The sequence below is a fragment of the Gobius niger genome (assembly GCF_951799975.1).
Source record: "Gobius niger genome assembly, chromosome: 5".
Classification (NCBI taxonomy): domain Eukaryota; kingdom Metazoa; phylum Chordata; class Actinopteri; order Gobiiformes; family Gobiidae; genus Gobius; species Gobius niger.
This window is the reverse complement of record NC_136856.1, coordinates 6,749,190-7,003,731: the sequence shown is the minus strand read 5'-3', so window position 1 is coordinate 7,003,731 and position 254,542 is coordinate 6,749,190. Positions and strand designations below refer to the sequence as shown.

Sequence of the window (254,542 nt, the reverse complement as noted above, 5' to 3'; positions counted from 1 at the left end):
GCCTCATCCGGAAGAACATTTTTACAGACAAAGAACTTTTTTTTTTTTTAATCAAAACCACAAAATAGTCTTTTTGTGCGTCTTGACTTAATCACTGCTTTGTTTCGGTAATAAAAAACACTTCTTTCAGCACATGTTATGATTTAGACTCATCTGCGTAGACTCCAAATCAGTCACACGGGCCGAAGGCATAAACAGTGTTGGCTAAACAAAGTTACAAACGGTGGACCACATTTATGTTTGCACACACATTCAAATGTGTAAGTAAAGCGTTTTTTTATCGGCACACTCTCTGAAGTTGTGAACAAATCCACTTTTGTAACACTCCTGCCGCAGTTTGTCAGAGAAGTCCATGGTTTAAAGCTGGATTCTGAGCTGTGCTGAGGGATCCTGTGAACGTTCTGCAGTAGCATCTGTGCAAATACCGCAAAGCACAGTGGCCTGCCCTCAGCTTCTACACAAGGGGTGCCCAAAGTGTCCTCCGAGGGGTTCACTCGCGAGATGGTGCTTCGATTTGTAAGAGCTTGGAGTGTCTACGTTCACTCATTTGTGACTGAATCGACTGTTAATAGCAGGGACACCAAAACAGCATGAACAACACAATTATCAAACGATAATCCATCATATATCTGCTTACATCTGATTTTCAAACATCCAAAAAAACTTTGCCTTCGTTCGGCCCTTCTTCAACTAATATATTTTACATGTTGGTCCTCCAAAGAAAAAAGTTTGGACGCCCACAGTTTGATCAAAAACAGTGCGAGGATCTTAAATGTGCATCTACTGGTGCAATAAATCGGTTATTATGGATTTCTATTGTTCAATTTAAAGTGAAATATAGATTGAGACGTAGAGTGTTGATGTTTAAATTAAACTTTCATGATTTTAGACCTGCTGTACTGAAGGCAAACCCTGACTGACAGCAACAAATCACTCCTAATTTATTATCTACTCTGACATGTTGGGTCCCATGTTGATTTTTGGCCGTGATCTTTCAGAACGATTCTTGCACTGATTTCCTACACTAATTGATCCATTAATTTCCACAATATTCAACCCTATTTCACTGCCTCTGTGTCAATCCCTTCCGAAGCCCCTTGAACGTGGCTGTGTATCTCGGCTGGACCCTGATCGTGCAACTTTGGCCCCGGTTAAATGTGTATCCAAACATGGTCCACGTGCACCGGGGGGGCGGCGGGAGGAGCCCGGTTTCCCGGAACGGACGGAGGAGCTGGTTCTCGGTACAGAAAATGACTAAACGAGGGGGACGCAGCACTGCTTTCCACTGAAGAAGCGTTAGACGGGACAGCGAGGGAAGGGGGGGGGCAGGCGCTGACCGCTGTGAGCACCTTAATCAAAGTAGTTAGAGCAAAGACACAGATTTTTGAAAAGCTCTGGAGGCGACACGTGCGGACTCTCACCTCTGCAACTCGCGCGGCTTCGTCAGCAACTTATGAGCTTTAATATCGAGGCTGTTGAACCAGTCGAGAGTGGCTTTGAAGAACACCCATCCCGCTGGATTGTTGCATAATCAGAAAGCTGCTAAAAGATCATTAGTTGCTGATGAAACGAGAGTCAAACCATCAAGGCCGTGGGAACCCAGGGTGCTGAGGGCGCTGCAGCACCCCCTGGTGGATAGTTTGTGAACTGCAGGCAATATTAACCCCTTAGCTCCCACCTGAACCGAGCACATTTTCTCCAGCTTTACCCCAGTCCAAAAGCTTCTGGATTTTTTTTTTTTTACAAAAATTGACGAAAAAGTGAGAAAAATTTACAAAAAATGGACGAAAAAGTGATAAGAATTTGACAAAAAAAAATGCGAATAATTTGACAAAAAAGTGACAAAAAATTTACAAAAAATGACAAAAATTGACAAAAAAATTGACAAAAAAGTGAGAAAAATTTGACGAAAAATTGAGAAAAAAATGACGAAAAAGTGACAAAAATTGACAAGAAATTGACAAAAAAGTGAGAAAAATTTGACGAAAAATGGAGGAAAAAATGGACGAAAAAGTGATAAGAATTTGACAAAAAAATGCGAATAATTTGACGAAAAAGTGACAAAAAAGTCACGAAAATTTGACAAAAATGAGACAACTGCCCAACAAAAAAAGTGATGAAAAAAAATCTGACGTGAGGAAAAAGATCCATTTAGTTTTGTAGGTCTTTCAAATGAGGCGTTACACTGGCCTACAGGATTTGGGTAAAGCTGAACTGGAGAAAATGCTCTCGGTTCAGGCGGGAGTTAAGAGGTTAATAAATAGGATTTATGCACAGAAAAAGTATTTTGGGGGTAAATGTTGTCCTTCAGCGCCCCCTAACTAAAACATCTTCCCACGGCTCTGCAAACCATCTTTAACAAGCCAGTACAGATGACTTAAGAACTTTAGCCGTGAACAAACGTTTTTTTTTCTGCCGCTGAATGACTCGTCCTTGCTTTTTCACGCACAGCCTGTTCATCTCCACGGCTCGTCCTCTCCCTGATGTGTTCAAGTGGGTCTATAGGGTAATGATATAATATATTTGTCAATGTTTAATTTAAATGGACCCAGGCACTTTGATGTCAATCCTGTCTTTGTTTGTAAAGCTAAAATGTTTTTGGGGGCAGGACTCACACGTAGAACACATATTTACTGAGTATTTAGTCTGTGCTTCATAAAGTGAGCTTTTATACAGACCCAAATGGCTACTTTCTTCATTTTTCTCTCCTAAAATAAAGGGAAAGAAGAAATCCATTGGTGGAAAAACTGGTTATTCAGGATGATCAGGTCGTCATCTGATCTCATTCTTTGGGCACATGGTGTTGCTGAACTAGACCTGACCAACTGACCCAGATCATAACATATAATCCAGGTTGTTCTTTTTATTGGTCAGGCAGTGTTGAAAACCTATTACCTATACCTAGAGTGCACATTTCACATTGTGCCAAACCCATTCCTAACTTCCCTGATCAATTAAAAATGCATTTCACACAACTTTCAGGGAAAATAGTGTCACAGAAATGTAAATAACAACTTGTAACAATTTGTCTGATTTCAAAGTGGGTTTTATGCTTGTTCCACTGGCATCAGCATTTGTATCTTTATCTTAGATTAGTCCAAACAGACTCAAATTCAACATTAGGGCTGCAACTAACGATTATTTTGGTAATCGATTAATCTACCGATTATTTTTTACGATTAATCGATTAATCGCTTGGCTGTGAAAGGTGCATGGAAAGGTATTTTTTCCATTTTTTTATCACATAAAGCTAAAGTGGCGCCGCTTGACGACATGTGGATGGAGTAAACTTAAAGTAAACGTTTGTACAAGGCTATTTGTGCTAGTTCTGCTTTCTGATTGGACGAGACAAAGACAGATATTTATGAAATTTACAATGTACAAAACACTGCAGACCCTCACTTTAAAAACAAAGTAGGTTTTCATTCATAATTGTCATGTCTTTTTTGCTCTACTTTAGTCTGTGTTCACTAGAAAACGATTAATCGATTACTGAAATAGTTGACAACTATTTTAGTAATCGATTAGTTGTCGATTAATCGATTAGTTGTTTAAGCCCTATTCAACATAAAGAACCTTTATTCAAGCAATTTTAAGTCATTTGTCTCATTCAAGATGGCCATTTTTCCAGTGTAGTGCTTTACTTTGGCCTAAAATTGGCGGCTTCCGATATTTTGTCCCAGCCCTAGTAATCACAAGCTTGTATTTGACCGATATCAGTGGAGAACTACCAGGCTATGTGTGGACACCTCCAAGTCATAACGCTTTAATATTCAACAGGCAATATATTCAATAGGCAAGTTTTCTTAACTGAGGGCCCGTTTTTTTCATTGTAAAAAGACAGAGGGCCGAAGGGATTTGGATGGCAATACTTTTTGCTGCAATACCGAGAATCACTATACTTTCAAGGAGGCATTTTATCCTGCACTCCTTTGTTTTTCAGTAGCAGCACTTTGTTACATTTTGTGAACTTTACAATCTCAACACTTCAATAAACACTTCAACACTTCAACATACGGATTATCATAATTACTCACTGTATCGCAATAAGTACCGATCAGGTCCTGAGTATCGTGATACGTTACGGATCATGGCAAAAGTGGACCGTCCCAGCCCTAGTGGTTACTGTAAGTCACCATTGCGGATGCTAGTCATGTGACGCCGATCTTAGCCTATCAATATACACGCGACTGAGCCAGCGTGGTTGTGTCTGCTGCGTCCCATACGTCCCATTACGAGCATCCAAAATGGCGGCCTCCAGTCCCCAATGACGGCTCAATTTTTTAACCAATAGGTGACGTTCACGATTTCGAATGTGATGATGTCATACTAGGTGTGTTTGAGATGCCGTTGCGGCTCGCCTGGATGATCGGTGAGAGTAGCCGGCGCAACGGGGGCGGAGAAAAAAAGTCTGAAGCCAATCCGACCCTCCACATGCAGAGAACAACGAGAGTGGCCTCAGATCACGCAGCGTCTCGTTCAGATATCGCGTTCATTTAAAGTTTATCCTAAATAAAAGTCATTCACCTCCTGCTCTGTTTCCTTTACTCCAGAGACATCATTCTTCATCAGAGGAAACTTTCCCATTCGTTTGTTTGTTCAAGTTTGTGACATAAAATACGTCCTTTTAAATCATTAGTTGTTCTGAAAATAATCAAACATGAGCTCTATTTTAGGGGCGATGCATAACTTTAATAGTTTCAGTCATAGTTTATTTGTTTAGATCTAAAGAGGAGAGAGGGGAGGGGGCGAGGAGCATGTTTCTGATCACAGCAGACTCGTATCCAATCACCTGCGCGTGAGCCGCGGACAGGTGGGCGTTTTCCCGTCATGCACGGGGCCGTGGAGCTGCTGCAGTTGCCTCTGGAGAGATGCAGCGGCTGATCAAGTCGGCTGCTCTCGTTGGGGTCTCACGATCTTTCCGTGCCCCACGTGCCCGTGACATCAGAGCCCGTCTGGAGCAAGTCGGACAGAAATCTAACCGGCATGCACCGTGCGTCTGCAGTCGGCTGTCAAAACTGCGTCCGTCTGGCTCATCTCAAACACACCTAATGTCAGATGGAGGGCGGGGCCTATACAACTCTATGGGAGAAATGCAGTTTTTGTAAGAAATCTCCAAAACGAAAATTGACCAATGTTTTTCCTCATCAGTGTTTGATCGTGATTGGATTCACAAACCTGTGAGATTATCTTTATGTCTGAAAGTCCTTTCTATTGGACAACATCACACTCATGTTTTCGCATATTGTCACCACTTTTTGATGTTTTTCAGAGAAAATAATTGGACATTAGTTCATATGAGTCGACAGAGGAGATCATGAACTTTGTGACAGTTTGAGTTTCATGTGGATTCCACCAGTAATGACTGAGATATGAGCCAAAAAACAAAGACATAAAAATCTGCATTTTGTCAGTTACCGCAGTTACCATAGTTACCGTCAGTTGACCTCCACCTCCATGTTAAACTGTGGGCTCTTTAGAATGTTGTGATGTCGCGTGAACGGCACCTATTGCTCAAATGAAGACTCGTGACAAACCAGTCCGCTGGAGGTCGCCATTTCGGCTGCGTGTCACATGACACCTGTCGATCGTGTTGATTGGTTTGCAGCGCGGGAAGAAGGAAATCATTTCGCCGCTGAGATCCAGGCTCTGCTCATTTGCTCAGCCTGTCCTCCAGCGCATCTTTTCCATCTAGAAAGAAATTATAGAAAAGTAGGTTTCACTGTATTTTTTGGTCTGAATTACTGCAGCAACCTTTCACTCAACAAATGTCACCATTTTCTTACTACAAACTCTTCTGTTTAGCGGTGACTGACATAAATAATCACTCAGCGTCCCACCAAGAAGAACACGGGCAGTGACGGTCGTCCACCCTCCACAATGATGCGCTCCTGGGCCAAAGCAACGACACAAGATAAAAATTTAAATAATAAAATATTGGCTTATATATTATACTGTAACCTACGGAACGTTTTATTTGAAAAAAAAAAATTGTGACCCAATGGCTACATACCAATGGCTAATTACCAATGGCTAATTACGATCACCTCCACAGCTTACCTGGTTACCTGGTGAGAGGTTCAGAGAGCAGTGAAGACCTACCAGAAACTCTAAAAACAATGGATCCTGGAGCCACCGTAATGGAAAGTAAAGGTGCTATGCTAACTACTCTTACAGACGTTTTTTTTTTTTTTTATCATGTAAAAACTTCCATGATGCACCTTTAATAACAAAACTCATTTTATATCACTTATTCTACAAAATACGTCATTACATAAAATGAAATAATCCATATAGGCATCATTGTCCTAAACAAAAACAGTAATATTAATAACTACAATTCACAACATTACCTTTATCAACCAACAGCCAAAAAACTTCACCTTTCCAACTTTGGGGTCATGAGCTGTTGTTGTGCTACCTTTAGCTTTAGGCTAGCTGCCTTTAGCTTTAGGCTAGCTGCCTTTAGCTTTAGGCTAGCTGCCTTTAGCTTTAGGCTAGCTGCCTTTAGCTTTAGGCTAGCTGTAGAGTCACAAACTAGGGATGGGCGATACCACATTTTTTGGAATCGATACGATACCGATACCTTTGGGGTCTTTTTTGTCGATACCGATGCCGATACTGGTCATTTCATATGGGTGAATGTATTTCAATCAATATACATTTTTAAAACTGGTTGTTTTATATAGTTAACTGGTCAATTAAAATGATATTACTTTAACTGGTTAATTAAACAATGTTAATGTGAAATTAAATACATAAACAACATTTTAAATTAATACTTAAATCACAAACAGAACCTAACAGAATGATATGCCTGGCTCAGTTCAATCCTTTGCTGTTGTGACTGTTTTGGCTCAGAACAAAGAAATAAATCGTCCTTTTGTGTTGATAATTGCTGCCCCGCCTTCTTTTTACATATGCAAATTAGTATCGATACTTTTTGCCCAATATCGATACTTAAAAAGTAGCCGTTTGGTATCGATATATCGATACTTTGGTATCGATCCGCCCATCTTTATCGCAAACGTTATGCTAACTCTGGAAGACAGTGAACACCAAGGTATAAACTAAAGTAAAGTAAAGTGGCATTTTCCTTCCGATTTTAGCAAGTGACTATTTGGGGAAGTTGAGACTTGAAATGAGAATAACGTGTGAAGAAAGCTGCTTCGCCAAGAGGGAAATGATTAAAACAAAGGCCGAGCGCGTTACTATTAACGACTCATCTCGTGCTCTCCGCGGTGTCTGGTTGTTTGCCTTGATGCAACACATCATTTTAGTTTTACAAATGTATCACTTACACCTGTGTTTTCACAATGCAAGACGCCAACCGCCACAACCCCTCCTACTCAACCAAAGGAGAAGATTTTCAGCCAAGTGATGCCCATTTGACTGACAAGGTAAGGAGGGTTCCAGGGCTGTTCAGAGCCCGAGATCAGATTATGCAGCTCTAATGATAAGGCAGATACAAATATGATGCACTTTTGTTCTTTGTCAGCAATGAAAGGGCTGTAGGGGAGAGCGGGTGTGATGCCTCTCACTGTTTATTAAGGAAGAAATGACAGAAATCTACTTGAATTAAGAGATTCAATCTAAAGTTTGAGTAGATTTGGTCTGGTCTTAGGTCAGATAAAACATCTTATCGCCAATGGAATAAGTCATTATTCTCTTAATTCAGATTGTATTGTATAATTTCAAGTGAAAAAACAAATGTTTTTAAAAGTAAAAGTTAATTTGTCTGATTTCAAAGTGGGTTTTATTAGTCTTAATTTTAGTCAAAGTGATATTTTTGACGACTAAAATTGGACTAAAACTAAATTAAAAGTTTCTCATGAGACTAAAACTGTCACTAAAATGTCCAGATATTTGAGTCGACTAAAATAAGACTAAATAAAAATGAAAAGGAGAGACTAAAATCATTCAAACTTCTATGGAGCGTCTGAAAGAGCCTCAGATCATGTAAATTCTCTGCCAAAGGATCAGCTCTGAGCTTTGTTCATGAGGAGCAGCTCCATGAAGCAGAGGAACAAGATTAAATATGATTAGAATTAATATTATAAATGCAAAGTCCACTCGTCTTAATTTTAGTCGACTAAAACTAGACTAAAATCGAAGTACATTTTCGTCAAAAGACTAAGACTAAAACCAAATTAAAATATCTTGTCAAAATTAACACTGTGCTCGTTCCATTGGCATCAGCATTTGTATCTTTATCTTAGATTAGTCCAAACAGACTCAAATTCAACATAAAAAAGAACCTTTATTCAAGCAATTTTAAGTCATTTATCTCAGTCAAGATGGCCATTTTTCCAGTGTAGTGCTTTACTTTGGCCTGATATTGGCGGCTTCGGCCCTCGGTCTTTTTACAATGAAAAAAAACGGGCCCTCCATTAAGAAAACTTGCCTATCCCTGCTGTAGATGTTAGTGGTTGTCAAGTTCAGTCTTTCAAAAACATTAATGACGACAAATTCTATAAAATATCTTCCTGTCATAGATAAATGTTTGCGTTTCAACCCATCTGAGTAGTAGTGACCCTATGCTCCCCTTGAACTGTTCCAACCCCCTGGTCATGGGGAGGGTTGGAACAAATAGCTCATAATTTATTCAGTTTCTGTTGAATATTAAAGCGTTATGATTTAGAGGTGTCCACACATAGTTCTAGAGAGCGTGCAGACTGAGTGTCGTGCCAAAATGTTGAAAGCCTTGGCAGTAAAGCTAAGAAATGTCTTACGTGACCCAACCCTCTCCGCCCTCCCCTACAGCAACGTAAATTAAGGATATTGTCCGAAATACCTATAGTTTAAAATAATAGTCGTTTTATTCTCTTCTCCTTGTGCAAAGTTCGTTTAAAATCTGCAACACTCGCCTAAAATCACCGCCGGTTTCTCGTGAGATCATTGCACTCGGCGAATGTTCTGCTCCCTTTTAATATCTTTGTGTAAACACTTCGTCTCAGTTCTTTTCTCTTCAAAACGACAACGAAGATTAAAAATGTATTTAATAATACAAGTTCTACTTTTTGATATCGATAAATACTGCAAGTGCATTTCTCTTTAACGTCTGCTGAAGCGTCCTGTAAGAATAAAGCCCACTCTCAAACTTTGTATTTCTTTAAGATCGTTTGGCCTGTAGGCTTTACTCGACAGGACAGCTCGAGTAGACCAGGGAGAGACGTCCAGCAAACCGTCCGAGCCAGGATCTGAACCCATGGTATCAAGGACAGAGAAGTACTTACTGCTCCACAATGAATAGTGGTGATTACATTGCAATGATTGGAGAATATGTTCTCCCCTAAAGTTACAAGTCAACCCAGAACATGCACAATAGGAGGGTTGGGCCATATCGTTATCGCAATGTCATTTTTTGACATTGCTGTAATTTTTTATCGCTGTGGACACAATATCATTTCTCCATCAGATCAGCACAAACACTGTCTGTGTAGGAGAGGTGCTTAAAAAGTAAAATGAAATGAAGGAAACTGCTTGAGTAAATCATATTTGTGAGAAAATTAGTATGGTGCTAAAAAAAGAATTAAATATCTTTGCATTAATCTGTAAGGCTGGAGTTTTTAAGTAGTTTGTCCGTTGTCAATGGTAACGTCAAATTTATCAATATCGTGAAGAGATTTTAGACCATCATCGCCCTGTCCTACACGAAAGGCTCCACCGGTTTTGTACTTTTACCCCAATAAATATATATTGTGTTAGGATGTGTGTCGATGCCGTATACAGTGAGTGGGATGAGTCAAAGGAGGAGGACGAATCTTTCTAAAATAACCTGTAAATGGACCTACATGTATTTTTAAACGTCTTGGTTTTGGTTACTGACCAATGTCCACTGCTCTTATTGACCAAAAGGAGCAAATGTGGCATTATTAGGTGACGCAATGTCTCTGTATCACAATAATTAGCAGTTTTTGCTTTCATACTAGAGCCTGAAACAAAATAACACTTTAACTTTTTTATTTCTTTTACAAAAGTTCACTTCATTACATTTTTTATCATTTCATTACATTTTTGCCTTGATTTAGTTTATTTTTACGTCTTGTTTGTGGTGGAAAATGGCATAATGGTTATTGAGTCAAATCAATAATGTGTTTTAGGTCAACGTTAAAGGAATAGGGCACCGTTTTTACATACTGAGATATGTTCTTACCTTAGCTTTGACGAAATTATTTCCACCACATTTAAATGATCCTCTACCAGCTAAAGACTTGAAAATTATGCTGACTCTCGTTTGAGTTCACAATTTAGAAAATCTTAGAAAAATGTCATTTGCATAATAATTTGGAACACAGTGTATAGCTCCAAAACAGGTCAAGATAGAAGCCACCAAGCTCTTCCACGTTTTCCCTATTTAAATATGGTTACGAAGTAACCATATTAATTACACAAAGTATAATTACACAAAATTAAACAACTACTCCTGGTAATAATACCAGGAGTAGTTCGAAATCCGCGCAGTAATCTTCACTTTACTGTGCGGATGCCAAATTACTCCTGGTATTATTACGCCTTACAATATAGTTCCCCCTTTTATCCGCTTAGAAAATCCACATAATTTTGTGTAATTATACTTTGTAGTGGAACACTTCACGTAACCATATTTAAATAGGGAAAACGTGGAAGAGCTTGGTAGCTTCTATCTTGACCTGTTTTGGAGCTATAGAGGAGAGAGGGAGAGGCTAAATGCTAACGCCGTCTGCGCTGTGTTTACGTGACTGAAGGCACGGGGGAAGATCAGACAGGTCCTAAAGAACTCGTCAAAGCTCAGGTAAGAACATATCTCAGTATGGAATAACGGTGGCCTATTCCTTTAAGGTGCCTTAACCTCTTAACCTCCACCTGAACTGAGCATATTTCGTCTTTTTTGGCGTGACCCAAATCTAAAAGCTTTGTGAAAAAAGCGCAAGAAATAGCAATGGAAAAAACAGTGACGGAGACCTGACAAAAAAGCATAAAAAGAGCAAAAAACGATGGAAAAAAAACGACAAAAAAATCCTACGAAAACACGATAAAAAGAGACAAAAACGCTTAATAATGTGACATCAATGCTACAAAAAAAAGTTGCAATCAGTTTTGTAGGTCTTAGCTTTCAAATGAGGCGTTACTCTGGCCTAGAGGCTGTAAATGTTTAAGTTTTCAGATTTATGCTGAAGCTGAACTGGAGAGAATGGTTAACATGTGGAGGTCAAGAGGTCAACTGTCATTTTATAACTACAGCAAAATGTGTCCATCCAGCAGGGGGCAGCAACACGCAGCACCTGATGTGGAGCCAGGCCAATAGTCAGAATCACCTGGCTGAAGGATTCACCTATTGTGCATGTTTTTGGTTGATGGGGAAACTGAAGGAAACCCATCCCGACTCATTACATCAAAACATTAAAACTCTGTTAACACTCTGATGTGCTGCCAGTTTTAATTGTAATATAGCGTATAATAGGACTGGGCGATACATCGATATTTAAGATTTATCGATATATCTTTAAAGGAGATATGGAATTAGATCATATTGCGTATATCAGGATAATTCAAATTCAGAAAAGCTCTTAAGTTAACATAAAGAAACAGGTCATCTCTGAGCTGATTTATTTTTTTAAAGTTTATCTTAAACTGAGCACTTTATTTTGTTTTCTCTTTATATATAAATGCTGCCCTCAGAAAAAGATTGACCTATTTTATTTTTATCTAAATGTGTAAATTCGAATTTGGCTTTATCTTTGACTTAACGTTTCATTTCACAGCTCTCACTTTGTGGAAAAAATATCGGGATATATATATTGTATATCGACATTCAACCAAAATAGTCCATATCGCCCGGCCCTAACGTACAAGCGCAATATTCAAGACCAGGGTTAGTTTTGTTGATTAAAATATTTTCTCATAGTCAAAGTAAAATGCTTGCTGATTAAATTTAGGCAAGAAACTAAATTAAAAGGTGTTCATGAGACTCAAACCTTGACTAAAATCTCCAGATAATTTTTTCAACTAATAAAATCTTAATAAAATGAAGACAAAGGACTGAAAACATCTCAAACTCTTTTGATATTGTTTTTAAAGAAACTCGTTTAAATTGCAGCCTTGTGCATTTAATCTTGTTCCTGCACTATGAAGCAGGAACAAGATTAAATGTTGTATATTAAAGGAATAGGCCACCGTTTTCCATACTGAGATATGTTCTTACCTGAGCTTTGACGAGTTCTTTAGGACCTGTCTGATCTTCACCCGTGCCTTCAGTCACGTAAACACAGCGCAGACGGCGTTAGCATTTAGCCTCTCCCTCTCTCCTCTATAGCTCCAAAACAGGTCAAGATAGAAGCTACCAAGCTCTTCCACGTTTTCCCTATTTAAATATGGTTACGTGAAGTGTTCCACTACAAAGTATAATTACACAAAATTAAACAATGTGGATTTTGTAAGCGGATAAAAGGGGGGACTATATTGTAAGTTGTAATAATACCAGGAGTAGTTCGAAGTCCACAGTAATCTTCACTTTTCTGCCCAGTAATCTTCACTTTACTGTGCGGATGCGAAACTACTCCTGGTATTATTACGCCGTACAATACTTGCGTGAAGACCAAATAGATACTAATGAACTCGTCAAAGCTAAGGTAAGAACATATCTCAGTGTGTAAAAACGGTGGCCTGTTTTAAAGCAGTACTAAGTAACTCGTGCCCCTAGAGGCCGTAAGCGCCACTGCAGGTGTCATAGCAAGTTAAGTTTTATTACTCATTAATTGTCCGTGAGAGTAAATAATACGCTGACAGAAAAGACAAAGGGACAGAGGGATACTGCACATCCAACTACACAATGGAGATTTTTTTTTTTCCCTCAAACTCGGCTGTAAATACTGTTTAAGTGGTGCTAGCCCGCAGTTAGCTTTGCCCGTTAGCTTCTTCTTCGGAGCAGGGCCAGATAGGGGAGATGAGAGACCCCCCCCCCAATCATCCCATTAACCGAGAGCATTTTCTCCAGTTCAGCTTTACCCAAATCCTGTAGGCCAGTGTAACGCCTCATTTGAACGCTAAGACCTACAAAACTAAATTGATCTTTTTCCTCACATCAGATTTTTTTTCATCACTTTTTGTTGTTGGGCAGTCGTCTCATTTTTGTCAAATTTTCGTGACTTTTTTGTCACTTTTTCGTCAAATTAGTCACATTTTTTTTGGTCAAATTCTTATCACTTTTTCATCAATTTTTTTCTAATTTTTTCGTTGAATTTTTCACACTTTTTTGTCAATTTTTTGTCAATTTTTGTCATTTTTTTGTACATTTTTGTCACTTTTTCGTCCATTTTTTTCTCACTTTTTTCACATTTTCATCCTCGTTTTCGTCTCAGTTTTGTTGCTATTTTCACACCTTTTTTCCAGAAGCTTTTGGATTGGGGTAAAGCTGGAGAAAATGTGCTCGGTTCAGGTGGGAGTTAGGGGGTTAACACTTGTATTTATTCAGGTAAACAAGTTACTTAGTACTAGGACTGAACGATATGGACAAAATTTCATATCTCGATATTCATGCCAGATATCTCGATATCGATACGATACAATATATCTAAGGGTTTGATGAAAACTAAGCATTTTTCAGGAAAAATAAAAACATCAGAATACAAAAGAGTGCAGTTTTATTGACGATAATCTATATTGTATATATATATGAAGAGTTCATTTGCAAAAGCAGATATCTCCGTTTTGAATTTTTTTTCAAAATCGTTTTGGATATTTGTTATTGCATGCAACAGATTCCACTTATGAAGCTAACGTTGTGTGAATTTAGTTAAGAACAAGTGACTTCATATTTTTATGGCACTGAAACAAATCTGGTAATGAAAAACACTGCTATGTAAAGAGAAATGTTGAAGCATACGTTGAGTTTTTTCAATGGCACTTATCTGTTTTTGCAAATGAAATATTATGGCTTTTCCGATATTAGGATCTTGAATGTTCATATCTTGATATCGATACAGTAACGATATATCTTTCAGCCCTACTTAGTGCTGCTTTAAATTGAATAATATAAATGTAAAGTTGACTAAATTAGGATTATTATCAACTGACACAGAATGTTAGAACTGAAACTGCAGAGTTATTTGACTAAACAGAAATAAAAACTAAGGATAAATCAAATCATACTCTTTTTTTTTTCCTCCGTGCAGCCACTAATACTTCCCAAAACATGGCCTCCATCTGAAACCCTAGTTAGTGATTGATGTAGAGCACAAAGCCCGGGCTCTGCGTTTGGCCACAGGAGCTTTGTCGTGATCGTGAGCAGTCGTGCACATAGACATCCACATGTAGAGTGACTTTTTTTTGTTTTGTTTTTCCTTTTTATTGCGCGATTAGTTTTTTTCAGACAAGACTTCTCCCCGCAAAACATCGAAACAAAACAAACAGCAATGTACAAAACAGCAACACATCTGTAGTTTTTTGCCATAAACATAAATTTAATAAGGAAGTGAGAGAAAGAAAGAAAGAGAGAGAAAGATAAAGAGAGAGAGAGACAGAGAGAGCCTTTACAGAACAAACTCTAAAAAATAAAAGAAAAACCTTTAGGACGTGGTGTGGAGATCTTTGAGATGAATCGTATTTCCGGGTAGAGGGGAGGGGGGGTAGTGGGTTTCGAAGCCAAAATAGAAAGCACCATTGTCATATTTAAGTCGAGGAAAAAGGCCTTATTTTCGTACAAAGAAAATAAACGGGGTAAGGGGATTCCAACATGATACAATAGGGTCGTTATCACAGTATTCAGACATTGTTACCAACTAAAAAACATCGGTGTAAGCACTATTTTTTTTTTTACTCATGCAAGTACTTGGTAAACCCTCCGGTACACAGACAAACTATACTCCAAGAAGTAACTCAAAAACAAAAAAAGAGAGAGAACTGTCCAGCAATAGACACAAAGCTCGGTTTATAATGTGAGATCCCTATCAAAAATAATATGCAGATTTTTACTTTCCTTATATATCTAAAGTGCAAGTTTTTATTCAATGCTTTTTGTTAAGTAGAAAAAGAAAGGAAACAGCAATATGTCGTCATCTTGTTTTTGTTTTTTTTGTACACGTTATATCTTCTGAAATAAACATTAGCGTCCAATATAACAAACCATATATTTATATCATATTTACTTGTATATACACGCACACACACGCACACAGTTTTTTTTAAAATATTTTCAAATTACAACATAGTATCTCTAATGGGGGGAAAGGTGACATGATGGGGGGGGGGGATATGTTCTTTGTGCATTGACCCCGCTCTCAAAGGGACAGCGACGGAGGGTTTTTTTTTTTGTATTTTTTTTTGTTAATCAAAGTGGGTCGAAGAAACGTTAAAGGAAAAAAAGTTAATCCGGCGTATGGCGGAGAATCGGGGTGGGGGGGGTCGAGTTTGCGAGCGGCCCGACAGGAGCAGACACGAAAGCTAAAGCCTGTGCAGGTAATGACTGAATAATTACTTTGGGCTCAACTTTTAGTGCAGTTTCGGTTACAATTTCCAATCAGATTTGATACAAACTTTGGTACTTGTAACAATGGTAGTTTTTGGGCTTTCTCAGGTAGTATTCATGTCATCTGCAATTTTTAATCAAGAGATCGTGTAATGCGTGCCTTAGTAACGCATTGAAGTTTGGTGTTTTTGCTTGTTTGGGCGTGTTTTACACCCAATAGTCAAATTTAGATCCTGGTTTAGTCCACATTTGATCTCGTGAAGTCAAATATTGTGTGGGGCGGTGTGAAAAGTTTTGAGAACCACTGAGAATCTTATTAGCCACATGTTTGCGAAGCTTTTTCAGGCCAAGTGACGAACTGGCATATGCAGGGAATGATTTGTAAAGCATGTTTTCATGAATCTGAAAGTTCCTATAGAGGAGATTATGATTTACATGCAGGCAGGACTTGACATTAACACAAGCCAAACTTCAGTTAAGCAGTATTTCAAGGCAACATTGCACACAGTATGAAATGAAACTACAGCTTTTATAGGCCTGGGTATAACATATTGCTTCTGTTGTATGTTGTAGATAAATGCAACCATCCATAGGCTTGTAATTTACAGGAAAAAATAATTAAACTGTGGCTCGTGGAAACACTTAGTGGCTGGTAGCGTTTGAAAAAGACGAGCCACACGAGTGATTGAACAATGTCAAGTCCAGTATGTGATAGGCCCGGATCTACAGCGCTGCAAAAGGATGAAATGAAATGTTCTCAGTTTTAGTGGCGTTGCGATATCCTTTAATGGCGAGAATCTTTAGTCACGTCCGTTTGAAACCCTAATGCACCCTCAGTCAGTTTGTTCTGGCGCTGGTACGTGGGTACAACAAGGTTCCAAACTTAGACAGAAAAAAGATGTTTGGGGAAAAGCCAAAAGGTTTAATTGATTTTCCTGCAAGTCCAGTTCAAGTTTGTGTGAATATTGGCTTAGTTTTGAAAATTCCTGCATGTCTCATTGTTTTCATTTGATTCATTTAGACCATCAATGTAAAGGCACACTGCGTAACATTTTGGAGATCGAAATATATAACATGCACTATTTTTTTTTGCAGTGAATCAAAGAATGGATTTGTAGGAGGACCTACTATATTTAACTCTCACGTTTGGCTCGACATCTCCATGGAGACGAGCCGGTGACGTCGGGTCTTAGGAGAGGTGAGAAGTCATGTTTGCAATTTAAATGAGAAAATAAATGGTTGTCTTGCATCCCGTTTCACTGGATGAAATGTTGCGCGGTGTGGCTTTAACTCAGCAGTTCAATTTGATCCGTTTTTTTCACAAGCAAAGCATGATTTAGCCGTCGTCCCTGCTCCTGCGCGTTTCCCCCAAACTGCGTTACTGTTTGTTATGCTATTACTAATATTGAAACGCTGTAAATTGGCTACATCTCCTAGACCCACAATTGCGAAGCGCGTCTCTGTCCCTTTAAAAGATCCAGAATCCATCATTAAAAACATCATAGAACTTTTCTACCTTTTTATATATATATCTATACACAAGAGTAGCCTGTACAGTCTGCGTCATGAGCTCCCAGTCGGCGAGTCAAAAAATGAGCGCTCGGCCGCGCTTGGCTCCGCGAAATGGGCCAATGGGGGAGCGAGAGGCTTTACGAACAAAAGTTGAAACCACAAACTGCAGAGGATTTGGTTCGCTGTGTCCCACGATCGGAGGCGATACAAGACGCTGGAGAAAAGACCGGCGTGTTGAGGCGACCGCAAGGAGGGTCAAGTCCGTGTTCGCGACTGTGGATCATAAATGTGCACGGGTAGAAGTGCAGCTAGAACGTGGAGCTGTGCCTATGAGGCGGCCATGTTTGTAAAGGCGGTCATTTTAAACGCTGTATTTTAGATTGGGAGTGTAGTAAATGTGGGTGCTACGCAAAGAACAGATCACTGAAAAAAAGACGGTATAATGATTAGATGTGTAGTTGCTTTCTGACTATAGGGTTGGCAGATAAATTCCCCTTTGAATACTGTTATGTCCTTGGGCAGTACATTTTTACCATCGCTGCCTTGTCTAAACATAGCACATAGCAGGCGGCAAACCAAAAAGATAATTAAATAAACTAACATACATGAAATCTCCATCGTCGACCTCTCCAATATGGCCGCTATGTCGACAATCGTTATCATAAATGTCTTAATTTTTAATGAATTGCACGAGGGGAGATCATAATAAGCAGCCATCTTGGATCCAGTTCTTGTATCGCGTCCATAGGAACACATTATGGAAGTTCATTGTTTGTTTTTTTCATTCTGTTTCACGAGAAGAGGTTTGTCGTTGATACTGTCGTCGTTTGCATGTGACGGACAAAAACGCATGGCAAGCAGACGACAAGCAGCTGTAGCCATTAGCCGCGGGGAGCTAGCGACAATTTGGGACCTACGGTGTTGTAAAACGCAGCGCTAAACGCGTTTGGAGGAATGATTACTGCTTTACTGGATGCTGAAAGTATTTTAACAAACAGACCCTTTTTACATGTTAACGACGGAGCTGCTTTAGCGCTGTTAGCTTTAGCCAGCGCATTTTGAAAGATGATTTAAGCATTTTATAACCAGTTTCTATACATTCACCACCGGACCATCTCACAAACCACAGCGGCACTGTTTATGATAGTCCCAAGCCTGGATAAAAGGAGGAAAGTTGTACCAAGACGTGCCATTTGGGCGATACTTAAACAGTATAGCGCTAGTTCCATTGTAGCAGCTATCGGAATTGAAAGTTGCGTTGATATCGACAAGCCAGAAACCACGTCGTACGCCCAAGTTGATTTAAGGAAAAGGAAAAACAGATCAATGTTTTGCAATTTCAAAACATTACCAACAAAAAAACTTCTCCTCTTTAAAGACTGATGAAGAAATCCATACCGAAACGCACGTGCGGCTCGTCATGTCGCTCGCGAAAAGGGGTCGAGGAAAGATTGCGGTAATGGCTACAGCCGCGTGAACAAGCTACTGACAAAAGAACTCACTGATTTAGTTCACAATAGACACTTTTCCAGAGCCACCGAGGACGTCACACAGCTCAAACCACGCCACGACAAGACAAAAACATGTTCCCGGCGCATCTGCATTATTGTCCCCTTAAGAGAAGCCGATGCAAGTTTCGAAATTGAGTCTGATTTTTTTGTTTTCTTCTTCGCCTCTCTTGACATTTGTGCGCCGTTTGAGGAATGAACTAGAATCTCGCTAGCGTCGCTAAATGACTCGAATCCGTGCGGACCCCTATAGCAGCTTGTGAAATAAAACAAAGTGCGTCGTGTCAATAATAAGATAAACAATCTCTATATATATATATCTTATGCGATTAAGGGGGTAAAAAGGAAAGTATTGTAGAGTAATGTATTATAATTAAGTGCTGCATTTCCAGTTACGCTTGCACGCCTGCAGGAGGCGCTGTTCGATTGGTCTAAAGCTAAAAAGAGCTAAAAACTTTGGGGCATAAGTGCTTTTCGTATAAGCTGAACTAGGCTAAAGTCAGATGTGCTTTGAAGGGACAAAGTCAAAGCCCGTTTAGAGGTCACCAATTATGATTTTAATCATATTTTAGGGGATTCAAGCTTTGAGGCTCGTGAGGAAATGAAAAATATCGGGGAGATTTTAAGTTGTTCTTTTGTATTTTTAAGTACCATTTAAACAAAGCTTTTATCCGTAATTTACTGAAGTTGATTATATTTTTTTGTACTTTAATGAACTGCACTGCCTGACCAAAAAAATGTCACCGCAAAAAAGTTGTTATTAAGTTTGTGGCGTTAGTTTTTCACCGAGATCTTGTTGTTTGATTTGATCTTGTGTTGATGATGGGAGAGTCTGACCACTGCGCCAAGCCTTCTCCAGCACATCCCAAAGATCCTCAGTGGGGTTAAGGTCTGGACTCTGTGGAGGCCATGCCATCTCATGCTCCTGAAGCTGCTCTATCGCAACGTGAGCCCGATGAATCCTGGCTTTGTCATCTTGGAATACGCCCGTGCCATCAAGGATGAAGTAATCCACTGATGGAATAACCAGGATGTTCAGCTGATCTCGTTCTTTAGGCTCACAGTGTTGAGCCCCAGAGCAGAACCTTTAGTTAAATCCGACTTTTTGTTTTTGTAGGTTGGCAGTTTATTGGTGAAAACATATTTGGTCCAATTTGAATCTAATTATAAAGCCTTTTTTAATCAATTGTAAACTAGCAGTTGTTAGCACTAGTGGTTGTTTACATGACCGTGATGACATTGCTCTCTGAAAGTTCTGAGCTCATAAAGTCATCCCAGCAAAGAATTTGGGTGAATCAGCGTTGATAAATGGTGACCTCTAAACCGCTTTTATTTTATTTTTTTATTTTGGGGGGGAATAAGCGTAGAATTTCTAACATCACATAGAAAAAGTGTCCCGCTACAAACTCCCCGTCACCACATGGGAACCGCGACAGTCCATAATGAGCCTAGAGGGACTGCACAATGAATCGCACATTGTAGATAGTTACTGACACGATATCTAAATCGCAAAGTCTGCAATTACAAGGGCAGCAAGTTTTATACATGTTAAGATCACCAGGAGTCACAAAAATCCTGCTTGAGTAAAGAGTGAGGTACTTTTCAATCCAAAAAGTCTGTTTGATGTTTCAGCATTGATGGGATAAATGTGAAAATTCAGATAGTTCCAAAAAATACATCATAAATTGGATTCATATTTTCTGTAAGATACAAGAATATTCATTAAACTTTTTCACTTCCATGTAGCGTGAAGCTTTTGTCATTTATATATTTACTATAGATAAACAATTTGTATTTTTCAAAGGAAATTATGTGTATTATCGAAATAATTGCAGCCTTTGCGATTTTCCGATTCTGGTGCAATTCATCTTGCGGCCATGTCATGTTTCCTCGTATTGTGCAGCCCTGGGCCACAGCCCGGCTCCTGCGCCACGCGGGGGCCGGGAGCCTCAGATCAAACAGATGGAGCTCGGATCAGACTTGGCTCGGACTCCGTGACCGACCGGAGACAGACGAGGTTTTTAACTCGGTCTCGGCATCAACACCGGGGCGGTTTTATAAAAGGGGCGATTCGAAGGATTTAGGACACCTGTACGTGCTTCTTAAGACTGAATATTTGTTTATGTAAATACAAGAATGGGTCAGAGAAGTCCTCAGACCCCGGGAGAGCCGCTTGGCAAAGGTATAGCTTTCCACTTGAATAGAAACTCCCGTAGTTTTGTTTTTTGCTGCTTGATAATATTTGAATTTATGTTGTTAAAGTCTCTGTAGCTGAATTTTTGTGCGTCTGATTAAAAATACTTGAACTATCAGGCTATTTCTCCTTGACAGTCATGGTTATAAATTCATCCTTGTGAAAAAAAAAAAAAAAAATCATACTATTTGTTATTTACACGCTATCTCTTTTATTGGGTGTAAATACAAAATCAGGGATTGTGCCTTTAACATAAATGTCTGTTCAAATCCTTTCATTTGAAACCGCGCCGTGCATTCCTAATTTTGATAAGCTACAGGGTTTTAGTTACTATGGCAATCCTTTTACCTCTAAATAAAGCTGTTTTATTCTTTATGACAGATCATAATAAAACGCTCCTTCTATAGAACCGTCCCAGATAAAGATTTGGCCCCAGTTAAAATCCTCGACTGTAACCACATTAGCAGCTTTCATGTAGCTGAGGTCGGATCATTCTGCAGCTCCACTGGTGGCCGCTAGGGGGCGCAGCGCTGCTCTGCCCTCCTGCTGGGACATAAGCTCAGAGAGGTCAGATAAGGTCAGTCGTCACTTTGGACTGTGGTGACAGGTTTAAAAAGGCTAAGTCTAAAGGTTGGTCGTGTTTAATGGGCCAGATGTGAGTGAGGAATGATTTCAGGATTCAGCCTCGTCACCGGTTATTTCCCAAAGTGACAAAGGTAGTTATTATTTTAACAACACGCTCCTCTGTCGTTTAGGTTAAACCTCAAACGTCCTTCGCCCGCCCGTCTCCGCTGTGCTGGACTCTGACAGTGCCCGATGCAAATGTAGACACTGTTTAAATCGCAGGCCTAAAAAGTATCTCCCAAATGCTCAGAGAGAGACCAAAGCAGGACTGAAGTTTAGGCCTCTGCAGCCACCGTACAGAGTTTTTTTTTTGCTGATCCAGAACCAGTCCGTTCCCAGGATCCTGTCTGACTACAGTTCACATTGATGCGCCTCATGCTCCCAGACATCTACGATCACGAAGCCTGTACATGTCTGACACAGATGGAGTGCCGAGGCACGCACAATATTGCACACTAAATGAATGTCCTCCTCTCAGGAGTTGAGCCACATGTTTTGGACTAAAGAAAGCAGAGAAAAGCTCGGATTCAAACAAATGGAACGCGGCGAAGCCCCGTAGTTCGCTCTTGGGGCAATAGCACCATAAAGAGCCTGCTCCACTGCACCCTCCGTTTGGGACGGCCCTCTGCCCGACATTTTACACCTCACAATATCTCCTTTTCTTCTCGTTGCTTTGTGTCACATCATGGTGCATATGTGCAAAGCCACCCGTATCCTGTCCGTGTTAATCTCCGCGCGGGACCCTCCAGGCGTCCCGTGCCGTCTGCCCCCTGTGATGGGCAGCTGTGGGGCAGCGTGGTGTTTTCGCCCCCTGCCGTGGCCCTACAGTACTGATCCAGAGGACCTCGTGAGCCGTAAACGAGTGAGAATAAGGCACAGTCGTAATGACAGAGGATGCCGCTGCGCCGCTCTCACCTCAGTTTAGAACCCCCCCCTCCCCGGGACCCTTCCCTCAGGACCCCTCCCTCCCCAGGAACAAACAAAACAGAAAAACCCACAGAAAACGTGGGCGTCTTAATAAGGATCTTTTTTTTTACAGCTGATTCACAAAATCATAATTAGTACATCTAAGTTAGCACTTTTTTCATTAGGTTTTATGGACATGGCGCAAAGGGCTGATATTTAGTCGTTTCAAATCTCAGGGTCTGGTTAGTTTGAGGCAGAGGCTCCGAAGCTCTTAAGGTCAAATTAAAGTAGTAGATGAGCCCACAGCGTGCTACAGGCTGCAGCTGCACTGCCTCCTCTACAAACTCTGTCAGATTTGGTTTAGTCCATAATATACTTTCTCTTTGTGCTGATGTCAAATATCTGCTCTCTAGATTTATATAATAGACTCTGTTTTTGTTTTTTTCAGATTAGAACTTCGTTTCTACCCCTTTAAAACATTGAACTTGTTTTCCAAATAGCTTTGATGTGTGCAAAATCTGTCTGGTAGAGATAGAAACACTCTGGTCATTGTCAGTAAATCAAGTAGAAACGGTTCGTATATCTTACAGTTCCTTATAGCAGCGGCTGACTGTGAGTGGTGGGTTGTGGGAGACATCCGGTCATGACGAGGAAACAACGGGCAGTCCGTGGAGGTTGTGTGGGTGATTCCCTTCGATCTGTATATTACAAGTCAAACTTGAGTCTCTCTGTAGCTTGGTGTTTGCTCTTCGCTGGCGGTCAGTCGTCCTCGCCCTCCTCGCCCCCGTGGCCCTCGGGCAGCAGTTCTGAGGCCCGCTTCTCTCGACTACGCTCCTGGATCTTCCTCATCTCCTCCGCGTACTTACTGAACGTGTTGCCGAATTTGGACCACACTTTGCAGGGCACCGTGATGGAGTTCCGGTACGTAGGCTTCACCTCGCTGACCCGCATGAACACGCCGTACTTGTTGGAGCCCACGTCGAAGAAGAAGCGCTTGTTGTCTACGGTCAGAGAGGTGCCCTCGGGCAGCTCTGCGGGCTCCTCGTCCACGCCGTAATCGTCGATGAGTTTGGCCAACGCGTCACGGAACTCGATGAGCCCCTGCGCCGGCAGAGCGATGGTCTGGCCCTGCGCGCTGCCGAGCCCCGGCCCCCGGTTAACGGTCTGCCGGATCCTGAGGAACCGCCCCCTCTGGTTCTCCTTCAGATCCATGTAGTATTTACGGTTCTCCCGCACCAGGAACTCGCTCTTCAGCGCCCGCCGCGGCTCGTCCTGCACCAGGTCCGGGTTGCTGGGGCCCAGCTGGGCGTAGTGCTCGATAAAGTCCCCGAGGTAGTCTCGGAACTCAACGGCCACGGACATTGACAGAGTCAGGCGGCTCTTGTTTCCCCCAGCGCCGACCTCGGCTATCTTTAGGAAGCGGCCTTTCACGTTCTGCTTCACGTCGAGGTAGAAGCGCTTGTTCTGGATGTCGACCCGCTTCGAGGCGAGCTCCTCGGTGTCGTGCTGCAGGCGGGACATGCCGCCCATTGCCCCTGGAGGCAGCGGGCCTGCAGCGGGCCCTCCGTGGTCACTGCCACTGTCTCTGTCCGCCATGATGCTGCCTCCCTGCTTTACCTTCCTGTCTCCCAGCCTCTGCAACCTCGACTGCTCGTCAAGCACACCGCTGTCTCGCGAGAACACGCGAGAGTAGGTGAAAAAAATGAAAGTAATGCTACTGTAGTCCTGCTCTGAGCTGCGTTCAGGAGCACAGTGTGCGCGCACCGCCACCGTGCGTGCGCAACACCGCGTTCAGTCCTGCTTTTAGAGAAATGAAACTTAGACCGGACTGAGCTCAGAGTCACAGATACTGAGAAGGAAAAACGAGTCATAACATCTCCAGAGTCTGCAGTCATGTAGAACACAGAGGTTTGATGGACGTCGCCCTCGTTGCTCATTTTGAGACACCAATTGCGTCATTCGTGACACGAGATCAGGACCGCTGTGCTTTTTCTAAATGACTCAACAGTTCAACAGAAAACATGGCTAATATTGCGCAGTTTCCTTTTTGATTTCACTTGTAAAGTTATTTCCCAATAAATGTAGCAAACAGCCTATAAGCTGCTAATTGTTTATTCCCTCTTGGCCTGTTATTTCACATTAAAGTGATGGGATGAAGCGGAATAAGAGAAGATGATACTTTATTGATCTCACAGATGGAGAAATTGCATAAAATAAAAGAATGTTTTAATTAATATCATTATTTTGTGTGTGTTGTTACGAAAACTTTGATTGAAGTGATTGAAGTGTTTTACTCCATCTTTACTTCAGCTTTAGTTTTAAATCCCACTCATCCATTTGTCAGGTTGCATAAGTTCTTTGCCATTTGAGGCCGTGCTTATTTAACAATGGGTGAACAATGCGTAATAAACGGGGGCTGTTTGGGTTCAGCACCACGGACAGCTCCCGTGACCGGACTCAAAAGACTCAAAAAGCCCTTATTTACAAACAACTGTGTTCAGTGTCACGAATATCCACACAAAGCCCTGGAGCAGATGAACAAACACAAAGTAAGAACATCTACGCAGTAAAGTAGTGATAAATGATGAAAAACAGACTAATAAGAAGGACGGGGAGTCAACGAGACCATTTGAACAACAATGTCTTGAAGTTTCTCGGAGCTGAGCATTTTAAGTAAAACTGAGACTGAGTTAAACTTGCATCATCTCACGGAATCTTACAGAACGCACAGCTGTAAACGACATGTGCAGAACTCTGGAGGGTTAATGAGCTCTCTGGGGCCCTCAAGTGGTGAGAGTTGGCAAGTGCATAGAGACTGTTGAAACTGTCACCCATGTTAACGCAGTGTTGGCGACTGTGTGCGAGCTGGTTAACAAATAGTTTCTTAGTTCACAGAAAAAGATACGTTTTCCTACAAAACCACAGCACACTTGGCAGGTGTCAGTGATTTACGACAGCAAATAAGAAGAGGAACATTTGAGACCCCCTGAGTTGTATGTTCTGTGATCATTATGAGGCTGCGGCAACAGTAGATTTCATTGACAACTTTTGCTTAGATGACAAATTAAAGTGGGATAAAAATACAGATCACATCACAAAAAAGGCTCAACAGAGACTACATTTTATGAAGAAACTGGTGTCCTTTCAGGTGGATAGAAACATGTTGAAAATGTTTTACAGTTGCTTTTGTGGAGAGTGTTCTGACTTTCTGTATCATCTGCTGGTTTCAGGGCCATGACTGAGGCACAAAAGAACTGCCTTAGGAGAATATGTACAGTCGCAGCAAAATCCTCGGTGTTCCTCTGAAGGGTCTGCAGGACATTTATTTTGCTCGAGCTCTGAATAAAGCAGACATAATATTATCAAAACATCCTCTGTTTAGAGAGTTGGAGCTGCTCCCCTCAGGTCGAAGGTACAGGAGCCCCTGCCCTGACTAAACACAGGACCAGGCAGTCATCTGTGCCACAAGCCATTTTACAATTAAACAAACCAACAATACGAAGTAAACAACAGTGATTTTTTTATTTTTTATTATTCTGCACAGCTGGTCTGTCAGAGAAGGTTTTTAAGGAATGTAGATTTTAACGATTTTAACATAATTTAAACTGAGCTTGACGAGCCGTGGTTTGTTCTTTGTATGTTGTCAATGTTTGGATCTGTCTGCTGGGGTCACTGTTGTATTTGTGTATTTCCACTCACTGCAAATGAATTTCCCCACGGGGACAATACATTTCTACTACTACTACAAGGGGAATGTATGGCGGTTGAGAGGTTCAGCACCATGGACAGCGACCCCGCCCCTTTGGCCGTGACAAGGCTCTAGGGGGCCCCAGAAAGTAAAAAGGGGCTCAATTAAAATGATGAGCAGTGTTGGGGGTAACATACTACAAAAGCAACGAGTTACTCAAATATAGTACTTTTTTTCAGTAACTAAGGAATATAGCATGTTACACAAAATAGAGGAGTATACTAGATTCAGATTCATTTATTGGCCATTTGCAGTTTGAAAAACCACATTGGGAAAAATAATGTGCAAAGAGCTCAAAGTGCGATATGTAAAACACGTAAAAAGACACAAAATAAAAAACAGAACACACAAACAGTGCCACATTAAAAGCCTAAGGACAACATATTGTACAATAAAAGTCCACACAGATAAATGTAATAGAAGTGCTTGTTTAAAGTGCCTTGTTTAAAGGAATAGGCCACCGTTTTTACACACTGAGATATGTTCTTACCTTAGCTTTGACGAGTTCTTTAGGACCTGTCTGATCTTCCCCCGTGCCTTCAGTCACGTAAACACAGCACAGACGGACGTAATAATACCAGAGTAGTTCAAAATCCGCGCAGTAATCTTCACTTTACTGTGCGGATGCCAAATTACTCCTGGTATTATTACGCCTTACAATATAGTTCCCCCTTTTATCCGCTTAGAAAATCCACATTGTTTAATTTTGTGTAATTATACTTTGTAGTGGAACACTTCACGTAACCATATTTAAATAGGGAAAACGTGGAAGAGCTTGGTAGCTTCTATCTTGACCTGTTTTGGAGCTATAGAGGAGAGAGGGAGAGGCTAAATGCTAACGCCGTCTGCGCTGTGTTTACGTGACTGAAGATCAGACAGGTCCTAAAGAACTCGTCAAAGCTAAGGTAAGAACATTTCTCAGTATGTAAAAATGGTGGCCTATTCCTTTAAAGCTCGATTCAGTAGTCGAGCTTTACATGTGGCCATGTACACTACATGGCCACATGTAAAGCTCGACTACTGAATAGTCATTACATTTCAAGTAACCCGAGTTACAAGAACATTTAAATTTATGAACAAAAAAATGGCAAACTTCCCCGAAAATAAAATGCAGTATCAAATCATGTTGGACACTGTTGCATAAGATCTGTAGTTAATGTCGTCAAGACAAACCAGAGAGAATGGGGGAAAGTGAAGGAGAAGGAAATCTCTGACTGTTACTATTTTCAGTTTATGTTTTGCCAAAAGTAACTCAAAGTAGTGTAACTCAGCTACACTTTTGAAACAGTAATATGTAATACAAACATATTACATTTGTTAGCTGTAAGTACTAATACAGAATATATTACAGTTTTAAAGTATCTTGCCCAACACTGATGCAGAGGAAGCTGGTCTAAATCACACTGTTGCCCATGAAGCCGTGATCGCTGCTTCACTGAGAATATTCATCTGTTTCCATCAAAAAATAACATTCTTAAAGCTGTGGTCAATTTTTTTTTTTTTAAAGTGGGAGTTTCTAGTTCTGGAAGTAGCAAAGAGTGGAAGTGGGAGTAAACAGTGTGAGTAGTAGTTAGTATCTCACTCCCACGACCAGCTGCTTCCATTTAGGGCTATTTTCATTTTGGTTTTGTCCAAAATTAGTCCTGGCTCACATAGTCTTTGCTTTGGGCCAAGTAGAGAATACATAGTTATTACCAGAGGAGTAATGTTTATGTTCACAACTTTTACTCCACTACATTTGTGCATATGTACTGAGTTTGTCTCCGTCATGTTGCTGCACAAAGTTATTATCAATAACACTTATTTCTCAGATGGATTTAATTTGAGCAGCTTTTACTTGTATTGTATTGTATAATATTTAATCATCATAGTTTGTACTTTTACTCAAGTACTTTGACCACTGGTTTTACTTTGCCTGGCTGTTTCCTGCATTGTAAAGAATGTTCACTTTTCCTTTACAGATACGTCCATAGTTGCTCTGCTGCTCTACAATGTACAATGTAAGTTCATTCTACCTATATGTTCTTCAATAACAGCTACAGATGCCTGTGCACTATAATATTTCAGTAAATTGACCTTACACTTAAAAATCAAGTACATTTTTCTTTTTTTCTTCTTTTTTTCCACCATGTTACAATGTTGTTCTCTCGTTAACAAACATACCTGGAGTTGTGTTTCGACCCTCTAGCGCATCTTTGAGTAAGTGTTGGATCTTCTTAGCACCTCCTCCTTTTCCCAAGCAGCTCCTCCTCTCCTCTTCATGTCTTGCTAATCTTAATCCTTTCATTGTAAATTAAAAACACTTGCCACAGTTCACTTCAGCCACATGGGTCACATTAACTGTTGATGTTTTCTCTCTTTACTGGAGGAAAGGGCTCAGAGGGACTATACGGAGTTTAGTGTAGAATGAGCCCAGACCTGTTCACCACAACTGCCTCTAAAATCCTGTCACTCAAAATGTTGTTCATTCGGGTCTGAAGCGCCGTCATGCACGAGCTTAAAGGGGGGGTATTATGCAAAATGGACTTTTTCAAGCTTTACATCATGTTATTCTGTCATTCCCTCATTAAAAACATGGCTGAAGTGTTGCCTTGGCACATTCACGTGTTTTTGAGTCATCTGTACAAACTCTGATGGCGGCCATTTTAGGGATAGGTTTGCCTGAGTCCTCCTAGGAACGCCCCCACCTCCTGGAGACGCCTCCGAGCTTTTGTCACCAGCCGAGTAACCAACCACTGCTCCTCAGCAGAACCCCCTCCCCACTGATGCCACAGACAGCGTGTGGAGGGGGCGTGTCTAAAGGCTCAGAGGTTCTTAAAGAGACAGAGGCCTATTTCAAGACATTCACTACAGCCATTTTGAGAGAGACATTTTATACAAGGCAGTTATTCTAATTTACTGCATTTACAGACCAACAGAAGGTTTGTCATCATTGTAGTGTGATATAGACTGGTGCTATGGGACCAGTGTTGGGTGTAACGCGTTACTAAGTAACGTGTTACTGTAACGAAATTACAATTTGAGTAACGTAGTAGTGTAACGCGTTATTATGAAAATACGTTTAATTATATTACAGTTACTACCTAAATACTTCGTTACCGGCGACACCGGGCCTCGGGAAAGCGAGAGAACTGCACTACCGCTGCCTGCGTGCCCGCGTGCTTACGTTACGCTGAGCACATGAGCGAGATTGTTTGTAAAGCAACATGGAAGAGCCAGAGCAGAGGAATTCGTTTTACCGGTGGAGATATGCACACTATTTTAACTATATCAGTCAAAAAGATAAAAACGTTGTCGTGGAGTGCAAGCTTTGCGCGGGCAGCAAGCGATTGTCCACCGCAGCCAACTCATCCTCCAACCTTTTAAAACACTTGCAGCGTCAACACTCAACTATTAAGCTAGTCGCTAAAGAGCGTCTCAGTGAAGCCTCCGACAGCACAACACCAACACGATATAAGCAGCCTCGACTTGAATTACGCTGTCAGGTAACCTCAAAGACTGAAATAAATAGACTTGTAGCGGCATATGTTGTTGAAGAGATGCTGCCCATTTCTACTGTAGAGTCGCCGTCTTTCAGAAACATTTTACGCAAAATACAAACTGCGGATGGATTGGACAGTACAAGCGACAGAAAAACATTTGTAAACTATCTGGAGAAGTGCTACAGCAAGATGGAAAGTGAGTTAAAGTCAACCTTCGAGAGCCTGGAGTATGTTTCGACCACTGCTGATATTTGGACCTGTCATAATAAAAGTTTCATGGGCATGACAGCACATTGGATTAACCCAAACAACCTCAAACGTGAAAAAGCAGCTATTGCCTGCCGAGGAATAAAAGGACGTCATACATACGATGTCGTGGCAAGTGAAATAGAACGTATACATTCAGCGTTTGGACTCACTCACAAGGTTACTGCCACTGTGACAGATAATGGGTCAAACTTCGTAAAAGCCTTTCGGATCTACGAGGCAGCAACAGCATCTTCTGAGTCGGAGGAGGACGGGGGTGAAGAGGAGGAGGACAATGTTGTTTTTGCTGATGTAAATGACATACTATCTAATGGCACTGCAGAAGGAGATTATATTCTGCCCCCTCACTTACGGTGTGCTTCACACATGCTGAACTTGATTTCTAATAATGATGTGAACAAATGGCTGTCTGCAAATGCTGAGTCCAAATTTGTGTACAGAAGTGCTACAGCTAAGTGCTCTGCTCTCTGGACCAAGTGTAGCCGTTCAACTGTAGCCTCAGAGCTTGTTGAGGATATATGCGAAAAAAAAGCTCATTGTCCCTGTAACAACAAGATGGAACTCATTCCATGATTCCTTGACATGCATCCTCACTATTCCAATCCCACAGTTAAACCACTTGTGTGCTCAGTTAGACATAAGAGTCCTCTCTGAACGTGAACATAAATTTCTTACTGAATACTGTTCAGTAATGAAACCCCTCACCGTTGCCTTGGATATTTTGCAAGGTGAAGATAACTGCTACTATGGATGTCTTCTGCCAACACTAGAAGTTTTAATGTCCAAGATGTTGGCACTGCAACCTGGGCTCTCAAGAATGACTGCTGGTCTGCCAGATGTCATTGTACAGGTATGTATACTTACTTTCGTTTAAACTATAAAAGAAATAATGCACTTTTTTATGATGTTGTACTTTTTTTTACATGCAGGCCATCAAGACCAGATTTGGGTCTGTGCCGGAAAACGAGGATGCTCAACTTGCTGCTGTCACACTGCCAAAGTTTAAACTGAGGTGGCTGAAAGAAGAGCAGAGGAAAGACTTTTTAAAGACACTGCTGGTAACACAATGCCGATCTTCAATGGACACACAAGAGGTGAACCCATCTGAATCTGAACCACAGGCTTGTTCTTCCTCCAAGAAAGGTGAAATTGACTTTTTTGCTTTCGAAGATGACCTTCCAGCTTCACGCAATTGTGAAAGTGAAGTCTTTAGTTATTTCCAGTCAGGTTGCGAAATAGACATTCTCCATCAGTTTCCAAACATTAAGGCCTTATTTCTAAAACTGAACACAGCAACACCTTCAAGCGCACCAGTAGAGAGGCTGTTCAGCTTGGGCAGCCTGGTGCTAACTCCAAGAAGGAATAGGTTGTCAGCCAAACGATTTGAGAAACTATTGCTGTCATGATTTGTCTTTTGTTCCTCTGTTTTTGGTATGTTTTGTCTTTGGTCTTGTCCTGTGTTTTATTTTGACATGTGTTCTGTCCTTGTGATTTTGCTTTACTTCCCTCGTTACCTGCCTGTCCCGCCCTGATGTGTTTCACCTGTGCCCCATTTCCTCTTGTATTTATACCCCTGTGTTTCCCTTGTCCTTTGTCGCGTCATTGTCTATGTCAGCCCTGGTCTGTTTTAGTTTTGTCTCTGGATTTTGTTATTTTGGTTTCCGTCATTAAACATCACCAGTTTTGTTGCAGTCCTGCATTTTGGGTTTTTACTTTCTTCGTTCCACCACACCATGACAATTGCTACTCAGGTACAACTATTACTTTGAAAAACAACAACATTAAATGAGGAGTTGGTTGCTACAACAGTTAAACTGTTACTTTTTGCACTTTTGATATGTTAAAATGAAACTCGGGTTGTTTTTGTTTACATAGAGTTTTATTTTATTGTTTAAAAAAAAAAATGCACTACCAGCCTTAATTTTATTTTCCTGGCTGCTAAGTAATTTACTTTCATGCTAATGTTCTGCCATTTGAGCCAGTTTTGAACAACATAAGTTTACCTTTATTTAAATGGCTTTAATAAAGCAAACATACAAACTTGATTCTGTTCTCTTTTTTGTGACACAAAGTAATCCAAAAGTATTGTAACTTAGTTACTTTCTTGGGGCAGTAACTAGGTAATGTACCCAATTACTTGTTTTAGAAGTAACTAGTAATTTGTAACTAATTACATTTTCAAAGTAACTTACCCAACACTGTATGTGACTGAAAAAAGCAGAATACCCCCTCTTTAACAAAAGTAGGTTAAGTAGTTTAACTTGGCTTTCGCATAATTTTTCACTTAATAAATCTCCTCACCTTCGCCCAAAGCTGAACACCCTCAACGCTCCACTGCCTCAATCTGCCCCCACGCATACATCTACAGGCCTATACCTTCTTTATCTATATCCATCAATCAGCATTCACCTTGTCTTCGGCTGCGCACCCTTCGCTGGAGGTCCGACCGGGGGATGTGAGCGCAGGGTCAGCGAAGGGACACTTTGGACAGAGCAATTTGAACAAGACAAATGGGCCGAAAGACGCACCACAAACCAATTCAGTGGTGCACCATCTAAAGGGGTCTCCATCGAGAACAAGGTCAGCACTGAGGGGGTTCCTGGAAGATATTACATGATAAAATCCAGAAACTATTACACGGCGCTGAAAGGGAAATACACAGGACAAATGAAATGATTGAAATGAATGAAAAGTTATTCATGCTTTGTGAAGTGCAAAGTTAAAGAATGGAAATATATATAACACTTTTGTTGTAAATAACGTCCGATTCCTGATTGTGAAGCGGCATGATCAGAGTTACGTTCGGGACGTCTGTGGAGTTTGCACAGTGGCTATTAGAGAGCGGGTAATATGCTTTTTGAAGGTGTTTGGGAACACTCTTGAACATCGAGCAGAACACCAAGGTAGAAAATGAAATATTGATCTTAAGCAGCTGAAAAACAAAATATCCAGTAGTGTCACTTCCTGGTTTTCATGCGATCTCTCCTTTAAAGAGACTAGATGCAAGTTGGCCATTTTATACTCACTACTGCCACCTCTGGTCGTACGCATAACTGCAGTCTCTATATTAAAGAGGGGGTGTTCTGCTTTTTTCAGTCACATAGCACCAGTCTATATCACACTACAATGATGACCAAACCTTCTGTTGGTCTGTAAATGCAGTAAATTAGAATAACTGCCTTGTATAAAATGTCTCTCTCAAAATGACTGTAGTGAATGTCTTGAAATAGGCCTCTGTCTCTTTAGGAACCTCTGAGCCTTTCAGACACGCCCCCTCCACACGCTGTCTGTGGCATCAGTGGGGAGGGGGTTCTGCTGAGGAGCAGTGGTTGGTTACTCGGCTGGTGACGAAAGCTCGGAGGCGTCTCCAGGAGGTGGGGGCGTTCCTAGGAGGACTCAGGCAAACCTATCCCTAAAATGGCCGCCATCAGAGTTTTTACAGATTACTCAAAAATACGTGAATGTGCCAAGGCAACACTTAAGGCATGTTTTTAACCCCTTAACTCCCACCTGAACCGAGCACATTTTCTCCAGCTTTACCCCAGTCCAAAAGCTTCTGGAAAAAAGGTGTGAAAATAGCGACAAAACTGAGACGAAAACAAGGATGAAAATGTGAAAAAAGTGAGAAAAAATTGACGAAAAAGTGACAAAACATTTACAAAAAATGTACAAAAAAATGACAAAAAATTGACAAAAAAGTGACCAAAAAATGGACAAAAAAATCGAAAAAGTGCTGAAAAAAAATCTGATGTGAGGAAAAAGATCAATTTAGTTTTGTAGGTCTTAGCTTTCAAATGAGGTGTTGCACAGGCCTACAGGATTTGGGTATAGCAGAACTGGAGAAAATGCTCTCGGTTCAGGCGGGAGTTAAGAGGTTAATGAGGGAGTATCATAATAACATGATGTGAAGCTTGAAAAAGTCGATTTTGCATAATACCCCCCCTTTAAAGCATTTCCTCTTTGTGTAAGCACTTCCCGTGAGCTGGGAATGGAAGCAAAACGGGAATAAACAAAAAAAACTCGCCATGAAAGCTCAAAGTTGCATCACCTCCAACTGGTAACAGAGCGAGAAGATTAAATACAAAACAGACGTCTGATTATTCTTAGATTTTGTTGACTTTCTGTTGACTTTCTGCATTGATAGTTGGCTGTAAAGGACTGGTCAACATGTGCACACAGCGGTTTGCCATGAATGTTAATTGTCAGTTGAAAAGCTCAGGTCAGAACTGCAGTTTGGCCATGAACACGAGATGGCGAAATGGTGCCCATGAGTTCCTGAATAAGGAGAAGAGAGAGAATCTTCATTTCCAAACTATGATTTTGGCCACCGTGTATGGAGTGAATGTAAAACTGTCATGGGGCTCAGTACGATTGAGCAATTGTCTCGACAACCAAAACGATCCGTGTAATAAATTGTGGAACATATGTAGTAAGATTAATGTTTGATATGCTTTCCTCCTATTTAGAGACTTATGTTGTGAGAAAAGAATGTGCACAGTATATAAGATGCTAGCAACCAATAAAAGTGAAATGAACAAGGAAGAAGATCTTTATTTATACAGCGCCTTTCACAGACATGGTCACAATTTTACATTCAATCCATACACGGTGGTGGTAAGATACATTTCGCTCACAAGGACCACAACCTCAGGTATGATGTATTTTAGAACATTGCGTTGGCGTTTTGGGGCTTCAGATGGGGAAGCTCACGGGCTCTCGTCCCCTACCTGTAGGAAAAGCAGAAAAATATTAGTAAAAGGGAGGGAGGGTGGGGCCGGAAACTCCGAACGAGAGGACGAGGTTAGTAGACGGGGGGCTTAAATAGGCCGGCGGCCGGAAGAGGCGTATAGGAGGTGTGGTCCGGCTCTCGAACCTCAGATAAATATAAATACTTATCTCCATTTGTAGCTTCACTTTCCCCTGGGGGAGACTGACAGAAGCGCTGTTGCGACTGCACACATCTGCATACATCATTCATCCTGGCCTATTGTACATGTTTTTAGTGGTAGGGGAAACTGGAGTATCTGGAGGAAACCTACCCAGACACGGGGAGAACGTGCAAACTCCACATTGTCCAGGTGGGAATCAAACCCAGGGCCTTCTAACTGTGAAGCGAGAGCGCTAACCGCAGCGCTACCATACCGCTTAAGTAGCCTGTGAGTACAAAGTAGCCTGAGTACAAAGTAGCCTGTGAGTACAAAGTAGCCTGTGAGTACAAAGTAGCCTGAGTACAAAGTAGCCTGTGAGTACAAAGTAGCCTGTGAGTACAAAGTAGCCTGAGTACAAAGTAGCCTGAGTACAAAGTAGCCTGAGTACAAAGTAGCCTGTGAGTACAAAGTAGCCTGTGAGTACAAAGTAGCCTGAGTACAAAGTAGCCTGTGAGTACAAAGTAGCCTGTGAGTACAAAGTAGCCTGTAAGTACAAAATAGCCTGTGAGTACAAAGTAGCCTGTGAGTACAAAGTAGCCTGTGAGTACAAAGTAGCCTGTAAGTACAAAGTAGCCTGTGAGTACAAAGTAGCCTGTGAGTACAAAGTAGCCTGAGTACAACTTAGCCTGTAAGTACAAAGTAGCCTGAGTACAACTTAGCCTGTAAGTACAAAGTAGCCTGTGAGTACAAAGTAGCCTGTGAGTACAAAGTAGCCTGAGTACAAAGTAGCCTGTGAGTACAAAGTAGCCTGTGAGTACAAAGTAGCCTGAGTACAAAGTAGCCTGAGTACAAAGTAGCCTGAGTACAAAGTAGCCTGAGTACAAATTAGCCTGTAAGTACAAAGTAGCCTGTGAGTACAAAGTAGCCTGTGAGTACAAAGTAGCCTGAGTACAAAGTAGCCTGTAAGTACAAAGTAGCCTGAGTACAAAGTAGCCTGAGTACAAAGTAGCCTGTAAGTACAAAGTAGCCTGTAAGTACAAAGTAGCCTGGAAGTACAAGGTAGCCTGTAAGTACAAAGTAGCCTGAGTACAAAGTAGCCTGTAAGTACAAAGTAGCCTGTAAGTACAAAGTAGCATGTAAGTACAAAGTAGCCTGAGTACAAAGTAGCCTGTAAGTACAAAGTAGCCTGAGTACAAAGTAGCCTGTGAGTACAAAGTAGCCTGAGTACAAAGTAGCCTGTGAGTACAAAGTAGCCTGAGTACAAAGTAGCCTGTAAGTACAAAGTAGCCTGTAAGTACAAAGTAGCCTGAATACAAAGTAGCCTGAGTACAAAAGTAGCATGTGAGTACAAAGTAGCCTGAGTACAAAGTAGCCTGTAAGTACAAAGTAGCCTGTGAGTACAAAGTAGCCTGAGTACAAAGTAGCCTGTGAGTACAAAGTAGCCTGTGAGTACAAAGTAGCCTGTGAGTACAAAGTAGCCTGAGTACAAAGTAGCCTGAGTACAAAGTAGCCTGAGTACAAATTAGCCTGTAAGTACAAAGTAGCCTGTAAGTACAAAGTAGCCTGAGTACAAAGTAGCCTGTAAGTACAAAGTAGCCTGTAAGTACAAAGTAGCCTGTAAGTACAAAGTAGCCTGTAAGTACAAGGTAGCCTGTAAGTACAAAGTAGCCTGAGTACAAAGTAGCCTGTAAGTACAAAGTAGCCTGTAAGTACAAAGTAGCATGTAAGTACAAAGTAGCCTGAGTACAAAGTAGCCTGAGTACAAAGTAGCCTGTGAGTACAAAGTAGCCTGTGAGTACAAAGTAGCCTGAGTACAAAGTAGCCTGTAAGTACAAAGTAGCCTGTGAGTACAAAGTAGCCTGTAAGTACAAAGTAGCCTGAGTACAAAGTAGCCTGTAAGTACAAAGTAGCCTGTAAGTACAAAGTAGCCTGAGTACAAAGTAGCCTGTGAGTACAAAGTAGCCTGTAAGTACAAAGTAGCCTGTAAGTACAAAGTAGCCTGTGAATACAAAGTAGCCTGTAAGTACAAAGTAGCCTGTAAGTACAAAGTAGCCTGTAAGTACAAAGTAGCCTGTAAGTACAAAGTAGCCTGTAAGTACAAAGTAGCCTGTGAGTACAAAGTAGCCTGTAAGTACAAAGTAGCCTGTAAGTACAAAGTAGCCTGTAAGTACAAAGTAGCCTGTGAGTACAAAGTAGCCTGAGTACAAAGTAGCCTGTAAGTACAAAGTAGCCTGTAAGTACAAAGTAGCCTGTAAGTACAAAGTAGCCTGTGAGTACAAAGTAGCCTGTAAGTACAAAGTAGCCTGTAAGTACAAAGTAGCCTGTAAGTACAAAGTAGCCTGTAAGTACAAAGTAGCCTGTAAGTACAAAGTAGCCTGTAAGTACAAAGTAGCCTGTGAGTACAAAGTAGCCTGTAAGTACAAAGTAGCCTGTAAGTACAAAGTAGCCTCTGAGTACAAAGTAGCCTGTAAGTACAAAGTAGCCTGTAAGTACAAAGTAGCCTGTGAGTACAAAGTAGCCTGTGAGTACAAAGTAGCCTGTAAGTACAAAGTAGCCTGAGTACAAAGTAGCATGTGAGTACAAAGTAGCCTGTAAGTACAAAGTAGCCTGTAAGTACAAAGTAGCCTGTAAGTACAAAGTAGCCTGTAAGTACAAAGTAGGCTGTGAGTACAAAGTAGCCTGTAAGTACAAAGTAGCCTGTAAGTACAAAGTAGCCTGTAAGTACAAAGTAGCCTGTAAGTACAAAGTAGCCTGTAAGTACAAAGTAGCCTGTGAGTACAAAGTAGCCTGTAAGTACAAAGTAGCCTGTAAGTACAAAGTAGCCTCTGAGTACAAAGTAGCCTGTAAGTACAAAGTAGCCTGTAAGTACAAAGTAGCCTGTGAGTACAAAGTAGCCTGTGAGTACAAAGTAGCCTGTAAGTACAAAGTAGCCTGAGTACAAAGTAGCATGTGAGTACAAAGTAGCCTGTAAGTACAAAGTAGCCTGTAAGTACAAAGTAGCCTGTAAGTACAAAGTAGCCTGTAAGTACAAAGTAGGCTGTGAGTACAAAGTAGCCTGTAAGTACAAAGTAGCCTGTAAGTACAAAGTAGCCTGTGAGTACAAAGTAGCCTGTAAGTACAAAGTAGCCTGTAAGTACAAGGTAGCCTGTAAGTACAAAGTAGCCTGAGTACAAAGTAGCCTGTAAGTACAAAGTAGCCTGTAAGTACAAAGTAGCATGTAAGTACAAAGTAGCCTGAGTACAAAGTAGCCTGAGTACAAAGTAGCCTGTGAGTACAAAGTAGCCTGTGAGTACAAAGTAGCCTGAGTACAAAGTAGCCTGTAAGTACAAAGTAGCCTGTGAGTACAAAGTAGCCTGTAAGTACAAAGTAGCCTGAGTACAAAGTAGCCTGTAAGTACAAAGTAGCCTGTAAGTACAAAGTAGCCTGTGAGTACAAAGTAGCCTGTAAGTACAAAGTAGCCTGTAAGTACAAAGTAGCCTGTGAGTACAAAGTAGCCTGAGTACAAAGTAGCCTGTAAGTACAAAGTAGCCTGTAAGTACAAAGTAGCATGTAAGTACAAAGTAGCCTGAGTACAAAGTAGCCTGAGTACAAAGTAGCCTGTGAGTACAAAGTAGCCTGTGAGTACAAAGTAGCCTGAGTACAAAGTAGCCTGAGTACAAAGTAGCCTGTAAGTACAAAGTAGCCTATGAGTACAAAGTAGCCTGTAAGTACAACGTAGCCTGAGTACAAAGTAGCCTGTGAGTACAAAGTAGCCTGTAAGTACAAAGTAGCCTGTAAGTACAAAGTAGCCTGTGAGTACAAAGTAGCCTGTAAGTACAAAGTAGCCTGTAAGTACAAAGTAGCCTGTAAGTACAAAGTAGCCTGTGAGTACAAAGTAGCCTGTAAGTACAAAGTAGCCTGTAAGTACAAAGTAGCCTGTAAGTACAAAGTAGCCTGTGAGTACAAAGTAGCCTGTGAGTACAAAGTAGCCTGTAAGTACAAAGTAGCCTGAGTACAAAGTAGCATGTGAGTACAAAGTAGCCTGTAAGTACAAAGTAGCCTGTGAGTACAAAGTAGCCTGTGAGTGCAAAGTAACCTGTGAGTACAAAGTAGCCTGAGTACAAAGTAGCCTGTGAGTACAAAGTAGCCTGTGAGTACAAAGTAGCCTGTAAGTACAAAGTAGCCTGTGAGTACAAAGTAGCCTGTGAGTACAAAGTAGCCTGAGTACAAAGTAGCCTGTGAGTACAAAGTAGCCTGTGAGTACAAAGTAGCCTGTGAGTACAAAGTAGCCTGAGTACAAAGTAGCCTGAGTACAAAGTAGCCTGAGTACCCTCTAACCCCCCGCCTTAACATTAACGAGTGCATTTTCCCCAGTTCGGCTTTTTATTATTATTTCTTTGATCGGCATCATCAGCAAAAAGAACGGGAAAGGTGGTCGTAGAAACAGAAGCAAAATCATTCATATAAATAATAAATAATAATGGTTCCAAAATTGAACCTTGTGGTGAACCATACTCCACGGAATTCCTTTTAGATTCACGTTTTTTTATACTGGGCTTTACCCAAATCTAAAAGCTTCTCGACTGGAGAGCAACAATGTAACGCCTCATTTGAAAGCTAAGACCTACAAAAGTGACGGAAACTTTTCGTCACGTCGCCACATTTTTGTCATATTTTTGTTGTTTTTTCAACTATTTTTTCTTTCATTTTTTGTTGTGTTTTTCTCACGTTTTTGTTGACTTTTCATCCCTATTTTGATGCTTTTCTTTTTAGCTTTTAGATTTGGGTAAAGCTCGGTTGAGGCGGGACTTGGTGGCCCTTCTGTGCTCTTCCAGAATGGACATATGGCCAGTCCGCCCCTGATACCTTCATATCTAAATGTTTTTCTCAGTATCTATTTTCTCCCCTATAATATTTGCAATTTGAACATGAAAAGTCCCCCCCCCCAAAAAAATAAAAATAAATAAAAAATAAATCGTTCTAGTCCCTTTAAAATGTTGCCTATCCCGAGGCAGAGCAGTGCTGCAATGGCTCGCATAACAAAGTGGGGCTGTCAGGCGGTGGGTGTGCGCTGCTCGAGGTGAACATGAGGACTGGGGGGCATCTGAAGCGCCACACTCGCCATGTTTAGGGGGGCCCATTGAGAGAATTTCGCAGCGTTAGTCATCGCAACCGCTCTCCGCAGTGTGTGTGTGCGCGCGTGCGGCGCCTATAGCCCCTGCCTCGCACCGTCACTCGGTCCTGGCTGGGCTTGGCTTCAGTGGAGTCCGCGTATCGGTGCACTGCGGCCGCGAATTCAGGGGCTTTAGCGCGCGCGCGAGCGAGCCGGTGGCGTTTGTCAAGGCGCTCGTGCCGCCACCTCTGCCGCTTGTCCGTCGACCCCTCCTCCTCGGTGGGTCATTAGGGGTGTTAGCGCAGGAGGTGGCACTGACCGGGGCCGGGGATGTTCGCTCACGTAAGCCGTTTGCCGGGATGAGGGGCGCAGGGGACGCGGCTGTACTGTTGCATCGCCTCGCCGGATACTGCTGCTATCTCAACCCCCATCGCCGCCGCCTCTCCTCGGCTCCAGCTCCACAGGACAGCGCTCCGACATCGACATAAGTGGATAAACGAGCCGACCTTGCGTTTTTTTTTCTTTTTTTTTTTTTTATACTTGTGCTTTTACCCCTTTTTTTCCACCAAGCGCCCACCCATGCGATGCTAGCCTATTAGCTCAGAGGGGGGAGAGAGAGCGCGCGCTGTGGACATAGAGGAGGCTAATTTACGAGTTTCAGGAAACGGGAGACACCAACGGGGATCTACGGAGAATGCAGCGTTTTTTGAGCATGGACACGCGGGCTGTCGGCGGTGCATAGGCGTGCTGTGTGTCGTCCCCCCCCCCCCCCCCCCCCCTACACCCCACCACCCCCCCACACCCCATCCCCCCCCCCCTCTGCGAAGGCCGGTCGCCGTGCATGGGGATGGCATGGACACTGTCACTCGGTCTGCATCTCCGTCCCAGCTCCAGCCCCGCAGCAGCAGCAGCACCACAGCGGCAGCGCAGCACCGGCTAACGGCATGAGGCTCGACCCACTGCACTTCTCCATGCTGGTCATCGGGGTCTCGTTCGCCTGCTACGCCCCGAGCCTCAACTCCCTCCAGGACCAGGCGTACCGCTCGGCCGTGGTGATCGAGGGCGAGGTGCGCTCCTTCCCCGACAAAAACGCCACGTCCCGGGAGCCCTACAGTGTGAATGTCAGAGTGCTGGACGTGTGGCCCGTCAACAGCGGGGGCCTAGAGCGGGAGCAGCTCGTCACAGTGGGGGACTTCGGCTCCGAGGCCCCGTGCACCCCCGTGGAGAAGGACCACCGCTATATCTTTTTCATGGACCCCACGGGCGAGCCGCTGGTGTTCAAGGCTTCCTACGCCCCCGTGGACGCCAGCGAGCCCGAGCTGAAGAAGGACGTGGAGAGGGTTTTGTGCGAGGACTGCGGTAAGTTTCCGGATTTTTTACACACTGACAGCCCACGAGCGTCTCGGCCAAGGCTCTGTGAGAGCGCACGGACAGTAAAGCGTGTGGTCTCTCATGCAGGCAGCCATTGACATTTACCCACAGATCATTCTAATGCAATTGTCTCTCGTGATTCCAGTGTGGCCAGTATGTAACGAGACACACAAGACAGATCCACTGCAGCTTCTTAGCACCCAACACTAAACTACTCATTATTAACACTGTGAGCTGCGTGGTGGCTAAAGGCAGCGCATATATCCAACATTTACGCAAGCACATTGGTGTAACGAACTTGTTTATGTGTGCGATTTGTCAGAGAGAGAGAGAGAGAAAGCATTAATAAGGAAGATCACAATGCAGCGTTTATGGCAACCAATGCTACTACTGTGCTGTTACCGTGTGTGAACTGTACGGCGCGAGGCAAAGCAGCCGTCGCCAGTATCTTCAGTATTTACGCGCATGCGATTCTAACGCATTGATTTGAGTCCATCCGAACTTCAACACGGATGGCACTCTATGTAATAAGATGGCTAAGAAGCGTTGCGAGTGCAGTCTTCGTGGCAACCGAATCTTTTCTTAACACGCTGTGGCACAGTGAGTGAATTGCGTGGCGGAAATGTGAAATATTTAAGCACAAATGGTTGAATACTGGCAATGTATGTCGGTGTTTTTGTGACAGGGAGACAATTTGCAGTCTCACCGGCCACAGGTGCCTTAACTATTGCTTAGCACAGCAGTAGCACGGTGTCCAGTGAGTCCATATTACAATTTTACGCACAATTACGCACAGCGACGAACCCGAGCGTGATGCCGTTTCATGTGTAAGTGACAAGCCAGATTTCAACGCACTTGTTTTGTTTACTTTTTGTTTATTTTTTTTTGGCTGAGCGTCGTTGATCACCAAATAGAAAAGTGCTACACTCACTGTGACAAAGAGTAGAATATGGATGGCAGCGTGATGTTCGAATCATTCACACCATCGGCTTTTACGCACAATTACGCGCAGCCACACCTCCAACGTCTGGTCATGTGATTGCCAATCCAAGCCTTAGCTGTGTTCTGAAATATTGATTTTGATGCATTTTATTCTCCGCTTTGCACATTTAGCCTCAGATTTATGCTGTGAACCCCGGGAGCTCCCTCATAGTGCAAAAAAAAAGAAAGAAAGAAAGACGAAGGCGCAATGACTTACTCCTTGTGGTCAGAGGTTTGCTGTTACATTTACTCATGTATCTGTGTGACTTTATGAAGAAGTTGTTCATCTAAGAGTGTTTTTTCTCATGCAGTAAATTCTTTTGTGCATGAGTATACTGAAATGACAGTACTTTTGAGTAATGGCTTTGATTACTTTCCCCCTTCCCCCCAAACTTTATACAGTTTGTGCACAGAAGCAACGTTTTTATTATAACTATTAGAAAAAGTTAATTTCTTACACCGTGCTTATTGTTTAATCTTTTTCATTTCAACCAGTAACTAAATGAATACTCCTGCTGATATAATACAAGTACGACTCCTACTAATGCAACTGACTATCTCAAATACAAGATAGTCAATTGTATTTTAGCATGCACTGCTACTTAAAGGGACTATACCTATTTTTAAATGGGTATTTTTACCGTGACGGCCGTCCTTCACATACTGACTATTTGTGTTGACAATACACAACATCAACAAATCATAATATTCACGCACTAGGCTGATTTTTTCACAAATGGCTTTTACAACATACTTTTACGGGACAAATATTTTTACACTACAAAAAGGAAAGAAATGTCAGCTCCTTTACACTGTTGTTGCCACCAAAACTGCTACTACAACACTACTTCAACGACTGCTGAAGTAACGTTCAAAGGCCAGACCAGAATCCTTCCCCCCATTTGTGGCGAGGTGGCTAAGAGGTTAGCACTCGGGCGCCCACATTCCTGGAGATATGCGAGCCATTATGTTCTCCCAGAAACAAGAAACAAGAAGTAATATTAGAATATTCATGGCATTTTGTCTGTCAGATTATGTCACTAATAAAACATAAACCCAACATTTGGCTCAGTGGGCGAATCTGGCAGGAGGATTAAACCTCTTAACCCCCACCTTATCCAAGTGCATTTTCTCCAGGTTGGTTTTACCCAAATCTAAAAGCTTCTTGACTGGAGAGTTTACAGCCTATAGAACAGAGTAACGCCTCATTTGAAAGCTAAGACCGATACACTACTTATTCATCGTTGATTTTTTGCCAAAACCTGACTAAAACGCCACAAAAAAGCTACGGAAATGTGATAAAAAATGTGATAAAAAAAAAAATCACTAAAAAAGCCATGAAGATGTGACCAAAATGTGGCAAAAATGCAACAAAAAAGCAAGAAAAACACAACAAAAACACAACAAAAACTACTATAATGTGATAACAAATAGAAGGGAGACGGTTAGAAGAGTGTTGTAGGTCTTAGCTTTCAAACAGCAAGCTCCAGTCGAGAAGTTTTTGGATTTGGCTCAAGCTGAATAGGAGAAAATGTGCGGGTTAACCTTACGCATGTTTTGGGTCCATGGTGACAACTGGAGGAAACCTATCCCATTCCTATAGTTTGTGAATATACCTTTCACTGACAATAGCGGTGAAACCTATTCTGATTCGGATCCAGACACAGGGAGAACATGCAAACCCCAAACATGATGGCCCACATATCTCCAGGAATTGAACCCCGCGAACGTCTCGCTGTGGGCGCCCGAGTGCTAACCTCTCAGCCACCTCGCCACAAATGGGGGGGAAGGAATCTGTCTGGCCTTTGAATGTTACTTCAGCAGTCGTTGAAGTAGTGTTGGAGTAGCAGTTTCAGGAATAGGCCACCGTTTTTACATACTGAGATATGTTCTTACCTGAGCTTTGACGAGTTCTTTAGGACCTGTCTGATCTTCCCCCGTGCCTTCAGTCACGTAAACACAGCGCAGACGGCGTTAGCATTTAGCCTCTCCCTCTCTCCTCTATAGCTCCAAAACTGGTCAAGATAGAAGCTACCAAGCTCTTCCACGTTTTCCCTATTTAAATATGGCTACGTGAAGTGTTCCACTACAAAGTATAATACACAAAATTAAACAATGTGGATTTTCTAAGCGGATAAAAGGTGGAACTATATTGTAAGGTGTAATAATACCAGGAGTAGTTTGGCATCCGCGCAGAAAAGTGAAGATTACTGCACGGATTTCGAACTACTCCTGGTATTATTCCTTTAAAGGAGCTGACATTTCTTTTTGTAGGCTAGAAATATTTGTCCTCTAAAAGTATGTTGTAAAAGTCATTTGTGAAAAAATCAGCCTAGTGCGTGAATATTATGATTTGTTGATGTTGTGTTTGGTATGTGAATATGTGAAGCACGGCCGTGACGGTAAAAATACCCATTTAAAAATTAGGTATAGTCTCTTTAAGAAACAGTACATGCTAAAATACAATTGACTATCTTGTATTTGAGATAGTCAGTTGCATTAGTAGGAGTCGCACTAGTATTATATCAGCAGGAGTATTCATTTAGTGACTGGTTTCTGTTTTATTGATATTTTTAGGTTGCGATTACTACTTCTATTCCCATTATCGCCACTACTAATACAACCAGTGCTTCTATTACTACGACTTCTACTTCATTTGTCATTTTAAGTCTCGTCTTTGCTGCGGCAGATTCCTCCCCATATAATGTTTCTCATATAGTGAACACAGGAGGACTTATTATTTGCAATTTCAGCCACAACTAAATTAGTGCAAGACTAGCAGCTCGCGGCGGCTTTATTACAGGCCACGTTTTTGCATATGGACTGTAAGATTGCTCCTATATTGAATCCGTTGCATTTGATTCTTTTGTGTTTTTGTTTCTGAGCTACAGGGAAAGCGGTGTGTTATGTACAGTGGTGAAGCTAATCGGCCTAAAGATGTATGTAGTGCACAAACGCCATCGAAAACGGCTGCTGATTGTAATGGAAAGTAGAAAAGAAAGGCTTAAACGTTGAAGGAGCTGATGGAGAAACATGAAACAGTCAAAGGAAACAAACTTCTTCACCACAGGTTTATATTACTTACACTCAAATGACAGTTTTGTTGACTTGTCCTGCACTGATGTTCTTTATTTGTACCTGCTTTGAAGTATGAGCAGCACTTGTTCTAAACTTTTTCCGCTACATAAGATGTGCCAGATTTCAGTGCATTTCGATTTTCGAGGATGTGTTTTCTCCGTGATTGTTTGGTGACACGTTGAAAGTTTCTGAGCTTCTTGAAACATGAGGATTGAGAGCTGCGTGAGAGGCTTTTAATCACGCTTCTGTCAGTCTCATGTTGATGTATGAAGTGATCGTTGCAGTGAACTTGGAATGCTTAACCTCTTAACTCCCGCCTAAACCGAGAGCATTTTCTCCAGTTCAGCTTTACCCAAATCACCTCATTTGAAAGCTAAGATCTACAAAAGTCATCTAAATGGAACTTTTTCCTCACATCATCACATTTTGGGGGGGTATTCAACAAATTTCTGTAACTTTTTTTGGTCATTTTTTTTTCACATTTTTTGTAATTTTTTGTAATTTTTTTGTCACATTTTTTTGTCACATTTGTTTGTTATTTGTTTGTCATTTTTTTGTCGTTTTTGTCACATTTTTGTCACATTTTTGTCACATTTTTTTGTCATTTTTTTGTCATTTTTTTGTCACATTTTTTAAATCGTTTTTGTCACATTTTTCGTCATTTTTTTGTCCTTTTTTTCGTCACTTTTTTGTCACATCTTCATCATTGTTTTTGTCTCAGTTCTGTTGCTATTTTCACAACTTTTTTCCAGAAGCTTTTGGATTGGGGTAAAGCCAAACTGGAGAAAATGTGCTCAGTTCAGGCGGGAGTTAACGGGTTAATCCAGGCCAAGATTGTTTATAAACTACTAGCTGAGACCCGGCCTTCGGTGCAGGTCAGTCCCACGCCTCAAAATAACTCCTCCCATCAGCGCGAGCGTCTCGTCTTCTCTCGAGTCAGTCTCATGATCGATCACAAACACAAACAGAAACAGAAACCTGCAGTGACACAAGCTCCGCTAACAGCAACGAAACACTTCCTGTTGTCCTGACAAAATAAAAGGCGTCAATGTTCCAGCCGCTGGGAGAGGGTTTGAAATGTTCATTAATAAATGAACCTAATATTTTAGGTGCAAATGGACACAAATCTCTTTTTTCTTCTTTGCCTGGTCGTCCGTTTTGCTCAAATAGAAATAAAGGCCTGTCTCTAACTGTGGCCTGGATCCAATAAGGGCCTGGTCCCAGATGCCCTTGAGTAAATAAAGGCCCCGGCCTATATTAGAGCATTTACGGTATCTAGAGTCATCTTTTTGACACACTCTTTCGTTATTATTGTACTTTGCTGTATAAATGCTCGTCACAATCTTCCATTTTACACAGAATAGCATCAGCCCCCCCGATTGCATATCAGCCCTTTTAAAGAGAAAACACGTTAAAACCATCTCAACTCAATGCAGCTCCAGTGGGAGGTGTTAATTATAGTGTAGAGCCCACCAGTAAGTCACTCGCTTCAGAGGAGTCCGACATGGCGACGTCAGCAGCCTATTTCTGACTCCAGCACAATCAGGCGATCGACTAAAAACATATTCTGTGAAGAGCGGTGGTGGTGGTGTTAGTTGTGGGAGTACTATCGTTGTGTTCTTTGCAAGACACTTCAAAATGATGAAAGCTGGCATCTGATCCATGAGATGATCTATCTTCATAACCGACTACCGTAAATGCTCTAATACAGGCCGGGGCCTTTATTTACTCAAGGGCATCTAGGACCAGGCCTTTATTGGAACCAGGCCACAATTAGAGACAGGCCTTTATTTCTATTTGAGCAAAACGGACGACCAGGAAAATGAAAAAAAACGAGATTTGTGTCCATTTGCACCTAAAATATTAGGTTCATTTATTAATGAACATTTCAAACCCTCTCCCAGCGGCTGGAACATTGACGCCTTTTATTTTGTCGGGACAACAGGAAGTGTTACGTTGCTGTTAGCGGAGCTTTGACATCAATGTCACTGCAGGTTTCTGTTTCGTTTTTACCGCGGACCGGATTATTTGTTGTTATCTTGTGTAAAAGGCGAGTTTAGACGGAGCGTTTGTGTTTGTGATCGATCATGAGACTGACCCGAGAGAAGACGAGACGCTCGCGCTGATGGGAGGAGTTATTTTGAGGCGTGGGACTGACCTGCACACGGAGCAGCTGGACGTGCTTTGAAGACGCGATGGTGACTTTATTAAAACCCTGGAGGGTCACACAACATTTGCCCTGTTTCCAAATATCGTCACTGGAGGTTTGAAAAGTGGCTAAATCTGTGTCAAAGTTACGCTCGGATCAGCTCCTCCGCAGCGTCCCCCTCAGCCCGGGTTCCCGTTTGTTACTTCCTGCACGTGAGTTTTAATTTACACCAGTATGAGACAAATTCCTAACATGGGGAATATTTCTACCACTATAGTTTCTAATAAAAGCCCCGGCCTGTTTTAGAGACCGGCTTTAATTTGCATCTGCCAGCCTCGAACCCGGCCTCTGTCAGAGACCCGGCCACTAATGGAATACAGGCCAGTATTAGAGAATTTACGGTATATACCCCTCACTTCTCTGTGTGGTTGAGTTAGTGAAAGTTTTCATTCACAGATCCAAAGGTCAGTGGTTTGAATCCCGGCTCAAACTCGTTCAAACCCATGGCCAGATTTGGCTACATGATTGAACAATGACTGCAGTGCCTTTGCTCTGCCTGATCCCGTCAGATCTCTGAAGCTAAGCAGGGAAGGACCCAGTTTGACTGTAGTGTGAGAGCGAGTGGTTGGTGATGGAGGAGGGATCAATGGCGCATCAGTCTACCCCAGGGCAGCTGTGGCTAAATACGTAGCTTACTATCACCGAGTATGGTGTGAATGAATTAGGCACGAAATTGTAAAGCTTTGAGCGTCTGGAAAAGTGCTATAAGACTAATGCATAATGATTGTTATTATTACAGTCAAGTGGGAACTTTCAGAACCTTTATAGGGCTTTTCCACCAAGGTGCTGGTTCTGGGCTGGTTCTGGTGCCGGGTTGGTTCCATACTGACTTGGTTTCCCACCAAAATGAGAGCTGTGCCTATTGTCATAGCAACGTTTTGGGAAGTCAACATAAAACATGGATAGTAACATCTTACTACAGCCACTTCTGGTTATAAAATACAGAAAAATAAGTTTATGTTCCAGTCACAGCAGCCGTTAACATTTTGATTTCTTCTTTCTAACTCTTGTTTTAGCTGAAGAGCATAAAGCAAAACAACAGTTTCCTCCACAGAGACTGTTTTGGCTTCTCCAGGAAGTTCTAAGCACAAACTAACTAATATTGATTGTTTGTTGGAGGAGAGAGCCACGCCCCCAGCTGCTGACATCACTGGTGCTCGTTTATTGGTCCAGCTTTTAACTGGTTCCCAACCGGCACCAGATTTTGGAACCAAGAGCCAGCGTTTTTTCAATGGAAAACGAAAGAACCGGTTCTGAAACTGGAACTGGCCCAGAACCAGCACCGGCACCAGCTTGGTGGAAAAGGGCTTCCAAGCATTAGACAGTGTTAGTTGCCTCTTTCCTTTATGCATATTGCTGCCCACCCCTAAGAGAAGCTTTATAGTTTATAGTTACAGTTGTGCCAATAAGTTTACACACCCTGGTGGATTTTTTGATTGTTTTGGCCATTTCTCAAAAAAAATATGAATGATCATGGTCAGTGATGCTGTGAAGCCATTTATGGTGGTAATTACCGCAACAAAATAAAAATCACCATGACAAAATTAAATACCAAAGTGACCCTGTTGAAAAGTTTGCACACCCCAGTTCCTGATACAATCCTAATATATTGTCCCCTTTAGCATTAATGACAGCTTGGATTCTTTTGTGGTTGTTGTGGAGAAGGTTCTGTTCTTCTTGCCATTCTTCTTGGCAAAAAGCCTCCAGTTCTTGTAAGTTCCTGGGCTGTCTCCAGTCCAGAACCTTCACTTTATTCTGCTGGAGACAGTGGCATCAGCGAACACCTCCATATTTCACAGCAAGCATGGTGCACTTTTCATCACAGGCCATCCACCCTTTTCGACAACAAGGCCTAAGAATGGGCCGCTTTAGCATTAGATTATACACAGAACCTTCTCACAACTACCACAAATGACTTAGTAGAAGGTTCATACTGTCTTCTTAGGTTAAGATTATTATTGTTTTGTTCTTTTAGTTTACCTGCTTTACTTTACTGCTGCGTCACATGGTGGTGGAGGTGACGGGTCGTAGGCAGCTTACATGGATTTTCCAGTCAGTAGGGAGCTCTTACGCCCCCTACTGGCCAATAGACAATCGATAGTAGGGCTGCAACTAACGATTATTTTGGTAATCGATTAATCTACCGATCATTTTTGCGATTAATCGATACTGAAATAGTTGACAACTATTTCAGTAATCGATTAGTTGTCGATTAATCGATTAGTTGTTTCAGCCCTAATCGAGAGCAATAAAAGAACAAGCTCTGCAAGAAAATCTCAAATCAGCCTTAGCAGACCACTGTAAGGGAGAACCACATCATGATTTGAGACAACGCCAGGGTCATCCGTGCCGAAAGTAACAAGAACCACCGCTGGATCAGGGAGCCATCGACATCAGGAAACAACATCTATGAACCAAAACTAGTAAAGCAGGTTAACTAAGCCGTCTGCCTTACTAAAAGAACAAAACAATAATAACACCACAAAAGACTCCAAGCCGCCATTGATGCTAAAAGGGGAAATACACGGTTTTAGGAACTGGGGTGTAAACTTTTCAACAGGGTCATTTTGGTGTTTTATTTTATTTTGGTGATTTGAAATAAGTTCACACATATTTTTTAGAAATGGCTTCACGACATCACTGACCATGAGTGAAAAAAAAATGTTTTCATTTTCTTTAAAGGGATATTTCAGGATTTTTGACATAGGGCCTCATTTCCTCGTTATCCAGAGTGTTGCTGATTTCTGGAGATATATTTTTTTTGTAATTCATGCAGTTCTTTTATATGAAGAGTTTCGTGGCGCTTGGCTAGTGCAAGGCTAGTGCATGTCTATGGTATCAGCTAGCCTGCATTAAAAACAGTGTGACCCGCTCCACAGAGCACCTGAGGCAAATCACTGATAACACCAGACTAACCATATAAATGTCTGTGTCCATAGAATCATGTTTGGAATATAACTGACCTTGCATCACATGAATGGGACTATTTTTTAGCAGATCACTCCGCCGCTGCATAGCAGTGGTTCTCAACCTGGGGGTCGGGACAAGACAAATTTGGGGGGTCGCCAGATCATGTAGATAAAATATACATATTTTTATAATATAATATTTTAATGCAGCAGTGCCATTATTTGTTTGGAATTTGAATTTTATTTTATCCATTGTTTTTTTAAAGGGGCTAGAGGCAAGTTAGTCATTTTATACTCACTACTGCCACCTCAGGTCCTACGTGTAACTGCACTTTCTATATTAAGCTTGTGCATGACGGCACTTCTGACCCGAAGTATCATCTTTCTACACATTAGGACATTGTTGGAACATGTATGGGGAGGAAAATACTTAATTGTAACATTTTTAAACTCTGTATAGTCCCTTTAAGAATTATTATTATTATTTACTTTATTTATGAATTTTACATTTTACAATTATGCAAAACCATAAACAGACAAAGTATAACTTTAATCAAAACACACTCTACCCCTTAGCTAAACCCACTGTACCTGCCCAATTAGTCAAAGAGGAAAATTTATAAATCAATCAATCAATAAAGGGAGGGAGAACATTGAATAAGAGTGGTAGTTGCAAAGAGACAAGTAGCACAGTAAGAAAGAATACAAATCTTAGCCCGAAACATTCTGAACAGGAATATTCTCAACACAATGTAGAAAGGGGTTCCGAATTCTTGAGAATTTGAGAACCACCTGCACTGAGTCTGATTTTTTCACATTTAAGAAAGTACATCACATCTTTAAGAATTATGTCGGCTAATGTTCAAATTTCTCATGGTGTGACTCGGACGGGGGTCACGAACCCCTTTAACTGTTATAATCGGGGTCGCGGCTCCAAAAGGTTGAGAACCACTGGCTTATACAACCACGAAGCTGATGCTGCTCAAATATAAGTTCTTTTAAATGCAAAATGGTTGAAATGACTCTATGGACACAGACATTTATATGGTTAGTCTGGTGTTATAAGTGATTTGCCTCAGGTGCTCTTTGGAGCGGGTCACACTGTTTTTAATGCAGGCTAGCTGATACCGTAGGAATGCGCTAGCCTTGCTTTAGCCTAGCGCCACGAAACTCTTCAAATATAAGAACTGCTTGAATTACCAAAAAAATATCTCCAGAAATCAGCAACACTCTGGATAACTAGGAAATTAAGCCCTATGTCAAAAAATCCTGAAATATCCCTTTAAGAAATGGTCAAAAAATCCACCAGGGTGAGTAAACTTTTTGGCACAACTGTGTGTAGCAGCAGCAGCGTTTTACTCGTGGCGTTAGCGGTAGCATCAAACCTAGCACGGCGCAAACACTCACTTACTTCTATAGACAGGGTTCTAGCACCGCTAATAAAACCACATCTTTGTTGCTGTATAAATAAACAAGCTCAATGTTTATGTGGTGATTTTTAACAGAAGTGAATGAGCTGAACTCGCGGAGCTGCGGGCGGGCGCCATCTTCTCTGTTTTGGTTAAACAGTCTCAACAAACTCCGCCCCAAGTGTGTGTCAAAGCAGATAAACAAACACGATATTGCGGTGGATGCGGTCTGATCCATTATTCATACAGATTGTCGGGATACATTTCCACTGGATTCTGCTTTTTTTGTCTTTTTGACCTCGTACTCACTGAAAAGGCACGTAAAAAGGCTTCGCTGTTTGACAACCCTACAACGTAAGATTGTGTGTATTGCTGCAGTTCCCACTCGGCGCTTGTGCAAATGAACTGGAGCCAAATGAACAACTTAAAAACATAGACTCTCGGTGGAGACAAACCCGGCTGGATCACATCACAGGGCTTTCTGATGTAAAAATTATGAATGGAGCAAAGGGAGGGAAAAACTACTATTAAAGCTGTTTGATTTTGGAATTTGAAGTATCTGGGGCAAAACGAGAATGAAAAACCAGATTGAAATAGAGCTGAGACGAGACTGAACTTGGATCAAATCAGGAATGAAACCAGCGCTAATCTTAGGCTCAACGAGGACTGAACCACGGACCTGAGTGTGAAGTTATTACAAAGACCTAAGATGGAGGAAACCAGTACTTGACACAATCTCGGTTTGGGCTCAAACATTGGGACTAAACCAGGCTCAGCCCAGGTTATGATCTGGACTAAACCAGGACAAAGTCATGATTTAAAGTAGCTGTAATCAATGTGTTTTCTTATTGTAGAGTAAGATTCTTTTGCCAGCATGTGATCTGGGAAAGAACAACAACAGCCTGTGTGCAATGTTGTGTCTAAACATAGAGCATTTTTAAGGTTAAAGGAATAGGCCACCGTTTTTACATACTGAGATATGTTCTTACCTTAGCTTTGACGAGTTCTTTAGGACCTGTCTGATCTTCAAGTGCCTTCAGTCACGTAAACACAGTGCAGACGGCGTTAGCATTTAGCCTCTCCCTCTCTCCTCTATAGCTCCAAAACAGGTCAAGATAGAAGCTACCAAGCTCTTCCACGTTTTCCCTATTTAAATATGGTTACGTGAAGTGTTCCACTACAAAGTATAATTACACAAAATTAAACAATGTGGATTTTCTAAGCGGATAAAAGGGGGAACTATATTGTAAGGCGTAATAATACCAGGAGTAATTTGGCATCCGCACAGAAAAGTGAAGATTACTGCGCGGATTTCGAACCACTCCTGGTATTAGTTACTAGTTGATAAAACATGACAAAATTAGGGCGAGGAAGACAAATTTAGTGAGTTTAATAGCTCACACTGTAGAAAAGCACTCCTTTCACAATCTAGCTGTTTGGCTGGTCATCCCAGAGAGACGCTGATTTGACAAATGTGATCGCCCAAAACTGGCTTTACCGACCTCCACAGACCGGCAACACACGTGTCCCGACGTCGGCCAAAACCTACTCGACCACTGCGACTGGCGATTCTCAGGCTGGGGTGAAAGGGCTTTTAACTTTTAACAAAAACAGGCACTGAAAACAATACATAATATTAGATACAGAGATCCATTGAATCCACTGTTTATTCAATGTAAGTTACTAAAATTTGAGGATATAGTAGACTATTATATCCTTCAGGTTTGGTATAAAGCAAATAGAAATATATTGCCAGTGAACATCCAAGAACGGTTTGAGAAAAGAGAAAGTCACTATAATCTGAAAGGAACCGACATCTTTAATAAACCCAGGTTCAATTCCAAAGCAATGGAACGGACTGTTACAGTGACAGGAATCAGGGAAAACGTGGAAGAGCTTGGTAGCTTCTATCTTGACCTGGTTTGGAGCTATAGAGGAGAGAGGGAGAGGCTAAATGCTAACGCCGTCTGCACTGTGTTTACGTGATTGAAGGCACGGGTGAAGATCAGACAGGTACAAAAGAACTTGTCTAAACTCAGGCAGGGGCGGACTGGGACTGAAAAACGGCCCTGGACTCTGGACCAGCCTGGCCCATACTAGCATAAATGCAACACTTCCACAAATACATATTTACTTCACTTTCGTATTGTTTTTTTGTGGCTTTTTTGTTGCTTTTTTTCCATTGCTTTGTTGTGTTTTCGTTTCTTTTTTGTCATGTTTTTGTCATGTTTTTGTTGCTTTCCCGGCACATTTTTGTTCCGTTTTCATCCGCATTTTCGTCGCTATTTTGATTCTTTTCTTTTAAGCTTTTAGATTTAGGTAAAGCTTGGTTAACCTCTTAACTCCCACCTGAACCGATCACATTTTCTCCAGTTTGGCTTTACCCAAATCTAAAAGCTTCTTGGGGAAAAAAAACGTCAAAATGGAGACGAAAAATGACAAGAAAATGAGGATGTAAACGCAAAATGGCGCAAAATAGCAAGAAAAAAGCGCCCAAAAAAGCGATAAAAACTCAACAAAAATTGGACAAAAGAGCAGCAAAAAAGAGACAAAATGTGACAATAAATTGAAACAAAAAAGCGATAAAAGGAGACAAAAAACTCAACAAAAGAGCAGCAAAAAAGTGACAAAAATGGAACAAAAAAAGTTTGCAAAAATGAGAGGAAAAACAACATATTGACAACAACACGGCAACAACTCGAGGAAAAACATCAGTTTTGTGGGTCTTAGCTTTCAAGTGAGGCGTTACTCTGGCCTTTAGTCAAAGAGGAGAGAATGCATTGGGTTTAGGCGGGTGGTAAGAGGTTAAGACGGGGGATGAGAGGAGAAAATGGAAAGGCCAAACCGGTGGCCAAAGAGCCAGTGGCCCCTCTGTGCTCTTCCAGAATGGACATGAGGCCAGTCCGAGCTCAGGTAAGAACATATCTCAGTATGTAAAAACAGTGGCCTATTCCTTTAAACCAGCGCTGAGTTGGAGCCAGTAACGAATGAGTCTTCAAGCGTTCATTCGTGGATCCAATGTTGGTAGTTAGAATCTAGTAATGCTGTGGAGTTATTGGCCAGGACAGTGTACTCACTGTCAGGCAATGAAAAATAGGCAGGAGTCTTGATGCATAATGCAAGAGAAGCTGATCAACCATCAGTGCGGGACCTGGAGACATGAACTCGAGTCATTGCGCGAGTCTGAAGAGGGATAAACGACCTGTTGTGCGTCACACTGATATGCAAGCCAAAACACACCCCACATTCGAGCCAAAGCTACCGTTATACGACTACACAGAATGACCCAATATGGTAACCAGTGATTTAAATGTATTCTCCAACACCCACCCTGCCGAGGTGAAGGCAGCGTGTGAGTGTCTACTGGTGGTCAGAGGAGTCGAAGGAGCAAAGTGCCCTGTCTCTGATTATTTCTTACTAGCGGTGAAATTAAATGTTTTGCAGTGGTTTGTGAAATAACCGTTGTTGTTTTTTTAAATAGATTTTGAGCTTGCAGGCTAGTTTTTGTCAGTGTTCCTGTGACCCTGAAAGCTTGGAAAGGATGTGTGAGAAAAGAAATGAATTTGGAAAACAGGGGCGTTATGTACCCGCAGATTTCTTTTGTAGGTAAGTGCACATATGAATGGGTGACTGGTTCCTCGCTGTAAAGTGCTTTAGGCCTAATGAAGGTAGAAAAGCACTAAGTTGAGAACATTTACAGCCTTTAAATAACAGTTTAAACTTTTGCTCCCTCTTTCATTGTTGTAGGTTGAGTCGACCAAACTCAGGAGACTAAATCAGAAGTTAAACTTGACCGAACCACCTGTATAATCCTATTTGTGTCCTGCATTGTGATTTGTAGTTTGGGAATGTGTTTACTAAAGGGGTAAACACACCTTAAAGGGATAATTCAGATTTTTTGACATAGGGCCCCATTTCCTATAGTTATCCAGAGTGTTGCTGATTTCTGGAGATATGTTTTTGTGTAATTCATGCAGTTATTTGAAGAGTTTTGTGGCGCTAGGCTAGTGCATTTCTATGGTATCAGCTAGCCTGCATTAAAAACAGTCTGACCCACAGTGCACCTGAGGCAAATCACTTATAACACCAGACTAACCGTAGAAATGTCTTGACGCAGCTGATCAAAAACATATTTTTTTCTACTGTCCAAATCAAACTTCCAAATTTAACAAATCTCTAAATAAAGCTTTCAAAGAACAGATCTATCATGATTATTATGGAAGATCAATCCAACAATTTCAGAAAAACATTGGACATTTATAAAATGTCACACCCAAAGTAAAAGAAATGCAATTTAAAACTCTTAATAATTACTGTCCATCTGCGGAGACATGAAGGGGTAGATTTGGTTTTGAAGTCGACCCTTGTGATTTTTGTCATGAAAATCCAGAACAAACATCGATTCTTCTCTTGCCCAGTGAGTGGAAAGTTCCGGCAGGATGTTCATCGCTGGTTAAATACTCAAATTAATGATCTTGAGCAATTTACAATTGAAGATATTCTTATCTATAACTCCAAACTGACAAGGGACATTTCACTTTTAATGAACCTTATCATCATTATGGGTAAATACCACATTCACAAAAATAAATGGAAAAAGCAGCTGCCAAATTGTAGCTGTTTTAAAAATGAATTTTGTATGTTTTTATCCTCCTTGAATTTTGTAAGAAGATCCAACCAAACTGTGGAAGAAATGTGAGATGCTGCTGAATTTTTTTGAACCTGTAACACATTGTCATTTATCTGAGAACAATGCCTTATTTTATTTTACTTTATTTTACTTGCCTTGCCTGTTTGATTTGCTGTCTCCACGAGATTTTGTAATAAACGTTTCTGACGCACTTCCAAAAAACAAAAAAAAACAAAAAAAACATATAAATGTCTGTGTCGATTTTAATTTTAGCCATTTTGCATTTAAAATACCTTATATTTGAGCAGCATCAGCGTCGTGGTTGTATAAGCCACGCAGCGGCGGAGTGATCTGCGAGAAAATAGTCCCTCAAAATGGGATCATTCATGTGATGCAGGTCAGTTATATTCCACAAATTATTCTATCCACACAGACATTTATATAGATACAGACGGCATCTCTGGAATCGCCCATATATGGTAATTTGAAAACAGTAAAGGGGGAAAACAATTTTGAAAAAATGTAAATTTTCTCTAATTATTCAAAAACTACTTTAACAAACGTTGAATTATGAATATAGTTTTCTACTAAATAATGATACAAAGACATGGAGAGGAGCAAAGTGGTTCAACAGCCCATAAATACATAAAAAAAACGGAGAATGCTAACATGATGCTACATGTAAGCATCGGGCTAATGCTAACGGTTAGCCAGTGCTAACTACAACTGCCGTTTTTTCACTTCTACTGAACAATCTGTTGTGAGAAAATATCCATAGGAGCCCGATTTACACTTGACTTATGTGATAAATAAGTTGATATTCCACCAGAAAATGGCTAAAAAGAGTGAAAGATGTTGTTTCTCTAAAGATTCTATTTTCCCCCTTGGCGAGGCCACGCCCCCTTCTATGACGAGATGCCGTCTGTATCTATGGTTAGTCTGGCGTTATAAGTGATTTGCCTCAGGTGCTCTGTGCAGCGGGTCAGACTGTTTTTAATGCAGGCTAGCTGATACCATAGAAATGCACTAGCCTTGCATTAGCCTAGCACCACGAAACTCTTCAATTATAAGGACTGCAGGAACTACAAAAAAATATCTCCAGAAATCAACAACACTCTGGATAACTGTTGAGGCCCTATGTCACAAATACTGAAATATCCCTTTAAGAACAAGTGAATCATTAATACTTAATAGTTAATAAACATAAATATGCAGGTAACCAAAGCTAATTTCCATCCTCAGTCCGACCGCAGCTACAGCCGTGTTTAAACCAGTCCTATTTTCACTGCAGTCGACTCTCCCTAAAGTAGGTCCTCTCTGATCGCTGATGTCTTTGGAAACATTGACAGTTTGTTCCTAAAATAACTCTGATATCTGAAGTCCAAACAGGCTCCAGTGGCTAATGCCGCATATTTATTTTGGGTTTATTTTGCATCTTTCAGTTCTGTCCTGTCACTCGGCTACAAAGACGGGAGGCAGAGTGTCACCGAGCTTCAACTCCCATAAAGGAACCCGGAGTCTGTGATCAAAGTCGCTTTTAAAGTCTTAAATACTCGGTAGAGATGACACTGCAGAGGAATACAGTCCCTAACACATATATGGAAATAAAAGGCTACACCAAGAACTAACAATTAGATGTTATTTTGCCGTGTTAGCTGAATATAGCTTTTACTAATGTGGATCATGAGGTTTACTGCAAAAAGTATTGAACTAGATCAGTATAAACATCTCAATTTGAGCACAATAATCCAAATTTTAGTTGTTTTGACTAGTTAAGAAGTTCTTGGGCATTTGTCCTAGAATATTTCACTTGTTCTGAGATGTTTCTGACTCGTTTCGATACATTTCGTCCTTATTTCAGGTCATTTTCTTTGCCAATGGGGCAAGAAAATTGGTCTTATATCATTGGCAATTTTACTTTCTTATTTCAAGCGAGATTTACCCTAGAACTGGTCGGAAATGTCCTCAAACAAGCAAAGTAAACTGGGTCCGATCCGGAAAAGTGTCTAAATGAGAGAAAACCAACCGCTCAAAACAAGATACATTTCTTCAATTCAAGTCATGGAAATTTGACAAAAAAATGACAAAAATATGACAAAAAATGACAAAAAATTGATTAAAAAATGACGAAAAAATGACAAAAAATTGACCAAAAAAAATACAAAAAAATGACAAAAATGTGATGAAAATTTGACAAAAAAAATGACAAAAAAATGACAAAAATTTGATTTAAAAAAATGACGAAAAAATGACGAAAAAATGGTCTTATCTCATTGGCAATTTTACTTTCTTATTTCAAGCGAGATTTTCCCTAGAACTGGTCTGAAATGTCCTCGAACAAGCAAAGGAAACTTGGTCCGATCAGGAAAAGTGTCTAAATGAGTGAAAACCGCTCAAAACAAGATACATTTCCTCAATTCAAGTCATTGAAATTTGACAAAAAATGACAAAAAATGGATAAAAAATGGACGAAAATGTGATGAAAATTTGACAAAAAAATGACAAAAATATTACAAAAAAATGACAAAAAATGTATTTAAAAAAATGACAAAAAATTGACAAAAAAATACAAAAAAAATACAAAAAAATTACAAAAAGTTAAGGAGTTCTTGGGCGTTTGTCCTTGATTATTTCACTTGTTCTGAGATGTTTCTGACTCGTTTCGATACATTTCGTCCTTTTTTCAGGTCATTTTCTTTGCCAATGGGGTAAGAAAATTGGCAACTTTACTTTCTTATTTCAAGCGAGATTTACCCTAGAACTGGTCTGAAATGTCCTCAAACAAGCAAAGTAAACTTGGTCCGATCAGGAAAAGTGTCTAAATGAGTGAAAACCGCTCAAAACAAGATACATTTCCTCCATTCAAGTCATTTAAGCCAATGCTTGATATTTACTTTTTGTAGTGTACAAATGCTTCCAAATAAACCTCAGCTTTAACAAGACGAGGCTGTAGACCTGCCGATTAAAAAGCACCGTGTCCGTAATCGAGATGTAATCACAATTCACTTGAAGCTTAGTTAATTGCGTAGCCTCTGTGGATTTTTTGTTATTCTGCGTGCATGTATGAAATATTACGATATTTAAAAACAAGTCAAAGATCAGAATATTTAGTGCTTCAGTAAGACAGACGGTTGGGAGATCAGATCTTCGGGATACTACTGCAGGGGTGATGACAAAGGCAGATTGCGGCCCTCCCCGGTGTTGTGGCGCCTCTGTCGTGCCGCTTGTTCACACATGAGCTATATATAAAGACCTGGAGATGTGAATGCGAAGTGTTTCCTCAGAGTGTGAAGGCGGCGCTGACAGCTTTACTAATGCTAACCACATACGAGTGAGGGAAAACGAAAAAGGGAAACACCAACACTCAACTGGTACAATAGGTTTGTCCTTAGCTTTGTGTGGCACTTTGTTAGACCCTCAGATGTGGCTCAGTTTGTAGCATTCTACTAGGGCTGAAACAACTAATCGATTAAGAAAGGAGGAGCCGTGCATTATACAGCAGGGGCGGACTGGGACTGAAAAACAGCCCTGGACTCTGACTAGCCTGGCCCAAATTAGCGTAATTGTGCACTTCCACAAATACATATTTGCCTTAACCGAGTGCATTTTCCCCAGTTCGGCTTTTTATGATTATTTTTTTGATTGGTATCATCAGCAAAAAGAACTGGAAAGGCGGTCATAGAAACAGAAGCAAAATCATTAATATAAATAATAAATAATAACGGTCCCAAAATTGAACCTTGTGGTGCACCATACTCCACGGAATTCCTTTTAGATTCATGTTTTTTTTTATACTGGGCTTTACCCAAATCTAAAAGCAACAGTGTAACGCCTCATTTGAAAGCTAAGACCTACAAAAGTGATGAAAACTTTTCGTCACGTTGCCTTTTTTTTTGTTTTTTTGGAATGATTAGTTTTGTTTTTCTCATGTTTTTGTTGACTTTTCAACCCCTTTTTCTCGCTATTTCGATGCTTTTCTTTTTAGCTTTTAGATTTGGGTAAAGCTCGGTTGAGGCGGGACTGGTGGCCCTTCTGTGCTCTTCCAGAATGGACATATGGCCAGTCCGCCCCTGGTACAGAGTGCAATAAAACAGTTTAATACCCAGCTCGGAATTGTTTAATCTGCTTATACCATGAAACTGTTCATTTGGGCCTGTTTGCTTTTTTCTTTTTTTAAGTTCTGGCCACTTTTTAATCTGTTTTACCTGAAGCTAGAGTTCCACCTCAATTGTTTGTCGTTGCTATGGAAACAGCTGCAGTGGATTGACTTGTTAAGTGATGACATCATCGCTCTACTTCCGGTTCCAACGTTAGCCCTTTTCATTATAATGGGATTTAGCTGATTTTAAGAGCCTGTTGTAGAGCCGACTACGAGGCTCTTTTTAGACATCTGATCACAACGAAATACACGATGAAGGCTCATTTTACACTTTTTTGCTGTGTTTATCAGAGGACCTGTCACCAGTTTGGACCCGGAAGTGTGTGATGTCACAACTAAGAAACGTATAGAACGTGATTTAACTGTTGATGGAATAACTGTGTGGTTATATGAAAATAATGCACGCCAGTTAGCAATAATCGACAACCAATCGATTATTGAAATAGTTGACAACTATTTTAGTAATTGATTGACTTATTTAGAAGGATAACATCAGTTGCTTGATTTTCATTTTATTTCAGTGAAGCAGCAATTTTAATGAAGAAATGTTGGGCAGAAAAGTTATTTTTATTAGAGTTTTTAAGCTGCTGACAAGAAGTGACATAGATAAAGGTAAAGTTTGGAATGGTTCAACTTCTTCTCTGTCAAATGTCAGGGATTCATCGATTCATCATTAAGAAAATGATCAGTAAATGAATCGATTACCAGAATAATCATTAGATCCAACTCCAGAGCGCTTTTTCAAATTTGTCTTATTACTAAACAATAGCAAAACAAGCAGGATAATTCCATCCTCTGAGTTACATTTGACAATGAAATAGTGAAGCTGCTCTTTATCTGCTGGGTCACATCACTGCAGTGTCAGAATACACGGTATTTGTAGCACTGGTGAAGTGAAAAAAAGTAATTTTTACAGTAAAAGCTCATTTGTCTGATTTCCAGTGGGATTTCTATTTGTTCCATTGGCACTAGCGTTTTTTTTGTGATCTTAGATTAGTTCAAACCGGCACAAATATAGCATGAAAAAAACTTTATTCAAGCGATTTTAAGTAATGTATCTAATTCAAGATGGACATTTTTCAATCGGAGGGTCCGGCCCTTGGTCTTTTGACGATGAAGAAAACCGGCAAGCTTGGTTTAAAGGAACAGACAGCCATTTTTCCATACTGAGATATGTTCTTACCTGAGCTTAGATGAGTTTATACGTACCTGTCTGGTATTTGTGCCCGTGGAAGAGCTTGGTTGCTTTTAACGTTACCCCGTTTGGAGCTACATTGGGAGAGGCCAAATGCTAGCAACATCTTTGGTCGTTTTGCGTGACTAAGCACAAAGACCAGACAGGTACGCATCAACTCATCTAAGATAAGGCAAGAATATATAGATACAGACGGCATCTCTGGAATCGCCCATATATGGTCATTTTTGAAAACAGTTAAGGGGGAAAACAATTTTGAAAAAATGAACATTTTCTCTAATTATTCAAAAACTACTTTAACAAATGCTGAATTATGAATATAGTTTCTACTAAATAAAGATACAAAGACATGGGGAGGAGCAAAGTGGTTCAACAGCCCATAAATACATGAATAACGGCGAATGCTAACTTGATGCTACATGTTAGCATCGGGCTAATGCTAACGGTTAGCTAGCGCTTGCTACAACTGTCGTTTTTTCACTTCTACTGAACAATCTGCTGTGAGAAAATATCCATATGGGCCCAATTTACACCTGACTTTATTTAGTGGAAAATTGTGTTTCTCTAAAGATTCTATTTTCCCCCTCGGCGAAGCCACGCCCCCTTCTATGACGAGATGCCGTCTGTATCTATCTCAAAAATGGTGGCCTGTTCCTTTAAACACAATTCTGTCCAATTTAGATCTATTTCTGACCATTTTTCAACCCGGCTTAATCCTTATTTGTTCTCATGGTGCTTGGAAGTGTTTCATGAGGTGCCGTAGCGCATGGGAACACTCACATGTAACTAGTTTACACCTGTAGCTGTCCAACAATGGAGAGCTAAAACATCCAGGCATATGAGTTATAAGTCCAATAAATCAAATTAATAATACAGGACTCAAGTATTCAAGTCGACACAGATCCTTGTTTATTTCTTAATAAACAGTTGGACGCGGGTGTTGTTCGGGCTCACGATAATTACTTTAGGCTCAACGTTTATCGCCGTGTTTATTTCCCCCACTTTTCTCATCCTCTACTTGCGATAAGTTGTGTTTCATTGTATTTCATGTTTATTGTGGGATATTTTAAGGCAAAGTACTTTTTCCAACAAAGCCTTACTGTCCTGTATCCGTTCCTGTGGCATTAAAAGGTCTTCTATCACATCATTTATTGCAGTATTTTCCGTCGAACTTACAATCTTGTTAACTTTAGGGCTGCAACTAACGATTATTTTGTAATTGATTAGTCGATCGATCGTTTTTACGATTAATCGATTAATCGCTTGGCTGTGAATGGTGTAGAAACATTTTTTTTAAATGTATTTTTATCACATTATAGCTTAAGTCGCGCTGTTTAACCTCTTAACTCCCGCCTGAACCGAGAGGATCTTTTCCTCACGTCATCAGATTTATTTCCCATCGTTTTTTTATTGAGTTTTCAACTCATTTTTGTAACTTTTTTGTCATTTTTTTGTCATTTTTTGTCACATATTTGTCATTTTTTCGTAATTTTTTTTAATCATATTTTTGTCATTTTTTTGTCATTTTTTTGTCAATTTTTTATCTCATTTTTGTCAATTTTTTTTGTCATTTTTTGTCACATTTTTGTCATTTTTTTGTCCATTTTTTTTATCATATTTTTGTCACAATTTTGTCATTTTTTGTCATTTTTTTGTCATTTTTTTGTAATTGTCATTTTTTTTGTCATTTTTTAGTAATTGTCAATTTTTTGTCATTTTTTTGTCAAATTTTCATCACATTTTTGTCCATTTTTTTGTCATTTTTTTGTCACGTTTTTTCATTTTTTTGTGTCAATTTTTGGTTAAATTTTGGTCATTTTTTTTTAGAAAATGTGCTTGGTTCAGGCGGGAGGTTAAGGAAGTGCTGATGGCTAAATTAACTAAAAGGAAATGTTTTTTGAAGGCTCTATTCATGAAATTTACATTGTACAAACCACTACAGACCCTAAATATAAAATCAAAGTAGGTCTTCATCAAAAATACTACATTTTTTTGGGACATTTTTGCTCCATTTTAGTCTGTGTGAGCCAGAAAACGATTAATCGATTACTAAAATAGTTGTCGACTCTTTCAATAATCGATTCGTCGTTTCAGCCCTAGTTCACTTGCATCGTATTAAACCTAAATCACTGCGTACGCCCCGTCCCCCAGACCCTGCACATTGCGGTGCATCTGAGGCCTGTGTGCAGCTGTCCCCGGCCTTAACCCCGCGTGTTGTGGATATACATCAGTGTCCGTCTCCTCTTTGTTGCTGCGTTATCTCGGTCTATTCCTGTCCTCTGTCCTCTCTGCTGCTGCTGCTGCTGCTGCTATCTCCCAGTGCGTTACAGGGCCATGACGGTTAGCCGCTTTAGCGTTAGCCCGGCGCTGCAGAGATGCTCCTCCAGTGTGCGTCGTTAGCTGTAGCGGAGATGTGCTATAAATTATGCACACACAATAACACAGGGCTTCTCCTCCTCCTCCTCCTCCTCCTCTTCCTCTTCCTCTGCTGCTGCTGCTGCTGCTGCTGCTGTGCATTTAGGGACTTTGACTTTACAGTGCATGACATGACATGAAATAAAAGTGCAGTCGTTGTTTTAAAGGAAAAATGGGGGGTTTTGGGGGGTTTGTGAGCAAGTAAGCCGAACTAAAAGATTGCAGTTGTTTTGATAGCGCCATATCTTGTCTCCAATAGGGTCATGTATATGCACACAGCTATAGTTAAGCCCTTAACTCCCACCGGAACCGAGCACATTATCTCCAGTTTGGCTTCACCCCAGTCCAAAAGCTCCTGGAGAAAAGCTGTGAAAAAGCAACAAAACTGAGACGAAAACAATGATGGAAATGTGACAAAAAAGTGACGAAAAATGTATGAAAAAGTGGCAAAAATGTCACAAAAATGTCACAAGAAATTGACAAAAAAATGTATGAAAAAGTGACAAAAATGTGACAAAAAATGTGACAAAAAAGTGACGAAAAATGTATGAAAAAGTGGCAAAAATGTCACAAAAATGTCACAAGAAATTGACAAAAAAGATTATGAAAAAATGACAAAAATGTGACAAAAAAATTACAAAATGTGATAAAAATTTGACAAAAAAAAAAAGACTAAAATCATCCAAACTTCTATTGACCGTCTGAAAGAGCCTCAGATCAGTGTTAATTTTGACAATATATTTTAATTTAGTTTTAGTCTTTTGACAAAAATGTAATTCGATTTTAGTCTAGTTTTAGTCAAAAAAATATCTTCAATTTTAGTCTAGTTTTAGTCGACTAAATTTAAGACTAATTTAGTGGACTGCATTGATAATATTCATTATAATCATATTTAATGTTGTTCCTCTGCTTCATGGAGCTGCTCCACATGAACAAAGCTCAGAGCTGATCCTTTAACAGAGGATTTACATGATCTGAGGCTCTTTCAAACGGTCAATAGAAGTTTGGATGATTTTAGTCTCTCCCTTTCATTTTTATTTAGTCTCATTTCAGTCGACTAAAATATCTGGACTTTTCGTACTTTCATAGTTTTAGTCTCATGAGAAACTTTTAATTTAGTTTTAGTCCAATTTTAGTCGTCAAAAATATCACTTTGACTAAAATTAAGACTAAATATTTTAGTCGACGAAATTAACACTGCCTCAGATCATGTAAATTCACTGCCAAATGAACAGGTTTGAGCTTTGTTCATGTGGAAGCAGCTCCATGAAGTCGAGGACCACGATTAAATATGATTATAATGAATATTATTAATATAAGTCGACTAAATTAGTTTGAATTTTAGTCGACTAAATTGACATGCAATTTTAGTCGACTAAAACTAGATTAAAATTGAAATTTTTTTTTTTACTAAATCTTGACTAAAATTAAAGTACATTTTAGTCAAAAGACTAAGACTATGAATATGTCAGACTTGAATGGTAGGACTAGCACAATGTCTCGAGTTCATGTCTCCGGGTCCCGCACCGATGGTAAATAAACTTCTCCTGCATATGACATCCAGACTGCTGCCTATTCTTCATCTACCCTCTCGAACACCATTGTTAATTCTCTAACATATATCTCCAAACTGGGGGGAAGTTAGAAGCTACCAAGTTCTTCTATGTTTACCCCATTTAAATACAGTTACATGAGCCTTTACACGATCCAAGTATAGTTACACAAAAATACCCATGTTGATTTCCTAAGTGGATAAAAAGGGGTACTATATTGTAAGGCGTAATAACACCTTAGGAGCGCTTCGACGTCCACACAGAAAAGTGAGATATTACTGCGCGGACGTCGAAGTGTGAAAGTCGAAAAATTGAAAATAGTAGAAAAGCGACATGTTTAAGGACCACTGTTGTGCATCTAATTATAATGTGTTTTTGACAGTCATGAAACTAGCAGGCTTGTAGTTGTTAGCACGACCATGACAATAAAGCTCATAAACTCATTCCTGTGAAGAAAGGGGCGTTAGAAAAGTGTTCTGGAAGTTAGTTTTCATTTTTACTTAAATGTATTCAGACAAATGCACCTTTGCCTGAGCCATCCGTAAACTCCGGTCAGTTATCATTTCCCTGCATCTACGTCTGGGTCTGATCTCAGTGGTCGCGTTACATCGGTTGAATTTCAACCATTCAGCGAGTGGGGGAGGCGGGGCTTGTAGGTGACGTCGATTTGCTGGTTGTAGTTCGGCAATGGCGACGGTTAGCAAGAAATGGAAGCTCTTCAAACCGTTCTGGCTCGGCTCCAAATATCCAGAAATTAAAATTGAAGCCTTTGAATGTGCAAAGAATGACCCCAAGAGTTATGACAGAGTTATGACAGAGTTATTATAGCTATGACAGAGTTATGATAGAGTTATGATATAGTTATGATAGAGCTATGATAGAGTTATGATAGAGCTATGATAGAGTTATGATATAGCTATGATAGAGTTATGATAGAGTTATCATATAGTTATGATAGAGCTATGATAGAGTTATGATAGAGTTATGATATAGTTATGATAGAGCTATGATAGAGCTATGACAGAGTTATGACAGAGCTATAATAGCTGCTTCACTCACTCAGGTGCATTACATATGTCACGACTAAACGCTAGAGAAAATCAGATCCAATGGTTTCAAAGAGTTCACTCCTCCCGCCTGATAACGGAGCTCAATTGAGAAGTTCCAGACCCTTGTACAAAAGTACGAGCATCTGGAAAAAAACAGGCTAAAATGCACCATGACCTGAATCTTGATTTGAAATCATGAATTTGCCAATTACAACAATAATTGCATACATTTCAGAATTATAAATACATTTTTGATGAACAGTGTGGCTGTCACAAAGGAGGAGTTAACCAACTTGTTTCAGAAAGTCTTTCCTTCTGCATTTACCCATCAGTATAAGCTTCCATCATCATTGACAGTTTATCTGTCCTTTTGAGTGAAGTTATCGCTGGTGTCTTTGCACAGTTGTAGAATCCGGTCCCTTCCTGACCCGCTCTTCTCTTTCGGTCCGGTTTTCTGCATAGTGTTAGCATGTCCTTGTAGCGTTGCGTTGGTGTGTCCGGTGTAAATAATTGATCAGCACTCATCTTTTCTCCAGCATCAGCCCCAGCGCTAAACTCCGACGCACGTGGCTCTTAAAGAGACAGGACGCGCTTTCAACTTTGTCAACATTAAAATGAACTTTGCTTTGTTTCTATATCCTCTTACGCTGGTTGTGAAGCTCTGTGATGCTCTTCTCGTCATATTAGAGTACAACATGTGAGTGATTCATGAGCTCAGAAATGCATTAGTGTTTTGAGCTAAATCTGGATCTTGTTTTCAGCGTTGGAGGAGTTGAACCATCCCTTTAGATCTAATAATATTCTCTGTTAGATCTGTTTTTTCAGTGAGGGTCAGAGGTGGCCTATCTTTATCTCTCTTTGTTGTTTGGTTTTGGATACTTAAAGCTACTTGTCATCAGTGTCACAACAGATACAAACTTCAGCTCTTTACTACACTTTCAATACTATAGCTAATGTTTTAGCCTTTTGTAAACAGCTTCACTCCCTTTAGAGGAGGCTCCAGAAATATTGGACTGATCCTACTCCAATAAATACATCAAATACATACAGCAAAATACTACGGCAAGCAAGAGGTGATTAACAATGCACCAATCAATATTTAAGAATGCACAGTACAATGTAAGACAGTATTCTAAACCTGATTCTATACATCAAAAGACTATGTAAACTTATTTCCTATGTTCGATCATGGTTATGTATCTATATCCTAAACCTGTGTTGATAAGGGTTATGTATGTCTTAATTGTACCATAATGAGCTGGTCTCAGAGAACAAACCGGAATGTAAAAGAACGGCAGTTGTAAAGTTTGTAAATACGTAGGCATATTTAAGCATTGTTTGCTTCAGCCTACTCCCTTTTGGGCATTATTATTTTTATTTTTTTTCGTTCGTAATTTTATTTTGAACATGTGAGCAACACAACACACCTTTACAAAATTTTAAACGTAAAGGCTATTACAAATCAAAAAGACAAAAGCAAACATGTCAGTTCCCTTGAAAAGCCAAGTACAAATGCATACAAATGTGTTTCTTTTCTTTTTTTTCTAACAACTTGGAACTTGGAATTGCTCAAATAAACTAAACTAAACAAAAAGCTAAAGTAAGTTTATTTATTTCTTGGTTTTTCTTGGCAAGTTAATGTACAAGCCACACAGAAAGGCCCTGTCCCTGGTGGGAATCGAACCCGGAGCTTCTAGCTGTGAAGCACGAGCGCTAACCGCTGTGCTACCGTTAGCGGTAACAGTTTAAATTACTGTAAACTGTTGCTTAATGAAAGTGATGAACAGCATAAGTCAAAGAAGACATTGCATTTGCCTCTGACGCTATTAAAAGGGGTATAACGTTTGGACAGATTAAAATACTACGATTATATTTATATGAAACCTACCGTAAATGCTCTAATACTGGCCTGTATTCCATTAGAGGCCGGGTCTCTGACAGAGGCCGGGTCTCTAACAGGGGCCGGGTTCGCGGCTGGCGGAGGAAAATTAAAGCCGGTCTCTAAAACAGGCCGGGGCTTTTATTAGAAACTATAGCGGTAGAAATATTCCCCATGTTAGGAATTTGTCTCATACTGGTGTAAATGAAAACTCACGTGCAGGAAGTAACAAACGGGAACCCGGGCGAGGGGGACACTGCGGAGGAGCTGATCCGAGCGTAACTTTGACACAGATTTAGCCACTTTTCAAACCACCAGTGACTATTTGTAGAAACAGGGAAAGCAACAAATGTTGTGTGACCCTCCAGGGTTTTAATAAAGTCACCATCGCGTCTTCAAAGCACGTCCAGCTGCTCCATGTGCAGGTCAGTCCCACGCCTCAAAATAACTCCTCCCATCAGCGCGAGCGTCTCGTCTTCTCTCGGGTCAGTCTCATGATCGATCACAAACACAAACGCTCCGTCTAAACTCGCCTTTTACACAAGAAAACAACAAATAATCCGGTCCAGTAAAAACGAAACAGAAACCTGCAGTGACATTGATGTCAAAGCTCCGCTAACAGCAACGAAACACTTCCTGTTGTCCCGACAAAATAAAAGGCGTCAATGTTCCAGCCGCTGGGAGAGGGTTTGAAATGTTCATTAATAAATGAACCTAATATTTTAGGTGCAAATGGACACAAATCTCGTTTTTCTTCGTTTTCCTGGTCGTCCGTTTTGCTAAAATAGAAATAAAGGCCTGTCTCTAATTGTGGCCTGGTTCCAGTAAATAAATATTAGAGCATTTACGGTATATACAATTATGCTGATGCTGTACAAGTTTGTAGCAAAGAAGTTGTTCCTGTATATTGTGAACTACTGTAGCTACAGAAGATCCTGACACACATTTGAAGCTTGTATTCACCGGTTCACCCTGAAGTGCCCTCGGCTCACAGCCCGAGGCCCCGGGGTCACATGAGGTCACTGATGTAGGAGGCTTTTACGAAGCTCTATGAACTACAACGATCACAGAGAACACAGGTCAAGGCCAGTCCTGTCTCACTCCATTAGGCTTCAGGGCCGTCAGGGTCATTTTCTGAAAGGAGCAGGGCTGGGTGCTGTTAAACAATACCAGTTTGATATCAGGGGAAAAAGGTTTAGGTACAACTGGTATCGAAATAATAAAAGTATCGATAGCAGATACAGAAAAGAAATGTCAAATATTTATATTCAGTTTTCATGCTGTTGGTCATCAAAGTTTAAAAGAAAAAAAGTGAAGCACAAGTAGAAAAAAAAATTTGGAAAAGTGGAAAAAAATGGGGGGAAATTTTGAGGAAAAAAATGTGAAAATTGTGGGGGGGGGGAGTTTAAATTTTGTGAAAGAAAAATTTAGGAAAAACTATGGAAATGTGTCTGCCCTTTTGTAGTTAAAGGAAGTTTCTTGGTTGTTTCACCTCAAACAAATGATACAAATGCAAAAGAAATTAAATGAGGGAATGACATTATTACTCTGTTTTATGGTTCTGTATGACAAATAGTTTAGCACAGGTATCGAAAAAAGTATCGTTCAGGCATCGGTGTCGGAAAAAATGTAACGGTACCCAGCCCTAGAAAGGTGCGCCCTGGAAATCACCTTTGTTCTGCTTTTAACCACATGTTATCATCATCAAAAACAGACCTGGAGCGGCGTTTTTCCATCGGCGTGTTTCAATCCTCCCTCCTCCGCACTCGAAACGCCAGCCCACACTCCGGAAAATGTCACACGCAGGAGTAATACACAAAGTTGACCTGAAATTGAAAGATTGCGCCCTCTGCTGACATTTTGTACATCTGCATTACGCCAGACCTCACTTACTGTTATACCTATGTGTCTTCTGTATATTTTCTCCCCATGAGTGCCTGTTGTGCCGGTCTTTAGACTTTGGGTGGCAGTAACTCCGTTGGCAGAGTGTTCACCGACTAATCCAAAGGTCAGCGGTTTAGTCTCAGCTCCGGTCAGTGCATATTGTCACTGTGGTGCTTAACACATTGTGGCTTTAGTTTCTGTGTGCGCTCAGGCGAGAGCTTCCTGTTTGCCCAGTGGAGGACGAACATCGCATTGTAAATGTAACACAGCCTGAATATTGTTCCAGATCATCTTTTTCCAGCATTACTAATGCACTGCGACAAAAAAGGTCACACTCTTTTGTTGGACCACTTTTAGCTTCGCTGTCACGTTGTTTCAATAAGACTGTGCAATGTCAAAAGATCTAGAGTTGCAGTGATTTTTCAGAAAGATCTTGTGTTGATGATGGGAGAGTGTGACCACTGTGCAAGGCCTTCTCCAGCACATCCCAAAGATTCTCATTGGAGTTTAGATCTGGACTCTGTGGCCAATCCATGCTGCCTGAATCACTCTTTCACGAGCCCGGAGGAAATCCATTATGGAATAACCTAGTCATTCAGGTTGTCACGGGTTCTCATTCTTATAGACCTGACCCACAGCAGCAACCCCAGACCTGTTAGTTCAAGCGCTGCATATGAGAAATGAAATGTTTGTCATGAATGTTGCGATAACAATTAGGGCAATGAACCTAAGAGGCAAAAGTGGGCGGGGCGGAATGAGGTGAATAGGCCAGATTATATTTTAAAGAGGGGGTAATCTGCTTTTTTCAGTCACATAGCACCAGTATATATCTTCTGTTGGTCTGTAAATGCAGTAAATTAGAATAACTGCCTTGTATAAAATGTCTCTCTCAAAATGGCTGTAGTGAATGTCTGGAAATAGGCCCCTGTCTCTTTAAGAACCTCTGAGCCTTTCCGACACGCCCCCTCCACACGCTGTCTGTGGCATCAGTGGGGAGGGGGTTCTGCTGAGGAGCAGTGGTTGGTTACTCGGCTGGTGACAAAAGCTAGGCGTCTCCAGGAGGTGGGGGCGTTCCTAGGAGGACTCAGGCAAACCTATCCCTAAAATGGCCGCCATCAGAGTTTTTACAGATTACTCACAAATACGTGAATGTGCCAAGGGAACACTTCAGGCATGTTTTTAATGAGGGAATGACAGAATAACATGATGGAAAGCTTGAAAAAGTCCATTTTGCAGAATACCCCCCTTTAATCTGAAAAACCTACAAAACTAATCTAAATGGATCTTTGTCCTCGAGCAGTGGCCACACCGCCTTTGCTCTGCCTGATCCCGTTAGACCTCGGAAGCTAAGCAGGGAAGGGCCTGGTCGGTACTTGGATGGGAGACCGTTTGGGAAACACCAGGAAGCCTATAGCGAATGAGTGAGTGGTGGTCGGAGGGGCCGATGGCGTATACTGGTTGCCTCGCTTCCATCTACCCCAGGGCAGCTGTGGCTACAATAGTAGCTTACCACCACCAAGCATGGAGTGAATGAATAATGCAATGTAAAGTGTCTCTGAGTGTCCAGAAAAGCTCTATGTAAAACTGATACATTATTATTACCTCGTCGTCACTTTGCCATGTTTTTTTTCATCGCTTTTTTGTCATGTTTTTGTTACATTTTTGTCGCTCTTCTGTGACACTTTTGTTTCGTTTTTATCCCCGATTTCGTCCCTATTTTGACACTTTTTTCAAGAAGCTTTTTTGGGGGTAAAGCCAAACTGGAGAAATCGCAATCTCTACTTAGGTCATTGTCATGGGTCTTTTTAATCGTCAGGTTTTGAATTGAATTGAACATTTTATTTCGAGCCATATAAACAAAACTACACAAACAGCGTTCAAGAACAAACACAGAGACAAAGGCCACATCTGTCCAATATCTTTACCTTTACATACAACGTACTCCCTTTGCCCCTATAATGGTAAAGGATCACATTTCTTCTGGCTACAGCTCCTGTGTTTTGAACTTTGGATGAGACAAAGTAAGATTTTTGTGCGTTAAGTGATACCAGAGGAAAGCATTTGTTTTGGTTTGAGCTGAGGTTTGTATAAAAAGTATGCGAAGACTTATTCTGACGGGATTAGTTTTACCGAGGGACCGCATGCAGCTTGTAATAATTGCGGAGAATGTCTGTGATGTTAATCCCGCAAATTGCCTACTATAGTTTGCTGAACTCCACGGTCCTGTGATAATACTAATCCAATACGAAAAGGCATAAAGATCATGAATCAGCTCCATGTATTTATTAAAATCGAATCAAAAATCGAGATTGATCCAAGATTTTGTTACCACATCGTTCAGCTCTTATAACAATACTAATGCAAGTATATTTTTCTAAGCAATCTAGGAAAGCTTAAAGGAATAGGCCACCGTTTTTACATACTGAGATATGTTCTTACCTGAGCTTTGACGAGTTCTTTAGGACCTGTCTGATCTTCCCCCGTGCCTTCAGTCACGTAAACACAGCGCAGACGGCGTTAGCATTTAGCCTCTCCCTCTCTCCACTATAGCTCCAAAACAGGTCAAGATAGAAGCTACCAAGCTCTTCTATGTTTTCCCTATTTAAATATGGTTACGTGAAGTGTTACACTACAAAGTATAATTACACAAAATTAAACAATGTGGATTTTCTAAGCGGATAAAATGCCTTACACTTGTAATGCGCTTTACAAGCCTGTATTAACAAGTTTCTCAAAGCGCTACATTGTCGTCATTATTCATTCACTCCATACTCGGTGGTGATAAGCTACTGTTGTAGCCACAGCTGCCCTGGGGTAAACTGACGGAAGCGAGGCAACCAGTCTGCGCCATCGGCCCCTCCGACCACCACCAACCACTCACTCACACACCACATTCACCCATAAAAGGGGGAACTATATTGTAAGGCGTAATAATACCAGGAGTAATTTGGCATCCGCACAGTAAAGTGAAGATTACTGCGCAGTAAAGTGAAGATTACTATTGTGAAAATAGCAACAAAACTGAGACGAAAACAATGATAGAAATGCGACAAAAAAGTGACGAAAAATTGATGAAAAAGTGGCAAAAATGTCACAAGAAATTGACAAAAATTGACGAAAAAAGGACAAAAAATTAACAAAAAAATGACAAAAATGTGATAAAAATTTGACAAAAAAATGGACAAAAAATGACCAAAAAATGACCAAAAAAAATGACAAAAATGTGATAAAAATTTGACAATAAAATAAAATAAAAAAAAGACAAAATGTGACAAAAAAATGACTAAAAAATGACCAAAAAAAAAGACAAAAATGTGACAAAATCTTCACTTTACTGTGCGGATGCCAAATTACTCCTGGTATTATTACGCCTTACAATATAGTTCCCCCTTTTATCCGCTTAGAAAATCCACATTGTTTCATTTTGTGTAATTATACTTTGTAGTGGAACACTTCACGTAACCATATTTAAATAGGGAAAACGTGGAAGAGCTTGGTAGCTTCTATCTTCTATTCTATCTTATAGTGGAGAGAGGGAGAGGCTAAATGCTAACGCCGTCTCGTCAAAGCTAAGGTAAGAACATATCTCAGTATGTAAAAACGGTGGCCTATTCCTTTAAAATGGATCTAAATGAAGAAAATCCTCACTTAAACTCAACTTTTGCACATTTTTTCCGGTTCTCACGTGGTGTGTGTTCGCAAATTCAGTGTAAAATCTTGTGACGTGGACATTGCATCATCATGTGTCATGATATCGATGATCAGGCGACATATTGTGCAGCCCTTAGTCTTTCTTTCCTCCTACACCTGCGACTGTTCTCTCTCCCTCCCCTTTCATTTCTTCAGCAAACCTTCTCTCAGCTTGCGTTGGCATCTCTGCACTTTAGCCCCACCGCAGCCCATAGCTCTCACAGCCGCTGTAGCAACACGGAAGGTCAAATCCGGTGCGTTTGTTTTCACTGTGGCCGGTCGTCTGCAGCCGCCCGCAGACCCATCCCCGTCCCTACCGTAAAGCGTGCTATCTTTGCTGCAGAGGTTTCGCCAGGCGCTCCGCTGGTCTTTCTCAATCAGATTTTGCTCTCTTTTTTTTCCTCCGCTCCCCGTCTCTCTCTCTCTCTCTCTCTCTCCTTCGCTCCCTCTCTCCTCCCCGTCGCCATGGTGACAGCTGTGCGATGCAGAAATCACAGCGATGGCAGAGAGATACAGAAGGGAAGGAGTGTGTGATGCGCTTTTGGTTTTATACATCCACGTACACACGGAGGACTATTACAGCTGTGGGGACATTTGTGGTTGTCTTTATCATTCTTAATGTTTAGAGTTTGTTTAAATGTGATGTTCTTTGGTTTAGTTTTAGGTTTTATTCCTGGTCCTGGACTGTGGTTTAGCGCTGGCTTAGTCCTTGATGCATTAACGCTCTATATCCTTCATCTATTTCAACCTGGATAGACTCGAACAGAGACAAAAGCAGCATTAGAAAGATTTATTGAGATGAGATCAGCCCCTGGCAGCAGACAGTGATATACTGTAAATGCTCTAATATAGGCCCGGGCCTTTATTTACTCAAGGGCATCTCGGACCAGGCCTTTATTGGAACCGGGCCACAATTAGAGACAGGCCTTTATTTCTATTTGAGCAAAATGGACGACCAGGAAAATGAGCCTGGGCACTGGTGGTGGTATGGGAGACCGGTGAAGGATGCAGCAGGAAGAAGCTGTGGATAGAAGAGGTGGAGATGGGGTGGAGGCGGATAGCAGCACAGCTGGGAAGCAGACAAGCTGGAGGCTTTTGAGCAGAAAGGCTTCATTATAGATCTATGAATGTCAGTGAATGTCTGATTTGTAAATTCAGAGTTTTGTTGCTATATTTTTTTCTGATCTTAGACTATTTTTGTTTGGATGTTTTTGTAATTTAATTTTAACCTTATTGACAATGTTTTGTGTTACACCAGAAAAAGCAGTGTATGAACTAGGCCTGTCCCGATAACAACATTTGAAGTTCAATACATTGAGGCAGGAAGATATTGGGATAAATTATAATGAGGACCTAAAACTAATAACCAACAAATGGACGTCTCTGGACTCCCTTGTTCTAACATATCTTCAATGACAAAGTTGTAATTAACATGGACCTTAATTTGGTAAAATTGTACAACAAAAATATCAAACAAATGAAAACAGATGCACTGACAGTAAATATTGAGCCCAAAATGATTTTGTTCATCTGTCATTTATTGAACGATAAGTCAGAATAGTAAACATGTGTGACTGATTCCTTATATATCACTGTACTGCAGAGGTTCCTAAACCGGGATCAGTCGGATCTCCAAAGGTGGTCCACACTTCATATGCTTTTGTTCTTAAAAACCTTCTCAAATGTCCAAGATGATAAATAGACAGAGTAGCGACAAATCGATCTTTCTAAACTCACCACCGGCCCACGTTTTGAGACCGTCCTGACACATTCCAGTGCCCAGGTGTTGATCTGAACCAGAGCTGGTCATTGTTTGCCTGGTCCTGTCCTGTCCTGTAGGAACAGGTCACTGCCCTGACCGGGTCTGCAGGCTGTGCTGTGTCCTCTGTGACAGCCGTCTATTAAGTCCAACTGTGGAAGATGGAAGACTGTTTCTTATATTACAGAATAATCTTTGTAATAAGAAGCTCTCGGGATCTTTGAATCTTTAAGGGATCACATGAAGCCTAGGCGTTAATTCAACCTGGGAGACTAATTTCAGCATCACCTACCTCTCCCGCCAATGGTCGCTTCTGAGAGGGCCACACCTCCACCTCAGCCATCAGCGTAAGAGCCGCACCTCCGTAACAGCCAATCATCAACCTCGGTCCCGCTTTTAAGCCCCAACTGCTGTGCTGCGACCCGCCTCCGCCCCATCTCTGCCTCTTTCGTCCACGGCTCCTCCCTGCTGCTTCTTCACGGGTCTTCCATACCACCACCAGTGTCCAGGCTCCGGGGAAACATCGCTAACTCCAAGCTGTTCATCCATACTGACTTTCATACATTCATCGATCGCCAAAACTAATATACATGTCAATCTTCACATCTTCCTAATCGCTGCTTTTGCCTGTTTGAGTCTATCCAGGTTGAATTGACTTTTAGCCAGACTGTACTATATATCTAGTTTTATAATTTTCTTCCCCAGCTTCCTTGTTTCATCGTTTTTATTCCTAATTTAGTAAATCTGTTGTTCCTCTGTGGCCTAAACAGCCGCTTGTTCTCTCTCTTTAATGAGCTTAAAGTCACATGATCCAAAAACCGTTAGCTTGATTACGTTAATCACGTTTAGCGGCCAAACGTGATTAACCAAAATGACCAGGGTTATTTACAAAACCATTTCCATTCACAATTACAGTCTGTTCAGTGCGACGCGGGGCAGCTCCGTCACACCACGGTTTGCTCAAGACTCTCTGAGTGTCAGCAGATCTAAACCACTGACGCCGTCTTCAACTTGAAGTTTCTCTGGGTTCCTATTGGGACATTTGATCGATCAAGTTCACACATAACTGCGACATTGTGAGGAAAAACAATAGGGATGCACCGATACCAATACCAGTATCGGGTATCGGGCCGATACCACATGCTTGTACTCATACTCGTACTCATTCGTACTCAGTCCCGATACCAAAAACCGATACCATTTGACGTGTGGCCAGCGCAGCTACGAGGCGCAGCTACGAGGCGCAGCTACGAGGCGCAGCTACGAGGCGCAGCTCTCAGCTGAGGAGAGAAGAAGCAACAAACTGGAGAATAGTTTAGTGTAAACACAATAATCCACATAGAGCTGACTTTATTACAGACTGCGCTCTCTAAACCAGAGCCTGAGCTGGATTTAACCAGAGCTTAATGTTGTTAGCGCTGCAGCGTCTGCAGTGTTTACAACATACAGGCTAATGTTGCTAACTCGCGGCTAGCAGTTTTGGCCATTCTGACTCCGTTTTATGCCCAGGGGTTTATTCATCTGAAAAACTAACCCAGCGACTAAAAAGTCCTCAGAAAATCCAAAATGAAAGACATTCAGCATGTTTATATTGAGCGAAAATGAGCTGCAGCAGAACAATGAAAACGCTGTAGCTACTCGCTAAGTTACTACAAACACACGAGAAAATCTACAGGAGCTGAAGTAAAGACGAAAAGAGACCATTTAAGTCACATCTCAATACTATTGTTAAATAAAAACACATAAATGAATAAAGCACAGGCATTGAGGAGCTTTAGGACATGGGCTTTTCTGTCTATGATGGACAGAGACATAAAAATAAAAAACTATATTGAATGAAAATAAAATAAATAAATAAATGGCATCAGCACAATTCTAATATAACTGCTCTTAAATGTGTCGCCAACTTTACTTAAGGAAATTAGTAAATTTACTAATTACAAACTCGTATCGGTATTCGGTATCGGCGAGTACTTAAAGTGCAACTAAACGGGCGTGGCAGAGCCTTTCCCCACCCACAAACACAAGTCAAAAAGTGCTGATAAAGGGGTGGTCTCGGAGGCTTTGGGGGAGACGAGGGGGGTGAGTGTGTAGGCGGGGTCTGCTCTGTTGACAGTCTCAGACCAAGCCCCTCGATCTGACAGGACTGACAGACTGCTGTTACCGGTGTCACGACTGTGCGCAAGGTTGATTTTTTTGTAGGAGAGTTGGTACATTCTCATGACTTGTGATTGCTTGATGTAGTTCTAGTGATGCGCGGGTCAGGGTTTTTTTCAACCCGCGGGTCCCGCATTTGGAGCAGGTTCTAACCAGACCCGGCCCGCCCCGCAACGTTGTTCTATTTTTACAACCCGCCCCGCCCCGCACCCGCAACCATTAAATATTACGCGTTACAAATATGATCCGTATGAACAGCACCGGCGCGTCATCGCGCGCGCTCTCTCTCTCTCTCCCTCTGAAGAGCGCTGGGCAAGAGGGAGAGAGGAAGAGCAGAGGTAGGCCTAACGCGAAGTCACACACAGTCGCACAAACGGTGGAAAATAGGATTTATGAGCTCCACAAAAGCGTTCTCTGGATCACAAGCTGCAAAACGCTGCTTGTTTTATGAAAATCCGACGTATATTTACGCCAAAAACCTGCTGTAAAGACGACGGTGGAACCAGCAACCCGCGCATCACTAGTAGCAACTAATCTACGAAAAAAAAAAAAAAAAGATCTACTCGCTCGCTGTCAGTGACTGCGAACAGAGAGAGGGCATCGCACAGTAGCTTTTCTAAGGGATTTATTCCTCTACACCACCTCAGCCCAAGTGTGAGCATCGCAGGGGCGCCATCTACTGGTTTGACTGCGCGACGCGTGTCCTGGTTGCTGCGTGACGGAGGCGGCGGCGTATGTGGGCGGGGCCACAGAGGCATAGAGGCAGAACTGATGACGTTTTGTGGACGCCGTGGACACACTCTCCTCCAACCACAAAATATCAAATGTAGTTGCTGCGTGAAACCAGTAGGGGGCGCGAACCATGCGGTTTTAGACACAAAAGTGAGATTTTGAACAAGTTTGCACCAAATGTCAACATATTGACTGGGACATGAAGCAACTTTATTCAACAACCATTTAGACCGTTTATCAGCAAAAAAAAGTGGATTTGGTGTTTAGTTACTCTTTAAATCAAAGTACTCGTATCGGTTTTAGAAAAAGCGGTATCGGTGCATCCCTAAAAAGCAATCTATTGAGAGTTTTGTGTCACCTCAAAAGGAATTGTTGTAACCCCTTTACAAAAGAAGCATGTGTTGCATTTTTAACTATGATTCCAGTGACAATCGCAGTCATTTTGCACTCAAAGTTTCTCAGGAAGGCGGCAGATTGAAAAGGATTTGAGGATTTCAGTTGTAAAATTTGAAACATTATACGTCAATGAAACAAGAAAACACAAACAGGATATAACATTATGGCACAATTAAATCCTCTAAAGTTGATTATTTCCAAACGGAACGAGCAAAACAAGAAGACATTAGCCTTTTCCATTGCATTATCGCAGCCGTCTCATGTTTCAAACTACAAACCAGTGCCCGTGCTGCTCTTTCCCATTCATGAGGCCCATGTGTGTTGGAGGGGACGGTGCTTCCGGCGCCGGGACCCTGTGCTTGCCAACACTCCTAATGGGTTTTCAGTCCATATCTCCCCTCTTATTGGATCACACGTACAGAGAATTAGATCAGCGTTGTGGATGCTGCTTCACAGGACGGAGCTGCGGTGCTGGTGTGGCCTGACCTTGAGAAAGACCCGGTCGTTGCACCGTGATGGGAGCAGTGGTGGGACCTGATTGGTCGGCACAGCGGTCCGGCCGCAGCTGATTGGTGGAGAGCAGGCGTCTGTACAGTCCTGCCTCCGGCCCCGCTCTTGCTTGTCGTACGTTGTCAGTGGTAGAAAAGGCTTGGATCAGCAAGACTCCTCATAATGGACTGTTACAATGCAGCTGGACATTGTGAAAAGGTTAAGAAAATGTTAAGTTGGTGATTTTTATCTGAAATTATATAGTGAGATGTGGAGTTGGAGATAGGTGACTGCGTACTCCATAAATACAACTTCTTTCTCTGTGTGTAGTTTTAGTAAAATAGTGATATTTAAAGGAACAGGCCACCGTTTTTACATACTGAGATATGTTCTTACCTTAGCTTTGACGAGTTCTTTAGGACCTGTCTGATCTTCCCCCGTGCCTTCAGTCACGTAAACACAGCGCAGACGGCGTTAGCATTTAGCCTCTCCCTCTCTCCTCTATAGCTCCAAAACAGGTCAAGATAGAAACTACCAAGCTCTTCCACGTTTCCCCTATTTAAATATGGTTACGTGAAGTGTTACACTACAAAGTATAACTACACAAAATTAAACAATGTGGATTTTCTAAGCGGATAAAAGGGGGAACTATATTGTAAGGCGTAATAATACCAGGAGTAATTTGGCATCCGCACAGTAAAGTGAAGATTACTGCGCGGATTTCGAACTACTCCTGGTATATCCCAGTGTGTAAAAACGGTGGCCTATTCCTTTAATATAGGAGGTGCAGTTACACATATGACCTGAGGTGGCAGTAGTGAGTATAAAATGGCTAACTTGCATGTAGCCCGTTTAATGAACATGAGTCTCATGCATGTAAACAAGCCACACCGGATTGTAGCCTTGGGCGAATTTCCATCCGTCGTCCCCCATGTGCACTCTCAAACACAATCACCCTGGCCTATTGTACGTGTTTTTAGTGGTCGGGGAAACCAGAGTACTCAGAGGAAACCTACGCCGACATGGGGAGAACATGCAAACTCCACACAGAAAGGCCCCGTCCAGTCCAGGACCTTAGCTGTGAAACACGAGCGCTAACCACTGTACTACCGTGCCGACTGTTTCACATCTTGTTTTTGTCATTATTTAGATGTTTTTTTCAAGCTTTTTAGATTCGGGTAAAGTCGAATTGGAGAAAATGTGCTCGGTTCAGGTGGGGTTTGTTTTAGTCTGTGAATCTCAGTGATTTAGCGATACATCGTGGCTTCTCGTGATATGGATATTGCATCAACTAACATTGCAATAATAACAACTTGGCAATATATTCTGCAGCCCTGTAGGTCATTTACATATTTCCAGAAAAAAAATCCATGATGATGTCATTTTGTGCACAGTGGCCTTACTAATGCATAAAGATGTGCGGGAGTATTTAAAGAAAAGCCTGAAAAAGCTTCTATAGGTGTTGGACTTTATTATGGAAACATTGCAAGCTGGTGCGTTTGCAGGTGCAGACTTGTCAGGGCGGGTTCTGCTGAATGTGAAGTGTCTGGTGCAGGCTGCTGCTGCTGTTTCTGCAAATGCTTTTTATAGATATATAAATAAAAAAAGGAAACACACTATTTCAGATCTAAACGTGGCTTGTAGAAAGAGCTGGTGAAAGAGACAGAGTGTGTTTGGATCAGTGGATTTAAACTGATTATAAAGAAATAAAGCCTCTACATTACAATGGAGCCTAGTAACTTCTTCAACAAGTACAGCTCTACTTCTTCTGCTACTACCACCACTACCTCCATTAGGGCTGGGCACCGTTAAATGATACCAGTCTGGTATCGGAAAAGAAAGGGTCAGGTACTAATGGTATTGAAAAAATGAAAGTATGGAAAGCCGGTACCAAAAAGAAATATAAAATCTTTGTATTCAAGTTTTGATCCTGTTGGTCATCAAAATATAAACGCAAGAAAGAAGTGAAACACAAGTGGGGGAAAAAAATGGGGAGATAAAAATGGGAAAATTTGGGCCAAAATTTGGGAGGGAAATGGGGGTGGATTAACCTCTTGACTCTCACTAGAATGGATCCCATTTTCTCCAGTTTGGCTTTACCCTAATCAAAAACATTCTTGGGGAAAAAGAACCAAAACAGCCACAAAAAATGAGAAGAAAACAAGGATGTAAACGCAACAAAAATGTGACAAAAATTCAACAAAAAAGTGACAAAAATTCAACAAAAATTCAACAAAAATTCAACAAAAATGTGGAAAAAATTCAACAAAAATGTGACAAAAACTCAACAAAAAAGTGACAAAAATTAAACAAAAATGTGACGAAAATGGAAAAAAAAGAAAGAAAAAAAAAACATACAAAAGGTGACACAACACAGCAACAACGTGAGGAAAAAGATCAGTTTTGTGGGTCTTAGCTTTCAAATGAGGTGTTACACAGGCCTATATAATAATTATTTTGTATGTTTGTTTTAACGTGCGAAAAAATGTAGAACTTTGGGGAAAATTGTGGGGGAAAAATAAATAAATTGGGGAAAAACTGGGTGAAATTTGGGCCAAAAATGGGGGGAAAGATTGGAAAAACACTGGGGAAATGGGGGGAATTTGGGGTTAATGTAGGGAAAATAATGTGGAGAAAAAAATTGAAAATTTTGGGGGGAAATGAAAAAATTGTTTAAAGGAATAGGCCACCGTTTTTATATACTGAGATATGCTCTTACCTCACTTTAGCCAAGTTAATATATCCCCGTCTGGTCTTTGTCCGTGCGCTCTGCCAGGCAAACGGAGCACATACGCAGCCTCTCCCACATGTCATATAGCTCCAAAAAAGCTCACGATAGAAGCTACCAAGCTCTTCCACGTGTTCCCTATTTAAATAAAGTTACGTGAAGTGTTTTCATGCGAAGTATATTTACACAGAAATGTAGCATGTCGATTTTATAAGCAAATAAAAAGGGGGACTATATTGTGAGGCGTAATGATACGAGGAGTAAAACGTCTGCGCAGTAACTCCTAAAGACTTCCCCCGCTCACTTCCGTCAATAACCTTTAGGAGTTACTGCGCGGACGTTTTACTCCTCGTATCATTACGCCTCACAATATAGTCCCCCTTTTTATTTGCTTATAAAATCGACATGCTACATTTCTGTGTAAATATACTTCGCATGAAAACACTTCACGTAACTTTATTTAAATAGGGAACACGTGGAAGAGCTTGGTAGCTTCTATCGTGAGCTTTTTTGGAGCTATGTGACATGTGGGAGAGGCTGCGTATGTGCTCCGTTTGCGTGACAGAGCGCACGGACAAAGACCAGACGGGGATATATTAACTTGGCTAAAGTGAGGTAAGAGCATATCTCAGTATGTAAAAACGGTGGCCTATTCCTTTAAGAATGGGAGGGATAAAATAAGAAAAAGTATTTTTTTCTGCCCTTATACTTGAAGGAAATGTTTTAGTTGTTTCACCTCAAATAAATGATTAAAATGCAAAAGAAAAGGAATAAATGAACATTATTAATCTGTTTTCCGGTTCTATATGACAAATATTTTCGCATAGGTGTCGTCGTATCCTTCAAGTATCTGTATCGAAAACCAAGTATTGTTAAAGTATCGGTGTAGAAAAAGAAATGTATGGTACCCAGCCCTAGTACTAATACTCTGCCCATAGATCCTTTATTATAAATATGTTTTGTTTTGGACACATCCATGTAATTCCCATGTTCTGTCCATGAAGGAGAATCAGCCGCGTGTCAGATGTTTCCCCCCCCGGGCCGGAGGAGAGTCTCGCTCAGACTGATCAGCCACTTAGTAACAGTTTTCATAATCATCCTGTAGGTCAAGTCTTTGTTTCTGTCGTCTCTCCTCACTTCTTCGTGCGACTCATCTCTCAATCTGTCCTGAAGTCATTTCCTGCGATCCGGTCCTGTCCAACAGAGGCAGCATGCTCTCCCCGTGCCCGCCTGGCTTCACTCCGGCTTCCCCCCCCATCAACCCAAATCATGCCCAATATGTTAATCCTCCAGCAGAGCAGCTCTGACCATTATCGTGGCTTGACATCTGGAAATGGATCACTGCTCTGCGGCCGCCCCAGTGGTGGATCGTCAACCCAACATTTCACTTGTATAATGACACACAAAAAAGGCACCTTACCACCATTAAGTATGGAGTGACAGAATAATGCATGAAACTGCACTTTGGGCATTTGAAGGAGCGTTATATAAGGCTGAATACATTATCATTAACATAAAACACTATGATGTGCATATTTAGCAAATTTGTCATATTAACTAAGGATTAGGAGGAAAGTGATTGCACTATAAGACACTGCCGGGCCGTGTTAGCGTTGCTTTCTTCATTCATTCCCTGGGTTAAGTGGTTAGCAATCCGGTGGTTAGCATTCATTGTATCACTGTCCCATCCATCCATCCATCCGTCCATCCATCCATCCTCTTCCGCTTTATCCGGAAGAAAATAAGGAAATGTTTAACTAAAACTTTAGAGTTTTTATACCTTTTGTATAAATTGCATTTTTTGGTTTCGAAAAAAAAATGTCGGTCTCAGTCAGATGAAGACTTTAGGGATGTTGCGATATATTGTGGCTTCTCGCGATACTGATATTGCATCACCTGATATCGCGATATATTTGCGATATATTGCGCAGCCCTACTTTCCCATCATCAATGTAAGATCTTGGTGAAAGATTAATGCAACAAAGCTAAAGGCAGAGCCGTGGGAAGATATTTTAGTTAGGGGGCGCTGAGGGACAAAATGTACCCCCAAAATCCTTTTTCTGTGCATAAATCCTATTTATTAACCTCTTAACTCCCGCCTGAACCGAGAGCATTTTCTCCAGTTCAGCTTTACCCAAATCCTGTAGGCCAGTGTAACGCCTCATTTGAAAGACCTACAAAACTAAATTGATCTTTCCCCTCACATCAGATTTTTTTTCATCACTTTTTTTGTTGGGCAGTCGTCTCATTTTTGTCAAATTTTCGTGACTTTGTTGTCACTTTTTCGTCAAATTATTCGCATTTTCTTGTCAAATTCTTATCACTTTTTCGTCCATTTTTTCAAAATTTTTCGTCAAATTTTTCTCGTTTTTTTGTCACATTTTTGTCATTTTTTGTCATTTTTTTGTCATTTTTTTGTCACATCTTTGTCATTTTTTGTCACATTTTTGTCATTTTTTTGTCACATTTTTGTCATTTTTTGTCACATTTTTGTCATTTTTTTGTCATTTTTTTCCACATTTTTTGTCATTTTTTCCCCCAATTTTTTGTCATTTTTTTGTCACATTTTTGTCATTTTTTCGTCCATTTTTTATCAAATTTTTGTCATTTTTTGTCACATTTTTGCCATTTTTTTCTCACTTTTTTCACATTTTCATCTTTGTTTTCGTCTCAGTTTTGTTGTTATTTTCACACCTTTTTTCCAGAAGCTTTTGGACTGGGGCAAAGCTGGAGAAAATGTGCTCGGTTCAGGTGCGAGTTAAGGGGTTAATATTGCCTGCAGTTCACAAACTATCCACCAGGGGGTGCTGCAGCGCCCTCAGCACCCTGGGTTCCCACGGCCTCGGCTAAAGGTCCGAGTCCAATGAAATATTCGAGTGTGAGACCTTTGTTTTGTGGCGACTTATTATCTTATTTTATATTTCTGATCTGCTCTCATCCACCCTTACTCCTTCTCAAATTGTATCACTCTATATCACAGAATTTGCTGATTTTGTCCAGAGCAACAGTATCGCAGGATCTTGTTAAGGCCGGTTTAAACGTCCAGTGTAAGGGCACATTCTGTAACCTCCTGTATCCGTCCCGCTGCAGATTTATGCCCCCGTCCCGAGCAAACTGACCAACCACTAAATGTGATTGGATCCAGGGTGAGAGAAAAGGGTTGTGTGTGCGTCTTCTCCGCTGCCTCATGTGTGCAGCAGTAAACTACACTCGCTCTCGGACATTTTTATTCTGTAAAAGTTGCTCACGGGGTAAAAGCGTTGGAGATACTCGCTCCTTACAGTAAAGCTGTTCATTTCTAGACATTTATAGTCAATCCGGCACTTCTACAGTCTTTGTGAAAGTGTTCAATCCAGACAAAGATGAATCTTCTCCGGGGTATTTTGAGTCTAAATGTCAGTCGTGTGTGGTTCCCTCTTTCCCTCTCCACTTCACATGCGCTACATTGTTATTAGATTATCGCTCTCATGATTTCTGCTTTGTCTGCGGCGAAAATAATCCGAAACAAAGCTCCGAACGAGAGGAGCGGCCGGGGCTGCTGGTATCGCTGAAAAAATCACTTTGTCATGTGGAAGGAGAGGGAGACGTGCTGCTTTCAGAGGCAAATGTTTGCCGCGGCCTTTATTGCTTTGTTTGTTTTATATGTGGAGCTCAAGTGTACGTCCTGTTTAAAGTTGCGGAGCTGTTATAGGTGAGAAATGAAGAAACGTGGGTATAGTAGCACTTTACTTTACAGCGCAGTAATGGTATGGAGGATGGAAACAGGGAGGTGCGTAAAAGTGTAGTAACATGGTCGTTTCTGTTATGGAAACATGAGGGACATTTACGAAGCATTTGCTCATGTGCAAAACCAGGAGCACTTATGTGGATCAGCAGCAGAGTCATTCGTGCATTTTTTGCTCATGCAGCATTCTCTCATTTACATGCCGGATTTGGGGAAACCTTAAAGGAACAGGCCACCGTTTTTACATACTGAGATACAGTGGGGGGAAAAAGTATTTGGCCAAAATCCAATAGAATGTCTATGTGAAACTGACCAAATACTTTTTTTCCCCACTGTATGTTCTTACCTTAGCTTTGACGAGTTCTTTAGGACCTGTCTGATCTTCCCCCTTGCCTTCAGTCACGTAAACACAGCGCAGACGGCGTTAGCATTTAGCCTCTCCCTCTCTCCACTATAGCTCCAAAACAGGTCAAGATAGAAGCTACCAAGCTCTTCCACGTTTTCCCTATTTAAATATGGTTACGTGAAGTGTTACACTACAAAGTATAATTACACACAATTAAACAATGTGGATTTTCTAAGCGGATAAAAGGGGGGACTATACAATATAGTTCCCCCTTTTATCCGAAACACAAGTTGAAAAAGAAAAAAAAAAATTGGGGAAAAAACAAGTGGAAAAGTTGGTGAAAATTTGGGGGGAAAAAATAAATATTGGGTGAAAAATGTGGTAAAAAACAGGTAAAACATTTTAGAAAAAATGTAGAAAAAATTGGAACAAGTGAAGAAATTGGGTAATTTTTTTTTGGGGGGGATGAAAAATTTTGGAACAAACTTGGAAAATTTGAGGCAAAAATTTGGGAAACAATTGGTTAAAAATGTGGGGAAAGATTAAAAAAAAATGTGGAAAGTGTTTTTTCTGCTCTTGTGTTTTTTCTGCTCTTTCTGCTCTTAAAGTTTCAAACAAAAAAATCAAATGTAGAAGAAATTAAATGGAAGGAAAAGAAATGAATTAACATGATTACTCTGTTTTATTGTTACTGTATAAAACAAATATTTCAGTATAGCTGCCAATCGAAGTATCGTTGAGGTATCGGTATCAAAAGAAATGTAGAGGGACCCGGCCCTAGTCTCAAGTTTAACGGCAATATGATTAAAACCCTGACCAGTGTAACGGAAACATCACGTTTTCTTGGCAACAATGTGAAAACAGTGCAGCAAAATGAGTGATTAGTAAGATATTCTTCGAATCACTGTGCTGTAAAAGTGTGACCCAGTGGGGGGGAAAAAACAACAACGTTTTATTAATGTGCATTTGACCTTATAGTGACCCAGCGGCTGTGTGAGTGGTCAGCATGGTGCATTTATTTTCCATCACAGTGGCCTCTGTGACGCTCCGGGATCAATTGTTTTCACTGCTGATGAACTCTCTCACCAACCCTGGAGCGTCAGAGAGGCCGCCCTGATTTAAAGCAAACCACACGTACAGCCAATCGGGTCAAGCGTCCATATGCAGAAATATCAAGGCTTATTATTCGGCTCTTCACAACGTAAGTAGAAGCTCCGTTGATTTGAATGGGATTTCCCAACGTTCTACCGGTCATTATTTTCTGATAAAGGATCTGAAAAAAATAATGACCGCTGCCAATGGCAACGGAGTTGGTGCTTTCATATCACTCCGCGCGTACGTAGTAGCGACACTATCTGTCCCGTCACTGAGAGAGAAGTCGGGGAATCGCTCGTGAAGTTAGCGTGAGTCTGACTTTCAACTTACCCAGAAATTCACCACCATTCCTCCAACTGCACCTTCAGCTAAGTAGCTAGGCTAGCTGCTAGCCTTGCTGCTTCTAGCCTAGCCAAACGTTGCCGAGCAACGCGCAAACTTTTGGGAACTATTTGTCGCGGAAGTCATTAAATAAACCTTTCAACCTTCATAAAAGTGTACGAAGTTTATGTTGTGTGTGTTCAGTTGGCAAATGGCCGTATAATAAGCGGATAATGTAGAGAACGCCGGTCATTATCGGGAAAATAAGAACCTTCAGGGCGAAACAAGCCCTGTCGGTGCTTATTTTACCGATAATGACCGGCGTTCATACATTATCCCTTACTTATGGCTGAAAAAGTTCCATAATGCACCTTTAATAATTACAGACCGTTGGCAAGGGTGGACGTCAGGGCAGTGTTGACAAAAATGAATACTTCTTGATAACGATGGCAAACATCAGTGGTTCTCAATCGGTGGGTCGGGACCCAAAAATGGGTCGCGGAACCCGATTCAGTGGGTCCCGGCCTTTCCCAGGAAACATTTCTTTCAATCTATTGAAAAACTACAGACACATTATGAGTCTGTTAGAATCAAGGTTATCATGATTTCAGCGTTTTGGGCTTTTTAAATGCTTAAAGAGATTAGATGCAAGTTGGTCATTTTTATACTCACTACTGCCACCTCAGGTCATATGCGTAACTGCAGTCTCTATATTGAAGCAGCACTAAGTAACTCTTGCCCCTAGAGGCCATAAACACAACTGCAGGTGCCGTAGCAAGTCTTGGAGAGTAAATACTACGCTGACTGAAAAGGCGAAGGGACAGATTGTATAATTGGATGCACAGTAGTGCATCCAATTATACAATGGAAATAATTTTTTCACTCAAACTTGGCTGTAAATACTGTTTAAAGTGACGCTAGCCCGGAGTTAGCTTTGCCCGTTAGCCTGTTAGCTTCTTCCTCGTGATTCCTTTAGTGTGTATTGGTGACTCCGGTCCGGTGGCAGTCAAGTTGCAAACATGGTTTTCTGGCCAGAGACACCAGGGGGAGATGAAAGACCCTCCAATCATCCCATAAACGCTTGTATTACCCCCACAGGGACTGCGAAAAGGATTTATTAAAGGGACACCGCGTAACATTTATATACTGTATATATATACTGTTATATATACTGACTATACTGTTGCCATCAGTAAAAAACATGCTCCTATTGACCAGCTCGAGACATTACTGCCGTGGGGAATCAAAGAATGGATTTGGTTGAGGACCTAACCTATTTAAATCTCAAATTCTGCTGACTTTAGTCACTTCTCCAAGTTGACGAGCTGGAGACGCACCCACTCCCAGTAAAGTTACAGTCATGTCTTAGGAGAGGTGAGACGCTCACAGCAAAAGCACATGTTTATTTCTGCATTCATGAGGTATTTTTCAACGTTGAAAAGATCTATCGTAAAATAAATGCTTGTATTTCTATTTTATTTATTGGGTAAAAAACTACGTGGTGTGGCTTTAAGGTAAACACGTTACTTAGTACAGCTAGACCAGAATCCACACGTATTTGAGTGACAGTGCAGGATTTTAGAGGCAGTTGTGGTGAATATGTCTGGGCTCATTCTACACATTAGGACATGGAGCATGTAGGGGGAGGAAAATAATTAGTTTTAGCCTTTTTAAATTCTGTATAGTCCCTTTAATGAACAATATTCTGTTAGGACAACACAGTATTTTACATTAGGCATAAGAAATTAAATTCTGTTTGGAGTCGTGGCTTGCCATTCTGTGGTGATGGTGGGTCCCGACACCAAAGCAGTCGAGAATCACTGTTTAGATTACTTTGTGGTTCAAAAGGATTATCTTGAATAAACTATGAAATGCATGGGGGGGGGGGAAAACACTTAAAAGGGGGTATTTTGCAAAATTGACTTTTTCAAGCTTTACATCATGTTATTGTGTCACTCCCTCATTAAAAACATGCCTGAAGTGTTGCCTTGGCACATTCACATATTTGTGAGTAATCTGTAAAAACTCTGATGGCGGCCATTTTAGGGATAGGTTTGCCTGAGTCCTCCTAGGAACGCCCCCACCTCCTGGAGACGCCTCCGAGCTTTCGTCACCAGCCGAGTAACCAACCACTGCTCCTCAGCAGAACCCCCTCCCCACTGATGCCACAGACAGCGTGTGGAGGGGGCGTGTCGGAAAGGCTCAGAGGTTCTTAAAGAGACAGAGGCCTATTTCAAGACATTCACTACAGCCATTTTGAGAGAGACATTGTATACAAGGCAGTTATTCTAATTTACTGCATTTACAGACCAACAGAAGGTCATCATTGTAGTGTGATATAGACTGGAGCTATGTGACTGAAAAAAGCATAATTCCCCCTCTTTAATACCTAAGTTTTTACGAGATGCTCGATATTGTAAATTTGTAAATCTTCTAAACAACAATTTCGATATTATCTTAGAGACAATATATTGCCGACCTTTAGTGTTGTGTACAGTTAATTTTGCTTTATTTTCTCATTTTGCTTTATTGTGCCTTAAAATGTGTCTCAATGCTAGAAGTGTCTGAATCCTTTTCTTGTGAATCAGCAGAGTGATGCTGGTGATGCTTTGTATAACGATTGTTGTGCTTTGTTTTGTTTTCCTTATGGTGCATTTTAGTTTATTTCAAAGAACCTAAAGGGCCGTATGAACATGCCGGGCACTTAGACAGTCGCCGGTCCTTTTGAGGTATCGTATAAATGGTAAAACGTGCAGCGCCGTGGTAGATACTCTTATAATTACACCTTACTTTCCCCCCTCCCGTTCCTGCGCCACATTGTTATTCTCAGACCGGCTCTTTCATCTGTCAGTCGTCTCTGTGGAAGTTTAGCTGCTGTTTAAACTGAATGAGGAAACGTCTTGGCTCTGTTACCTGGATCAGCCTGATGTGTTCGGGCTAAAAACGCTCACTTCTTTTATCAGTCCGACCTGTGATCAAAGCCGCCTCGATCCCGCCGCAAAACCCCGACATGAACAACGTGTTTATGACAAGAGACAAAAATCCACCGATTTATTCACAACATCCTCGCTACATACGGCCGGAACGAGCGTGTTCGCTTACAGGAGGCCAGGCTCAAGATGTAAACCGCAGCAAATGCCAGAATCCGCTTGTTTTTGGCGTTGGAGTCAAATGTCTTTTATTGCCTAATCTCAAGCTATCCGAACGCAGGGTTAAAACGCAGTTCATTTCAGAGTATTGTGTAAGATTTTGTGTAAGTTGTCGTCAGTCAGGAAGTTGACATTTAGAGCTTGTCTTTTAAATGCACACATTCAAAAACTTTAAAGGAAAAATCGATTTAGACATTTACTACGACAGGCCTTAACCCCTGAACTCCCACCGGAACCGAGCACATTTTCTCCCGTTTGGCTTTACCCCAGTCCAAAAGCTTCTGGAAAAAAGCTGTGAAAATAGTGACAGAAGTGAGACGAAAACAATGATGGAAATGTGACAAAAAAGTGACGGAAAATTGATGAATAAGTGGCAAAATGTCACAAGAAATTGACAAGAAATTGACGAACAAATGACAAAAATGTGACAAAAAAATGTGACAAAAAATGTGACAAAAATGTGATAAAAATTGGATGAAAAATGACAAAAATGTGACAAAAAAAATGACAAAATGTGACAAAAAATGACAAAAATGTGACAAAAAAATGACAAAAAATGTAAAAAAAAAAATGACAAAAATTTGATAAAAATTTGATGAAAAAATGACCAAAATGTGACAAAAAATGACCAAAATGTGACAAAAAAAATGACACAAAAAAATTGCTAAAAAGTTACAAAAATGAGTTGAATACCCAACAAAAAAATTATGGAAAAAAAATCTGATGACGTGAGGAAAAAGATCTTATCTGTTTAGGCGGGAGTTAAGAGGTTAATGAGAGATGGTGACTTGTGAACACAACCAGTGCCGGATTTAAGTAAAATGGGCCCCTGGGCTAAAGTTTTTTCAGGGCCTCCTATAATCAATCAATATTTATTTATATAGCGCCTTAACAGCACCTGTACATGTACTGTATGTCTGTCTGTCAGATTTCTCTCTCTCTACAATGAAAAGATAAATGAATAAAAAACTGACAAATTTATGGAAAGAAACAGTTAGATATAATGACCCCAATTTGAGCTCCAAGGCCCTCGCGGAAGAAACTTTGCTACTTCCAGACTAGTGGCGGGACACATTTAAAAGAGGGTCTGGAGGTCCTCCCACAGAGATCTTTTTTATTTTGGATTTTGGTGGATTTTCATGCATTTTAACAGACCAATAGGTACATATTTTTTCCAAGTGTGAACTCAATGAAAATGGCTCAGACCTTGTTTAGAACTGGTTTAGACCTGGTGTAGTCCTGGTTTAGACCTGGTTTAGTCCTGGTTTAGTCCTGGCTTAGTCCTGGTTAAGACCTGGTTTATACACCGGTAAAAAAAATCATCTGATAAATGTGAGGGAGTCTGCAAAGAGGGAGGGAACTAGTTTGCAGCCCACTCAGAGCATACATTTTTCTCCTTATGCCCATGGGCCCTTCAACCTGCTGGGCCCCTGGGTTTAGCCCCTGTGAGCCCGTTCATAAATCCAGCCTTGTGGACAACCGTGGAACAAACATTTCAGTAGTTGAACAACTTTTCTTCATCATTATACACATAAAATGGTTGTAACCTGGATTTAACAGGGTTCAGCAACACTATTTACCCAATGAATAACTTCAGCTGACCTGAATGACCAGGTTATTCCATCCATCCATTTTCTTCCGCTTGTCCATCCCATGGTTCTAACCGGGCCTGTTTGTCTCTCAGTGGGGATGAAGGCCCTGCTCCTTCTTGCACTGAGGGTGTCTCAGTCTGCCATTGAAAGAGCTGCTCAGCTCCTCTACGGTCCCGTACAGTGGGTGGGAGGTGTTGTCCATGATGGAGGTGAGCTTGGCTAACACCCTCCTGTCCCTCACCTCCTCCACAGAGTCCAGGGGGCAGCCCAGGACGGAGCTGGCCCTCCTGACCAGCTTGTTCAGTCTGTTCTTGTCCCGCTCTGTGCTGCTCTGTGCGGCCCGGGGCCCAGTGGAGAGCAGAGGCCACCACAAGTCATCCAAGGTCCAGTTTTTTTATTTTTGGTAAAAATCTGGAGCGGTGTCTTGTTTCATTCCTGCATATTTAGTCTGTCTCCCTCACCCAAAGCATCAGCCCACACTCTGGAGGAATCCATGAAGTTCCTCCCTTGACCCCTTCACCAAACCTTCTCTAATTCTGTAAGTCCAGCATTGCTAATAAACTGCCCTCTGCTGGCGCGGTGTATAACTACATTTATAGCATCTTAACTACTGGAGGTTATTTCAATACAGATGCATTTTTTTTAAGTTGTATTACCAATATATTAAGTGATCGGTGCAAGCACATTTTTGGAGATTTGTTTTGAGACAATGTCTGATTGCGCGATCCGTTTTAACAAAGATTTCATACACGTCTTGCCTCTTTGAAAGCCAGACTATATCTGCACGCTCTGTTCTTTGCCATACAGATATCGCAATGGTCCTATTGAATCAACAGTAAATTTGACTTACTGCTAAGCTCGCCTCACAGCGCCCTGCTCTCCCTCTCCTCCTCGCTCTCCTGTACGTGGCTCGTGTGATGTGACTGTAAATCATCTCCAAACCAGATTTACCGGCGCAGAATCTGAAAACAGTTCTATTTTTAGTCCAGGGGTTGGTTCTTGGAGGCTTTTCAGACGAACAGACAGGCAGGTGAGTGAAGGAGGGAGTAAAAATATCAAATGTGACCCAACGGTGACTTCCCCGCTGGGACGGAGGGGAGTGCGCCAGTGTCTAAACAAGGAGTATTTCTGTGTGAGAACGATGTGCTGCAAATGGGGAGTGGCATCATGCGCCTCAGACGTCGTCACAGAGGATTTGGTAGAATTAGGTTGTATAGTAGTAGTAGCAGTATTTAGTAGTATATTTATTGAAAGAGTGGATTTCAGTTGATCATAATATGACCTTTTAGTGTGTTATACCAAGACATTTGTAACGACTTACTGATTTTTTTTTCTACTATACTTAAACAGGTCGAAATATTGGATTTCTCAGAATCATCTTGGGGCCAGAGGTTCTAAACTGGAGGGCCAGATTTGGCTCCCTGGCCTGATTTTGCCCGACGTCACGCTGGCAGAGAATGGTCTTCAATAATATCGCTTGTTGCCTGAATGTACAGGCTTGTGTTATTGTGTGACCTATGAAATAATGTCGTTCCTTCATCAGAAACAGAGAGAGTTGTGTTTTGAGCAATGGGAGAGGAAGGCGGTCTCTTTGGTCCTCATAGCGCAGGGGTGTCCAAACGTTTTTCATGGGGGGCCACATATTGGAGCGTACACGGGGTAAAGGGCCATGGGTCGGTGGTTAGTTCTGCAAAACCTTCGAGTAGCAGAGGTTTAAATTGTTCCTCATGCCTTTATTTATGCTTAAAACCTTAATGCCAGCTCTGTCTCACAATAATGCTAGTTGTTTGGTTAGAATTGCGTAGAATTATTACATTAATTATTATTATTATTATTATTAATTATTATTATTTTTATATATTAAATAAAAAGGACCATCTCTGATTATGTGAACCAATTCAGCAAGCAGCCTGAGGGCCACCAAAAATTGGTCTGAGGGCCGCACTTTGGACACCCCTGTCATAGCGGGAGCTGTCATTGCTGCAATACCACCCCCTGGTGGCCAGGGGCGGCTCCAAAAGTAACTTTTTTAAACTAATTCCAATGGAGACTTTACACCTCCCACGCAGCTTAACAGCATGGCTCCAAAGATTTTTTTCTCCCTGAAAATGACTGTGACCCATCCTTCACGTTTGAGTCATCTCTACCACTCGCCGCAACTATTTGAAGTACTGTTATTACTACACCCAGTTCATGCTTCTCTCATGAATTGCTGTCTGCACTTACCTCCACCCAGGCTCCTGATCTATACAGCTCAAAACTTCCTTTGCAGAGCAGCAAGAGCCAAAAACATCCACCGAACAAAACCACACACTGGACATTACATCTAGGGAGCCAGAGAGGCATCTGTTTGTTTTGATGGAATGAGGCGACGAGCATAGAGTACGTCATGCAGGAGATCTGGAATAGATAAGCCGTTTTAGACCAATATTTCATTTTTTAACTAATAAAATGCAATACAGTGAACAAGATGTGTTTGAAATGATTTCCAAATACCAGTAAAAGCATAATGCCCCTCCGCAAATGTTTGCCTCCTTACTTGAGGCATGAGCTGCAATCTGTGTTATCAGAAAGCTGACATTATCTCGCTTCCCCAAACCTCCGCTGGTTGTTTGCGCGTGAAGCTCCGTGCGCATCTGTGCGGAGCGTGTTGTGTTGAGATTGGACAGAGCTGAACTGAACATGAAATATTCAGATGCATGTGTATAATTTACAGCAGTGACAATACAGACTCCGCACTGCTTTAGATCCACATCCATGTAGTTCATGCCTCTGTGTGCTGTAGTAGTGGAAGTATAGGATTGTGTAGTAGTAGCAGGATGAATGTGAATTTGAAAACTAGATCTCAGACTTGTCAGACGTGGCCAGTTCATCCACAGTGTTGTTGCACTTTTTCATTAGGTTGAAATAGTTTGAAACTTGTTGGACTGTGTTACTATTTTGAGAAACTTGTTTATATTGTCATCATAGAGTGAAAACAAATGTGCATTAAAGTAAACCGTTTTCCTGAATGAGACTTTTGTGTTCACATTAAAGGGATATTTCAGGATTTTTGACATGGGGCCTCATTTCCTAGTTATCCAGAGGGTTGCTGGTACCTGGAGGTATTTTTTTGGTAATTCATGCAGTTCTTATGTTTGGAGAGTTTCGTGGCGCTAGACTAGTGCAAGGCTAGTGCATTTCTATGGTATCAGCTAGCCTGCATTAAAAACAGTGTGACCCGCTCCACAGAGCACCTGAGGCAAATCACTTATAACACCAGACTAACCATATAAATGTCTGTGTCCATAGAATCATTCTAACCATTTTGCATTTAAAGGAATAGGCCACCGTTTTTACATACTGAGATATGTTCTTACCTTAGCTTTGACGAGTTCTTTAGGACCTGTCTGATCTTCCCCCGTGCCTTCAGTCACGTAAACACAGCGCAGACAGCGTTAGCATTTAGCCTCTCCCTCTCTCCTCTATAGCTCCAAAACAGGTCAAGATAGAAGCTACCAAGCTCTTCCACGTTTTCCCTATTTAAATATGGTTACGTGAAGTGTTCCACTACAAAGTATAATTACACAAAATTAAACAATGTGGATTTTCTAAGCGGATAAAAGGGGGGACTATATTGTAAGGCGTAATAACACCAGGAGTAATTTGGCATCCGCACAGTAAAGTGAAGATTACTGCGCGGATTTCGAACTACTCCTGGTATTATTACGCCTTACAATATAGTTCCCCCTTTTATCCGCTTAGAAAATCCACATTGTTTAATTTTGTGTAATTACACATTAACACTTAAATAGGGAAAACGTGGCAGAGCTTGGTAGCTTCTATCTTCACCTGTTTTGGAGCTATAGAAGAGGAGAGGCTAAATGCTAACGCTGTGTTTACGTGACTGAAGGCACGGGCGAAGACCAGACAGGTACAAATGAACTCGTCTAAGCTCAGGTAAAAACACATCTCAGTATGTAAAAATATTGGCCTATTCCTTTTAACAGCAATACACTTTCACAAGTCGAGTCTAAAAAAAAAGAGGACATTTATGAATTACAAAAATGATCCTTGTCACTGGCTCCATGATCTCTCTCTACAAGATCAAAAATTTCCTCAAAAACAAAATAATTTTACCTCTATATAATATTATAGGCCTTTAGAATGCCGGGATATCACCTGCAATGCACCTTTTATTCTATTTATAAGTGGTAGTGGATATTAGACAGTCTGGCTTTATAGGGAGGGGTAAACATCTGTGTGTGAACCACAATTTGAGAAACATCAGACTAATGCATTCATTACATTTACATTAGCCCTGTTGAATATATTTGTTTTAAGGTGTTCCCATTTGAGCATCTACCATTAGCAATCTTCCTTTTATTTAAAGTTACACCGTGTGTCTTCATTGTTCGTCGTGATTACAAATGCTTCTGAATGAAATATTAATGAGCCTGACTCTCACGGTGAGTCTGACTTATGTAACCGTCGGTGAACTGGGTCACTCTCCCGGTCGGCTGTAAAGCAGTGATGGGAAATCCGACTCCAGCGCCATCTCCAGCGTTTAGCTTTCGTCAAAGATCATCGATTTTGCTTCAGGCCTCCACACCCCGCATTAACTCTGACCCGCTCGACCCTGGCCTCGCTCCTCTCGCTCACATACAGTTTGCAGGTTTGATCAGGGAGCTACACAAGGTCTGGGGGTCGATTTGAATAAGGTTTGGATCTACACTGCATTAATGTCTCTCTCTGAAGCCTTGTAAAACATACTGTTCATCACGTCGCAGAAATCATTCAAGCCGCACGTATCCTGTTACACAGTCACATGGCCCGACAAACAGCCTGAGCTCAAATAGTTTTAAAGCTTGGGACAAGACTTAATGTTTGACAAACAAATGCAAAAGTCTATCACTGCAAAAAGTATTTAACTAGATCAGTATAAACATCTCAATTTGAGCATAATAATCCAAATTTTAGTTGTTTTGACGAGTTAAGAAGTTCTTGGGCATTTGTCCTAGATTATTTCACTTGTTCTGAAATGTTTCTGACTCGTTTCGATACATTTCGTCCTTATTTCAGGTCATTTTCTTTGCCAATGGGGAAAGAAAAGTGGTCTTATCTCATTGGCAATTTTACTTTCTTATTTCAAGCGAGATTTACCCTAGAACTGGTCTGAAATGTCCTCAAACTTGGTCCGATCAGGAAAAGTGTCTAAATGAATGAAAACCGCTCAAAACAAGAAACATTTCCTCAATTCAAGTCATTTAAGCCAAAGCTTGATATTTACTTTTTGTAGTGAGTCCAAGGATTAATGAAACAAGCTGTGAGTGCACTTTGAGCAATATTTCATAATATTTAAAGGCCCTATACCTGATTTTTTTTGATTGCAAACAATGAAAGGGGAGCCAAAAAAAATAATTAATTAATTAATTAAATTAAAATGTTAGTTGTGGTCCAAACTCATTCGTAACTTTCCTAATGTATTTGAAGCATCCACATTCTTTTCAGGGACAAGTTTATGGGTAAATTTAAAAACTTGCAGGGTCACTTTTCAGGCTCACGTTCACAAAAATGCTGCAAAAACAGCCTGAAAGTTCATGAAATTGATACAAATGTTTTATAATTTGGTGCTCGCTGTTTTCCCTACAAGCATTTGAGTTTACGATACACTAAAGGAGGATCAAATCATTTTCATTCCATTTCTAGAAGTAAAATCAGGTGTAGCGCCTTTAATGACTGAAAATGTTTTGTGATGTTTATCCCAATTCTGACCATACTGTACCAATGGGCCATGAGCAACTCAGACTTTTTTTTCCTTTTCTTGATAAAATTTCCACTTCACTGGGACTGAACTTTGATCAATAGTGATAATGGTTTACACTTGGATTGTGCTTTACAAGCTTGTAATGACAAGCAAGTAAGTATTTTATTTGTCATTGTGCAACCATACAACAACATTGTGTTCAGGTATTAGTCCTGAGCCACTGCGACTGAGCCGCGCTGCCACTGTGGGTCAACCTGAGCAGCGTGTTTTTGGAGTGCTGTCTACAGTCTCCTCTGATCCTCTGAAACGGTGCCTCCTTTCAGAGCGTGGTGTCCTGCACTGGTCAGCTTCTCTACCTCCTCATTCCTCCCTCTACTACCTCCACTCCACAACATCCTCACTTCGTTTGTCCCTTTTGGTTTCATGTAGCTCCTCTTGTGACGCCTCCACCGTGCTGCAGGTGTGGGGGGCTCTTGGTGCCTCAGTGTTTCAGAAAGTGCTACAATAACAATAAACTTAACCTTTTTGATTCATTTGGAATCTACTAACTACACTGCAAAAAGTGCCCGACTAAAAACAAGGAAAAAAATCTTAAAATAAGAAATGTTGTCTTGTTTTAAGGAAAAAACTGTGCCAATGGGGTCAGCATTTTTTTCTTGCTAAGAATTCTTATTTCTAGAATATTTTTCTCATCATAAAACAAGAAAGAAACACTAAATTTAAATTTAAATAAATCGCTAGAATTAAGCAAAATGTCCTCAGAAAATGGAGTAATTTAAGGAAAACATTCTTATTTAGTGAAAAATTGTGGGTATTTTACTTAAATGTTGTTTGATTTAAGCAAAATGTTCTAAATTAAACACATTTTTGAGCAAAATGTTCTTAATAAATACTAATATTTAAGGAAAATATTGCCCTCGGCCCCGTCTCAATGATGTGAAGCCAGGCTGATGGTTAGAATCACCTATTGTACATGTTTTTAGTGGCAGACACGGGGAGAACATGCTCCACACAGAAAGGCCCCGTCCTGGTGGGAATCGAACCCAGGACCTTTGATCTGTGAAGCTGAGGCTCTAACCGCTGTGCCACCGAGCCGCCCACTTTAAAGAATGGAATGTATTATCTCTCTGTGAGAATCAGTTCTTACATTAAGAGTTGTTGATCTTAGTTTTTCTTGAAATAAGTAAAAATATTCTTTTTCTAAAACTGAAGATTCAAAAAGTTTTTCTTTCTTGTTACAAGAAAAATTAGCATGTTTTTAGCAAATTTATCTGAACAAGAAATGGCTAGATTTTATTTCCTAAAACATTTTTTTTTTCTCAAGAAAACTTTGCTCGGCAAAACATTACTTTTTAGGGAAAAAATAAGAACTTATTTCTTAAAGTAAGACATTTTTTACTTGCTTGGAATCCACTTTTTGCAGTGTACTTTTGTAACCACAGCTGCCCTGGGGTAGAATGATGGAATCAAGGCTGTGATTCTGCGCCGCCACTCACTCACTCAATGCATTCACACATGGACACAACCACAGTCTGAGATTTTGGATTCAAACGGTTAGTCTTGAGACGACCCGCTCTACCACCAGAGCCGCAGGTGTGATCTCATCAAAGCAGTGCTAGATATGTGAAGGAGTCGTAGGAACAGTTTCTTTTTGACTGGGTGCTGGTCTGTAAAAACCTGGTGGCCCATAATGCTGAGAACCTCATGTCAAATAAACTGTGTGAAAGCTGTGATTGAGACTGACCTTTGCCCTCTGCCCCGTGTTCCCGCAGCGACGCCCCCTCGGTTGCGGCCCATGCGCGGACAGTCCTTGGCGGTGGGCGAGCGGCTGTACCTGAAGTGCGAGGCGGACGGCAGCCCCAGCCCGGTCTTCAAATGGTACAAGGACGGGCACGAGCTGCAGAAGGGACGAGACCTCAAGATCAAGACCAACAACAACAAGTGAGTCCGGCGCCACTCCAGACGTGTGTGTGGCCTAAAACTAACTAAACCAAACCTTTTATTGTGCTACATACGAATAACAAACCTCCTGCAGTTTGAAATATTAATGCACGCTAACAGTGTCACCCATAAGCCCCACTGGCTTTAATTGTTCGTGTCCCAGTTCAGCCGCTCCCACAGTGACACAAAGGTCGAATCATCCTCTTGATGCTTTAAATCCATTTAGCACTTTACACACATTAGTCACGCATGAGAAACTTACATGTAACGGCGACATTGACATTTACTGCATGTACTTTGTTCACAAACAAAAGATGCAGCAGTTTCAATAGTCTTTATGATGTTTCACATGTTCTTTTGACCAAGTATTGTATCTTTAAAACCATGTTATGCTGTTTCCTCATCAAAAACCTCGTGTTCAGTAATCCTGCACATTAGAGTGGTCCACTTTGCAGGTAGTGCTTCTCATTCATTCACTTCATTTTGATCATTTCAGCACTCAATTTGGCTGCACTAAGATACATCTAATCGGAAAGCAGCTGCTGTTGTTTTTAAGCCTCATTTGACTCTTCACCTCCTGAAGCAAGTCCTCACTCAGACGTCAATCAGTCAATATTGATATATATATATATATATATATATATATATATATATATATATATATATACTGTATGTATAGCAACACAAGGTTCTGAGCAACATAGAAAGTCGTCAGTGAGAATGTGAAACATAATAGTGCCAATAGTATAACAATCATAAAACATTTATATAAATGATTTTATAATTGTTGTTGTGAAACACTTTGGTCAAATGTAATTGTTTTTAAATGTGCTTTACAAATAAACTTGAATTGAATTTATAAAAGAGGAAATGGAATTTAATTTTAAATAAATGAAACTTATTTAATACACCTTCGGGCCTAAAAAAAAAAGTAGCAACTACAAACGGTGTCAAATAGGAAAGTCTTCCTTCTACATTTAAAGATTTATTTATTTATTTTATTTATTGGTTTATTTTGTCGGGACAGTGCATGTTAATGAACATACGTGCATTACACTTAATGGTGTAAGAAACTATAAAAGCTCTCACTGCTGCAGAGCCTTACTTTAAATCTCATGCATGTAAATACACCACACCGGACTGTAGCCTGAGGCTAGTTTCCCTCCGTCGTACCCCACACGTTCTCTCAAACACATTCTCATTCACCCTGAGCTATTGTACATGTTTTTAGTGGTAGGGGAAACCGGAGTACCCGGAGGAAACCTATGCAGACACGAGGAGAACATGCAAACTCCACACAGAAAGGCCCCGTCCTGGTGGGAATCGAACCTGGACCTTCGAGCTTGGAAGCACGAGCGCTAACCGCTGTGCCACCGACAACAACAGAAGAGCCCTTATAGTTTTTATAGTTGTCCGTATAGTTTAAGTTTCTATTGTTCATTATTTAGTTTTATGTCATATGTTTATGTTGCACGATTGAACCAAAGAAAATTCCTAGTTTGTGAATCACTAACAATGGCAATAAAACCAGTGCTGATTCTGAACAAACTGAAGGAGCGTGACTGGAGAAGCCCTTCCTCCAGTGCTGCTTTTAGCAACTGCATCTTTAGATCGCAGAGTCCGAGTTGGACAGTTTGGTTGGAGTAAATCCTTGATGTTGGAGCGGGCACAGTTTTTTAAGGGTTTGTAGGTACGGACGGAGTTTGAAATTAATCCTTGTTCTAATATGTACATTATTTCAAACAGTTGAACAAGGATAATCCATTGTTTTGTTCTCCACAAGTCTGACTTCAATGATAAAGAACCTGTAATAAGTGTTTGAGCCGCCTGTCCCTGACCCACTGTGTATTTTGTTCTGTGTCTCTACAGAAAAAATTCCAAGCTGCAGATCAGCCAAGTGCGTGTGAACGACTCGGGGAACTACACCTGCATCGCAGAGAACTCCCTGGGACAAGAGAACGCCACCAGCTTCATCAGCGTGCACTTACGTGAGTCCTGAACTCTGCTTTAGAGGAACAGTGCATCACATTACGCTTGCAGCACATCTGAGTTCAGTCGAAGAATATTGACAACAAAGTAACTCTTAGAGGCTTGTTAAGCGTACATTTCTTAACATTATTATTGTCACATTATTCACCTATTTTGTCCTGAGCGGCAAAGTCAGTTGTTTGCTCATCTTGCTGAAAAAAATCCCGGGTTTGCCATTGTATTGTGCCACAACAGCAAGACAACAATTTGGACTCATTTTGTTTTAATCCAGTATTTATTTAGTTGACAGCCTTTACTGTGTGTGGCTTTGTGTGTAAACTAAAAGGACAACAGAGTGATTTTTCCTCTGTTTTCTCTGTTTTCTCTCTCAGTGAGCACCACCAGCCCGCCTCCCGGGGTGAGTTACGCTCGTCCCTGTAACGAGACGGAGAAGGCCTTCTGTGTGAATGGAGGAGACTGTTACATCATCCACGGCATCAACCAGCTCTCCTGCAAGTAAGACAAACCCGGCACGTCTACGATAGTGTCTACGATAGTGTCTACGATAATGTCTACGATAATGTTTCTGATAATGTCTACGATAATGTTTACGATAATGTTTACGCTCTGTTCTCGACCTCTGCTTTGGTTTTGGTTTATTTCAAAAGTAGTATTTGACTCTTCTGATGAAAAAAATGAAGGTTACAAATGTGGTTGGTGGTGGTCGTAGGGGCTGATGGTGCTCATTAGCAGCCACATTTCTGTCCCAGGGCAGCTGTGGATCGTGGCTACACACTTAGGCCCCAACTGAAAAGAGGTCTAACGCCAAACTGGATGTGCGTCAGCGTCCGCCATGATAAGAAGCCTCCGAACTGGGCTGTCAGGGAAGAAGGAGTTAAGAAAGGAGCCTCAATGCAAACTATCATAGCCACTTTAGCATAGGGACCTCTGGTGCTAACTAACCGGCAATTAGGGGCTATGTGCCATCCCATAAGCCACCGCGCCGTCAATCCCCCCAAGCCCCCTCGCCCCCACCCTCGATGTGGGACTCATGTTGTCGTCACCACAGCTCAGTCAGTGTGTTAAAGAGCCGCATCAGTAAACGGCCTAAATGAAGGCAGTTTGTGCTTTTGCTTTCATTTAGAGGAAGCTTAAAGGATCTGTATCTGCTATTTTAACCATTCCAAAGTTAAGTATAGGCATTTATATGATATATTGTACCTCTACCATTATGGAGCACTCATTTTTGTGATAAATATAAGTGTTTTCTGGAGGTATTTTTCAAACCCGGAAGACACAACGCTTCGATTCAGTTAACTCCGCCCCCTCTCTCCGCACATACTTTACCGTAATATAAATAAACAGCAATAAGTGAAGATACTTCACGATGCAGTTATACGGAGTTGACATCTGCAACACAGCTTCATAAATGGCTAACACACATGCTAATATGCTAACACACGAGCTAACCCGCGTTTGGACTGACTCACCGCTCTGGTCCATCGCTTTACATTATGGGACTCGCGTTGGTTATAAAAGTTAATCCACTTTGGTTCAGGCAAAGGTTCACCAAACATCCATCAGAGACAGTCACAGAAAAACAATATTTTGGTGATAGTCGCTGAATCCTGGAGAAAAAAAACAGCTTCTGAGAGAGTGGCCTCTTCTTGAAAAAGGTTGAATAAACTCCTCGTAGCCAAACGCGCTTCTTTTTCTCCGTCCGTGACATTATCGTTAGGTAAGAATAAAGAACAGGTGTGTCCAGAGTAGGTTATAACGAGCTCCATCTTCAGCTGCAGCGCAAACATGACTGATCTGTTCAGACGCAATGTGTTTGTTTTGGCCTCAGCTGACCTGGAAGCACCTCGGGCACATCCTTTTCTATTTATTTATTTTTTCCCTTCACTTTTTTTTTTCTCTTTGTTTCTCTCTTACAACAGAAATAATTAAAAAGCTGTTTTGCAAATTAAAATCCGTCCGTAAGCATAGAATTAAGACATTACATTACAGACGTCGAGCACAGGTCAGTCGTTCACCAGGAGAGGGCGGAGCCTCAGAGAGCAGGATTCAGGAGGATTACTGAGAGCTGCATGAATGAAGCCACAAACCACTGGTGTTTTTGATAAGGAAATAGCATAACAACATGGCTAAAAGCTCCAAAAAGTCGATTTTGCAGGATATAGGACCTTTAAAGCTACATGGCTAATTTGCATACATTGCAAAGGAGCATCTCTTGTGGCATCTTTCTCTGAGGATAAACCAAAGGACAGGATTTTGGTGGAATATTTGATCAGAGTTATTTTTGTATTTCTGTGATGAAGCTGTAGGAGTCGAAGGTAAAACAGCTTTTTATCATTGTCTGTTTTCTGTGTGGCTTCATATCGTTGTTGAGGTTCATGTTTGAGTCACTGAAGTCCTTGGCCAGCTGTAGGAATGTTTGTGTAGTCCAATACTAAATGGGTAATGTAGATTTTTCTGAAACAGCTGTTGGTGATGTCACTTCCCCTGTGTTTCCTGCCCTGGGTGAGGACGGTCGAATTGGGCAAATGCTGCTGAAGCTCTAGTTCACTAACTGCATAGAGTTCTAACAATTGACCCCTTGAAAGGTTCGGGTTCAGGACTTAGAAGCTGCGTATTTGAGGTTTCGGATGGACCCATAGCCGCATTACCTTTTGAGGAGAGTGGCAGTGTCTGGTTCACATCCTGAAGAAGGCAACAGTTCGTGTTTGAGCGTTTCTGGCTCTGAAATTAAGGGTTTTTTCTTTTTGAAACGATGAGTGCCAGGTATGCACTACAAAAACCCTTTTTCCTGATCTAACCAAGATTATTTTGCTAGTTTGATGGCATTTCAGACTGGTTCTATGGTAAATCTCGCTTGAAATAAGAAAGTAAAACTGCCAAAGGGACAAGACCATATTTCTTACCCCATTGGCAAAGAAACTTACTTGAAATAAAGGCGAAATGAATTGAAACGAGTCAGAAACATCTCAGAACAACTGAAATAATCTAGGTCAAATGCCCAACTACATCTTAACTGGTCAAAGCAACAAAACATTTGATTATTATGCTCAAATTGAGACATCTAAACTAATCTAGTGAATTACTTTTTGCAGTGTGTTTATTGAACGGCTTCTTTCCATTTCCTGCTTCCTGGCTACAATTGCTTTTCATTGCAGATTAGATGACTATTTTGTCAAAAACTAAAAAGAATTGTTGAACTAAATCTCGACAAAGACCAAATTACACTTTCAACAAGATTATCATTGAAGACGATACTAGTTTGAAATTGTAAAAGTCATTTGATTTCAGGTTTACTTTACTTTTGGTTTAGTGTTTTGATGAATCTTTAATAATCTGATCCAGGTACGTCCCTCTTTCTGTTCGCTTGAGCTGCTCGTCTCTTTTAAGTGAGCGCAGTAGCTTCCGGTCATTGCTGAAGGATAGATGGGATTTGTTGCGAGTTTGCTGACGAGCAGAAAGTGGATTCCTGGGTGAATATGCACATTACGGCATTAGAGACTTTGTGTTGATGTAAATGCTGCAGATTTCACCTTCTCAAACGCAGCCATAGGACTTTCCGAATCCCTGACGTCATGTTGGTCACAGGAGTCATGTGGCCGTTATGTATTATCAGCTTGAGCGTGATGAATGAGACACCATCCATGTCGTTTTGACTTTGCAAAGTGCCTTGTGTCGGTGCCGTGGGTTTGCATTAACTCTTTCGTCGATATAAATGTTATGTAAAAAATTCACAGAAGAAATGAAGAGAATTGGAAACAGATGCGATACTGTACGTGATAAAGATAAGTTAACAACGCTAATAACGTCATGGGCAGCAGCAGAACAAGCTCTAATCAAAGGCCCATGTTTCTGCTGTCATTGTGCCTTTTTGAAAGACACTTCTGAGCTGCGCAGATAAAATATATATCTTTAGAGACAAAGCTGGAAGCTGCACTGCAAAAAGTATTTAACTAGATCAGTATAAACATCTCAATTTGAGCATAATAATCCACATTTTTGTTGTTTTGACTAGTTAAGAGGTTCTTGGGCGTTTGTCCTAGATTATTTCACTTGTTCTGAGATGTTTCTGACTCGTTTCGATACATTTCGTCCTTATTTCAGGTCATTTTCTTTGCCAATGGGGTAAGAAAATTGGTCTTGTCTCATTGGCAATTTTACTTTCTTATTTCAAGCGAGATTTACCCTAGAACTGGTCTGAAATGTCCTCAAACAAGCAAAGTAAACTTGGTCCGATCAGGAAAAGTGTCTAAATGAGTGAAAACAAGATACATTTCCTCAATTCAAGTCATTTAAGACAATGCTTGATATTTACTTTTTGTAGTGTGGAATCTTGCGTACAAACAGCGGTGTCCTGAGCTGACTACAACATGCTTGCTGCTTTCTTAATAAGCGCTCGCTGGATTAACTACAAACTATTTCTCCCACTGTGAGTTAAACACTGTCCAGCTCCCAAATATATTGATCGACCAGTCAGGCTCGAAGTTTTGATGCCTGTTGGGTCCACACTACAAAAAGTAAATATCAAGCATTGGCTTAAAAGACTTGAATTGAGGAAATATATGTTGTTTTGAGGGGTTTTCACTCATTTAGACACTTTTTCCTGATCTGACCAAGATTATTTTGCTAGTTTGATGGCATTTCAGACTGGTTCTATGGTAAATCTCGCTTGAAAGTAAAACTGCCAATGGGACAAGACCATTTTTCTTACCCCATTGGCAAAGAAACTTACTTGAAATAAAGGCGAAATGAATTGAAATGAGTCAGAAACCTCTCAGAACAAGTGAAATAATCTAGGACAAATGCCCAACTACATCTTAACTGGTCAAAACAACAAAACATTTGATTATTATGCTCAAATTGAGACATCTAAACTAATCTAGTAAATTACTTTTTGCAGTGTATGGACAGCATTAATGGAAGCTACTTGGTTGTTTCAGCTTAAATACATGATACAGATGTGAAACAAATAGGGCCAGATCTTGTGTGTGTGGGGGGGGGCTAAGGCTTCAGGTGAATTTAGATCCGATGTCCAAGTGACGGAGCTGTGTGCTTTGCGCTTTCACCGCTTGTGTGAGGGCGTCACAAGAGGAGGTGACTCTGAGAGGAGCACCTCTGACATTCATTTCCTCGTTTACATCGCGCTGCCTTGTGTTCTGTCTAAAGCCTTAAGATAGAACACAAGGCCTTTAACCTTCTGTGACAGACAGGGAGACCGCCGTGAAGTTAGTTTGGAGGGACGAGAGAAGCCGCGGAGACAAAGAAACCATCGTCAGGGCTCAGGCATCAGGGGAAACATGTTAAAGTCGTGTCTGTCGCCAACTCGCTGTTAACCTGCAAACACAGAAGCCACGTTTGCTCTCTTTCTTACAACACGGCCATACACTACAAAAAGTGAATATCAAGCATTGGCTTAAATGACTTGACTTGAGGAAATGTATCTTGTTTTGAGCGGTTTTCACTCATTTAGACACTTTTCCTGATCGGACCGAGTTTACTTTGCTTGTTTGAGGACATTTCAGACCAGTTCTAGGGTAAATCTCGCTTGAAATAAGAAAGTAAAATTGCCAATGAGATAAGACCAATTTTCTTACCCCATTGGCAAAGAAAATGACCTGAAATAAGGACGAAATGTATCGAAACGAGTCAGAAACATCTCAGAACAAGTGAAATAATCTAGGACAAACGCCCAAGAACTTCTTAACTCGTCAAAACAGCTAAAATGTGGATTATTATGCTCAAATTGAGATGTTTATACTGATCTAGTTAAATACTTTTTGCAGTGTACGTGTCTTCTTTTATTTATGGTTTGAGAAAAGCCTCTGAAGTGGCGTGTTCCGGCGTGTGTTGAAATCCCACATGGACGATTGTCAGAGGATGTGCCGCGGCGAGCTGTGTTCTGCTGTGCATGAGGCTCTCACAGGTCAAACTAAAAACTTTATCAACCCATCGTGAGCTGAACAATGTCCATGTCTCGAGACAGACAGAGCTGCAGCGTCCGCTGTGGCGCCTGTTCGAAAACACGAAACAAAACAGATGCACATGTTCATGCCCCACTCCTCCACAACTTTCTCCAGCTAAATGCAGACAAAACTGAGATCATTGTTTTTGGCCCACAGGCACAAAGACAAAGTGTTCTCAGTCACCTTGAGTCTCTCTCTCTAAAACCAAAAAATCAGGTTAGAAATCTGAACTTAAACAGCCACATCAAAGCAACAACATCAGCAGTTTTTTACCATCTGAAAAACATTGCTAAGATCAGAGGAACAGTGTCAAAACCAGACTTAGAGAGACTGATCCATGTGTTTGTCTCCAGCAGGTTAGATACTGTAACGGCTGCTCACTGGCCTCTCTAAACGAGCTGTCAGAGCTGCAGAACATCCAGAACGCTGCTGCTCGAGTCCTGACAAGAACCAGGAAATACGACCATATTAGTCCAGTGCTCCGGTCTCTGCACTGGCTTCCTGTCACTCAGAGAATAGACTTTAAAACAGCTCTGCTTGTTACAAGTCTTTTCATGGTTTAGCACCAAAGTCCATCTCTGACATGTTAGAGCCGTATGAACCATCTCGGGCCCTGAGAACTTCAGGGAGGGGCCTCCTGGTGGTTCCAGAGTCAGGACTAAACACGGTGAGGCTGCGTTTCAGTTTCATGCAGCTAAAATCTGGAACAGTCTTCACGAGGATGTGAGACAGGCCTCAACTCTGACAATGTTCAAATCCAGGCTGAAAACAGTTCTTTTTCCACATACATATGACTGAAAGTATTTTATCTGCACTCTTGCCTTTTACTGTAATTGATTAATTTTTTTGTTGATGTTTTTATTGATTCTATTTGCTTTCTTGTATTTATGCAACTGTGAAGCACTTTGAATCGCCTTGTGTATGAATTGTGCTCTACAAATAAACTTGCCTTGCCTTGCCTTGCCTTGAGACACAAGGTCAGGCCCATAGTCTTTTATGGAATAAATTAAGATTATTGTTCTTATTGTTTTCTGATTCTAGATGGCAAGTAGAGGTATTAAAAAAAATCATTCAGGTATCGGTGTCGCAAGTATCGTTAAAGCACCGGTGTTTTAATGGTCCCCAGCTGTGGTGGTTGCTGTGTAGTTAGGAACAGCCCAGAAGAGCTTTTATAATTACATACAAACAGATGGCCAAGGGGTTTGGTCGAAGCACACATGCTCGGCCTCAGCCTTGATTCACATTTCAGAGACTAAAGTGTAAAAAGTAAATGTAGAGATTATTATTGCGAGGAGTTTGTGCTCCTATATGCTTATATTTTCAAGCTCATTGTGGAGTTGATGATTATATGTTGAACAAACAGCTTAGAGGGTGGATGTGTCAATGAACCCTGTGTTTTAGATTCTTTTGTCGTGTTTATAAAATGTAACGTCTCAATTATATCCAGTCCATTCAAGTGAGAAAGCCTTGGTGCAAACAATCCAAGATGCTAGTTTGGAGTCCAGTTACTAAACTGACCAAATTAGGCATTAGAGTTAGGCTTTGTTTCATATTTTAAAATGAATTATTTCTTGTAGGTGCTGCAGCCCTAACCTAACTCTTGTTACTAGAGCAAATCCCTGTGATATTTCTTGTTTAAAGCAAAATAGAAACGCTTGACATTTGGTGATTTCTTGGTAAAAACAGGAAATTGCTAAATATGAATAAATTGCGGGTCAAAGCCATTTCACATTGGCTCTGTGTGGGCTGCACATGCTGTAGTAATGAGCGCATTGGTAAACAGGAAACATTACGCTGCTCATTCAGTGCTATAGGCTGCAAATGCCAGAGCCCCCTTTAACGGATCAATAAAGTTCATTAATCTAATTTAATCTGCAAATACCACGAGGCTCTGCTCCTACAAACCTGACCTGCATTTGTTTAATGATACAGCAGCGTCGTCACAATGAGAGGAGGGAACAAAGGGAGGCTTCTGCGCGGAGATGAAAATGTACTCGTTTTAATAGCCTAAAACGTATTTCAGGTTAAAGTAATAGAACTAAGTGGAGTCCATGCAAATCTACTACTACAAAGAGAAAACAAAAGCCTCACTTTCCTGGGCTTCTTAGATGGTAGGCGCAAACTTTCAGGCAGGTCTAGAAGGGCGGGAGCGACTTGATCGAGGTTTAAATTTGCAGACTAAGACCATAAGACGAGTCATTCTAGTAGGGCTGAAACAACTAATCGATTAATCGACAACTAATCAATTACTAAAATAGTTGTCAACTATTTCAGTAATCGATTAATCGTTTTCTAGCAAACACAGACTAAAATAGAGTTAGGGTCTGCAGTGTTTTGTACATTGTAAATTTCATAAATATCTGTCTTTGTGCTAATTCTGCTTTCTGATTGGACGAGACAAAGAGCCCCCTATAAACGTTTGCTTTGTTTACTCCTTCAACATGTCCTCAAGCAGCGCCGCTTTAGTGCTATGTGATAAGAAAATTGAAAAAATACAATTTCCATCACCTTTCACAGCCAAACGATTAATCGATTAATCGTAAAAATATTTGGTAGATTAATTGATTACCAAAATAATCGTTAGTTGCAGCCCTACATTCTAGTGATCTCCGGATTTCAACCTGACAGAGGATGATTCAGTCCGGCTCACAACTTGTAGGGCATAAACTCTTAAGTATGTCAAAAAAAAAGTAAGTCTCTAGCCCAGACCTGGGCAAAGTACGGCCCGCGGGCCACATCCGGCCCGCGAGATGATTCAGTCCGGCCCATAACTTGTAGGGCATAAATTCATAAGCATGTCAAAAAAAAAAGTAAGTCTCTAGCTCATTCCTGTGCGGAGTTGTGATTTTTTATTTTTATTACCAGAGTGCTCACTCCAGCCACTAGGGGGCAGATTAAATAAGAATAAAAGTAAAGAATTCCACAGGTGTCCAGCAAAGGGCACTGGCATAATAAGATATAAAGATATAAACAACACATTGTGTGACTTGCAAGTGGGAAATGGACAGTCTGCCCCTGGGCAGCTGTGGCTACAATAGTAGCTTACTACCACGGAGTGCGGAGTGAATGAATATTGACTACAATGTAGCAGAGACTTGTGACACAGGCTTGTAAAGTGTAAGCCGTTTTTATGAGGCTACAGTCCTGCCAGGCTCATCATTATAGATTATATAGATATAATCTATAGATATTGAAATAATTTATAGATATTGAAAAAAAGTCCTCAATGTATTTTCCCAATCAAAACATTTTTTTTTATTTTGGAGCTTTTGTTCATGGACCCCAGCGATACACTCCCGATATATTATACTTATATCCCGATATAAGTTTGAGTTATTGTTGGTGCGGCCCTCCGACTCAATTCAGGCTCCTCATGTGGCCCCTTATGAAAATGAATTGCCCACCCCTGCTCTAGCCCATTCCTGTGCGGAGTCATGATTTTTTTTTTTTTTAATTACCAGAGTGCTCACTCGTGCCACTAGGGGGCAGATTAAATAAGCATAAAAGGAGAGAATTCCACTGGTGTCCAGCAGAGGGCACTGATATAATAAGAAATAGGGATATAGACAACACATTTTAGTCAAGTGGGAAAGGGACAGTCTGCCCCTGGGCAGCTATGGCTACAAGAAGAGCTTACAACCATGGAGTTTGGAGTGAATCAGTGTTAATTTCGTGGACTAAAATATTTAGTCTTAATTTTAGTCAAAGTGTAAAATTGGACTAAAACTAAATTAAAAGTTTCTCATGAGACTAAAACTATGACTAAAATGTCCAGATATTTTAGTCGACTAAAATAAGACTAAATAAAAATGAAAAGGAGAGACTAAAATCATCCAAACTTCTATTGAGCGTCTGAAAGAGCCTCAGATCATGTAAATCCTCTGTTAAAGGATCAGCTCTGAGCTTTGTTCATGAGGAGCAGCTCCATGAAGCAGAGGAACAAGATTAAACATGATTATAATGAATATTATCAATGCAAAGTCCACTAAATTAGTCTTAAATTTAGTCGACTAAATTTACTTGCAATTTTAGTCGACTAAAACTAGACTAAAACTGAAGATACTGTATTTTTTTTACTAAAACTAGACTAAAATCGAATTACATTTTCGTCAAAAGACTAAGAGTAAATTAAAATATGTTGTCAAAATTAACACTGGAGTGAATGAATATTGACTACAGTGTAGCAGAGACTTGTGACACAGGCTTGTAAGGTGCAATAAAGTGTAAGCCGTTTTTATGAAGTTTACAGTCCTGCCAGGCTCATTATTATTCATTTATTGAAAAAAAATCCTCAATGTATTTTCCCCAATCAAAATTATTTTTTTTATTTTGGAGCTTTTGTTCATGGACCCGGCGATACACTCCCGATATATTATACGTATATCCCGATATAAGTTTGAGTTACTGTTGGTGCGGCCCTCAGACTCAATTCAGGCTTCTCATGTGGGCCCTTATGAAAATGAATTGCCCCCCCCCTGCTTTAGACTGTGCTACTACTACTCCTACCAATGAGAAGAATAGTTCACCTTGTGGTTGACTCTGGCAGGCCGCGGTTCCCAAGCATCTCTAGTCAAATCTTCTGCCTAAAGATCTTACACTGGTTGCACTTGTTAAAAATAAAGCCTACAGATGGTGACTACGATGTTTAGCCACTGGGGTTGGTTGGTCGTTGGTCGCCATCTGCAAACTCAAGCAAGAAGTAACAACATGATTCAGTTTAATCGTGTGCATCACTGTTTCTGCTGCTGGACCTGTGAACCAGTGTTCATTTCGTCATCATTTTAGTCAAAGTAACATTTTTTGCCGACTAAAACTAGCTTTTTATGAAACTAATATGTCCAGATATTTTCGTTGACTAAAATAAGATGAAAAGAAGAGACTAAAATCATCCAAAATTCCACTGACAGTTTGAAAGAGCCTCAGATCATTTCAATTCACTGCCGAAAGAACAGCTCTGTGCTTCGTTGAAGTGGGAGAAGCTCCGTGAAGCCGAGAACCTAGATTCAACATAATTAGAATAAATATTATCAATACAAAGTCGACGAAATTTGTCTTAAAGGGGCTAAATTAAATACAAGTTGTCCATTTTATACTCACTACTGCCACCACAGGCCATAGGTGTAACTGCACCTTCTAGGCGCGTGCATGACGGCAATTTGGACCCTAAGTAACAACTTTTGAGTGACAGTGCAGGATTTTAGAGGCAGTTGTGGTGAACAGGTCTGAGCTCATTCTACACATTACGACATGGCTGGAACTGGAAAATACTGAATTTTAACATTTTCAAACTCCGTATAGTCCCTTGGAAATTAGTCGACTAAATTTACATGTAATTTTAGTCGACTAAAACGAGACTAAAATTGAAGAAAAATATTTGTCCAAATCTTGACTAAAATTAAATTACATTTTTGTCAAAAGACTAAGACTAAAACTAAATAAAAATATGTTAAATAAATTTATCACTGCTATAAACTACTGCTAGTACAACTGCTATAGATTAGAAAACCTTACCTGTTTACGATCACTGAACTCAACTATATTTATAATCCCCTTTTCATACAAAGCATCATAACAGACTAAAATCACTTTCCTTCTCGACCCATCCATCCACCCCTCGACTTATTCATGATCCCCCCACATAAACAATACAGAGACAACAAACACCTGCATAGATACAGACGGCATCTCTGGAATCGCCCATATATGGTCATGTTTGAAAACAGTCAAGGGGAAAACAATTTGGAGAAAAATCTAAACTTTCTCTAATTATTCAAGAACTACTTTAACAAATGCTGAATTATGAATATAGTTTCTACTAAATAAAGATACAAAGACATGGGGAGGAGCAAAGTGGTTCAACAGCCCATAAATACATAAATAACGGAGAATGCTAACATGATGCTGCATGTTAGTATCGGGCTAATGCTAACGTTAGCTAGCCCTTGCTATAACTGCCGTTTTTTCACTTCTACTGAACAATCTGCTGAGAAAATATCCATATGGACCCGATTTACACTTGACTTTGTTTTTGTGATAAATAAGTTCATATTCCACCAGAAAATGGCTAAAAAGAGGGAAAAATTGTGTTTCTCTAAAGATTCTATTTTCCCCCTCGGCGAGGCCACGCCCCCTTCTATGACGAGATGCCGTCTGTATCTATAGAAAATACACCTGCACGCCCTGACACATCCTCATGCACCCACAGGAGAGACATCGTCGAGCTTAAAGGGGCTAGATGCAAGTTAGCCATTTTTTACTCACTACTGCCACCTAAGGTCCTATGTGTAACTGCACCTTCTATATTAAGCACTTCAAACCCAAATTAACACCTTGAGTGACAGTGCAGGATTTTAGAGGCAGTTGTGTTGAATGTCTGGCCTCATACACCTTAGGACATTGATGAAACATGTAGGGGGAGGAAAATGCTTAATTTTAACATTTTTAAACTCTGTATAGTCCCTTTAATGAAGATCAGTTCCTTTAAAAAAACAGGAAATTAAAAACGTCAGAGTAAACAATTCACTGCAAGAGGATTGATCATTTTAAGAGTAATCATAACATTATATCACAGTGTTCATGACTCGGAAGCTGACATTGCAACCTCCCCAGATGCAACACTAAACATTATTTTTCCCAACCTTCGCAGCTCTAATACTGTACCTTACAACGCCGTGTTTCATTCCCACAGCGGAAGAACCGTGGAGTCAGGAGAACGTGCAGCTGGAGCGGCTTATGAAACCGGGAAGCCAAAAGACATGATATACTGTTAAAACTACCGCGCCTCTCTCTCCCTCTCTGAGCTATTTATAACTCTATGGGAAATCGCTGAGCGGGCCCTTCTTTTGCTGTAATTGATTTAAAATGCAAGTTGTCTTTTTGGGGTGAGAAAGCGGAGGCGAGGATACCCTGTCACTTTTATGGACGGCTTAGGCGCGAGGCTGAACGCATGAATTTCAAAGAGGAATCAGCATTGACCGGATTGTAACTCTGGAGGGACAAGGGCGGGTTAAAAATCCATGCAGTGCTTCATTTTATATTATGTACAGTAATAGGCTCGAAGCAGATGATCAAAGCATGTACGGCACTTTTTGAAGGGTTTAATTCATTGCTACATTTACTTAAAGCCACATTGCGCTCATTCCATTATGGGTGTTCTTAAGTACAGATTGTCGTTAAGTTAGTAAGTGCTTTATTATTATTATTACAAAATTGCGTTCGGGTGTTGGGTTAGTCCTGAGCTGCTGGTGTTCGGAGTACCCAGAGGAAACCCGGCCTTCAGTGCTCCTCTGACACAGAGCTGGGTGGGCGTTTTCTTAGCTATAGTGTCTCGTAATCGACCGAAGTATATGCATTTGGTCAGGAGCTGCGTAGACAAAATCCATTTGTACCTCAAAGTATGTGCATGTATCTGTCAGAGGGGGTACTGCACCAACGCAAATGACCAGTAAAAGCCATTTAAAGTGTGGGAGAGCACTTTAAGGGGTGTTTGGGGGTCCTCCCCCAAGAGAATTTGTATAATTCAGATGTGATTTCCTGCATTCTGGGGGATTTTAGATCATGAATAATACTTTTAACTGGTCTATTTACTGGTGTTAAAGGAATAGGCCACCGTTTTTACATACTGAGATATGTTCTTACCTTAGCTTTGACGAGTTCTTTAGGACCTGTCTGATCTTCCCCCGTGCCTTCAGTCACGTAAACACACGTAAACACCCTCTCCCCCTCTCCTCTATAGCTCCAAAACAGGTCAAGATAGAATAATAATAATAAAGCTAATAATACGAGTAGTTCGAAATCCGCGCAGTAATCTTCACTTTACTGTGTGGATGCCAAACTACTCCTGGTATTATTACTCCTTACAATATAGTTCCCCCTTTTATCCGCTTAGAAAATCCACATTGTTTAATTTTGTGTAATTATACTTTGTAGTGGAACACTTCACGTAACCATATTTAAATAGGGAAAACGTGGAAGAGCTTGGTAGCTTCTATCTTGACCTGTTTTGGAGCTATAGAGGAGAGAGGGAGAGGCTAAATGCTAACGCCGTCTGCGCTGTGTTTACGTGACTGAAGGCACGGGGGAAGATCAGACAGGTCCTAAAGAACTCGTCAAAGCTCAGGTAAGAACATATCTCAGTGTGTAAAAACGGTGGCCTATTCCTTTAAACGCTGCAGTGGTACTACTGGCACACATTGTAAATACAGCCTTTTCTGATTTTTGTGCTGTAATAAATGCAGCCTCCATATTGAGCCAAAGGAATTCAGCAAGCGCTCTTTGAAGTCAGCTGCTTGTACACGCCTCCGCCGACCCATATTGTTCCTTAAGCGACGCCCTCAGGCTACCGGCGCAAAGCTGTGTTTGTGCAAGATCGGAGCTGCGCCTCGACCAAGGCTGTCCTTGCGCCAGGCGGAAGATCGGGCCCATGGTGTGAGAAGTTTGACAATTACTGATTAAGTCAAATACATGCTTTTCATGCAGTTAAAAAATAATGTATTTACTGTGCTACCTGGTGTGTCTACAATCCTCTGAGAATCGAATTTTCATGGGAAGATTTGGAAAAGTGGCCAATTGAGCCACTTCTTTTTAAACATGGGAGCGGAAATCCTTTCTACAGTCTGATAATAGGACTGTCCGATCACAGCAGAAGACATTTTCTCTCAGATATTCTTGCATCATTCAGAGCAAACTTTGTAACTTCTCTCACCTCTGATTTCTCAAACTAACCAGTCTATGTCACATGACCTTGCTGACGTCTTCACCCCCTCCTGCTCCTGCTCCTCACCCGTCTCCTAACCCGTGTGTCCTGGCTGTGTCTCCTCAGGTGTCCAAACGACTACACGGGGGATCGCTGTCAGAACTCGGTCATGGCCGGCTTCTACGGTATGTCTCTTTTCCACGTTACTCCTGCCGTGAACGTTTCCCCCGTGTTTTAAAAGATCAGACTCATAACATTTGCGGCAGTGATTATTCTAAATGAGAGTTTGCATGCGAGTCCAACTCCTTTGTGGATCTTTCTGTTTGAGCATTGCTGAAATGTTCTTCCAATTTGAGGGCGTGGATTAAATTTCAACATTTAACATCGTGACTTCATCCCTGTATAGAGTAATTTACAGTTTTTCTTTATTGATAAGACAGATAAGAATTACACTACTGCATCAAGCCACTGACTAATTTCTCTAAAAGCCTTGAACACAATTAGTGGTTTAACACAATTCCCAAATCTCTACCCGTTCTGGTGTTGTCCAGGTATTTATGACGCAGCTCCTTAGTTACGACGTCCGCCATATTAGCGTTAAGGAAGCTGTTTGAGAAACTGTTCTGGATCTCTATCTATGAAGCAAACGTGCCCAAAAAAATCACATTAGTTTCTGAGCTTGTTCCTACAAATAAGCGCTTATGATAAGACACGGATCTTTTCCCCCCACACGGTCTGGAATGGTGAAGCCAGTGCTACTATGGCGAGGTTACATGGCATTTATATAATTTCTGAAGTTTCTCCATAATAAACTAATAATTAGATGATGTTTGGCCATTAGATTTGTACCCGACCCACAATAAGCAGAAAAATTTTTATATGTTTTAACATTGGATCAGAAGCCACTTTTATATGTTAATTTGTGTTATTAACTATTTCAGTAATCTCTCAACCCCCACTGTAACCGAGTGCCTTTTCTCCAGTTCGATCTAAAACTGTCTTACAGCCTATAGGCCAGTGTAACGCCTCATTTGAAAGACATACGAAACAGATTTAAGATTGTTCCTTGTGTTTCCATGCGTCACGTTGTCGTCACTTTTTCATTGCTTTTTATTGCTTTTATCTCACATTTTTGTAGCTTTTTTGTTACGATTGTGTAACTTTATTTTTGCTTTTTTTATGCTTTTATTCCACATTTTTGTTAGCCTGGCTAACACCAGACTAAAATCACAAGTGATATTTAGTCTGGGGACACCAATTCATTTTCTCGTAGGAGAGGTGTGGTTTACGATCGTCCATAGTCGAAAAAAAAAAAAGTCTATCATGCGTCTGCACGTAGCCATGGCCAATCGTATCATTGTATCCGATGACGTATGACGTACCCGCTGCAAACTTTTGAACTAAACTATTTAGAACAAGGTCTAAAGCTTGATCGAAAAATACCATCGTGTCTGCTGCTGTCATGTTGGATCCACAAATGAAAAATAAAAAAATATCCGTAAATAAACTACAAGCTTCCGTATATCGAATAGCTCGTCATCATCTTGCCGTCCCTCCTGGTTCTGTGACTGGTTCCCAAATCCATGCGAAAATTTCGGCCATGGTCCCCAGGCTGCTGTGCAGTTCCAAATGATTTGAGCGCACACAACAGCCTGGAGTTAGTCAGGTTTCATTTTTGTTGCATTTCTGTTACTTTTTTGTTGCGTTTTCATCCACATTTACGTCTCGTTTTCGTCTCTGTGTTGATGCTTTTTTCAGTAAGTGTTTAGATTTGGGTAATGCCAGGGTACCTGGAAAATAAGAAAAGAAAATGTGCTCGTGTAGGTGGGGTTAAGAGGTTAATGACTTCTAAACAGGCTTTGACATCATCTAACTGAGGTTTCCTAGGATAGTTGGTACATTAACCAATCACAAGTAACGAGAGTGAAAAATATCAACCAATCAGCTCAACTCTGCCCTAGCCACTATATAATATATATATATACTGTATATATAGGATAGTGTGGTTGTTGCGGGGAAAAATGGCATCTAGACCGGTTTCTCTTAAAGGGATATTTCCGGATTATTACATAGGGCGTCATTTCCTACTTATCCAGGGTGTTGTTGATTTCTGGAGATTTTTTTTAATTTTTTTTATTCATGCAGACCTTACATTTGAAGAGTTTAGTGGTGCTCGGCTAGTGCTACGCTAGCGCTAGGCTAGTGCATGTCTATGGTAACTAGTAGCCTGCATAAAAAAGCTCTTCAAAATCATGGGGTCGTCCTCCAAACGTTGCCATATCTGGTTTGTAGAAGCTCCTTTGTGAATTCCACGTGTAGTAACGCCGGCCGCAGGTAAACAAACTACTGTAGATCCGCCGCTACGTAGCTACAACCAGGAAGCTGATGATGCTCAAATATAAGTCATTTTAAATGCAAAATGGTTAAATTTAACCCCCTATCTCCCACCTGAACCGAGCACATTTTCTCAAGTTTGGCTTTACCCCAGTCCAAAAGCTTCTGGGAAAAAAAGCTGTGTAAATAGCAACAAAACTGAGACGAAAACAATGATGGAAATGTGACAAAAAAGTGAGAAAAATTGACAAAAAAGTGACGAAAAATTGATGAAAAAGTGGCAAAAATGTCACAAAAATGTCACAAGAAATGGACAAAAATTGTCAAAAAAATGACAAAAAAGTGATAATATAATAATATGACAAATAATGACAAAATATTGATAAAAAAATGATGAAAAAATGACAAAAATATGACAAAAATATGACAAAAAATGACAAAAAAATGACAAAAAAGTTACAAAAATGAGTTGAATACCCAACAAAAAAATGATGGGGAAAAAAAATGATGACGTGAGGAAAAAGATCCTCTCAGTTCAGGCGGGAGTTAAGAGGTAAAAAAATTATTCAGTCAACACAGACATTTATATGGTTAGTCTGGTGTTATAAGTGATTTGCCTCAGGTGCTCTGTGGAGCGGGTCAGACTGTTTTTAATGCAGGCTACTAGTTACCATAGACATGCACTAGCCTAGCAGCACTAAACTCTTCAAATATAAGAACTGCATGAATTAAAAAGAAAAAAATCTCCAGAAATCAACAACACTCTGGATAACTAGGAAACGAGGCCCTATGTCAAAAATCTTGAAATATCCCTTTAAAGGCACTTCAAATGCCTCACCTGTGTCTCAGAAACAGAGTCCTATCAATTAAAAAAAACTGTCAAAGGGATTACTTTTGATTTGGTCGGATATGATTGGCATTAGTATTAGCTGTCCAGCAGTTTCACAACAAAAATGAACCATCTCGTTCCACTTCCTCTGGATGATAAATATGTCATAACATCGTCCCGTCTTTGCCGCTGTGTGTGTTGTTGATCTACATAAAGCTGTGTCTGCTAAGTGTCGCTAACACCAAACTTTCAAATGTTTTTAATGTTGCATTGTTCTAGCATGCTATATATATATACACAATGTTCCTTACGTAGCATTTTTGGACATGTTTAAGATCGATAACAAAGACAGAGGCTCACTTCCCTCACACGCCGGGCGCTACTTTATGGACTAAATGCATGTGGATCTATAGAAACTGCAGATGATTTCGAGATGAGTCATGTCAGGGTTAGAAGCAGCCGAGTGGATGTGCTGAATCAATAGGAGACATACGACAGGCATTAGGACGCCTCATTCTGTGTCTGCCATCCACTGTCGAAACGTTCATGTCGAAACCATAGCTTTAATGTTATTGCTTTGATTTCTTTTCCTTTTTGTGTTTCACATTTGTTCACACAGATGGTAGTTTGTGGTAGATTTAGCTGTACGTGATGCTGCTTCTCGTCTGTCGCTGTCTTTGCATGAACCCCCTCCACCTTTTTTGGTTCGTTATAGGTTTGATTTGTCCGGTTTTAATATCTTTTATGCAATCCCCGTCTCTAGAATAAAATGTAATGTTTCCAAATAACTGAAGAAATGGCATAAAATGTTTACAATGTAGTTTTCAGTCATAAACACATGAGATGTTTGACTATAACAGAACCGTAAGGGGACTTTCATCATAGTAAGAAATGGTCAGAAAGTGTGTCTGCTTTAGGCACCTGTAGCTACATCACAAAGTAAAAATCCCACTTAAACTGGGTCTGACCTTCAGCTCAGAAAACACTTTTGTGCGGTAAGTTTAGATGAGGTGTTTTGCTGATGACACAGAGATGGTTAATGGAGATACAGATACTTCCAACTGTACGCGCTACAGCAGCTACAACATGTCTTTGTGACTATGTCTGTGGAAGGCGCTTCTTCTACAACATAAAAAAATACATACATAGGAAAATAAAACATGAGTAAGATAAATATTAATAATCAATACCAGTATCGGGCATCGGCTTGATACCACATGCTTGTACTCTTACTCATTGATGTGGTCCCGATACCAGAAACAAGAGCAAAGAGCAATAAACTGGAGAATTCTTCATTCAAGGCCGTGGGAACCCAGGGTGCTGAGGGCGCTGCAGCACCCCCTGGTGGATAGTTTGTGAACTGCAGGCAATATTAACCCCTTAACTCCCACCTGAACCGAGCACATTTTCTCCAGCTTTACCCCAGTCCAAAAGCTTCTGAAAAAAAGGTGTGAAAATAGCAACAAAACTGAGATGAAAACAAGGCTAAAAATGTGAAAAAAGTGAGAAAACATTTAGGAAAAGTGATAAAAAATTTACAAAATGTTAGAAAAAAGTGAGAAAAATTTGACAAAAAAGTGAGAAAAATTTGACAAAAAAGTGAGAAAAATTTGACGAAAAAGTGACAAAAATGGACCAAAAAAAATCCAAAAAATTGATGAAAAAGTGACAAAAAAATCAAGTCATCTCAAAAATGAGATGACAACAAAAAAATCTGACGTGAGGAAAAAGATCCATTTAGTTTTGTAGGTCTTTCAAATGAGGCGTTACACTGGCCTACAGGATTTGGGTAAAGCTGAACTGGAGAAAACGCTCTCGGTTCAGGCGGGAGTTAAGAGGTTAATAAATAGGATTTATGCACAGAAAAAGTATTTTGGGGTTAAATTTTGTCCCTCAGCGCCCCCTAACTAAAATATCTTCCCACGGCTCTGTCTTCATTTGAAATACAATATACCACATAGAGCTGACTTTATTACAGACTACACTCCCTAAATCAGAGTCTGTGCTGGATTTAATCAGAGCTAAATGTTGTATCTTTGAACCTCAGTGCTGGATCTGCAGAGTTTACACCAGCCGCTAATGTTGCTAACTAGCTGCTAACTAGCCGCTAACGCTTCTTAAACCGCTTTATGCGTAGGGGCTTAATTCCTCTGTAAAACTAATCCACTGACTAAAAAGTACTCAGAAAATGCTAAATAAATATTTATAGCATGTCTATATTGACCAAAATTTAGCTGCAGCACAATAATCAAAAAGCTGCCGCCTCCTGGTTACAGCCAAATTGGCGGCGAGGCAAGATTGAACTTTTAAAGCGCAGCAGATGCCGGCTTAGACAGCTGCCTGGGTTGCCTATGCCCAGGGCTGGGCCTGACTGGCTAAGTCGCTCTAGTCTACAAAACACACGTACAGGAAAATCAAGTGTTATAGTACAGCAAAAAGAGGCTAATTAGCCATAGTATTAAGTAAAGTAGCCATCTCAGTACTATCAATTAAAGAGGGGGTATTCTGCTTTTTTCAGTCACATAACACCAGTCTATATCACACTACAATGATGACAAACCTTCTGTTGGTCTGTAAATGCAGTAAATTAGAATAACTGCCTTGTATAAAATGTCTCTCTCAAAATGGCTGTAGTGAATGTCTTGAAATAGGCCTCTGTCTCTTTAAGAACCTCTGACCCTTTCCGACACGCCCCCTCCACACGCTGTCTGTGGCATCAGTGGGGAGGGGGTTCTGCTGAGGAGCAGTGGTTGGTTACTCGGCTGGTGACGAAAGCTCGGAGGCGTCTCCAGGAGGTGGGGGCGTTCCTAGGAGGACTCAGGCAAACCTATCCCTAAAATGGCCGCCATCAGAGTTTTTACAGATTACTCAGAAATACGTGAATGTGCCAAGGCAACACTTCAGGCGTGTTTTTAATGAGGGAACGACATAATAACATGATGGAAAGCTTGAAAAAGTCAATTTTGCATAATACCCCCCTTTAAATAAAAATAAATAAATGAATTAATTAATTAATGAATACAGCACAGGCATTGAATGACTTGGCATGGGCTGCAATAAAAATGATATTGAATAAATAAAAAAAAAGGCATATGTTCAATTCCAATATAACTTCTCTTACCATTCTACCAAGCCTATAAACCGTACACTATACACTTAAAAAAGTGTATAGACAGTTTATAGACTTGGAAGAATGTTGAAGAAAATGCATTGTGCTCGTATCGGTGTTCGGTATCGGAAAGTCAAATCAAAGTACTCGTATCGGCTTTAGAAATAGTGATATTGGTGCATCCCTAAATCTAAGCTTTTGCATATAGGCTACTTAAGTAGGTAAGTTGTAATAATATCAAATTATAGCATTTTTGTCAGTATATTTAAAGGGGGGGTATTATGCAAAATCAACTTTTTCAAGCTTTCCATCGTGTTATTATGTCATTCCCTCATTAAAAACATGCCTGAAGTGTTGCCTTGGCACATTCACGTATTTGTGAGTAATCTGTAAAAACTCTGATGGCGGCCATTTTAGGGATAGGTTTGCCTGAGTCCTCCTAGGAACGCCCCCACCTCCTGGAGACGCCTCCGAGCTTTCGTCACCAGCCGAGTAACCAACCACTGCTCCTCAGCAGAACCCCCTCCCCACTGATGCCACAGACAGCGTGTGGAGGGGGCGTGTCGGAAAGGCTCAGAGGTTCTTAAAGAGACAGAGGCCTATTTCAAGACATTCACTACAGCCATTTTGAGAGAGACATTTTATACAAGGCAGTTATTCTAATTTACTGCATTTACAGACCAACAGAAGGTTTGTCATCATTGTAGTGTGATATAGACTGGTGCTATGGGACTGAAAAAAGCAGAATACCCCCTCTTTAAGTATTTTTATTTGAAAGGTGGCTGAAAACCACTCATTTAAGCAGGTCAAAGGTGATTCCCGTTGCCCCCCCCGTCCTTATTGGAGCTGGTGACTTGTTAAATCTCCAGGACAAAGAGTGTCATTAATGTTATGTAAACATTTATGTACATTTCTGGAAACATTACATTCTTACGGTAAAAACACTGAGGGGGTTGCATCTGTGGGGGTCAGAGCTGAGCCTTGTCTGTTAATGGTCCAAATGTGGGGGTTTAGCCGTTTTCAGTGTCGTCCTGGGGCAGCGGTCCGGGACAGGACAGTCTCTAATCTGCTGTGTGTCTCTCTCTCACCTCTGTCGCGCCGCCAGAGCTGCTCAATATTGAATACACGGGTATGGAACATTAAACTATTTATCATGTTTCTCTGTAAAGGTTTTTTTTTTTTTTTTTTTTGAATCTCCTCTCACACTCACGCATTATCGTCCAATCCATTCTCCAAAAACCAGCAACTCCGTCTGTCCCCGCTCTGTCCCGCAACTAACCTCCTGTGGACGTGTCTCTGCATGCACCCTCGAGCGCAGTTTCAGCACCCAGACCTGCTTTAGGGACTGCTTTTGCGCTCTAGTCTTGTAATAACTCGGAGAGAATCCATTTGAGGAAAGGGAGATGCACTCTCGTGTTGTGGAAAGTTTCCTGATGGGAAAAGCAAAGCACGGCGTGGTCGAGCTGTGGTGCATCTGCAGAATGTTTCACTTTCGATACTCGGTAACACTTTCACAGCTGTGCACACTACAAAAAGTAAATATCAAGCATTGACTTAAATGACTTGAATTGAGGAAATGTTTCTTGTTTTGAGCGGTTTTCACTCATTTAGACACTTTTCCTGATCGGACCAAGTTTACTTTGCTTGTTTGAGGACATTTCAGACCAGTTCTAGGGTAAATCTCGCTTGAAGTAAGAAAGTAAAGTTGCCAATGAGATAAGACCAATTGTCTTACCCCATTGGCAAAGAAAATGACCTGAAATAAGGACGAAATGTATCGAAACGAGTCAGAAACATCTCAGAACAAGTGAAATAATCTAGGACAAACGCCCAAGAACCTCTTAACTAGTCAAAACAACAAAAATGTGGATTATTATGCTCAAATTGAGATGTTTATACTGATCTAGTTAAATACTTTTTGCTGTGCAGGTGCAGGTAACAGGATGATTGTTGCACATGTATGTACAGGTCATTACATGTTAAAGTGCAAGGTTGAATAAAGGTGTATAACAGGTGCACGTGTAACAAAGGGGTACGTCTCACTTTAGGTCAGCGGTTCCCAAACATTTTTTGTCTCGCGCACCCCTCGAGTCGTTCTTTTATTCTACGAGTACCCCTACACTGCAAAAAGTGCCCTACTAAAAACAAGGAAAAAAATCTTAAAATAAGACATTTTGTCTTGTTTTAAGGAACAAATTCTGCCAACGGGGTCAGCATTTTTTTCTTGCTAAGAATTCTTTTTTCTAGAATTTTTTCTTATCATAAAACAAGAAAGAAACACAAAATTTAAGCAAATAAATAATAGAATTAAGCAAAATGTCCTCAGAAAATGGAATAATTTAAGGAAAACATTCTTATTTAGTGAAAAATTGTGGGATATTTTACCTAAATGTTTAAGTCAAATGTTCTAAATTACACACATTTTTGAGCAAAATGTTCTTAATAAATACTAATATTTAAGGAAAATATTGCACTCGCCCGTGGACCCGTCTCCATGATGTGGAGCCAGGCTGATGGTCAGAATCACCTGCTGGAGGATTCACCTATTGTACATGTTTTTAGTGGTAGATTCTTAAAATAAGAAAAAACATTCTTTGTCTAAAAGACAAAAAGTTTTTCTTTCTTGTTACAAGAAAAAATAATGTTTTTAGCAAATATATCTGAACAAGAAATGGATAGATTTTATTTCCTAAAACAAGAATAAGAACTTATTTCTTAAAGTAAGACATTTTTCACTTGCTTAGAATCCACTTTTTGCAGTGTACCTCGAGGATCCTCCAATATTATTACAAAGTGACCAATTAAACTAAGAGTATTCAGTGTTTTATTGTGTTCAAATCACTCTCAAAATCAAACCTTTGACTGAAAAACATAAGTAAAACTAATTTTCCTTTTAAATGAATATGTACTCAGTTTCACTTTCTGTTTTTAATTTGATATATTTCCCATTACCTCCAGGGGTCACTGTACCCCTGGTTGGGAAACACTGCTTTAGATTACAGCATGAGCTCATTTGTAGCTACACATTAGCAGTGTTCATTTTGAGCATATTTTAATTTTGTTTTAGTCTTTTGACAAAAATGTAATTCAATTTTAGTAAAAAAAAAAATCTCTTAAATTTTTGTCTAGATTTAGTCGACTAAAATTGCAAGAAAATTTAGTCAACTCAACTTTGCATTGATAATATTAATTCTAATCATATTTAATGTTGTTCCTCTGCTTCATGGAGCTGCTCCACATGATAAAGCTCAGAGCTGATCCTTTTAACAGTGAATTTACATGATCTGAGGCTCTTTCAGACGGACAATAGAAGTTTGGATGATTTTAGTCTCTCCTTTCATTTTTATTTAGTCTTATTTCAGTCGACTAAAATATCTGGACATTTTGGTCATAGTTTTAGTTTCATGAGAAACGTTTAATTCAGTTTTAGTCCAATTTTAGTCACAAAAATATCACTTTGACTAAAATTAAGCCTAAATATTTTAGTCGACGAAATTAACACTAGCACATTAGTTATACGGTATCTTTCCCCAATATGAAACTCGGATGCCCTTCATAAAGCGGGAACAGCTGTACGACGGCCAAACACCTACAACTACACAGTATACACCTTTGTTACACTTTGTACTCCTTTATTAAACTAAACCTTGCACTGTAATGTGTAATTACTTTCTTGTTCCCTGTACTTACACATCGAGGGCTGTAAAGTGCTACCGAATACTCCAGTCACAAAAAAAACATTTCCAACTAAATTTTGATACTTCTAGGGCTGTCACGATAAATACTATATCAACTTGTCGTTCAATAAAAACTCAATTTTTGGGCCCCCATTCTTTCTTTGTAAAACTTAGATTTTTAACTGAAGCAAATTGAGTTTCATAATATTGGTGTTTTAGGATATGATGATGCACTTTTAAGGTTTACTGTCATTTTCATGCCTGAGAGTTGACAGGATCTAGTATCGAGTCAATAATATCGTTTATTGCGATACTTTCCTGCCTCAATATATCAAACTTCAAATTTGTTGTCGTGACAGGCCTAGATACTTCACACTATTTTCAACATCACTGTGAATATAAATCCAGTTTTTAGTGATTTATTTGATATTTTTCAAGTAACAAATAGGCAACGTCAGCCCGCACTGGAAAAATATACTTCTTAAATAAAATAAATGACTAAAAATTGCTTGAATAAAGTTTCTTAATGTTGAATTTGAGTCGGGTTTGAGCTCATCTAAGACAAGACAGAAATGCTAATGTCAATGGAGCAAGCCTAAATCCCACTTGAAATCAGACAAATGAACATTTACTTCCAGCCTCACACTAACACCTAGGGATGCACCGATACCATTATCTGGTATCGGGCCGATACCACATGCTTGTACTCATACTCGTACTCATTAATGAGGTGCCAATACCAGAAACCGATACCACCTGACATGTGGCCGGCGCTCCTCACCCCTCAGCTGAGGAGAGAAAATAGCAACAAACTGGAGAATTCTTTAGTGTAAATACAATATTCCACATAGAGCTGACTTTATTACAGACGACACTCCCTAAACCAGAGTCTGAGCTGGATTTAACCAGAACTAAATGTTGTTAGTGCTGCAGCGTGAAGTCTGCAGAGTTTACAAGACACAGGCTAATGTTGCTAACGTTGCTAAGTAGCCGCTAACCCAGGGCTAACAGTTTTGTCGATTCTTACGCCGTTTTATGCCAAGGGGTTTATTCATCTGAAAAACTAACCCAGCGACTAAAAAGTCCTCAGAAAATCCAACTTAAAGACATACAGCATGTCCATGTTGAGCGAAAATGAGCCGCAGCAGAACAATCAAAATGCTGAAGAACAGATGAAAAGAGACCATTTATCTGCATTAATAAGTAACATCTCAATACTATTGTTAAATAAAAATAGATAAATGAATAAAGCACAGGCATTGAGGAGCTTTTGGACATGGGCTTTTCTGTCTATGATGGACAGTGCAATAAAAATAAAAAAATATATTGAATTTTTGATACAACATCTCTTAAAAGTGTCGCCTACTTTACTTAAGGAAATGTAAATCAGTAAATGAACTCATCACAAACCAATCTGCTGTGAAAAAGTAAGTATGTTGAAGAAAATGCCTTGTACTCGTATGGGTATTCGGTATCGGCAGGTACTTAAATCAAAGTACTCGTGCTCGGTTTTAGAAAAAGTGGTATTGGTGCATCAAGACTAACATCTGCCCACAGTGTTCCCCACGTTAGCTCATTGTCACTTTTAACATAATTGACCTCGGTGTAAATGTCTGTGACCCCCGCGTGAAGGTTGATCCGCTGTGGAAGCTGATAGGATTATTACTTCAGCTCGTGTTTAGGGCCTGGTCTCTTCTCGAGGTCGTTCCCCGGGACTCTCCCCTGACAGAGCCCCTTCCTCCTCTCTGTGCGCTCACCTTTTTTTTTTTCTTTAGTTTTGTCCTGTAAACCCCCCTCATGTCACGCCTGTCCTTTGTCACTGTGTTACGCCACAACAGGCCAGTTAAACAGAGACATTTGTGCCGCTGTAATTGGGCAGAAGTTCCACCATCCTCGCAGTTTATTACAGCTTTATTGTTAATTATTGCCTCCAAACGAATTGCAGCGATTCAGCCGCCCGGTTTTCTCTCCATTCTGCACAGAGTTCTAAAAGTTTGGCATCAGTATTTCAACCTAAAATTAGAGCTTCAAATGCCACATACAGCTCATTGTAGACAGGGCTGCACAATGCAATGCTAAATTACCATTATCGCAATATATATCTCACAGGAAGCCACAATATATCACAAAATCACTGAGTTCTTCCAGCCTCAAATGATTAGTAGCACTAGAAATGTATAAAAGTGCAGTTTTAGTCATAACATTTGTGATTTCGCTCAGTTTCAGGGTTGTTTTTGCCTTGATAGAAGTCAGTGGTAATGAAATCATGATAATGTAAATGCAATATTCAGGACTGATTTGAACATCACACTTTTTTTCTTTTTGTGCAGCCCTGATTGTAGTCTACCAGGGTTAGGGTTAGGGTACCCACAGATACACCCTGGCCACAGATTTCAATCTCTATTCCCCCAAAAGTCAGAAGAATCAGGACACCGTTGATGGTAAAAGTGGAGCATTACTTGACTCCGCTCATCCTTGTTGTGGACCATTGATAAAATTGGTTAATATGCAAAAGTTCTTAAGCCGTCAGCTGCACTGGATGGTTTTAGTGGATATTGTGTCACTCACTTCAGGAGGGATTCGTCAGCAACTAATGATCAGCAGCAAGCTGTACATTCACCGATCTAGCATCCTTTATACTTTCTCATTTCAAGCGAGATTTCCCTTAGAAAATCTTAGAAAATCTCGCTTCTAAGGATTGAAAGGAGAAATGTACTCAAACTAGCAGAGTAAACTTGGTCAGATCAGGAAAAGCAAGATACATTTCCTCAATTCAAGTAATTTAAAGGAACAGGCCACATTTTTTCCACACTGAGATATGTTCTTACCTGAGCTTAGACGAGTTGATGTGTACCTGTCTGATCTTTGTGCGTGCGCTCAGTCACGCAAAAAGACCAAAGATGGTTGTTAGCATTTAGCCTCTCCTCCTCTCCTCTACGGGGCCAAACGGGGGTGAAGTTAGAAGCAAGTTCTTCCACGTTTCCCCTTTAAATACGGTTACGTGAGAAGTTACACGATCCAAGTCTAGTTACACAAAATTAAACATGCCGATTTTCTAAGGGGAACTTTAGTCTTCGTCTTTTGACTAATATTTAATTTAATTTTAGTCTAGTTTTAGTCGACTAAAATTGCAAGTAAATTTAGTCGACTAAATTTAAGACGAATTTAGTCGACTTTACATTTATAATATTCATTATAATCATATTTAATCTTGTTCCTCTGCTTCATGGAGCTGCTCCACATGAACAAAGCTCAGAGCTGATCCTTTGGCAGAGGATTTACATGATCTGAGGCTCTTTCAGACGCTCAATAGAAGTTTGGATGATTTTAGTCTCTCATTTTCATTTTTATTTAGTCTTATTTTAGTCGACTAAAATATCTGGACATTTTAGTCACAGTTTTAGTCTCATGAGAAACGTTTGATTTAGTTTAGTCCAATTTTAGTCGTCAAAAATATCACTTTGACTAAAATTAAGTCTAAATATTTTAGTCGACGACATTAACGCTGATTGTAAGGCGTAATAACACCTGAGGGGCACTTCGACGTCCGCACTTTGACGTCCGCGCAGTAATATCTTCAGAATTCTTTAGGTAACTTTTGTGTAACTAGACTTGGATGGTGTAACTACTCACATAACTGTATTAAATTGGTAAAACGTAACTTCACCCCCATTCGGCCCCGTAGAGGAGAGGCTAAATGCTAACAACATCTTTGGTCTTTTTGCGTGACTGAGGGCACGCACAAAGACCAGACAGGTGCACATCAACTCGTCTAAGCTCAGGTAAGAGCCGGTTCCTTTAAGACCTTAAGCATTCAATTATTTGTTTTTTTGCTGGATTTAAAACTAAATTTCTTAGAAAAATTGACCTTGCTCAACTATTTTACCCCAGAAGTTCATTACAAATACTAACTATGATCCAACGCACATTGTTTTGTTGAAAATTTGTTGGAATGACTTTTGCTCAGAGGTCACACATTGAGTCCAATTAACTTTTATATATCAGATATTCCTTCATCCTTCTGCTGAATGCAAAGTTTACAAATATTGAAGTACTAAATGCCCGGGTTTGTTGCATTTGTGGCATTGAAATAGGCTTGTTGCACAATGTGGCTACGCTAGTTCCTCTGAGCTGAAGTTGTGGGCGCTAGTACTTCCTGTCCGTATTAATTTCCATTAAGATTAGCTTAGACCCGTTTGAATCATCGTATTTCCTACAGATTCTGTGGTAGACAGTGAGTTCCTGGTAGACGATCACTTCCTGCAGGTGAACGAGTTTCTGTACAGTGTAAATATTTCCGTAGAGGAGACGTCTATGTTCATAAGGATCAGTGAGTTTGACTTGAAGCTAAAGGCTAACATTCATTTCATGCATTATACAATTTGAAACAGTGCCTTTTAATCTTTTTTTTTTTTATAGCATGTTAGCCTTTAGCTTCAAGACAAACTATCAATCCTTTATGATCACAGGTGTCTCCTCTGAACTCGTTACATCAAGATTTGAACACACAGTAAATGATCATCTACCAGGACCTCACTGCCCACAACGTAATCTTTAGAAAATATGATAATAATTCCAGGAAAAGAATACAGACAGGAAGTACTGGCGCTCACAACTTCAGGTCAGAGGAACTAGCATAGCCATACCGTGCAACAAGCCAATAGCATTAAAAAAAGATTACGCTAGTTAAAGATCGTTTAGTGAGCGGCGCAGCATCGTCAACATTAAACAACCAAGTACAGATGACGGCTTAAGAACCTTTGTCTACGATGGAAAACTCCTGTATGACTGAAAGCTCACCGTTCTCAAAAATGCTACTTCAGCGTGATCACTGCAGAGTTGTTCTTCCTGTGACTTTTTCCTGTTTTGGTGTAACACTCGCCCGCTCTGTGTTCTCCACTCTGTCCACTGTGTGTCACGGCATGCGCCAGTGTCCTCTTCGCCTCAGCCCATCCTCATCCTCATCCTCATCCTGAACGCACTCGTGTAGGGACAGCCATAGTTACAGTACATTTGTGCAGTAAGATTTCTGATTTAAATGTTATAGAGAATGTGCAGGCAACAAGATGAGACACAGTGGGTTCAACACGTTTTTACACCACTTTGGTTTTACGTTATATGATGCACCCAAATCATCTGCAGTATATACAGTAGTGGTGAAAGAAATTATAAAAAAAAAGACTATAGAGAATAGAAAAACAAAAATTTCATTGCAATTTAAGTGTTTAGACCCCCTTCCATTACAAACTTAAAACGAGTTCAGTCGGTCTGTGGTCAGTTTAATTCATGAGTGTAGATGTGTTTTTAAAGCCACACTGCGGAACATTCTCACTTCGATTGCAGCACACACTCACTGTGGACTTCACTTCCGCCCGGGAATTTAGAGATTTAGACCGGCCCATTTATAATATATATTTGTCCACTCTTTCTACCTTTCACCTGCCTCTTTCCCTCTTTACTTGCACGGATGCCGCTGGATTGGATTGGACCGCGCCAACATCCACTAAAGCGGAGGGGTGTTCCACGTAAACACCTCTGAGTTACTTTAAAGGGATATTTGAGGATTATTGACATAGGTCCTCATTCATCCAGAGTGTTGCTGATTTCTGGAGATATTTTTTTTTTGTAATTCATGCAGTGCTTATATTTGAAGAGTTTCGTGGCGCTAGGCTAGTGCAAGGCTAGTGCATTTCTATGGTATCAGCTAGCCTGAATTAAAAACAGTGTGACCCGCTCCACAGAGCACCTGAGGCAAATCACTTATAACACCAGACAAACCATATAAATATCTGTGTCCATAGAATAATTTTAGCCATTTTGCATTTAAAAGAACTTATATTTGAGCAGCATCAGCTTAGTGGTTGTACAAGCTACGCAGCGGCGGAGTGATCTGCTAGAAAATAGTCCCTCAAAATGGGATCATTCATGTGATGCAGGTCAGTTATATTCCAAACATTATTCTATTGACACAGACATTTATATAGATACAGACGGCATCTCTGGAATCGCCCATATATGGTCATTTTTGAAAACAGTTAAGGGGGAAATTTTCTCTAATTATTCAAAAACTGCTGTAACAAACGTAAATAAAGATACAAAGACATGAAGAGGAGCAAAGTGGCTCAACAGCCCATAAATACATAAAACAAACGGAGAATGCTAACATGATGCTACATGTTAGCATCGGGCTAATGCTAACGGTTAGCTAGTGCTAGCTACAACAGCCGTTTTTTCACTTCTACTGAACAATCTGCTGTGAGAAAATATCCATATGGGCCCGATTTACACTTGACTTTATTTGTATGTGATAAATAAGTTTATATTTCGCCAGAAAATGGCTAAAAAGAGTGAAAGATGTTGTTTCTCTAAAGATTCTATTTTCCCCCTCGGCGAAGCCACGCCCCCTTCTATGACGAGATGCCGTCTGTATCTATGGTTAGTCTGGTGTTATGAGTGATTTGCCTCAGGTGCTCTGTGGAGCGGGTCACACTGTTTTAATGCAGGCTAGCTGATACCATAGAAATGCACTAGCCTTGCACTAGCCTAGACACAAAACTCTTCAAATATAAGAACTGCATGAATTGCAAAAAAAAAAAAAATCTCCAGAAATCAACAACACTCTGGATAACTAGGAAATGAGGGACTATGTAAAAAATCCTGAAATATCCCTTTAACAAATGGTCAAATGGTCTCTCCCTGCCACAAGTTTGATGCGAAAATTATTTCCGATTTTGATACATCCGTCATTTTTGGATAGATTTACAAGACAATTACGTTTGTGTTGCTTCATTTATATCTGGAATAGCAGCTCAGCCCAGTTAAACCCTTTCGACCTGGAGTGGCACAACTGTGAGTCTGTTATTAATTCAACATTTCATATTTGACGTGAACCCGATGAATCCTGGAATATGCCCGTGCCATCAGGGAAGAAGAAATCCACTGGTGGCTCATAGTGTTGCTGAACGGAGACCTGACCAAGGCCGTGGGAACCCAGGGTGCTGAGGGCACTGCAGCACCCCCCCCCCCCCCCCTGGTGGATAGTTTGTGAACTGCAGGCAATATTAACCCCTTAACTCCCACCTGAACCGAGCACATTTTCTCCAGCTTTACCCCAATCCAAAAGTTTCTGGAAAAAAGGTGTGAAAATAGCAACAAAACTGAGACGAAAACAATGATGGAAATGTGACAAAAATGTGACGAAAATATGACCAAAAAATGACCAAAAAAACCAACAAAAAATGACAAAAAAAGAACAAAAAATGTGACAAAAAAATGACAAAAAAAGAACAAAAGATTTCGAAAAATGTGACAAAAAATGTGACAAAAAAGACAAAAAAAGACAAAAAAAGAACAAAAAATGTGACAAAATATGTGACAAAAAATGTGACAAAAAAAGAACAAAAAGTGACAAAAAATGACAAAAAAGACAAAAAAAGAACAAAAAATGACGAAAAATGTGACAAAAATGACAAAAAAATATGACAAAAAAGAACAAAAAATGACGAAAAATGTGACGAAAAAATGTGACAAAAAAATGACAAAAAAATAACAAAAAATTACGAAAAATGTGACAAAAAATGACAAAAATGACAAAAATAAATGACAAAAAAAGAACAAAAAAATGACAAAAAATTAGTTGAACCCCCCCCCCAAAAAAATGGAAAAAAATCTGATGACGTGAGGAAAAAGATCCATTTAGATGAGTTTTGTAGATCTTAGCTTTCAAATGAGGCGTTACACTGGCCCACAGGATTTGGGTAAAGCTGAACTGGAGAAAATGCTCTCGGTTCAGGCGGGAGTTAAGAGGTTAATAAATAGGATTTATGCACAGAAAAAGTATTTTGGGGGTAAATTTTGTCCCTCAGCGCCCCCTAACTAAAATATCTTCCCACGGCTCTGGACCTGACCAACTGCAGCCCCAGATCAGAACAATCAAATCCAGGTCCCTCGGCAAGACATTGACAATGATATTTTTTTGCAATAGGGTTGCGGTAAAAAAAAAACAAAGCAATCAAAACTATAATTTGGAAGAAGCAGCAAAACCCGCTCCCGGCAAAGTCAGTTCTGAGGAGAGGCCACTTACAGTACATATGTTTGTAACTAGTTTCCTCCAGTGAAAGCACCTGTAACTACCGGGGGAAATATTACACAGTGTGGCTTTAAGAATAACAGATAAACAGTTTCCGTATCAGACATCAAACTAGGACTGAAATAGTGTGAAGACTTCCTGAACCCACTGTGCTTCAGAGCTGGTTGCGTTGTGGTGACCGGGGCGGAGCTAACGCTGTGATGCCTGTGTGTTGTTGTTTTTGCGTTACCGTTGCGTGGATGTGAATGCGTGCGTTTGCTCGTCCGTGTGCGTCGTGCCCGCAGAGGTGGAGAAGCTGTACCAGCGGAGGGTCCTGACCATCACGGGGATCTGCGTGGCGCTGCTGGTGGTCGGCATCGTCTGCGTGGTGGCCTACTGCAAAACCAAGTAAGAAACGCCACATCAGCAGCTGTGACATGAGATATCAAGCGCTGGCTTAAAGGAACAGGCCACCGTTTTTCCATACTGAGATATGTTCTTACCTGAGCTTAGACGAGTTGATACATACCTGACTGGTCTTTGCGCGTGCCCTCAGTCACGCAGAAAGACCAAAGATGTTGTTAGCATTTGGCCTTTCCCAATGTATTCCTATGGCTCCAAACGGGGTGAAGTTAGAAGCGACCAAGTTCTTCCACGGGCACAAAGACCAGACAGGTACGTATCAACTCGTCTTAAGTAGGGCTGGGTACCGTTTGTTTTTTTCCGATACCACTACTTTAACGATACCTGCTTTTCGGTACACTGTAAATTCCGATTCAGGTGGTGACATGAAATAAAGTGTTATAATTACTAAGAGACCTGAAATTTTCAGCTTTTACCCTCTATTCCATGTAAGAAGTACATTTTCAAGAGAAATTTGTGATTAATTGCTTTTCCGTTTTACAGCAACCTGTTTCTGCTCCAAAAACAGGGTTTTGCCAGTAATTACTAACTTTACATGATGCCAGTAATGATTATTTGTCGTCCTGTTGTGCTCACGCTCATTCTAAAGTATCCATTATAAGATTCTGTCCCACTTACTAGGATTTGCCAGTTTTGAATAATATCGGCTTAACATTGGCTTTACTTGCTTTTCTCTTTATCCAGTACATGGTTTTAGTAACTCTCACTAACCTCCCCAGTGTCCTCTACTGCCCCCCTGTAACGGGAACTTGACTGTCTAGTAATCGTAATGGGCAAAACTAAGCTGTAACCTATGCTGCCCGTGATTGGCTCAGGTCATATGTCACATGTACAGAATGAGCCAATCAGGTTGCTCTGAACTGTTTTGAATTCAAAAGAGAAGTGTCGAACAGCCTCAGTGTATCATCAGCAGAAACAGCAGAAAACAGGACCTTTCCTGTTTTATTTCTCATTAATCGACATAAGGTGAGTGTGTCTTTGGATATATTTGTGTTTGCTCTGAGAGTTTGATGTATTGTTACTATTTTCAGTATTTTTTATATTTGAAAAATGCAATAACGCTCTTGCTCTACCTTAAAACACATCTGTTATTTAATTTGGTGACTGCACAGTGGCCTGTCTAATATTAGTGATACAAATTTAAGTAGTAAAGCTCCAGACCTGTCATTTAAAGACAGAAAATAGATACTTAAGGGTAATTTACTCTGTGTTCTCGTGCAAAAGTGCAGCAGCAGTACAGTCATGTTTGTATTTTTAACTCATGCAGCGTTTATATTAGCTTTGGCCATATTACTGTAATACTCATTACTTCGAATGTTAAATCAAGTGCAGCCTGTCCACAAAATGGCATATTATATTTTTCAGTTTGCACTCACCATTTAACAACTCACTGCATTAAATTAATGTATATCTAAGACAACTGGTTATGATTATTTTTTCCCCAGACAATGACAAATGTAAAGATTTAGAGACTGACTCTGCATCAAGGCTGAAGGTAAGACTGCACTGATCAGTGTTTTAAACAGCATGTAATTTAGTAAAATAATCTTTTAAATTGTTTGTGTGTCCAGTGTCAGACTGAGGAGTCCAGCTGTGGAAAGACCTGATGAGACGGAGCTGAACACACTGAGGTGAGACGGGACTCAAATGTTTGTGTCAAAAACAAAAAACCCTGTGGTTTGGACTTTCATCAGTCCTAATTTTTTCCTTTTATCCTTGTTTTGATAAAACTCTGAGGGCGTTCATATTCTTTTTTACTGTGATTACTACTGTAATACTTTGTTTTACAGAAATCTGAACTGCTGTAAAAACTTTTAGACCATCTCAGCATCCAGGCAGTTGGTAAGATAGCACTAATCATTATATTTGGACAAATTGGCCTGAAGTTGGATGTGAAATAACATTTATGAATGCTTTGTGTGTGTCCAGTGTCAGACTTAAGAGTACAGCTGAGGATCTGCTGAGGCTGGAGCTGAACACACTGAGGTGAGACGGGACTCAAATGTTTGTGTCAAAAACATTTTACCTGTGGTTTTTTTTATCAATCCTGATTTTTTTATGATATAGTTTATCCTTTTTGTGATAAAATTCTGAGGACGTTCATAGTCTTTTTACTGTGATTACTTACTATAATTCTTTGTTTTACAGAAATCTGAACTGCTGTAAAAACGTTGAGACCATCTCAGCATCCAGACAGTTGGTAAGACAGCACTCATCGTTATATTTGGACAAATTGGCCTGAAGTTGGATGTGAAATAACACTTATGAATGCTTTTGTGTGTGTCCAGTGTCAGACTGAAGAGCATCTGTTGAAGGATCTGCTGAGGCTGGAGCTGAACACACTGAGGTGAGACAGAGTCAGAGCTGAGATGTTTCAATGAGACAAAGCAACATTTTACCTGTAGGTTTTGGTCTTGCCATAGGGACTCACAACTAAAGTATTTTGTTGTTTTTATGTCTTACAGAAATCTGACCAGGCTGATGAAGACTTGACGGTGATTTACAAAGATCCACTTCCTTTTGCTGTGAGTCTGCAGAACCTGCTGCATGTACAGAGTCTGTGGAACCTTCTGAGACACTTCAGCTCCTCGTCTTCATCGGCTCAGTACAGACTAATCCACCTGTCTGGACTGATGTGAACTATAACTGCAGAAATACAGATGTTCTATCATTAACTGCACCTAAAAATTTAAGTGTTTTACACTGTGTTAATGTTAAATAAATTGACTTTATAACTATACTTTGTTTTGCTTTATTACAACATTTATATCTTGTACTAAATTTGTAAAACTTCATTCATGGGATTAACAAATAAACCATAAAGGGAACTGGAATATTCCATTAACCAGTACTAAGCATAATAGTACAGGTTAAGGCCATATTTAAGTAACAAAAGTGATCAGTACTCGGAATTCCCAGTTGCCAGTACTAACATGTCTAGTAATCAGAACTTGTATCATTAGTAATGAACACTGTGAAAGCCGTCTTAATCATACTAGCGTTACTAGTAATCATGGCTTAACATTGGGAGTAATAATTATGCATCGGGTTTACAACTTATCCCAAGTAAGTGCAATGAGTTGGAATTTACAGTGTACCGGTGCCTTAACGGTACTTTTTTCGATACTTATGTTATTTTATTTGAGTTAAAATAATGTGCAGGAAAAGTATGGTTGAGGCGGAAGTCCAAACACGGCACGTCAGAAAACAGGAGCAGCAGCGTCACCTGGAACTTCATGTTTTGAGCAGAATTCCCACTAAAGCCGTGATAAAAAGAGAGAAAGGACATTATTACCTCCCGAGCTGCAGGAACAGACCAGATCCACATCAGGACCGTTTACTGAAGATAAACTTTTCTAAACTCACTGAGCTGTTCCACAGTGAAAGCTCCTCACACGTCACAGATCTGTTACATAGTGAGAGCGCTCACTCTGTCACTGACAATGCACCATAACTGTTCAAACATGGCTAATGCAGAGTGAGCCTCACCTTTTCCACAAACAATCTTTGATCCCAAACGCTCCGGTGCAGCTGGAGTTTAAACAACAGTAACTTCAGGCTCTGCGGCTAAAGGTAAAGGTAAAGGTAAAGGTAAAGGTAAAGCTAAAGGTAAAGCTAAAGCTAAAGGTAAAGCTAAAGGTAAAGCTAAAGGTAAAGCTAAAGGTAAAGCTAAAGGTAAAGCTAAAGCTAAAGGTAAAGCTAAAGGTAAAGCTAAAGGTAAAGCTAAAGGTAAAGCTAAAGGTAAAGCTAAAGGTAAAGCCCATGTGTTTCTTGTTGTCACTATCGTGTTGTCACTGCTTTTCTATTTGTCTAAGAGTCTAGTTTCTTATTCAGTCCTGGTTTAGTCCTGGTTTAGTCCTGGCTCAGACCGCGGCTCTGTGTGAGTAAGTTACTGCTTCGCTTCTGCATTTGCGCTGAAGCTGCTCATGAGTTCAGGCTTTTTTAGACTCACTGTGGATCATTTATTGACGTTTGGAGACAAAAAGTACCGAAAATTAGCACCGAAAACAAAAGTTTTTCGATACCGCCCACTACCGGAGCTTTTCGGTCGGTACCAAGTCTTAAGTTCAGGTAAGAACATATCTCAGTATGGAAAAACGGTGGCCTGTTCCTTTAAATTACTTGAATTGAGGAAATGTATCTTGTTTTTCCTGATCTGACCAAGTTTACTCTGCTAGTTTGAGCACATTTCTTATTTCAAGCGAGATTTTCTAAGGGAAATCTCGCTTGAAACTACATCTTCGTCAAAACAACTCGATTTTTGGATTATTTTGCTCAAATTGAGACATTTATACTAATCTCTTTAATTACTTTTTGCAGTGTACTGTGTGGTTTGGATGTTGGGAACCCCCCTGTAAAAAGTTATTAGCATTTATTTCACACACAAAAAATACTAATTTGTGAACCTGGTCTCAAACAATGGCAATAAATCCAATTCTGATTCTGAAATTCAATGTATGAAATTTGAAAAAAGTTTTGACACAAACCCTTCAGTGTTCCCCCAAATTGGGAACCACTGTTCTAGCTCAAAAGTATAGATCGCAAAATGATCAGTATCTCCTGTGCACTTCAGTGTGTCATTACCCACTCTAAAACATCGTGCTAATGCTAACGGCTAGCTTGCTACGACAGCCGTTTTTTTTCTACTGAACAATCTGCTGTGAGAAAGTATCCATACGGGCCCGATTTACACTTGACTTTGTTTATGTGTGGTAAATAATTTCATATTGTGCCGATAAACCTGTTCCTGTGAAGAATTGGGATTCCAAAAGTTAGGAATGAGTTTGGACACAGTTTGGCTTCCTCAGGTTAAGGGCCTTCAAGTCTTGTTCTGAAATTTGAAAGTAAATTGCTCACTAAGCCGCTATATTTCATGAGAGGGTTGCCATCTAACATTGTGCATAGACTAGCATTAGCTCAAGTATTTTACATATTCAATTGGTGTATTATCGTCGAATGGGTCCAGAATCTTACTCAGCAATCTTTCTTTTGGTCTAGATTATGCTTTTTTTCTAGCTAATCAAATGTTTCATAAGGTGGTTATTGGAAAGTTTGAGTCACTGTGCTGTTCTGTGCAGCAAAAAGCAACCGTCTCTCTTCCTCACTGATTGTTTTGCTGAATGTGAGAAGGTTTCCAAAGATATCAAAGTCTTAGTTATTTCTCTCAGGAAGGATATGTTAATCGAGGGGCTTCCTCCCGGTTGATCTTCCCTCGATGTAAGTGCCAGCTCTTGTCAAACGAACGCGCTCCACTTCTGACAAATGAATTTCTGATCTTCAAAGGTGGGTCAGGAGAGAGTACAGCGCCTCAATTATCCTCCCGTATCTGTAATACAGTGTAAGACGATAGGGACGCCGAGCAGAGGAAGTACAGATGAACTTGAGGATATCGACTGCAGCAAGGTTTCAATCAAAAATAATTTAGCTTCTGACGTTCAGCGGCGCGTGAGTCGCCATAAGCGTATCCAAGCATTTATGTTTTAATAATATATCAAGCTCATCTGTCAGACGTGCAAATCCTAAAAGCAGTGAGTCTTTTCTTGAAACAATAACTACTTACAAAGCAGCAAGAGTAGCGTTTGGAATTCCAGCAAATTTGACTTTAAACTTTCCACAGTGTATTTTCTTCATGTTTTATTGACTACTATGTGTCTTGTGTGGTGTCAGGAAACAAAGAAAGAAGATGCAGAGACACCTCCATCAGAACCAGAACCAGTGGGTGGAGCCGCCCAACCGAATGGTCCCCAACGGCCCCAACCACCCGGGCCCCGGGCCGGAGGAGATCCCCATGGCTGATGTGAGCGCAGACGCCGAAATCATTTACACATGTGTTTGTTTCTATCCATGTTTTTCAGATTCAGAGCACTGCTGCTTGTTCAATGTTTAAAACCACCTCATGACATCAGCAGGTGGGGGCCAGTGTTTTCAGCTTTTAAGGCGAGACACGGCAGGGGAAAATATAGTGGTCTATGTTAAGATTATAGCTATTTTTTTCCCATCTTAGCTGTAATTGACGTTTTGTCGCTAAAGAGCCTTAAAGGAATAGGCCACCGTTTTTACATACAGAGATATGTTCTTACCTTAGCTTTGACGAGTTCTTTAGGACCTGTCTGATCTTCCCCCGTGCCTTCAGTCACGTAAACACAGCGCAGACGGCGTTAGCATTTAGCCTCTCCCTCTCTCCTCTATTGCTCCAAAACAGGTCAAGATAGAAGCTACCAAGCTCTTCCACGTTTTCCCTTTAAACCATTTAAATATGGTTACGTGAAGTGTTCCACTACAAAGTATATTTACACGTAATAATACCAGGAGTAGTTCGAAATCCATGCAGTAATATCTTCACTTTACTGTGCAGATGCCAAACTACTCCTGGTGTTATTACGCCTTACAATATAGTCCCCCCTTTTATCCGCTTAGAAAATCCGTTACGTTACTTAGTGCTGCTTTAACAAAATAAAACAATACAATATACATAAAATATTGTATTTTTATATGAAAACACAAAATGACAGAAAACTTACACTACATTTGTTTATCATGTTTATATCAGTAATGGACTAAGCAAAAGCGTCGTATAAACATTGTACTCAAGTGAAAGTATACCAATTATTTCACGCAGATTTTGAAATTGAAACACAAATCAGGCTTACGATTCCCACAAATTAATACTTTTACAACATACTTCAATGGGGCAAAAAGCAACAAAAGTCACGTATAGACCTTTAAATGTAAGAATTGTGCTGATTTATCAAACCGGGTCAAACATCAGAGACCGAATGAGCCTCTGGTGTTTTCAGGCTTTATTATTCTCATGTTTCTGATCAGAACTACTTTACTGCAGCTTTTTTACATTCAGCTACTGTGCGTCTATTGCTAAAACAAAGATACTTTTACTTTTGATGCCGTTAAAACGAGTAGAAAGTCGTCTCTGCCTCCAGTATCGATAAAGTGTAAATAATCCTCTCACCTGGAATGAACCAACTTCACAAAACACCACAAAACAAAAGAGCCACAGGAAAAGAAGGTTTAGGTACTACCGGTATTGGAAAAACAAAAGTATCAAAAGCAAGAAATATAAAATCTTCATATTCAAGTTTTTTATGCTGTTGGTTGTACAAATTTAAAAAGAAAAAAAACTTTCCGGCAGCTATTCCAATAATCTGTGATTTCCTTCACAACTATTTCTTAACCTCTTAACTCCCACCTGAACGGATTCCATTTCCTCCAGTTTGGCTTTACCCTAATCAAAAAGCTTCTTGGGAAAAAAGCACCAAAACAGCCACAAAAAATCAAGAACAAGGAAAAACAAGAAAACAAGGATGTAAACACAACAAAAAACTGACAAAAACTCAACAAAGATGTGACAAAAATTCAACAAAGATGTGACAAAAATTCAACAAAAAATTACAAAAATTCAACAAAAATGTGACAAAAATTCAACAAAGATGTGATAAGAACTCAACAAAAATGTGACAAAAACTCAACAAAAAATTACAAAAATTCAACAAAAATTCAACAAAAATTCAACAAAAAAAATTACAAAAATTCAACAAAAAATTACAAAAAATCAACAAAAATGTGACAAAAACTCAACAAAAAATTACAAAAATTCAACAAAAATGTGACAAAAACTCAACAAAAAAAATTACAAAAATTCAACAAAAAATTACAAAAACTCAACAAAAATGTGACAAAAATTCAACAAAAAAAATTACAAAAATTCAACAAAAAAAATTACAAAAATTACAAAAAATCAACAAAAATGTGACAAAAACTCAACAAAAATGTGACAAAAATTCAACAAAAAAATTACAAAAATTACCAAAAATCAACAAAAATGTGACAAAACTCAACAAAAATGTGACAAAAATTCAACAAAAAAAATTACAAAAATTCAACAAAAATTCAACAAAAATTCAACAAAAATTCAACAAAAGAATTACAAAAACTCAGCAAAAATGTGACAAAAATTCAACAAAGATATGACAAGAACTCAACAAAAAAAGTGTGTAAATTTTTTTTTTTTAATGCAAATAGTGGGGAAAATGTGGTTAAATTTGGGGGGGGAAAGGGAAATAACGTGGGGAAAAAATGGAAGAAAATAAAAAAAATTGGGGGGTGAATTTGGGGAAAATTACCAAAAAAAAAAAAAAAAAAGGGGAAAATTGGGAGGAAAAAAAACACCCAAAAAAATTGGGGAAAGATTTGAAGAAAAATTCAGGGGGGACATTTTTCTTTTAAATTGTTAAAAATGGGGGGAAAAATAAGAAACGTGGAAAGTTTTTTTCCGCCTGTTGTTAAAGGAAGTTTCATCTCAAACAACTAATACAAATGTAAAAGAAATTAAATGGAAGGAAAAGAATAAATTAACATTATTCATCTTATGGTTCTAAATGAAAAATAATTAAGTATCGGTACCGGAAAAAGTATCTTTCAGGTATCGGTTAAAGTATCATTAAAGTACCGGTATCGAAAAAAAATGAACGGTACCCAGCCCTACCTAAGAGGTGTTTTTACTCCTCTGCCTCTTCCATTTGTAAGTGAGGAGCTTGTGCTAAAACACAGCCGACATGTCAGAGCCTTTAATTAAATATAACTGTGTCTAAAAATAGCCGTGGTCTTCTGAAGCGCCTCCGAGTGTAATGAGCTAGTCAGCAGCAGAGGAGGCGAGAGGCAGGGAACACTGGGCCGGCGGCTAACGCTAAAGCTAATGCACCAGAGGGGGAATCACCGCGCAGGTCATTGTCCGAGTACGAGAGACACGGGAGATTTACGACTCTGGTATGAATAATGAAAGACCGAGGCGGATGAAGGACTCCAGGTCAAGTGAAATTCCTGTTAGATCGTTGAAATCAAACAAGGCCACTCCAGCACAACCGCCTTCTGCTATTCGGCCTCTGCAACTGCCTCCACCACCAGAAATTACTAAAAAAAGAGGGACTTTGCTCAAATCAGCGGTGCCTTAGTGGGATTTACTAACTAATGCAAAATCAAGCAACCTCTGCAAAGTCAGTGGGGGATTGCAACTTTCCCGCAGCTATTCCGATAATCTGTGATTTCCTTCACAACTGTGTCTTAACCTCTTAACTCCCACCTGAACTGATTACATTTTCTCCAGTTTGGCTTTACCCTAATCAAAAAGCTTCTTGGGGAAAAAAGCACCAAAACAGCCACAAAAAATGAGAAGAAAACAAGGATGTAAACACAACAAAAAAGTGACAAAAATTCAACAAAAATGTGACAAAAACTCAGCAAAAATGTGACAAAAATTCAACAAAAATGTGACAAAAATTCAACAAAAAAATTACAAAAATTCAACAAAAATGTGACAAAAATTCAACAAAAATGTGACAATAAAACTCAACAAAAAATTACAAAAATTCAACAAAAATGTGACCAAAATAATAATAAAAAAAAAAACATAAAAAAGGTGACATATCACAGCAACAACGTGATGAAAAAGATCAGTTTTGTGGGTATTAGCTTTCAAATGAGGTGTTACACAGACCGATATAATGGCCAAAGAGGACAGAATGCATTTGGTTCAGGCGGGTGGTAAGAGGTTAAAGGAATAGGCCACCGTTTTTACATACTGAGATATGTTCTTAGCTTAGAGTCTAGACGAGTTCATTTGTACCTGTCTGGTCTTCACGCGTGCCCTCAGTCACGTAAACACAGCGCAGACGGCATTAGCATTTAGCCTAGTAAATATGGTTACGTGAAGTGTTCCACTACAAAGTATAATTACACAAAATTAAACAATGTGGATTTTCTAAGCGGATAAAAGGGGGGACTATATTGTAAGGCGTAATAATACCAGGAGTAGTTCGACATCAGTAATATCTTCACTTTACTGTGCGGATGCTGAAGTACTCCTGGTATTATTAGGCCTTGCAATATAGTTCCCCCTTTTATCCGCTCAGAAAATCCACATTGTTTAATTTTGTGTACTTATATAGTATACTTATAGTGGAACACTTCACGTAACCATATTTAAATAGGGAAAACGTGGAAGAGCTTGGTAGCTTCTATCTTGACCTGTTTTGGAGCTATAGTGGAGAGAGGGAGAGGCTAAATGCTAACGCCGTCTGCGCTGTGTTTACGTGACTGAAGGCACGGGTGAAGATCAGACAGGTCCTAAAGAACTCGTCAAAGCTCAGGTAAGAACATATCTCAGTATGTAAAAACGGTGGCCTATTCCTTGAACTAAAGTGAGTTTCTGATCAGTTGAATCCATTTTACTTGTTTTATTTGCGTGTTTGAAGTTCCAGCTCACAAGAAGATGTGACACATGACATTCTTTGCTCAAACCTTTAACCACTTCCTGTTTCCAACACGCCGTCCCGTCAGAGCTGTTGGACCTGACTGCTGTGTGTGTGTTTCAGTACATCCCTAAGACCGTCCCGACCACAGAGTGCGTGATCACGGACGGGGCGGAGGGACCGGGGAACTGCGCCGGCAGCCGGATGTCCACGCGGTCGCACCACTCCACCACGGCCTCGCACGCCTCGCGCTACGGATCCAGGCGAGTGCCGGCCAAGCGCTGCCTGTTCATGTTGTGATGGAAAACCACATTTTTCTGCCTTCAGTAACAAGTCGCCTTTTTCACGACAGTCATGAATGGAGCTGGTCCGACACAACTCAATGGGAGAGACACAGTTTTGGAAATAAGTTTAGAACAGAAAAACTAGTGGTTGGATTCACGTCATTTTGAATATTCTCATCACTTTTGGAGACAGTGATTTGACCTTAGTTCATGTGGTGCTACGTTAAAGGAGCTTTACCTGATTGTACAACAGGGTCACTCAAATTTCAAATTGCTATTTTCTGGTCCAAACTCATCTCAAGCTCTCCTAATGCATTTACAACATCATCACTCGTCACAGGGACTGAGTTTAAACCAGGTTTCACAACTTTCAGGAGGAAAACTGTCACTTCACTGTAAAACATGCCCACTAGCCTGACATTTCATGACGGTTTAAAAGGCTTTAAAACCAGTGTTTTTTGGATAAATGTCTGCTTTTACCATATACTAAAGCAGTGGTTCTCAACCTTTTGGAGCCACGACCCCCCATTAGAACAGGTAAAGGGGTTTGTGACCCCCCACCCGGGTCATACCGTGAGACATATAAACATTAGCCGACATAATAGATTTTCAATGAGCCGTGCTGAAAGACTAATTTCTGCTCTTTGGAACAGACAATAAAGTTCTATTCTATTCTATTCTATTGCTGGGTTGCAGGTGACGTCACAGCGTTCTAAAGGCCAATGCTATTGTTTGGAGGAAATTTTTTTTTGTTTTTGAGGAAATGTTTGGTCTTGTACAGAGAGATCATGGACCCAGTGACTGATATTAATGATCATTTTTCTAATTTATACATTTTCTTTTGAGCTACGACTTGTGAAAATGTAATGCTGTTAATAGGAAAAACTGGCTCCTGCCCCCCCGCTGGGCCCGATGACATCATCACGTTCTAGAACCTGCAACCCAGCAATTCTATTCTATTCTATTCTATTCTATTCTATTCTATTCTATTCTATTCTATTCTATTCTATTCTATTCTATTCTTCTTAAAAAACAAAGATAAAAAACAAATGGCTGAAATAAAATTCATCAAACTACGAACAAATAGTGGTACTCTGGTAAAACAGCAAACACATGCTACAATAAAACATTTGATTATACGCTAATGAAAATATGTATATTTTATCTATATGCTCTAGCGACCCCCCAAATTTATACCACTGTACTAAAGGACCACTGTACTAAAGGACAAAACAAATTTTATTCCAATTACGGAAAATAAAAAAATCAAGGATAGCTCCTTTAAGAGAGGAGACGTTGAACTTTGTGACAGTTTTTGTTTCATGTGGGTCCAGCCATTACAGAGATATTAACCGTAAAGCAAATCAAAATTTCTGCATTTTCACGGTTGCCATAGTTACCACAATCTACCACCACAAAAGGTGAGGAGAGACACAGTGAAATTTGAAACAATCAAACTCCTCCCCTCTTTAACGTGAGGGTTGTAAAATCGTGAGCTGCTCAGAGAATCGTAGCTACGACCAAAGTTTATCGTAGGGAATATCAGGCTCCAGAGGACGTGTGTTTCGCTGAGGCCAGTGTTGCTGAAAAGTGCAGGGAAAGTCCTTTGTCCCTCTGTCACTGCACGACCCGGCTTTAGTTTGCAAAATGAGGAGAGCAGGAACACAAAACGATCACGCTTCCTCTCCCTCGCTCCTGATTGGACCTGACAGGCTGAGGCACAGGAAAAGCTCCTCTCATTGGTCAATACAGGAGGATGCTCGACTCTGATTAGTTGCTGAGATTCGGGATATATACATACATATATATTATTACTTTACATCAAAATGCAAAACCCGGTGGTCGATTTTTCACATTCAAATTATAAATTTGTAAAAATCAAAATTAGACTTCCAGACTCATCATTTTAATTCTTAGCTGCATCTACTCAATTTTAAAATAATAGTTTTTTTACAATGTTATGACATCACAAAACACAAACTATTTAGTGGTAGAAGGTAATCAAATGTCCCAGGATTCCCGTGGCATTTTAACTAAGCTGAAATATCATTATAAAGCGTTAAATCTAATTCCAACAGGTTTTATGCCTGATGTTCTTTGAAGGATAATCACATTGTTTGATCTTTTTCTCAGTAAATTCATTAAAAAGAACAACGATTATGGAACAAAAAATATTAAATTCCTTGTTTATCTAACATTTTCGGTCATTTTTTATTTATTTATTTTCGGTTTGTTATTTTCGGTTTCCCAAATGTTTCCCGTTGTCCAATTTACTCACCCTGTCTATCTCTTCAGAAATGATAAACGATTTATTTCATAGATTTATCTCATAAACATTGTGCCTTAACTTAGATTAAATGTCATGTACGTCAGTGCTTCCCAACCAGGGGTACGGGGACCCCTGGGGGTACTCGAGGACCTAACAGGGGGTACTTGGAACTATTTCAGATTTTAAAAAATTGGGAAATTGAACATCATTTTTACATGAAAAGCTATATTTTGCTGTAAAATGTGCAGCTTTGGGAGAATTTTAGGTTTTTATTACAAATACCACTTGTAAGTAATTGCTTTCTAAGTAAACTGCAACACCCTTGAGGTAGGGGGTACACGGACAACCACTGAAAACCCTCAGGGGTACGCAAGACAAGTTAGGAACCACTGATGTAAGTTGTGTTTCACTCACACAAATCTTACACATAGTTTTAGAAACTAGGTCTTGGCTTTCAAATGAAGTATCACACTGGCATATAGGCTGCTTTGAGATTTGGATATAATTGCTAACCCTAACTCTAACCCAACAGTGTTAATGTCGTCGACTAAAATATTGAGTCTTAATTTTAGTCAAAGTGATATTTTTGACGACTAAAATTGGACTAAAACTAAATTAAAAGTTTCTCATGAGACTAAAACTATGACTAAAATGTCCAGATATTTTAGTCGACTAAAATAAGACTAAATAAAAATGAAAAGGAGAGACTAAAATCATCCGAACTTCTATTGAGCGTCTGAAAGAGCCTCAGATCATGTAAATTCTCTGAGCTTTGTTCATGTGGAGCAGCTCCATGAAGCAGAGGAGCAAGATTAAATATGATTAGAATGAATATTATCAATGCAAAGTCGACTAAATTCGTCTTAATTTTAGTCGACTAAAACTAGACTAAAATTGAAACGATTTTTTTGACTAAATCTCGACTAAAATTAATTTACATTTTAGTCAAAAGACTAAAACTAAATTAAAATATGTTGTGAAAATTAACACTCTAACCCAATAACGTCACAAAATTCAAGGGACAACATCACCCCTACATTTCAATGATAAGATGTGTCTGTCCCGCCGCAGACACGAGGAGCAGACGTGGAGCATGGAGCGGACGGAGAGCATGAACTCAGACTGCCAGTCGGGCGGCCTGTCCAGCTCCGTGGGCACCAGTAAATGCAGCAGCCCGGCCTGCATGGCGCGGCGGGCACACTGGGGCTGCACAGAGGGGTCCGGGGCAGGGATGGCGTACGGAGACTCCTACGACTCTCTGCGGGACTCTCCTCACAGCGACAGGTACGACACATCATCACCGCTCAAACACTGTTGTGAGTCAGGATCACAGATCACTTTAAGAACAGATTACAAAACCGTTTCTTGTGACATATTCAGCATGGCGGGGCTTAATTATTATTGAGTAGGAGTTAGAAATCATCGCAGTGTCATGTGGAAGGGCTGACAGTGACTGGAGAGTTTTTCCGGATGATGCGGGGCCCTCTTGTGGCGCAAAAGTGAAATAACAAAAGCAAGATTTAAGACGACACTCACACAAAAACGTATTATTTCTATCAGTAATATACAAATGAAATTAAACTGAGAAAGATTTAAGAGGCCAGTTAAAATGTGTGATGTGTCTAATAGTAGTAGTAGTAGTTTATTCGGTCAGTTCATTCCTTTAAACGTAAAAACATTTCCAATTCTTTGTGGACAACACGACCGAAAGGGTTTAGGCTGAAGTGAAAACTTATAACGCCTCACCCAGTTTACAGACTTTCACCAGAGACAAAACAAAACACAAACATTAATAACAAGTGTCAAACAGAAGAGAAATAAGCATGTATCTGAAGTTAGTAACATAAATTTCAATATTCCAACAACTATGTATACATACATTTGTTTTAAGTTAATTTAGATGAAACCAAATCATGTCATCATTATTATTTTTATTTATTTTTTCTGACTTTATTCATCCTAAGCTTTTATATTCTTGAATTTTAGTAGCTTTAAACAACTTTTTGAAAGGTTTGACTGTTTGGGACAGTTTTAACTGATCTTCCAGGTCGTTCCACAGATTAAAACCTCTTACAGAAACACATCCACTCTTTTTATTCTTTTTAGCTTTTGCTTTTTTGAAAATAGCAGTTCCTCGGAGGTTATACTGACTTTTCCTGTGTTCAAAAAGCTCCTGGAGGAGGGAGAAGATTATGATATGTTTTTTACACAATTACTATTGTATTTAGGTCAATAAGATCATGGATTTTCAGTAGGCTCAGCTCTACAAAGATAGTTCGTTGGTGCATAGAAATCGCTTTAGTGATTATTCTTATTGCCTTTTTTTGGAGTAGGAAAATAGGATGAGTATTGGATTTATAATTGTTTCCCCATATTTCCAGGCCATAATTTAGGTAAGGAAGTATAAGGGAGTTATATATAATCTACTCATTGCTCATTGTTATGTTTTATCAGTGATTGTAAGAGTGTGTCGGTCCGTAGCAATGTTTTCCAGTTACAGTTCAGCTCTTGGTAAATCTTAGAAAAGTGTGACTAATGTTTTTCTTTTATAACAGACATGCTTTTTTTTGTTCCAGATACGTCTCGGCGCTGACCACCCCCGCTCGTCTGTCTCCGGTGGAGTTCCACTACCCCCATCTGCCCCCACAGGTGCCCACGTTTCAGATCACATCCCCAAACACGGGCCACGCCCTGTCCCTGCCCCCCGCGGCCGCCGCCTACCACCGTGAAGACGACCAGCCCCTGCTGCGCTGCCCCGAGGTCTGTCAATAGCTCTCACCAAGAAGTGCGTCCGAAACCATCAGATTATAGCCTCTACAGTCTGTCCCAATCCTGGCTGCTCATCCTGTACCTTTCATGGGGTCAGCTGTTAGATCTCTCAGCAGCATTTACCCAATTCGACCGTCCTTACCCAGGGCGGAAAACACAGGGGAAGTGACATCACCAAGGCTCAATCCGAAACCATCAAATTGTAGCCTCTAAGCACTAACACCAGCAACTAACTCCTTAACCTTTCATGGGTCGACTGTTAGATCTGTGCAGTTAGTGAACTAGAGCTTCAGCAGAATTTTGCACAATCCGTCTGTCCTTAAACAGGGGAAAGGGAAGTGACATCACCAACAGCTGCTTTTCTTCTTCTTTAAAGTTATTGGTGGAGTGCAGGCCAATGGCCGCTGGCTGCCCTGCTTTTTGACCACAAACGTGGGGGCCGCCATTGCTCCGCCGTTGCTGCAGTACCTCCATATCGCCGCTAGGCCCCCATGGAAAAGCATTGGACTTTAGACACGTTAAAAACTACTTTAAAGCCTGGTTTCAATTGTTTCAACACTAGACTAGGCTAGATATTCCTCCTGAGATAACGCTGGGTTAATAACAATATATGAAACCAGGCTGGTTTTCGTAATATGAATTTTTGAAATCTCGTACTTAATGAGGGTCGGACTGTTAGCATTGGAGCAGCGCGAGCTACACGTCACGCAAGGGCGGAGTCTACGGTGAAAATCCCGCCCGTATGCCCTTTTTAGGAACATGCTTCATCAGAGCTGGGGAGGGGGAGCCTGTAAATCCGCCATGAATTGCCCCACGGCCGTGGTCAATCTGGTAAACGGGGAGGAGTGAGCATAAGACGTCCATTTTTTTTTTACAGTCTATGGTGCAGGCCAAACAAAAGTGCATGTCGCCCCCTAGTGTCCAACAACAACATAGTGTCCAAACAAAGACATTTAAGGAGAAAAATAAATCCAAATGATCCAAACATTTCTCTTTAGTGTTATTTTATTTCAACAGCTGTTTCTTAAAGCTACAGCAGCAAATGATCCATGTGGCACCAGAGGTCCCTATGCTAAAGAGGCTATGATAGTTAGCATCAAGGCTCCTTTTCCTAACTACTTCCTAACTGACTTACCAATTTGGAAGCAACTTGCCATGGCGGACGCTGACGCACATCCGGTTTGGCGTAAGAGCTCTTAGCAATCTGATGGTTTCGGAAGGAGCCCAACAGTGTTCTTCTTCTTCTTCTCTAAGGTTGCTGGAGGACTGCAGGCCAAACAAAAGCACATGCTGCCACCTACTGTATCACGTATGCAACAACATAGTGTCAAAATAAAGACGTTTAAGGAGAAAAAAAAAGAGAAAAATCCAAATGATCCATCACATTTCCCTTTAGCGTTATTTTATAAAGCTACGTCACCCATATTGGACTGGCACAGTGGCTTATGGGATGGCACATAGCTCCTAATCGCCGGTAAGGGACCACCAGAGGTCACTACGCTAAAGTGGCTATGATAGTTAGCATACAGGCTCCTTTCCCTAACTCCTTCCTAACCGACAGCCCAGTTCGGAGGCTTCTCATCATGGCGGACGCTGACGCACCTCCGGTTTGGCGTTAGACCTCTTACCAATGTACTGCTTTCGGACGGGGCATAAGTCTGTAATATGTCCATATGGGCTTGTTGCACGATATGGCTATGCTAGTTCCTCTGACCTGAAGTTGTGAGCGTCGGTACTTCCTGTCTGTATTCTTTTCCTATAGAGATTAGCACGGACCTGCTGGAATAATAATCATATTTTCTAAAGATTACGTTGTGGGCAGTGAGTTCCTTGTAGATGAGCATTTACTGTGTGTTCAAATCTTAATGTAGGATGTAATGAGTTCAGAGGAGACGCCTGTGATCATAAAGGATTAATAGTTTGTCTTTAAGGTACAGGCTAACATGCTATAAAAATGGAATAAATATAAATACAGATAAAAAATAAAAAAATGACAGTGGGACAAGATGGTTTATATGCAGATTAGTTTATATTTGAGGCACTATTTCAAATTTTACAATGCATGAAATGAATGTTAGCCTTTAGCCTCAGGACAAACTCACTGATCCTTATAAACATAGACGTCTCCTCCACTGAAATATTTACACTGTACAGCAACTCGTTAACCTGCAGGAAGTGATCATCTACCAGGAACTCACTGTCCACCACAGAATCTTTAGGAAAAACGATGATTCGAACGCGTCAAGGCTAATCTTAATGGAAATTAATACAAACAGGAAGTACTAGCGCCCACAACTTCAGCTCAGAGAAACTAGCGTAGCCACATTGTGCAACAAGCCAATTATTATACAGATTTCATATTGATAACAGCGTCTCTCACCTGTGCTGCCCCCTGCAGGACCGGAGTCTGTACCGGCAGCCGCGGCGGCCCCGGCGGCCCTACCTGACGGAGAGCACAGGGAGCCTGCCCTCCAGCCCGTACCACGTCCCGGACGAGGAGGCGTACGAGACCACGCAGGAGTACGCCTCGTCCCGGGAGCCCATCCGCAGCCGGCGCCGGCCGCGCAGAAACCGCCTCAACGGACACATCTCACAGCGAGCCGGTCTGCAGGACTACAGGGACTACAGCTCCCAGAGCTTCAGCGGCTCCGAGGAGGAGGAAGAGGAGGGCGAGAGCACGCCCTTCCTCAGTATGCAGAACATGAACGTGGACCCGGTCCGACCCTCGGACTCTCGGACTCACCGCGGCCTCAGTCGGCCCGGACGCTCGCAGTCGCACCGCTCCAAAGCCGACAACATGCCGCTCTAAGCCCCATCACCACCTCACACCAGGACTACTGCACCTAGGAGAAATATTTTTATTTTGTATAACAGACAGATATTCTAAACAAATGAAATATTTATTTTCATTGTCTACTAGCTAACAGCAAAGACTTTTTTTATAACGGGGGGATATTTATATGTGGAGTTTTTTGATTTACAGCATTATGAGAGATGAAAATAAGAGAATTACGTGCCAATTTTTTCACGAGTTAGATAACTAGAATAATATTGTGGTGCCTTTTGCTGTATGCTGAAGTTGGAGGTCCCATTGAGTTTTGTAGCCTTTCTTATGAAGACTCCTGTTTTTATAGAGTCCCGCCCTGTTCCTCCTTTTGCGTTGGTTTCGCGCTGGTTTGGGATCTTCCTCTTTTGAACTGTGATTCTGTTCTGATCATGCAATATCGCCCCCTTCTGTCAGAGCTGTCTGTTTACATGTTTTCCCCGCGCAGCCCCAGGTGCAGGTAGACATCTGTTTTTGAATCACAAAGGAACACAACTTTACGTCGCTGCCCGTCAGTCTGATTTCAGTTGTGATTTCGGGAGCTGTGGAGTCGATCGATCGAGTGCCTGGGCCGACGGCGGTGTCCCAAATCAGTCACCAAAACCACAAGCTGTTATCAAGCACTTTTCTGTTCAGATGATTTTGGAACAGGAACTTGAGATCCACTTTTGGAACTCCTCGGTGGAGTTTATGGCTTTTTTATTTGCGCCAAGTCAACCCACTTATAATACATGGGCGACAGGAAGGCCAGAGGTGGGTAGAGTCGCCAAAATATTGAATTACTGCTATAGAAGAACCTGTCAAAAAGCAAAAGTTAGATGTATATTTTAGAGTTGGATCTTTCAGTGGTAGTCCGTGTACCTCCTACCTCATGGGTGTTGCAGCTTGTGTAGAAAGAAATCACTTAAAAAGCGCTATTTGTTTGCGTTCAAAATTCGTTCTCCCAAAATATACCTTTTCTTGTCAAAATGATGTTCAGTTTCCCCGGCACCTGATTGGGAAACACTGTTTTAGAGCAGGGGTTCCCAAACTGTTTCGCATTTTGAATAATTGAATGGATTTAACAAATTATAGGCTGTTTTACACTCAAAAATATACTAAAAAAAAGTAGTATTTTTCTTTTTGTTTCATCTTGAAATCATCTGGGGAACCCCGTCAAAGTGCTTGATTTTGTTGCTTGAGTAGTACAGATACTGGTCATATATTACTCCAATATGTGCAAAAGTCCCTTGGCCAAATTATTATTGAAGTGCTGAAGTACTTGTAGAAAATAAGTATTCAATGTAAAGAAAAAAGTCTGAATCATTATAAATAAGTTTTAGCTTTAAAAACAAATGATGAACTTCACTGAACTTCTCCACAGCGCCACCTGCTGTTCTGGAGTTTTAAATCTAGCAAAACAGCCAATAAGCGGATTCAGCATTTCACCGAGCGCAAAGCATGCTGGTCCAGGTTAAAGGTCAGGACTACCCAGATCGTATCCCAAACTGTTCACATGAGTGTGACCCAGCATTGAATATTTTGATGTTTTTATGTTTTAAAGGAATTCTGTAAGAAACGGGACACAGTGTTACTGGGAAGAGAAAAAGAACTGGTTAGCTATACGTCAAACTTACTAATTTAATCCATTCATCACGACGTTCTGGATCTTTTCTTTCAGTTGGAAATATGATGAGTAGCGTAAATGCTCTAATACTGGCCTGTATTCCATTAGCGGCCGGGTCTCTAACAGTGGCCGGGTTTGTGGCTGGCGGAGGCAAATTAAAGCCGGTCTCTAAAACAGGCCGGGGCTTTTAGTAGAAACTATAGCAGTAGAAATATTCCCCATGTTAGGAATTTGTCTCATTCATGTGTAAATGAAAACTCATGTGCAGGAAGTAACAAACGGGATTTAGCCACTTTTCAAACCTCCTGTGACTATTTGTAGAAACAGGGAAAGCAACAAATGTTGTGTGACCCTCCAGGGTTTTAATAAAGTCTCCATCGCGTCCTCAAAGCACGTCCAGCTGCTCCGTGTGCAGGTCAGTCCCACGCCTCAAAATAACTCCTCCCATCAGCGCGAGCGTCTCGTCTTCTCTCGGGTCAGTCTCATGATCGATCACAAACACAAACGCTCCGTCTAAACTCGCCTTTTACACAAGATAACAACAAATAATCCCGTCCGCGGTAAAAACGAAACAGAAACCTGCAGTGACACTGATGTCAAAGCTCCGCTAACAGCAACGAAACACTTCCTGTTGTCCCGACAAAATAAAAGGCGTCAATGTTCCAGCCGCTGGGAGAGGGTTTGAAATGTTCATCAATAAATGAACCTAATATTTTAGGTGCAAATGGACACAAATCTTGTTTTTCTTCATTTTCCTGGTCGTCCGTTTTGCTCAAATAGAAATAAAGGCCTGTCTCTAATTGTGGCCTGGTTCCAATAAAGGCCTGGTCCTAGATGCCCTTGAGTAAATAAAGGCCCCGGCCTATATTACAGCATTTACGGTGAGTTTGGTGGCTCCATATACAACACTGTGAGGTTCCTTTATTGCACTCGTAAATATGACAAAACTCTTCCATAGACTGATTAAGCCCACGTGCACAGCAGTGCAGGGCGATATGGCCTAAAATCTACAGCACGATATAAAAAAAGAAATATAACGATATATTTGGCGATATAATTGACAATGGACTAACTACTTCATACTTGCAGCCTATCGGGAAAATAAGTACCGACAGGGCCTTATTTTCCCGATAATGACCAGCGTTCTATACATTATCCCGCTTATTATACGGCCATTTGCCAACTGAACAACATAAACTTCATACACTTTTATGAAGGTTGAAAGGTTTATTTATCGACTTCCGTGACAAATAGTTCCCAAAAGTTTGCGCGTTGCTCGGCAACGTTTTGCTAGGCTAGAAGCAGCAAGGCTAGTAGCTAGCCTAGCTACTTAGCTGAAGGCGCAGTTGGAGGAATGGTGGTGAATCTCTGGGTAAGTTGAAAGTCAGACTCACGCTAACTTCACGAGCGATTCCCCGACTTCTCTCTCAGTGACAGGACAGAGATAGTGTCGCTACTACTTTATCAGAAAATAATGACCGGTAGAACGTTGGGAAATCCCATTCAAATCAACGGAGCTTCGACTTACGTTGTGAAGAGCCGCATAATAATGGGCTTTAGTGAGTAGTTGTGAACTTTGACCGGAGCATCACCACGCATGTGTCCTGAAAATGCTGATTTGGCTTATTCCACATGTTTTACTTTGATCTTTTATGGGAATGTAGTAGAGTAGATATTTATTTTTTCAAGTCAAAGTTACAAGTTTTCTACAAAATGACTGCCCAAGTAAAGAAACTGCACTTAGGTACAGTATTTAAGTAAATGTATTTAGTTACTGACCACCTGAATACACAAGCAGTTGAAGAGTCACACTCTGTACAACTATGTGCTGCCACCAACTGGCTACTATACATGTAATGTAGTGTGTAAAAGAACATAGAAAGTTTAACTTTGCCATAGAACTGATCCTGAAGAGCTGAGACCTGAAATGTCATCTAGATTTGGCTGCACATTTTTTTGGGGGGGGGAAATCTAATTGTGAGTGTAAAAAGATACAGTGCTAAACTAATACAATGTTTGTAGAGGTCTGAACTACAGGGTTGGAGACTGGATATTTAGTTGTTTGCAAAGAATATTGCACTGCCAAAGTATTGTGATTATGTTGCAGCTCCACTTCTAGTTCAGTGGCAAATGTTCTTTCCATTGACCAACAGTCCTGCCATTATCCTACCCCAAGAAAGTCTCCGAAGTGAAACTGTTGCTGCTTCATCTTTCCCCGTGTTCACAACGTTTGCCTCTCAGTGTAACTTCAGAGTGTGTTGCGTTCAGGGAGACTGAGTGACTGATTTCGGACACAGCCTTTGTATCTGGCCTCTCCTGTTTCTTGTTCGATCGACGAGCTCCTCCACCCAACCCCCTCGCCGCCACCGGCTCCATCGCACTGTTAGTCCTGCCCTCGCGGGGAAGTGATCGGCCGGAGCCGCCCCCCAAAGCTGTCCCTGAAACCGATTCAGAGAGTCCAGCCTCGGACTCCGGCCTCGCTGCCCCGCCTCCCGTCGCCGTTTCTTATGCCAGCAGCTTAGAGCCGCACTGTGTCTCAGGATTATCCCATCTCATCCAGCCAAAAGACTCCGCAGTCATTCCCGAACCCCCCCAGCCTGGTCTACCTGACTTACCTATGGTTCTACATCCACATTACTGAGAAAAGGGAAGATACTGCTGTCCTTTTCTGCTTACAGGGTTGAAGCGGTTTGGTCAGAATAGCCATGTTTACACTGGTGCAGTGCGGTTTGGGTCGGGTCAGCGGGACACACACTTCGGCAAGGAGTTCTGAAAATCACCAGGTTATATTATATCACGAGACTGTTCGAGCCCTGTGCATGGTTCATTTTACTAAAGGCAAAGCAAAATACTGAGGATTTTAAGACAAGAAAAAACAGAAGTCGAAGTGTTGTTACTGATTTCCAATCTAATTCTAATGATTGTTTTTCTACCTGTTAATCTGGCAAATGTATGTATTTATTTATCTATCAGGGACGATGCAATTAACATAGTTACAACACAGGTTTTTATCTGATGTGATGCATATAGAGCTTATAACCATTGCCTTCAACTCCTGTCCCTGGTCTGCAAGGCCGTGGGAACCCAGGGTGCTGAGGGCGCTGCAGCACCCCCTGGTGGATAGTTTGTGAACTGCAGGCAATATTAACCCCTTAACTCCCACCTGAACCGAGCACATTTTCTCCAGCTTTACCCCAATCCAAAAGCTTCTGGAAAAAAGGTGTGAAAATAGCAACACAAATGTGAAAAAAGTGAGAAAACATTGACGAAAAAGTGACAGAAAAATGGACGAAAAAGTGATAAGAATTTGACAAAAAAATGTGAATAATTTGACGAAAAAGTGAAAAAAAGTTACGGAAATTTGACAAAAATGAGACGACTGCCCAACAAAAAAAGTGCTGAAAAAAAATCTGACGTGAGGAAAAAGATCAATTTAGTTTTGTAGGTCTTTCAAATGAGGCGTTACACTGGCTTACAGGATTTGGGTAAAGCTGAACTGGAGAAAATGCTCTCGGTTTAGGCGGGAGTTAAGAGGTTAATAAATAGGATTTATGCACAGAAAAAGTATTTTGGGGGTAAATTTTGTCCCTCAGCGCCCCCTAACTAAAATATCTTCCCACGGCTCTGCTGGTCTGGCCTCTCTACACACTTTACAAGTACTTTTAGCCTGTTATTTGCCGTCCCCAGAATCAGGGGGTTGGGGTTAGGTTTTAGGGTCAGAGGTTAGGGTAAGGTTTAGGGTCAGAGGTTAGGGTTAGGTTTAGGGTCAGAGGTTAGGGTTATGATCAGGGTCAGGGACGGCAAATGTGGTGTAAGTTGTGTTTTATTCACACAGATCTTACACATAGGTTTAGAAAACTAGAAGCTCTTGTATTTCAAATGAGGCGTCACACTGGAGTTATAGGCCGTGAGATCCCCCGTCAATGCGCTTTGAGATTAGAATATGTATAATTGCTAACCCTAAAATGGACAAACTAGTTTTAACTACATGAAGTGAAGTGATAGCGCCGACATGTTGAGCATGTTATTCTTGCTTTGATTCTGTGAGATAAAGCACTTGAGAATCTGCCAAGAATATTAATGAGTTCACTGCAAAATGTGCCCTACTAAAAACAAGGAAAAAAAATTTAAAACCAGACATTTTGTCTGGTTTTAAGGAATAAATTCTGCCAATGGGGTCAGAACAAGAAAGAAACACTAAATTTAAGCAAATAAACAGCTAGAATTAAGCAAAATGTCCTCAGAAAATGGAATTTTTATGGAAAACATGAAAAATTGTGGGTATTTTACTTAAATGTTGCTTGATTGAAGTAAAATGTTCTAAATTACAAACATTTTTGAGCAAAATGTTCTTAATAAACACTAATATTTAAGGAAAATACTGCCCTCGGCCCAGAGACCCGTCTCCATGATGTGGAGCCAGGCTGATGGTCAGAATCACCTGGCTGGAGGATTCACCTATTGTACATGTTTTTAGTGGTAGGGGAAACGTATGTAGACACAGGGAGAACATGCTCCACACAGAAAGGCCCCGTCCTGGTGGGAATCAAACCCAGGACCTTTGAGCTGTGAAGCTGAGGCTCTAACCGCTGTGCCACCGAGCCGCCCACTTTAAAGAATGGAATGTATTATCTCTCTGTGAGAATCAGTTCTTACATTAAGAGTTGTTGTGATCTTAGTTTTTCTTAAAATAAGAAAAAATATTTTTTGTCTAAAACTGAAGAAGATTCAAAAAGTTTTTCTTTCTTTTTTCAAAATTAGCATGTTTTTAGTAAATTTATCAGAACAAGAAATGGCTAGATTTTATTTCCTAAAAAAAGATTTTTTTTCTCAAGAAAACTTTGCTCGGCAAAACATTATTACTTTTTAGGGAAAAAATAAGAACTTATTTCTTAAAGTAAGACATTTTTTACTTGCTTAGAATCCACTTTTTGCAGTGTTTGCAGTTATTTCAATATGTCAGTTAGTTCAACAACCTGATTAGTTGTTGCCCCTCTTGTTTCTTATAAATGTATTACATGGCTTAACAAAACTTAACTTAACAAGAAAAAGATGCACATTTGTTTAGGAAGTCGAGATTTTGGGACTGGATTGAGTGCAGGATGTTTTTATCTCCAGGAGCTTCTTCTCTTGTCAGTGTAAGACTGGTTAAACCAACGGACGAGGAAAGTGGCTCCTCTTTGGTCCTCATGGTGGGGAGCTGCTGTAATACCTCTAAAATGTGCTATGACCCATGTGACAACGCTGGGCTAGGTCATGTTTCAGCACTAAAAAGTGGACGCCTAAATATATGATTGACAGGCTCTGGAGGCTCAAGCCGGACCACAGGCTTCGTAAGAGGAGATGAAGCAGCCATGTTATTTTCAGACCGCTCGGGATCATTACTATGAATGGGGCTGAATGGAACACAGGTTACCTCTTGTATATCTATGGGTTAAACATGGGGGGGGGGTGTCCTCGTGTGTGTAACGCACTGCCCAGTGTAAACCTGTCCGTCGACGACTCTTGTGAAAATGGAAGATTACCCAAACTCTGGCACATTTTCAGGGTTGTAGGTTTTTGCTTGAAGATGTCCTGGTCCCTCACCTTTTTTCTGTTCGAATCCTAAATCTCTATAATTGCCTTCTGCAGCGATGGTTTTCACACTGTACCACTGGGAGAAGCTGTTTATGGCTCGGTTTACACTAGAAGACTTTCTGTTGAGCTCACGGCCAAACAGTGCTAGCGATCTGAGCACTGCATCCTCGGTTCTGCTTTTTGATATATTTCTAGACACTTTGCTTGGTCATATTGACTGGATGATCTGTTACGTGTTAGTCCTCGTCTGTCCCGTCGCCACGCATCCCCCGACCTTTCACCCTTCACCTCGACTTCCTGTTACTGACCTCAGACGCAACGATCACCTGTGAGAATCCAGCACACGCACGCACACACGTCCGGGCTGCTGACTGTGTGAACACGGACCGAGTGCTCTGCATTTTGGCTCAACACATTTACGTATTTTGGGCCTGAAATGTAGGGACGGACTCAGAAATGGGTCTTAATACTTTTACATTAGATACATTTCGAACAATTCCCCAGGTAAAGGCTCATCACCCACTTTTGGGTCCCGATCCACCCCTTGAGAATCACTGAATGAGAGATAGTTTAAAACAATAGGCCACGGTTTTTGCAGACTGAGATATGTTCTTACCTGAGCTTAGACGAGTTGATGTGCACCTGTCTGGTCTTTACGCGTGCGCTCAGTCACACAAAACATGATCCAAGTCTAGTTACTCAAAATAATGTCGATTTTCTAAGTGGATAAAAAGGGGAACTATATTGTAAGGCGTAACAACACCTTAGGAGCACTTTGACGTATAGGCCTATTCCTTTAGTAATTCATTCATTCAGGTAGTTTTCTGGTGTAGTCCCAGTTTAGACATATTTCAGTCTAATTCAGGTATTTTAGATCCGGTTTAGTCCTGATTTGATCTTGATCTAGACCTGGTGGTGCTGGGAAGGTCAAATATTTACATATAATTCCAGAGGTGGAGCTTGAGTTTGAGAAGCACTGATCTACTGTAACGATTTCAGTGTCCACCATCTGTACACTACAAAAAGTAAATATCAAGCATTGGCTTAAATGACTTGAATTGAGGAAATGTATCTTGTTTTGAGCGGTTTTCATTCATTTAGACACTTTTCCTGATCGGACCGAGTTTACTTTGCTTGTTTGAGGACATTTCAGACCAGTTCTAGGGTAAATCTCGCTTGAAATAAGAAAATAAAATTGCCAATGAGATAAGACCAATTTTCTTTCCCCATTGGCAAAGAAATGACTTGAAATAAGGACGAAATGTATCGAAACGAGTCAGAAACATCTCAGAACAAGTGAAATAATCTAGGACAAATGCCCAAGAACTTCTTAACTCGTCAAAACAGCTAAAATTTGGATTATTATGCTCAAATTGAGATGTTTATACTGATCTAGTTAAATACTTTTTGCAGTGTACAACCCCCCAATGTTCATACCTAACTAACTTAACAGCAAGACGTCTGTGTGGGCTCTCAGTCGTACAGGAGTTGTCCATCTTCAATGAAGGTTCTTGAGTCATCTTCTGCACTCTGGAGTTGAGAGGAGAAACGTTCGAGACTTCAACTACAGACCACAGAAGATGACTCAAGAACCTTCACTGCAAAAAGTAATTTACTAGATTAGTTTAAATGTCTCAATTTGAGCATAATAATCCAAAATTGAGTTGTTTTCACTAGTTAAGATGTAGTTGGGCATTTGACCTGGATTACTTCACTTGTTCTGAGATGTTTCTGACTCATTTCAATACATTTCGCCGTTGTTTCAAGTACATTTTTCTGCCAATGGGGTAAGACAAATGGTCTTGTCCCATTGGCAGTTTTATCTCCTTATTTCAAGTGAGATTTACCTTAGAACCAGCCTGAAATGTCCTCAAACAAGCAAAGTAAACTTGGTCAGATCAGGAAAAAGGTCTATGTGAGTGAAAACCTCTCAAAACAAGATATATGTCCTCAATTTAACTCATATAAGCCATTGCTTAATATTTACTTTTTGTAATTCATTGAAGACTAACTAGTTGAACTAACTAGACCCCCTGAAAGTGACTGACTCTCGACCCCCCCAGTATTTTACACCCTTGATTCAGGCCACTCATAATCCATGGAGAATGTCCGATGTCCGAACCTGCCTCTGCCCGTGTTCGCACAGTCCACAGCCTCAAACCCTTCACACAGCGACGGAGACGCCGCTCTCCGACACAGGGTTTCTGGACCCGAGTCACTCATCATTTCAAATTTCGTTGTTATTTATTTGTAAAACGACACAAAATTGCATGAACCACATGAAAAGACTGACTCGGAGGGGGGATTGCAGGATTGTTATGATTATTATTAGGCACAAAAATACTAAATAGTCTTCACTTTTTACTGTATGGGAAGCCGGAGACGATGTAGATGGAGGGTCTAGTGTTGCTTTTAGAGTTTAGAGCCGAATTCTCGACACCCCAAAAGCCCCCGTGTGTTTTTAACGCATCTTTGACACAAGCAGAACACAACTACTGAAGCACACATCTCCACACTCATATCGTTTGTCGAGCAGATTGTCTTTTTTAACCTCCTCCTGACCCCCCACCCCCCCCTCTCCCCTCCCCCCCCCCCCCCCCCCCTCTCTCTCTCGTCCTCTGCATGTCCTAGTGGAACTGGTAGTTGGGTGCATGGAAAAAGCAGCAAGCAAAATCGTTTTTCCACACAATGAATAAAAAAAATAAAAATAAAACGTGTCCTCATTTTGACATTCAGCAATAAAAATTACCCTCCTCCTTCTCTTCATGTCCATCCTTCTCCTTCTCCTTCTTCTTCTTCTTCTTCTTCTTCTTCTTCTTCTTGGAATATGCTAGAAGATTTTTTGCAAGTTTTATCAGTAAACATTACGACTTGTAAAAGAAGAGAAATCCAAAAACCACCCCTTCATGTGGAAAAATAAAACTCTATTCCTACCATTTGAAACGGTCCTGTCGTCTGTCGCACTCGGAGTCACGGCCCGGATGTTGTTTTCACGGCGGCTTCAGGAAGTTTTCAGACCTTTTTTTAATCAGTGTTTAAATATATTGCTTGGGGCAAAAACTGTACACAAATTAACAATGAATATGCAGTCAGAGTTTAGGTTTGCAGTGGGCAGTGGTTCTGAAGGCCAGGCAGGTGTATTTGTAGAGCACAGTTCATACACAAGGCAATTCAAAGTCCTTCACAGTTGCATAAAATTACAAGAAAACAAATAAAATCAATAAAAACATCGACATAAAATGAGAGTCAAAGGCAGGAGTGCAGATAAAATACTTTCAGTCATATGCGCGGGTGAAAAGAACTGTTTTCAGCCTGGATTTGAACATTGTGAGAGTTGAGGCCTGTCTCACTGTTCCAGATTTTAGCTTTAGCCTCACCGTGTTTAGTCCTGACTCTGAGAACCACCAGGAGGCCCCTCCCTGAGGTTCTCAGGGCCCGAGATGGTTCAGACGGCTGTAACGTGTCAGAAACTAGGGCTGCTCGATTATTGAAAAAATAATAATCACGATTATTTTTGTCATAATTGAAATCACGATTATTCAAACGATTATTATTTTTTTGCCTTTGAAAAAACTCTATTTTATTTATAGATTCATTAATAAAAAAAACGATGCTGAATACTTTCTGTTTTCTGAACAGTCAAAAAAGTACAAATGATTTCATGTTTGCCTCGATTAAGGAGAGGTCTCTGTTTCACACCTGCCCCCTGCTGGCCAGCCCTCACACCTGCGCAAGCAAACTGATCACATCATCTCACAGCGCTGTTTGTTTTTATGTCAGGCAAAAGCACGAGCCGTGGCACGAGAAAAGCGAAGGGAAAATAATCCCAGCGCTGTGAAATAATTAAGTAAGTCTGCTTTGCCATAAAAAATAAAAAATAAAAAAAATAAGATCAGATTAGTGTAGTAATCGAAATCGTAATCAAATTTGGATTAATTGCACAGCCCTATCAGAAACCATGAAAAGACTTGTGCACAAGCAGAGCTGTTTTAAATTATATTCTCTGAGTGACAGGAAGCCAGTGCAGAGACCGGAGCACTGGACTAATATGGTCGTATTTCCTGGTTCTGGATGTTCTGCAGCTCTGACAGTGAGCAGCTGTTACAGTCGTCTAACCTGCTGGAGACAAACGCATGGATAAGTCTCTCTAAGTCTGGTTTTGACACTGTTCCTCTGATCTTAGCCATGTTTTTCAGATGGTAAAAAGCTGCTGAAGTTATTGCTGTGATGTTTCTGTTTAAGTTCAGGTCTGAGTCCATGATCCACCAAGGTGCTGGTTCTGGGCTGGTTCAGAGCTGGTTCTGGTGCCGGGTTGGTTCCATACTGACTTGGTTTTCCACCAAAATGAGAGCTGTGCCTATTGTCATAGCAACGCTTTGGGAAGTCAACATAAAACATGGATAGTAACATCTTACTACAGCCACTTCTGGTTATAAAAAACAGAAAAATAAGTTTATGTTTCCGTCACAGCAGCCGTTAACATTTTGATTTCTTCTTTCTAACTCTTGTTTTAGCTAAAGAGCATAAAGCAAAGCAACAGTTTCCTCCACAGAGACTGTTTTGGCTTCTCAATGAAGTTCTAAGCACAAACTAACTAATATTGATTGTTTGTGGGAGGAGAGAGCCACGCCCCCAGCCGCTGACATCACTGGTGCTCGTTTCTTGGTCCAGCTTTCAACTGGTTCCCAACCGGCGTTTTTTCAGTGGAAAACGAAAGAACCGGTTCTGAAACTGAAACTGGAACTGGCCCAGAACCAGCACCGGCACCAGCTTGGTGGAAGAGGGCTAGAGAGAGAGACTCGAGGTGACTGATAACACTCTGGGCCAGATCTTGTGGCGGCGCAGGCTCTTGGCGAATTATTTTCCGAGTGGCGGCGCTATATGTGCCATTGGCCTCCGCCACCTGTGAGGGGGCGTCACTAGAGGAGGCGACTGCACTGATGGAAACACGGCTGACATTCACTTCCTGGTTTACATATCTCTGTCTTGCGTTCTTTCTTAAGCCTTAGGCTCTCACAGGTCAAACTAAAAACTTTATTTATCCCATCGTGAGCTAAACCATGTTCACGTCTCCAGAGAAAAAGAGCTACAGCGTCCGCTGTGGCGCGGATCGGCCCGCGCTTGGCGTGAACGCGAAGCAAAACAAAAGCACATGTTCCCCCCACACAACCACACAACCACTCTCCTGGACGCGGAGTCGATCTGGTTGGAGGAAAATCTGTGTCTCCACCCACTTAAATGCGCTAAGTCTGGAGTGGCAACATCACAAAGTGCTGCTACTGAGGCAAAATGTCACGCTATCATCTCCATTTTGATGGACAAGATCGGGTCCACTGTCTTTGTGTCTGTGGGCCAAAAACAATGATCTCAGTTTTGTCTGAGTTTAGTTGGAGAAAGTTGTTTTGCCTCCACAATCTGATCTGTTGGATGCAGTGACAGAGAGTTTCTACAGGCTTAAACTTTATAGTATAACGTAATTCGAAATTATTAGGTGTAGATTCAGGAGGTAATGCAGTATTTTTGAGGTTATTTAGTGCAGTAACTGGAGGTGGGCAACGTATCACATGGGCAACATACACTAAGATCAAATCAGATCAAAATCACACCTACATTTATTTATTTTTTACTTAAAGTTGATGTGATTAATGCTACCTGTGTCGGTGCTGATTGGTTCAAGCAAAAGAGGAGGCTTTTAAAATGTTGCAGTTTTCAAAATGTTTAACTCAAAGCCAAAACTGATTTACAGGGACAGGAAAATGTGTGAACGCTTTGGAATTCCTCACATTTCTGCCTAAATCGGTCGTATAAATGTGGTCATCGTGGTGTGGGGCTGTTTTGTTGTCTCGGGGCCTGGATAACGTGCCATCATCAAAGGAAAAGTGAGTTCACAAGTTTATCAAGATATTTTGCAGAATGAGACACTCACAGCGTGGAATTAGTAAGTGAGCCCCTGTAATAAATAGCTGCTGATCCTTCTTTTTCTTATTTTCTTTTCTCACAACGATCAGGATGAATCTCGGATCATTCCTGGGTTCACTTACTTTTTTCCTCCCTGTCCTGTGAATTTTCCCATGTTATGGCCAAAAAAAATCTGATAATCTGTAATTGTTTGGGTGGTTTTAGTTTAAGGAGACACTGTTTATTAATTCTTTTGACTTTAATAAAGATCAGACCACATTTTATGATGAATTTAGGCCGAACTGTGAGAAATTCCAAAGCGTTCACATACACTGGACCAGGGGCGGACTGGCCATATGTCCATTCTGGAAGAGCACAGAAGGGCCACCAGTCCCGCCTCAACCGAGCTTTACCCAAATCTAAAAGCTAAAAAGAAAAGCATCAAAATAGCGAGAAAAAGAGGATGAAAACAAAGCAAAAATGTGCTGGAAAAGCAACAAAAAAGTGACAAAAAATGTGATGAAAAGGCAACAAAAACGTGAGAAAAACACGGACAAAGACGTGAGAGAAATAAATAAAAAAATGATAGAAAAAAGAATAATAACAACAAAAATATGACAAAAATGACGTGACAAAAAGTTTCCGTCACTTTTGTAGGTCTTAGCTTTCAAATGAGGCGTTACATTGTTGCTCTCCAGTCGAGAAGCTTTTAGATTTGGGTAAAGCCCAGTATAAAAAAACATGAATCTAAAAGGAATTCTGTGGAGTATGGTGCACCACAAGGTTCAATTTTGGGACCGTTATTATTTATTATTTATATGAATGATTTTGCTTCTGTTTCTACGACCACCTTTCCAGTTCTTTTTGCTGATGATACCAGTCAAAAAAATAATAATAAAAAGCCGAACTGGGGAAAATGCACTTGTTAATGTTAAGGCGGGGGGTAAGAGGTTAAAATATGTATTTGTGGAAGTGTCACAATTACACTAATTAAGGCCAGGCTTTTCAGAGTCCAGGGCTGTTTTTCAGTCCCAGTCCAGCCCTGCACTGGACGTAAAATAACCTTTGAATTATTGCAGTTCGTTATAATGACATGTATCACAAGTGTATCGTCCCAGCCCTGGTAAACAATATCTAAACCAGAAAATCAAAATGCATTACTTAAGCATGAAATTGCAGATGCCCCCGACCACTTGAAGAAGCTGCAAGTACCACAGTTTGAGAAGCGCTGGTCTAGACGTTGGAACCTGGAGCAACCAAAACCTCCGTGCGACAGCCAAACTCCACTCAGAAAGACCATCACCTGGTCCGGGAACCGAACCCAGGATGTTCTTGCTGTGAGGTAAGAATGGTCTCTAGATAAGAATATATTGTAAGGATTAGACTAATAGGACTTCTAAAACATTTAAGAACTATTTATTCTAACTAAGCATTTCCCTGACAGACGTGTTGTTTTTCAGCTGTTTGTTGATTTTGTTGGAGAATGAAATGAACTTTCTGTCATAATTTAATACAATGTAATGAACATGTTGTAAGTTGACACTCTCACTAGATGGCAGCACCATTCTGTACGGATTTCCCAATACAATTGTTCAATACATTGTTTTTTAATAGAAATCTTGTTTTGGTTTTCTGTGCTTAATATTATGATCACACTTTTACAACTCTGCTACTAATATTACTTCAACTGCTAGACCACTTTCGTTTTAAGTAACATAACTTTTCAATCACTTTTTCATGGGTGTCCTGGTGTAACAGGCCAAATTAACCCCCGCCCATATTAAACCCGGGTATACATTGGCCTAAGCCAAACTATACCCGGGGGTATAAAATAGCCTAGGCTAGACTATACCCCCCTGGGCCAGAATATACCCCTCTAACTTTTCACAATCTGAACAGGTATTTGGTTTATTTGGTAGGGACAGATTATTTTTATTATAATAATAATAATAATAATAATTATTATTATTATTATTATTATTATTATTATTATTATTATTACTATCATTATTATTATTATTATTATTATTATTATTAAGGAGAACAAAGAAAAATGCATGACCATTTTCAGAGATATTGTGATAAAAATAAAGTTTACATAGATGTGAACATGTAGCTATTGGTAATAACTTAAAGGCACAGCTATTAATATTGCATCACATGTCAACTTTGTGTGCCTTGAATTACCATAATAACTATAAACCATGGAAAGTTACCTTCACTCACTCACTCACTCACTCACTCACTCACTCACTCACTCACTCACTCACTCACTCACTCACTCACTCACTCACTCACTCATACTTCATTGTATGTCCTATTGTATATCCTGTACCTGCAGGAGCATGGATTTGAACTGCCAACCTTCCGGTTAAAGGACAACCCACTCTCTCACCCTAAACTACTGTTATAATTGGGGGTATAATCTGGCCTGGGGGGGGTAGGAAATGGCCAAGGCCCCTTTAACCCCAGGTGTAGTCCAGATGGGGGGTATACTCTGGCCTGTTACACCGGCTCCAGAGGGGGAACTGTTGTACATGTACACGCATGAGTAGGAATGTTACCGTCAGATATACACAACACTGGTACAAGGAGCACTGAACAACCATTGACTCCAAGTTATTCTACATTGGTTGTCCATTATTTTAGTTTATCCATTTGGTTATTTCTAGTCTCTCTGTTACTACCAGTGGATTTACCTGCGGTCTCATCATGGAAGTATTCAGGTTTTTCAGGTTTCGTTAATTACCGAGTATCTACCAGGATGAAACCTCAGGGCACACCTAAACCACCATGCCTTGTTGTGTTTCTTCCACACTCTGTGACCCACTTTATTTCAGTTTGAATCATGTCTGAATGAAGATCCTCACTGCCTCATCTTGTGCCCGAACTGCATTCTCCGCGAGAGGTGCCAGTGTGAAAGTGGATGTGATAAGATTGTTTGTGTGAGCTCTCAATCATACAGGGACAGCAGAGATAGTTAGTTTTTCATCAGAATGTGTCAAAACAAGGCTAAGAATATTAAATCTGGACCAAAACACGGCTGAAATGACCATGTGTTTCTTAATCTGATCATATATTGTGCAGATTTTGGCTGTTCCAAAAGCCGGCTTTTTAACCTCTTAACTCCCGCCTGAACCGAGAGCATTTTCTCCAGTTCAGCTTCACACAAATCCTGTAGGCCAGTGTAAGGCCTCATTTGAAAGCTAAGATCTACAAAACTCACTGATTTTTTGTCATTTTTTTGTCATTTTTTTGTCACATTTTTGTCACATTTTTGTCACATTTTTTTGTCATTTTTTGTCACATTTTTGTCACATTTTTTTTGTCATTTTTAAAATCATTTTTGTCATTTTTTGTCACATTTTTGTCACATTTTTTGTCATTTTTAAAATCATTTTTTGTCATTTTTTGTCACATTTTTGTCACATTTTTTTGTCATTTTTAAAATCATTTTTTGTCATATTTTGTCACATTTTCTGTCATATTTTTGTCATTTTTTGTCATTTTTTGTCACATTTTTTGTCACATTTTCTGTCATTTTTTTGGTCAGGCCAGGATGAATGAGAGTGTGTTTGAGAGCGTTGAGTAAAGGACAACAGATGGAAATTAGTTCAAAACCACAATCCGACATGGTGTGTTTACATGTCCATTAACCCCTTAACTCCCACCTTGGCCAAGCACATTTTCTCCAGCTTTACCCACATCTAAAAGTTTCTCGACTGGAGCTTACAGCCTATAGGCCAGAGTAACACCTCATTTGAAAGCTAAGACCTACGAAAGACATCTAAACTTCTTCACTTTTGTTTTCACATTTGTTTCAATCACTTTTCCATCGTTTTTTGTCACGATTTTGTCAGGTTTTCATTTTGACCGAAACATGTCAAAAAAACTAAAAAAAAACATGACGAAAAAATGACAATCATAACGTGGGAGGAGTTAAGATGAATTCCACAGGTCTTAGCTTTCAAATGAGGCGTTACTCTGGCCTATAGTCCGTAAACTCCAGTCAAGAAGTGAAAGCCGAACAGGAGAAAATGTGCTCGGTTCAGGTGGGAGTTAAAAGGTTAAAGGGGCTGGATGCAAGTAAGCAATTTTATGCTCACTACTCCCACCTCAGGTCACATGTGTAACTGCAGCTTCTATATTAAGCTGAGTGACAGCGCCGGATTTTAGAGGCAGTTGTGGTGAACAGGTCTGGGCTCATTAGGACATGGCTGGAACATGTAGGGGGAGGAAAATACTAGACTCCGTATAGTCCCTTTAAGTCCAATTTTAGGCGTCAAAAATCTCACTTTGACTAAAATTAAGACAAAATATTTTAGTCGACGAAATAGACACTGGTTGTGTAGCCATATCTGCCACGGGACTGAGAGTAACACCACTCGACCAGCCTTCAAAGATGTGATTGTGACAAGATCGGGTGTTTCATATTCGGCTAACAGCTCACAGTGGGGATCAAATACTCCTTTCCAGAGGTGGGAGACTCGAGTCAAATGACTTGACTCGAGCCAGACTCGAGTCGCAATTTTCGGGACTTGAGACGTACTTGACCAAAGCTGCAAAAAGACTTGACTTGACTTGGGACTTGCTGTTTGTGACTCGAGACTTAACTTGGACTTGAGGCCAATGACTCTCAATGACTCGCTGTGACTTTATATTTATTATTTATTTGAGTGAAACTGTCGAAAGATCAGGATTCATTCCTTAAAAGCGGCGCATCTATGTTTACATACAGCGCGAAAAGGCAGGAGGAAATACGACGTCAAAATACGTGCATTAAAAGTTTTGTAAAGACAGTGAAGAGGAGGAGATTTACGGACAGGAAAACGTTTGAAACAATGGGCTGGACCTACAGCGCAGACGGAGCCTCCAGAACCACCATGTAAGAGCTGATTCATCAACAGGAATCTTGGGGCTTTTCGATGTTTTAATTCGTTCACACGAAAGTTTACAGCATTTAGTGGCTATTTTACGCATCCGCATTTTTCAGCAGGGGCGAATCCGAGTATACAGGGGCTGGGGCAGTACAGGGGAACCACTGACAGAAAAACTGCCAGAAACTAGCAAAAATAAAAATATTATTCTATATTTATATTTCACACTACAAGGAAAAGCAGCTCATATTTAAAATAAGAGCGGGCCCCCTTCCTTAAAATGCTGTCCCAGCAATTTTGTACATAGACTGCTTATTTATAATACATATATTTTGAATGTTGTGGCGTTTAAATATTAATTAGACTTTAAATCCAAATCCATGAGATTTTAAAAAGTTTGATTTGAGCCTAAATTTAAAATTACTAAATCTTGAGAAAGCACTTGTTATTTTCAAGATTAAACACATGAAAAGACACGCTGGCGTTTGTGACTTGAGGTGACTTGCCGGCTAAAGCAAGACTTGACTCGACTTGACTTGACAAAAGCTATGACTTGACTTGACTTGACTTGACCCCGTGACCGATTGACTTGGACTTGCTTGAGGCTTGCATTTAGTGACTTACTCCCACCTCTGCTCCTTTCACATAAGTAAGTGTCCGGCAACAACTCCACCTATGTTTATCTGTTTCCCACTGAGGCGGTGAATCCAGTCCAACCAGATGTGACTAAGCGTGATTGAATCCTGCTTGTCCACGGGGCATGTCGTAGAGAAGAGTATAACTTTATAGCTACAATCAAAGCTAAGTATCAACATCTTTTTCAGTGACAGCATCTCACAGTCTTGTTTCCACATCACCCAGTCCCTGTGCTGCCCCCCCTCTCCCTCACGGACTCGGAGGATGCCGGGTGGCACAGTCCTGGCGACCAGCCCATGCCTGTTATACTGAACATACCTCAGCCTCAGCGAAGTCACTTAACCGGGAACAGTTCTTGTACGACTACTGCGCGACTGACGAAGACCAACAACCGGGAGACGACATAAGACGAGGTGAGATGGAGGCAGTTTAAAGCACACTCTCACTTATACCATGGGTGAAGGTGGCATATTGGTTAGGCTTTGGCTCACGGATCATACATGCGATATTTGGTGACTCTAAACTGGCATTTCACAAAAGGTAAGACAAGAAAATAATCACAACTGAACAGTGTTAATTTCGTCTAAAATATTTAGTCTTAATTTTAGTCAAAGTGATATTTTTGACGACTAAAATTGGACTAAAACTAAATTAAAAGTTTTTCATGAGACTAAAACTATGACTAAAATGTCCAGATATTTTAGTCGACTAAAATCAGACTAAATAAAAATGAAAAGGAGAGACTAAAATCATCCAAACTTCTATTGAGCGTCTGAAAGAGCCTCAGATCATGTAAATTCTCTGTTAAAGGATCAGCTCTGAGCTTTGTTCATGTGGAGCAGCTCCATGAAGCAGAGGAACAAGATTAAATATCATTATAATGAATATTATCAAAGCAAAGTCCACTAAATTAGTCTTAACTTTAGTCGACTAAAACTAGACTAAAATTGAAACGTTTTTTTTTGACTAAATCTCGACTAAAATTAAATTACATTTTAGTCAAAAGACTAAGACTAAAACTAAAATAAAATATGTTGTCAAAATTAACACGGCAACTAAATCGAAATTGCTTTTTTAATGGTTGCTGTTGGTGGCATTGGGCTTCTTCAGGATCAGGGTCATCAGCAATCTTAGATGTTATGCATTTTAATTGGACAGAGCTTCATTTACGCTTAAAATAATGCATTTTTAAGTTCGGTGACTCTCCAGACATTGTTTAAATCCAGTTTGCGAATAATCTAGTTACACATATATTTGTTGTCTAGTTATATTTATCAAATGTTTTTTTTACTCTGGTTGGTTGCATCGGTGTGTCCAAGTTGTTGTCATTTAGGTGCATTACTAAGCATTCTTTAATTAAGCGGTGCCCAAAGTGGGGCCCGCAGGCCAAATTTGGCCCGCCAGAGAGTGACCTACTTTTGCGTTGTCCCATTGGCAGTTTTTCTTTCTTATTTCAAGCGAGATTTACCATAGAACCATCTGAAATGCCATCAAACTAGCACAATAATCTTGGTCAGATCAGGAAAAAGGGTCTAAATGAGTGAAAACCCCTCAAAACAACATATACAGTATTTCCTCAGTCTTTTAAGCTAATTACTTTTTGTAGTGTATTTATCGATCACAGAGTGTTGTAACATCAACTTTCACAGTTTTTCAATTTTTTATTGCAAAGGGTGTTACATCAACAACAGTATATGTTAAAAAATGACTTATTAAAGAATTGATGCTGAACTGACACTTTCAAAATAATCTAATGTGGCATTTTCTTTGAGTGAACGAATGAGGTAAAGTTACTGTAGGTGCTGTAGATACAGGTGTTTGTTTTTTTGCACTAAATTGCTACAACAGGTGATTTTGTTTTACTAAAACTTTTGCCATAGTTACCGTTTGTTTTAATATAGCATGTTATTTGCATTGATAGAATTAAATTCAAATGTGGGCTATCGAAAACATTAAAAGTAAATAAAATAAAGTAACTTTATATGTGTTTTTCGTGCTTGACATCGCCGTGTTTGGCCCACAACTCACTGGCACTTTTTCATTTTGGCCTCGGAGACAAAAAGTTTGGGCCCCCCTGCTTTAAAATCAATAATAATAAATATTATAGGGCAGCAATATTTTATTTTAACCTTGCACAGCTCTAAAAGAGTGCAGAATGTAGTGAGCTGTTTGTAAAGTAGGACCAGTTTGACCAGTAGGACCAGGTGAGTTAGGCTAAGTTAATAAACATACTTACAATATATGTGTTAGCATGAATATATGAATTCATAGATACAGTTTAAGTTACATCTGCAATTTAAAAATAACCAGCGTGAGAGATAAAAGTTGGATGGCCAAGTAGGTGTCCTGAGTGTGAGGGCAGCCGCACTGATGTTTGGATGGCCAAGGGGGTGTCCTGAGTGTGAGGGCAGTCGCACCGATGTGACCAAGGAAAAATATTTGGCCGCACGAGCAAACTGTTTAGGCGCATAAGCCCTGGGCCATCCATTCATCTTCTTCCACTTAGGCTATCCGTCGCAGGTTTATGGGGGTTAATGGGGGTTAACGGGGCACCAAGCTGCACCAGTCCCTTAGGGCGGCTCCTGCAGGTGGTGGGTCCACGGCAGGACAGCCTCACAATCCTCGGGCCACGTAACCGGGCATGTTGGTTTCTCATAAAGGGTTTCTGAACCACTCCTGGTCTGAATCTGACCCAACCGGGGGCACAAAGCCCACCAACAACATCGCTGCTAGTCATACTTCCTGGATGAATGAGAGCCTGCAAAAATATATATAGTTGTGCTCAAAAGTTTCCATACTCTACTGACTATTTTTCAAAGAATATGAAAGAAAACACCCCCTCCTGGAACCGCCACCTTAACGTGGTGGAAGGGTTTGAGCGCCCGAAAGACCCTAGGAGCTCTGTTGTCGGGGGCTCTGTGCCTCTGGCAACCAGGTCCGAGGTGACGGGTCAGACAAAGAGTGGTTCAGAAGCTCCTCATGAGAGACCAACAGGCCCGGTTAGAACCATGGCCGTCCTTCTGTGGACCCACCACCTGCAGGAGGAGCCATAAGGGCTGGTGCAATGTGATTTGGGCAACTCCAACAGCTGCCCCCACGACCCGGCAACGGACAAGTGGAAGAAAATGGATGGATGGATGAAAGATAACACAAAATGTTTTTTTGTTTTTTTCATAGTAAGTGCTTGTGTGAAGCCATTTGTGGTGAAACAAATGAGTTTACTCTTTTTAAATCATAATAATTAAAGAAAAAAGAAAATACCAAAATGACCCTGATCTAAAGTTTACATATAGTTCTTAATACTGTTCTTAATAATTGCCTCCTTTAACATCAATGACAGCTCGGATTGTTTTGTGGGAGTTGTGGATGGGCCTCTTTATTACCCATGATGGTAAAACTGACCATTCTTTTTGGCAAAAAGCCTCCAGTTCCTGTAAATTCCTGGGCGTCTTGCATGAACTGCATGCTTGAGATCTCACCAAAGTGGCTCAATGATATTGAGGTCAGGAGACTGAGATGGTCACTCCAGAACGTTCACTTTATTCTGCTAGAACCATTGAGAGGTTGAGATTCTGGGAGCTCCTCAGACTCCACTTTCTGACCTGTATTCTGGACAGGTGACGCGGAAGGCTCTGAGTATTCTGGCTAATGATGCTCATCCTCTTCATTGTGAATTCTGTTATTTGCCTTCTAGTTCGAGGCTCAGGGCTCCATTGGTGGGGAAAAACAGATACAAATATTCCTTCATACCTGTAGCAATCTCCACTTTAAATGCTGAGTATAAAAGGAGTTTACAGGCACCAAATTCAGTGTGAGGGAAAAAAGTTGTTGTATTCTCTTGTTCTGTTGTTGTACAAAAATTGCCAAGGACTCTGTTTTTGTAAGGTTTTGCACTTCGGCATCTTGTTGAACTGGTGAATGAATGCATTTGTATTGTTCTTGTCTGTTTTTATGTATCTATTTTTATGTATCTTGTGCTGCAAAACTAATTGCCCCATCGGGGACATGAAATAAAGTGAAGTGAAGTAAAGTGACATGGCCTTGTGCTGTGGGTCGTTGTCATGTTGGAATGGCTCGGTTTCAACAGAATCCCTAATTTCCACTTCTTAAATAGAGCTCGGACACTGCCTTGGACATCTTTTTATCCAACTACCATTTCTCGCAGATCCTTTACAATTATTTTGCTTTACCCATGACTCAGAAACCAGAAATGCTGTTGCAGCACTGGATCAATCAACCAATCAAAGTTTATTTATATAGCACCTTACAACAACACAAGGAAGACCAACGTGCTTCACAGAAAGATAAAACAATATGAAAATCAATCAATCAAATAAGTGCGATGTCTTAAAAGCTAGTTTGAAAAGATGTGTCTTCAATCTAGACTTAAAGAGGGACAGCTCAGTGAGAACACGCAGACTGAGGGGCGGCTGTTCCACAGTTTTGGCGCTACAACCCTGAAAGAACGATCGCCCCACTCTTTGTACCGGGACCTGGGCACGTCCAGAACCATCAGATCGGAGACCGGTTGGATGAAAGATGCAAGAGTCTGTCAGGAACCCAAACACTCACTGAGCTTTAACACACTGATTACAAGTTAATTTTGTGAACTATTTAGTCTTAATTTTAGTCAAAGTCGTATTTTTGACGACTAAAATTTGACTACAACTAAATATGTGGTCAAAAGTAGCACAGCTCACAGGTGAGGATGCTTACCTTTAGTAGCCATTCAAACCTGTGTCCACTTGTGTGTGTGCATATTATCAGGCCAAGATCCCCTGGGTATATTATTGTAATATTTGACAAACCATAAGTACCATCCGTTCATCTAAAACAAAAAATGTATTCAATGTGTTCATCAAATTGTGTTAAAACAAAAAGACAAGGCTAAAGCTGCACTTTGCACATTTTAAAGTTACCATGTGTGTTTTTTTTTTAAGGCTGTATTAACAAAAATGGGCTGAGGGTACAAGTCCAGAAATGTTGTGGCTTCAGGATATAAAACACTATCCAGGTGTCTGCAGGGCTGACACTTGGCCTTCACACAGGTAAACATTTAGGGTAATTATCACTTCACATGCTGAACACAGGGAGGACGTTCAGACTGTTTTCTCCCATAAGGCGTGGTGAACATTGAGTGGAGATTTACCGCCCTGCTTTCTTTCTTTCTTCCCACCTGCTGATCCAGTTCTACCAGGTGAGATCATAAAAGTTTAAGATGCCATCGCCCATGTCCCTAAGATCCCTCAACGGACTTTAGGCAAGGCAAGTTTATTTGTAGAGCACAATTCATACACAAGGCAATTCAAAGTGCTTCACAGTGGCATAAAATTACAAGAAAACCAATAAAATCAATAAAAACATCAGCATAAAATTAATCAATTACAGTAAAAGGTAAAATACTTTCAGTCATGGGTAAAAAGAACAGTTTTCAGCCTGGATTTGAACATAGTCAGAGTTGAGGCCTGTCTCACATCCTCATGAAGACTGTTCCAGATTTTACCTGCATGAACAAGGCCGTGGGAACCCACGGTGCTGAGGGCGCTGCAGCACCCCCTGGGGGATAGTTTGTGAACTGCAGGCAATATTAACCCCTTAACTCCCACCTGAACCGAGCACATTTTCTCCAGCTTTACCCCAATCCAAAAGCTTCTGGGAAAAAGGTGTGAAAATAGCAACAAAACTGAGACGAAAACAATGATGGAAATGTGAATAAAGGGAGAAAACATTGACGAAAAAGTGACAAAAAATTTAGAAAAAAAGGACAAACATTTGACAAAAAAGTGATACGAATTTGACAAAAAAATGCAAATAATTTGACGAAAAAGTGACAAAAAAGTAACGAAAATTTGACAAAAATGAGACGACTGCCCAACAAAAAAAGTGATGAAAAAAAATCTGACGTGAGGAAAAAGATCAGTTTAGCTTTGTAGGTCTTTCAAATGAGGCGTTACACTGGCCTACAGGATTTGGGTAAAGCTGAACTGGAGAAAATGCTCTCGGTTCAGGCGGGAGTTAAGAGGTTAATAAATAGGATTTATGCACAGAAAAAGTATTTTGGGGGTAAATTTTGTCCCTCAACGCCCCCTAACTAAAATATCTTCCCACGGCTCTGTGCATGAAACTGAAACGCAGCCTCATCGTGTTTAGTCCTGACTCTGGGAACCATCAGGAGGCCCCTCCCTGAAGTTCTCAGGGCCCGAGATGGTTCATACGGCTGTAACATGTCAGATGGACTTTGGTGCTAAACCATGAAAAGACTTGTAACAAGCAAAGCTGTTTTAAAGTCTATTCTCTGAGTGACAGGAAGCCAGTGCAGAGACCGGAGCACTGGACTAATATGGTCGTATTTCCTGGTTCTTGTCAGGACTCGAGCAGCAGCGTTCTGGATGTTCTGTAGCTCTGACAGCTTGTTTAGAGAGGCCAGTGAGCAGCCGTTTTGGTTTTGACACTGTTCCTCTGATCTTAGCCATGTTTTTGATGGTAAAAAGCTGCTGATGTTATTGCTTTGATGTGGCTGTTTCAGTTCAGGTCTGAGTCCATGATCACTCCTAGATTTCGAACCTGAGTTTTTGGTTTCAGAGAGAGAGACTCGATGTGACTGATGACACTTTGTCTTTGTGACTGTGGGCCAAAAACAATGATCTCAGTTTTTCAGTTCATTCGTCATTTACAAAATGTCTCCCATAAAGTCATATGTTAAATAAGTTGAAAGATCAATCAATCAATCAAACTTTATTTATAAAGCGCTTTTCATACCGAAAGGCATCACAAAGTGCTTTACAGATTACAACATTTAAAACAATGCGCCTGGGACAACCTCCCATATATATATTCCATATATTAGGATTAGATAAATAGATTTAAAGTTAGTTAAAAGCTAAGCTAAAAAGGTGGGTCTTGAGCTGCTCTTAAAAACATGAACGTTCTCTGCAGCCCTGAGCTCCTCCTCAGCCCTGAGCTCCTCCTCAGGTGGTTCCAGAGGTGAGGGCCGTAATATTGGAAAGACGCCTCACCATGAGTCTTTTTGTGACTTTAGGAATAACTAGGAGACCCTGCTGGAGGAGCAAAGGGGCCGTGAAGGTAAAAGCAGTTCTGAAAGATAAGAAGGATCAAGACCTTTAAGACATTTAAAAAACATTAAAAGAATCGATCCTGAAACACACGGGGCCAATGTAACTCTATTACCCTCCAACATAACTTCACGTTTTCTTCATTAGCTCGTGCGGGACTGCAGGTTTTCTCTGCTGCTGCATCTGACCACGTGTTTGTTTTGCAGAAAGATGGCGCGGAGATGCTGTCGTTGGAGGAGAATGCTGATCTGTGTGTGTGTGCCCCTCCTCTGCTTCCTGCTGTTTCTGACCTGCGTCTGTGCCGCCCTGGTCATTGCCTTACAGCCTGACAACATCAGCCGACATCCCACAGTCAAAGCCCTTCCCATCAGAGCTCCAGGAGCCATAAGGATGGGAAAATATGCAGCTAGTCCCAAAATATTTTGGGCAAAAAAGGATGAAGTTGCATTTTGGAACCAACTCCAAAAAGCTGTAGACCGTAATTTCCACACCTTGCACCTCATGATGGGCTCAGAGCCGGGGCAGCAGTATACCCAGGCTCTGCTCTCTCACTCCCTCTCAGAGCTCCAGAGAAACTCTCAGGAACTGTCCCACAGAGTCAGAGCCCTGCCGGAGCAGCTGCAGAACTATGTGAGCTCCATGAGCAGGAGGCAGTACCCGGTGCTGATGGAGCCCAGGGGCCAGTGTGGCTTCGGGGCGACACAAGAGAGGGGGCCCCTGCTGCTCTTGGCCATCAAAACATCAGCGCGCGACTACAGGAGGAGGCAGGCCGTCCGAGAGAGCTGGGGCAGGGGGGGCTGGGTGTGGGCACAGAGGGGCGGAGGAGGGGGGCGGGGCGCATACGTGCACAGGGTCTTTCTTTTGGGGACGGAGCGCTCCTCTGAGCTGCGGGACACCTTCTCTGAACTGATGCATTTGGAAAACCAACATTATGGAGACATCCTGCAGTGGGACGTGTGGGACACCCCTCTGAACGGGACAGTGAAGCAGCTTCTGTTCTGGAGCTGGTTCAGAGACACTTGTGCACACGTGTCTTTTGTGTTTGAGGGGGACGATGAGGCGTTCGTCAACACTCCGGCGCTGGTGTCTTTGCTCCAGGACCAGCTGCACAGACCCCCGGCCAACAGCAGCCTGCGGGACTTCACCACGGGGCATGTGGTGTACGGGGGGCAGCCCAACAGAAGCCCCGCCTCACAGGAGTTTATCCCCGAAAGCTTCTACAGAGGCTGGTACCCGTCGTACGCCCGCGGGACGGGGAGACTGTCGTCCGCTCCGCTGCTCAGGCGCCTGCTCCAGGTCTCTCACCGGGTGCACCTGTTCCCCATCGAGCAGGTTTACGTGGGGATGTGTCTGATTCGACTCAACCTGTCCCCCAGACATCACCCGGCCTTCCTCCCCTCTGACTGGACTGAAGAGCAGGAGGAGCAGCCCTGTGCGGCCCACGGGGTGCTGCTGCTGCTCACTCACAGCCCCACACACATGCTGCAGCTCTGGGACGGCCTCGGCACCGACACCGGCCTCTGCTCCAACGTCACTGTTAAACAGAACATTTACTCTTCAGAAGAGAGGAAATAACTATGGCTTCTAAAACATTTACAAGGAGCACTATTCATTTTATATTAAGGCGAGACCCTGCAGGTGAATAGGGAAAAAATGTATATTTACAGATATCAATTTGAAACTTTAGCTGTCGATCACTGACTGGCATAAATGTGAGAAAAAAATACATTGCAAGTTTTCTGTCATCTTATCTTTTCATATAAGAACAAGGTGTTTTATGCCTAAAAATGCCCCAAATTTACCATCTTTTCGGCGACGAAATCTGAATAATGGATAGAGCTACATTCAAATTTATGGTTTCATTTTATCGATAAATGAGTTGCCAAGACTTTTTCAGAGGGGATTTTGGATTTCTTGTTTAGTTTTAAAATAAGCTGTTTTGTAGTGGAAAAAAATCAAAAAAATTAATTTTCGCCTTGTTTTTTGACATTCAAAACTCAATAAATGGAGCTTAAGGGATTAAATAATAAAAAATCCCTCTGAAAAAAATCTTCCAAATATTGTTCAGTCCAAGGCTGGAAAATGTGAAGTCTTTAGGTCCGACTGACGTGGACATAGTGTCGCCACAATGACAGAAACATGTGTTTTGAGAAAAAGGCCCTTGAAATTGCATTCTCCCATATAAGTCTATGGGGGAACATTGAATCAGCGCAACATTTAAACATGTTATTGTGAAGATTAGGCATATTTTCTGTTTCCGGGTGAAAGCTTATATGTTCAGAGACCAATTTGGCCCAAAACCTGAAAACTGAAAAAAATGAGTTTTGCCTGTAGTGTCTCCCCTTAATTTGAATATTTTATACTCAAACAAAAAAAAAATCCTGTGTTGTTTGTTGAAGAATGAGAATAAATGAACTTTCTGTCATAGGAGATCCAGAGTCTTGTTTGTCGGGGGTGTAGGTTCTAAAATTATATGAAGCCAGCATGACTCGCTGCGCCCTTAGCATGTCGTAAAGTAATCCAAAAACACCGTCAATAATAAAATCCATGGAGTCACGAAGTGCAGTTAAAAACTCTTTAGTGAGAAAAAACATACATTACATGACAGACAGACAGGGGATTACAAAAAAGGGGTAGCAGTGGTCTAAAAACTGTTTGGCTCCATTCTGTGCCATCCCCACCAATGCGACACTGTGCGGCGTCATGATATAGCGACACCTATAGCCTAACCAAACAAAATATGACAAAAAATCAATTACCAAATACCAAAATGAAGAAAAGTAAATAAACCAAAATAACCATAAAGTTACCAAACAAAATAATTATGTCTTAAACTCATTGAAACTATTTACAGAACAAAACATAATTTAGGCTCCTACAGGGGGGTCCCGTATCGAGAGGGGGACCGATTATACATGTGGATCCAGGGGCGGACTGGCCATGTGTCCATTCTGGAAGAGCACAGAAGGGCCTTAACCGAGCTTTACCCAAATCTAAAAGCTAAAAAGAAAAGCATCAAAATAGCGAGAAAAAAGAGGATGAAAAGAAAACAAAAATGTGCCGGAAAAGCAACAAAAAAAGTGATGAAAAGTCGACAAAAACACGACAGCAAAGCAACGAAAAAAAGCAACACAAAAGAATGACAAAAAAAACAACAAAAAATTATAGGAAAAAATGTGACAAAAACACAACAAAAAGCCACAAAAAAGTAATGAAAAAAATACAAAAATATGACAAAAAATGCGGCGACTTGACAAAAAGCTACAATCACTTTTTCAGGTCTCAGCTTTCAAATGAGGTGTTACACTGTCGCTCTCCAGTCGAGAATCTTTTAGATTTGGGTAAAGCCAAACTAGAGAAAATGCGCTCTGTTAAGGCGGGTGGTAAGTGTCACATTTACGCTCATTTGGGGCAGGCTGGTCAGAGTCTGTTTTTCAGTCCCAGTCCGCCCCTGTGTGGATCTGTGCAAATAAATAAAAAGGTTTAACTTGTTTACTTAGAGATGAGACCCGACTTTTTACGCCACCACAGAGCTTGTCACATCGTCTTCACCTGAATTTTTAATGCGCGATGAAAGAACGTATAAATAAATGTGCACAGTTTATTTTAGGTGGTGGTCCTCCTGCTCCACCTGCTGGACATGATGGGGTTGTTAATTATGGAGCTGCCATTACTTTTCTATTTGTTTCTTATAAAGTGTATTATTTAATAGATTAAAACTGCACTTAATCTGTTTTGTACAATATATTTCACCAAAAAAACCCTCAACATTCATATTCAGAGGGCAATTCACAGTGTTAAACTTAAACTATTGTTTTAAGTGCTTTTTAGTTTAGTTTCTTTTTTATACTATTTTAGTCAACAAAAAGTTTCCTTTAGATTTTGTCACATAATTTTGCCTAAAATGTTAACTTGTTTACTTGAAATGCTGTGTATGTACGTCTGCAAAAAATTGCCCTTAATGGGACTAATATAGTTTTCTCATTCATAAAACTATAGATGTAAATATAAACAAACCTCTTCCTTGAAGGGGGGGTATTATGCAAAATAGACTTTTTCAAGCTTTACATCATGTTATTATATCATTCCCTCATTAAAAACATGGCTGAAGTGTTGCCTTGGCACATTCACATATTTGTGAGTAATCTGTAAAAACTCTGATGGCGGCCATTTTAGGTTTGCCTGAGTCCTCCTAGGAACGCCCCCACCTCCTGGAGACGCCTCCGAGCTTTCGTCACCAGCCGAGTAACCAACCACTGCTCCTCAGCAGAACCCCCTCCCCACTGATGCCACAGACAGCGTGTGGAGGGGGCGTGTCGGAAAGGCTCAGAGGTTCTTAAAGAGACAGAGGCCTATTTCAAGACATTCACTACAGCCATTTTGAGAGAGACATTTTATACAAGGCAGTTATTCTAATTTACTGCATTTACAGACCAACAGAAGGTTTGCTCATCATTGTAGTGTGATATAGACTGGTGCTATGGGACTGAAAAAAGCAGACTTACCCCTCTTTAAGACACATGGGTCGAGGTCAAGGCCCGCGGGCCACATGACCCGAGAGATGATTTAATGTGGCATGAATTCCTGAGCATGTCCAAAAAAAAAGTGCATCTCGAGCCCATTCCTGTGCGGAGTTATGGATTTTTAATGAAATAACCAGTTTGCTCATTCTAGCCACTAGGGAGCAGCTTAAATTTAAAGTTCAGTTCGGCTTTACCTAAATCTAAAAGCTTGAACAAAAAAAAAAGGCAAAATGGTGACGAAAGCTAGAAGAAAAGCACAACAAAAATGGAACGAACATACAACAAAAATGTGACAAAAAAATACAAGAAAGCAACAAAAATGTGACAAAAAAAGACAAAGAAGTGACAAAAAAGCAACAAAAATTTTACAAAAAAGCAAAAAGAAAAAAAATGGACAAAAATGTGTCCAAAAAAGGGACAAATAAACAAAAAAAAAGCTTTGAAAATTGCGTCATAAAGTGACAAAATGGCAAAAACACGAGGAAAACGATCAGTTTAGATCAGTTCTGTAGGTCTTAGCTTTCAAATGAGGCTGTAAACACTCCCAACCAAGAAGCTTCTAGATTTGGGTGATGCCAAACTGGAGAAAATGTGCTCCATTCAGGTGGGGGGTAAGAGGTTAAATCAGAGGCTGAATTTCGACGACTTTGACACCCCTGCCTTAAGAACTGGATTTGTTATGAGGCACTTTTCAAACAGTGTCACTGGAATCACCAGGCCACGTCCAGGGAACCCTCCAGTTATGTTAATATCAAATGTAAACCTCTTGATTCATTGGGTGGGAAATGGGGCAAATTGATTCTTTTCTGTGCCAAACATGTCCAATACATCACGGTGAACCCTAGTGACGCACTTCATAATTTGATGATGATCAACACAATCAAACAGTGTTGGTTGATGCATTAATTGGGCGCCATCTGGTGGTTTATAAAAGACATTACAGCAGCTTGTCGAGAAAAAGGGGAATTCGTTCTTGTTACAAAAATGTGAACCAACTGTCCAGAAAGAGCTTGTTCAAGCAGCTGAATAAAGTGATGATGGAGGATAGTAAAGTATAATAAAGTGATTGACTCATAATGAACTCACTGATCCAGATAAGATGGTGACATGTTAATCAATAACTTGTGCTTGTGACAGTGATCACTCGCACACCCTTTATTTGGTCAATGTTTGATTGAACTGTTACAAATACAAAGGAATAATGATTGAGATGCTGAATCAAAGTCCTGATAAAATGGCCAGTGTTTTGTCTCTTCCAACATTCTCCATTAAAGGAATAGGCCACCGTTTTTACATACTGAGATATGTTCTTACCTTAGCTTTGACGAGTTCTTTAGGACCTGTCTGATCTTCAGTCACGTAAACACAGCGCAGACGGCGTTAGCATTTAGCCTCTCCCTCTCTCCTCTATAGCTCCAAAACAGGTCAAGATAGAAGCTACCAAGCTCTTCCACGTTTTCCCTATTTAAATATGGTTACGTGAAGAGTTACACTACAAAGTATAATTACACAAAATTAAACAATGTGGATTTTCTAAGCGGATATTGTAATCTTCACTTGACTGCGCGGATTTCAAACTACTCCTGGTATTATTACCCCTTACAATATAGTTCCCCCTTTTATCCACCTAGAAAATCCACATTGTTTAATTTTGTGTAATTATACTTTGTAGTGGAACACTTCACGTAACCATATTTAAATAGGGAAAACGTGGAAGAGCTTGGTAGCTTCTATCTTGACCTGTTTTGGAGCTATAGAGGAGAGAGGGAGAGGCTAAATGCTAACGCCGTCTGCGCTGTGTTTACGTGACTGAAGGCACGGGGGAAGATCAGACAGGTCCTAAAGAACTCGTCAAAGCTAAGGTAAGAATACATCTCAGTATGTAAAAACAGTGGCCTATTCCTTTAAACCAGTCCAGCAAAAAAAGAAATATTTAAAGATTTACTTTGCGATTTTTATTTTGGTCCACATTAAATTTAAGTGTTCTCTGATAATGCTTAAACATTCCAGTTTATTTCTCCCCCCAAACAACAAAATGAAAAAATAAAAAATAATGGTTACAGCTCCTGTGAGTCATTGGGAGTCCGACACTCGCAGCTCGGATCAGGATTTGTCCTCAGTCCTCTCGTCGTCTCCTTCGTCGTCTCCTTCACTGTCCTCCTCACTCTCACTGTAGTGATAGTTGCAGCGGTTTGTATTCACAAACAAGTCGCTCTCATCGTCCTCAGAGTCACTATATTCCCCTTCATCTTCTTCTTCATCGTCACCCTTCTCCTCTTCCGTCTTCTTCGGCTCCACTGAGGTTTTCTCCCTGGCCTGGTCAGTGAACGCCTCGGGCCTGATGTGAGACACAAGGATGAACAGTGAGGTTTTGATGGAAACACCAAAAACAGCACATCTGGCAAAGCCTTATTGTAGAATTGAAAATGTACTGAGAGTGTTCAAACTCAGCAGTGTTCAAACTCTAATTAAGAAGTGGAGAAGCGTGATTCTGTTGAAACCAAACCAGTCAGTAACTGACAGGAAAATAGTGGATGAAAAGAAAAAAACAAGAGAAAACTTCAGCTGAAATACAGGACTCTCCAGAAAAAAGTGGTGTAGCCATTTCAAGATGCACAATAAGGAGGGACTTGATGAAAAATGGTCTACAGCAGTGTTAATGTCGTCGACTAAAATATTTAGTCTTAATTTTAGTCAGTGATATTTTTGACGACTAAAATTGGACTAAAACTAAATTAAAAGTTTTTCATGAAACTAAAACTGTGACTAAAATGTCCAGATATTTTAGTCGACTAAAATCAGACTAAATAAAAATGAAAAGGAGAGACTAAAATCATCCAAACTTGTATTGAGCGTCTGAAAGAGCCTCAGATCATGTAAATTCTCTGTTAAAGGATCAGCTCTGAGCTTTGTTTATGTGGAGCAGCTCCATGAAGCAGAGGAACAACATTAAATGTGATTATAATCAATATTATCAATGCAAAGTCCACTAAATTAGTCTTAAATTTAGTCGACTAAATTTACTTGCAATTTTAGTCGACTAAAACTAGACTAAAATTGAAAAGTTTTTTTTGACTAAATCTCGACTAAAATTAATTTACATTTTAGTCAAAAGACTAAAACTAAAACTAAAATAAAATATGTTGTCAAAATGAACACTGGTCTGCAGGCCATTACTTCGCAAACGTAAACGTAAAAGTATCTGCATACAATATGACAAGCCTCAACATTTCTGAAACAAAGTCATTTGGAATGATGAAACCAAAATGGGACTTTTTGCCACATCCATAAATGCTACTTTTGAACGAGTCAACAAGGCCTTGATGAACGGTGCTCCAGGGTCAGTGATGTTTGGGGGGAAGTGTGAGCTAAAGTTGATTTCAGGATGAATGCAGCAGGTTATTAGAAAATATGGAGGAAAAGTTCCTCTCATCGTTGTCATGTTGAATGTTCCAACGTGACAACGACCCAAAGCACAAGGCCATGTGGACCTCTCATCGGCTACAGCAGAAAGAAGTGAAGGTTCTGGAGTGACCATCTCAGTCTCCTGACCTCAATATCATTGAGCCACTGTGGCGAGAGCTCAAATGTGCAGCTCATGCAAGACGCCCAGGAATTTACAGGAACTGGAGGCTTTTTGCCAAAAAGAATGGCCAGCTTTACCATCCGAGGAAATAAAGAGGCCCATCCACAACTCCCACAAAACAATCCAAGCTGTCATTGATGTTAAAGGAGGATATTCACAGTATTAAGAACTGAGGTATGTAAACTTTTGATCAGGGTCATTGTGGTACTTTATTTTTTCATTATGATTTAAAAAGAGTAAACCTGTGCCATCTTTCATATTCTCTGAAAAATGGCCCAAAAAAATCAAAAATTCTGCCGGGGGATGTAAACCTTTGAGCACAGCTGTATGTTGTGGAGTAGTTACTTTATTACTACTACTACTGCTACTATTACTATGACTAAGCGGAAGAAGTATTACAAACGGATTTCAGTAAAAACACAGTGAAAAAGAAGAAAACAAACACTCTTTTAAAGCATATGTGGGTTAATTTTTCCATTAACACATAACGTACCAGAGCTGCTGCTTCTGTAGATACTGGATATGGTCCTTGTACAGAATGAAGTTGATTTCTGCTTTCACTTTTTCTCCTTCTTCAATCGGGTCCACGATCACAAAATCACCTGTAAACAGACACCGGGTTTTTAATCCAAGAAATAGAAATCATTGTTTGTTTGTTTTTATACACAGATTAAAAAAAAGTGTCACAATAAATGAGGCCCAACCATTAGATGGTGCAGTCATGGATATGGATATGGATATGGATATAGATATAAAGCATAGCCCTTTCTCAGTCTTTCCTTTGAATAAGATACAAGTTAATATCGAGGTTGCACACACTAAGATAAGATAAGATTGCCTTTATTGATCTCACAATGGAGACATTGACTTGTTGCATCCAGCTCTTAGAAACACTCAGGTTATGCAAATAGGCAGAAAATGTGAGAGAAATAAACGAAAAACAATTATAGTAAAATTGTGGTATCCTATGTACAATGACTACCAAGGACTTTGTGGGGACAAAAGTATAAACAATAAATAGTTAACAGTTAACAGTAAACAGACTATAACAAAACATGTTAAAGTCTTAGCAGTGCTGGTTCACATCATGGTGCAAGTGGCTGATAAAGTGACGCAGGTCAGTGATTTAAATACAGGGATTATTGCATGTGTTCTGCAAAGGGGTTTTTGCACATGTTACTTCACAGTCTTATTGTACAGTCTGACAGCAGTGGGGATGAAGGCCCAGCTCCGTCCTGCACTGAGGGTGTCTCAGTCTGCCACTGAGAGAGCTGCTCAGCTCTTCTACAGTCCCGTGCAGTGGGTGGGAGGTGTTGTCCATGATGGAGGTGAGCTTGGCTAACACCCTCCTGTCCCTCACCTCCTCCACAGAGTCCAGGGGGCAGCCCAGGACGGAGCTGGCCCTCCTGACCAGCTTGTTCAGTCTGTGCGGCCCGGGGCCCAGCACACGGCAGCGTAGTGGAGAGCAGAGGCCACCACAGAGTCATAAAAAGTCCTGCTCACTCTGAAGGAGCTCAGTCTCCTCAGAAGGTGGAGGCGACTTTAGACTTTCCTTTAGGCGTTGGTGTTGTGGGACCAGTCCAGTTTATTGTATCTCCAACTCTGCCATGTCACCATGTCTTCATATAAACACGCTCTACAAACACTTACCTCTTTTGATCCAGATGTTTTTGCGGAACTTGGTGGGCATGCTCACGAGGAAGTTGTCCCCATCAGCAGTGACGATTTCATGCAAATTATTCCCACGACTTCCTATGACCTGTCAGATCAGAAACACCGGGGCACTTTCAGGACTCTCACGCAATGATATCAAAAATAATAATATACAGATTTGTTTTTTATGTAACGCACACGCACCTTGACTATTTGTTGATTTTCAGTCGGTGTTACGAAGTCTCCAAGAACCTCTTTGACGACGTGTTTGCGCTTTGTAGCTTGGGACATTGTGAAAAGTGACGTTTAACTCGTATTCTCCAACTGAAAGGGACAGATGATTGACATTAAATACACAAAATCGGTACAGATGACTAAACATTAACACCGATTCTACAGCCAAGTGCTCGGGACCTGTTGTAAACACATTAAGCTAGCCACTCGCATGCTACGCCGACATGTTTTAGAACGTGATTATTTTACACAACAGTCCAATATACCTCGTAAAACTGAAATTGCCAATGTGATGAGTTAATAATGAATCCAGTTTGAAGATTTAGATGAAGAATTAAACAAGAAACGCGTCCTGCAGTTTGCTGCTACAGTGAACCCTCGTGTGGTCGGCGCAGCGGAGTCACGAGCACCGGCGAGTCACCTTCAAAATAAAAGCGGCACATTTTTGTATTGGTACTAAAGCGATTAAATCATGGCAAATATGAACATTTATGAGCTCGAATCATTGTAAACTTTCATATTCCATGCGCGAGCTTGCTTTGAAATACGTAATTAGTTGATTGGTGTTTTGAAAGACTTTTATTTATGCAGACAGGTTGGCTCTCTTTCCGTCATTGTGGGAAATTGAGTTCTGAGCTGCGTTCAAGAACTCAAACGGTTTCTGGAAACATTTTTGCAACAGTACTTGTGTGCTAAAACATAGATATTACCCGGTAAAAGATTATATCTCCCGTTTTTTAAAAGATGTCAGTAACAATTGCTCCTTTTGTCAAGGTGATGGTGAAAGTATTGAACATTTATTTGTGGAATGTCCTTTTGTCTGCACTTTTTGGTCTGATGTACAGAACTACCTCACAAGAATATTTAGTAAGAGTATTACATTGACAAAAAATCATATTTTACTGACCTTTGATAATACCACCTTCACTTCAGATGAAACATTTATAATAAACTTAATTATAATACTAGCAAAATATTATATCCACAAAATGAAATGGTGTGAAAAAATACCCTCATGGTTCCACTTTAAAGAATCTGATTTAAAAATGTATTTGGCCTCCATTGAGAAAATGAATGTAAATAATATAAAACTAATTAAATCCATCACTCTTCTTGAAAAATACAATCTTATTGTAAATTAGCACAGACCCCTGTGTTTTTTGTTGTTGTTTTGTCTTATAGATTGTTTATTTGAACATGAACATGTTACATCTATGTGTAAGATGAATTTGATTGAAAATGAGCATATTGTGGTAAATTGTCTAAATTTGCACTGATGTCAAATAAAAAAAAATAAAAAAAATTGTGTGCTAAAATCGGAATAAGATTAATTTATTAATCTCAGAGTGGATAGATTCCACTCTTTTGAAGAAGAAAGACCTATAACTATTTTAATCTCTTAACCCTCACCTGAACCGAGCACATTTTCTCTAGTTTGGCTTTACCCAAATCTAAAAGCTTCTTGAACAAAGCGTCAAAATAGCGAATAGAAAACGAGCAAAGGAAAGTAACAAAAAAAAGAGATGAAAGTGCAGCAAAAAAGTAATAAAAACTCAACAAAAAGGGGAAAAATTGTAATGAAAACGTTTTTTTTTTTTAATGAGATGAAGAAGAAAGTGGAAAAAAAAGTGACAACAATGAGGCAACAACACAAGGAAAAAGATCCGATTAGATCAGTTTTGTAGGTCTTAGCTTTCAAATGAGGCACTGGCCTGGAGGCTGAACTGGAGAAAATGCCCGACAAAATTGTGCACATTTTAAATTTAGTTTAATTATGGGACTGACTTTAGTTTAAGCCACACAGCGTAGAATTTTACCCAGTGACTAAAATTGAAATCTAAGCATTTATTGTGCCTTTGCTGTGAGCGGCTCGGCTCTGCTAAGACATGACTGTAACTTTACCGGGAGGGGGTGCGTCTCCAGCTCGTCTCCATGGAAACGTCGAACTAAAGTCAGCAGAATTCGAGATTCAAACAGGTCCTCATCCAAATCCATGCTTTGATTCCCCACTGCAGTAACAGCATTTTCTGTGTCGAGTCGAGCATGTTTTGTCCTGATGGCAACAGTATAGTCCAAAATGTCGCGCAGTGTTCCTTTAATTCAATTCATGTTAATGTTAATGAGAATACTTCACGTCAGTTTTTGTCTTATTTGGACAGGACCATGAACCAGGTAAAGACGTCAGTATTTTAACAATCAACCCCTTAACTCCCACCTGAACCAAGCACATTTTCTCCAGTTTGGCTTTACCCCAATCCAAAAGCTTCTGGAAAAAAGCTGTGAAAATAGCAACAAAACTGAGATGAAAACAATGATGGAAATGTGACAAAAAAGTGAGAAAAATGTATGAAAAAGTGGCAAAAATGTCACAAGAAATTGACAAAAAATTGACAAAGAAATGACAAAAAAATTACAAAAAATGATAAAAATTTGACAAAAAAAATACAAAAAAGTGACAAAAAAGTAAAATAAAATGACAAAAATGTGAAAAAGACAAAAATGTGACAAAAATGTAACAAAAAAGTGACAAAAAATGACAAAAATGTGGGAAAAAAATGACAAAAAAGTTACAAAAATGAGCTGAATACCCAAATGATGGAAAAAATATCTGATGACGTGAGGAAAAAGATCCTCTCGGTTCAGGCGGGGGTTAAGAGGTTAAAGGAACATCCTAATCTACACTTTACTCCGTCAACACCTCATTAACCACAAACTGCCACTAATAATTGCTTAGAAATGTTGTATTCAGTGAGTATTTTAGATTTAAGGTCAGGTCTGTGTTAGAAACTGTGCTACACTCAAACACAAGTTGAATGTGTTGTAAAAGCTGTATTTTTTTCTTCTAAAAGTATCTCTCGTGACCTTGATTGTTTTATAAAAAAATACCACAGAGACTTTGTGCAACCTTTTTTATTCACCCTTCATTTAGAGTTGTGCCAGAGTTTGGCCAATTTCATGAAAGCATAAATTAAATTGTATGTGCCTTTCAATAGTCCTTGGAGAACAAGTAACACATGCCTTGGCTAAAAAGTAAAGTATCCTCGGCCTTATGACACGGTAAGACGAAGGGATAAAACATTGCATACAAACAGCATCAATAATGAGTTAAGCTCCTAGAAAAAATGCATCTTTGTCCTTTTAATTTGTGATTAAATGTCTACAGGCTTGGTATTGCTGATAACACTGACGGGAGACATGAGGTATGGAGGTAAAGTATGTTCTTGGAGAATCAGTAGCTTTGACATTGAAGGTGCTGGTGTCTTGGTGCATTTCGAACACAGTTTGATGAGAGTAACTGTGAGATGTGAGCTGGTTCAGTTCACCACAGCTGAGGAAGCCATCTTGTTGATCCCGCAGGCGTTGGACCCTCTGTACAGGTAGTAGTAACCCTGACAACGAGAAGTACAGCATCAACGAGGGCGTTCTCTAAACATATGCTGTCATTGTTTCATAATGAATAATAATGTAAAGGTGAAAAAGGGATCCATTTTAAGAGTCCATTTTAGTTCATTCTAAGCATAAAAACAACACTGCTTAAGCCCCACATGAACTGAGCACACAAACATTTTGGTCACATTTTTGTCACTTTTTTGGTTGAGTTTTTGTCACATTTTTGCAGATTTTTTGTTGATTTTTTGTCACATTTTTGCTGATTTTTTGTTGATTTTTTGTCACATTTTTGCTGATTTTTTGTTGATTTTTTGTCACATTTTTGTCACATTTTTGTTGAATTTTTGTCACATTTTTGCAGATTTTTTGTCACATTTTTGTTGAATTTTTGTCCATTTTACTTCATCCTAAGCATAAAAACAACACTGCTTAAGCCCCGCATGAACTGAGCACATTTTCTACAGTTTGGCATTACCTAAATATAAAAGCTTCTTGAACAAAGTGTCAATATAACAACGGAAACGAGCAAAAAAGCAACAAAAGAGTGACAAAAACGTGCCAGAAAAGCTACAATAACACAACAAAAAAGTGGCAAAAGAGCGACAAAAAAGGCGACCACAGAACGATGTAACACCAACAAACAAAAAAAGAAAGCTCCAAAAATGTGACCAAAACGCGATGAGGCTTTACACTGTTGCTCTCCAGTCGGGAAACTTTTAGATTTGGGTAAAGCCGAACTGGAAAAACTGCACTCGTCTAAGGCGGGGGTAGAGGTTAAAACACAAAAACAAGGGCTCCTGCCATTGGCGAAGATACATTGCTGCAATACTGCCCTCTAGTGGCCAGGGGCGACTCCCAAAGGTCTATCTCATAAACAATTTTAAAGCCTGGCTCCAAAACTTTTATTGTTTCTAAAAATACGATAAGGTATCATATGTTTTTAACCACAATGTTTTTTGTTTTATTCATGTATATTTTTAGCTTTTGGCTTTGATCAACTGTGAAGGAGTTTCCCGCCTTTTTGTCCTTTTTTGGAACATGCTCTGTAGGAGGAGACAGAGCTGCCATATATTATTCTCTCGAGTGGCGTAATCAATGTAAATGTGGAGGAATGAGAAAAAACAGCCTACTAAAAGATTTTTCTATGGTTCCTATTTTTAAGACCATGAATATTGAAGTATGAGACTACAAGACACATACAGTATCTTATGTAAATTAACCTCCTACCACCCGCGTGAACCAAATGCATTCTGTCCTCTTTGGCTATAGGTCTGTGTAACACCTCATTTGAAAGCTAAGACCCACAAAGCTGATCTTTTTCCTCGCGTTGTTGCTGTGTTGTGTCACCTTTTTTATGTTTTACTTTTTTATTTTGGTCACATTTTTGTTGAATTTTTGTCACATTTTGTTGAATTTTTGTCACATTTTTGTTGATTTTTTGTCACATTTTTGTTGATTTTTTGTCACATTTTTATAGATTTTTTGTCACATTTTTGTTGAATTTTTGTCACATTTTTATTGATTTTTTGTCACATTTTTGTTGAGTTTTTGTCACATTTTTGTTGAATTTTTGTCACATTTTTGTTGAGTTTTTGTCACATTTTTGTTGAATTTTTGTCACATTTTTGTTGAATTTTTGTCACATTTTTGTTGATTTTTTGTCACATTTTTGTTGAATTTTTGTCACATTTTTATTGATTTTTTGTCACATTTTTGTTGAATTTTTTGTTGAGTTTTTGTCATTTCTTGTTGAATTTTTGTCACATTTTTGTTGAGTTTTTGTCATTTCTTGTTGAATTTTTGTCACATTTTTTGTCACATTTTTGTTGAATTTTTGTCACATTTTTATTGATTTTTTGTCACATTTTTGTTGAATTTTGGTCACATTTTTGTTGAATTTTGGTCACATTTTTGTTGAATTTTTTGTTGAGTTTTTGTCATTTCTTGTTGAATTTTTGTCACATTTTTGTTGAGTTTTTGTCAAATTTTTGTTGAGTTTTTGTCACTTTTTTGTCGCGTCTACATCCTTGTTTTCTTCTCATTTTTTGCGGCAGTTTTGGTGCTTTTTTCTCAAGAAGCTTTTTGATTAGGGTAAAGCCAAACTGGAGAAAATCGGATCCGTTCAGGTGGGAGTTAATTGAAACAACAAATCCAAGCCTAAATATGATCATATATAATATTATCATTATATAATATAGAGCAGAAAACGTACCATCGTTCATACTTATTTAGTAAAATAAATTGATATGGTGTTTGTTCATTTTAAATAAGTAAAGACTTGAGTGAAGCAGTAAACACACAATGCATAATAAGCATAGACATATTGTTACCTGCTCCCCATAATCCTCTCCCCAGCTGTTCTTGATGGCCCAGAATGGCACGCCTTTACCTGCGAAAAGCCAAACATCAAGTAAATAGTTTTAAAATACCTTACAAGTACTTTTCCATGAACAAAGTGACTTACGGGCTCCATATCCGACCAGCAGCACTGCGTGGTCAATCATCCAGGGGTTACAGAAGATTTTGAGAGGGTGTGACACTCCCTTTCGGTAAAACTACACACGTTGGAGTAAGTAAAGAAAACAATGAGTTCCTAATTTGTTAAAGCTTGTGGTTCCGCTCGCTGTAGTGGGAGAACTCACCTGCATCGCAAAAGCGTTCAGAGCGACAGAGAGGGGTCCGTGTTCAGCCAACCAAGCAGCAATTTCTGAAAGATGAAACCATATACAAAACACTCTCACCGGAGTTTTCCATCATGTAAAACATTTTGAAAGCATCATCTGTACTGGGCTGTTACATAGCCGTGGCTCATCCCCACAAAACAATATAGGCCACTTCATCAGTCTTTTAAAGGGACTAGATGGAATTTAAAAATGTAATTATTGTGTATTTTCTACCCCTTACTTACTCCAGCAATGTCCTGTATGTCTCTATGTGTAAAAAGAGCCCAGACCTATTCACCACAACTGCTGCTAAAAGCCCGCACTGTCACTCAAAATATCATCATTCACAAGCTTAATATAGAAACTGCAGTTACGCTAAAGACCTGAGGTAGCAGTGGCGAGTAAAAAATGACAACTTCCATCTAGTCCCTTTAAGTGTAGGCACTGACAATGACTAGAATTGCATAGTAGGCTGTAACTCCAGCCAGGGGTGAGAAGTAAAACATCTTCAAGTCGAAAACAATCCAGCACAGATGACGTATGAAAAAACATTTACTAGGATAAAACATAGTATCAATATATACATCGTTCCAACTATCTGGCACACAATTAACTAAAAATATTGTCTTATTGCACATTAATAGACAGATGGACATAAAGGGGGTCATTTGTCAATTCAAGACAGATGCTAAATGTCAACTTTATTTTGTATAGCACATAAATAACATGTGCATGCAAGCTGAAAAAAAGATTTATTTTATCTATTTTGAGGGCATGTTGCAACTAAACAAACGGTATCGGGGCCACAAATCTGATATGTGTTTGAGAGAATGCTGTGTAGTCGTGAGTATAATAAAATTATTAAAGAGGGGGTATTATGCTTTTTTCAGTCCCATAGCACCAGTCTATATCACACTACAATGATGAGCAAACCTTCTGTTGGTCTGTAAATGCAGTAAATTAAAATAACTGCCTTGTATAAAATGTCTCTCTCAAAATGGCTGTAGTGAATGTCTTGAAATAGGCCTCTGTCTCTTTAAGAACCTCTGAGCCTTTCCGACACGCCCCCTCCACACGCTGTCTGTGGCATCAGTGGGGAGGGGGTTCTGCTGAGGAGCAGTGGTTGGTTACTCGGCTGGTGACGAAAGCTCGGAGGCGTCTCCAGGAGGTGGGGGCGTTCCTAGGAGGACTCAGGCAAACCTATCCCTAAAATGGCCGCCATCAGAGTTTTTACAGATTACTCTGAAATACGTGAATGTGCCAAGGCAACACTTCAGGCATGTTTTTAATGAGGGAATGACATAATAATATGATGGAAAGCTTGAAAAAGTCCATTTTGCATAATACCCCCCCTTTAATAGCTAACTCTACTTAGCCTGGTTGTGTTTCTATTACTCTCTAGCATCTGATACTGTATCCATAGTTACCAAAAAGTACCAGTTAACTGCAAAAGGGGCTGGTGGAAACATTTAAAATGCAGGTAAAGTAGAGTAGGGTAGGTGGAACAAATGATCTCATGGGGAATTGACAAACCTTTCTCATCTTTGTCGATCTCGACGGAGCTGTTGATGTAGGCGACCACTTTTCCACTGGTGAAGTCGCACTTCTGCTTGTGTCCGGTGTACGAGTAATCGCTCTCCGTCTCCACCCCCCCTGTAAACAACACATGATGCTGTTTTACCATTTCATCCAAATGTATGTAGAATTTTCTTTATTATGTATGTAGAAGATGTCAGAGCTCGAACCGAGTTTCTCGAGGGCTTCGTAAGCGTTTGAGGGCAGCCCTCCTCTGCAGGCCTGGTCCAGCCCGTCACAGTCAACCAGCTCTGAAAAATACACTCATTAATGATCTTATTTGTTGTTACTTCATCAAAAGGACTAAGTCATTTAACCTCCTAACCCCAACCTGAACCGAGCACATTTTTTTTTCCAGTTCGGTATTGCCCAAACTTAAAAGCTTCTTGGAAAAAAAAAGTCAACGGTACGAAAAAGCGACAAAAAAAATCAACGAAAAAGCAAAACAAAAAGTAACAGTGTTAAAAAAATGACAAAAATGTGATGAAAAAGTGACAAAAATGTGACGAAAAAGTGACACAAATGCAATGATTACGTAACCAAAAACAGTTGAAAAACGGAAAAAAAAAAGAGTCAAAAAAAGCGACAAAAAAGTGACAACAAAGTGTTAAAAAAGTGACAAAAATGTGGCGAAAAATGTGACGAATGTGACATAAATGCAATGAAAAAGAGACCAAAAACAGTCGAAAAAGTGGCAAAATTGTGACGAAAAAGTGGCAACAAAGTGTTAAAAAAGTGACAAAAAAGTGACAAAAATGCAGCAAAAAAGTAACAAAAATGTGGCAAAAAATGTGACGAATAAGTGACACAAATACAATGAAAAAGAGACCAAAAAACAGCCGAATGAGTGACAAAAAAGTGACAAAAATATCACAAAAGGTGACAAAAATGTGACGAAAAATGTGACGAATAAGTGACACAAATGCAATGAAAAAGAGACCAAAAAACAGTCAAAAAAGTGACAAAATTGTGACAAAAATGTGGCAACAAAAAAGCGACAAAAAAATGACAAAAATGCAGCAAAAAAGTGGCAAAAATGTGGCAAAAAATGTGACGAATAAGTGACACAAATGCAATGAAAAAGAGACCAAAAAACAGTCGAAAAAGTGACAAAAATGTGACGAACAAGTGGCAAAAAAATCCTCAAAAGTAACGACAACACGGCAACAACACAAGGAGGGGAAAAAAAATTGTTTAGGTGAATTTGGTTGGTCTTAGCTTCTAAATGAGACGGGACACTGGCCGAGAGGCTTTAAGCGCCAGTCGAGAAACTTTTAGTCTTGGGTAAATCCGAAAAAGTGGGTGAGTTAAGAGTGGGAGTGGGAGCTTTCTTCCCATTATTGACAAACACTGAAGACTGACCTTGCTCAGAGAGGGAGATCAGAGATCCATTTTTAAGGAACCACTGCCCCTCGATGTTTCCAATGACGGAAAACGCCCAGCAAGAGCCGCACATGCCCTGCGAGCACAAAAACACATCAGAAAGCGACCTTTTCATAATCAATTCAGCTGAAGGACGGGAGATTATGTAACTGATCACATCGTTTTGACAGAGGAGGCGTTCAGCTTTATTGTGGTACATGAGGAGTATTTAATCGACCTGGTTCTTGACGGGATTGACCGCGCCGTGCTCCCTCCAGTCCCAGCTGTCGGGGGCGGGCTGAGCAGCAGGGGGCGCTCTCTTCAACTGCCTGTGCTGCGTCCACTGACTCAGCAGCGGGTTCAGATACACCGAGCGAAACTCCTCCACTGGACACAAAGCACTCAGGTATTTTTATTTAGATAACGGAAAGAACGGAAAGGAGATACTAAAGAAAACTACTGATTCATAGGTCTGTTATTTGTTTCATTGAATCACTTCAGGAACAGGAACTCTACAGCAAAATGATGAGTATTTTGTGATGATAATAATAAGTCTCACCAGTTAAATCGCTGAACTTGGTCACGCCGTACTCAGCTGAGCCCTGGTCCAAGGACTGAAGCTTCTCTGCTGTTTTCAGGTTTTCATGGAAGATCTTCAGACGACGATCGGCCTCTGCAAACAAACAAATAGACAAAAACATTGCATTATCAGATTACTGTTCTTTGAAGATGTTATGGCTTATGCAACTGAATCCCGATGACCTGTCTAAGCCTGACCACACATTGACTAATGCTTGTTGTTTTGTTATTTTAAAGGGTTTGGCTTTTAAAGACATGAACAGAACGGGGTTTATTAGACAGACGGGGCGGAAGGGGGTGAAGAATTCATTCTTAATTTTAACTAGGGCTGGGCACCGTTACATTTTTTTCGATACCAGTACTTTAACGATACTTCGTTTTCGGTACCGATACCTGAACGATACTTTTTTCGTTACTGATACTTAATTATTTTTCATTTAGAACCATAAAACTGATGAATAATGTTAATTTATTCTTTTCCTTCCATTTAATTTCTTTTATATTTGTATTAGTTGTTTGAGATGAAACTTAATTAAAAGAAAAATGTCCCCCCTAAATTTTTTCTCTCTCAATTTCCCCCCTTTTTTTTAACATTTTCTTCCATTTTTCCCCATGTTATTTCCCTTTTTCCCCAAAAAATGTAACCACATTTTTCCCACTATTTGCATTTTTTTTTTTACACTTCTCTTTCACTTTTTTTTTTTTCTTTTTAAATTTGTTTAACCAACAGCATAAAAAACTTGAATATAAAGATTCGATATTTCTTTTCAGTACCTGCTTTCGATACTTTGATTTTTCCAATACCGGTAGTACCTAAACCTTCATTTTCGATACTGTAATGGTATCGTTTAACGGTACCCAGCCCTAATTTTAACTTGTGGAGGCTGCCACTCATTAAGCCCCTTGAGGGTTTTCGGTCACTTAATCAGTTGAGAGCAGTTTTTCTTTTAAAGGGACTGGACGGAATTTAAAAATGTAATTATTGTGTATTTTGAGTAGTTCGAAATCCGCGCAGTAATCTTCACTTTACTGTGCGGATGCCAAATTACTCCTGGTATTATTACGCCTTACAATATAGTTCCCCCTTTTATCCGCTTAGAAAATCCACATTGTTTAATTTTGTGTAATTATACTTTGTAGTGGAACACTTCACGTAACCATATTTAAATAGGGAAAACGTGGAAGAGCTTGGTAGCTTCTATCTTGACCTGTTTTGGAGCTATAGTGGAGAGAGGGAGAGGCTAAATGCTAACGCCGTCTGCGCTGTGTTTACGTGACTGAAGGCACGGGGGAAGATCAGACAGGTCCTAAAGAACTCGTCTAAGCTCAGGTAAGAACATATCTCAGTATGTAAAAACGGTGGCCTATTCCTTTAATAGCACTTCGACATCCACGCAGTCATATCTTCACTTTACTGCGCGGCCGTCGAAGTGCTCCTAAGGTGTTATTACGCCTTACGATATAGCTCCCCTTTTTATCCGCTTTAAAATCAACATGTTTAATTTTGTGTAATTATACTTGGATCGTGTAACTACTCACGTAACCGTATTTAAATAGGGAACACGGGGAAGAGCTTGGTCGCTTCTAACTTTACCCCCGTTTTGGCCCCATTGGTCTTTTTGCATGAATGAGCGCACGCACAAAGACCAGACAGGTACACATCAACTCGTCTAAGCTCAGGTAAGAACATATCTCAGTATGGGAAAACGGTGGCCTGTTCCTTTAACCACTCCGCGAACAACAGATCAGAGAAGTTTAAGAAATTACCGTAAATGCTCTAATATCGGCCGGGGCCTTTATTTACTCAAGGGCATCTAGGACCAGGCCTTTATTGGAACCAGGCCACAATTAGAGACAGGCCTTTATTTCTATTTGAGCAAAACGGACGACCAGGAAAACGAAGAAAAACGAGATTTGTGTCCATTTGCACCTAAAATATTAGGTTCATTTATTAATGAACATTTCAAACCCTCTCCCAGCGGCTGGAACATTGACGCCTTTTATTTTGTCGGGACAACAGGAAGTGTTTCGTTGTTGTTAGCGGAGCTTTGACATCAGTGTCACTGCAGGTTTCTGTTTCGTTTTTACCGCGGACCGGATTATTTGTTGTTATCTTGTGTAAAAGGCGAGTTTAGACGGAGCGTTTGTGTTTGTGATCGATCATGAGACTGACCCGAGAGAAGACGAGACGCTCGCGCTGATGGGAGGAGTTATTTTGAGGCGTGGGACTGACCTGCACACGGAGCAGCTGGACGTGCTTTGAAGACGCGATGGAGACTTTATTAAAACCCTGGAGGGTCACACAACATTTGCCCTGTTTCCAAATATCATCACAGGAGGTTTGAAAAGTGTCTAAATCTGTGTCAAAGTTACGCTGGGATCAGCTCCTCCGCAGCGTCCCCCTCGGCCCGGGTTCAGTTTGTTACTTCCTGCACGTGAGTTTTCATTTACACCAGTATGAGACAAATTCCTAACATGGGGAATATTTCTACTGCTATAGTTTCTAATAAAAGCCCCGGCCTGTTTTAGACCGGCTTTAATTTGCCTCCGCCAGCCGCGAACCCGGCCCCTGTCAGAGACCCGGCCTCTGTCAGAGACCCGGCCTCTGTCAGAGACCCGGCCTCTGTCAGAGACCCGGCCGCTAATGGAATACAGGCCAGTATTAGAGAATTTACGGTAAGTGTGTTCTTGGATGACAAATATTTAGCATTCTTGTTTCAAAAGTATTTGCATCGGAACTGGTTTTGCTCTTTCATTTGTAAACAAGTCCCTTCTTGCCGACGTCAGAGAGATTACTGTTTTAAATCTTGGTTCACAGTCACATAGGTTACATACTGTACATGGCTCTGAATGCCGTACCTTCCTGAGTGCTGTAGCCTTTGTTGTATTTCACCATGAACTCTTTGAACTGGCCCAGCAGCTTCATTGACTCCACCTGCGAAAGGTCCACAGTCGTCAACATAATGCAGCGGTTTAGACAAAAGAAATGTGAAACAGCACTTCATCTGAAACGAACCCGGTTGTGTTGAGCTTTAGTGTAACATCATACAGTAGAATCACAGACAACTTAAATAAACTGGACAAACTCTCTTTTTATAGGGGGGGATGATTCTCAGCAAGTGTATAATATTAATCTAAAGTGGTGAAGGAAAAGTAATGAGCCGGTAACAGATGATGCCAGTGGGGGAGCAGTAGTGTCACAGCTTAATGGTTATTTTGGTGCAGTGTTTTCATAGCGTCATGTCTTTGTTACTGCACCTCTTCAGCCTGAGCAGACCAGTCCTGGATCTTGTTGGTTTCTTCCAATTCGGGATCCACTGGGAAACAGAGAAGTAATAATAAATGCATGTGACATTGGTACCCGTGCTAAACATTCGCATGATGTTATGTTTATCTCCAGATCCTTATTTTACAAACAACATAAGTATGTGTAATATAAAAGAACAAATCATGATCAATAAGGATTTTCATTCTTTTTTTCAACACCCATGATGGGAGTGAAAGATCAATTGAATCCAGGGGCGGATCTAGAGGGGTGGCACAGCTGGCACCCCTAGTAAATGTCACTGATGTGATGTAATGTCTCACATCTGCTCTAGAAGCTACTTGGGTTCTTACAGAGGCTCACTCTCTGTTCTTTTTTTGACAGGACAAAGAATTACATCAACTTTATAGCTAAATAAGGAGCCAGATCCCAACTCCTGTGGCCCCAAGATGATGATTTGTTTCTTTTCATTTCTTTACAAAAGTTTAAATTTTACTTGAGTTAGAAACCCCTACTTATATTATGGACAATGCTACTATTTGTATGTAATTTTGGGAGGCTCAGCTGCATCTAAACAGAAAAATTGCCTTTGCGATCAAAGCTTGCGTACCCCCAATATAAACATCCATGAGTTTTTTTTCTAGATCCGCCCCTGATTAAATCAAAATTGTCACAATCCTCAAATGGCACATACCTTCTCAATTGGGTCTAGAATTTTAGATTTATTTTCGCACAATAAAAGAATAGACACATATAAATTAACAAATGTTGATTAGAAAATATGACAGGTGTTACCAAAAAGGGGGAAACCTCCAGATTCAAAAACAGATGAACTACACAGTGTTAATTTCGTCGACTAAAATATTTAGTCTTAATTTTAGTCAAAGTGATATTTTTGATGAATAAAATTGGACTAAAACTAAATGAAAAGTTTTTCATGAGACTAAAACTGTGACTAAAATGTCCAGATGTTTTAGTCGACTAAAATAAGACTAAATAAAAATGAAAAGAAGAGACTATAATCATCCAAACTTCTATTCATAGTCTGAAAGAGCCTCAGATCATTTAAATTCTCTGCCAAAGGATCAGCTCTGAGCTTTGTTCATGTGGAGCAGCTCCATGAAGCAGAAGAGCTTTATTAAATATGATTATAATACATATTATAAAAGCAAAGCCGACTAAATTAGTCTTAAATTTAGTCGGCTAAAACTAGACTAAAATTGAAAAGATTTTTTTGAAATTTTAATTTTTGAAAATTAAATTACATTTCAGTCAAAAGACTAAGACTAAATTAAAATATGTTGTCAAAATTAACACTGGAACTACATGCACAAGCTTAGAAATGTATGTGGGGAAATAGTAATCACTCAGAAGCAGTTTTCTCATAAATATAAATAAATAAATACAGTTAAAAAAGCTAACTTAGACCTCTACAAGAGATGCATGTGAGTTATGTTCAGGTTCCTATGAGTCTAGGAACCACAACAGTCGACCATAATGGCACAGACCTGAAACATGATCAAATATACCGTAAACGTTATCACAGACGCACTTTTGGGCTCGCACTTCTGTTTGAGCAGCGTGGACGTGCCCTCCCACGGGATGTCCCACACCTCGAACAGACACACCTCGGTCTGAAACAACAAAGACACGGCGCTCGGTGAGGAAAGCGCCACATACCAACACGAACGTCAACACAGGCATAGCTCTTCTGTGGGTTTCATATGAAAGGGAATGAGCAACAAAGGCAAGTGTTGGCTTGGGCTTCTAAATCAGAGGCGGAAAAGGCGTCTCGGGTTGAAAAGTTCTGGAAAGTACTTCATACATAATAAACTAAATACCTATAGGGTTATGGTAGAAGTACATAATATATACATAAGTAATCAGAACTGTTTTATTGGCAATTGTTGAACAGTGAACAGGTTCAAAACTAGCACCACTTTTTTTGACTTTGTAAAAGGTTCATACTGTCTTCTTAGGTTAAAGGGACTAGATGCAAGTTAGCCGTTTTATAATCACTACTACCACCTCAGGTCATACGTGTAACTGCAATAACTGCGTGTGAACAATAACTCCAGTATTTTAACTTTTAAAATCTTAGTTTTCTGCTAATCCCATAATGCTTAGCGATATGCTTTGAGATAAAGGGCAAAAAACACATTTATCTTTTATCTTTGTTTGCATTTTCTTGACTGCGTTTAGAATCGATGTGCAGCAGGGGAACAATCCTACAAAAACACACAAACACTTTGCATAACTAAGTGCATAGTGACCTACATCGCTCTTCTGCTGCTCAGGGTTCATGTCACAAGATCAGGAGCGTGTCGACATGTTGGCTGCTGAGCAAACTGAGCTGTTGCAATTAAAATTGACAAAGGGTTCATAGACTTCCTCTCTCTGGTCCAGACTTCCCCCCGCGACACTCAAGAACAACTAAAATAAACTAACATAGACTTTAAGTTAAGCCTAAATGCACGGACCTTGAGCTTGTGCGCCTCTGGGTAGAAGTCACATGTGCGGAGCATGGCCGACTTCTTACACTGCGTGTTACTGAGCTCCACGGTCAGGGAGTAACGGACGCCTTTCACCACCTACAAAACAAAAACACATAATGTCACTTTACTAGATTGTATTAGAAAAGATAGAATACAAATTCAGTTGGAAGAGTATCATAACCCCACCTTAAGACATTGTTATTCATGAATTACTTTATTCAAAATTTTCAAATATTTTCCTCCCCCTATTATTTGCAGCATTGGCAAACAAGGAGGTTTAAGCTGCATTTCACATCATTTTTTGTTTGTTTGTTTTGTTTGTTTGTTAACTTTATTGTCCCCGTAGGGAAATTTGTTCTCTGCATTTAACCCATCCTTCGATGCCGCTGGGGCAACCCGTAAGGAGCAGTGGTCGACGGCAGTGCCGCGCCCGGGGACCCATCTCCATGATGTGGAGCCAGACTGATGGTCAGAATCACCTGGCTGGAGGATTCACCTATTGCACATGTTTTTAGTGGTAGGGGAAACCGGAGTACCCGGAGGAAACCTACGCAGACACGGGGAGAACATGCAAACTCCACACAGAAAGGCCCCGTCCTTGGTGGGAGTCGAACCCGGGACCTTCTAGCTGTGAAGCGGAGGCGCTAACCGCTGCGCTACCGTGCCGCCCGTTAATGAATAAGCATGTTAATGAATAAGTTATTGTTATTGATCATAACAATTGTCCTTCAATCAATGCATAAACATCTGATTTCATATTATATAGTCACATTGGACATCTTGCCTTGCTGTCATTACTATCCACTATTTATTATCGTTATTATGACGTGCCCAAATTATAAAGTCCTATTATGAGTCCTATCTTATCTCTTATTTTAGAAGTCAACAAAACCAAACCGGTGGTACTGTTGATAAGCAGAAAATGACTTAACCCCTTAACTCCCACCTGAACCGAGCACATTTTCTCCAGCTTTACCCCAACCCAAAAGCTTCTGGAAAAAAGGTGTGAAAATAGCAACAAAACTGAGACGAAAACAAGGATGAAAATGTGAAAAAAGTGAGAAAAAATTGACGAAAAAGTGACAAAAAATTTACAAAAAAATTACTAAAAAATGACAAAAATTTGACAAAAAAATGAGAAAAGTTTCACGAAAAATTGAGAAAAAATAGACGAAAAAGAGACAAAAAACGGACAAAAAAGTGATAAGAATTTGACAAAAAAATGCGAATAATTTGACGAAAAAGTGACAAAAAAAATGGACAAAAATGAACAAAAATTTGACGAAAAATAGACGAAAAAGTGACAAAAAATGGACAAAAAAGTGATAAGAATTTGACAAAAAAATGCGAATAATTTGACGAAAAAGTGACAAAAAAATCGACAAAAATGAACAAAAATTTGACGAAAAATTGAGAAAAAATTGGCGAAAAAGTGACAAAAATTGACAAAAAAAATCGAAAAAGTGATGAAAAAAAATCTGATGATGTGAGGAAAAAGATCGATTTAGTTTTGTAGGTCTTAGCTTTCAAATGAGGTGCTACAGGATTTGTGTAAAGCTGAACTGGAGAAAATGCTCTCGGTTCAGGCGGGAGTTAAGAGGTTAAAATATTCTACTTCCACCATGACTGCACTTGTTCGCCTGATTTTGTCCTACGAATGAGCCTCCCGTTAGTATTCTGGACTTCAGTTTATCCTAGTGGGGCTGTGGGGCAATTACAGTTTCAAAAATGGGGGTTCTGGGAAAATAAAAACATGAAATCAGGTAAAAAGGGAAGTTTCTGCGGTACAAGTACAGTCTGTACTTAGACTTACAAAGGCTGGTGATGATTTGATGGCAGATCCTGAACGCATCATCTGTCATTGTCCCATTACCAAGCTGTTTACAACAACTGAACTTCTCTATAAATGTTGTAACTACATGTGAATTACAAGACTACACCCCACGCCCTCTATTAACTGGCTATTACATGTTTTAAGGCATAAAAACATAACTGTTGGTGTTTTGTAAGTGACCTGTTTCGTGGCGGAGATCAGCCGGCTGACTCTGCGCAGATGCAGGGCGTTGGAGCCGCGGTTGTAGCGCTGTTCGGCGAACTGCAGCGCTTTCCTCAGGCCGGGGTCCGAGTCCTGCAGCCCGACGGGAACCCCCGGGGCCGGCTCGGTGCCCTGCTGGGGCCGGGGAGCCGGGGGAGGAGGGCCCGGAGGGACGAACAGAGGCCGCTGGAGGTCTATCCCGAGCGCGACAGACACGGCCAGAGCCAGGAAGAGGAGAGGATTAAAGCGCAGAGCCGCCGCCATTTCTGCCGCTGACGGCGTCAAGGACCAGGGGGGAGAGTGGCCAAGGAAATGCGAATTCTAACAGATGTTTAACGAAAGACGTTCAAATCTATAATAAAATGTCCACTGTGGTCACGAGCTGTGCAGATGCTGTTGTGTTGCCAAACAAACGCTGGGCGGAGACTGCGGAGGTGTGTTCAATAAACTCCGGAAATGTAGACACCAGCGTACTTATCGTTACTAAATTATTGTTTTGTATCATAAATCACAGCGCGAATGAGAATGAGTTCAGAGGGAATATTATGTTATGTGTTAAGTGTAGACAGTGTGTTGTATTTTTAAACCAATCATAAACAAAGACTTCGAAGTTCGTTACATTTTCAAACCGCCGGAGGGCGACACAGCTGCCGTTACACAACTGTTTTTCACACATTTCTTGATACAAAGGAGTTATTTGCGTGTTCCAGGAAGCAATGAGTGGATTAACTGTTTTGTTTAAAATCTATTCATAATGTTCATAAGTTTCTGTAGTGCTAAAGTAAACGGGGTAGTCTTATTTTGAAGGGGTTGTCATACCGGAAGTGTTTGTCTTTACAGACCGTTTACCTCAAGCTGACACATCTGTGAACAAACATTTAAGTTTCTGCTTTAGATCTCTCCGATCCCTGTAGTGTCTCATCTGTAACTCTCAGGGACTAAGTCTATTCATCCACCGCATGGATTAGTGACAGTGCGGCGGATGTGGACGTTATTATGACTCATTTTATGTTTAGGCTGTGGACGCTCTCTTAGCATTAGCATTAGTTAGCTTCGAGCTAAAGTCTGGAGAAATGGAGGCTCGGGGGGTTGAAGATATGTTCGACTTTCGTCGGTGAGTGGAAGGCAATATTTCGCCTCGCAGAACCTTTGTGCGGTGATGTGTTTGGTGACTGAAAGCGTAATGATTTAACTTGGCGATAACCTCGGCTGCTAACTGCACATTCATACTTTCAGAGTTATTTATAGCCTCATGTCTAACTTTATTTCACGGGTCATGTTCGGATTATATTGGCTTGTTTATGTTGCGTCACATGTAGCACAGTGGAACCTGTGTCCTCTCTGGCGAACCAGCAAAACCCCAGTGCTTTAATATGTTAATCTATAATCAAAACCCAGTGATTGTGACTAAACTATAGTAAACATCTATTCATAAAACACTAGCGCTGATTCATAACTGGGCTTAAAAGTAGAAGAAGTAATACATAACATTCACTTCTGTTCTCTCCAAGATTAACCTGAAACAGTTGATTTACCAAACTACCTTATGTTTAACACATTACTATTAGGACGTGCTGCAAAGAGACACGTATACTAATAACTGACTGAAAATGAAACCAAGTTTAGTTATCCACTGGTGAACAGGTGTATAGCGGGCCCACACAGAGAAAAGCACTGTGGGTTAAACTTTTTATTTATTTATGATCTGCTGGCTATTTTTCCCCATGACGCCGCTGCTTTATTTTATTTGTATTTTTCACTATGTAAATGAATCGCCTCCTTGGAGATAAATACAGTTTTCTGAATCATATACTTTGACTTATTACATATACCGCAGTGCAAACTCAATAGTACTAAATAACATTGTCTCCCTCTCTTGTGTTGAACAGGTTTCCCAAAGACCCGCTGACTCTAATGCTGTTGCTCATTTATTCCCCTGTTGGCATTTGTTTATTGTTAATACGGATCTTTATCGGAGTCCATGTGTTTTTAGTGAGCTGTGCACTTCCTGAATGTTTTGTTAGAAGGTAAGTGCGTTTAACTCATTGGTATAGGTGGTACACTGCAAAAAGTGGATTCTAAGAAAGTAATAAATGTCTTACTTTAAGAAATAAGTTCTTTTTTTCCCCTAAAAAGTAATAATGTTTAGCCGAGCAAAGTTTTCTTAAGAAACAAAATCTTATTTTAGGAAATAAAATCTAGCCACTTCTTGTTCAGGTATATTTGCTAAAACATGCAAATTTTTCTTGTAACAAGAAAGAAAAACTTTTTGAATCTTCTTCAGCTTTGGCCACATTTTTTTTTTCCTGTTTTAAGAAAAAAATAAAATCACAACAACTCTTAATGTAAGAACTGATTCTCACTGAGAGATAATCTTCTTTAAAGTGGGCGGCTCAGCGGTTAGAGCCGCAGCTTCTCAGCTAGAAGGTCCCGGGTTCGATTCCCAACAGGACGGGGCCTTTCTGTGTGGAGCATGTTCTCCCCGTGTCTGCCACTAAAAACGTACAATAGGTGAATCCTCCAGCAGGTGATTCTGACCATCAGCCTGGCTCCACATCATGGAGATGGGTCCCTAGTGCGGGCAATATTTTCCTTAAATATTAGTATTTATTAAGAACATTTTGCAAAAATGTGTGTAATTTAGAACATTTTGCTTAAATCAAGCAACATTTAAGTAAAATACCCTCAATTTTTCACTAAATAAGAATGTTTTCCTTAAATTATTCCTTTTCCTATTCCTCTTAATTCTAGCTATTTTTTGTTTAAATTTAGTGTTTCTTTCTTGTGTTATGATAAGAAAAATATTGTAGAAATAAGAATTCTCAGCAAGAAAAAAATGCTGACCCCATTGGCAGAATTTCTTCCTTAAAACAAGACAAAATGTCTTATTTTAAGATTTTTTTTCCTCGTTTTTAGTAAGGCACTTTTGTGTTGTTAATTCTCTTGGGCTCTCGTTTTTTTTTTTGCTGCAGATTTGTCGTGCGGATTATGTGTTCTGTTTTGGGGATGCACGTGCGACAGAAGAACCCGCGCTTCAGAGACAAAAACACAAAGCTGTTTCTCTGCAATCACATGACAGAGTTCGATCACAACATCATCAGCCTCCTGACGCCTTGCAACACGGTGAGCTCTTAGAATATACGTTTTTCCTGTAGTGGGGGTCGGTACATTGTTTTTAAAGTTGCGATAGCTTCACTCTTGAGAATCATTTAACAACTTGATGTGATCGTGGGCATTGAATTCCCGCCCCATTGTCTTCAGCCCCAGTTGGAGGGCTCCACGGGGTTCGTGTGCTGGGCGCGAGGCTTCATGGAGGTCCAGGAGGCGTCAGGTTCGGCTGCGATGGGGGACACTCTGAGGAGGTACTGCTCCACAGAGGGGACCACGCCGCTGCTCCTGTTTCCGGAGGAGGACACCACCAACGGCCGCGCGGGGCTGCTGAAGTTTAGGTAAGTAGCAGCAGCGGTGGTGCTCGTAGCAGTTTGCCTCACTTCACTTGTATTAGTCAAAACACTCCTGTTCTCTTGCAGGTCTTGGCCTTTCTCTCTCACAGAGCCCATTCAACCTGTGGCCTTACGGGCGTCAAGACCATTCATTGCTCTCGTAAGTGTTGCAATGTGGAAAAATAGAATATATTTCACATGCAGTGTTCGTGTTCTCAGGATTTTTTAACACATCATTTTAAACAAGACCGTGATGGGGGTTTTAACCTACACTGCAAAAAGTATTTAACTAGATCAGTATAAACATCTCAATTTGAGCACAATAATCCAAATCTTAGTTGTTTTGACGAGTTAAGAAGTTCTTGGGCATTTGTCCTGGATTATTTCACTTGTTCTGAGATGTTTCTGACTCGTTTCGATACATTTCGTCCTTATTTCAGGTCATTTTCTTTGCCAATGGGGAAAGAAAATTGGTCTTATCTCATTGGCAGTTTTACTTTCTTATTTCAAGCGAGATTTACCCTAGAACTGGTCTGAAATGTCCTCAAACAAGCAAAGTAAACTTGGTCCGATCAGGAAAAGTGTCTAAATGAGTGAAAACCGCTCAAAACAAGAAACATTTCCTCAATTCAAGTCATTTAAGCCAATGCTTGATATTTACTTTTTGTAGTGTAAGAAGGAAAATGAATCTTAAGGAAAAATATTCCCGCACAACACAAAAAAGTCTATCTGTTTCACAAAGTGGAGTCTGGAACTCATTAGAAGAGGATTTAAAAATGCGTTCAACTGTAGAACAATTTAAATTAATGTACAGAAAGCAAATACTGGAAAAGTCTGCAAAACTCTTGTAATTAATCATCTGTTCCTGATCTATTTATTGTCCTTGTTATTTTGATCCGATAATGAGAAGTATGTTATGAATCCGGATTTATTATGTGATGTCCAGAATGTGCACCTTCAGCCTTATGCAAGAGCAACACAAGAATCTCATGAACTAATGACTTTACTGTTGGGATTTGCTAAGAGGAGCCGTTTGTTGATTTAATTTGCTACAAAGGCAATTCCTCAGTCTGGAATTGCCGCATAGATCTCATGGTTAAAGCCTAAATATACATTAATAATGATTGTGCCGTGAGCAGTAGTTTAAGTTGTGTAAGTCTGAAAGGAGGGGGAGGGGCTTATAAGTTATAACTAACTTCTTCCTACTCCCTTTGAGCGGCACTAATACCTCTTATGTTGTGAAAAAATCTGCATGTTATATGTATGCTATACCTGTATGCATCTGTTGCTCAAATAAACTAGAGAAATGAAATGAAAAAACACGATTTTCCACTTTCCGCAGAGCCTCCCTGAGTGCAGCTGGCTGATGGAGCTTCTGTGGACATTTTTTGTCCCATTCACAGTGTATTATGTAAGGTAAGAAGACTACGGTATTCTGTTATGATCTGTATCAAACCATTAACTCTACAAACTACTATTGTATATGTATCCACCATGAGTATTTATTTTAAGGTCAAAAATAGATTTCATTTGCATGGTTCACCATTTGTAGCCTCATCGCATTGTTCTTTTCTGTTGAAGCTGGCTCCCTCCGGTGTCCAGACAAGACGGAGAGTCCACGCAGGAGTTTGCAGACAAAGTTCAGGAGGTAAAAGAACTTTAAACATTCGTGCATTTATTTGTTTGTTTGTTTATTTGAGCAGTTAATAATCTGCTCAAAAGGAGTGGACTGAAGCAAATTTCTGTTCCTCCTTTGAAACTTGCAGCCATTTACAGGCTTCATTCAAATACCAATATGAAAAATAGTTTTATTTGATGAGTTAAACGATGAATTTACATGTTTTTATGAATCGGATAATTCTCTTTTGAATACTTTGTTCCCCGAGTTTTATGAATTGCTTTTCTGCAGCTGTTGGCCTCCGAACTTGGCCTTGTCGCAACCAAACTCACCAAAGCTGACAAAGCGGAGCACGTGAAGAGGAAAAGACACTCCGCTCCCCAGACTCAGACAAGTACCTCGACATCTGCTTTAAAGGAGTCATATTCTGCTTGTTACTGGCTTTGTAAAATATTGTGTTTGTGTCATAGGCGTCAGACCTGGCCCCATTGGTCTTGGTTTTATCCAGAGCCTCGGCACAGATGAACACAGATTGGCTAAAATGGCCCAGCAGGTGAAGGATGTGCTCCCTCATGTCCCTCTGAATGTCATTACTAAAGATCTAGGTGAGTGCTCAGTGTGCAATTATATAATAAATGTAAAAAAAAAACTAAAATATGTTGTAAATGTTTTCAGCAAAAACCAACTGTGTGGACACAACCATCACTAACTTACTGGAGAACAAAGAGGAGCCCATGGAGGCTTCAGGAGCGTCAGCGTTTAGTTCTTCCCTCGGATCCTTCTCCAGCTCGGCCCCCACCATAAAGGTCCGGGCCACTACAGTTCTGCTTTAGCAAAGTCCTGGACATGTGACATTAACACTTGTTCTGTTTCTGAACCTCCTCCACAGCCTGCTGCCAAAACATTTGGGAGATCACCAGTCGACAGACACCTGTCTCTCCAAGAGAGAAAGGAGGCTCTATATAATTTTGCAAGAAGGTGAGCCTAATATAATGAACATAAAGCTGGTTGAAAAACAGTCAACACGGAATACTATTGGTTCTGTCTGTTATTTTTAATCAATTTATCCATATAAAACATGCAATCTTACCTCCACTAAGCTAATCTTTCTGTCCATTTTCAGACGTTACATTGAAAAACATGGACTGCCTCAAGAAGACGGTCATTAATTGGATCAAGCGTTCATTCAGAAACCGCCGCTGTCTCTTCAAACGGTTTTATATTGAGTCACATTCTCGTCATTTTCACTGTGGTGGACGATGACAATGCACGTGTTCAATCCCTCATTTCGGCTGGTACATAATTTTGATAACAATTTGTATTCCACTGACTGTGAATCATTTATTTATTTTTATAATGTCCAGAGCATCAATGAGAATAAAGTTCAGCTTGACCTTGCGCTTGGGGAAATTATCTTCTTCTGTATCACATTCTTAACCTCTTAACCCTGATCTGAGCACATTTTCTCCAGTTCATCCAAAAGCTGCTTGGGGGGAAAAAAAGCGTCAGAATAGAAATGAAAACGTGCCGGTAAAGCGAGAAAAAGACAATTTTAAGATATAAATGCAAATCAACTAAAACATGACTTGAAGGCAACAAAAAGGCAAAAAAAAAAAAGGCGAAAACGTGACAAAAACACCACATAAAAAAAACACGAAAACACCACAAAAAAGCAACAAAGGGTAATAACAGTAACACTAAAAAAAACGACTAAAACACATCAAAAAGGTGGCAAAAAAAGTGACGAACACAACTAATAAACGATGAAATAGCAATAAAAACGTGACAAAAAGATACGCAAACACAGGGGCGGACTGGCCATATGTCCATTCTGGAAGAGCACAGAAGGGCCACCGGTCCCGCCTCAACCGAGCTTTACCCAAATCTAAAAGCTAAAAAGAAAAGCATCAAAATAGCGAGAAAAAGAGGATGAAAATTCAACAAAAACGTGAGAAAAACACAACAAAAAATGATAGAAAAAATGATTAAAAAACAACAAAAATATGACAAAAATGTGGCGACGTGACGAAAAGTTTCCATCACTTTTGTAGGTCTTAGCTTTCAAATGAGGCGTTACATTGTTGCTCTCCAGTCGAGAAGCTTTTAGATTTGGGTAAAGCCCAGTATAAAAAAACATGAATCTAAAAGGAATTCCGTGGAGGATGGTGTACCACAAGGTTCGATTTTGGGACCACTATTATTTATTATTTATATGAATGATTTTGCTTCTGTTTCTACGACCACCTTTCCCGTTCTTTTTGCTGATGATACCAATCAAAATAATATCATAAAAAGCCAAACTGGGGAAAATACACTTGTTAATGTTAAGGCGGGTGGTAAGAGGTTAAAATATGTATTTGTGGAAGTGTCACAACTACGCTAATTTGGGCCAGGCTGGTCAGAGTCCAGGGCTGTTTTTCAGTCTCAGTCCACCCCTGCGCAAACACAACAAAATGTGAGTTGTCAGTTTTGTAGGTCTTACAGCTTTCAACTGAGGCATTACTCTGGCCTATAGGCTGTAAGCTCGAGTCAAAAAGCTTTAGATTTGGGTAAAGCCGAACTCGGTTAGGGTGGTGGGTTAAGGAAGTCATGTTATTATCCATTCCCTTCTCTCACTCGTTTAGCCCATTGACAGTGGTTTAGCCTGAGGCCACGGTAACACTAATAACTGTATGTCTTATTAAAAATCAATATCAGATTTTACGTACAATATATTTGACACAATTACGTACAAAATAAAACGACAGACTTCAAAAACAAACTTAATTCAGATTGTATTATGACAAAGCTTTCGAACCGGAAGTTCCGAATAATTACTTCCGGGTGTGTGTCGGAAGTGAAGTGGTCGGCTACAAGTTAGCGATTTAGCTATGTCGGGTTTAGAAGAAATTATAAATGAATCGGCGGAAATTAAAGAAGATGAGGATATCGACGCGGACCTGGGGGATCTGAGTGATGAAGAGTATGTGGATCCGACCCGATATGTTTTCTACAGGTAAGAAAGTTCACGTTTTCATCAATGATTCGTTAGCACTGGCTAGCACAGTATTAGCATGTCATCAACTTGTAGCCTATGGCAGTAACTTATGTTTGTTTTTGACGTAGAGAATTACATTTAGAAATGATCACAAGCTTTATATTTAAAACACTTAAAAGCTTTTGTGTTGGTAGTAGTTTTGGGTGTAGCCAGACAGTGCATGGATCACATAAGAGGAGAGTATGGTGGCCCTACACAGTCTAAAATGAAACTTTGCTTAAAAAAGAACGAAACTATAGCCTAAAGTTTAATAAACAATAGAGATCAAAATGTGTATCATTGTTTTATGGGCAGCAGAAACCATTCATCGCTTTTGTTTGGTAGCATTAATGTAGTTATGCATGCATTAAAAGTCCAGTGCATTTGTTACAGGGACAGGAAAGAGTGGGCGGATCTGGAGCCTGTTCCTCAAGATGATGGACCTAATCCTGTAGTGAAAATCGCCTATTCTGACAAGTGTAAGTTCAATTGAAATCTATTACAATGAACTATATATTTAAAGGTGACAGGAGTGTTGGGTTTTAACCTCCTAACCCGAGCACATTTCCTCCAGTTTTGCTTTACCCAAATTTACTAAAAGCTTCTTGGCTGGAGCCTACAGCCAATTGGCGCTAAGACCTACAAAACCTTTACTTGCCTTGTCGTCACTTTTTGGGTTTTTTTGGTGTGTATTTTTGTCATGTTTTTTAAGCGTTGTTGGGTTTTTTTTGCGCTTTTGCTGCTTTTTCTTCTTCGTTTTCATCCGGATTTACGTCTCGTTTTTGTCGCTATTTTGACGCTCTTTTCCACAAGCTTTTAGATTTGGCTAAAGTCGAACTGGAGAAAATGTGCTCGGTTAAGGCAAGGGTAAAGACGATTAATACACGCTGGAAAAGCAACAATAACATAAGAAAAAAGCAATTAAACTAGGGCTGAAACAACTAATCGATTGATCGACGACTAATCGATTATTGAAATAGTCGACAACTATTTTAGTACTCGATTTATCGTTTTCTGGTTCACACAGACTCAAATAGAGCAAAAAATACATGAAAATGTAGTATTTTTGATGAAGTCCTACTTTGTTTTTTGTAGCAAGTGTCTGTAGTTCACTTTGTACATTGTACATTTCATGAATATCTGTTTGTGTCTCATCCAATCAGAAGCAGAATTAGCACCAAGAGCCTCCAACAAACATTTACTTTACGTTTGCTCCATCAACATGTCCTCAAGCGGATCCACTTTAGCTTTATGTGATAAAAAAATGGAAAAAATAAAATTTTCCTACCCATTCATACCCAAGCGGCTAATCGATTAATCGTAAAAATGGTCGATAGATTAATCGATTACAAAATAATCGTTAGTTGCAGCCCTAAAATAAACAAAACTACAAAGAAACTGTACTAAAGCAACAGAAAAGTGGCAAAAAAGTGATCAATAGGTTACGAAGGAAAGCGTAAAAAATTAGACATAAACCTGCCGGAAAACGGCAACAACAACACAATAAAAAAAGCGACCAGAACAGGAAAGCATCAGTTTTGTAGGTCTTAGCTTTTGAATGAGGCATTACACTGGCCTAACTTTTAGACACATGACAAGCTTTTTGATTTGGGTAAAGCCAAACCGGAGAAAATGTGCTCGGTTAAGTGGAAGTCAATGATCTTTCTGTTACATCTGTTTCCTCCTACCTTTCTCCATCCAAAAGCATGTGTTCCATGATAATTAGCCAGTCTGTTCCTTAAACCATTGCTTACTTTATCAATTAGAATCAACAGGCTTATTATTAACATTCTATTAATCTATAGAGCAATATTGAGTAAATACTCAATATTGCTCTATATTAATAGAGCAGTATTGAGTATTTGGAGGCCGGTCATTTGCCACACAAGGCCCAAAGCTGTGGAACGCACTTCCGGTACAGCTTCGAAACATCACAGAGCTGAGTGTTTTTAAATCACAGTTGAAGACACATTTTTTCAGGAAAGCCTTTGATGCAAAGCCACAGACTAGACTGCTGTTTTTATGTGTTTTTGTATTTATTGTTGTCTACTATAATTCGTGTTTTTATCCTGGAAAGCGCTCTGGGCACCTTCTGGTTGTTGTTAGGCGCTATACAAATAAAATTTGATTGATTGATTGATTTTGTGACTTGTGTGACTCTTCTCCATTGTTTTCTTCCCACAGTCTCAGATGTGTATGATTATTTCCGAGCGCTGCTGAAAAATGATGAAAAAAGTGAGCGAGCTTTGGCTTTGACCGGAGATGCCATCGACCTCAACGCTGCCAACTACACCGTCTGGTGAGCGCGTAGTAAAGTGCAGAAATGTCAACAGACCAGACGGTAGTAGACACAACTGTTTGCAAGCGGCAGTGATTTGTTCTATTTAGGGCTGGGCACCATTAAACGATACCAGTGTGGTATCGGAAAAAAAGTTACGGTTCTGTAGGTGTGGAAATAAATGAAAGTATCAAAAGAAGGAACCGAAAACAATCACTCTTTCGATCCATGTTGTGATTCTGTTGGTCCCGGGACAGGATTAACGGAAGTAGTGAAATAAATAAATGTTTTTTTTATCAAATTTTTGTTGCTCAATGTTTGCCTAATTTTTCCAAATTATTTGACTCAATATTTTCTTATTTTTGGCCAAATTTTTTCTCGTTTTCCAATTTTTTTCGGTCATTTTGGTTTTTTTTATTCCCCATTTTTTCCAGTTTTATGGCTCCATTTAAAAAAAACAAAAAACTTGATTTCCCAATTTCTTTCACCCAATTTTTGTTCATTTTTATTACTAATATTTTCCCCAATTTTGTTACAAAATGTTTCCTTATTTTTGCCACAATTTTTCACACATTTCTTGACATTGGAAATGAACCTGTTGTAATGTGCAGATCCTCCGCACATTATTGTTTTATACTAGCTGAGACCCGGCCTTCGGCCGGGCCTCGCTAGTCTCCACATTTGATATTCTGAGATTGTGAGCGATTACAAAGAAATGTCCAACCCGTCACACAGTTCAGCTGTAGACCAGTGGTTCCCAACCCATTCCAAAAACTATGGCCACTACAAATGTGTAAAATAATGAATGCTAAAAAGAATTTCAAACAAACTGCAATTGGAGTGTTTGATGCACCCGTACTCCTTTCTTATTAACTACAACAACAATATGTTCGCTAAACTCAGGGAATAGAATTCAAGAGACAGTGGAATAATTATGGATACATATTAGGGGTTCAGCTCTATCGGTTTGGGTCACGGTGCAGGACCCGGGGTTTGGAGCAATCAAAAAAATAATAAGTTGGTTTTGAAATGAAATAGCCTAATGATCGTTGTTAGACAGTATTCATAACCTTACAATAAAATTGGCAATGCTTTCAAAGCTGCTTTAGAATAAAATGTACCTCTGGGCTCACAATACGTGAAAGCAAAATAGAAAACAAATGGTCCAGCAGCAACGTAAAAAAAAAGAAAAAAAACTACGCAGTGCAGGCCATGCACTCGTTAAGTGGCAGTTTCATTTTCGCTTTTACTCACACGGAGGATAAATCACTCGGAGCAGCGCGTTTGATTAGAGGCTCGTGTTTGAGCAGGTTTTGGGCAATGTTTTGCGTGTACTTTTTTTCGGAGACAAAGCTTTGGAGACGGAATACGGTCAGCACCAACCACGCACAAACTCACTACTGTCGCCAGGCTTCCTGGTGTTCCCAAACGGTCTCCCATCCCAGTCCTAACCAGGCCCGTCCCTGCTTAGCTTCAAAGTCGGTATGGGAAATAAACATGGCGGCGCCCAGGCGGCGGCCATTGAGATTGCGTTTTCTATTATAGATTTTAGTAGAAGTATCGAAAACCAAGTATCATTTAAAGGAATAGGCCACCGTTTTTACATACTGAGATATGTTCTTAACTGAGCTGTGACGAGTTCTTTAGGACCTGTCTGATCTTCCCCCGTGCCTTCAGTCACGTAAACACAGCGCAGACGGCGTTAGCATTTAACCTCTCCCTCTCTCCTCTATAGCTCCAAAACAGGTCAAGATAGAAGCTACCAAGCTCTTCCATGTTTTCCTTATTTAAATATGGTTACGTGAAGTGTTCCACTACAAAGTATAATTACACAAAATTAAACAATGTGGATTTTCTAAGCGGATAAAAGGGGGAACTATATTGTAAGGCGTAATAATACCAGGAGTAGTTTGGCATCCGCACAGTAAAGTGAAGATTACTGCGCGGATTTCGAACAAGGTAAGAACATATCTCAGTATGCAAAAACGGTGGCCTATTCCTTTAAGTACTGGTGTCGATTAAAAATGTAGCGGTGCCCAGCCCTAGTCCTATTGGATAATGGCAGAAATGTAATTGTGTTCTATTTTGTACAAGAGTCGTGTGATTGCAAAAAAATGTGTGTGAAAAGTTCCGAAACCTAAACTCTATCTCCATCTGTCTGTTTCGATCGTACTCATTTTCTGTCATGCTTTTGTTGTTTTACTCAGGCATTACAGGCGAGTGCTGCTTCAGGCTTTAGGGAAAGACCTGAGGGCGGAGATGAGGTACATCACGGCCATCATCGAGGAGCAGCCCAAGAACTACCAAGTCTGGTGAGATCCTTGTAAAAAAAAATCTTATATCCCTGGAAATGTATTATGGACAATGTGTGACATAACTATTTGTGTTTTATGTTTGTCCAGGCACCACAGGCGGTTGGTGGTGGAGTGGCTGAACGATCCCTCTGAGGAGCTGGAGTTTATCGCTGACATTCTGAGCCAGGACGCCAAGAACTACCACGCCTGGCAGCACCGGCAGTGGGTCATCCAGGTGTGATTCTGGAAGAACTAAGAATGACTGTAGTCGCCTTTTCTGTCCTGTGATATATTCAGACTCTTTTGTCGATCTGTACTCGAGCAAACCCCGCACATTGGCACAAATGTTTCTGTTTTTAACACCTTAACCCCACTTTAACCGAGCGCATTTTCTCCAGTTCAGCTTGACCTAAATCTAAAAGCTTCTTGACAGGAGTTTACAGCCTATAGGCCAGTGTAACGCCTCATTTGAAAGCTAAGACCTGCAAAACAGATCTAAGATTTTTCCTTACGTTGTCGTCACTTCTTCTTTGTATTTTTGACGCTTTTTTGTTATCGTTTTGTTGCTTCTTCATCACTTTTTTGTTGTTTTTTCATCGCTTTTGTGTAGCTTTTTCAGCATTTTTTTGTTGCTTTTTCATCACTTTTTTTGTTGCTTTTTCATCACTTTTTTATTGCTTTTTCATCACTTTTTCATCACTTTTTTGTTGCTTTTTCATCACTTTTTTGTTGCTTTTTCATCACTTTTTTATCACTTTTTTGTTGCTTTTTCATCACTTTTTTATCACTTTTTTGTTGCTTTTTCATCACTTTTTTTATTGCTTTTTCATCACTTTTTTGTTGCTTTTTCATCACTTTTTTGTTGCTTTTTCAACACTTTTTTGTTGCTTTTTCATCACTTTTTTGTTGCTTTTTCATCACTTTTTTTTATTGCTTTTTCATCACTTTGTTGTTGCTTTTTCATCACTTTTTTATCACTTTTTTGTTGCTTTTTCATCACTTTTTTATCACTTTTTTGTTGCTTTTTCATCACTTTATCACTTTTTTGTTGCTTTTTCATCACTTTTTTGTTGCTTTTTCATCACTTTTTTTTATTGCTTTTTCATCACTTTTTTGTTGCTTTTTCATCACTTTTTTGTTGCTTTTTCATCACTTTTTTGTTGCTTTTTCATCACTTTTTTTTATTGCTTTTTCATCACTTTTTTGTTGCTTTTTCATCACTTTTTTGTTGCTTTTTCATCACTTTTTCATCACTTTTTTTTTTAATCACTTTTTTGTTGCTTTTTCATCACTTTTTTGTTGCGTTTTTGTCACTCTTTTGATGCTTTGTTTTGTGCGTTTCCATCCAGATTCACGTCTGGTTTTGTCGCTATTTGCCACTTTCTTTCAAGAAGCTTTTAGATTTGGGTAAAGCCTCACTGTAGAGAATGCACTAAGGGGTTTCAGTTTCCTTTAACATCCTTTGTCTGCCTGGCCTCTGCAGGAGTACAAACTGTGGGAGCACGAGTTGGCGTATGTGGAGAGTTTGCTGGAGGAGGACGTGAGGAACAACTCGGCCTGGAACCAGCGGCACTTTGTCATTTCTCACACCACGGGCTTTTCTGACCCGGCCGTCGTGCAGAGGGAGATCGAGTGAGTTACAGATGCCATTATTATGTTCTAGTCTTTTAAAGGAATGTGCCTGAGAAAGATGGAATGTATTAATGTGTTTCCTGTTTGCTGCAGCTATTGTTTGACCCAAATCAAGAAAGCTCCTCACAACGAAAGTGTCTGGAACTATTTAAAAGGGTAAGTCCAGTTTTAGGCTTATTTTTGACAAATTTAGATGTATAAGTTAATGTTGTGAAGCAGCATTATTATTTGTAACAGTCTAGGTTTTGGGACTATTTAACCTCTTACCACCCGCCAAAACCAAATCCATTCTCTCCTCTTTGCCATTGTCGTCACTTTTTATTTCCCTTATGTGTTTTTGTCACTTTTTTATTACTTTTTTGCTGCTGTTTTGTAATTTTTTTCTGGATTTTTTGTCTTTTTCTGCTGGAATTTTGTCTTTTTTCTGCTGGATTTTTATTTATTTTTTTGCTGGATTTTTTTTTCATTTTTCTGCTGGATTTGTGTCTTTTTTCTGCTGAATTTTTTTCGTTTTTCTGCTGGATTTTTTTTCTGGATATTTGTCTTTTATGCTGGATTTTTTTCATTTTTTTTACTGGATTTTTGTCTTTTTTTGCTGGATTTTTTTCATTTTTCTGCTGGATTTTTGTCTTTTTTTGTTGCTCTTTTGTCACTTTTTTGTTGATCTTTTGTCACTTTTTTATTACTTTTTTGCTGCTGTTTTGTAATTTTTTTCTGGATTTTTTGTCTTTTTCTGCTGGAATTTTGTCTTTTTTCTGCTGGATTTTTATTTATTTTTTTGCTGGATTTTTTTTTCATTTTTCTGCTGGATTTGTGTCTTTTTTCTGCTGAATTTTTTTCATTTTTCTGCTGGATTTTTTTTCTGGATATTTGTCTTTTATGCTGGATTTTTTTCATTTTTTTTACTGGATTTTTGTCTTTTTTTGCTGGATTTTTTTCATTTTTCTGCTGGATTTTTGTCTTTTTTTGTTGCTCTTTTGTCACTTTTTTGTTGATCTTTTGTCACTTTTTTGTTGAGTTTTTGACATTTTTGTCGCTTTTTTTGGTCACTTTTTAGCTTTTTTTCGTTGCGTTTACATCGTCATTTTCTTCTCGTTTTTTGCCTCTGTTTTGAAGAAGCTTTTAGATTTGGAGAATTTGGAGAAAACATGTTCAGGTGGGAGTTAAGAGGTTAAGAGTCGGCTCGTTTTAAACATTCATCAGGTGTTAACAATCAGGAGAGTGTGAAGCGCAGTTACAGTTTTGATGAGCTGAAAATCCCTCATGTTTCCCAGGATGCTTCAGGACCACGGCCTGTGCTCTCAGCCCGGTTTGATGCAGCGGGTCCTGGAGCTGAAAGAGTCCCACTGCTCTCCACATCTGCTCGCCTTCTTGTTCGACTGCTACGAGGACGTCTTGGACAGCGGCAGCCAATCGGAGACGGAGGAGCGGAAGGACGCGCTGGGAAAGGCTTTAGAGGTGAGTAAGAGACGGCACTAGAGAAAGTTACCTGAGGGTGTGACGGGCACCGGTTACCCGGGGCCCGGAGCATGGTAGGGGCCCTCAAAAGTACTGCTATAAAAGTCTGTATTGCACTTCCTAAATTTCCTCATAATCGATGTAACAATTGAACACAAACAATAATGATGGATGAATCTCAGGGCCCTGACACCCCTTTAAAATAGTTTTAAGGAAAAAATTCTGCCAATGGGGTCAGCATTTTTTTCTTGCTGAGAATTCTTATTTCTAGAATATTTTCTCATCATAAAACAAGAAAGAAACATTAAATTTAAGCAAATAAATAGCTAAAATTAAGCAAAATGTCCTCAGAAAATTGAATATTTTAAGGAAAACATTCTTATTTAGTGAAAAATTGTGGATATTTTACTTAAATGTTGCTTGATTTGAGTAAAATGTTGTAAATTACTCACATTTTTGAGCAAAATGTTCTTAATAAATACTAATATTTAAGGAAAGTATTGCCCGCGCCCGGAGACCCACCTCCATGATGTGGAGCCAGGCTGATGGTCAGAATCACCTGCTGGAGGATTCACCTATTGTACATGTTTTTAGTGGTAGACATGGGGAGAACATGCTCCACACAGAAAGGCCCCTTTGGGAATTGAACCCGGGACCTTCGAGCTGTGGAGCTGAGGCTCTAACCGCTGTGCCACCGAGCCGCCCACTTTAAAGAATGGAATGTTTTATCTCTCTGTGAGAAGCAGTTCTTACATTAAGAGTTGTTGATCTGAGTTTTTCTTAAAATAAGAAAAAATATTTGTTTGTCTAAAACTGAAGAAGATTCAAAAAGTTTTTCTTTCTTGTTACAAGAAAAATCAGCATGTTTTTAGCAAATATATCTGAACAAGAAGTGGCTAGTTTTATTTCCTAAAACAAGATTTTTTTTTCTCAAGAAAACTTTGCTCGGCAAAACATTATTACTTTTTAGGGAAAAAATAAGAACTCATTTATGTAAGACATTTTTTACTTGCTTAGAACCGGTGTTCAGCTCTGCGCTTCAACTCTTGCAAAAAGTACAGTCTGAACACGAACTGCACCAAACGGACAAAAAAAGTTTGCTTCTGATCCGGAACAAACAAGCGGAGCAAAGGACTTTTCTGGTCTGAATACACCCTTAGAGACTCGTTTGACATGGATCTAGTGAAAATGTATGGGATGGCCCGTGCCAGCAACATATAAACTGTAGCCTACATCTAAATGTATGACGAGACCAAAACCGAGGACCCACCACAGATGAACAGAACCGTTACTGTGATATGCTGCTGTAAATCTAATGTTGAGTGATTAATATTCCTTTTAATGTCTTTGCTGCAGATTTGTGACCAGTTGGCGACGAAAAAGGACACGATACGTAAAGAGTACTGGCTGTTTCTGGGCCGATCTTTGAAAAACAAACACGGCGGCGCGGATCAGAACGGAGAGGAACCCGTCCCTTTGTCGGAGCCTTAGGAGCTGCAGATTTCACTGAGTTTCCGCGGAGCTGTGTGGTCTGGACATTCTTTACAGAAAAATGCTTTCGGCTCGACAGTTACGAACCGGGCTAGAGTTTGAGCTTACAGCAGGAGCCAGATAAATAATGTATCCAAGGTAAGAAAAGCAGAGTAACTAACTTTTTAAGGGACATATAAGGCAAAATCGACTTGTCTGAGATTTTTATAAACATTTTATGACTTCTTTCTTTCATTGTTAACATACCAGGAGGATTACTGGCTTCATTCACAATCCTCTTTTCTTATATCTGTTTTTGTCGATTGTTTCTTCCATTTTTTAACCCCTTAACTCCCACCTGAACCGAGCACATTTTCTCCAGTTTGGCTTTACCTCAATCCAAAAGCTTCTGGGGAAAAAGCTGTGACGAAAACAATGATGGAAATGTGACAAAAAAGTGAGAAAACATTGACAAAAAAGTGACGAAAAATTGATGAAAAAGTGGCAAAAATGTCACAGGAAATTGACAAAAAAATTACAAAAATGTGATAAAAATTTGACAAAAAATGTGACCAAAAAATGACAAAAAATGACAAAAATTTGACAAAATGTGACAAAAAATGACAGTGAAAAAAGAGCCACTAAGCTCTTCATTTATATGGTTAGTTTGGTGTTATAAGTGATTTGCCTCAGGTGCTCTGTGGAGCGGGTCACACTGTTTTTAATGCAGGCTAGCTGATACCATAGACATGCGCTAGCCTTGCACTAGCCTAGCGCCACAAAACTCTTCAAATATAAGAACTGCATGAACTACAAAAAAAATATCTCCAGAAATCAGCAACACTCTGGAGAGCCGTGGGAAGATGTTTTAGTTAGGGGGCGCTGAGGGACAAAATGTACCCCCAAAATACTTTTTCCTGTGCATAAATCCTATTTATTAACCTCTTAACTCCCGCCTGAACCGAGAGCATTTTCTCCAGTTCAGCTTTACCCAAATCCTGTAGACCAGTGTAACACCTCATTTGAAAGCCAAGACCTAAAAAACTAAACTGATCTTTCCCCTCACATCAGATTTTTTTCACTTTTTTTGTTGGGCAGTCGTCTCATTTTTGTCAAATGTTCGTGACTTTTTTGTCACTTTTTCGTCAAATTATTCGCATTTTTTTTGTCAAATTCGTATCACTTTTTCGTCAAATTTTTGTCGATTTTCGTCATTTTTTGTAAATTTTTTGTCACTTTTTCGTCAATGTTTTCTCACTTTTTTCACATTTCCATCATTGTTTTCGTCTCAGTTTTGTTGCTATTTTCTCACCTTTTTTCCAGAAGCTTTTGGTCTGGGGTAAAGCTGGAGAAAATGTGCTCGGTTCAGGTGGGAGTTAAGGGTTTGATATTGCCTGCAGTTCACAAACTATCCACCAGGGGGTAGTGCAGCGCCCTCAGCACCCTGGGTTCCCACGGCCTTGACACTCTGGATAACTAGGAAATGAGGCTCTATGTCAAAAATCCTGAAACATCCCTTTAAAGTCTTCTGCCCTGGACTTGCGTCTGAACCTGGGCTTTTAGGGCAACCTCAATGCAGCGCCGAGTCACCTATTTCCGGATCTTAGGCAACAATCGTTACCTTTATTGTACAAATCTTCAAAAACACTATTTCAGTCTGACCCAAACCACACACCTCCAGTGGAAACCAGTGTTTACTTTGTGACTGTATAGCATCATGTATAGTTTATATGGAGATGGCCAAAGTTTAGCGGCTTTGCAGAAACGTGCTGAAACATTTGCTAACCTCGCTCTTTTCTCTCACTTTGTTGAATAATGTAATGTCTTATCTACGCCGCTTTGTTAAATGTGGAATAAATTAAATGTGAACTCATTTTGAACCGGTTTGTTTATACTCCTGGGCACGTTCAAAGACATGACAGTAAACTCGACAATAGCCCTGCGTGAACCGTGGCCTGTGTAGTGTAGCCCTGGAGGGACATTTTTCATCACCAGAAAGCAATGGAAACGAGGATTGTTGAGGTAAGGAGGTCATGAAACTGAATACTGTGAATGTGTATGGTTTCTGAGGGATGGGTTTATTTTGACAAAGTCTGACCCGTTTTATAGATGAGATCATTTAGAGGTAAATTAAGGTCAGATTACTTTTTTATTGCAGTTTTATTGTAATTTTTAAGGTTTTTTAAATGTCTTTACAGTCTTGGCCCTTCTTATCTTTCAGAATTTCTTTTACCATATGAGCCTTCGCGGTCCCTCTACGGCAGGCGTCCCAGACATGTGGCCCACGAGATGATTTCTTATTTATATAAGTATAAGTATATTAATATTATAATAATATTTATAAACACGTTAGAACTACATTTCCCATGATGCACCGCGCGGTAGCGCCAATGCTGCTGCGGACGCGAGAACGTCCACATCAGACGGGGAAGGAGACGCAGCGCTTCTGCAGACGACTTAACTTTATTCAACAGAGAAACTAAAGCAGCGACTGAGAGAGAGGAGCTTCTGAAACAGGTGGAGACTCAGAACATGAGGAGAAGCTTCAGTTGTTCAGCTAAACATGTGCTGGAAAAGTTACAGCAGCAGCAGAAAGACAAAAAGCACCTTTACATATTTACCTTTAGGACTTTGCAAAGTGAACACTTTGTATTAGTGTTAAAAGCGTCACAACAGTAAAGTGAGGAGCCTTTTCTCTCAGAGCTACATTATCAGGTCAATGAATTTAATCTTTATTAAGGACACGTGTGCGACACGTGATCCATAGTTACATTAACAATGCTGCAAATAATCTCAGCACCATTGACAGTAAAAATTTAAGCCCCATCAGTTCTGTCGGTCACATAAAGGCCTGAGGTCAGTGAGTTATTTACATGAGATTAATCTCACTGAGCTGATCTCAGACACTCCAGAGTCTGGACAAGAGTCCGAGTCGACACATTCATTGATGTGTTTATTATATGACAGAGTCATTGAAAATAAACACAGAACAAAACAGTTTGAAGCTGGTGCTCATGATCAGCTCCAGTCCCGGGTCGGGCTTTGGTTTTTACACTAAATTAAAATGACATTTGTACATTTTGCAAATCTTTAACAGGCTCACAGACAGAAACTGGACCTGACTCCTGAAACATCACTGATGCCCTGAACCCAAATGGGATTAATTACAAAAAAAACCTGGTTTAAAGACACGTACACCATAACTTAGAAAAAACACCTCTGATGTATAAGTGCACACAAATATTCACACTTCACAGCATAAAGTTGCTTTAAGCTACTGCAGTTTTATTGAATAGAAACAGATGAGGAAAAAAACAGAAAATCAAAAGTGCCTTTACATTTTTATAACAATATTCAATAGTGAAACATCAGCGTATGTAATAATGGTTCAAAATAAGTTAATTATTAGGTTTCAAACTGTAGGTTGTGATAGAAATAACAGCTCTGATCGTTCAAATATGATCAATCAATAGTCATTTCTTTGCTCGTCTCCTTTCTCTGTCTGTCTCCATCATGTTTCTGCTCTTTGTTCGTTCAACGCACACAATTGTTCCTTTGATTTTATATACTATGTTTATCTGATCAAGCCGCCTTCCTCCACCACCTCTTCTTCTTCACCTTTTTACGCCCGACTTAGGACTCACCAAACAAAGCACGAACGCTCTGCTTTGTCAATCATCCTGAATCTGCTCTCACGTCTCTGCAATGATTCGTTTGTGAATTTAAATAAAATAAGACAATAATGAGGCTGGTTTCACAAACTTCGAAACAGTAGAAAAAAAAGTTTGGTAAAAGTTGCCTCTGAAATCAATAATCTGCTGAAGGTGATTCGAGTTACCACGGAAACGACCCAAAAAGATTTGAAATAAGATAAAAAAGCTCCGTCGCTGAGGGGGCTCGTCTGGACTCAGTCGGCCCAGGACAGAGTGATCAGACCTGGGTTTGGGTCATGAATGACGGAGCGGCGACGTCTGGATCCACAGCTCTACAAAGAGACACAGATTCACAATAATATTTACAAGATCAGTAAATGTGGTGATGTCGTTCAGTGATCAGGTTCAGCGTGAATAGAGTTTGGGAATGTCCACAGTTACCATGGAGATCCGCCATCTTTGCAGCTGTTAGCATACATTTCCATAGACTAACATTAGCTAAAAACAGTATAAAAAGTGGAGAAAAAAAGCCGTGGAATGACTCCGTCAGCTGCTGAGATACTGCTGGTAAATACATCTAACACACTCTGGTGTTCAAGTGTTTTAATGTGAACAATAACTCCAGTATTTTAACTTTTAAAATCTCCAGTAGTTTACAATGGCTGCTAATCCCATATTGCTTAGCGATATGACGTCACATTCCCGAACTCTATAGATACAGACGCATCTCTGGAATCGCCCATATATGGTCATGTTTGAAAACAGTTAAGGGGGAAAACAATTTGGAGAAAAATCTAAACTTTCTCTAATTATTCAAAAACTACTTTAACAAATGCTGAATTGTGAATATAGTTTCTACTAAATAAAGATACAAAGACATGGGGAGGAGCAAAGTGGTTCAACAGCCCATAAATACATAAATAACGGCGAATGCTAACTTGATGCTACATGTTAGCATCGGGCTAATGCTAACGGTTAGCTAGCGCTAGCTACAACTGCCGTTTTTTCACTTCTACTGAACAATCTGCTGTGAGAAAATATCCATATGGGCCCGATTTACACCTGACTTTATTTATGTGATAAAAAAGTTGATATTCCACCAGAAAATGGCTTAAAAGAGTGAACAATTGTGTTTCTCTAAAGATTCTATTTTCCCCCTCGGTGAAGCCACGCCCCCTTCTATGAGGAGATGCCGTCTGTATCTATTAATACTTTCGGGTGCAGCGGTTAGCACTCGTGCCTCACAGAAAGGAAGTCCCGAGTTCGATTTCCACCTGGACGGAGCCTTTCTGTGTGGAGTTAAAACACATGTACAATATCGCTCTGGGACCAGGACTCCTCTGGAAATGAGATTCCTAATCTCAGTGAGACTTTTCTGGTGAAAGGTGCATTATGCAACTTTTTATGTAAAAAAAAAAGTGTGGGTATTTGACCCTGTAGTGACCCCGGGGCTGTATGTGTGGTCAGCATGGCGCCTTTCCTTTCTACTTTCCATCATGGTGGTCTCAACAACGCTCCAGGATCAATTGTTTTGTAGGTTTTCTGGTGAGAGGCTCCATCAGCAGTGAAAACCTTCCAATTAATTGATTCCAGAGCGTCCTAGAGATCACTGTGATGGAAAGTAAAGGCGCTCACACAGACACTGGGTCACTACAAGGTCAAATACACACAAATATCAACTTTTTCTGCATAAACAGTTACATAATGCACCTTTAAATAAAGGTCAAATAAAAATTACATCAACACATTTATTACATGATAAACTACTGCAGTGACAAAGATTTTTCAGAAAACTGTGTTAGATCATTATATTGCATAAGGATAAAAGAAAAAAATGATTCTTCGATACTGTCTCGATAGTAAAAGTAGAATTGAGGCTAAATGTTAATTTGAGAAGGTATCAATACTTTCTGTCATTTCCTCTGGCTGGATATTTGGGCCAATTTTAGCGTTGTGAAAACCCCTCCTGGAACCACCACCTTAACGTGATGGATGGATGGATGGATTTGGATGGATATGGATGGATATGGATGGATGGATGGATGGATTTGGATGGATGGATTTGGATGGATGGATGGATGGATTTGGATGGATGGATTTGGATGGATGGATATATGGATGGATGGATGGATTTGGATGGATGGATGGATGGATATGGATGGATATGGATGGATATGGATGGATGGATATGGATGGATGGATGGATGGATTTGGATGGATGGATTTGGATGGATGGATGGATTTGGATGGATGGATTTGGATGGATGGATTTGGATGGATGGATATATGGATGGATGGATGGATTTGGATGGATATGGATGGATATGGATGGATATGGATGGATGGATGGATTTGGATGGATGGATTTGGATGGATGGATGGATGGATTTGGATGGATGGATTTGGATGGATGGATATATGGATGGATGGATGGATTTGGATGGATGGATGGATGGATATGGATGGATATGGATGGATATGGATGGATGGATATGGATGGATGGATGGATGGATTTGGATGGATGGATTTGGATGGATGGATGGATGGATGGATGGATATGGATGGATGGATGGATTTGGATGGATGGATTTGGATGGATGGATGGATGGATTTGGATGGATGGATGGATTTGGATGGATTTGGATGGATGGATGGATGGATTTGGATGGATGGATGTGGATGGATGGATGGATGGATGGATGGATGGATGGTCTTATTAAACAGTCTAAATACATTACATTTGAACACTTAAAGGCACACTGTGTAACATTTTGGACTCCAGCTGCTCCTAACCTAGCCTATTTAAGCCTACTTTTTGGCTGCCTTTAGTCAACGTCTCCATGGAAACGCGCAGGAAACGTCCCGCTTCCTGTAAAGCTACATCTTAGGCGAGGTGATCAAAGACATATGTTAGATACTTATCACTGACAGTATATGTGATAAATCAAATGCTTGTGTTTTGCTTCATTAATCGGTTGAAATGTTGCGCGGTGTGGCTTTAAAATCCTAAAGCTGCCGGTGTGTCTTTACCGGGAGGCAGGCCGTGTTCTTGCGGCTGCACAGCACGACTCTGCAGTGGAGGTAAACGTCCGGGCTCCCGGCGAAATGGAACATGTTGAAGGAGAAGAAGTTGGAGGTGCCCAGGCCGTTCCCCGTCACCTTCACGGTCTTGTCCTGAGGGTTCGGACACCTGAGGGGACAGAATGCAAATCAATATGGTAGAAGACATTTGCAGATCTTGAATGGATTATAAACTGTATCAGCTTCAAAACTACATCCGTACAAGAAGAGCCAGTTTATCAAATTTAAGACAGTTTTGTGATAAACCAAATGACTTCACAGATCACTGAATCAGTAAATGTCCTGTTTGTATTGATTTAATGGATACAGTTCATCTACATACCTGGATGTGTGAGATTTAGAGGTGGTCGGGAACAAAGTAGTTTTTGAGGATCTGTTTTACCTTGAGTGATGTGGAGAACTTTCTACTTTTACTCCAATACATTTCTAAAAACTCCAGTAAAGTAAAAAATAAATGTGGCCGTCAGTTTTCCTAATTTAACCCCTTACCTCCCACCTGAACCGAGCACATTTTCTCCAGTTTGGCTTTACCCCAATCCAAAAGCTTCTGGGAAAAAAGCTGTGAAAATAGCGACAAAACTGAGACGAAAACAATGATGGAAATGTGACAAAAAAGTGAGAAAAGTTTGACAAAAAAGTGACGAAAAATTGATGAAAAAGAGGCAAAAATGTCACAAAAATGTCACAAGAAATTGACAAAAAAAGACAACAATGTTACAAAATGTGACAAAAAAAATTACAAAAATGTGATAAAAATGTGACAAAAAAATGACCAAAATGTAACAAAAAATGACCAAAATTTGATGAAAAATTGACGAAAAATGACAAAAAATTGACAAAAAAATGACAAAAAATGTGACAGAAAAATGACAAAAAATTGTCAACAAAATGACAAAAAAATTACAAAAATGTGACAAAAAATGACCCAAAAAAATGACAAAAAAGTTACAAAAATGAGTTGAATACTCAACAAAAAAATGATGGGAAAAAAATCTGATGATATGAGGAAAAAGATCCTCTCGGTTCAGGCGGGAGTTAAGAGGTTAAAAAGCCAAATAACGCTCACTCTATGAATCTGAACAGTAGATGGCGCTGTGCGGGTGTACTGTCAAATTCCTCCAACTCAAAACTTGCTGTACAAGGGGTGAGTTACTTTACTGTCACTTGTTTAAACTGTTTTTTACGTTCTACTTTGAAAATTCAGTATTTTCTACAGCTCATACTTCAGTACTTTCACTAATAATTTTATACTGAAGTAAAGAAATAAAGTACTTTGACTAATAATGCCGTTCATTTAGTAAATTAATAACCCTTGCTAACGTGTACTCTTGCCCCTGTAATGGTAAAACTAAACCACTACAAGAGCAACACAGAATCAGAACCAAGACAGGACTAATTGAGGTCTGAAATCAAAAATTTTGAGGCCTTAGATGTTTGTGAAGGCTCTCATTCATCCAGGGAGTATCCATCACAGAAAAGCTACGAAGCTTCTGGGACTAAAAGCGAAACGTCCTCAACTTTATCCGTCGATGATTTCGCTTTTCTACGATTAAAGCAGAACGAAGTAACTTGTTTACCTTGATAAATCCTTTCCGTAGTCCCTCTGGTGGTAATACAAGTGCTAACGGGATGATTGGGGGGTCTCTCATCTCCCCTGGTGTCTCTGGCCAGAAAACCAGAATTGCAACTTCCCTGCTTCCGGGTGAGAGTCACCAATACACACTAATGGAATCACAAAGAAGAAGCTAACAGGCTATTGGGCAAAGCTAACTGCGGGCTAGCACCACTTAAACTGTATTTACAGCCAATTTTGAGTGAAAAAACGTATCTGACTTGTGTAATCGGATGAACAATATCCCTCTGTCCCTTTGTCTTTTCTGTCAGCGTAGTACTTACTCTAGGGGAGTTACCTTTAAGACCTTAGACTTTACTTACTGGAGTTTAAATCCAGGATATGTTTGTCCGGGACTCACCCGTGTTGCACCAGGTCGTATCTGGGCGAGCTGTCGGGCTCTGCGTGACTTGTGGCCCAGCAGGAGTCGGTCACCACGGAGATGAGGCCGTTGTCCAGACCCGCGGTGTCCAGTTGGACCCAGATGGTCTGGTCCAGGGACAGATCTGTGTTGGGGCCAATGGGCTGAGTCCGAGGGCCGTCCAGGTAAGACCTCATGGTCAGGTTATAGGACCAGGCGCCCGACACCATCTTCCTCACCACTGAACTGAACAAAACAATGATGGAAATGTGACAAAAAAGTGAGGAAACATTGACAAAAAAGTCACGAAAAATTGATGAAAAAGAGGCAAAAATGTCACAAGAAATTGACAAAAAATGACAAAAATGTGATAAAAATTTGACAAAAAAATTACAAAAATGTGACAAAAAAATGACCAAAATGTAACGAAAAATGACAAAAATGTGACAAAAAATTAAAAAATAAATTACAAAAATGTGATAAAAATTTGACAAAAAATTACACACAGGCGACTATTTCAGTACGCGCTTTAAAGGCTTCAATTTCTCACATTCAACTACACAGGAAGTTAAATCTAAGGGGGCTCTCACAAACTCTTCCCTTTCATTCTTTCAGGCATGAATTTATATGAAGGTTTTGCTGCAACACGAGCAAATCTTAGAGTTTCACATTGTACTCTATGACAGAGGGATTTGGGAGGTCGCTGATGTGTGCAATAATGTTTCTCAAAATCATCCTGGAGGCCAGAGATTCAACGCTCGAGAAATACATTCTGGGCCTGATTTATTCCTCCTCTGGTATACATGGAACTGAAGAACCTTAAAGATTTTTATTATTAATAAGATTAGATTATTATGCTTTTTTCAATCACATAGCACCAGTCTATATCTCACTACAATGATGACAAACCTTCTGTTGGTCTGTAAATGCAGTAAATTAGAATAACTGCCTTGTATAAAATTGCTCTCTCAAAATGGCTGTAGTGAATGTCTTGAAATAGGCCTCTGTCTCTTTAACCTCTTAACTCCCGCCTGAACCGAGAGGATCTTTTTCCTCACGTCATCTGATTTTTTTTTCCATCATATTTTTTGTTGGGTAGTCAACTCATTTTTGTAACTTTTTTGGTCATTTTTTATCAAATTTTTGTCACATTTTTGTCATTTTTTTGTCAATTTTTTGTAATTTTTTGTCAAATTTTAATCATATTTTTGTCATTTTTTTCGTCATTTTTTTGTCATTTTTTGTCAAATTTTTATCATATTTTTGTCATTTTTTTGTCACATTTTTGTCATGAAAACAATGATGGAAATGTGACATAGAAGTGAGAAAGTGACGAAAACATTGACAAAAATGCGACAAAAAAATTACAAAAAATTGATAAAAAATGGACGAAAATATGACAAAAATGGGACAAAAAATGACAAAAAAGTTACAAAAATGAGTTGAATACCCAAGAAAAAAAATATGGAAAAAAAATCTGATGACGTGAGGATCCTCTCGGTTCAGGCGGGAGTTAAGAGGTTAAGAGGTTAAGAGGTTCAACCTGGCTCGATCCATTATTCAGATTTTGTCGATGAAAATATACTATTCTGGCATTGAAAATATAATATAATATAATAAAAAAAAATATATAATATACTGGCATTTCTAGCCAGTAATCTTCAACAAAAGTTTCAAATTTAAATCTCTACATTTGAAAAAAAAAGCTTCCCTATTCACCTGCCGTGTCTTGCCTTTGCTTTACATAAATAAAATGTAAATTACCAATGCTATGCTAATGCTAATGCTAATAATGCTTTAAAGTCTATTTTTAAGCCCCCACTCTTAATCAGTCTAGATGAGCGGTTTCCTGTATGAGTTACTTTTTCATTCTCCTATTAAGATTAGACTTAAGATTGTAAGTATTTATTTTTACATGCGGCATAATCAGCTCAGTGGTTGTAAGTTGCTGACCTGTCTCTGATGCGCAGCGCCACAGTCTTGAGCTCAGGCTGGCTGTAGAAGCAGGAGAAGTCCACCGTGAACTGGTCGAGCCGGGTCACCATCCCGGTCTGGTTCGTCATCCGGATCGAGTTCTTGAACACCATCTGGCTGTCCTGGTTCTGTCACACACATTTCAATTGGAACTGATAAAAACACCTTCAAAAAACACCTTCAAAGTCTGATGCATCAGGAGAGGCCAAAGTCTTGTAAAGCCAACAATGCAAAGTGGGGATTCAAACAGGGCCGTGGGAAGATGGCTAGAGGGTGCTGAGAGACGAGATTGTCCCCCAAAACGCTATTTCTTTGCTCATTTCCTCTTTATTTAACCCCTTAACTCCCACCTGAACCGAGCACATTTTCTCCAGATTGGCTTTACCCCAATCCAAAAGCTTCTGGAAAAAAGGTGGGAAAATAGCGATGAAGATGTGACAAAAAAGTGAGAAAACTTTGACAAAAAATGACACAAAAAATGGACAACAGAATGGACAAAAAGTGGAAAAAAAGACCCAAAAAAGTGACAAAAACATGACAAAAAAATTGACAAAAAATGACAAAAAATGACCAAAAAATGACAAAAATGACAAAAAAATGACAAAATGTGGCAAAAGACAAAAAATGACAAAAAAGACAACAAAAAATGACCAAAAAGACAAAAAAATGACAAAAAAAAGACAAAAAAGACAAAAAAAGACAAAAAAGTGACAAAAAAGTGACAAAAAATGACAAAAAAATGACAAAAAGTTACAAAAAAGTGAAAAAAAAGTGTCCAAAAAATTACAAAAAATGACAGAAAAAGACAAAAAAGTTATACAAAGTGACAAAAAATGACAAAAAAATAAATGACAAAAAAATGACAATACATTTAAAAAAATAAACTAGTTGAATGCCCTCCTCAAAAAAATGGAAAAAAAATCTGATGACGTGAGGAAAAAGATCCATTTAGATGAGTTTTGTAGATCTTGGATTTCAAATGAGGCGCTACACTGGCCTACAGGATTTGGGTAAAGCTGAACTGGAGAAAATGCTCTCAGTTCAAGCGGGAGTTAAGAGGTTAATATTGCTTGTAATGCATAGACGATCCACCAGGGGGTGCTGTAGCGCCCTCAGCACCCTGGGTTCCCACGGCCTTGGATTCAAACCATCAATCATCCAATATATCGGCCCCTGCAGATCACAAGAACGTTAGAAAACACTCTGAGGAGAAGTGAAAAAGAAATGGCTCTGACCAAGACTTGTGTCCCGCAGGAGTGGGCGCTGTCGAACTGGAACTCCAGCATGTGCGTCACCGGGTCCATGAGGCCTTTGCAGCTCGGGTCGTTCAGGTGCAGCGCCGAGTGTTTGATTCCCCTCTCGTTCAGGAGACACCCCACCAGATGCACAGAGGCCGAGCTGCCCCCGCACACCGTGGGCTCACCTGCGGACCAAAGCAAGCGCTCCTCAGGGAAGGGTTTGGGTCAAGGTCAGTTCTCAAATTACACAGTCTGATATCAAGAGCTGTTTATTTGTGATGTTTAGTCTTGATGTTTTGGCGGATTGGGTTTGAAGTGTAGGCAGCTCTTGTTTAACCCCTTAACTCCCACCTGAACCGAGCACATTTTCTCCAATTTGGCTTTGCCCCAATACAAAAGCTTCTGGAAAAAAGCGGTGAAAATAGCAACAGAACTCAGACGAAAACAATGATGGAAATGTGACAAAAAAGTGACGAAAAATGTACGAAAAAATGACAAAAATGTGACAAAAACTGATGAAAACTGCCAAAAATTTCACAAAAATGTCACAAAAAATTTGACAAAAAATGACCAAAAAAAAAGACCAAACATTTATGAAAAAGTGGCAAAAATGTCACAAAAAAATTGACAAAAAATGACAAAAAAGACCAAAAAAAATGACAAAAATGTGACAAAAAATGGACAAAAAAAATGGACGAAAAAATGACAAAAATGTGACAAAAAACTGATGAAAACTGCCAACAATGTCACAAAAAAATGACGAAAAATTTATGAAAAAGTGGCAAAAATGTCACAAAAAAATGGGGAAAAAATGACAAAAATGTGACAAAAAATGTAAAAAAAAAAAATGGACAAAAAAAGGTCAAAAATGTGACAAAAACTGACAAGAAAATGAAGAAAAAATTTAGAAAGAAATTACAGAAATGAGTTGAATACCCCAAAAAATTATGGAAAAAAAATCTGATGACGTGAGGAAAAAGATCCATTTAGATGAGTTTTGTAGATCTTAGCTTTCAAATGAGGCGTTACACTGGCCTACAGGATTTGGGTAAAGCTGAACTGGAGAAAAACATTACAAATTACAAATGAAGAACCTTTAGTTATATCTAAGGACCCATCAGGTTTTTAGTTTTTGGTCCTGCAGTGTTTTCACATCGTCCCATATCAATGAAACTCCATCCGTCTGAACTATGACGACAGCAGGTACTGTAACTAAACCAGTGCAATAAGTGAAGAACAATTAAAGCTGAGCCTCTGGTGGAATGTAACATTGTTAAAGGGGCTATACAGAGTTTAAAAATGTTCAAATTATGTATTTTCCTCCCCCTACATGTTCCAACAATGTCCTAATGTGAATGAGCCCAGACCTGTTCACCACAACTGCCTCTAAAATCCTGCACTGTCGCTCAAAAAGAAGAAGAAGGCAAAGTCTTCTCACCAAAGCTCTTGCTGCTCTTGTATTTGTGGGCGAACACGGCGCGGCAGAGGCAGACTTCTTTGTTCAGGTAGACTCCGCAAAACTCATGGTCACTGCAGTAAGTGTCCAGACACCGACCGCCGTGACTTCCTATAGGAGCAAAGCAGCACATAGACAATCATCTCATCTTTTAGCTTCAAGGTTAGCAGTACAAAGCAAGTTCACACATGCTTATTGTTTCAAGACATGTCTCCATCCACTCCTGTGTGAATGGGTGAGTGATTCGTGGCAATGACTCTTATGCTTGAAGCTTATAGATTTCAAATTATTTTTATTACATATGTTTGATTGCAGCATGTCAGCGCACCTTGTGAATTGTTCTTTACTAACTTGAACTTCATCAACCCTAAATAGACAGCGAACTTGCTATTTTGTAGGTTTTCTGGTGAGAGGGTCCATTAGCCGTGAAAACCTTCCAATTAATTGATCCTGGAGCATCTTAGAGATCACTGTGATGGAACTATAAGGTCAAATACACACAAATATTTTTTTTTTGCATAAAAAGTTACATAATGCACCTTTAAATAAAGGTTTGATAAAAATAACACTGGACCCTAACACATTTATTCCATGATAAACTACTGCACTAACAAAGATTTTTCAGAAAACTGTGTCAGAGGATAAAAAAATCGATTCCTCAATACTATATTGATAAAGTAAAAGTAGAATTGAGGCTTAAAGAGGGGGTATTCTGCTTTTTTCAGTCCCATAGCACCAGTCTATATCACACTACAATGATGACAAACCTTCTGCTGGTCTGTAAATGCAGTAAATTAGAATAACTGCCTTGTATAAAATGTCTCTCTCAAAATGGCTGTAGTGAATGTCTTGAAATAGGCCTCTGTCTCTTTAAGAACCTCTGAGCCTTTAGACACGCCCCCTCCACACGCTGTCTGTGGCATCAGTGGGGAGGGGGTTCTGCTGAGGGGCAGTGGTTGGTTACTCGGCTGGTGACGAAAGCTCGGAGGCGTCTCCAGGAGGTGGGGGCGTTCCTAGGAGGACTCAGGCAAACCTATCCCTAAAATGGCCGCCATCAGAGTTTGTACAGATTACTCAAAAATACGTGAATGTGCCAAGGCAACACTTCAGGCATGTTTTTAATGAGGGAGTGACATAACAACATGATGGAAAGCTTGAAAAAGTCCATTTTGCATAATACCCCCCCTTTAAGCTTTTAGATTTGGGTAAAGCCAAAGTCCGCCCCTGATACACAATCACATTACAGCTTAGTTTAACATTAGAAGCGTGTGTTTCCTCACCGCACTTGGCCTCAGTCGTCCAGTCCGGGAGAGAGACTTGGGCCCGTGAGCACAGGGAGTGGTAGGTCCGGGGGAAGCTGCACTGAAGCCCGTCCACTGAGGGGTAACTGCAGAGCGTCTGGGTGCAGGAGCTGATGAAGGGGGCGGGGTTGACGCGGGAGTGACACGGGGCAAAGAGAGGGCCTTTCAGGAGCTCACAGCTGAGGGGGAAAAACAGGGGAACGGGTTCAAAGTCAGAGAGTATGACTGTGATGATGCCTTAAAGTGCATATGACAGGTTTATGCTTTTCAAAATACGACTTGTGTACATCAGTTGCATAATTATCATTTTATTTCAGTAAAGCAGCAATTTTAATGAAGAAATGTTGGGCAGAAAAGTTCTCTTTATTTGAGTTTTTAAGCCGCTGACAGGAAGTGACATAGATAAAGGTGAAGTTCCATAGCAGTTTGACTCATTTCCTATAGATACAGACGGCATCTTGTCATAGAAGGGGGCGTGGCTTCGCCGAGGGGGAAAATAGAATCTTTAGAGAAACACAATTTTCCCTCTTTTTTGCCATTTTCTGGTGGAATATCAACTTATTTATCACATAAATAAAGTCAAGTGTAAATCGGGCCCATGTGGATATTTTCTCACAGCAGATTGTTCAGTAGAAGTGAAAAAACGGCAGTTGTAGCAAGCGCGAGCTAACCGTTAGCATTAGCCCGATGCTAACATGTAGCATCAGGTTAGCATTCTCTGTTATTTATGTTATTTAGGGCTGTTGAACCACTTTGCTCCTCCCCATGTCTTTGTATCTTTATTTAGTAGAAACTATATTCATAATTCAGCGTTTGTTAAAGTAGTTTTTGAATAATTAGAGAAAGTTTTGATTTTTTTTTTTATTTCTCAAAAAATACTGTAACAAATGCTGAAATATGAACATAGTTTCTACTAAATAATGATACAAAGACATGGGGAATACATGATGCTACATGTTAGCATCGGGCTAATGCTAACGGTTAGCTAGCGCTTGCTACAACTGCCGTTTTTTCACTTCTACTGACCAATCTGCTGTGAGAAAACATCCATATGGGCCCGATTTACACTTGACTTTATTTATGTGATAAATAAGTTCATATTCCACCAGAAAATGGCAAAAAAAGAGTGAAAAATGGTGTTTCCCAAAAGATTCCATTATCCCCCTTGACGAAGCCACGCCCCCTGCTATGACGAGATGCCGTCTGTATCTACAGACTTAATATGGTCGGCACGGCAACAGTTAAAAATGGCTGTCCTTCATCTATGTCACTTCCTGTTAGTGTCCAATAAGGAAGTGAAGCTATAAGCACAAAAATGGCCGAACTAAAGACCTAACTGGGTACAATCGCCAGCAAAATCATTAATATAATTGTGCTAACTATGTTTTGGCAAAAAAAATGGTGTCTAAAAGGATTTAAACTCAACTTCTGTTTCACAGTGGATGCTTCACTGATGTAAGATGATGCCAGCATAGTAAGACATGAAAACAGTTCTTTCAAAAACACTTCAGCAAAAGTACTCCTGCAAACTCTGTCATTCAGGTGTATTAACAATAACACTCTCTTCCAAAAGAATAATGAATAACTGTAATGTGGAAGAGACTGACTGTGCAGTAGCAGCCGGGCAGTCGATGGTCGGGTCCTCGGCGTCAGAGTGGGCTTCATCACATCTGAACAGCAAACAACAGTTTTTATCTATCCTCCAAACTTGAACAAAAAATATACCAAGCACCATGATTAACTCCACTGTGATGTATGTCTGATGTCGTACCCGTCATGGCTGAGCTCAGAGGACTTTGCGGAGCTCAGATCCATCGAAGCATCGACGCACAAACCTGATACACCAGACACATCGAGCCCTGAGGAGAGAAGAGGAAACAAAAGATCATCATCTGTTTTATCTGGAGCTCAACATATGTTCTTACCTTAGCTTAGACGAGTTCATTTGTATCATCAGACAATAAAGTGAAGATATTACTGCGCGGATTTCGAACTACTCCTGGTATTATTACGCCTTACAATATAGTTCCCCCTTTTTATCCGCTTAGAAAATCCACATTGTTTAATTGTGTGTAATTATACTTTGTAGTGGAACACTTCACGTAACCATATTTAAATAGGGAAAACGTGGAAGAGCTTGGTAGCTTCTATCTTGACCTGTTTTGGAGCTATAGAGGAGAGAGGGAGAGGCTAAATGCTAACGCCGTCTGCGCTGTGTTTACGTGACTGAAGGCACGTTGGAAGATCAGACAGGTCCTAAAGAACTCGTCGAAGCTCAGGTAAGAACATATCTCAGTATGGAAAAACGATGGCCTATTCCTTTAACAGATGTGACAAAAAACTGACAAAAAACTGAAAGACAATTGACAAAAAATGTCACCAAAATTGACGAAAAATTGACAAAAATGGACAAAAAATGAACAAAAAATTGACAAAAGGACACAAAAATGACAGAAAAATTGACCAAAAAATTTACAAAAAAATAAGAAAAAGTGGCAAAAATGTGACCAAAATTGATGAAGAAATTACAAAAAAATGGCAGAAAGTGACAAAAAATGTACAAAAAATGATGAAAAAGTGGCAAAAATGTCTCAAAAAATTGACAAAAAAGGACTAATTTTTTTTATACAAAAAATGACAAAAAAATCCAAAAATATCCCAAAAAATGATGAACATGTGACAAAAAGTGACCAAAAATTTACTATTTGACAAAAAAATTACAAAAAAGTTACAAAAATTAGTTGAAACGCCCCCCAAAATCTGATGACGTGAGGAAAAAGATCCATTTAGATGAGTTTTGTAGATCTTAGCTTTCAAATGAGGCGTCACACTGGCCTACAGGATTTGGGTGAAGCTGAACTGGAGAAAATGCCTTCGGTTCAGGCGGGAGTTAAGAGGTTAACCAAATGCATTTTCTCCAGTTCAGCTTCAACTAAATCCATGAGGTCACAGCATATCAGCCTAGCTAAGAACTCATCTAAATAGATCGTTTTTTTGTTCCTGCGTGTGTTGTCATCACTTTTTGGAGATTTTTTCCATCGCTTTTTCCTCACGTTTTTGTCGCTCTTTTGTTGCATTTTCATCCTTGTTTTCGTCTCGTTTTTGTTGCTAATTTGACACTTTTTTCAAGAAACTTTTTGATTGCCGGGTAAAGGTGGGGGTTAAGAGAGAAGGTTACTTCAGAAACCGAGCTGGTTTTGAGGTGGGCATGTTTGTTGAGCTTCATATGATAACAAAGAGATGTGAAATAAGGTTGTTTTTGAGGATACTAGAACTAAGTAATCACTGAAAATCTAACAGAACACTTTTCACACATCGAAAAGAGTCAAGAGAAACATTCCTGTCGACACTGCTCGCCCGTGTTGCTGTTTTGGGAATCACCTTTGAGAAAGACGAGAGCTGAGTGTCCGTCAAACGTCAGGTCAAAGTGTTCGCTGTAGAGGAGAGACACTTCTGTGGAGGTTTTGGAGACGTTTATTCCCTCAGGCATCTGCGCTGTGCTGACGTCCACCACAGCACCATCCAACTGGAACACACGAATGGTTAACCTCTTAACTCCCGCCTGAACCGAGAGGATCTTTTTCCTCACGTCATCACATTTTTTTTGTTGGGTATTCAACTCATTTTTGTAACTTTTTTGCCTTTTTTTTTTTCATTTTTTGTCACATTTTGTTACATTTTGGTAATTTTCTCGTCAATTTTTTCGTACATTTTTTGTCATTTTTTGTCACATTTTTTGTCACATTTTTTGTCACATTTTAGTAATTTTTTTGTCAATTTTTTGTCACTTTTTTGTCACATTTTTGTCACTTTTTTAATCACATTTTTGTAATTTTTTTGTCACATTTTTGTCAATTTTTTTGTCAATTTTTTATCAATTTTTTGTCACATTTTGTCACATTTTTGTCACTTTTTTGTATTTTTTTTTGTCACATTTTTGTCACTTTTTTGTAATGTTTTTGTCACATTTTGGTCATTTTTTTCGTCAATGTTTTATCAATTTTTTGTCATTTTTTGTCACATTTTGGTCATTTTTTTTGGTCAATTTTTTCGTCCATTTTTTATCAATTTTTTGTAATTTCTTGTCAAATTTTGTAATTTTTTTGTCAAATTTTTGTCACATTTTTGTAATTTTTTGTCACATTTTGGTCATTTTTTTGTCAATTTTTTCATCAATTTTTTATACATTTTTTGTCATTTTTTTGTCAATTTTTTATCACATTTTTGTCAATTTTTGGCAATTTCTTGTGACATTTTTGTGACATTTTTCATCACTTTTTTGTCACATTTCCATCATTGTTTTCGTCTCAGTTTTGTCGCTACTTTCACAGCTTTTTTCCAGAAGCTTTTGGACTGGGGCAAAGCCAAACTGGAGAAAATGTGCTCAGTTCAGGTGGGAGTTAAGGGGTTAAATAATACATATCCATATCTACATGATGATTAAACCTGTGTGCTGTAGTGACATTTCTGAGGAGACCTTTGTTCTGAGCTCACCTTGACCCCTCCTGGTCCGATGTGGATGTTGGTCGAGCCCACGGTGAGGAGGAGGTGGTCCAGCAGACTGACATCTCTCCTCCTGTGCTCCCTGAACACCGCGCCCAGCTGCAGACCGTCCCGGGACAGAAGGGAGTACCCACAGCGGTCCGGGATAGAAGCGAGAGCTCCCGCAATGTCAGTGACACTTGAGCCAGTCACAGCGCACCAGAGCCCCAGCAAACACCTGGAAATGACAACAAGGCAACATTTAAACTTAAGTTAAGATGGCTAGAGTCTGGAAAAGAGACTAAACAAGGACTAAAGCAGGACACACAGCGAAACAAAAGTACACCAGCTCCTGTAGGTTCACGCTGTTGTTAAGAATAATAATGAGTTTGTCCTATATAGCGACCTGGGGTTGACTGACAGAAACCTCCCATCAGTCAACCTCTGACCATCACTCACTCACACACGGGGGCGGACTGGGACTGAAAAACAGCCCTGGACTCTGACCAGCCTGGCCTAAATGAGCGTAAATGTGCACTTACCACCCGCCTTAACGGAGTTCATTTTCTCCAGTTCGGCTTTACCCAAATATAAAAAGCTTCTCGGCTGGAGAGCAACAATGTAGCGCCTCATTTGAAAGCTGAGACCTACAGAGTGATTGTAACTTTTTGTCAAGTCGCCGTATTTTTTGTCATAGTTTTGTTGTTTCTTCATTACTTTTTGTGGCCTTTTGTTGTGTTTTTGTCACTTTTTTGTCACATTTTTTCTGTCATTTTTTGCCATGTTTTTGTGGCCTTTCCGTTGCTTTGTTGTCGTGTTTTTGTTGACTCCTCATCACATTTTTTGTCACTTTTTTTGTTGCTTTTCCGGCACATTTTTATTTTGTTATCATCCTCTTTTTTGTCACTATTTTGATGCTTTTCTTTTTAGCTTTTAGATTTGGGTAAAGCTCGGTTGAGGCGGGACCGGTGGCCCTTCTGTGCTCTTCCAGAATGGACACATGGCCAGTCCGCCCCTGCTCACACACTACATTCACCCAGGCCTCGTGTTCCCAAACAGCCTCCCATCCGTCCTTAGGCGAGGACCCACTTTGCCTCCAGTGCGACAGTGTAAATTTACAACCTGTTTCTTGATGTAACGCACTTTGAGTGTCTAATGTAGGTAAGAAAAACTTTACTGCGCAGGAATCTTCACTTTACTGCGCGGATGCCGAACTACTCCTGGTATTATTACGCCTTGCAATATAGTTCCCCCTTTTATCCGCTTAGAAAATCCACATTGTTTAATTTTGTGTAATTATACTTTGTAGTGGAACACTTCACGTAACCATATTTAAATAGGGAAATTTGGAAGACCTTGGTAGCTTCTATCTTGACCTGTTTTGGAGCTATAGAGGAGAGAGGGAGAGGCTAAATGCTAACGCCGTCTGTGCTGTGTTTACGTGACTGAAGGCACGGGGGAAGATCAGACAGGTCCTAAAGAACTCGTCAAAGCTCAGGTAAGAACATATCTCAGTATGTAAAAACGGTGGCCTGTTCCTTTAACCCCTTAACTCCCACCTGAACCGAGCACATTTTCTCTAGTTTGGCTTTACCCCAATCCAAAAGCTTCTGGAAAAAAGGTGAGAAAATAGCGACAGAACTGAGACGAAAACAATGAAGATGTGACAAAAAAGTGAGAAAACTTAGACAAAAAACGGACAAAAAATTGACCAAAAAAATTAGAAAAAGTGGCAAAAATGAACAAAAAATGAACACAAAAATTGACAAAAGGACAAAAAAATGTCGAAAAATTTCCAAAAAAATTGACGATAAAATTATGAAAAAGTGGCAAAAATGTCCCAAAAAAATTGACAATAAAAGGACAAAAAAAATGACAAAAAATGACCAAAAAAATTGACAAAAAAAATGATGAACATGTGACAAAAAACGAACAAAAAATTGACAAAAAATTAAGAAAAAAATAAGAAAAAGTGGCAAAAAAGTCACCAAAATTGACGAAATAATGACAAAAAAATGACAAAAATGTGATGAAAAACTGACTGAAGGCACGGGGGAAGATCAGACAGGTCCTAAAGAACTCGTCAAAGCTAAGGTAAGAACATATCTCAGTATGTAAAAACGCTGGCCTTTTCCTTTAAGACTCATTTTCCTTATTAGGTCATAACCCCCATCACGGTCTGAAAACATGATTTGAAATGTAACGTCATCATAACCACATAAAGACACTTTGAGGTTTCCACTCACTCTCCGTTGTGGCAGTGGTTGCAGGGCTCGGAGCTGAGGACACCGGCTTCACTGCAGATTCTCACAGAGCTGTCAGACAGGCAGGCTTTGGAGTCTCTGCGCAGGACCACGCCTGGAAAAAAGACACCATTTACAAGCAAATCGCACCTGCTTGAATAACTATGATTTATTTCTGCTGACAAAGCTGCAGATATCTTTCAATATGTCTGCCTTTAGCTTGGGAGTAACTTTAATTTCACTTGAGTAACAGTGATTAAATTCAAGTGACAGTCAAGTCAGTTTTTACAGTGTTTTCAAATAATTGTGTCTATTTTCGTTATTACACCTAATGGGAATTTCTAGACTCGAGATGGGATCAGTCTATGCTCAGTAACACACCCTGATCTCGGTCCCTGCATCCGCTCAGAGACAGTTCAGATTCTCCCGCAGTGATGTCCATGACGTCCACTGCGCTGGTCTCAGGGCTGACCTCCAAATGCAGCTCCTGCAGAAAAACACAGAAACCTCACTGGATTTCATTCAGTACATGGACCAAATCGTAGCAAGCAGACCCCAGTACTCAGGGGCGGACTGGGACTGAAAAACAGCCCTGGGCTCTGACCTGCCTGGCCCAAATAAGCGTAATTGTGACACTTCCACAAATACATAATTTAACCTCTTACCACCGAGTGCATTTTCCCCAGTTTGGCTTTTTATTATTATTATTTTCTATTGGTATCATCAGCAAAAAGAACGGGAAAGGTGGTCGTTAGGGTGCATCAAATTTACATAGTGAAATTTTAATTCCAAAATATCAATTTGGCTGGCATTGCATTTTGTTCCTATTCATATACAAATGACTTTTGCAAAGTTTTGTGGAAATCCATTGAGATTTAGGGGTACCAACTAACACATGAACTTCTGTAAAATATCAAAAAAATGTGCAATTTTTAGTCTATTTTCCAAAAGGTTGACCCAGAAAGATAAAATAATGTTACATTTTATACAGAATCATGTTCTATAGGGTAACTCAAGCAACATTAGTGTGTTTGTCCTTTGGGAAACTTTGGGAATTTCTTAGAATTGACTTTTCTAGATTCTTCATTTACAACAGCTTATAGACAAATGAATGGAGGACAATGGGACAGCCTCGCATAGCCTGTGAACCTTCCTTGTGGGTTTGATCCACACCAACATTTTAGTGTTTCTAGGTTGGCTAGCCTGTATCAAGTTTGTTTAAAATCTGTTTTATATGTTGTGTAATTCTGGTCCAAACACCTAATGGGAATCACGGACAGACATGCTAGATACTAAACAAAATGTTTTGGGCGCCATGTTGGAATGGATGATGCTTCACATTTTTCTTTGTCTTCTAATTGACTTTATTGCTACCATAGATATAATATACAAGAGATAGCTGGTGTTCCATTCAGCTCCACTCAGTGGGGCTGAATGCAGTTTTGGTCCCGAGTCATCTGTGAAACTTACATGGATGCTTCTCTGAAGCCTGTTCCTTAAAAGGGCAAAAAGGCCCTGAAAAGGCTTCCACTTTTTAGTGCTGATGTACAAAAACCAGCGTGGTTAAAAATATGTCGCCCAGCGTTGTCACATGGATCATAGCGAGTTATAGAAAAAATATAAATCTTTGCTAGGCTTTTAAGCTGTTCTAGGGAGGTCTGAAGTCCCAAACAGAATCCTGTTTACCACCCCTGGTCACCACGGCCACTTCACACTCAGCTGCCCAGAGCTCGCTGAAGGTCCTGATTTTGAGGTTCCCAAAACGGACATCCTCCGCTTGGCAAGCATGCATCGCAAGATCTGACAGCTTAACGCCAGTGATGATGCCATCCTCACTGGTGAAGCTAGGGCCCAGAACAAAGACCAGGCTGCGACTGCTAGTCTGGCTTGGACCACTTGGTGAGGGCAGCATCTTAGCTGGATCCTGGGGCTTTGTTTGTTTGGGGCAGCCCGTAAGGAGCAGTGGGCAACGGCAGTGCCGCCATGTGGAGCCAGGCTGATGGTCAGAATCACTTGGCTGAAGGATTCACCTACAATACATGTTTTTAGTGGTAGGGGAAACCAGAGTATACCGGAGGAAACCTATGCAGACACGGAGAGGGAGAACATGCAAACTCCAGACAGAAAGGCCCCATCCGGGTGGGAATCGAACCCAAGACCTTTTAGCTGTGAAGCACGAACGCTAATCACTGTACTACCGTGCCCGTTTGTTGTGTTGTAGAGTGCCTGAGAATGAAAATGATACAAAATGATACGACAATATAGGATTGGGTATCTTAGCATACCTAATATCACTCAATTATGATGTATTATGCATAAGCCTCAAATCTAAGCTCTACATAGTCAAATTCATCATAACAATGAGAATCTACAATAACATCACTATCAGAGTAACTAGCTGGACTCACAAATAGATTAATGTGAATTAAACAGCTACATTGCTACACTCAATAAATGAGACCTCAATACTCTGAACATGGTATTTTCTCTAAATTACTGTTGATGATAAGCTTGATAGCTTTGCTAACATATTTATGTCCGGGTTCGATTCCCACCAAGGGACTGTGTGGAGGTTGCATGTTATTCCCGTGTTTGCACAGGTTTTCTTCAGGTACTCCGGTGTTCCCTACCACTAACAATGGAGGATGGGTCAAATGCAGAGAACAAATTTCTCTACAGACATTAATAAAGGGAATTTAGCGTAACTTAACTTATCTAGCTAACTGTTGCTAGCAAGCAAACCTTAGATGTAGTGAGCATGAAATACCTCTAAATATGACTACATTTCACTAAAATAATTTCAATATACAAAGAAACAACTGCAGATATGGTAATTATATGTAATAAGAGTACACATACCCAACACAAACTTATAAATACCTTATAAATGACCTCAGAGCTCCATGGTGACCGGTTAGCATCATTGCCCCTTTATCCACAGAAACACATGTGAGTTGGCACCCCTAAACCTTGATGTATTGGAAAAATATTTTGCATGTGTTGTTAAAACACACATTGGAACACTTTTGGCACCCAGCCATATCAAAATTTAAAAAAAATGTTTTTTGATGCACCCTAGTGGTCGTAGAAACAGAAGCAAAATCATTAATATAAATATTAAATAATAATGGTCCCAAGATTGAACCTTGTGGCACACCATACTCCAAGGAATTCCTTTTAGATTCATGTTTTTTTATACTGGGCTTTACCCAAATCTTCTTGACTGGAGAGCAACAATGTAATTTGAAAGCTAAGACCTACAAAAATGACGGAAACTTTACGTCACGTCGCCACATTTTTGTCACATTTTTGTTGTTTTTTTAATTATTTTTTCTATCATTCTTTGTTGTGTTTTTTTCATGTTTTCTCATGTTTTCATCCTCTTTTGATGCTTTTCTTTTTCAGCTAATAGATTTGGGTAAAGCTCGGTTGAGGCGGGACCGGTGGCACTTCTGTGCTCTTCCAGAATGGACACATGGCCAGTCCGCCCCTGCCAGTACTCACTCTGGTCTGAGATCCACTTGGTTCCACGGAGACGACCCCATAGGTTCCTCCATAGACCCGCAGAACCAGGCTGAACTGCAGGACAAAACCAGGCTCAAATTAGATTAATGTTAGTGTTTACAAAAAATAAATCACACACTACTTTTGGCCCTGGACAAAATGCTGTACATTTAGGGAGGACCCACAAGAGTCACTAAACCATCATTATCACCAGTACCAACAATGACAAACCCTTCGATGAATGAAAGCAAAGCAGACTCACCATAGCGTCGCTGTTGTCATCCAGCGTCTGAAACTGGACTGAACAGGGGGAGTCTCCTTGGACCCCTGGGAGCGAGGGGTACTGCTCAGAGCTGGCCTCTACGGCGTCCTGGGACAGAGACAGAGTCACGGACCCCACGCCTTCACTCAGGGTCCGGAGGCAGTCTCCAGGGGCCGAATCTTTGAAACCATGAAAACACCAGAACAGAGAGTCCTCAAACTCGCTCACCTGCAAAACAAAATCAAAAACATCATACAGCAAACATGTATTTATTTATCTTGTATATCTGCAACATCGAACTGAGCCGCGAGGCCAGATCCAGCCAAACAAACTGGCCTACTATCCCTAATTTCCCATAACAAATAGATAAGCGAATGCTAATGTGGCTAACGCTAACGTCCACAGCAGCTGAACTCGCACTGAGGAGGCTCTGCACCTGCTAAAAGCAAAATCATCTCAGTTTCAGAGAATTCTTACTACCTTCCCAGGGCTTCCGTTATGAATGGAGCTAAAGCAAGTCCTTATGTTTACGCATATTAAGTAGCCATGTGCTTCTGGTGTGTGCTGAGTCAGGCCTTCAGAATTGTACAATAGAGCTGGAAAGGCTTAAAGGAATAGGCCACCGTTTTTACAGTAAAGTGAAGATTACTGCGCGGATTTCGAACTACTCCTGGTATTATTACGCCTTACAATATAGTTCCCCCTTTTATCCGCTTAGAAAATCCACATTGTTTAATTGTGTGTAATTATACTTTGTAGTGGAACACTTCACGTAACCATATTTAAATAGGGAAAACGTGGAAGAGCTTGGTAGCTTCTATCTTGACCTGTTTTGGAGCTATAGAGGAGAGAGGGAGAGGCTAAATGCTATCGCCGTCTGCGCTGTGTTTACGTGACTGAAGGCACGGGGGAAGATCAGACAGGTCCTAAAGAACTCGTCAAAGCTCAGGTAAGAACATATCTCAGTATGTAAAAACGGTGGCCTATTCCTTTAAGGCACATTTTGAGCTGATGACCCACTGATCAGGCTGAGCCACTGTCACAGCATGTTACACACAGTTGTGTCACTCACGTAAACAGTTGTGTATTGTTGTCCATAGACCGTGATGGGACATTCTGTGATGTCGTGTTGTTCTGCGGTGATGGCAGCTCCTGTAATGAACAAAAACATGAGGATGTGTTTTCCCTAAATGTGCATTCTCTGGTTATTTTCACTGTTGAATACTTGCTCAAAGTCCATCTGAACATACTTAAAAGTAAAAAAATAAAAAAAATAAAAAAGGGGGACAAAAAAGTTACCAAAAAGTGATGAAAATATGACAAAAAAGTAGCAAAAAAGTGACAAAAATATTCCCGAAAAGTAAAAAATAAAATAAAAAATGTGACAAAAAAGTAAAAAAAAAAGTGATGAAAATATGAAAAAAAGGAGCAATAATTTGACGAATGTGCAATGATAAACAATGCAATGAAAAGAAAATAACACGGCAAAAATGTGAAGAAAAAAATCCATAAACTTTTAGATTTGAGTAAAGTTTGATATAAATCTGAGAAATACATGCGCGGGTAGTCGATTTCCGTGACTACGACACATGAATATTTCGCACTAGAACCTATTTTGATACAATCCATCAGCTTGTGTGTAATTCGGCTTTGAGGAATTTTTGCGAAATCATATTTAGAAAAAAATATAATCGAATCATGACCCGTTTAACCCAGATTTAAACAGTCCTCTTGATAAAATAGTGCTGTGTAAACATTACACTAAACTGAGAATGACGCTGAAGTGAATAAAGGACATATGTGATTTATTTCTGAACAGTTTTTTTTACCTGCCATGTGGCTCAGAGCCGCCGCACAGATGAGGAGGAGGGGGAGGGGCATGTTGTTCAGCCGACCAATCAGCTGCCCACGCCCTGGATAGACAGGTGTGAGACATTGTTAGCTCGTTATGCTAACCAGAGGTGGGCTTTAATATGCCGCCAACACTGCAAAAGGTGGATTCTAGGCAAGTAAAATGTCTTACTTAAAGAAATAAGTTCTTATTTTTTCCCTAAAAAGTAATAATGTTTTGCCGAGCAAAGTTTTCTTGAGAAAAAAAAATAAAATCTAGTCATTTCTTGTTCAGATATATTTGCTAAAGACATGCAAATTTTTCTTGTAACAAGAAAGAAAAACTGTTTGAATCTTCTTCAGCTATAGACAAAGAATATTTTTCTTATTCTTTCGTATTTTAAGAAAAACTGCGGGAAATATTTTCCTTAAATATTAGTATTTATTAAGAACATTTTGCTCAACAATGTGTGTAATTTAGAACATAAAATATCCCACAATTTTTCACTAAATAAGAATGTTTTCCTTAAATTATTCCATTTTCTGAGGACATTTTGCTTAATTCTAACTATTTATTTGCTTAAATTTAGTGTTTCTTTCTTGTTTTATGATCAGAAAAATATTCTAGAAACAAGAATTCTTAGCAAGAAAAAAATGCTGACCCCATTGGCAGAATTCTTTCCTTAAAACAAGACAAAATGTCTTATTTTTTCCTTGTTTTTAAGAGGGCACTTTTTGTAGTGAATGTGATGGAAAGAGGAGAGAATGTGTTAAGTGAAATATCTTCAGACATTGGTGCTGGAAAAATGGAGGAAATGAAAAGGCTGAGGTGGCTGATGGTTACGCTGCTGCGTAGGCTACTTGTTCTTTTGTTGCACCTAACACTGTAATCGGCATCCTCTTTTTGGTCTTCCTCCAGGCCTCCAGCTCAGACCTTGGCTCATCACCTCGGTGGAGCGGTGGCTAAATAGTCAGCGCTCTTGCCTCACAACTAAAAGGTTCAATTCCCTGACCTGTATTTGCATGTTCTCTCTGAATCTGGGAAGGTTTTGTCACGGCGGCTGCTTTCTGTGGCTCCAAACCTTAAAGCTTCCCTACACTGGAAAAAATGCCACTTTGCTTTGGATAAAAGTGCTTGAAATATTGCGATTGTGGTTTTTAGTTTTCCTTTTTTCCCCCCGTCTCATTACAGTTTGATCCATTGGCAAACTCATTTAAAGATCATCCAAACCTAGGCAAGGCAAGGCTAGTTCATTTGTAGAGCACAATTCACACCCAAGGCAATTAAAAGTGCTTCACATTTTGATAAAATGACAAGAAATCTTCTCAAAATCAGCTTAAACTGTCTTGTTTCATGTACTTATCTAAGTTATTTCATGTATTTTGAAAGCCTTTACCTCAGATAAGATGGCGTTTTTTCCATTGGAATGATTTGTCAATGATTCATAAGCACCTAAAGAGATCTTCGGTTTCCCACAGTAACCCAAAACATGCACAATAGGCTAAAACCTCCAGCGAGTTGGTCCTGATCAAGCCTTGCTTTACGATACCAGGGCAAAAACATGCTCCTGTGACCAGCAAGGCACAGAAAATGCTGTTTTTTCCAGTGGATGAACCTCTTTGGTCAACATTAAGATGAGCTAAAGACTGATGAGCTTTAAAAAGAAAAATATCTGTAACAAAATAAATGTTACCTTTTTAACCTACTGAGATTTTAACCCACAGCCATCTCTGGAAGGTTTATCATCTTGCATTAGAGAAGCTTCACATTGCAAAAAGTGCCCTACTAATAACAAGGAAAAACATCTCAAAACAAGACATTTTGTCTTGTTTTAAGGAAAAAATTCTGCCAATGGGGTCAGCATTTTTTTCTTGCTAAGAATTCTTATTTCTAGAATATTTTTCTTATCATAAAACAAGAAAGAAACACTAAATTTAAGCAAATAAATAGCTAGAATTAAGCAAAATGTCCTCAGAAAATGGAGTAATTTAAGGAAAACATGAACGTGCAAAATTTTGAGGTATTTTACTTACATGTTGCTTGATTTAAGTAAAATGTTCTTAATGACACACATTTTTGAGCAAAATGTTCTTAATAAATACTAATATTTAAGGAAAATATTGCCCGCGCCCGGGGACACATCTCCATGATGTGGAGCCAGGCTGATGGTCAGAATCACCTGCTGGAGGATTCACCTATTGTACATGTTTTTAGTGGCAGACACAGGGAGAACATGCTCCACACAGAAAGGCCCCTTTGGGAATCGAACCCAGGACCTTTAAGCTGTGAAGCTGAGGCTCTAACCGCTGTGCCACCGAGCCGCCCACTTTAAAGAATGGAATGTCTTATCTCTCTGTGAGAATCAGTTCTTACATTAAGAGTTGTTGTGATCTTAGTTTTTCTTAAAATAAAATAAAATATTCTTTGTCTAAAGAAGAAGATTCAAAAAGTTTTTCTTTCTTGTTACATGAAAAATTTGCATGTTTTTAGCAAATTTATCTGAACAAGAAATGGCTACATTTTATTTCCTAAAATAAGATTTTTTTTCTCAAGAAAACTTTGCTCGGCAAAACATTATTACTTTTTAGGGAAAAAATAAGAACTTATTTCTTAAAGTAAGACATTTTTTACTTGCTTAGAATCCACTTTTTGCAGTGCAGACAGGGGATGGATTATGAATGAGATCAGTGGGACATCTCATGATAGAGTTTTGAAGATAAAATGTCCAGGATGAGGACAGAGGAGCGACCAGAAGAGATTTCTACGGGAAGTTGTGAAGTGAAAGAGAAGATGAAGAAATGTTGGTTAGAAAACATCCACAGAAGAGAAGAAGTACTTGTACACTGCAAAAAGTAAATATCAAGCATTGGCTTAAATGACTTGAATTGAGGAAATGTTTCTTGTTTTGAGCGTTTTTTCACTCATTTAGACACTTTTCCTGATCGGACGGACCAAGTTTACTTTGCTTGTTTGAGGACATTTCAGACCAGTTCTAGGGTAAATCTCACTTGAAATAAGAAAGTAAAGTTGCCAATGAGATAAGACCAATTTTCTTACCCCATTGGCAAAGAAAATGACCTGAAATAAGGACGAAATGTATCGAAACGAGTCAGAAACATCTCAGAACAAGGGAAATAATCTAGGACAAATGCCCAACAACTTCTTAACCAGTCAAAACAACTAAGATTTTGATTATTATGCTCAAATTGAGATGTTTATACTGATCTAGTTCATTACTTTTTGCAGTGTAGAGCTTACCTTCAGTAACTCTCTTTGTCTCAATCCTCGGTGAACTATCCCGGTCTGGGACAGAGGAAGGTCTGAGAGTCCTCGCCTCCATCCTGGTCTATATGCTGCTGTTGTTGGGCCCGGGGCTCCATCTCCTGACACCAATCCACCCGCCAAACCAGTCCCACCTCGGACAGACTCCTGAGAATATGCAAAGCTGTGAAACGTATACAAGGATGTCACAGGGAAGATGTACGTGACAGGAAGCTGCGTCTGACTGCAGAGGCTGATCTGTCTGGGTTTTACCAGCTTTAGTAACCATGACGTCAGCGGGTCGCAAACTGTGGGACGGGGA

The 254,542-nt window shown here is 40.2% G+C and overlaps 8 protein-coding genes and 1 long non-coding RNA gene across 11 annotated transcripts; 5 read left to right on the top strand and 4 right to left on the bottom strand.

Moving 5' to 3' along the window:
• Nucleotides 1-22,466: 22,466 nt before the first annotated feature.
• On the bottom strand, nucleotides 22,467-23,887 carry purab (purine-rich element binding protein Ab). Its single transcript, XM_079556298.1, has one exon. The coding sequence runs from the start codon at nucleotides 23,783-23,785 to the stop codon at nucleotides 22,949-22,951; it is 837 nt and encodes a 278-aa protein (XP_079412424.1). The 5' UTR covers nucleotides 23,786-23,887; the 3' UTR covers nucleotides 22,467-22,948.
• A 16,550-nt stretch (nucleotides 23,888-40,437) lies between these two features.
• nrg2b (neuregulin 2b) lies at nucleotides 40,438-154,524 on the top strand. 2 transcript variants are annotated; one of them, XM_079556208.1, is made up of 12 exons: nucleotides 40,438-41,005; nucleotides 100,064-100,232; nucleotides 102,102-102,220; nucleotides 102,593-102,716; nucleotides 117,003-117,061; nucleotides 124,254-124,277; nucleotides 135,199-135,301; nucleotides 140,984-141,113; nucleotides 145,702-145,841; nucleotides 149,203-149,415; nucleotides 150,708-150,891; nucleotides 153,299-154,524. In XM_079556208.1, the coding sequence occupies exons 1-12, from the start codon at nucleotides 40,591-40,593 to the stop codon at nucleotides 153,707-153,709; spliced, it is 2,091 nt and encodes a 696-aa protein (XP_079412334.1). In that variant the 5' UTR covers nucleotides 40,438-40,590; the 3' UTR covers nucleotides 153,710-154,524. The 2 variants fall into 2 exon arrangements, with proteins under 2 accessions (XP_079412334.1, XP_079412335.1); XM_079556209.1 differs by lacking the exon at nucleotides 124,254-124,277.
• LOC306962936 lies at nucleotides 136,207-137,156 on the top strand. 2 transcript variants are annotated; one of them, XR_013792870.1, is made up of 4 exons: nucleotides 136,207-136,282; nucleotides 136,762-136,811; nucleotides 136,894-136,947; nucleotides 137,107-137,156. It is a non-coding gene; the product is annotated as an uncharacterized lncRNA (long non-coding RNA). The 2 variants fall into 2 exon arrangements; XR_013792871.1 differs by lacking the exon at nucleotides 136,207-136,282 and having other exon boundaries at nucleotides 136,745-136,811.
• A 25,077-nt stretch (nucleotides 154,525-179,601) lies between the features above and the next one.
• LOC306963526 (N-acetyllactosaminide beta-1,3-N-acetylglucosaminyltransferase 2) lies at nucleotides 179,602-180,966 on the top strand (the record flags this gene model as incomplete). The annotated part of the gene is made up of 1 exon (XM_079557099.1): nucleotides 179,602-180,966. One exon carries the CDS (start codon nucleotides 179,602-179,604, stop codon nucleotides 180,964-180,966), a length of 1,365 nt encoding a protein of 454 aa, XP_079413225.1.
• A 4,983-nt stretch (nucleotides 180,967-185,949) lies between these two features.
• eif1ad (eukaryotic translation initiation factor 1A domain containing) lies at nucleotides 185,950-189,786 on the bottom strand. The gene is made up of 5 exons (XM_079556799.1): nucleotides 189,654-189,786; nucleotides 189,358-189,477; nucleotides 189,151-189,259; nucleotides 187,994-188,102; nucleotides 185,950-186,252 (listed from the first exon to the last, which is right to left on the bottom strand). The coding sequence occupies exons 2-5, from the start codon at nucleotides 189,442-189,444 to the stop codon at nucleotides 186,018-186,020; spliced, it is 540 nt and encodes a 179-aa protein (XP_079412925.1). The 5' UTR covers nucleotides 189,445-189,477; nucleotides 189,654-189,786; the 3' UTR covers nucleotides 185,950-186,017.
• A 2,726-nt stretch (nucleotides 189,787-192,512) lies between these two features.
• Nucleotides 192,513-207,190, bottom strand: ctsf (cathepsin F). Its single transcript, XM_079556243.1, has 14 exons — nucleotides 206,731-207,190; nucleotides 204,702-204,812; nucleotides 203,774-203,855; nucleotides 202,215-202,273; nucleotides 201,816-201,891; nucleotides 198,937-199,050; nucleotides 198,616-198,764; nucleotides 198,378-198,474; nucleotides 197,186-197,266; nucleotides 196,974-197,093; nucleotides 195,420-195,484; nucleotides 195,242-195,332; nucleotides 195,108-195,166; nucleotides 192,513-192,776 (listed from the first exon to the last, which is right to left on the bottom strand). Exons 1-14 carry the CDS (start codon nucleotides 207,013-207,015, stop codon nucleotides 192,702-192,704), a joined length of 1,464 nt encoding a protein of 487 aa, XP_079412369.1. The 5' UTR covers nucleotides 207,016-207,190; the 3' UTR covers nucleotides 192,513-192,701.
• A 393-nt stretch (nucleotides 207,191-207,583) lies between these two features.
• Nucleotides 207,584-213,210, top strand: aup1 (AUP1 lipid droplet regulating VLDL assembly factor). The gene is made up of 12 exons (XM_079557491.1): nucleotides 207,584-207,865; nucleotides 208,641-208,778; nucleotides 209,724-209,874; nucleotides 210,013-210,200; nucleotides 210,282-210,354; nucleotides 211,537-211,610; nucleotides 211,776-211,842; nucleotides 212,104-212,206; nucleotides 212,283-212,417; nucleotides 212,488-212,618; nucleotides 212,702-212,790; nucleotides 212,936-213,210. The coding sequence occupies exons 1-12, from the start codon at nucleotides 207,825-207,827 to the stop codon at nucleotides 212,979-212,981; spliced, it is 1,236 nt and encodes a 411-aa protein (XP_079413617.1). The 5' UTR covers nucleotides 207,584-207,824; the 3' UTR covers nucleotides 212,982-213,210.
• A 1,428-nt stretch (nucleotides 213,211-214,638) lies between these two features.
• fnta (farnesyltransferase, CAAX box, subunit alpha) lies at nucleotides 214,639-224,040 on the top strand. The gene is made up of 9 exons (XM_079556605.1): nucleotides 214,639-214,807; nucleotides 215,222-215,307; nucleotides 217,013-217,127; nucleotides 219,314-219,418; nucleotides 219,509-219,635; nucleotides 220,884-221,032; nucleotides 221,126-221,188; nucleotides 222,307-222,490; nucleotides 223,847-224,040. The coding sequence occupies exons 1-9, from the start codon at nucleotides 214,683-214,685 to the stop codon at nucleotides 223,979-223,981; spliced, it is 1,089 nt and encodes a 362-aa protein (XP_079412731.1). The 5' UTR covers nucleotides 214,639-214,682; the 3' UTR covers nucleotides 223,982-224,040.
• A 3,827-nt stretch (nucleotides 224,041-227,867) lies between these two features.
• On the bottom strand, nucleotides 227,868-251,009 carry LOC306963525 (uncharacterized protein; the record flags this gene model as incomplete). The annotated part of the gene is made up of 17 exons (XM_079557098.1): nucleotides 227,868-227,945; nucleotides 230,645-230,804; nucleotides 232,669-232,914; nucleotides 234,622-234,770; nucleotides 235,878-236,065; nucleotides 237,319-237,447; nucleotides 238,617-238,816; nucleotides 240,245-240,307; nucleotides 240,409-240,496; nucleotides 242,019-242,163; nucleotides 243,132-243,357; nucleotides 245,366-245,477; nucleotides 245,744-245,849; nucleotides 248,867-248,941; nucleotides 249,129-249,356; nucleotides 250,201-250,280; nucleotides 250,958-251,009. The coding sequence occupies 17 exons, from the start codon at nucleotides 251,007-251,009 to the stop codon at nucleotides 227,868-227,870; spliced, it is 2,325 nt and encodes a 774-aa protein (XP_079413224.1).
• Nucleotides 251,010-254,542: the final 3,533 nt, after the last annotated feature.

What these genes read in the sequence shown, in the direction of transcription:
- purab (XM_079556298.1), bottom strand. Translation starts at nt 23,785, where the DNA reads ATGGCGGACAGAGACAGTGGCAGTGACCACGGAGGGCCCGCTGCAGGC.
- nrg2b (XM_079556208.1), top strand. Translation starts at nt 40,591, where the DNA reads ATGAGGCTCGACCCACTGCACTTCTCCATGCTGGTCATCGGGGTCTCG. An exon ending in GGTCATGGCCGGCTTCTACG is followed by an intron (nt 117,062 to 124,253) that starts GTATGTCTCTTT and finishes TCGCGCCGCCAG; the next exon opens with AGCTGCTCAATATTGAATAC. An exon ending in CCCTGCTGCGCTGCCCCGAG is followed by an intron (nt 150,892 to 153,298) that starts GTCTGTCAATAG and finishes TGCCCCCTGCAG; the next exon opens with GACCGGAGTCTGTACCGGCA.
- eif1ad (XM_079556799.1), bottom strand. Translation starts at nt 189,444, where the DNA reads ATGTCCCAAGCTACAAAGCGCAAACACGTCGTCAAAGAGGTTCTTGGA. An exon ending in AAACATCTGGATCAAAAGAG is followed by an intron (nt 188,103 to 189,150) that starts GTAAGTGTTTGT and finishes GTCTGTTTACAG; the next exon opens with GTGATTTTGTGATCGTGGAC. An exon ending in CTACAGAAGCAGCAGCTCTG is followed by an intron (nt 186,253 to 187,993) that starts GTACGTTATGTG and finishes GTCTCACATCAG; the next exon opens with GCCCGAGGCGTTCACTGACC.
- ctsf (XM_079556243.1), bottom strand. Translation starts at nt 207,015, where the DNA reads ATGGCGGCGGCTCTGCGCTTTAATCCTCTCCTCTTCCTGGCTCTGGCC. An exon ending in GATCTCCCTCTCTGAGCAAG is followed by an intron (nt 197,267 to 198,377) that starts GTCAGTCTTCAG and finishes TGTATTTTTCAG; the next exon opens with AGCTGGTTGACTGTGACGGG. An exon ending in GAGAGGATTATGGGGAGCAG is followed by an intron (nt 192,777 to 195,107) that starts GTAACAATATGT and finishes TCTCGTTGTCAG; the next exon opens with GGTTACTACTACCTGTACAG.
- aup1 (XM_079557491.1), top strand. Translation starts at nt 207,825, where the DNA reads ATGGAGGCTCGGGGGGTTGAAGATATGTTCGACTTTCGTCG. An exon ending in GATATGTTCGACTTTCGTCG is followed by an intron (nt 207,866 to 208,640) that starts GTGAGTGGAAGG and finishes TGTGTTGAACAG; the next exon opens with GTTTCCCAAAGACCCGCTGA. An exon ending in TGTCATTACTAAAGATCTAG is followed by an intron (nt 212,418 to 212,487) that starts GTGAGTGCTCAG and finishes AAATGTTTTCAG; the next exon opens with CAAAAACCAACTGTGTGGAC.
- fnta (XM_079556605.1), top strand. Translation starts at nt 214,683, where the DNA reads ATGTCGGGTTTAGAAGAAATTATAAATGAATCGGCGGAAATTAAAGAA. An exon ending in ACCGGCAGTGGGTCATCCAG is followed by an intron (nt 219,636 to 220,883) that starts GTGTGATTCTGG and finishes TGGCCTCTGCAG; the next exon opens with GAGTACAAACTGTGGGAGCA. An exon ending in CGCTGGGAAAGGCTTTAGAG is followed by an intron (nt 222,491 to 223,846) that starts GTGAGTAAGAGA and finishes TCTTTGCTGCAG; the next exon opens with ATTTGTGACCAGTTGGCGAC.